This window comes from Antechinus flavipes, chromosome 3 (genome assembly GCF_016432865.1).
Source record: "Antechinus flavipes isolate AdamAnt ecotype Samford, QLD, Australia chromosome 3, AdamAnt_v2, whole genome shotgun sequence".
NCBI lineage: Eukaryota > Metazoa > Chordata > Mammalia > Dasyuromorphia > Dasyuridae > Antechinus > Antechinus flavipes.
The window spans coordinates 321,839,851-322,043,985 of NC_067400.1; the positions used below are offsets into that span (position 1 = coordinate 321,839,851).

Below are 204,135 nucleotides of genomic sequence, written 5' to 3' on the forward strand. Positions count from 1 at the left end.
CCACCAGGCATAATTCCTCATTTCCTCAAGCTTAGACCTTTAAAAAAAAATAATAACCTTTTGGGTTGGTGTCAGACATAAGTCTTTCCCTATTACTGTTCATCCTCATCCAATTGCCAAAGTAATTTTTCTAAAATACAGGTATGATATATTTTAACATGGATAATATATACTGGATTGTTTGTCATTTAGGGGAGGGAATGGGGGGAAGGAGGGGAAAATCTTTAACACAAGGCTATGCAAAGATCAATGTGGAAAAATTATCCATGCATGTGCTCTGAAAATAAAAAGCTTTAAAAATATAGATAAATAATAAATACAAGTATGACTAGGTTAATTCCTGACTCAATAAACTCCAGTATTCCTTATTACTCTGAGGATCAAATACAAAAACCCTGTTTGGCATTCAAAGTCCTTTATAAGCTTGCCAACTTCCACCTTCCCTTCAGGCTAATGGCAAAGGCCTCCTTGCTATTTCTCAAACAAGACACATACGTTTCATTACTTCAGGAACTTTCACTATCACCTAAGCTTAGAATGCTTTCCCTCATCTTTTGTCTATTGGCTTCCTTGAAGTTGAAGTCTTAAATCCTATCTACAGTAAATACTTGTATAAGGTGAACATGAAAACCACTATACCATAGAAACCACTATTTAATGTTGTCTCCCCCCATTAGATTGAGCTCCTGAGGGCAAGTAATATCTTTTGCCTTTCTTTCCATCTCCAGACTTAGCACATTTCTTGGTATATAGAAGGCACTTATAAAATGTTTGCTGCTACCTACATGATCATGTAAGTTACTCAGTCTCTTTGGGCCTCGGTTTCCTCATCTTCCAAATTAAAAATTCAAATTGCTTAGCTTCTAAGATCACCTCCAGCTCTGAATCTACAATATTATGTGATCTTCAACATATCGATCCAAGGTAACATCCAGAGTCAAGATGCAAGTTTTATTTAATAGATGTTTTTAAATTCTTAAGAAATTAGTGAGATTCCAAATACTTAAATCTTTTCAGGGTCATGAATCTGGATGGAGATTTAGACTAGCAGGCACTAAACTTCTTAAGTACTTTTTACATGAACTTTAGCTTTTTCTGTTTGTTTGTTTTTAAGAATTTCCTAGATACCCTTTGTTGGCAATGGAGTTCTCTGAGAATCTTAGGCAGTACATACAAATGCTAATCTGCTTTGTCCGTTTTGGAGAATGAAATGTTTTATCAGCTGAGAAGGGCAATGGTCAGCTAAATTCACCTCTTATTCAAATCATTACCTACTGGGTTTGGCATTAATTGTCTTAGAATTAAAACTAAAAAGCAACAACAACGACAAACCCTCTTAGTAATCTTGGATCTTTTTCATCTCAACATATTTCTTCTAAATAAAGTTTCTATGTGTAATCCGCAAAGTATGCCAAAGTTGATTTCCTAAGAAGTTACTGAGAGAACCTGATCACTCTAGATTCCAGTAATTGGCTGAATCTCCCAATGCAAAAGAGAAAAAGAAGACATTCAGCCAGTTTCATATCAAAGAGGCTTACTGACATAAGCACATAAAAGAAAAGCTAAAGCCAGAGGAGAAAAAAAATCAAACTCTAGCACATGAGTGCAGACTTCAGAGGAAAGTAACTATATTCATTTCAATGAATAGTCAGATGCAATTTTTTGCTGTTTGAAACAATCAATGTTTATATGCCAGTACAATTTTCCTCATGGCATCTTGAAAAATATATTGGATTCCCAAAGTCTTAGTGCAGTTCTAAGCTATTTAAGCTTTAAAACTTAAAAAAACTGCAGTAAGACTTTGGGAACATTCTATATTTACCAATTGTTAATAATAATACTTGTTAACTCCATACTTAACTCCATATTAAACTTCTGTTTCTCCCAGGAATTTATGACACTATTTTTTAATGCTATTTTCATATATGCCAGTGGATATAACACTAGTTTGGGGAGTCAGGAAGTCCCAGGTTCATTTTAATCCCATATCCTTACTTGTTTGTGTGAACCTTCCATACATCATAAACTCAGTATCCTCATTTATAAAATAAGAGGGTTAGTTTTGAATCTATGAACACACGATTCTATTAGATTACTAAGCACCTTCAGTTCAGGAACTATCTTATGTGTCTTTTCCTTTGCCTAGTATGTTGTAGGTGCTAAGTGTTTACTAAATTACATGAAAGTAAGCTCTTTACTCTTGCTGCCATATTTTCTTTGATTGCTAACTATTTACAGAGAGTATACATGTACTTGTAACACATTATCCACCAGTTGAATTAACCTGGTGGAATATGCAGAGCAGTATGGTGGAAAGGATTTAGTTACTCATGCTGGGAAATGCTGGGAACAGCTGGCAGATACATAGATGCAGCAATGACCAATGTGACTTGGGCACAAAAAAACCTCTGGTAGGTTGGGAGACAGCAACTGAGGGCAATCTTACAGTATGTTCATCTTTTTTGTTGTTGTTATGTGTGTGTAATATTCTTAGGTCTCATAAGTCATGATTTCTTAAAAGTCTGGGTTTCCTTTTATATTCTTACAATAACAACATATTTTAAATATGTTTAACAGAATAGAAAACTAATAAATAATTTCAACTAAAAATAAAGGAGGAGCATAAATATAAAAATTCTGTTTCCATTTCTCACTTTACAGTTCTTTCACTATTAGTGGGCTCAGGGGAGGTAATTATTTATGTATGTGTGTAAAGTTGGAGCTAATGCTGCTATTTGTGCACACAAACCTGAGTTTAGGAAAATTGTGGAAAATTTAAAATTGCAGAGAGGATGGCAACCAAAAAAAACACCTTGAGATGAATTCTGGGTAAAGATTATAAGCTTAATGCACCAGTTTTAATACAAGATTAAGTGCCTTGTTCCAGGATCAGCAATCCTTCAAATGTCAGAGGAAATTGCAAACAATTTTTTCAGGACTATATTTATTGAATGTTGTTCAAACTATGACTCTGGGTTTTTCCCTTCCCTGATGTATAGATCTGATGATGTCATTCCTCCACTTAAATCGGGTCCAGCGTATCCCACTGCCTAGTGAAAAAAGCTCAACTCCTTTTTCTAGAATCTAAGATCTTCCATAATTTGGTACTAGCCTATCCTTGTTCTTTAAATATTAAAAAAAAAAAAGTTTTCTTGATGCCTTTTCTTTTCTGGAAATATTGCCTTCCCACCCCCCTTCACTCTCAGCCTTGAAATTGAACCTTTCCTGATAATTAAGAAAACTTGTGAAACAAAAACATTGGAGTACAGTAATTTTGACAATGTATACAACATTTTCTCTTAGAAGTCCCTTATGGAGACATCTCTACCTTTCTAAACATATCTCATTATTCTTCTACACAGATACAATGCTTTCAATTGTATTAGTGTGCTTCAAACACAGTGCTCGGTGATTTCCCACCTACTTTAGTACATGACTTTACTCATATTATTCCCTGTCCTGGAATATTTCCAGTTGTAATCTGCAATCATCCAGTAAAACTCAAATCAGCAAAATAGAGTTTTGCTGGCTCCCTACTAGTTTAAAAAAACAAACAAACCTTCCCCTTTGAACTTGACATGTGTCTTATCATACTACATTGCAAGCATGAGGGCAGAAACTAAGTTTTATCTACTTTGCCTAGAGAACACTGTCTACAATTAAAAATTGGCTGAATTGAAGAGAGTACCTGATATCTTAACTCTAAAAGTTAAAGATTCTTGAAGATATGGGTTTAGAGAGAAAATTACTGATACCTCAAATGGAGCAAGAACTCTAGTGATATGAATTCCTACTTCTTCCTAATCATCCAATTTCTGAGAAAAGACAAAAGGCTGAATATTGTTTGGTAGTTTTATTATTTTTCCATTTTCCCACATGGGGACCATGACTCATTTTGAGATTTTTCAGTGCATTTCACAGCAAAATGAACAAGGGAATTATTAAGTAATTGTGCATAAAGGAAATTGTTTGCATGTGTGGTTTACAGTTTGTTGAAAAACTATTTAAACCTTTTTTGGATATTCTCATTTCATTTATCCCTTTAGTAGAATACAAGTGACAGGATCACACAGTTTAGGAGTTCTCATGATGATGCAATGGAATCAGCCACCTGAATGGCTAGTGAATAAATTTATTACAGATACACACTGATTGGAAGACTACATCAGAAGAAACAGAATAAGGCACCACTCTGGGAAAATTAAGGTAGCTTGTAATAACAAGTGTTGAGTACACAGTAAGTACTCAATAAATACTTGTTGAATGAATGTATAATGAAAGCCATAATCAGCACTATCCTCTTGTTTGCCAGCAATTCTTAAGCTTCAATAAAATACTTATTAAAAGAATGTCTGTATCTGAATACAATTTCCTACTGTTTCTATTTCAAATACTAACCTTTCTTTGACATATGATTTTTAAAACAAAATAAAGCAAAACTACAGTTCATGTGTTTTCCATCACAATTAATAGCCCTTCCTAGCTTAATGAGAAATACTGATGGTTGCTCTGAATTCTGAATGAAGTGAAATCAAACTAATCCACAGGAATAGAATATAATACTGGATATATTGGCTTTCAAAATGAAAAAAAAATTAAGGACAAAAAAAGTAATATATATTTTTTTAATGTCTGCTATTCCTTTCACTGCCTTAGTTCAAGAAAGTCCCAAAACGTTACCACACTTACAAGTATGTTTGTTAAAAACAATCTCTCACATGTGATATTTATTAAAATCTGCTGAAAAGCATTCTGAAAGATTTTTTTCCATTTAAGTCAATTTTGTGTTCAAGTATATTAAAATGGTTCAGTGGGGAAAAAATTCTCCATGGTTATAATTCTGATCAATTTATAATTTTTTAAAAAGGGAATTTCAACAGAGATTGATACTATTCTCAGATATGGGTACAGTCTTTTCTGAAGAAGAGGTGTGTCTTGTCACCCCAATCTGGCTGGTTTCCAACACTGATTCCAGCCCAGTGACTGATTCCACCTTAATTGAGGTCTTTTTTTTTCCACAAATTTCTTCTTTGAAACACAAGCTGTGCAACTTTAGCTCTTCTGGTTTTGCTTGTATGAACAGGGAATAATCAATCCCTGACACAAAGCAAAGTATAAACCTTAAAAGAGACTATGTCAACAAAATCAGAGGCACTATGCCCATACTACTGGGTCTGGTTGCTACTTGCAAAGTCAAAAGCTCTGAAACTTGGTTAGCCTTAGTAGCTGGAACCAGATAAAAAATAAATTACCTAATAATTCATGTAAAAGACTTGAAGATGGTATTGTTTGCATTATATGAAAGAAGTTGGTGGAAAGGTCCACTTCATTATCTTGGATTTTTGGTAGTACTAAAGTGCCCTGGTAGATGTGTCCTTTTAAACTGTGCCATCATAAAACAAGACACTTATTGCAGCAACTCCATTCTGACAGTGTAAGGGGTAAAGTAAGCAGAAGAAACCAAATCCTGTAGACTTAGTTAGCTGGTGTCACTCACTAGGCTGTGTCACTGGGATCGTTTTCCAAAGTGGGTCATGATAAACCCAGCCTTCTCCCTGAAACAAATGGAAAAAGAAATTAGAGAAGAATTCCACTAAATAAATGCTTTTATTCTCTGTAGGAAAAATAGAACTTGCCCATTCTGGAAGTAGAAGCATCTTCCCACACCAAAATGGATTCTGCCCTATTGGCCCACAACATAAAGAAATATCTGTTATTTTAGAATATGAAATTTTTGTCCAGTAAGGCCTCACCTATGATCACCAAATAAATCAATTAAACAAGCATTTATCGAGCACCTATTATATGAGCTAGAAAACACTAAGCAATGAAGATACAAATAGGAAGAAAAAACAAAAAAACAATTCTTACTTTCAAAGAGCATAAATCAAGTGTGGCAATTCTGACAAGTGTAGCAATTTATTATTCTGAGCTATTATATACCTATCTGTGTGAAATAGAGAGATAAGGTGAAGAACTTACAGGAATATGTGAATTCTTTTTCTGTATTTTATTTTCATTATTTCTGTGTTTCTCCTATGACCTGTATAATATGAGCAGGCCCATATGTACTTGAGCCTTGGTCAGCTATATTTGAAGCCTGAAGGCCTGATTTTCTGTTTCTTAGAAATCAGATGATTTTGGGGAAACACTTACCTTCCATTTTAATCTCTCTGGATAGCAACAACCAATTAGATGCCTCCTCCTCCACTTCTTAATGCTCTCTTGTGATGTAATCTCTTGTATAAAAGCTGTGTATCTTTACTACTTCTTTAGCCCTCCTACCACGAGCTTTTTCTTTCCCTTATCTCATGATAGAATGGCTCATCCTCCGGAGATATAATAAATGACCTTTCTGCTTTCTATTTTGAGTGATCTCTGAGTAGTCATTTTGGTTAAGGGTCTTCTACATCTCCCACACATCCTTCCTTATTGAAGTGAAAAGAAAGCACTTTCAGTGTACCAAGAAGAAATCATGCGTGTTTGAGCTAACAAGGATACTTGTTAGCCTTTGGCCTTTTTTTTTTTTTTTAAATAGTATTTTATTTTTCCTTTTAGCCTTTTTTTCAATAGCATTTTATTTTTCTAATACATGTAAAGATAGTTTACCTTCATTTTTGTAAGACTTTGCATTTCAAATTTTTCTTCCTCCTTCCTATATACCCCTGGCCCAAGACAACAAGCAATCTGATATAGGTTATACATGTACAATCATTTTAACCGTATTTCCACATAGTCATATTATGTAATAAAAATCAGAAAAAAGGGGGAAAAATCATAATTAAAAAAACAAACCAAAAAAGTGAAAATACTATGTTTTGATCCACATTGTTTCAGAGTTCTCTCTCTGGGTGTATTTTCCATTCCAAGTCTATTGGAATTATCTTGAATCACTGCATTGTTCAGAATGATGCCTTTGGCCTCTAATCCTCAAATGTTAAAAAGAACACTGGATTAAATTAGAAGTTTTGGGTTCCAAACATGTCTCTGAAAATTGCAGAATGACCTCAAATAAATCACTGATGATCTTTGTGTCTCAGTTTCCTTACCTGTGAAATGAGATGGATATACCATATACCATCTATATGTAAATATTATTGTGAAGACCAGAAAATATAAAATAAAACATACCACCTAAGAAAATCAATAGAATCTAATAAATATATTTAAACTTGAAATGATAGGGAAACTCATTAACTGTTCACACTTGTCCAAGGATAAAGTCCATTCACAAAACACTATATTTAGGTCAGACTAAAGTGTCTCTGTACCACTCACAATAACAATTCAGGAAAGTTCTTCCTATGAATTCATTTATTCTTTTCTTTCCATAACATTTGTTTTCAGAACATGGTGCTAATGATTCTGGAGGTCACAAAGAAATATAATATATGGTTCTTCCTTTCACGACAGTTGCAGGCAATTTATTATATGGTATTCATGCTGGTAATACCTTCTAAATTTTTTGTGGATTCTCCAATGCCTACTGGGTACAAGGTAGAGCTTGCTACTTACCATCATACTTCCAAGTACAGGGGGATAAAATCCTGGCAGCTTATTTTTATCTACTACATTACTATTCCAAGAAGTAACTTATGACTCACTTCATTTCTTTACTGAACTCTCTCTCTTTTCTCCTAATCTATCTTGTATGACAGAAGATATTGGGGACAAGGACTTAGAATCAGTATTCTAGATCTTGTTAAATTATGTATTTATGTAAAATATTTCAAAAAAGTCACTCGATCTCTCAAATTCAGTTTCTTCATCTATAATATAGGGAGAATTACAAATAAGTTGCAAAAATCAGATGAAATGTTTATGAACGTACTTTGAAAATGATAAAGCACATATTTTCTCAAATATATAGGGAATTGAGTCAAATTTATAAAAAGAGCCATTCCCCAATTGAAAATGATCAAAAGATTGCACAAACTGATGCTGAGTGAAGTGAGCAAAACCAGGAGAACATTGTACAGAGTTTTGGTTCTTCCAGCAATGTGAGGATTCAAAACAATAGAGTTGGGAAGAAAATAATGATTGCATCCAGAGAGAGAACTATGGAGATTGAATATGGATTAAAACATAGTTTTCTCACCTTTTCGTTTTTTTCCCCTTTCTTGTGGTTTTTCCCCTTTTTTCTGATTTTTATTGCACTACATGACAAACATAAAAATATAGATTCTACATATTTAACCTATATCAGATTGCTTGCTATTTGGGGGAGGAAGAAAGAAAAAACAAAAGTTTTACAAAAATGAATGTTGAAAACTATCTATATATTTGGAAAAATACTACTGAGAAAAAAAAAGATATGGTTTTCAGATGAATTAATCAAGCGACTTATAGCCACATGAAAAAAATTCATCATTGATTGGAGAAATGCAAATTAAAACAAAACTGAGGTACTACCTCATACCTATTACACTGGCTATTGGAAAATGACAAAAATTTCATATTGAAGGGAAAACGGGAACAATGAGTTTGAAGAGCTTTATCACAAGAGAACTGTCTTTTAATTTTTTCAACCACAACTCATGATGAAGACTACTTAGTAAGATAAGGCGTAGCAAGACTATAATCTGCCTCTTTTTCTCCCCCATTAGATTGTGATTCCTCAAAGGGAGGGGACCTTTTTTTTATATTCCATAGTACTTAACAATATCTACACAAAGTAGATACTTCCTAAATGTTTACTGACAATTAATGCCTAATAACTGTAATATTGCCTGGAATTTTTTCCCCTGCTTTTGTAGACACTATCATAATCTTAGTACTTTTGTGAAATAATGTAGGAGAAGATACTATCACAACCTGAAACATCGAGAGGGAGCTGAAAAGGCTTACTTCTGGTTTTGCCAAAGTTTCTATAGCATGAGGTATAGAACAAGTTCTCTTCTCTCTACTTGGTGCTCTACAAAATCTATGACGAAATTTATATATTTAAGTATAAATGATATTCAAGATATGAGATAATTTCCAGACTTTAAATTAAAGATTCATCATGCAGTATACATACTGAAATGCTAACAATTACTCATCTTCCCAGTTAATAATAATTAATTTATATAGTCTTTTGTGGTTTGCATAATTAAATTTTTAAATAGCTGTTTGATACTACTAGATAATTTTATTTTAAACTCAAGCATAAATAAGCTCACTATAGTCAATGTCTTTTAAATAGTGTGAAGAACCAAAGAATGAGAGATGTGCTACAAAGACTTGAATCACCACAATTAAGAGAAGGAACCAGAATACTGGCATTTTAAAATCTCCTTCCTGTCTCAAAGAGACAGGCTTTTTAAATTTTTATATATAAACATAAAACAACCTGATTTTCTAACAGTTTTATGAAACTCAAATCAAGGCAAGATTTGGAAGTTGCTGACTCTAACTGAACAAAGACATGATATTAGGTAAAAGGTGAGGCCTGATACTTGGCACAAATCTGTTTTGGTAAGTCATAATCCAAATAATCAAGAAGATAAGCTTTAAAGCCAAAACCAAAATATTTTGTCCCAATAGGAGAATTCATCCACTACCAAGCTGAAAAGATCAATGGACTTATTTTAATATTGTTCAAAGATATGTTAGAACTGCAATTACAACTAACTTGAACATTAATAGAACAGTGGAAAGGAAAAGGATATCTAAGTAAAATTTAGTCCCTTTCAACTCTTACAAATTTTAGTTTATTTTTCTCTCAGTTTTATAGAACAAATTCATTCTTTCTTTGCTATCTTTACTGATATCAAAAACTTTTCAGTCTCTGTCTGCAAACTCTCAGTGACAAGGTGTTTCCTATTCTGTAAAGCCACCCAATATGCTATTGGATGGCTATTAGGAATTTTGTACTATAATCTGCCTAATATTAACTTGCAGCTTATTTAAGGCCAATTCTCCCTTTTATATATAACAGGTCTTCATCTACTTTGAATTTAGGCAGTTATAATGACTAGTTTTATTTTTTTTAAGTTAAACCTTTCCTTCAATCAACTGTAATATGCTACACATTTGAGAACTTTCACCATCCAATAAAAATGCTTACTTGTCAATAGCCCCTTTAAAAATGTCATACCCAGAACTGAGCATAATGATACAGATGGAATCTGACTAGATGCCAGAGGGCAATGGAATTTGGTAGGTACCTATAACTTTATTATTATAGTCTAACACTGGGTTAGCATTTTAAAAAATATACTAATTTTATGTTTAAGAAATGCTGTATGACAATATTTGGTGTCATGCACCATGCTTATTCGCCATTTTGCTTATATGTCACGTGTTGCACTGAGTATTCTTTTATTGTTCTAGAACACCATCTGCTGTTACTAATGCAAAAAGGAAGGGACTAGGATCTATCATGTTATTATATTCTCAGGATATGGGACCAATTATGCAGGATTACACATTGACAATTACTCTTCTTCCCAATTAACAATAACTGATATTTGTATGCCCTTTTGTGGTTTGCATAACTTGAAATAGCCACTTGATAGCACTAGCTAAGCTTATTTTAAATTAGGCATTAATAAGCTCACTGTTGTAAATGAAAATCATGAAATATTTTTCAACAAATTGCTCTCACACAGCCTTTTCTGACACTGAAATGAATAATTGAAAAATAAAGGATAATTAAACCAGGCTGTTTTGAATCATAGATTTGTGAGACAGCAAAGCAACAAAAGATCAGCAAGTAAAAGTTATCAAGCATATGAGAGTCAGTCTAAGAAAGAATAAAACCTACCTCTTTAATAAAGTATTTGGTTTGCCATGGTGTGCCTGTTTCAGCACGATGTTTCTCTTCATTCCTCTGACGTTCCTCTAGAGCTCGTTTATGTTCTGTTGCCTTATCAATTTCAGAATCCCTCAGAGACTCTGTAACATTTTTCCACAGTCGTCTGAAATCAGAAATTTTATTTTTTTACATTTTACAAGCACTCCAATGAACAAAACAAAAGTCTATATGAGACAGATGATTGTCTTTCAAATGATGGTAATTTTTTTAAAACCTGGATTCTGATTTCTTTTCTAAACAAAATCCATTCAGACTTGAAATGGAGCTAACATGAATTTTGATATTAAAAGATTGTTATGATGTCTATAATTGCATCTACTTTCACTGATTGCTATGCAATAGGGATTAAACATTTAAAATTAATTTGGGGGACTAAATGAATTTTAATAGCAATATGTTCTGCTTGGTTTCCACAAATTTAGGAGCATATATAACCTTGTTAAAACAGGATTAAGCCTAAAAATACTTGACCTGAATATCTGGACATTCATTTAGAGACTTGATGTCTATAATAAACCATTTAATTAAATGTCACTTGGAATTAAGTGTTGATCATTTTAAGGGACGCTGAAAGGAAAGCTAAAAAGCATTATTTGTCCAAGGTTAGAAGTTAATGGAAGAACTGAGATTAGAATTCAGATTTTCTAAATCCTGACTAGAACACCTTCTACCATACCATGATGACTTACCGAGATTCAAAAGGGCCCTGCTTTTCCAAGGGTCGTACTCTTTTTTTGGTCACAGATAGTTTAGTCAAGTCCACATACTTTGTCTCGCCATTGCTATAAGTGAACTCTAGGACACTATTCCATTCCCCTTGCACTCTGCACACCACAGTATTTGAAGAATTATGTTTTACTTCAGCTGTAACCCTAGAGACAAGAAAAAAATAAGGACACAACTTAATAAGTAGTATTAATCTTAAGTCTTTGAATTCTAAAACTGAAACTTTTTATAAGCATTGTTTATATTGGTTATTTAATTCATATCAATTTGTCAGTTGACCTGAACCCCTGGAGCAAAGAAAAAATAGCATCTTATGGTCCCATTACTGAGAAATTTATGACCCACTAAATAAGTTATATACAAATCATAGTTATGGTATTGAACACGGAGTCAAATATCACATAGATATTCATTAATGACAACAAATTTTGTTTTAATTTCTTTCCAATTTCATGATGTACTATGGTTTAGGTTTACCTGAATATATTATGTTAGGTTTACTCTAGGGTTTCTTTTTCAAAAAACTTGTCTATTTCAGACAAAAACAGATAAGCCAGTGTATTGTCAGGATCCAAATACAGAGATGGAATACAACTGTTCAAAAATTAATGAAGATTAATCTGAAAAGCCTATCTGTAAACAGGGAGAATGTAGCTCAAATGAGTGCTAGGAATAGGAACAGATCTAATCATTATTTACATGTTATATAGGAGAACAGAGACAATAAGCTCAAGTGAGACAAGAAATTAGGAGCAAAAATGATCTGTTAGGACTGAGTTTGGAATGTCAGATTTGACGTTAACTAGAGGTACATTCAAAAGCTAAGATTTGGTGTTTAAAAAGTTAAAAAGTTTTGAGTTATTATTTGTCTTACTAATATAAGGCTATTTTATTGTGGCCTCTTTGTAGGCAAAGATCATACATTATCTATCTTCAAATTTTCTTCAAATGATCTTTCATCCATAAGGGGCATTTAACAACTGTTTTATGAATGCTGAATGAAATTATCAGGAGCAACCTGAGGGATTTTGGAACCAGAACATCAAAAAAAGAAACTAGATTATCTGACTACAAAATAGGTCAAAGGTTCAGTTCAGGAAACAGGGCCTATATAAGGAAATCCAAGTGAATGACTGTCAATGGTCAGTATGGCAGAGAAAAAGAGACTTTGTGGTTGAGGAAAGCATTAGTCCTGAATCCAGGTGGTGAAGCAGAAATGTGAGCATGGACTAATTGCAGGGAAAGGGTAATTTGTCCTCTGGCATTGTTTTAACTTTCTCTTGGTTGTGATAAATTCCAGGCAAGTAAAAATGGACCAGCTAATGAGGAATAGGACTGTAGGTGTAGTCTGTTTAAAAGCAAAATAAGGGCTTACATTAAGATTTAGGGTTTTGGGTTTTTTTGTTTTTTTGCATATGAGCATGAATGATTACTTTGCTACCTGTTCTGACTGTATGTACTCTCAAATTGCATTCTACATATCTCCTTTGAATTAGCTTGCCAATTTTCCTTCTTTCCTTGAAATTCCATCTCCTTTATATAGTCTAATTAGATATAAGTTGATATCTAACACTCATCTTTCTCCATCTCCAATCCACATACGCTCAAAACTATATTTAAAGTGCTAAAGAGGTTATACTTATTTAATTTTTTTTAAGTTTTTTTTATTTTCAAAATGAGAGGGCATATTTAAGAAATACTAACTTCTACAGTACCTGGTTATTCACTCTGATATTCCTACTTAGCTTACGCTCTTACAAATCATTTCATTTGGTCCTTCTGAGGACCCCAGAGGTGGGTATTTTATGAATGAAAGAAAGCACTGGCCTTGGAATCAGAAAACAGTGATTTAAGTCCTGACTCTACTACTTACTATGTGACCCTGCACAAGTTATTCACCTTTTTGAGACTCATTTTCCCAATCTATAAGAAGGGGGGCAAAAATTCTTGCCTATAAATAAGATGAAATAAAAAAATGAAAATAGTCAATCTGAGAAGAGCTGTGGAAAGATAAGATTAATAATTCTTTGTTAGTGGAAAATTATAGTACAGTTCTATATATGTTCAAATACTTATGGTAGAATTGTTTGTGGCTATAATAATGGAAATAATGAATGCAATTGAAGATAGAGAAGCACAGAAAAGATCAGGATTAAATGATGCAAAGTGAAAGACAAGAATGTATAACAATTGCTACAAAAATGTAAAGGAACTACAATCATAAAACAAAAATGTTGAGTGAAACACTGCAAATAACAGACTTTCCCTCAATGTTTTGATTGTATATTTATTTTCTCCTTTTTTTTTTTTTTAATTCCTTGATCTAAGGGATGGCCCTTTGCAAGTGGGAAAGAGTAAGGGAAAAGAATACAGGGGAAAATGTGGATGATATAAAAACAAAAGATATATTTTTAAAAAGAGCTAAAAAAACCTTTCTGATTATGAACTGCTTCCTCTTTATACTTTTTAAAATTCTCTATTAAAATGAAAGGCTAGCTTGAGAGTGAAAATTTTCAGAAATATATATGATGTAAAAAAATACACATAAAAATTATTTTAAAAAGAATTTTAATTCCAAGCAGGATGATTACAGAAAAACCTGGATAGATTTGCATTAATTAATACACAGTGAAGTGACCAGAATCAGGAGAGCATTATACAAAGTAACAACAATATTGTTTGATGAAGAAATGTGAATGATTTGGCTGTTCTCAGCAATAAATGATCCAAGACAATCTCAAAGAACTAATGATGCAACATACTCCAGAAAAATAACCCACATTGTTTCAATAGAGACTGAAGCATGTGAGCACTTTTTTCACCCTTTTATTCCAATCTTCTTGTATTGACTAATATGGAAATGTTATACCTTAATCAAACACATAACCCATATTTGACTGCTTAATGTCCGAGAAAAAAGGGAAAGGAGAACAAAATTTGAAACACAAAATTTTAAATAACAATGTTTTAAAAAAATTTCAATACTTTCTTTCCTTCACAGGATTGAAAAAGGTATGTAACCTTGGCTGCTTCCCTCATTATTGACTGAATCTTTCTATTATCTTCTTATTCATTTTACTTATTTTCATTTCCCACAAGAATTATTTGAAATCCTTTTCTTCCTCCTCAAGTTCCTAATTGTAACTACATCTCTAACACGTACATTAGTATATTTGGACCATTATTTTACTAAGATCTAGAATATCTGATGACTACATTCTCTCAAATCCTTCTCCATATTTACAAGCTTCTCTGTATATCATTTATTCTGTATCAAGTATTCTATATCATTTGCCCTCCTGGCAAAAAGAGGAGGTATTCCTACTTTTCATTGAGATTGTTCCTGTCTACCTGTGCTAACTGAATTCCTTCCAAATCTCTCCTTGTAGAACCTTGCTCCAGCAACCATTTCCTTTTTCGCACATATTTTCAATTTTTTCCTCATTACTGACCCTTTCTCTAAAAACATCCTAAACACTAAAACAAACAACCAAACTATACAACAACTAAAACAAACTAAACAATAAAAACAATCACTTTTCTTTGGCTTCTCTCTATTGCCTTTCCTTCCCACTTCATGGTCAATCTTATAGGAAAAATTATCTGCAGCCATTTCCTTCATTTCTTCATCACCCACTGTTTGCACAACTCCTTAAAATCTAGTCACCATCTTCACCTTTTAATTCAATTGCTCTCTAAGTTCACACTGTTTTCTCTATATTCCAAGCCATTACTTTCCAAAGCTACCAAAAGCATCTTCCTTATGCAAACTTGTGTCATTTCACTCCTCTTCTTCAAAAATCTTCAGTAGCTCTCTACAGTTATTGATTATAATGAAAATTCCTTTGCATAGCATTCTGCATTCAAGACTCTCTATAACTAAACATCATCCCCTCTCTTCCAAAGTTATTTCATATATCTCCATTCCATTAACTCTTTGTTCTGGACCAAATGTATGCCATCCTCTCTTCCTCCTCACTCCTCAAAGAGAACATAAAGTTTTTTGATAAAGCAAGATTAAAAAATTTTTATATCTCAGCACTTAATACACAGAACATACTTAATAAAGCTTTGTTAAATTGAAGTATTTGTTGAACACAGCTTGGGATAGCTTCTGAGTCTTTACTCATGTTCCTTAAATTGCCCCCACCATCCCCATTTCCTTGGATCTCTAGCTATACTTTGATTCTTGCATAACCTTGTGTTTCAAATTTTCCCTTTCTTTCCCCACCATCTCCTCTCCTAGTTGACAAGCAATCTAATATATATTATACATATTAAAATATGTTAAATCCAATATATGTTAACATATTTATACAATTATCCCCTCCCCAGTTGACAAGCAATCTAATATATATTATACATTTTAAAATATGTTAAATCCAATATATGTTAACATATTTATACAAGTATCTTGGTGCACAAGAAAAATCAGATCAAAAGGGAAAGAAAATGAATTAAGAAAACAAAATGCAAACAAATAACAAAGAGTGAGAATGTTATGTTGTGATCCACACTCTCTCTAGGTGTAGATGGTTCTCTTCATCACAAGATCATTGTGATCATTGTTGGCAACATCTCATTGTTGGCAAGAGTCACATTGATCGTCATATAATTTTGTTGCTGTGTACAATGATCTCCTGGTTCTACTCATTCCACCTAGCATCAGTTCATATAAGTCTCTCCAAGCTTCTCTGAAATCATCCTGCTGATCGTTCTTATAGAACAATAATATTCCATAATATTCATAGACTGTAACTTATTTAGCCATTCTCCAACTGATGGGAATTCATTCAGTTTCCTGGTTTTTACCACTACAAAATCCAACAGCAAGAGGTACAAAAAGAAATTACATTTAAAATAACTATCGATAGTATAAAATATTTGGGAACCCAGCTGCCAAGGGAAAGTCAGGAACTATGTGAACAAAACTACAAAACACATTCCACATTAATGAAAAAAAAAAAAAACAAATGAAGGTGGCCTAGCTGTACCAGATCTAAAATTATATTATAAAGCAGCAGTTACTAAAACTATCTGGTATTGGCTAAGAAATAGACTAGTTGATCAATGGAATAGGTTAGATTCAAAGGACAAAATAGTCAATAACTTTAATAATCTAGTGTTTGTAAACCCAAAGATAAGAATGCATTATTTGACAAAAGTTGCTGGGAAAATTGGAAATTAGTATGGCAGAAACTAGGCATTGACCCACACCTAACATTGTAAACCAAGATAAGGTCAAAATGGGTTCATGACCTAAGCATAAAGAATGAGATTATAAATAAATTGGAAAAGCATAGGATAGTTTACCTCTCAGACCTGTGGAAGAGGAAGGAATTTATGACCAAAGAAGAACTAGAGATCATTACTGATCACAAAATAGAAAATTTTGATTATAGCAAATTGAAAAGGTTTTGTACAAACAAAACTAATGCAGACAAGATTAGAAGGGAAACAATAAACTAGGAAAACATTTTTACAATCAAAGGTTCTGATAAAGGTCTCATTTCCAAAATATATAGAGAATTGACTCTAATTTATAAGAAATTAAACCATTCTCTAATTGATAAATGGTCAAAGGATATGAACAGACAATTCTCAGACGAAGAAATTGAAACTATTTATAGACATGTGAAAATATGCTCCAGATCATTATTAATCAGAGAAATGCAAATTAAGACAACTCTGAGATACCACTACACACCTGTCAGATTGGCTAGAATGACAGGGAAAGATAATGCGCAATGTTGAAGGGGATGTGGGAAAACAGGGACACTGATACACCGTTGGTGGAATTATGAACACATCCAGCCATTATGGAGAGCAATTTGGAACTATGCTCAGAAAGTTACCAAATTGTGCATACCCTTTGATCCAGCAGTGTTTCTACTGGGCTTATATCCCAAAGAGATACTAAAGAAGGGAAAGGGACCTGTATGTGCCAAAATGTTTGTGGCAGCCTTGTTTGTAGTGGCTAGAAGCTGAAAAATGAACGGATGCCCATCAATTGGAGAATGGTTGAGTAAATTATGGTATATGAATGTTGTGGAATATTATTGCTCCATAAGAAATGACCAGCAGGATGAATACAGAGAGGACTGGCGAGACTTACATAAACTGATGCTAAGTAAAATGAGCAGAACCAGGAGATCATTATATACTTCAACAACGTTACTGTATGAGGATGTATTCTGATGGAAGTGGATCTCTTCGATAAAGAAAGCTAATTCAGTTTCAAATGATCAAGGATGGACAGAAGCAGCTACAGCCAAAGAAAGAACACTGGGAAATGAATATAAACTGCTTGCATTTTTGTTTTTCTTCCCGGGTTATTTATACCTTCTGAATCCAGTTCTCCCTGTACAACAAGAAAACTGTTCGGTTCTGCACACATATATTTTATCTAGGATATACTGTAACCTATTTAACATGTAAAGGACTGCTTGCTATCTGGGGGAGGGGATGGAAAGAAGGAGGGGAAAAATCGGAACAGAAGTGAGTGCAAGGGATAATGTTATAAAAAATTACCCTGGCATGGGTTCGGTCAATAAAAAGTTATTAAAAAAAAAAAAAACACTTTCCACACAAATAAAGTCAGATCTAAGCAATTTGAAAAATATTAAGTGCTCTTGGATAGGTCAAGCAAATATAATAAAGATGACAATACTCCCTAAACTAACCTAATTATTTAGTGCTATACCAATCAAATTCCCAAGAAACTATTTTACTGATCTAGAAAAAATAACAAAATTTATCTGGAAGAACAAAAGGTCAAGAATTTCAAAGGAATTAATAAAGAGAAAATCAAATGAAGGTAGCCTAGCTGTACCAGATCTAAAACTATATCGTAAATTAGCGGTCATCAAAACATTTGGTACTGGCTAAGAAATAGAGAAGTTGATCAGTGGAACAGGTTAGGTTTGCAGAACAAAATAGTCAACGACTATAGCAATCTAGTGTTATCAAACCTAAAGGCCCCAGCTTTTGGGATAAGAATTCACTATTTGACAAAACTGCTGGGAAAATTGGAAACCAGTATGGCAGAGAGTAAGCATAGATCCACATCTGAACACCGTCTATCAAGATAAGATCAAAAAGGGTTCATGATCTAGACATAATGAATGATATTATAAATAAATTAGAAGAACATAGACAAGAACATAGAACATAGTCTGTGTGTGGGAAAACTGAGATACTGATACATTGTTGGTAGAACTGTGAACAGATCCAACCATTCTAGAAAGCCGATTGGAGCTATGCTCAAAAAGTTATCAAACTGTGCATACCCTTTGATCCAGCAGTGTTTCTATTGGGTTTATATCCCAAAGAGATCCTAAAGAAGGGAAAGAGACCCACATGTGCAAAAATGTGGCAGTCTTCTTTGTAGTGGTAAGAAATTAGAAACTGAGGGGATGCCCATCAATTGGAGAAGGGCTGAATAAATTAAGGTATATGAATGTTATTGATACTATTGCTCTGTAAGAAATGACCATCAGAATGATTTCAGAGAGGTTTGGAGAGACTTACATGAACTGATGCTAAATGAAATGAGCAGAACCAGGAGATCATTATATACTTCAACAACGATACTATATGATGATCAATTCTGATGGATATGGCTCTCTTCAACAATGAAAAGATTCAAACCAGTTCCACTTGTTCAGTGATGAAGAGAGCCATCTACACCCAGAGAGAGAACCATGAGTATGGACTACAACACAGAATTCTCACTTTGTTGTTATTTGCTTGCATTTTTTTTTCTTTCTCAGTTTTTCTTTTCCTTCCTTCTTGATCTGATTTTTGTTGTGCAGCAAGATAACTGTAACAAATAAATATATACACATATACATGTAATTCAACATATTTAACATGTATTGGACTATCTGCCAGCTAGGGGAGGGAGTGGAGAAAATTTGCAACAAAAGGTTTTGCAAGGGTCAATTTTGGAAAAATTACCCATGCACATGCTTTGCAAATAAATAAATAAATTTTACAAGTGCCATTTCTCCAAGAAACCTTCCCTTTTAGAATCACAAAGAATTTTACCTTGTACTCAGTATCTGTAAAATCTCTTCCTTCTACTTATTATCACATGTTGGCAAGCCATGTAAATTTTCTATCTTCTCCTGTCATCTATAAATTAATCAACTAACAAGCATTTATTCAATGCTTCTATATATCAGGAATTTTGCTAGGCATTGAAGATACAAATACAGTAGTGAAACAGTTCCTATCATTAAAGAATTTATATTTACTGAGAGAATGCAACATATTCACAGAGAAATAAAAACAGGAATATATTAAATATACAATTTTCAACAGATTAAGAAATATACCAAAAACAATACATAGGTATAAGAAAAAAATATTTAATTGTCCCCTAATTGATTCTCTATTTCCACATTCCTCAAAGTAACTCTACCAAATTTTCATTTCAAGTCTTTTATACTAGCCCTTCTCCACCCCTACCAGGGACATAACCTAATTTTTTTTTAAATTAAGAAAATAGGAGGTTCACCAAGAGCCGCCTCTTTTATATTCTGTATTTCAATACATCTTTTTATCATTTCCCATCTTTTTTCTTTACTCCATTCTTTGACAAAGAGATGGTCTTTCTTTTAACCAAAAAAAAAAAAAAAAAAAAAAGAGAGAAAAAGAGGTCATCTTAGAGCTTAGAGATCACCTAGTCCAACCCTCTGATTCTATAGATGAGACCAGAGATGTAACTTAACTACCTAAGGTCACAGAAGTAGGTTTCAGGAGTGGAGATCGGAAACCTCTACATCCACTGACTCTAGAATCAGTACTCTTTTCACAACTTCAATACTATATACTTTTGATTCCTTCTCAAGTAGATTGCTTCAAAAATCATTTCTGCTTCCAATTCCTTCTAATCAATTTTTTACTATTTCTTTTTGATCATTGAAGGCTAAAAACATACTCAAATGACCCCATCATTAAAAAAAAAATGCTCTTTTCTTGACCCTAATAATCTCTTTAAATTACCATTCTTTATTTCTCAAGAAAAAGAGAGACTCTTAGAAAAGTCTTTCACCTCTTAAAACCCTTACAATCTGGCTTTTTACTTCATTCAATTGAAACTAATCACCCAAATCATTAATGATTTCTTAACTACCAAATTGATGACTTTTTGTTAATCCTCATTCTTTTTGGACTTTCCTCCTCTCCTCTCCTTTGGGTTTTTGTGATATTTCTCTTTTTTGGTTTTTCCGCTATATCTAGCCTTTGCTTCTTAGTCTCCTTTACGAGATTATCATCCATATCGTGGCCCCTATTGTTGGTGTGTCCAAAGCACTGTTCCAGGTCCTTTTTCCTTCTAACTATAATCTCACTTGATAAATCATCTCTCATGAATCATAATCTCTCTTCTAAATGTTAGCTGATGACTCCTGGAAGATTAGACTTAATCTCTTCCTGAACTCCAAGCCTGTATCATAAATACCTTATTGGATTATTTTTAGCCTGATATCCAGTAAGTATTATCTCAACATATACAACAGAGACCATATCCCCAAGCCCTCATCTGACTTTTTTTATTTTGGTTGAAGACACAACCATCTTCCAGTCATCCAGGGTCATGGGCCGTCTTGAAGTACTTATTTTTATTCTTTATTTCATTATACAATCATTTGAGAATTATAATACCACTGGATAAAATTTTTCATTTCTCTACTCAGAATGTCACTACTTTTATCTCTTGCCCAAAACTATTGGAAGAGCTTTCTTATTGGTGTTCCAGTTTTCTATCCTTCCTTCTTCCTATACATTTTCCACAAAGATACCAAAATGATATTTCTCAAGTAAAAGTTTGATTATGTTACTTCTTACTTAATATATTACACTGATTCCCTCTAGTACCAAATACAAACTCATCTGTTTGGTATTAAAAACCATTTATGACTTGATTTCAACATTTCTGAGCTTACACTATATACCATGGTAAGGTCCAAATGGGTACATGATTTAGAAATAAAGAATGATACCATAAGCAAATAAAAATGAGGAATAGAAGGGAAGATTTTATGATAGAAATAAAGAACATTATCAAAAAGAAAATGGATAATTTTGATTATGTTAAATTAAAAAGATTTTCCACAAAACTAATGCAACTAAAGCAGGAAGATAGGAAACAATTTAATAGCAAGTGTTTCTGATAGAAGCCTCATTTCTCAAATTCATAAAGAACTGAGACAAATTTATAAGAACAAGAAGTCATTTCCCAATTGGTAAATGGTCAAAGCACAGAAGCAGGCAGTTTCAGGTGAAAAAAAAAATCCAAGCGACATTTAAAAAACTAAGATACTACTTCACACATATCAGATTGATTAATATGACAAAAAAAGAAAATGATAAATGTTGAAGATGTGAGAAAAACTGACACTAATGCACAGTCAGAGTTGGAAAGCAATTTGGAACTATGCCCAAAGACAATCAAACTGTGTAGACTTTTGATCAAGCAACACCTCTATTAGGTCTATATCCCAAGGAAATCATAAAAAAGGGGAAAGGACCTACAAATAAAAAATATTTTTTATAGCAGCTCTTTTTGTAGGGCAAAGAAATAGAAATTGAGGGAATTTCATCAACTGGATAATTTGTGGTATATGAATGTAATGGAATTCTACTAAAAGAAATTATTTCAGAAAATCAGATTTCTGAAAAATCTGGGAAAATTTACATGAATTGATGCTGAGTAAAGTGAGCAGAACAAGGAGAACATTGGACAGAGTAATAGCAATATTGTGTAATGATCAACTATGATTGACTTAGAGTCTCAGCACTACAATGATCTAAGACAATTCCAAAAATTCATGATGGAAAATGCTATCATCCACACAGAAAAAGAAATAGGGAGTCTGAATATAAATTGAAGCATACTATTTTCATTTTTTTTTTTGTGGTTTTCTTTTTTGGTTCTGTTTCTTCTTTTACAACATGACTAATGTGCTAGTATGTTTACATGACTACATATATATAACATATTTGATTGCCTGCAGTCATGGGAAGGAGGGATGGAGAAACAACTGAAACTCAAAATCTTATAAAAATTAATGTTGAAAACTATCTTTACATGGAATTGGAAATAAAATATTATATACCAAAAAAAAGTTATTATCATTTTCTCCTTTTTGTGAATTTTACTGTCTACCTAAACTTGCCTTATTTTTGTTCCTCATTCCATCTCTCATCTCTACAGTTTGGAAAACGCTGTTCCCCTAGGGCTAGAAAACACTCCTTCCTCACCTTTTCATCTCTGAGATCATTAATTTCCTTTAAAGATGAGTTAAATTGTCGCCACCTATTGAGGTCTTTTTTGGTCTTCCCAAACATTTTAACAAAAGAACAAATTGAAGCAGATATCCAAGAAAGATAACATTTATTAGCAGGGCAAGGTACCCTATCAACAGGGTACATATCAACAGAGTAATGGCTTACTTGCATTTAAGACTGAGAAAAAAATGCAGCTCCCCTTTTATAACTTTTGCAGAGTACAAAACAGAGTAGAAGAATCATGGGATTGGGACAACATGATTGGTTAAAAAGCTGAAGGACAGGGAACATGGTTGGCATAAAGTTTGGTAATGGGGGCTAGAAATGATTCCCTTCTCTCATGAGACTAAAAAGTGTTCACTATCTGAGTGCAGGTTTGAAGTGAAGGACTGGACTTATGGGCAGCAAACCAGACATCCTGAAAAACAGCTTGATAGAGTAAAGATATCACACCCAAACTTCTGCTGTGTTCATGTGTTCTCCAAGATCAATTAAATTCCTTGAAATCTTTACAGGACTTAGTTGGATTTTTAAATTTAAGCATGACAGGTCAGCTGAACTCTGAACTAAGCTCAGAGATGAAGAATAATAACTTAAGCAATTACAAGACAATATTAATTACTTGTAAATACCATCAATAAGAAAATGATACAGGATAAAGCGCAATTTTCTCATTCTCCTTTATTTACTTCATCTATAATTTGTAAATGCCTAATTGTGTACATTTTTAGATTTCAATTTAGAGCCATTCCCAAAGAGTTAAATAGTGAAAGGATAATTAGATAAGTGCAAATTAAAGCAAATTAAATGGGTAAAGAGCAAAGTAACAACTGTTAAAGGGGCCTAGAGGGAAATACACATATTATTGCACTGCTGGTAGATCTGTAGATTAGTGTAGTCATTCTGAAAAGCAATTTGAAGCTATATCTCAAAGATAACAAAATGTGAACATCTTTTGACCTAGTTGTATCTCAAAGAGATAAAAGAGAAAAGGGACATTTGTAATAGTTCTATAACAAAGTAGCCCCAAAAGAAATTTTATATCCTTAGGTGGTTACATGAATAAAATAGAGAAATAGAAGATCAATGAATTGGACTTGCAACTAAAGAATTTTAAATCCCCCAATTAGCCCCTAATTAAATACAAAATTAGAAATTCTGAAAATCAGAGAAGGATTCTGGGAAGATGACAGAGCAGGTTGGTAAATTTCAAGCTCTCCAAATTTACCCAACAAATAGAATAAATTTGTGCCTCAGGATAAACATAAATTGGCAAAAAAAAAAAAAAAAATCAAGAAGATTTGGGGCAGAACTGTGGTACCTTCTGGTACAACCAAAGAAGACCTCAGCCTGGGGATTTACCCCTGTGAAATACAGACACCTCCCAGTTAGCTCCGCAGAAACACCAAGCAGGGAGTCCTGGTGTTGGCTGGATTTGGCTGAAGTTTTAGCGGGAACCACAGAAACTTTTGCCTCCTGGACACTGTGGGTCTGAAGACCTGGGAGACTGAGGGAACCTCCACTGATTAGGATCACCAGGGTTGCAGGGATGTAGCCATGGGCAAGAAAGAAACAACACATTTCCTGAGTGCAAAGGGGCAGGAAAGCTTCTGGTAGTGAGCACTTGCAGGAGAGGGGAACTCTTAGATTAGAGTTCTTTCTGGGCAGAGGGCTGAGGTGAGGCTGGAGGAACCATTTCCCCACCCTATGATTAGAGGTGCATACACTAATATGTCTTATTAAAGGATGGAAGAGATGACCAGCAAAGAAAAAAGAATCCAAACACAGAAACCTACCATGAGAATAGAGAAGACCAGGGTTCATCTTCAGAGGATCACAATGAAGTGAAAAAAGCTGACCAATTAGTAAAGGAGTCTCAAAGATTAAAATAACTCTTTAAAAATTAGAATTGGGCAAGGGAAATCTAATAAAGTCTCTCTAAGAGAGACCAAGAAAAAGCAAAACAGATTATAAAGAATGAATGAAAAGATAGAATAGAATATGAAACATCTTATTAAAAAAAAAACCTGACAAAACAAAGAAAGAAAATACAAGAATAATTGGACTGCCTGAAAGTTTTGACCAAAAAAAGAATCTTGATACAATGATGCAAGAAATAATCCAAGAAATTGTCCTGGAGTGATAGAACATGAGGGGAAAATAGAAATACAAAAAATCCACTAATGACCATCTCAATGAAATCTTTTGTGGAAAACAAATTATTGACAAATTTTAAAAATTCCAAATCAAAGAGAAACATTTTCAAGAAACAAGAAAATACTTTGGAGCTACATTTAGAATTGTACCGAACTTATCAGCAGCCATAAAAGACTACCAGCAATCAAAAGAACTAGGCCTGCAGCTAAAAATATTACATTCAACAAAATTAGTCATAATATTGAATGAGAAAAAAAATGGACATTCAACAAACCTACAGATTTTCAGGACTTTCTATCAAGCAAACCCAAACTTAAAAAATAATCTAACACATAAGAGTCAATATCAGAGATCAATTTCAAGGAACTCAACATGCACAAATTGTTTATATTTATTTTATGTCAATAAATCTGATAAACTAAGTGAAGAAGATGAATGCATACAAAAATATAGACTGCCCAGATTAACAAATAAGGAAATAAATAGTCCCACTTAGGGGAAAAAAAAAAACTGAACAAGCCATTAATGAATTTCCTAAGAAAAAATCCCCAGGGCTAGATGGATTTACAAGTGAATTCTACCAAGCATTTAAAGAAGAATTAATTCCAATACTATACAAACTATTTGGGAACATGAGAAAGGAGGAATCCTATCAACTTCCATTTATGACACAGATATGCTGCTGATACCTAAGCCAGGAAGGACCAAAAGAAAGAAAATTATAAGACCAATTTTCCAAATGTCTACTGATGCAAAAATCTTAAAATACTAGCAAATAGATTACATCAATTTATCACCAAGATACTATGACCAAGTGGGATTTATACTAGGAATGCAGGGCTGGTTCAGTATTAGGAAAACTATCAGTACAATTGAACAAATCAATAACCAAACTACCAGAAATCATATGATTATCTCAAAGTAGCACCAAAATGTAAACTAATGGTGTGCCCTAAGGAACAGCTATATGATAAATTCAATGGAGATGGGGAAAACATCTACAAGTCAATGCAAAGTGAAATGTGTAGAACTATTTGAACAATTTACATAATACAGAGAAAAACAACTTTGAACCAGATCAATGCAATGATAAGCCACAAATCTGAAATGAAACAGACTTCCACTCTCCCACCAGACCAGGGATATAAATGTAAGATATATATGTATATGTGTGTGTGTGTGTGTGTGTGTGTGTGTGTGTGTGTGTGTGTGTGATGTACTTAATCTTGTTCCTAATTTCCTATTAGATAATTTCAATCATGTCCAATTTTCTGTGATCTCATTTGTGTTTTTCTTTCTTTCTTTTCTTTTTTTTTTTTTGCTGAGGCAATTGGGGTTAAGTGAATTGCCCAGGGTCACACAGCAAGGAAATGTTAAGTGTCTAAGGGCAGATTTGAACTCAGGTCCTCCTGACTTTGGGGCTAGTACTCTGTCTACTGTACCACCTAGCTGCCCCCATTTGTGTTTTTCTTGGCAAAGATATTGGAATGATTTGCCACTTCTTTTTCAAGTTCATTTTGTAAGTGAGGCAACTGAGACAAAGTTAAGTGATTTAATAATGTTCAAACAGCCAGTAACTGTCTGGGACCAAATCTGAACTCAGATATTACCGAGTCTAGGCCTGGTGATCTATCTACTATGCCACAGAGCTGCCCTGGTATATAGCAATAGCCAGAATTACAATGAGATCTGTTCTATAATCTATATCTAAACATGAGTATGCTGACTTTAAAAACTGGGTCATGGATTACTTATTCTTGAGTTAGGGATTTTTATCCTATGTCTTGCTAGCAGTTTCAGAATTTGGAATTTCATCTTCTTTTAGGGAAATTCTTATGAGAAAAGTCTTCTATCTAAAGCTGGCAGCACAACTTTTACCATGGCCAGGACCTCAAAGGCTAGAAAAATAACTATTTTTAAGAAAGACTTGAGAGATTACTGAACTACAAATCTAAAGATTAAAAAAACAACATACACACATGATAAAAAGAAGAAACATTATTAATAACTTGTTATTTGTGAACATTATTAATAATAGTAATTACTATAATAATGGTATTATCACATAGAAAATCATATAAAAGAAAAAGAATATAAAATCATCCTTACCGGTGCAGTTTACCACCATAAAATGGCTTAGTATGAAAAGTGATGCTAGCTGAATATCCAGTCTTTGCACAATTAACATTGACTTTTCCACCCAATTCTACCCAAGGAACTGTTAAAATTGATCGGGCATAAGCACATGGCAGGGAAAATGTATACTCCTCTCCATGTTCCAAGAGACTAAGGATACCTGAAACATAAATATGGTTAACAGTTTCAGCAAAAATTTATACCAATCTTTTCCTGTGTTATATTCTAAAAATACGGCTACATTTTGCTCAACATACTTATAGTTTGGGTTGAACTGATTGAATCCCTTACAATGATAGTACATGCTAAAAATTTTCTCAAAAAATCTAGGTAACTTATATTGTTTTATTGTAAAACTATAATCAGTATTCTTGGGTTATTATATAATAAATCAAACAAGATATTAATAAAGTCCCTCCATTGGTTCCAGTAAAAGATCCCTCAGAGTGTCCAAAGCAGATCAGTTTTATGCAAAATTGCATGCCTTTTTGGATCATGTTATAGGGTAAAGCTCTAAGGATTCAGTGACTTTAATTCTTTTTTTTTTTTTTTTCCCCTGAGGCAACTGGGATTAAGTGACCTGCTCAGGGTCACAGAACTAGGAAGTGTTAAGTATCTTAGATCAGATTTAAACTTAGGTCCTCCTGACTTCAGGGTTGGTGCTCTATTCACTGCACCACTTAGCTCCCCAAGTGACTTTAATTCTGACAGTCATCAGTTTGAGGAAAATCTAGTCCAATTACCAAGACACAGACTACAAACCACAGGTATTTGGCAGATTTTTTTTTTTAAACCTAAGAAAAAATGTTCTTATATTGCATTGTTTGCCAACTTGGGGAGGAATGGAGGAAAAGGAAGGAGAAAAAAACTGGGAACAAGATTTGGCAAGATTGAATATTGAAAACTATCTATGCATGTGTTTTGAAAATAAAAAGCTTTAAAGATAAAAAAAAAGGAAAGAAAAAATAAAAAAACATTCACTGAAAAGCCTACAATCAGTGCTTTAGGTAATATAACTATTAGCCTTCCTAATAATGAAAAAGAAGATATTTTATCTTTTATTTATATTTAATTTCTGTTTATCGTTATCTTTTCTATCTAAAAAGCCTATAATAGAACTACAAATTAATATTCAAAATGCTTTGATAGTTGCTGATATTCTCATTACACAAGAGAATAACTTATTTATTTTATTTTATTTATATTTATTTTTTATTTTATAGTTTACAAAGACCTTTCACATGAGTTTTTCTCTGATTATTACAACCTTTGAAGGAGGTGGGACATGTATTATTATTGCCATTTTATATAAATTAAAAATCAAATTATCTTTTCCAAAGTCAAAATAACAGAATTTCAGAGTGAACCATAGACCAAAATCATGCATGTCTAGCAAGTTTAAATTCAGAACAAAATGTTCAGGAAAAACTTTTTCTTTTTTAGACCAGTGAATAGCTTTTTCATTCAAGTATGTTATACTTTTTAATGAACCTAACAAAAGTCTCATAGGGTTTTTATTATGCTCAACCCCTCTTTTCATATAGTGACATAGAACAATAGTGTAAAATACTTTAAAAATGTGTGGACTTTAATTTATCAATACTCTCTTCCCACAATTACCTGGAATACCCTTTGAACTAAATGCTGCCAATTATTTTTCCTTTTAGTTTTGTTTAGATATCTAGCATTTTTATTATATGTACTTTATTCTTCAAATAAAATTTTCTATTTACCTTCTCCAACCATTGTCACTCCTATTGACATTCCCAAGAATTTGCTTTTAGTCCAAACGTGGGCATTTACACACATCTTCCTCTCTGCACATTCTGCATAAAACCCCGAGACTGGAGGATGATGAGATACCTGTTCAGCAACAAATCTGACAGTATAACAGTTTGATTCCACCTGGCTCAAAGGCTCCGGCAGAGAAGAATGATCTGCAATTGCCTGGGAGGAAGAGCTGGAAGTCATGCTGGATGCTACCTCACTCTTCGGCATCCTCCAGGAGCAGTGAAATGTTTCTCCAATGATGGGATTGTAGGGTTTCTTTGCAATAGCTCCCTTACGGCCTTCGTGAAATGAAGTAAGATAGTACTCTACAAAACGAATCATCCTGTCTTCAGCAGTAGTTCCATTGGTGATAGATATAAAGAGATCTGGATGAGACATAAAGTCTGCATACATCTCCAGCAAAGAACGTTTCTCTAGAATGAAGGTGGGAAGAACTACCTGAAGCCAAGAAAAAAAATCCAACAAGGACAAAATTAGTTTTATGCTCTGAGTGGGGTGTGCATTTTCAAGCTACTAAAGTTTAAAACTACACTAAAATTTTTGGGCCACCCTGTATGTAGATTTTTGATTTCTGTTTCAGAGTTAAAAGTACAACAATTATTTACCATTAAAGGAATATAATCAAAGGAAAACAACCTTTATCTTTAATACTACAAATTTAAAATACCCTTCAGGATTTAGGACAAAGGAGAAAAAAATCCACTATAGCCAATTCTTAATTATCCATATGAAAGAACAATAATGTCACAGATTATTCAAATATATAATCCAAAACAATTTATAATAAGTATATTATACAGTTACTCTGCAGCAAATTTATTACCTTATTTACTGTTTGTATAGTCTACAGTTAAGTCAAGTAAACATGATACTAGCTAGGCAAAAAGTAAAGGGAGACCATCAGGCAAGGATAATCTCCACAGTATTACCCACTTACAGGTAAATAAGAATTGAATGGCATGATAAATGTCAGGCAGAGTTATTAATACAGTTATCCCTTTTACATCATGACTTTCCCCCCTTCATGGTTTCGATATACTATGGGTGAGCATAAACAATTAATAGGAATTTGGAGAAAGTTTTGCAGAAGCTGCAGATGAAACATGAAGAATAGCAGATTTACACTTTAAGTTTAGAAACTCAGAAATGCATAAAATATGTGTATAGTATTACATAGTAGATATCAATATATTTTATTTTTTAATATAATAATTCAGACTTTTCATCTGGTTCAAAGGAAAGGCCAAAAAAATTTACATGAATTTTTCTAAATACAGGGATATTGTGCCCCTAACTCTATAAATGTTTAACTGTATAGCTTTGTAGTAGTAAAGTTTTTATAGAAATTTCTATCACATTCTATGGCAGTTATCCTTTCATTCAGTACAAAACAAAAGCAGTCCTGGATGCAGCACAGGAAAGCACAGGGCAGAGAGACCATGCTAGCAGGGAATATAGTGGAAGGCTCTTAACCAAAATATACCAGCATTGGCTACTCAGTCCTGATATTATAAGATCTATCTATCTAGGTTTAGAAGCTAGTGAATTAGCAGACTAGACCTCCAATGCAACTACAGAAGATAAATAGGGAGTCCTTGAGTTACAGCATAACAGGCAAGACTTGGCAGGCCTACCCAACACAGGGAGGAAGCCTGCAACACTGCCTGTCCCACTGATGCATTGTTGGTGGAGTTGTGAACACATCCAGCCATTCTGGAGAGCAATCTGGAATTATGCCCCAAAAGTTATCAAACTGTGTATACCCTTTGAGCCAGCAGTGTTACTACTGGGCTTATACCACAAAGAGATACTAAAGAAGGGAAAGGGACCTGTATGTGCCAAAATGTTTGTGGCAGCCCTGTTTGTAGTGGCTAGAAGCTGGAAAATGAATGGATGCCCATCAATTGGAAAATGGTTGGGTAAATTGTGGTATATGAACGTTATGGAATATTATTGTTCTGTAAGGAATGACCAGCAGGATGAATACAGAGAGGACTGGAGAGATTTACACGAACTAAAGCTGAGTGAAATGAGCAGAACCAGGAAATATATATATTTCAACAATGATATTGTATGAAGATATATTCTGATGGAAGTGGATTTCTTTGACAAAGAGAAGATCTAACTCAGTTTCAATTGATCAATGATGGACAGAAGCAGCTACACCCAAAGAAAGAACACTGGGAAATGAATGTAAACTATTTGCATTTTTGTTTTTCTTCCCGGGTTATTTTTACCTTCTGAATCCAATTCTTCCTGTGCAACAAGAGAACTGCTCAGTTCTGCACACATATATTGTATCTAGGATATACTGTAACCTATTAAACATGTAAAGGACTGCTTGCCATCTGGGGGAGGGGGTGAAGGAAGGGAGGGGAAAAATCGGAACAGAAGTGAGTGCAAGGGATAATGCTGTAAAAAATTACCTTGGCATGGGTTCTGTCAATAAAAAGTTATAATTATTTTTAAAAAAAGAGAGGGAAAAAAAAACACTGCCTGTCTCTAGGGCAGAATAAAACCCCTGCCAACCTGTAGAGGAAGTTCAGAATAATCTCTCCGTACCTTACGAAAAGATTTCAACCTTTAAAAATGAGCAAAAAAAGGGGCAGCTAGGTGGCACAGTAGATAGAGCACGAGCCCTGAAGTCAGGAGGACCTGACTTCAAATCTGGCCTCAGACACTTAACATTTCCTAGCTGTGTGACCCTGGGCAGGTCACTTAACCCCAATTGCCTCAGGGAAAAAAAAAAAAAAAAAAAAAGGCCCTGATCATACCATAGACCGCTGTTATGAAGATGGGGAGAACAGACCTTAAGCCCTGAGGACAATAAAAGTAAAAAGCCTCAAAGAAGGGGATATGAATTGGTCTTTAACTCAAAATCGTCTCTTGGAAGAATTCAAAAAGGATCTTTTAAGTTAGGAAAAAAAAAATGCGGAAAGGAAATGAAAGCTTTGCAGGAGAATTTGGAAAAGGAAACAAACTGTCGTAAGAAAAAAACTCCTTATCAACATATTTGGTGAAATGAAAAAATATATATACTGAAGAAAACTATGTTTATATTTTATATTATTTTATAACATATTTATATTATATTATATATAGTATAAAATAATATTGATATTTATTTCTATTTTATATTTACTTCAACAAAGCCGGAAATTCAAAGCTACAAAAAGATTTTGAGCAGAAGAAAGAAGCAAATTTATGAACAATCTGGTAATGGTAATGAAAGACAGTTTTAAGAGAGGGAAAAATGGATACTAGAAGAACAGTTAGTACTTCCTAGTAAACTAGGACAAAAATCCAGGTAAATGTTAATGGTGGTGTCTATAAAAACAAAGAATAGGTTATAAGAGAGAAGATATTATACAAGTAGAATAAAAAGGACTTGTTAATTGATAGCAGTTAGTAGTTAAGCTAAACTGAAGGCAGGGAGGATAAGTGCCTTGCCCAGGGTCACACATTGAGTAAGTGACAGAAGCAGTTTCTAAATTCAGGCTTTCCTAACTTTAATTCAACATTCTGGCCACTCGGCACACCTGGCTCTCTTCTCAGAAGACACTAACTTCAGTGGCAAGGTTTCTGGGGATACAGTGTCTTTAGGAGAGTTCAAGAGTTGAATTAAAACAGAAGAAAAAGAATGTTGGGGAAAAATTCAAGGATAGCAGGATTTACATGCTTTCTGCTCGACATAAACACCAAAAATTGCTCCTTTTAGAAAAATAAAGCATGTTATTGGAATGTTAAGAAACAAAGGAATGCAGTGAAGAATACTCGCACCACAAATTAGCTAACAGAAAATATTTTTAGCTGCCAAGTTTCCTTCACAATCAACCCACATTAGAACTTACTCTAGTATTTCCTAGAGGAGGGAAAGGAACCCAACATATGCAAAAATGTTTGTGGCAACCTTCTTTATAGTGGCAAAAAACTGGAAAATCAATGGATGCCCACCAGTTGGAGAATGGCTGAATAAACTATGGTATATGAATTTTATGGAATATTATTGTTCTGTAAGAAACGACCAGCAGGATGATTTCAGAAAAGCCTAGAGAGACTTATATGAACTGATGCTGAGTGAAATGAGTAGGACCCGGAGATCATTATACATGGCAACAACAAGACTATACGACGATCAATTCTGATAGACATGGCTCTCTTGAGATGATTCAAACCAATTCAACTTGTAGATTGACGAAGAAAGCCAACTATACCCAGAGAGAGAAGCGTGGGAATAGAGTGTGGAACACAACATAGCATTTTCACTCTTTCTGTTGTTGTTTGCTTGCATTGTGTTTTCTTTCTCAGTTTTTCTTTTTCTTCCTTCTTTATATGATTTTTCTTGTGCATCAAGATAATTGTATAAATATGTATATATATATATTAGATCTAACATGTATTTCAACGTATTTAACATGTATTGGACTATCTGCCAGCTAGGGGAGAGGGTGGGAGGAAGAAGGGGAAAATTTGCAACCAAAAGTTATGCAAGGGTCAATGTTGGAAAAATTACCCATGCATATGCTTTGTAAATAAAAAGCTTCAATTAAAAAAAAAAAAGAACTTACTCTTGTTAAATCCATGCCCAGTTTAAGCTGCGACAGTAGATGTAGGATAACACTGCGCTGTTCTTCTACAGCTCCCAAGTCATCTTCTTTATTATCACAAGTATCCTCCACCTCATCATCTGCATTTATTTCCTCAGGTTCCTAGACAGAAAACAAAAGGATCAAGTATTTAAAAGTACTTACTGACAAAGTTAAAAAAAAAAAAAAAGAGAGAGAGAGAGAGATAGGGAGAGGAGAAGACAGTTCATGGCCTAAAATAAATTATGGTGAGCCTGAAATCTATTAGGAAACAAAAAGAAGCCCTCGTCTTTTTCAGTTAGATATGAAGACTTTTTCTACATCTGGCAGACAGCCTTATAATACGCAATGGTAAGAGTTTTATTTTATTGGGGCTATGCTGAGACAGGAACATTTTTATAACAGAGTCTAAGTATTTTTCCCCCATTGCTCTGAGAAATAATGTAAGGATCCAGCAATAAGTTTCTTCATCAATAAATGAGAAAAATATTCTTGTCAAGGAGAGAATATAATAGAAATCATCTTGAAAATATCTAACCATGGGAACAGCTAGTTGGTGTAGTAGATAGAGCACCAGTTCCCTTCAGGAACAAGGAACTTTAACTCAATAGAAATAGTAAACATAAAAACTACATATCTGTGAAATAGAGGATTAGCAAACTGCCAGATTTTAATGAAGAGCCCTGTCTAACTCTCTTATATATGTAATGTTTATAAATGCAATTGGTATGATTTAGATGTTAAGTTTTTTTTGGAGGAAGGGGAAGAGGAACTGCAGTGGCATAGAATATATGCAAATCCCCCAAAGAACTTTTAAAAATTCATTTTTTTTTAGGAAATCCTAGAATTGTAAAGCTCTAAGGAGACATTAAAAATCAATTATGAGAAAGCTCTGAAGCTCAAGAAAATTAAATGAGCTAACAATTATGAGAGTCAGGCCTTGATCCAGTTAAGCATTCTTTCCACAACACTGCTAAAAATATCAGTATAGTGAAATGAAAAAAATTATGCTATTATCAAGTTACAGCTTCTGAAAGCCTGATGCTTATTAAAGGATTTGATAGCTCTTTTCTATGTAGTTTTTGCATATGTAGGCTCTTAAACTTTGGGATAACAAGCTAACTTTCAAATAAGCAAGATAGTACTTGAGTTAATGAAATAGTAGTTAATGGAAAAATACTCTAAATCTTCTAAACTTTATGGAAGGTCCAACAAAACCTGGAATATTCAACAAATTCAGTGGCAGAAATTTTTATATAATTAACTTCTTGGGGAATTTAGTAATTTAAAGAAATTTTAAGAATTAATGTTGTATTAAAAAGCAGAACTAGGAGGACAATATTAACAATGACAGTGAGAGTAAGAATTAAATGATGAACTTGGATTAAATGCAAAGTTCCAAAGGATAAATACTGTACAGTGCATGTGGGGGTTACAAATGCCAAATGTTATATATGCTGATACTTATAGACACATATGTTATTTGGATATGGGCAGCTTTTTTCTTATTACAAGGGAAATTTTGGGTAGAAGAGAGGAAATTGGGTAATACCAGGAAATGACTGTGATATAAAATTAAAAATATAAACAGAAATTAAACTGTTTTTAAAGAGAAAAAAAGAACTGATTCTTGGTGTTCCCATTATCAAAAGTAAAAAGTTAAGGCAATCTACAAAAGCTTAAAGAAAAACTTTATCATTCCACAAAATATCTACCTCTTTTTGTTTTCCCCTAACTACTAATATTTGATACAATTTGTCAGGGAATGTCTTTTTACCTCCTCCAAGCATCTCTTCTTTCCTTACCGCTCAAAGAAAATACTTACCTAGCTATAAATCTTTTCAAGTCTGGTAATCACTCATGAGGTTGTATGTTCATGAGCATATATTCACTTTGGTAATTCTAGGGACTTCTATTCTCACTCTTACCTATGTTCCCTATTCTAAAGGCACCAGGATCAACAGGATGATTTCATAAAGGTCTGTAGAGATTTACATGAACTGATGTTCAGTGAAATGAGCAGGACCAGGAGATCATTATATACTTCAACAACAATACTATACGATGATCAATTATTATAGACGTGGCCCTCTTCAACAATGAGATGAACCAAATCAGTTACAATAGAGCAGTAATGAATTGAACCAGCTACACCCAGGAAAAAAACTCTGAGAGATGACTATGAAACACTACATAGAATTCCCAAACCCTCCATTTTTGTCTGCCTGCATTTTTGATTTCCTTCACAGGCTAACTATACACTATTTCAGAGTCTGATTCTTTTTGTACAGCAAAATAACTGTATGGACATATATACATATATTGTATTTAACTTATACTTTAATATATTTAACATGTATTGGTCAACCTGCCATTTGGGGGAAGGAGTGGGGGGAAGGAGAAGAAAAGTTGGAACAAAAGGTTTTGCGATTGCCAATGCTGAAAAATTACCCATGCATATATCTTGTAAATAAAAAACTATAATAATAAAAAAAAAATTAAAAAAAAAAAGGCAGCAGGATCTTCTCAGCTTCAGTTATAAAATATCCTTTGCTAGTTTTAACTTGCTCCCACCTAAGGGAAGTTCCACACTAGATTCTTTTCTCTTCTCCCTATACAAGGGATATACAAGGTATATACATAGAGACAACAGTTTCACTTGATTAACTCAAACCCCCTAAAAAATAATCCTCTATATTTTGCCCGTTGTGCCTAAACTCCTTGAGAAAGTCTACAGTACATAAAAATACAATACATAAAATGCAAAGTCTACAATATTGTGACTTCACTTCCTGTTCACTTGCTCTTATTAAACCCTTAACAATGCAGTTTCATTAGTTCAAAACTGTTTTCTCCAAAACTGTTTGAAATGATCTTTGTTACCAAATCCAATGTCTTTTTAAAATCCTTATTTTCCTAGATTCTATACACTGACATTGATCACCTTTTTCTCAGGATACTACTCTCTCTTGGTTCTTCTCCTAAGGGAAGAACTGGGCTTCTCAGGATTCTTTCCTGCATCTGCATCCTGAAATCTTACATTTATATCCTCCAACTGAAGATGGGACCTGTCTTGGGTATTGTTCTCTTCTTCTATAGCATTTTAGTTTGTGATTTCACCAGCTCCAATGATTAAAATTTTCATCCCTATGCTAACAGTTTCTAAATCTATCCTATCCCAATCTCTCTACTGACCTCCAGTCTCATATTTCCAACTGCTAAAGGTGCCACAAACACCTTAAACTCATCATGTTCAAAGTGAATTCATTATCTTTCCTCCAAAGTCTGCCCTCCCTACTAATTTTTCATTGGCAAGAGCATCACCATGCTCCTAGTTCCATAACCCAGGTGTCTTTGACTCCTATTTCTCACTGTCCCCATAGCTAATCTGATGTCAAAATCTGTATCACAACACTGGTACAAGTTCTCATCATCTCAAGCTTGAACTTATTGCAACAGCCTCTGGTGGATCTGCCTGTCTCAAGTCTCTTCCCAATGCAATCCATCCTCCATTCAGTGACCAAAGTAACTTTCCTAAAGTGAAGCCCAACCATGACAACCATCTACCCCAAAACTCCAGTGGCTCCCTATCACCTTGAAAATCAAATAGAAAATCCTGTTTGATATTCAAAGACCCTCAAAACCCGGAATTCCTTTCCAGTCTTCTTATAATGTACCTTCCACCAAATCCTCTTTGATCCAGTATTGCTGGCCTCCTGGATATTTCATAGACAAACACTTCATTTCTCAGCTCCTTTGCATTTTCTCTAGTGGTTTCCCATGCCTGGAAAGCTTTTCCCTCCCCATTTCTGTCTCTTGGTTTCCCCACTAAAATTCTACCCTTTACAGAATACCTTTCCCAAATCCTTTGCCTTGATTCCATTAATTATTTGCCATTTGTAAAAATTTGCTTGTTGTCTCATCCATTGTGATCTCTTTTGCCTCTTTTTATAGCCCCAAGTGGTTAACACAGTACCTGTGAGACACTTAAGGTCAATAAGTCTTATTAACTGAGTTTCTAACAGTTCCAGTTTCTTCCATGAGCCATAGGTCATGCACCACTAATTTGCTATTGGACATTTCAAAGCACATTTTCCTGCGGTATCTCAAACTCAATTCATGAACTTTTTCACAAAAACATCTCCTCTTTCAAACTTCGCTATTTTTATCAAAGACAACACCATTCTTCCAATCTAGGTTTGTAATACCAGAATTATTCTGGATTCTTCATCTTCCCATTGTACATTCTTCCTCATTCCACACACCAGTTCTCAAATTTTGCCATTCCTACCTTTTAAAGTATCTCTTACATCTGACCCCTTCTTTGCACGCACACAACTTAATACGGGCCCTTATTACCTCTTATTACCTCTCTTAAATTGTTGTAAATTACTACAACTCCTCTAACCAATCTGCCCTACAAACTCCCTCCTATGTTTTCCTAAGGAAAAAAATATTTTTGTTAAGGACAAATCTATCCATGTTACTCTCCTATTCAATCAACAATAGGGGTTTCCTATTGACTCCAGGATATTTAATTATTAAACCTCTTCTCAACACAACCCTAATCTATCTTTCCAGGGTCCAGGAGGACATTACTCATCCTTTGCACATTTTATGATTCAACAAAACTAGCCTACTATCTCTTACTTCTAACACCCTCGCTTCCCATCTCTGTGCCTTTACAATTATCTGAGTCCTGTGTGTGGAATGAACATCCTCTTTACCTCTACTTCTTTTTAAAAAAAAAATTGAAGTTTTTTTTTTTTGTTTGTTTGTTTTCAAAATATATGCAAGGATAATTTTTCAACAATGGCCATTGAAAAACCTTATGTTCTGATTTCCCCTGCCTTTCTCAGCAACCCTCCCCCCGGATGGCATGCAATCCTGAACTTCCTTCTGCCACTCCAATCAATTTTTTAATTGAAGTTTTTTGTTTTTAAAAGTTTTTAAGGATAATTTTTCAACATTGATCCTTGAAAAACCTTGTGTTTCAATTCCTCCCCATTCCCCCTCATTCTTTTCCCTAAATGGCATGTAATCCAATATATGTTAAACATGGTAAAAGTATATGTTAAATCCAATACAGGCATACATATTTATATAATTATCTTGCTGCACAAGAAAAATCAGATCAAAAAGTAAAAAAAAGAGAAATAAAATTTAAGCAAACCACAACAAAAAGAATGAAATTGCTATGTTGTAATTCACCCTCAGTTCCCACAGTTTTCTCTCTAAGTGTAGATGGCTCTCATCATCACAAGATAATTGGAAATGACCTGAATCATCTCATTGTTGAAAAGAGACACATCCAACAGAATTGATCATCGTATAATCTTTTCACTGCCATGTACAATGATCTCCTGGTTCTGCTCATTTCACTTAGCATCACTTCATGCAAGTCTCTCCAGGCTTCTCTGGAGATCCTGCTGATCCTTTCTTATAGAACAATAATATTCCATAACATTCATATACCATAACTTATTTAGCCATTCTCCAACTGACGGGCATTCACTCACTATTCAGTTTCTTGCTGTTACAAAAAGAGCTGCCACAAACATTTTTGCATATGTGGGCCCCTTTCCCTCCTTTAAGAGATCTTTGGGATAGAGGCCCAGTAGAAACACTGCTGGATCAAAGGGTATGCAGAGTTTGATAGCCGTTTGAGCACAGTTCCAAATTGTTCTCCAGAATGGTTGGATCAGTTCACAACTCCACTAACAATATAACAGTATCCCAATTTTCCTACATCCCCTCTAATATTCATTATCTTTTTCTGTCACCTAAGCCAATCTAAGAGGTATGTAGTAGTGTCTCAGAGTTGCATTTTTCTGATCAATAGCCATTTAGAGCACTTATATGACTAGAAATAATTTCAATTTCTTCATCTGAAAATTGCCTTCATATCCTTTGACCATTTATCAATTGGAAAATGGGCTGAATTCTTATAAATTTGAGTTAATTCTTTATATATTTTTGAAATGAGGCTTTTATCAGAACCCTTGAATGTAAAAATGTTTTCCCAGTTTATTACTTCCCTTCTAATCTTGTTTGCATTAGTTTTGTTTGTATAAAAACTTTTTAACTTAATATAACCAAAATCATGTATTTTGTGTTCAATAATGACCTCCAGTTCTTCTTTGGTCACAAATTCCTGCCTTCTCCACAGATCTGAGTAGAACTATTACTTACTTTCAAAGAAGATGCTTTAAGCGCTAAAGCCTTTCCTGATCACCCCAACTGCTAGTATTTTCATTCTTAAACTATCTGGTATTTTATCTCTTTGCCTGAATTTGGTTTTTTGTTTGTTTGTTTTATGTATGTGTGTATAGGTATATGTATATATATTTGTTGTCTTGCCCATTAGACTTATAAACTCCTTATGAGAAGGACTTTATTCTTTGTACTTGTCTTCCCTGCACTTTTTACCATATAAATCTGTAAACGCTGCCTGAGACATCTCAGTTCTCCATCTTCCTTTTTAAATACCTTTATCTCTAGTCTGATCCCCTATCCACTGTTTCTTTCATTTTCATTTTCTCATCTAACACTCTGGGGATGTCTCTTACCTTTGTTTCCTATACATGAGCCTTCACACCTATTCTCTTCTACTCTCACCACTTTTTTTTTTTTTTTAATGTATGGAATCAATGTTATATTTTAATGAAATTTTCCCTTTACCTTAAACTTATTTTGCACTCCCCTCCCCCCCATTCCATGTCTTGACAAAAACCTGGTATCCCTTTAAAAACATGATTTCCATGCTTTTTTCTCTTTTGAGGATTCACTTTTCCCATTGCACTCAATTCAATGCAAAAACAAGGTGTCATTGGCCTTCTCAGTGCTTAAAATTTCCAAGAACAACAACAACAAAAAAAACAACAACCCTGTTTTTTATTAAATATTCACACCAGTTGCTTTACAATACTCTATAAATCATTACCACTGGCATTTACTGATAATTTTTCTGTCTTGGATTCACTCCTACCTGCTTAAAATCAATTAATACTACAGATAGAAAGCTGTCCCGTGTCAAGTTCTGACTTTTCACTCACATATAAAATTTCACTGAAATTTTCTGAAGAGGATAGTGATATATCTCAGGAACACTGTTTTTAAAAGTCATGGAAAAAGTAGGGGACAAAAAGAAATCATTTAGGAAGTTATTACAATAATCAAGTGAGAAGAGAACCTGTATTTATTTTCAAGGTCAATAGCATATTTTGCTTGATTGTTATTTTTAAGACTATATGTAGTTGAGAAAATATGTACACATGAATAAGTATAAAAATAAGTTAGCATCAAAATGGTAATATATGACAAGTAGCAACTGACTTTATATGAAGACTGAGGAAAGATAGATTTCTGTTTTGATTAGAAGAGTTCTTAGATGAGATAAGATTTCTTGGGACCTTAAAGGGTAACCTTCAGATAAGCAGAGCATTAAGGAGGGCATTTTACAGAGGGGAAAATCTCATGAACAAACAATAGAAGCAAGAAAAGACATAGTATGCCCCGAAGGAAAAAAGTACCACTATAACCGGAATAAAGGGTTTATAAAGGACAATGAAACATCCTTTAATGGAAGATGCCACTGAAGACACAAAAGGATTTAAAACTAGAAGAATTTTTTTTTAAACGCAATTAGTGTTAAGTGTCTGAGGCCAAAGTTAAACTCAGGGCTGGTGTTATAATCAACTGTTGCCACCTAGCTGCCCTTTACACATCCTTAAAGATAATCTGGTAAAAATTATTCATTTTTACAGATGAAAAAATTGAGGCAAAGAGAAATTAAGTGATTTGTCCAAGTCAGAAAGTAGCAAAGCAAAGCCATTTGAGTGTTTACCTGCCAACACAAACCCAGGAACTATATCAACACAATTACAAAAAACTTTCCACACAAATAAAATTAGATCTAAACAAATGGAAGAATATCACTTGTTCAGGGGTAGGCCAAGCTAATATAATAAAAATGACAATTCTATCTAAATTGGTCTACTTGTTCAGTGCCATACCAATCAAACTGCCAAAAAATTACAAAATTTATAATTTATAATAGAGCTAGAATAATAACAAAAATAACAAAAATAGTGGAAGAACAAGAGGGCAAGACTATCGAGATTAATGGGAAAAAAAATACAAAGGATGGCCTAGCAGCATTAGACCTAAAACTTTCTTATAAAGCAGCAGTTATCAAAAACATTTGGTATGGATTAAGAAATAAAAGTGGTAGATAGAGAATAGGATAGATACACATGAAACAATAATCAATGATTATAGTAATCTAGTGTTTGATAAACTCTAAAATTCCAACTTCTAGAATAAAAACTCAGTATTTCACAAAAATTGCTGGGAAAACTGAAAAACAGTATATCAGAAACTTGGCAGAGACCTACATTTCACACCCTAAACCAAAATAAGGTTCAAAATGGATACAGGATTTGAGCGTAAAGGGTGATATCATTAGTAAATTAGGAGAACAAGGGATAGTATACCTTTCAGATTTTTGGAGAATGGAGGAATTTATAACTAAAGAAGAAACAGAGAATATTATGAAATACAAAATGGACAACTCTGATTATATTAAATTAAAAACTTTTTGCACAAACAAAAGCAACAAATAACATTAAAAGGGAAGTATAAAACTGGGGAAAATTTTTACAGCCAGTATTTCTGATAAAAGACTCATTTCTAAAATATATAAACTGTATCAAATTTGTAAGAATAAAAGTCAGTTCCCAACTGATAAATGGTCAAAAGCTATAAACAGACAATTTTCAGACAATAAAATTAAAACCATCTGCAGTCATATGAAAAAAATATACACCATTGATTAGAAAAATGCACATTAATACAATTCTGAAGTACTACCTCAAACCTCTCAGATTGGCTAAGATGATAGGAAATGATGATGATAAATATTGGAGTGGATGTGGGAAAACTGGAACACTAATGCATTGTTGGTGGAATGGTGAAATGAACCAACCATTCTGGAAAAAAATTTGTGAAACTATGATCAAAGGGCTATAAAATTGTGTATATCCTCTGACCCAGCACTGCCAATACTGGGTCTATAGCTCAAGGAAATCAAAGAAGGAAAAAGCAGCTCTTTTTGTGGTGGCAGGGAACTGGAAAATGAATAGATGTCCATCAAATGGGGAATGGCTCAATAAGTTATGGTATGTGAAAATAATGGATGATGATGATGAACAAGCTGATTTTAAAAAGGTCTTGAAAGATTTACACAAACTGATACTGAGGAAAGCAAACAGAGTCAGGAATAAATTGGACACAATAATAGCAAGATTGTATGATAATCAATTAGGAAATTCTTGGTTCTTCTTAGTGGTTCAGTGATCCAAGGCAATCCCACTAAACTTTGAATAGAAAATGCCACCTGCATCCAGAGAGAATTATGGAGACTGAGTGTTAATCAACACAAGCTATGTTTTTGTTTTTTCCTTCTGTTTTCTTTTCTCTTTCATGGTTTTTCCCTTTTGTTCTGATTTTTCTCTCCAAACATGATTCGTAAAGAAGTGTGTAATTAAAAAAATTAATGTACATGTATAATCAGAAAAAATAAATTAAAAGCAACAATCAAAACAAGCAAAAAAAAAATAGCAGAGCTAAGAAAAGAATGGAAGTTTTTTTATTCCATATGAAAAACTTATTCCGATATACCATATTAGAAGTTAAGTTATGAATGGCTTTGAAAGCCTATGTACTTTAAGGTGTGTACTTTAAAGGGTGACCCAAAGAAGTTGTTTTAGATTTAATCTAGTGCTCATACATAGGATATGAGAAGGATGGAAAACTAGGGCAGTGAGTCGACCTGGACACTACTACAATAGTCCTGGAAGATGATGAAGGCCTAGGGATTACCCTATGAATACAATGAGAATAAAAAAGGTATAGATCTAAAAGATATTATAAAGGAAGAATTGTAATACTTGGTAACATATTAGTTGTAAGTACAAAGGAGAAGAAAAACAATAAAGATTTACTTCAACAGATGAACAGAATGTGGAATAAATAGCACTGGATTTCAATATTTGCTGGGTCACATGTTCCTTCTTTCATTCTTGGTTCCAGTTTACAGAATGATGGAAAAAAACCTAGAATTCTGTATAACTTCCAGATGAGTTCACCTTAGTGTGAACAATGAATTTTCAAACATGGTAGTATTATCGAGCTTTTACCATTCAGCTGGACCTAAATACCATATTTTACATAATTATAATTTTGCATAGTTCAAATTCAAATACACATGTCCATTTCAATGGATCTGTCGATCATAATCATTCTAGTCTTCTCCACTATGCAGAAATTTTATTTTTCGTACTGATTCTCTAATACACTTCCCCTAGCTGCTTTTCCAGACTTCTTTTTCCAAAACCCACCCAACTCCCCAAATTCCCTCTCCCTCAATAGATAACCTTATTCTAAGTGAAAAGACAGAGGCTATTTGGCATTAATTTCTTCTTTTTCCCTATTTTCTATTGTTACAACTTTCTTTTCATTCTTTCTTCTAATCTCAGAAAAAAAAAAAAGAATATTACCTCTTTATTCCTCATGTTTTAGGTATTGTTTCTTTAGGTCCTTCCTTGCTCTGGTAGCATCTTCTCATTATCCCCTCTTCCACTTCATCAATCTCTACCTTAGCACTAGCTTATTCCCATCAATCTTCAAGTATGCATAACTGTACAAGAACTTGGAAAACCATAATTGACCCAAATTTTCTCCTATGACTACTTATTTCTCTTATATGTAAAACTTTGAAATGCTGCTTTAACTTTCTCATTACATATTCCCTCCTTAATGTCATGCAGTTTGAATTAATTGCTTTCGTGCAAGTTTCTAATATCTGATTTCTAGGAAAAAATGAAAATCTTTTCTTAATCCTCATAATGCTTGAAATATTTACTGTGTAAAACAAAGAGAAGCCAAGGATAATCCAGTGGACAACATGAGGAAGAAGCATCTCTGGATATTTGAATGCCTGTTCTACCTACTTTAGTATTAAATAATAATTTTAATATTATAATTTTAAATAATAAAAACTATCATATATTCCCCGAAATGTTCTCTCCCCTAAGTTTTCACTGGCACTACCTTACTCCAGTTATCATAAGTTCTATCTCCTTCCCTGGAAAGTTTTTCTCCTCCCATCCCATTTTTCCTAAATCTCACAATCCTCAGATCTCTGCCCTTGACTCCAAAAACTCTTTTCCCAGGATGGGCTTTAGTAACAATACTGTGTGTGGCTGTGGCCATGTCATTTGGTCTTTTTGTGCTCTGACTTCCTTATGTCTAATTTAAAGAGTTTGGACTCAAGAGTCTCTAAGGTTCCTTCTGACTATAAAAATGTGATGATTCCAAATTTTTTTAAAAAGCTTTTTATTTTCAAAATATATGCACAGATAATTTTCAATATCCATCTTTGCAAAATCTTGTGTTCCAAAATTTTTTTATCCTTTCCTCCCTACCTCCCTCTCCTAGAGCGCAAGTAATCCAATATATGTTAAACATGTTATCACACCAATCTTGATATCTCAGTTGAGTTTTAGTCCATATCTCCAAATGCTCACAGGATATTTCCACTTCACTAAAATGTCACACCCATGTAACGTATCTAGAACCAATAGACCATCTTCCATTTAAAAGGGAAACATCCAAACTTTTCTACTTTTATTGACAGCATCAAATTTAATTATCTTTGACTCACTTTTTCTTTCATTCTCTATATTCAGCTCAATTACTAGGACCTATAAATTTTTCAAAACTTTTTTCATCTTTTTCATTGGTGGTGCAGTAGACAGACTGCTGAGCTTAGAGTTAGGAATAATTGAATTTAAATCTAGCCATAAAAACTTACTAACTTAACTACCTGTAGTTGAGTCACTTAATCTATGTCTCAGTTTCCTCGGATAATTACCCTCCAGAATTATTATGAGCATTAAATAAGATAATATTTGTATAATGTTTAGCATAATGCCTAGGACACATAAATTAAAATATACTTACTTCCTTTCCATTTCCACTACCATCTTCATTAAGTCATGCCTTAATTACTTCATCAGCTTTCCAGACTCTAGACTCTCCCCTCCCCAATCTATCTTTTATTATAGCCTCAGTCTAGTTTTCTTAAATTTAACATAATGTGCCAGGTTCAAACCTGGTTTTGGTATTCTGTGATCATTAATTCTGGATTACAACTATTTTCACAAATAAAATCAAGTAGTTATACTATGGAATCCCCTTCCAGTTCTAAGAAAGTTTAAACCTAAAGTTGTACCTCGTTGATGCAAGATGTAAATCCAAACTTCTCTGCCTGATTTATAAAGTCCTCCATGATTGGTCCCACCCATTCTAGGCAATCTAATTCTCCATTTATCCCAAATATCAACCCTTTTATTTCTCCCTAACTGCTTCTTACAACATACCATGTCTTCCTTTCCTTGTCTGAGCAATTTCCTGGTAATGCCCACCAATTCCTTGCCATAATGCTAAATGTTGCCACTCTTTCAAGCTTACCTTTGAGCTTTTTTTCCCTAACTATTCCCAACATGTTCTTTGATTTTAAATCTCCCTATACTCCAATAGCACCATGATATTACAATGTAAATACTTAAACTAGACTATTTATAATACTAATATCTGCATCATGCTTTAAGAATAGAAAACTAAGCATAGTTTTATTTGCCTCTAACAACAACCCTATAAGGCTTCAAAACTGAAATCCAGCAAAATTATGTGACGAAGAGCAAGTTAGAACCCAGGTCTTCTGGATTCCAAGTGCAATAAGCTCTCCATTATGCCACAATGCTTATTAGCCATTTCAAAATGTTTCATGTATATAAAATTTGTTTCTCATCAATAATTGGGCCTATTTCTTAAGTTAAGCTTACTCCACATTCCTCACTGACCTGAGAACATGAGCACTAAATAGCATGCATTCAAAAAAATTTGTTGATTGATTATACAAAATAAGCTAGTTAAAAGTGGACGTTCTAGTAAAAACATGGAGGTTTAGAACATGGACCATTTTAATAAAAAAAATTTATATTCTAATTAATATAAAATCATTCAAATCAATAAAAATATTTCAAATAACTTGTTTTAAGTACAACTTTAAAAGGAAAAAGGCTAGTCAATACTCCTGTGTAGCAAAAGATTAATATGGTAAGAAAAGGGGAGGGAAAGGAATGACATTTTTGTGGCTGATTGTAATACTTTATGTTGAAAATGAACAGGAAAAAAAAAGAAACGAAATTTTTACAGCACAAAAAGGATAAAAAGCAGAAAACCTATATGTATGGATAAAAAAAATTAATGTTAGAAAAATGATGTGCTCAATATAATAAAACAGACTTTTCCCAACACTAATATAAAAAGTAATTTACCTCAATAGACTAATTTATTAATGTTTTTAAATTGTCTTACTAAAAAAAATTTCAATATTTTTAAGGCTCATATGCTTTATTCATCAAATTCACATGTTCTTATTATCTTACCCTTGTTAAGAGTCCAGATTCTGAACTGGATGGCTCTTCTCGGACTGCCACTGGCTTATTCTGCTCAGGTGCAAAGGTTTGATCACCTCCATTCTTATAGTGATTTGGCAAAGGTAGTTTTGGTTCCAACCATTCGATTGTCGTCCCTGAAGAAGTAAGAGATAACTTTCGCTGTAACTTGCTCATAATCTGAAAGGTTTGACAGAATTTGCTTTTGCTTTGTTTGGAACTTGCAAAACTAGAAGCAGTTAAAGCTGTTCAGAGGTTCTGTCAGAGAGTCACTTTCAAATTCATTTGCATGTGCTCAATGACTGGATAATTATACACAGGAAGCTTGCAATGTGAAATCTGACACTGGATTGATATCCTAAACCCTGAGAAAAGAAGCTTGTTTTTTGGTCAAGAATGGGATGAAAAGTATTTTGTCACTCTGTCAGTCCCTATATGAACTTCTGAACAAAAGCACACATTGGAAAGGAGGCACATTAGTACTAGTAGTATTTTCTAAGTGTCAGATTTAAGGGAGAGTTCAAACTGAGGACCTAGTTAAGGATTGATTTTTTTTATTAATTGAAAAGAATTGCCTCTGAATCTAAAGAATGAAAAACTAAAAAAATTGTACCCAAAAGATCATAAGCATGCTTATTAATTGATATTCATTCTCAGAGATCTCAAATAAGGCACTGCGATTCTCATTACATAATTAATCAAGCATTATCTGACATTTTCTGTACATCTAGAAAAGTAAAATACCATGTCAAATACTATCCTTTTAAAAATAAATTCTACTTTCTTTTCTGCTGTAGAAATGATAGTTCTATGTGCCTTTAAGCTGAATAAATAATACTTGGATTATTGAAAGGTAGTAGTCACATTTGGAGACTTGTCATCCTCTCAGCTAATGACTCAAATGTCTTCTATTACCCTCAACTAGTTTAACAAAGCAGATTCAATGTCTAATCAATAATGGAAAATGTTCCACTTGATTTCAGAGGCAGATCTAGGTTCCAATGAAGCTGGGTCATAGAGTGGTATGACAAAACATTCAGGGTGATACAGTTGAAACAGAAGAGTAAGGGAATCACTCACAATGTAATACTGCCCATGTATTACAGTACAAGTGTAAATTACATAGTGCCTCCTGGAACTTTTGGCCAGTCACTTTAGTGGCATATTTTTAAACTATCTCACTGAAGCCCATGATTAGGGGGGTCCTACCTAGGGAGGACAACTGACTTAAGCCTCTATCAGGAACCATAGTGAGAGAAAAACAAAACACTCCAACCTTTAATTCTGATAAATAAGTAAAAACAAGAGTATCCTATTTTATGATTTTTTTAGGCAAGAAAAATAATATAACATTTAACATAATCAACAAAACTGTTGAAGAAAAGAATTGATGAAGGGGCTGTTATTATATACTCTCTAGAAACTATTTTGCTTTCATAACATTCAAAATCTCTTATGAGGCCAGTTGCTGGGTTAGTAAATGAAGATCATTTTATGGCAATGAAAAAAGAAAATTCTTTTTTGGGGGAATGGAGAGGGAGCTAAGTAGGTGGCAGATTTGAAATTACATTGATGTAGGGAACCCCTGGTGAGAAATTTACCAATGCATATTAAAACCTGTTGTTCCACTTGTGCTATTGGACATCTAATGGTCATTGAGAAGTTAAATCATTTGTCTCAGGTTACTTGGTCAATTTGTGTCAGAGGTCAACAAGTCCTGCTGAATGAGTCTGGCCCATTAGCAACTCCAGCTATGCTACTTTTCTTTATGATTAAGCAAGAAAAAAGAAAGCAATAAGCATTTATATAACATCTAATATGTCCAAGAAACTGTACTCAGTACTTTACAGATATTACTTCATTTGATTATGTGAACTTGAATTAAATATACCTTGTTTCATCTTCAAAGTTTTCAAAGAGTAAGAATTAACCTTTTACTTCTTGCACAATTATGTTTTTCTTTACAAGTGATTAATGGAGAAATTTCTATAGATTCAATTCTGAAACCATGATGATTACTTTAATGAGAGAAATTCTAGTAGCAATTCATTAAATTCCCAATAATTCTTTTTGTCATTTAAAGCTCTCCAGAACCCTGCCTCTCCTACCTTTCTAGGATCCTTACACTACTCTACTCTGCAATCCAGTTACACTGGTCAATTCCTCAACCAGAATGCTCCATCTTTTGTTGACAGGTCTCTGCACTGACTGTCTTCCATGCTTAAGAGTTGTCATCCTTCTTGCTTCTGACTTGAAGATTCCCTGACTTCTTTTGAGATATTTTAAAGCTTATCTTCTTCAGCTGGCACTAAACCCTGTCTTAGACTACCTTTGAGCTATTCTGTATATAACTTATATGTACCTAAATATTTACACATTTTCCCATTTTATTAATATAGGAGCTTCCTAAGGCTAGGGATTCTAGCCTTTCTTTGGATTTGATACAGGACCTATCATATAAAAGGCTCTCAATAAATTCTCGCTGATTTATAAATTTGTGGTCCCAAATTGACAGTATTAGAAAAGAATGTCCCTTAGAATGTAAGCAAATGAAAGGTGGACCATTATGTCTTTGGTCTATCAAAAGATATCATAGAACACTAAAGTTGTTTGGTTAAAAAAAAAATTTAATTTAAGAACATTATTATTAATTTTTAAACCTTTCCTTTTTTATTCTGAATGTAAACACCAAAAAAGTGTGCATTTCCATAGCACACAAAAAGGATTATATATAAAACCATAAATCTGATATCATATTTATTGCTTTAAAAAGTATACAATAAATTCCAAATATTACTTTCACAAATATCTTTGTCTATGCTCTCTTCTGAATTGTCCTCTGCAAAAAAAAAGCTTTCATCAGTCATTCTAGGAAAGGGGGAATAAATATTGCCAACCCTCCCCTCCCATTATAAACTGAGGATAAAACAAATAAGCATAGCAAAATAAAATAAATCTACACAGCAGACATGTCCAAAAATGCATGTCTCTCAGTGTATCTTTGGTTTATCACCTCTCTGTCAGGAGATGGATAATGTGAGTCCTCTGGAGGCACAGGCATTGCAATGAACAGAGTTCTGGCCTTTTAAAGTTACTTTACTTTACCACATTATAGTCTTTCTTGTCCTAGGTTTGCCCTCTTTACATTATTTGATACTATAAGATTCTCTGAAATTATCTTTCATTTCTTCTGGCACAATATTCCACTGCATTTCCATATTACAATTTGTAAAGTCATTTCCAAATATGTGCTCCCTCTTAGAATTTAGATCTATACTTTCCTTTTTAAAATTCCTTTTTTGTTCAGCAAGTTTGTTTTGTTTGTCATGTCTTCTGTGATCTTTGCTTCCTTCTTAACCTCGGCTTCATCACCCACTTTGCCTTGTTTCTCTATTGCGCTTGATGTCATTTCTACACCAAGTGTGTGAGTGTATGTGTGTGTGATTATAAACAAGTGGGTAAATGTGTATGTATTGTTCATTTCAGATCAAGAAATATTTTTGAGTCACTGATTAAGGCCCAATTTTTCAATTTTAATTCTTCTTCTAGGTCACAGAAGAATTTTAGATGCTAGCACAGAATTTAAAAATATGTCCAACGCATTCATAATGTAAATAAAAAGCAAAATTAAATAGTAAACAAAAAAAAACAAAAGGGAATCCAGAATCATTATTTCACTGGCATGGGGATCTTCTGATGTAGAAGCTCCTTCAAACAATACAGGATGACTAATAATCTATTATATATATTGTTTTTAATGTCTAAGGCACTTGAGATTTGCCCATGGTGACACCATTAGTACCAATAGGATTTGAACACAGTTCTTCCGACCTCCAAGTCTAGTTTTTCATTCACTGGGCCACAGTGATTCTCCCTTTCCCCCTTTCTCTCTCTCTCTATATCCACAAACATATATATAATATGAGGAATATAACTAAGGCACAGTACAAAAAGCCTATACAATGATGTGATAGATTCATCTTATAACCTTTTAATCTGATTATAAAACATAAAAAGCTAGAAGATACCTTGGAAAGTATCAAATACAAAAAAGAGCTCATGAATAGTAACTTATGACTATTTACAAAGTAAATAGTAAATTCATGACTTTTTACAAAATAAATGGACAATTCATGAACAAAAATCCACTTGGGGACTAAATAATGATTTTAATTAGTAAAACTTCAGGGAAAAGATTAGCAATTAGGTTGTTAAAGTATAATTTAAAATACCTTTAATGTAGAAATCTATTTTTAATCCACACGTTACCTGAAGGTAAAGATCCTTTTTGATGTGATGCATGTTGTAGCTGGAGAATGTGAAAACAATCATTCAAACAATTCATAGTTGCCATGGAAGTTGCTTTGAGCATTAAGAGATCTTGATCCAAAGAGGTAATATGGCCAGAAGCAGGAAGGCATTCAATGCGTCTAATTAAATCTCTTTGGTGTCCTTCTGCATGAGACATCATCTACAGAACACAACAGTGCCGCTAGTTAACACTTTTTTTTTTTTAACCAAAGTTCAAAATCATTTTAAAGATTATATCTTGCTGATGATGATATCCAAGAGCTTAGGGGGCTACAAGTCATAATATTCATGTTATAAGCTAGTTCTCTTTAAAACTGAGTAAAAAAATTCATATAAGAATATCGAATTCCAGAAATCTCTTTTCTCTTTTCTCAAGTGTCTTTTTCCACTATAGTCTGCTGTTTGACACAATAAAGCAAATGACAGACACTCACATACATAAATACATAAATATATATAATTACCAACTAAGGAAGATACAGAAATCAGAAGGAGGTTTGTCTAAAATGACTAAGGTCTGACAAATTAATAGATGATAAATAGGGAATGACATCAGAAGAAATGAAGCTTCCTTCTCTTCTAGGACCTTGGTATCTGGACTGAAGCCAAGGCATATGGAGAATCATGGTATAGTAACAGAGAAAACTCAGTTCACTGGCTTCAAATGTTACAGGAATAAGCAAACTATACTATCTAGAAAAAAAAAATCATTATTAATAATCTTTGATTGTTTTCTAAATTAAAAAGGAATGTTCCATATTTTCAAACCTATGAATAAACAAAGCCCAATTATACTTATTCTCAGAAAGAGTAGCAAGGGAATCTCTTTCTCAGAATCCTTCAAATGTGATAATGAGATGGTCTCTGAAGTTGGCACTTTCGGCACAATTCTGGCAAAGTTCTCCATTTCCTCATTTTTGGCACTGACGTTTGAAAATCTGGGAAAGTTTTTAAAAAATCTTATAGTGAGTGCTAAACAAGAAAAATGGGAATAAAATCCTACATTACATAAATCTGATTTCTGTTACTACTCCTGATCTGTAGAAATAGCTCTGAACCAGGTGTTGGATGGCTTTGAGATGCATTTCAGCTATTATTCAGTCACTTGGTCATGTCTGACTCTTCGTGACCTCATGGACTATGTACTAAAGGCTCTTTTATTTCTTGAAACCTGTCTAAGTTCACATTTGTCGCTCCCATGACACTCTCTTTCCATGTTATTCTCCACTATCCTCTTCTCCTTTTGCATTCAAACTTTCCCAATATCATGGTCTTTTCCAATGACTCTTCTCATTATATGGTCCAATGATTTAAGCTTCAGAATTTGACCTACCATCAAACAGTCTGAATTTCTTTAAATACTGACTGATGTCATTTCCTTGGTGTTCAAGGGACTCTCAAAATTTTTTTCCAACAATATAACTGGAAAGCATCAATTCTGTGGAACTCAGCTTTCCTTATAGTCCAACTTTCAGTCATGATACCACTGAGGAAACCATATAAGAACTTTTGTCAGCAAGGAATTATCTCTGCTTTTTGTTATGCTGGACAGATTTGCCAATTTTCCTTCTAAGGAGCATGTTTTAATTTCATGGCAATCATTACCATCTACAGTAATCTCTGAACTATTTAACTCTGTACTTTGAAAAATATAAAATTTGACACAGTTTCCATTTCTTTTCCTCCTATTTACCAAGGAGTGATGGGAATATATTGCCATGATCTTACTACTTTTTTAATGTTAAAGAAAATATTAAAGATGAATTGAACCTGAATTTTCATCAAGAGGCTTATTAATACTTTCTTACTTTGTACCATCAGAGTGGTATCATCTGCATATCAGAGCCTGTTGATGTTTCTTGTGGCAACCTTAATTCCAGTTTATGACTCAGCCAGTCTGGCATTTTCCATGATGAATTCTGCATATAAGTTAAATAAATAAAGTAATAAAAAACCTTATTGACTCCTTTCCCAATCTTAGCCAATCAGGTGCTGTTTCTTTTAGATTACTGCTTCTTCTGATACAAAGTGAAATGAGCAGAACTTTCTGCTCATTGTACACAGCAACATCAATATTATATGATGATCAATTCTGATGAATTTGACTATTTCCAACAATGAGATGATTGATGCCAGCTACAATGATCTTGTGATGAAGAGAGCCAAATACCCCAGAGAGAGGATTGTGGGAACTGACTATGGATTACAACATAACATTCACTCTCTATCTGATGTTGTTCACTTGCATTTTGTTTTCCTACTCATTTTCTTTCCTTTTTGATCTGATCTTTCTTGTGCAACAAAAGAATTTATAAATATGTTTACACATATTGAATTTAACATATTTTAACATGTGTAACATATATTGGATTGCTTGCCATCTAGGGGAGGTGGTGGGGAGAAGGGGAAAATCAAACACAAGGCTATTCAAAGGATCAATGTTGAAAAGTTACGCATGCATGCATGTTTTGAAACTAAAAAGCTTTTAAAAAAATTACTGTTTCTTGATCTGAATACAAGTATCTCAGAAGACAAGTAAGATGGTGTGTTTTAACATCATATGACAAGTTACAAAACTTCTCTGTGCTTAAGTTTTCTGGCAAATCAATCGATCAGTTCTTTTTTAAGTCTTTCAAAAGTTGTTTTTCTTTATAATTTTGCTGCCTTTTCTCCAAGTCTCTTAATCAGCTCATAGTAAATGAATCTTTATAATATTTTTCTAATTTCTAAAAATTAATTATTAATAATTTCTAATGGTACAATTATATTCACTTGTATTCATATACCACATTCTGTCCTTAAAACTGGATCACCTCCTTAGATTTCTGTTGTTTGCTTTTACTTTTTTCTTTTTAATTTCCTCTTCAGGTTCAAGAAGTTGATTTTGTCAGTATTTGAGTGTATTTAAATTATCCAATTTAGGTAAACACACACCTCATCTGATTATTTTCCTTGCCTTACTCCACCACCTCATTCCTTCTCCTTCCTGCACTATGTGTTCCTTTTACATTTTTCTTGTTTGCAATTCAAAGTACTCACTTTTAACTTGAAAATTCCTTGTCACATTAATGGTTCATTTTCCCCCACAGGATGATGCTCATTTCTGAAAGGTAATTCTTTGTGGTAAGGCTCTAACATTTGTCTTCTGAGATGCTGCCTTCTAAGCTCTTCTTGCTTCAAGTGCAAACTGCCAGGTCTTATATGAATTTGACTGTGGTTCTTGGTACCTGATACCTGGGGTCTTTGGACTTTGGCTATGACATTGCTGGGACTTCTCCTTTTAAAATTCTTTTCACGAAATGACTGAAGAGTTCTCATCTTTTTATCCTGAGATTCAAAATATAGCATCTATACTTTTTAAATTATGGTTTTCAAGGAATCCCAAGTAATCCTTAAATGATCTCTTCTGGACATGTTTTTTACATATTTACATTTAAATAAAATAAGATAGTTAGCTGTCTTACTTTTTTTTTTTTTTTAGTCTATTGGTTTTGATCTGTATCTTACTGCTTCATGGAGTCTCTAATTTTTGTTTGGTCTATGCTAACTTTCAGGGAGTCAAATACTTTATTAGTTTCTCTTTTAAATTACACTTTTTTGTAGCAGAAAAAATTAAAAACAAAGTGAGTGGCCATAGATTAAAAAATAGTTAAATGTCATACATGAATGTCATAAAATTTTTATGATGTCTTAAATTAACATAAAAAATTGATCTGGTACTACACAACAATGACAATAATGTAAATGAATACAAGACTAAAAGGCAGTCAAATCTTAGTGTCTATGAACAAAGAGTGAAATACATCCCACTTTCCTCTTAGTACAAAGTAGAGAATTATAGGTAAAGAATATTGCATATAATGTAAAATGAGGACATTGTGGATATTTTGAAAGAAGTCCTAATGAGTAAGGAATCTTATTTGTGAGTTTTGGACATATCTTTTGTGTAACTTTTTGTTGAGAACATGAGAACATGTTTGCAAATTACCTGATGAAATGCCAGGAAAGCACAAAGAAGTTAGAAGCTCATTCTTTCTTGTATATTGATTATTTGCAAGCCTGTGTTTATCCCAGAAAGCTGGCTAATTCCTTGAGTAAACAGTCCTCATAAAGGAATGAACAAACATTCTCTAAGGTAGGCCTCTTATGATGGAGCATCCTGTACCTTGGAGGCTGTTACATCACAAGAGTCCCATATCAAATGAAAATACTTAGTTAGCACAGAGTCTTCTTTGTTCTCAGCCTATAAAAACCCCTTAACAGAAAGAGATTTTGAGGATTCAGCTCGGAAATACTCTACAGTTTGTCTGGTAATGGCTCCCATTCTGACTAACTGTGACCACAGGTCCTACCAGCCAAGCAATTCAGATGTTGGTGCTTCCTTAGAGTGGTGATGATATATGTTATTTATTTGTTTTGGTGGCCATAATGTTTGTTAACTGTGTAATACTTTTATGCATTGAGTTTCCTCTTTCCCTTATGTCTTATTTTTTCTTGAGCAGTAATAAACTGTGCCTGTTTAATGCAAATACTGAAACTACATTAATCCTACAAACTGTTTTTCTATTATAAAATGGATAGTTTAGGAGTGGAAAGCAAAGTATACTGGGAAATGACTATGATATTAAGAAAGCACCAACAAATCAAAGAAAGATTATTCTCAAATTAATTTTAAATTTTTGTAATTAAGAAAAATAAAAGTAGTGTGGTATATTGGTGCTGGGCTCAGAGACAGGAAGCACTTGGTTCCAATCATGAGCTGACACTGAACCAGTTATGTAATCTTTAAGCAAGTAACATTAATTTCTATGTGCCTCTGTGAAAAATCAGAGAGCCAAGGTTGAAAAATAAAGAGATGTTTACCTAAATTGCTATATATGATAAAGTTTGCATAGTCAGTCTTTTTTCCCCTCTACTCACCAAGGTTGGGTTTTTTTTTGTTTGTTTGTTTGCAAATGACTGTTTTAATTACTTCAAATATTTCAGTAACTTATAAATTACTAAGCTTTTTGTTTCTGTCAGCTCATAAGATTCACAGACTCAGAGATGGGAGGAATCCAAGAGACTTTGGAGTCCAACTCCCTTATTTTACATACGAAGAAATTGAAGGACAAGAGAAATTTAGGAACTTGCTGAAGGTCAAGTAATGACAATGAGTAAGTTTTGTTTCAGTTTGGGTCTTCCGGAGTTCAAGTTCAGCACTATGTCTACTATTGGGGTTTTTCACCCCTTCAATTTTTTTTTATTTTATTCTTAACAAATAAAAGCATTTCAATAACATAGTTGAATAGAAAAAAAGAGATGATCATATATGAAACCAAAAAATCTGTTATGTACAATTTGCTATTTCTTTTAAATATATAAAGTTATCACGTAAATTTTTTCTCTTCCTTCTTACTTCATATTTCACCCTACCCTAGAGATAGCTATACATTATACCATACACAAGTATGCATATATACATTATACAAAATATATATATATGTATATAGTATTATATGTACATATATATTGTATTACATATATTTTAAAAATACATATATACATAACCATTCCATACATACTTCTATTTAACAGTTCTTTCTCTGGATAAAGATAGTGCTTTCCATCATATGAGCTTTGTAGTTAATTTGAGTATTTATAATAAGTAAAATTTATTTTAAGTTACTCAATGTCATTCTTAAAACAATCTTGTTCTTACTATACACTATATTTTCTTGGTTCTGTTCATTTCTTTCTACAAGCCTATCCATGTTTTTCTAAAATCATCAGGTTCTTTATTTTTTATGAAATGGTAGTTTTCCATCATAATCACATTCCACAATTTGTTTATGCAACATCCATTTCTTTGATACCATGAAGAGAGCTACTATAAATTTTTTAGAACATATAATCATCTTTGAAAATAGGTCAAAGGATATGGGCAGTTTAAAACTCTTGAGACATAATTGCAATCCGTTCTCCCATAACATGGATCAGTTCACCATCCCACCAAAAATGTATTAATGTTCCAATTTTTCCACATTCCACCAACATTTATTTCCAGTTCAATCATTTTAGCCAATCTGATATAGGTGTAAGATGTTATCTCAAGGTTGTTTTAATTTGCTTATCTCTAATCAATAATGATCTAGAGCATTTTTTCATATGACTAAATTGTTTTTATTTTTTCACTGGGAAACTGCCTGTTCATATCTTTTGAACATTTATCAATTAGGTAATGATTCACATTCTTATAGATTTGACAAAGTTTAATATAGCTGAGATATGAGGTCTTTATAAGAGACCCTCCTTTCCCCAATTTTCTGCTTTCCTTCAGATCTTGGCTACATTTGGTTTTTTGGTACAAAACCTTTTTAATCTAATGAAATAAAAATTATTCATCTTACACATTACACTGATATCTATCTCTTTTTTATTCACAAATTATTCACCTATCCATAAATGAGATAGGCAAAACTTCCAAGTTCTTCAAATTTTCTTGTAATATCTCTCCTTATATTTAGGTCATGTTTCCATTGTAAGCTTACCTTGGTAAATTGTGTAATATATTGATGTATGCCCAATTTCCACCATAATTTTTTCTAGTTTTCCCCAATAATTTTCCCCAAATAATGAATTCTTATCCCAAAATCTTAAAATCTTCACAATTTTAAAATACAAAAGATGCAGCTGTAAATTGTATGTTCTATTCTGTTTCATTGATTCATTTTTCTATTTCTTAACCAGATAGTTTTAACAATTATGACCTTATACTATAGTTGAAAATCTATCATACAGTAAGTATTTAAAAAATGTTTGTTGACTAAACTAATTGACAAGAAACAATGAATACAAATAATTTAGAAAAACTTGGAAGACTTATATGAATTGATGCAGAGCAAAGTAAGAATTTATACAATGATGAAAAGAATGTTTGGGGAAAAAAACTATAATGAAGTCTTCAGAACTCTGATCAGTGCAGTTTGACCTCATCTGAGCAATGATTTTTAACTTCAGAGGAAGGGTGATTATGTGCTTCTAACCTCTAGGATGAGTACACAGTTAGGTAAAAACTGAGATATGAGATATCAGATGTTGCCAACATATTGTTCGATTTACTAACTATAATAATTCTTTAGGTTTTTGGTATTTTGGGTGAAGGAGAGGATTGAAAAATGAAAGGTTTTTTTTTTTTTTAATTCATGATATTTATTTAGAAAAAAAAAGAAATTATGTCCCTTTAGAAAGTAAATAGATAAAAAACAATGTTTTTGAAAGTTCCCTTTCCAACTCACTCTTTTCTCTTCTAAAAATGTATAACAGGCTCAGGCTTACATTCTCTTCTCTTCTAAAAATGTAAACAGGCTCACAGTTTTAGAGCAAGAAGGGACTTTAGAGATCATGTAAAATCCTTTCATTTTATAGATAAGAAAACTGATGCACAAAGGGTTAAGTGATTTGACCACTGTCACACAGATATTTAGTGACCAAAGCAGGATTTAAACTCAGATCTTTATGACTCTAAGTCCAATGTTCTATGCACTATATATTACTAATTATCTCTCTCTGGCATGGTTTTTATAACATTCTTTCATGCTATTAACTTTACCATTTAGAAGACTGACTAATTAAGTGATGGGGAATTTTTTTTTAAAAAAGCTATCTATTGCTAACCATAAATCAATATATTTCCTTTGTGATTACTGTATGATTTTATACACTAAAAAGCAAAGAAGGACACTAGAAACTTCAAACTGCTAAAGAGGTCTAAGGAAAAAAAAAAAAAGGTTAAGAATCTCTAAATTCCAGATATTTTTTTTTAGGCCAGTAACCTAAAAGTTTCCCAATAGTAACCAAACTAATTCCTGAGAAATATTTTATTCTCAAATGAGAAACAGTATGCAATTTGATAAACAGGAAAAAGGAAAAAGACAGAAATTGGAAGGGCATATGGTGGGAAAAAAATGACAGATTTTAAAGAATGTGTATAACTATTTAAGAAGTAAATAATTTTATTTCATTACTACATTCTGAATTAATAATACTCAGACTGCTGTAAGATATATTGAAAAAAGCATTGAATTTTACAGGGTGAATGAAGTTCACTTATATGATCTTAGAAAGTCATTTATTCTCAGTCTGTTTCATTATCTGTAAAATCAGAGGATTAAATTAGATGATGTAGAGACTTAAAATTAGATGACTTCTGAGCTCCCTTCTAGCTCAAAAAAATTTTTTAAAAAGGTTTTGATCAATTTACTGTTAGATCAACTACAAAAGGCAAGTTCTTAGTAATCCAAAGCAATCTCAATGGACAGAAAATGCCATCTGCACCCAGAAAAAGATCTAAGGAAACTGAATGTAAATCAACACATGCTATATTCACTTTTTTTTTCTGTTTGTTTTTTTAATCTCTCCTATGGTTTTTCCCTTTGCTCTGATTTCTCTCCTAACATGATTCATAAAGCAATGTGTATTAAAAATAAAAATAAAAAACTTAAAATTTAAAAAAGTTATTTCTATCAAGAAAATCTCTAATTTTAAATCTTAAATATTTGTATTCTATTTATTGTGAATCTACTGTTAAATATTATTTACTCTTTCTATCACTATGAAGAAAGAATATCCATAAAGTATAGTTGACTTTTACTGGGGAGGGGGGCATTCTAAAATAACTTAAAATCATATATAGTAAAAATTATCCTTCATGTAGGAGTTTTCTCTGTGAAAAGATGGATAAAGCACTTTGCAAAACTAAAGCACTAGTTATTATTCTTCTTACTAGTAATTATTATCTTAATATCTTTTGTTTTGTTTTGTTTTCCTGAACAGATTTTTTTTTATTTGTTTACAAAATTCACAGTAAATAGAGAAGTGTTATGACAATAAAAGCTATAAAAATCTTTGGTGACATAAACTGTGCCATAGAACCCAGAATTGAAGATCTCATATTTCAGTACACTTGGTCAGACCACCACAAAAAATCAATGTTCCATTCTTCATTTTACTTTTAAGAAAAATCTCTAATAAGCTACTAAGTATCTAGAAGCATTATCTTAATATTCTTACTGAGCAAGTAGATAGCACAGTGGACAAAGCCCTGGACTTGGAATCAGGAAGATTTTCTTGAGTTCAAATCTAGCTTCAGATACCTACTAGTTGTCTAACTCTGGATAAATCACTTCACCTTGTTTGCCCGAGTTCCTCATCTATAAAATGAACTGAAGAAGGAAATGGCAAACAACTCTAGCATCTTTGCCAAGAAAACTCCAAAATGGGGTCAGATATGACCAAAACAACTCCACAACAACATAATTCTTACTATTATGTTTGAATGATGTAGATAAGGGAAATTTAAAAGACTACTTCCTAACTTCTAACTTTAGGGTGAAATCTGAAGGTTGGGTTAAAGAATTCTGGCAGATAACCTCCTCCTTCCCAATTTAAATGTCAGATAAAAGAAAAATTTTAAAAGAAAAGAAATAAATCCACACACTGTAATTCTTACAGAAAAACCAAACCAAACAACATGACTATCTGTGCCCTATGTTCTGAGTTCTCACATTCTCTCCTAAATAGAAACTATACACTTATTTAGTGGAAAGCTTTTCTGTCTACATTGTTTTACCAATCATTGCCCACAAGATTCTGAACTATCTAATCCTAGTACAGATTGTCAAGAAGAATTCATGGCCCTGGAAGCTGCTATAATATTTAGCCATGATGGAAAGGGTACAGATTCAAAGACTATATGAAGAACATATTTCTGTCTATACTGTCCGTGGCAGAGGAAAAGCCCACATCTTTCCCAGACAGTACTCACAAGATTGGGCCCCTAAAAGGGAAAATGGAGGCAGCAGAAGCTAATGCTTATCAGTTCTATGTGGATAAGGTGAGCTGAAAAAGTAGGTGGCTCTGATTCATGAGCAAATGGATTCTCTTTCACTGAAATGTACAAACTCCAAAATTCCTTTTGGTGCCACTAATTTCCTATAATTCCTGGAACTACACTTGACATTCCAACAAATGTTTGCGTTATCCTTTTTTTACCTTGTTTTCAATGGATAAATTTCCCTGCCAAAAAACTATGGCTTGGACCCTGTATATATAATAATCTGGTCTTTTCCTGGTACTTCTTACTAAGCTTAAGAAAGAATAAACTGACAAATCAGACAACTGAAGTGAGGAACCCCAAATTGCAGACATAGTCCAATGTTCTCAAAATGCTAATTGGGTAAAGTGATTTGGAGCATCCTAGAAACCTCTTTAAGTAAACTGTTAAAAAGACCTTTCTATTACAAGTGCCAAGGGCAAATATTCTTTGGCATACTTTAACTTAACTAGTTCATACTGACCTCTCTGACTTCCACAAGGTGGTCAGGTTGCAACTGAGTTCTTTTGCCCATGGACTGCAGTTTGGAATGTCCAACATTAAAAAGAGAAATGGCATTCTGACTTGGTCTCCTCTGTGACCCAGGAGAATTACCACTACCTTGAGATGCAAGTGAGAAGCTCCGAGACTTCAGAGGAGGATTATTCTGTTAGATAAGCAAAGTAAAATATTTTTTAAAACAAAATAGGTCCTCAAATTCACTATACCATTTATTCAAATTGTGAAAAAAATATAATTCTGTGGATAGTACAATTTAAGGAAGCCAAAGCAGAAGTTCCATTCTGGTTCATATATAGGCTATATTCTTCCATTCCCCACCCCAAATTAGGCAAAATAAATCCAAATCTGGACTGTAATTGATGCTACTTTTCATGACATTTTTTTTTTCAAAGAGAACTAATTTTAGGGGTATGGGCTATATTTGAAAATCACCTATATTCAAACCAATACAGTAACTGCTATTGCAACATCTTAGACAGTTTGCAAGTGAACAAAAACAGAAAATGAAGGTATCATACATAGGTATCAGGATCATAGACTTGCTGTTCAATCTATTAAATCATTATTTTAATTAGCTTAGCTCCAGCAAGGAAAGATAAAATTCAACTAATCAATATCATGTCTTCAACAACCATAACTGAAGACAATAATTCAGGAAAATAAAATCTAAATGAACATCTTTCAAATGTTTATGTTCATTGAATACTCCAAATTTTCTGATCATTCGTTACACTAAAAACTTCTAGAAGAAGAAAACTACACATACCAAACTAAAATTTAGGTGTATTTATGTTTCAATTTTTTCTTCTTTTTCATTCTTCTTAGAATATTACCTTTCAAATGTATATAAATATTAGTAAGTAAATCACATTTCAAGTATCCTGAGACTCTTCAAAAACATATTCTTTCACTATTTTCATCAATAAAGATTGCAGTCCAATTCACATACCTTTCCAATAGCTTCTGTATGATGTTGTGTACATATTTGAAGTCTGCTAACCCAATGTTGTCGTTCTTTAGCATCTGTGGCTAATAAAGACAACCTAAAAGTTATTTACCTTTAAATCTCTCTGAAATTTAATCAACAATTGAATATTTATAACACTGAAGGAGAGTTTAAATTACTAACACCAAACCAAAAATTTACACTCAAATTCCAAAAACAATCATCCCTAACATGGGAGCTAGATATTGTTGTGCATACAGAAAATAATTCTCAACATAAAGAGAGATTATACAGAGTGGTTGAGTCACTTGAAGACAAAACAAGATTTTTGTATTATAAACAAAGTAGCTCAAAGTATTTGGGGATACTGTGTCTTTTTAGATTTCAAACTATATGTTCAATCAGGACAGATTTGGGAGAAAAAGGATCATTCTTAAGATTTATAAAATCACTATTCAGTTTATTCAAGTTCAAAGAAAAGTTCAGAATTTGGTATTCTCACAACTAGCTTAATAATTCATTAATTCATTCATTTCTGTTCTCCAAAGACAAAGGGAAACAAACAAAAAGGGCAGCAAATCAATATAAGAAAATGGGAGTGGCCTCAAGTGAAAAAAAAAACAAAACACCACATTAATTTTCACTTTAAGCACTCATATCCTACCTCTGAGTTTATATTGCTCCCCGCTGGCAGCATTTACAGTGAAGGTATGAGAGTCCTCATCACTGGGGGATATTACAGCTCCAGCTAGATGCAAAGTACCTCTGGGCTTCTGATTTCTAGATTGTTCATTCACAAAGTACTCCAATAGTCCAGCTTCATTATTTAAAACGAAAAACCTATAATGATGAGGAATCTGGGTTTTTAAACATTCAAAACTTCATTAAACCTCTTATCTGTATAGTTAAAGAAAAGTATAATCCACTAACAGTAAGAAGAATTTGGGAAAAGACAACTCCAAATTTCCCAATAGGAAAGGACACTAAATTGACAGACGCATCTGCATCCAGGAAAAAAACTAAGAAGACTGAATGTTAATCAACACATGCTACGTTCATTTTCATGGATTATTGAGCTATATAAGAAAAAAAGCCAAGGAGAGAATGGGGTAAAGTAAGAAGTTAACTAGGTCATAACACAAAAGATAGGAAATTATATGAATAACTTTTTAATAATTCTTCTAAAAATTCTTCTGACAAGTCATCAAAGTATAAAAATGATGTTTTTCAACAAAAATTGGAAAAGAATTTTAAAATATGAAAATATTTTCAAATCATTAAAAGATAAATGCAAATCAAAATAATTGAGGTTTTGTTTAAATTCAGCAAATGGGAAAAAATCACTGAGAAAAAAAGTCTGAGAAATAGTCAAGTGTTAGAATTCATAGTTGCCCAAGGATACATAACTAGTGACTGAATGAGACAAAATCTGAACTTGGATCTTCCTAACTCCAGATTCAAGCTGTCCATTGTGTTAACTAGCTGCCTTTAAGAAAGTTCTCATATCAACTATGATAGACTTAGCTCCTCTCAGCAACACAGTGATCGAAGACAATCTCAATAAGACTGGATGGAAAATGTGATCCACATCCAGAGAAAGAACTAAATAGACTGAATGCAGATTGAAGCATACTTATTTTCATTTTCTTTTTTTCTTCCTTGTGGCTTTTCCCTTGTGTTCTGATTTTTATTCCACAACATGACTAATGTGAAAATGTATTTATAATGACTGTCATGCTATATGCATAACCTCTATCAGATTGCTTGCTATCTGGGGAGGGGAGAAAGAAAAATTTGAAACTCAAAATCTTAAAAAAAGTAAACGTCAAAAATTATCTTCACATGTAACTGGAAAAAAAATTAAAGTATTTTAAGTTTTTAAAAAGCACTCATAAATCAGCATATCAGATATTTTTGTAGTAGCAAAGAATCAGAGAGTAGGGGGTCATAATAAATGCTTACAGGCTGAGTTATTGACCAATTGGGAACAGAACCAGGAAAACTAGGCCCACAGGAACATATACATGTGTGCATAGATAAAATAGGTTACAACATAAAAAGAGTGAGAAAATAAAACTGAATGTTGCATAATTATAATTAAGTCTCAAAAAAAGTTGAAAAAATTCATCTCACTCCCTTCAATACAAATATGAGATTGCATTTATTGTCAGATATAGTCAATGTGTTAAGTTGGTTTTGCCAAGTTAACTTTTTTCTCCCAATTTCTTTTAAAATCTTTGTCTCAAGGGTGTCTCTCTGGGAGAAGGAGTTAGATATATTTGGAAATGAATGTTACATAGAAAAGGTATCAAAAAATATGAGAAATATTCAAAAATTTAAAAATTATCCACATTATATATTTTTATTACTGTGTAGTTGCATAAATTACAGTAAAAGACAAACATTTTTTAGGGCCAGTAATTCATTTTAATCCTCACTTAAAATTCACAAATCCCTTATCCCACCACTAGTGAAAGATACAATAAAGTAAAAAACAAGATTTGCTGATTCTGGTACAGCAGAAAAAGAGACTGATGATCAAGAAAGATATTTAGACCAAGGAGGAATTGGTCCCAGAGAATAATCTTTACAGTACTAGCAATATCATAAAGAAAATCAATTCTGAAAGACTTAGTAACTCTGATCAACAAAAAGATTCATCACAATACCAAAGAATTTATGATAGAATATACTATTCACTTCCAGATAGAAATTATAGACTTAAGAGTGTAAACTTAAGTTTATATATTTTTCACTCTTGGAGTGGTAGGCATAAAAAATGGCTAATGTAGAAATTTGCTTTCTTAACTATACATTATTTATAATGGATATTGTTTTTTTTTTTTCTTTCTCAAGGAAGAGAGAAAGGAAGGGAAAGAATTTAGAAGAGAAAAACAATTTTTTAAAGTCTTCGTGCTTCAAAAAAAAAAAAAAAATCCTCAAAACACATAATGTTTTTTAAAAACTTAAAGCATTTATAAAAATGTCAACTATATTATTTTCTGTGAAACTAGTATAAATTTAGCACCATGGAATAAAAATGGAAGCATAAGATATAACTTTAATCCAACAACATGTAGTCAGAAACAAAGATATATATGGGTTTTGTTGGTTTTTTATAATAGCTTTTTATTTTTCAAAATACATGCAAAAATAATTTTCAACATTCACTCTTGTAAAACTTTGTGTTCCATATGTCCCCCCCATCTCCTCCCTTCTCCCTCTCCTTGACAGCAAGTAATCCAATATATGTTAAGCAGATACATAATTAAATAATGGAATGAGACAGTATCATATCAAATAGCATTACGTATTGATAATAATAAAGTGCTAAACTGTACTAATTATGCAGTATAGTAATATAGATATTTAGTCCCTCAAAAAATATTAAAGGGAGAAATCAAGTAGCCTTTCTGTTGATATTTAATCTCAATATATCCTAAATCAAGCTCACTATGTTCTCTTAAAACTTAGTCTTCTTCCTAAGTATAAGTATCCTCCTAAACTCGTCTGACCAATTAATAATACTTCAAGAATCAATTTACCTGCTGCTTCTTCCATGGGATTCTTGGTTTCTCTCACTAAGACAGAATCTTTCCCTTCTCTGAACTTTCACATAACTTATTAAAATTTCACCTTTTTTATGTAGGCCTTCTCTCCTCCAACAGACTTACTTTCCTAAGAGGCAAAAAACTATGTCCATACATTATATCCCCCATGTATTTAAGAGGAATGCTTACACATATTAGGGATAAATAAAAATAGCTGAAAAAATTATAGCATTTATAGATGTAAATTACCACTTCAGAAATGTGTTCTTCCCTTTTGTCTGAGAGTTCTACAAAGAAACAAATTTTAAACAAAAATCCTGTATTTGACCTATTTGGGAACAGCTAAAAGAATTGTTAAACAGCCTGAGTGTAATTCTATCACAACAAATCTTTGCCTGGAAAAATGCAACAAAGGGGGTGACCTTTATTTGAAACTTTATAAAATCTATTTTGTCTGCAGTAGGGCTAAAAATATGAGGACACATAATCCATATAGGAAGGAAAGCTTAAATTAAAATAGGATATTCTATTCACTCATACTTTTGGTAAGAGGGAGATGGGAAATGGCAGAGGGTTCTCATTTTGTCTCATTCTCTCCTCTACTATGACCTAGTTAATCAAAAAAACTAAGTAGATACTTTTAAAAGCTAGATGATAGATTTTTTTTTTAATTATAATTTTCAGATGTTATGGAGAGATGCCAACTCTCACCTTCAAGGAACTAATATAAGAAAATTAGGAAATTTATTCATGGCTAAAGTCTCATAGAAAAATAGTAAATTAATATCTGGGAAATTTTTCAGAAAGTAAATATCTAATCCTTAAATTGTTTTTTTAATATAATAGCAATATATCCCAAAGAGATTTTAAAGAAGGGAAAGGGAACTGTATATGCAAGAATGTTTGTGGCAGCCCTCTTTGTAGTGGCCAGAAACTGGAAACTGAGTGGATGCCCATCAATTGGAGAATGGCTGAATAAATTGTGGTATATGAATATTATGGAATATTATTGTTCTGTAAGAAATGACCAGCAGGATGATTTCAGAAAGGTCTGGAGAGACTTACATGAACTGATGCTGAGTGAAATGAGCAGGACAAGGAGATCATTATGTACTTCAACAACAATATTATATGATGATCAATTCTGATGGACGTGGCCCTCTTCAACAATGAGATGAACCAAATCAATTTCAATAGCACAGTAATGAACTGAACCAGCTACACCCAGGGAAAGAACTCTTGGAAATGACTATGAACCACTACATGGAATTCCCAATCCCTCTATTTTTGTCCGCCTGCATTTTTGATTTACTTCACAGGCTAATAGTACACTATTTCAAAGTCCGATTCTTTTTGTACAGCAAAATAATTGTATGGACATGTATACATATATTGTATTTAACTTATACTCTAACATATTTAACATGTATTGGTCAATCTGCCATCTGGGGGAAGGGGTGGGGGAAAGGAGAAGAAAAGTTGGAACAAAAGGTTTTGCAATTGTCAATGCTAAAAAATTACCCATGATTATATCTTGTAAATAAAAAGCTATAATAAAAAAATAATAACATAGTAGTAAGACCTTTTTGACACTCAAGAAAAACCAAAAGATGCAAAGTTTCCCACACAGTATTCAAAAGAAATGCAAATATAAATAGCCATACAAAACATTCATATGAACAAACATTCTAAATATAATCAAAGAAATGTAAATTACAGCAACTCTTAAGTTTCACTTCCCACTCACTGGGTTTGCAAAGATGATAAAAATAAAAATGTTGAGGGGACTATGGGAAGATAAATACACTAATATACTGCTTCTAAAGCTGTGAATTGGTCCATTCTTTTGGACGAATTCTTCTGGAGAACGATTTGGCATAATACTAGAAATGTCAATATATTCTTTTCCTTGATGCCCTAGGAATTTATCTGAAAGATGTGAAAGTCATAGAAAAATGCCCCCCTTATGTATAAAAATATTCATAGGAGCTCTTTGTGTGGTAGGAAAGATTTGTAAGCAAAGGGAGTGCCAGTGGACTAGAAAACGACTGAATAAATAATGGCTATGAATACAACAGATTATTAATTCTATAACTTTTAGAATAAAAAAATTAGAGAAATCTGAAACACTTTCCCCCTCTTTTGACCACTCTCCTTCAAGGTGCATTAATATTAACTCTCAGTTTTAAGAACTTATTGTTATTCATTCTGGCTTTTGTAATTACCTCTATCTTTTACTTGACTAAGAATGGATCTCATATATCATAAAAAATGGAAAAGGAACTACATAATACAAAAAAATATATAACACCACTTTTTGTGGGGGCAAAGAATTAGAAATTGAATGAATGCTCATCAACTGAGAAATAGCTGAACAAGTTGTGTTATATGAACATAATGGAAGATTATTGTTCTATAAGAAATGAGGAAGAAGCAGATTTCAGAAAAACCTGAAATGACTTCCATGAACTGATGCTGAGTGAAGTGATAAAAACCAGGAAAACAAGAACCAGGAAACCAAAAAACATGTAATGATCAAGTATGATAAACCTAGATCTTCTCAGCAATAATGATGCAAGACAATTCCAAAAGACTTGAGGCATTTTCTGTCCACATCTAGAGAAAGAACTATGGAATCTGAATGTAGGTTTAACCATACTATTTTCCATTTTTAAAAACTTTTCTTTCACCTCATGACTAATATGGAAATATATTTAACAAGACTGTATGTTTACAGTCAATATCGAATAACTTGCTGTCTTGGAGAAGAAAAAAAAGGAAAGGGAGAACCCAAAATCTTTAAACAATGAATATTGAAAACTATGTAATTGGGGGCAGAGATAAAGTACTACTAAATGAAGAAAAAAGCATTCTTACCTATAGTTTCAAGAGGTTATAATTGTTTATAATATATCTTTAACATTAAGGTCATGTAACCATTTAGAATACATTGAGGAGTGAAGTGTAAGCATTTTAAGCCTAATTTCTGACAAACTATTTTTCTTATTTCCAAGTAGGAGTATTTTCCCAGGTAGTTTATGTTTTCCACTTTATCAAACAATAGGCTACTGAGTTGTACTGTTTCTAAATTTCTCATGTCTGCTGCACTAATCTATCTCTCTATTCTTTAATTAATAGCAGATGGTTATTAACTATAGTGCTTGTCCTCCTTTACCATTACTTCTTTTCATTATTTCTTTTGATATTTTAGATCTTTTGTTTTTCCAAATGCCTGCTGTTATTTTTTAAATCAAGTACTGTACAATGTCCTCTAGTTAATTTGAGTGATATAGCATTAAAAGTGTACATAACTTTTAGTAGTATTATCATCTTAAATTATATTGAAATAGCAATATAATGGACATGAGCACCGAGTTTTCCTCTACTTATTGTCCTTTATTTCTTAAGGAATACTTAAGTATTTTGTGGGCTTTGAGAAATTTATGCCCAGATATCTTATGTATTTTTTAGTTATTTGGAATGTAATTTATTTTTATATTATTGCTTTTTATTACATAAAATAACTGTGAATTTTTGATAATTTATTTTGTAACACAGAACTTTGCTAAAGCTATTAATTGATTTCTTTGGCAATACTTTGTTGAAAAAAAACGATATGCAAAGAAAGATATGATATGCATGCTAATACATTATTGGTAGAGCTGCAAAATGGTACAACCCTTTTGGAAGGCAATTAGAAATTATTCAAATTAAGTGAGTAAAATGTCCATATCCTTTGATTTAGAAACTTCATTATTAGATTTATACTCTAAGAAAGTCATCAATACAAAGTCCCCCATATGATGCAAAATATTTATAACAGCACTTCTAAGAGCTAAGAATTGGAAATAACCATTCTCTAGTTCTTCTTTGGCCATAAATTTCCCCTTCTCCAATAATATCCCAAAACAGTCAATGTTTCCAATAAAGCCCTCATTTTTAAAATATATAAAGAAATGAGTCAAGTTTATAAGAATACAAGTCATTCCCCAATTGACAAAGCATATGAACAGAATTTTCAATAAAGAAATTAAAGCCATCTATAATTATATGAAAATGTGCTCTAAATGGGAATGGGATTTGTTTAATGAAGAAAATAGAAAAATAAGGTGATTAAGTTTGAGAGTGTGTAAACTAATGTATAAAAGATATGTATGTATAATTTATATTCAATTCTTTTCAGTTGTGTCCAACTCTTCACGATCCCATTTGGGGTTTTCTTGACAAAGATACTAGAGTAATTTACCATTTCCTCCTTCAATTCATTTTGCAAATGAGGAAATTGAGGCAAACAGGGTTAAATGACTTGCCCAGTGTCACACAGACATAGTAAGTGTCTAAAGCAAAAGGTGAAGTCAGGAAGATCAGTCTTTCTGACTTCAGGCCCAACACTCTATCCAGTTTTATTGAGTTGCCCCTAAAATAATAAATTGGAAAAAGGGAAGAGTAGGTTTATAACATACATGCTCTAAGAAAAAAACAATAAGAGAAAGCATTTGTATAAGCACAAAGAATAGCAAATGTCATTTCTCTTTATATTTTCTAAAACACTCCTTACAGAGCTGGCTCAAAATCTTGTGCCTTACTTTTATTTCTCAGTAGATGATTTCACATCCCTCTTTACTGAAAGATAAGAAATTGAGGTAATGATTTCTATATCTTTTCAGTTTATATCTTCACTCATCTTATCCTATTTTGCTCTTCTCTCAAAGAAAAAGGTATTCTTCCTGAAGGTCCAATGTACTCAAAATTCTCTTGGATTTTGCTCCATTAATCATCTTTTTCTCTTGTATATTGTTTTCCTTTGTACTCATTTTTTTATACTACTTGCAAATAACCTCAGGCAAGCCAAGAGTAAGAGGAATTACTTACTTGCTTGCTATAGCTTTTTTATGGAACTAGTATGGGTATAGTAAATCAGAAGACTAGGATTCAAACTGTCACTTCAACTTGGTTGCTCTGTAGCAACCTGAGCCAATCACTTAATATCTCTGAGCCTTGGTTTCTCTAAGTATAAAATGAGGGTGCTATGCTCAATAATCTCTAAGGTCTCATCTAGCCTAGATCTAAGAGTTAATGGCTCTTCTCATAAGATCTCATAAGACAAGAAGAATTAAAAAAAATGTGCATACACACACACACACACACACACACACATATATTATCAGTCAAACTGGTCAACCAGATTACTAAATTACATGTATCTTCTATCCAAACTTCTGGCCTGACAGTTTGAGTTTCTGAAAGGCCTAACTAGGATAAAAAAGGAACTAAAGTTTACAGCTTATGATTAAGCTTTAAAATCTAATCTTCTCCCCTAGAGATGGGAACTTTTACCATTTCTACCTTCTGTCAAGAGGATTTCAAACTTCTACCCTCAAATCTGTTAGCTTTATTCCGTTCCCTTCTCCTTCTGGAAACTCTAAGCCCACCTAGATATCCTGAAGGAAAATAGAGGAAGGTAAAATAAAAGAAATCAGTAATGAAATAGCTCCTGAACTACAAAACTCAAGGAGCTAATGAGAACAGAGTGTACTGATACAAGAAGAAGACAAACAGCCTCCAAAAACCAATGTAGGGTTGAAGAGAAAAGTTTAAATATTTAATGTATAAGAGGCTTTGACAAAGGAGGATAGTGTTATGGGATCAAGATACAGGAGAAAAAGTTTCTTTTCTTTTTTTTCTTTCTTTTCTTTTTTTTTTTTTTTAAATCAGAAGCACTCTTGTCTAGGATATTTTTGAACCGTAAACAATGATGAAGAAAAAGCAGAAGCTCCCAAGTACTTGATGCATACTGGCCAGGGGTGAAAGAAACTGATTTCTTAGCATAAGCAAAGATCACCACCTGCTGGAGAACAGCAGCAGAAATGTTACCAAAGGACCTAAATTACAAAGGACCACAAGTCAAGTTGCAGTGTTGTCATTACTAAATCGAAAGAAGGCTAACTAAAGAAAAGTAGTAAAGAAACTGTTGGGGTTTAATCACCACCTGATGGCAGATAAAGGTAGCTACACAGAAAATCCCTTCCACCTCCCCGCCCTTTCCCATTGCAGCTATACTATAAAACATGGGAATTTTTGGTCTTACCTATGTTAGTCCTTTATGTGTCCATTAAGTTGTAAATAAGACTTTTATGTTTTGAGCCTTGTGAGAGTGGATCCTTATAAGAGAAATTTGTGACAATTCTTGGGGAACACTACTGTTTGATGTGAAGGGAACTATGAGAACTATCAGAAAAGTGAAGTCCTGTTACAGGTTACATGAAATCTGTAACAGGATAGAGCATTCAACTCAAGGATTACACTTATTATTTAGATTTTTTATTTTGTTAAAAAAAATTGTGCTAATTTTATTTTTAAATTTTAAATTATTTAAATGGAAATTAAGAAACATTAACATTAAGTCCAGAAATAATTCCATATGTGAAAGAAATGCCTCCCTTCCAATTTGACATAATACAATGAACTGAGCACTGGCTCTGGAATCAGAAAGACCTGAGTTCAAATCTGTCTTCAGACAGTTACTGTTTGACCTTGGGAAAGTTACTTTACCTATTTGCCTTAGTTTCCTCATCTGTAAAATGAAGTTAATAATACCTACCTTCCAGTTGGCTGTAAAGATCAAATGAAATTATAATAATCATAAAGTACCTAGTATAATGCATGGCACATAGTAAGTGCTATAATGTTAGCTATTGTTGCTGTTATTGTTGCCTAAAACAGTCCACTTAAAATATTGACAACTCCTGAACTAAAACCATTGTCTTGAGTCTTATGAAAGTTAATGCTTGTTAAGGGATGATACTGGCAATCTTTGAGGGATAACACTATTCAAGCCGAGTGGAAACTAAGAGTCAGAAAAGTGCCCAGAAAAACTTGACCAGGGTGACACAGCTAGGAAGTATTAAGTGTCTGAGGCCATATTTGAACTCAGGTCCTCCTGACTTCAGGGCTGGTGCTCTATCGACTGCGCCACCTATGTGCCCCAGTTCAATAAACTGTTAACTAAAATCCAGCTGTATGCCCCATTCTAAAGTGATAAGATTTTCACATCTATCTTTTGCAAATCTGAAAGTACAAAACAGATGTTAACTTGTTCTTTTCTCTTGAGATATAGTTCATTTCCTGGGCAAGTCGCTAGTCTATTATTTCTTAATATTTCATGTTTTACAGATGGGTAGACAAAATAATTGCTTTCCTGTACATGAATAAAAATATTAGGATTTAAGTTCATCCTGAGTACTCTCAGTATAACTCTAATAGCAGAAAAGACAACTGGAATAATATTTACACGCAAACCTATTCCCACGATTTTGATTTTCTCTCCTATGTCCTTATAAAGTGCTTTGTTCCACCTAACTTTTAAGTATTTGGTATGTTAATATCTATTTAAAGTGTTAAGTTTTTATGGATAAAAGTCCAAGGCAAATATGGGCAACATTTGGTTTATAATAATGATCTGGTTCCAGTAGTTTACTGATTCATCTTCCAGGATGTTCTGATGTGTGTATTTTAGTATGAAAATTTTTCAGTTGTCACTTAATGAAAAATAATGACTGACATAATATCTAATTCTAATCATCAGTCATGTCTTGCTAAATAATAGAGAGGCCTAGAGAGACTTATATGAACTGATGCTAAGTGAAATGAACAGAACCAGGAGATGGCAACATGGCAACAAGAAGATTATATGATGATGAAGTCTGATGGAAGTGGCTCTCTTCAACATTGAGATGTTTCAAAAAAGTTCCAATTGTTCAATGATGAAGAGAGCCATCTACACCCAGAGAGAGGACAGTGGGAACTGAATGTGGTTTACAACATAGCATTCTCACTCTTTTTGTTTTTGTTTGCTGGCATTTTATTTTGCTTCTATTTTCCTTTTTTTTTTTTTAACTTGGTTTGATTAGATTTTTCTTGTGTGGCACGATAATTGTATAATTATGTATGCATATATTGGATTTAATGTATATTTCTACCATATTTAACATATATTGGACTACTTGCCATCTAGGGGAAAGCCTGGGGAAAGGAGAGGAAAATTGGAATGCAAGATTTTGCAAGGACTAATGTTGAACTGTCCACACATGTTTTGAAAAATAAAAAGCTTTAATTAAAAAAAAAAGTTAATGTTTATAAATGGACAAAAAACTAATTCTTAGCAGCCTCTGTATCCTTTTTGATGCAGAACAACAAAGCAGAAGCAAAAAGAAATGCAAACATGTAAAGACATTTTTTAATTTTTATTTTCTTTTGTTTCTTGGGTTTCGAAGGCCAAAAAAAATCATTTGGCACAAGTTTATTGGTGAAAAACTCTTCTATACTTGAATAGGTTAGTCCTTAAACTCCAAATAAAGTTTATCAGCAGGACTACTTGAAGTTGGTACCAAATGACAAAACTTGCCAGCTTACATTCCAAGAAGTCAGTTCACTGTAGTAACAGCAACTAACATTTACACAGCACTTAACGTTTGTCACACTATACCACTATGAGGCAATGAATACGATTTTTTATGAAGTGAAAAAAGATAATTTAGGAAAACTGTGAGACTTTATCATCTATTTTTAGTCTAAAATTTAAGACCCTTTTGAAAAATCTAATCTCGGGGACAGTGGATAGAGAACCAGCCCTGAAGTCAGGAGAACTTGAGCTCAAATCTGCCTTGCCTTCCAACACTTAACACGACCCAGCTGTGTAGCCCTGGGCAATTCACTTAACCCCAAATGCCTGAGTTTAAAAAAAAAAAAAAAAAAAAAAAAAAAAAGGAAAAAGAGAAAAATCTAATCTTCTGGGAAGGAAATTGTACTTAGAAGTAATAGTAGCAGTGACCTGGAAGCATCCTGAAATTCCACTTAATTCAGATTCAGCTTCCTGACAAACTGAAATAGTGTGTTTCAAATATATATATATCCTACAACTACAACTACAACTTGAATGCATTCCCAAATAACCCATCTGTTGTCTTTTGGTCTTTATAATAATTTTTTAATAAATCTATTTGATATCATCTAATTTTAAGGGCTTTGGAGATCAGGATTGAGTTCATCAAAGCTTTATGCATTAAAAAATATCTAGATTTAGGAAACTACTTATTGGTCATTTCTCTAGCCTAAATAATAAGAAGTATATAAACAAAATAACATAGCACTGCACTCTCACAATACTGACCAGAAACTCACACAATAAGTGTGCTATTTTAATTACTTTTATAACCAAGGAACTGATTAATTACTCATATTAATAACTGAGGATTTCTTTCCTCTTTTAAGAGACGTTTTAGATTAAACAGAAAACAATCATTTTTGTTGTATCCATAGGGGGCTGAAACATGTTGCTAATTAAGAGTAATCATGGATATTGGGAGTTGAGGGAAAAGTAATCAATGTTGAAGGCAAATAATAAATCAAAGACTTGGGGTGGTTTAAGTTTAATAGGAACATCAATCCAAAGGACTGAAATTGAAGTAGGAAATTGAGAACTAGTGTATGGATTTAAGGAAGAGCTATGTGGAGGTAAGGAACACGATACCAGAAATGCTAGTGAAATAGCACTTGTCTGATACTAAGCTCTCTCTTTCCATGAAACTCTGTCTTTTTGTTTTAGCAAGAAACATTTCCCCTTTATCATCTTTCAATTCGGTCATATGGGTACAAGCTCCTGATATACCTCAATGCCCTATTGCACTATTAGAATTATGGTAAAGAATTTATATCAATTGACATACTGTATTTACAAAATTTTTAGCTAAGTCACATAGCTTAAGACCCCTAAAAACTCTGAAATATGCTTACCATGTGATGGTTCCTAGGTCCTTTTTTCCACTGGCCCTGTTGCCTCTACAAGCTCAGGATATTCTACTTATTTCTCTATCAGTTAACAGTAGAAAAAGCAATGGTGCATGTAGATCAGTGTCAATGCTAACTTACAAATGCAGAATGGACATTAAGAAAAGTAATCGTACCTGACAGTCCATAATAATCATCAGAAAAAGTTACCATTTTGACAGATGTGAAGGTTATAAGAATGTCCTCACATTCAGAGGCTCCCTAGAAATGGAATGGTAGTCAGCTTTGCTTTATATGCCACTCTGACTTTTCTTAGAATATTACTAGTAAAATACAAGAATTAGAAAGACAACAAGAGAGGCAGCTAGGTGGCACAGTGAATAGAGCACCAGTCCTAAAGTCAGGAGGACCTGAGTTCAAATCTGTTCTCAGACACACTTAATACTTCCTAGCTGTGTGACCTGGACAAATCACTTAATCCCCACCATTGCCTCAGCCAACAAAGGAAAAAAAGAAAAGGATAGACAGACAAGACAGACAAGACAGACAAGACAGATGACAAGAGTAAGAACAATACAGCCCAGGTCTCTTGCACAATACTCCAAGAAAAATTGTGAAAGAGTACCAGATTAAGTGGTAATGAAGAAATCCAAGTACAAACTAGTGGGTCTTCTCCCAGCTCAATAAGACAGAGTGAAATAGCCAGAAGTCTGACAACACTGGAGAAGGGGGTTACAAGCAAGAGACTAGTTTTATATCTTTGACAGGGAATTTCTATAGATCTGGAGTGAGTCTACAGCTGTGTTACTTTGATCCTTTCAAAAAAGCAACAGAAGCTGTGGAGTCAACAGCTTTATGCGGGAATTCCAACCAAGATCAAGCCTGCTACTGTGTCATCTGCAAAGTTTAGATAGACCAGGCTACAATCATATTACACCATAGTCTTAGGACACTGGGAATAGCTTTCTATATTGAGCCACCCTTGAAGTGCTTGAGGATTGTGGACCACAGATATACAGATCAGGATCAAATAGATCACTTAATTTCTTGCAGAACTATGCAGTGCATGGCTCTGACATAGTCTCAATTCCAGAAATAAGCTGGAAAAATGAGTAAATAAGCAGACAAAAGTGATTTCCACAGCCATCTAAAGGTAAAGTTGCAAACAAAAACTCAGTGTAGCAATATGGTCAAATAGAATTCTTGGAGGAAATGAGGAATTTTTAAATAAATATAAATAAAATGAGAACACTAGAGCTTGTGTCAGCAAAATACAGCCTGAGGTTCAAATCTATGTTTCCCCTCACAAATTTTTTGTTAAGACTTTTGAACAATAAATGATTTCTATATTTTTGAGAATATAATTTTAATTGGAAAAACTATTCTTAATTTTTGAATCCTAGAAAAACAAGCTATGGGTTGGATGCAATATCAGTTTGCCAACTACTGCTCTAGAAGAAAGAATTAGAAAAAATTAATGTTCAAGAATAAAGCCTTAGAAGGAAAAGTAGAGGAGATCTTAAGGTAATAGTGTTTGACTATATTCAGAACTCAGGACAATCTGAGTTCAAACCCAGTCTCAGATAATTAGTTGTGATATTGGGCAAATAATCTCTTAAGTTTTTTGTTTTTTGTGGTTTTTTTTAGTATCTGTAAAATGGGGAATAATTATAGCAGCTAACTCTGTTGTACGGATCAAATGAAATAATATCTGTAAAATACTTTGCAAAACTTTAGGTACTAAACCCAATTATTGGTATTACTATCAATGATAATGATATTGAAGATAAAAAAAAAATCTAAAAATTAGAATGGACACAAAAGAACTAAAAGACTGACAACAAGAAATGGAACTATACAAAATAGAACAAAATGTAGGATGAACTCCAAATGTTACTGAACTCCATGAACATCCTAACTTAAAAAATAATAATAATGAATTAAAGCTGTATAGATTTTTAGAACCACAGGACAAAGTGAAAATAAAAAGAAGCTGCTTGGGACCTACTGAAACTCTCAAATTAAAACTTCTAGAAATGTCAAGGCCCAAATCCAAAGATTCTCTATCAAAGAATACTTTGAACTGCTAGAAAGAAAAAAAAAGTTCAAGTACTAAGAAACCAAAGTGAATATTACAGAAAAACTTAGCAACTACCACTACCAAAGGAGAGAAGACCTTGGAACAAAATATTATAAAATATTATAAAAGGCAAAAGATAAGTCTTACAACCAAGGTCCTGACATACCTGCTTCTGGGCTGCTGTTTGGCTCTGGTCCTTCCCAGATTAAAGAAAGAGATCTGTCCAGTCTGGATTGCACTCAAAAATTCTGTTGACACCTTCAATCAGGGTTTCAGCCAGGAGAAGAAAAGAAGTTCAGGGAGTAGAGAAAGACTCCCATTTTACAGTTGAGGAAACTGAGGCAGACAAAGCTTAAATAAACTTTCTAGGGTTATACAGCTAATTAAATTACCTGAGGGAAGATTGAATTTAGGTCTTCTGATTCTAGGCCTAGCACTCTATTCATTGAAAGCTAGCTAATATAGATCTATAATGATTACTGAATGATAATTCAGAAGTGTATAGTACCTTTATTAAAAATTAACCAAGCAAAAACTTTACAAATAAATGCAAATAAATACAAAAGTAAAGGATAGATACTGACCACAAAACAGTAATTTTACACAACAAAGGTTCTTTGAAGGAAGCACTAAAACTAGCTATCAATCCTAAAGAATTAGGGAATCTAAAACAAATTATAAAAATGACAGATAACTACATCCAAGAAAATGAAATGACATACTAAAATAGTTTGCAGCCAAGGTAGTTCTTATTGGAAAATGTATATCTCATTGCTAGTCAAAAATTCCCCAAGATTATTAATGACTGTGGGAAACCTGCTCTATAAGCTGAAGTTAAAGAGTGGGAGAGAAGAGAAAGGATGAAAACAAGAGTTCACACAATGGGCTTCTTTTGGGCAAATGAATATATAAAGTTATTCTAAGGAAATTCTATAACAGCAAAAGAGATAGAACTAGTGTTTCATATGTGTGCTTCTTCTGGTTATCAAACTCAGTGTAATAAACAATGAATGTTAGCATGGAGTAACTATATTGTAGAGTACAAAATTATGAGGTTAACAAATAAAAATGCAAGAGTAAAGACAACAGAGGAAATGGTTTCTTTCAGGAATAAACAGGTGGTATGGGCAGTAATAGAAGTTACAATGAATTATCCTTTGGTCATGATTTATCTGAAACTACTCATTTACCTGAAACAAAGGTGGGATTCAAATTGTTCATTATCCAATCATATCTGACTCTTCATAGTCTTATTTGGAGTTTGTAAAGACATTTTAATGGTTTCCTGAAGCCTTGAGGGTTGGGAGAAAAGGGGAAAGAACAGACCCCATGGGTCAGGCCAAGTTTGGAACCAAAATTTCTTAGGAACAACAAATCCAGAAAAGCAGGGATAGAAGAAATCTGAGTGGCACAGGCATGCTTTTAAGCCAGAGAAAACAGTAAAAAAAAGATCAGGAATTAAATCATTAAAAGTAATTCCTCTTTGTCTGATATATTCTGGCCCCTTTCAGTATCATCTTTTTATTGTATACATAAATGTTGCGCATCCCCACCTCCCTGTATTAATGTATGGGCCTGTGAGTATATTGATACATATGGTAAGATTCCTTGTCCTGTTAGTACAATGGAATTCTAGGATGCCAAATGTGTTATAATTTTCATATAAATAATAGAAATAATGAGATTATGAGGATAAAGGATAACACAACTAACATTTATCTAACTTTAAGGTTTTAAAAGACTTAGAATTATTTCAAACAAACAATATCATTTGATCCTCACAAAAATTCTGTCAAAGAGATGTATTATGTACTATTATATCCATTTTACAGAGGAGTACACTAAGGTTCAGAGAAGTGAAGTAACTTTCCTAGCATCACAGAACTAGTAAACGTCAAAATCATGATTTGAACCCAAGTGTTCCTGACTCTAAGTATAACACTCCTTCCCATATACCATGTTGACCTGTTAAACATAAAACATCTCAGGAATAATCTTTTAAAAATTAAAGAATGTATAGTACTTTATTTATACTATTTTCTATTAGATGTTTCCTCTAACTATATACAAAAATACTATTAAGTGATTTCAGCCCTCTTTTTGTTCATGGTTCCACTATTCTATAGTTACCCAAGTAACAAATCTCAGTTGTCCTTAAATTTTTTCTCTCCCTTCCCTACATATTAGAACTCAATGGGCACCCAAGGATCATGCCCATTCTCCATTTTTCCCAACAATCGTTTTAATTTAAATTTTCTTTGTGTATTTCTAGTGTTAAGTACTGGTTCATAATTTATACAAGATATTATAAAGAAATTATAACTTTGATAGATTTAAGAATTCTGATCAATGTAATGATCTATCATGACTCCAAGAGAATCAATGATGAATTAAGCTACCTACCTCCAAATAAAACAGGTAATATAATGAAGATGATACAAGCATTTTTGGACATGAACAATTCAAGAATTTGTTTTGCTTGATGATGTATACTTGTTATAAGGGTTTTGTTCTTTTAAACGGATATTCATTTTCATCTAAAAAAGTCGTTAAAACTTGTTAATTATTACAACTTTTTGGTGTTAAAGAATTAATTAAAGAGTTCTTTAACTCTTAAATATTAATCTTAGAATTAGAGGGAGAAGAAACCAATATTGCTTCAGAGTCATAAAGTTACTGAGGGAGTATTTTATTCTGTTCTGAGGGTCTGAAGAGATGAAAAATGAAAAAGACACTACTGTAAAAAGGAGGAAAAATGCAAAAAAAAAAAATAGGTGTGCAAGAAGATTAAATAAATAAGGAAGAAGATGTGGGGCAGTGTGGGTGTCAAAATGAATTTTCTGATCAAGCCATTCTCCAATTGATAAATGGTCAAAGGATATGAACAGACAATTTTCAGAGGATGAAATTGAAACTATTACCACTCATATGAAAGAGTGTTCCAAATCATTATTGATCAGAGAAATGCAAATTAAGACAACTCTGAGATACCACTACACACCTGTCAGATTGGCTAAGATGAAAGGAAAAAATAATGATGAATGTTGGAGGGGATGCGGAAAACTGGGACACTAATGCATTGTTGGTGGAGTTGTGAACGAATCCAACCATTCTGGAGAGCAATCTGGAATTATGCCCAAAAAATTATCAAATTGTGCATACCCTTTGATCCAGCAGTGTTTCTATTGGGCTTATATCCCAAAGAAATACTAAAGAAGGGAAAGGGACCTGTATGTGCCAAAATGTTTGTAGCAGCCCTGTTTGTAGTGGCTAGAAACTGGAAAATGAATGGATGCCCATCAATTGGAGAATGGCTGGGTAAATTGTGGTATATGAATGTTATGGAATATTATTGTTCTGTAAGAAATGACCAGCAGGATGAATACAGAGAGGACTGGCGAGACTTACATGAACTGATGCTAAGTGAAATGAGCAGAACCAGGAGATCATTATACACTTCGACAACGATATTGTATGAGGACATATTTTGATGGAAGTGGATTTCTTTGACAAAGAGACCTAACTGAGTTTCAATTGATAAATGACGGACAAAAGCAGCTACACCCAAAGAAAGAACTGGGAAACGAATGTGAACTATCTGCATTTTTGTTTTTCTTCCCGGGTTATTTATACCTTCTGAATCCAATTCTCCCTATGCAACAAGAGAACTGTTCGGTTCTGCAAACATATATTGTATCTAGGATACACTGCAACATATCCAACATATAAAGGACTGCTTGCCATCTAGGGGAGGGGGTGGAGGGAGGGAGGGGAAAAAAAAAATCGGAACAGAAACGAGTGTCAATATAAAGTAATTATTAAATAAAAATTAAATTTAAAAAAAATGAATTTTCTGAAATGAATGAAGGCAGACTGAACACTTGCACACACAGTTTAAAAATATATAAAAATCAACAGGGAAATAAGTGAGTATGGGACAGAGGATTAAAAGAAGACAAGGGGAGGGGAAACAGAAAGGGAAGAATCTAAAAGGATATCTTTTTTGTTAATTAAAGCTTTTTATTTTCAAAACACTACATGGATTATTTTCAACATTCACCTTTGTAAACCTTGTGTTCCAAATTTTTTCCCTCCCTTTTCCCCACCCTTAAAGGGTGTCTTAAATTGCTTCCTAGACAATAGGAGAGCAGTGAATTATTTTTTGGTATGAATAGAATAGAATATTACTGCACAATAAGAAATTGTATCAGAGTAGTATAAATTAATGGTGAAGCAACCAATGCTAGAATTATTTATATAGGTACAGCAAGAAACAATTTATACAAGTAAAGCAAGAAAAGCAAACCAACTTTGAAAGACTTAATAACTCTGATCAATGATCAACCATGTCTTTAAAGGACCTAACATAAAAGCATGTTAGCCTGCTCTGACAGAGATGATAAAGTTTTTTTGGTCATGACTATTGGATAGATTCATTCTGCTTCACTAATTGTTAAAAGGATTTTATTCTTTTGTGTCTCTGTTTTAAAGGGGGAAGAGAACTGGGGGAGGGGAAGTTAGCAATACTAATGCTAAAAAAAGAAGAAAAAAAAAGGAAGTGCAGAAGGAAACAGAAAGGGAAGATAGTTCTAAAAGAAAAATGTAGGCATTATTGTATAATAATAATAATAATAAAAAACACAAAATAGAATGATTTAAATTCCAAAAAAAGAATTCTCTTTTTCTATTTTATGTGTGTGTATGTGTGTGTGTGTATGTATTTACATAAGGGATATTGAAATATAGACAAAAGCATTTGCAATGGAAAGCGCTCCAGAAAAGACAAAAATTTGGGGAACTTTACAAATGTTTTATAAAAAAAATTCCCTCTTTATTTGGGGGAAGTTACAAGTGCATAAAAAGATATATATATATATATATTAACAGATTTTTTGCTGTAGCATCCAAATGTGTTTGCTACTTAATCAATATCTCAGTCTTTCAGTAAAAAAGTTTACAGAATTTAAATTTGTTAAAGTTGTTATGAATAGCTGAGAATATGAATTGGGAATAGTTGGGAATTCCCAGAAACAGATAGACATTCCAAATCCATAAGAATCAAGTTATAATAGTAGAACAATAAGCTTTTGGTTATTAGGTCTTGGGTACAGCAAAACCTATTTTTTCCTCCTAATTGTCTCTTATTAATATCATTACAGAAGTAGTTTTTCAGGGAGGAAAAGATATGTAGCTATGCAAAATTAGTATGGCAAGCAAAGTGTTGCATAAAGATGTCTAGCATCGAGACTTACATGAACTGATGCTAAGTGAAATGAGCAGAACCAGGAGATCATTATATACCTCAACAACGATACTATTTGAGGATGTATTCTGATGGAAGTGGATCTCTTCGATAAAGAGAGCTTTAATTTTTTTTTTTTTTTGATAAAAGAGGTTTATTATTGGGTAAGCAAAGTTAAAGTATAGGCGAAGGTAGAGATAAGGAGGGCACTGGACAGAGGGTCCAGTAGACAGAGGGTCCTCACATGGTAGCCATGTTTCAAATCTCTGCCAAAGAGAGCTTTAATTGATCAAAGATGGACAGAAGCAGCTACACCTAGAGAAAGAACACTGGGAAATGAATATAAATTGCTTGCATTTTTGTTTTTCTTTCCGGGTTATTTATACCTTCTGAATTCAATTCTTCCTGTGCAACAAGAAAAATGTTCGGTTCTGCACACATATATTGTATCTAGGATATACTGTAACCCATTCAACATGTAAAGGACTGCTTGCCATCTGGGGGAAGGGGTGGAGGGAGGGAGGGGAAAAATCGGAACAGAAGTGAATGCAAGGGATAATGCTGTAAAAAATTACCCTGGCATACGTTCCATCAATAAAAAGTTATTTTAAAAAATGTCTAGCATCTGATCTCCATTAAAAAATATTAACATACAGTAGAGTGCAAGAAAATGATAATGGAAGACTTACCATAACATCATTAAAAATGGCATCCCAGTAAATGACCATTAAAATATGTAAGAATCATCAGTCCCACTACCCTTTCCATTACTCTGCTATCTTACAAGAAAAAACTGGTACAAAATAATACTTACCGATATTGCCAGCCAGTGACAAGATTGGTATATTTCATCAAATAGCCACAAACATTTTCCATGTGATCACTGTTTCAAAAATAAGAAGAGTCAGTCATAAAACAAGGAAAAATCAAAAGAAATACCAAGAAGCATACTATGCAGTTGTAAAAATAGATGAAGTCAGCTGTACTGTCTATAAATGGCTCAATAATAGGAAAAAAAATGTATAGTCATAAAAAAAAACCAATAAACATGTATTCAGTTTATACCTTATAGCTACAGAATTATATTTACTCACCATTTTTCAAACAAAGATATATTAATGGAATGGCTTATTTAAAATAAAGCAAAGGTAAACCCATGCCTTTTGTTGTTTTTGTTCAGAATTCAAATTTCACTGGTGGAGGGAATTCTTACTAAGGAAACATATTTCTCAGTGTAGATCAGAAACTGTTATGCAAACAATAGTCTTGAAGAGTTGCCTAATTCTCTGAGAAGTGAAGTACTGAGAGTTACAGAATCATTCTGAGTCAGAAGTATAATGTGAATTTGGGTCTTCTAGACTACTCTTAATGCCATGCTTTCATATTAATGTCAATGCCAAATTAATAGAAATTAAAACTTTCATTGGTCCTTAAATAAGTTTTTACTCCTCTATCAGAAATCTCCCCTCTGCTTCTTAAAAAACATTTGTAGTGCCTTTATATATTACTATGTTTTTTTTTTTTATTACAAGGGTTACTTCATTTATTTTAGTCATTTAAATCAAAAATTCCAAATAAATAGGGCTGTCAACCCTTAAACTGTCCCCAAGCAAATAGAAGATTTCTACTAGCAATATTATATAATGCAATGAAGCTTCAGTTAAAGGGCACTCAGAAATAATACAAAATATTTGGGAATTTATCTGCCAAGGAAAAGTTAGGAACTACATAAGGAAAACTACAAAACACTTTCCACACAAATAAAGTCAGATCTAAGCAACTGGAAAAATATCAAGCGCTTTTGGATAGGTCGAGCGAATATAATAAAGATGACAATATTCCCTAAACTAATCTATTAAGTCCCAAGAAACTATTTTACTAAACTAGAAAAAAATAACAAAATTTCACCTGGAAGAACAAAAAGTCAAGAATTTCAAAGGAATTAATGAAGAGAAAAGCAAATGAAGGTGGCCCAGCTGTACCAGATCTAAAACTGTATTATAAAGCAGCGATCATCAAAACCATTTGGTACTGGCTAAGAAATAGAGAAGTTGATCAGTGGAAATAGGTTAGGTTCACAGAACAACAACAAAAAATAGCCAATGACTATAACAATCTAGTATTTGACAAACCCAAAGGCCCCACCTTTTGGGACAAGAATTCACTATCTGCCAAAACTGCTGGGAAAATTGGAAACTAGTATGGCACAAAGTTAGCATAGACCCGAACTTAATACTATATACCAAGATAAGGTTGAAATGGGTTCATAATCTAGACATAAAGAATGATATTATAAACAAATTAGAAGAACATAGGATAGTTTACCTCTCAGATTTGTGGAGGAGGAAGGAATTTGTGACCAAAGAAGAACTAGAGATCATTATTGATCATAAAATAGGCAATTTTGGTTGTACTAAGTTAAAAAGTTTTTTTACAAACAAAACTAATACAGACAAGATTAAAAGGGAAGCAATAAACTGGGGATCCAAAGGATCTGATAAAGGTCTCATTTCTAAAATATATAGAGAATTGACTCATTTATAATAGTTCAAGCCATACTCCAATTGATAAATGGTCAAAGGATATGAACAGACAATTTTCAGATGAGAAATTGAAATTATTTGTAGTCACATGAAAAAGTACTCCAAATCATTATTGATCAGAGAAATGCAAATTAAGACAACTCTGAGATATCACTACACATCTGTCAGATTGGCTAAGATGACAGGGAAAAATAATGATGAATGTTGGAGGGGATGTGGGTAAACTGGGACACTGATACATTTTTGGTGGAATTGTGAAGAGATCCAACCATTCTGGAGAGCAGTTTGGAATTATGCCCAAAAAGTTACTACTGGGCTTATATCCCAAAGAGATATTAAAGAAGGGAAAAGATCCACATGTGCAAAAATATTTGTGGCAGCCCTTTTTGTAGTGGCAAGAAACTGGAAAATGAGTAGATGCCCATCAATTGGAGAATGGTGAATAAATTATGGTTTATGAATGCTATGGAATACTATTTTTTATAAGAAACAACCAGCAGAATGATTTCAGAGAGGCTTGAAGAGACCTACATGAACTGATGCTAAGTGAAATGAACAGAACCAGGAGATCATTATACACAGTAACAACAAGACTATACAACGATCAAGTCTGAAGGAAAGTGTCTCTCTTCAACATTTTGATGATTCAAACCATTTGTGCAGTGATGAAGAGAGCCTTCTACATCCAGAAAGAGACCATGGGAACAGAGTGTGGAACACAACATAGCATTCTCACTCTTGTTATTTGCTTGCATTTTGTTTTCTTTCTAAGTTTTTCTTTTTCTTCCTTCTTGATCTGATTTTCCTTGTGCAACAAGAACACTGTATAAATGTGTGTGTATGTATACATATACACATATCTATATATACATACACACACAGAGGATCTAATATGTATTTCAACATATTTAATATGCATTGAACTACCTGCCAGCTAGGGAAAGGGGTGGGGGGAAGGAGGGAAAAATTTAACAATTTGATAACAAAAAGTTATCAAGGGTCAATGTTGAAAAAATTACCCATGCATAGGTTTTGTACATAAAAAGCTTTAATAATTTTTTTAAATGTTAAAAAAAAAAGAAAAGAAAAACAAATGACAAGCTCTCAGAAAAACCTAGAAAGATTTATATGAATTTGTACAAAACAAAATGAGTAGAACCAGGAGAATATAACAGACATCAATAGCCAATATTATGTGATGATCTAGTGTGAATGACCTAGTTATTCCTAGCAATACAATCCAAGACATCTGAAGAACTTATGAAGAAAAATGCTATCTACCTCCAGAGAAAGAACCAATGGAATCTGAATGCAGATAAAATAATTTAACTTTATTTTCCTTGTTATTTTAAAATCTGTTTTCTTTCAAAGTATGATTTTATGAGTATTACATGACTGCATATGTATAACCTATATCAAATTGTCTATCTTCTCAAGGGGGAATAAAAGGGGGCATAGGAGGGAAGGAAAAGATTTAAAATTCAATAGTTTTTTTTTTAATGAATGTTAAAATTACATATCATTGGGAAATAAAACTTAAAAAAAATAGAGGGCTGTAAGTCAAGAAGAGTTAAGCTTATAATAACAAAATCACAGATGCAGAACTGAAAGGGACTTCAGATCATCTAGTCCAACCCCTTCATTTTACCCAGAAAGCAATAGAATTCAAAGACTTGTTCAAGGTGAGGCAAGTGGCAAAGACATAAGAATTTTTCAGACTCCAAAGCCAAAGATTAAAAAAAAAAAAATTACACTTATTCCACTAAGTAAAAAAAATTCTCAAGGAAGGCTGAATTCTGGCAAGTGGGCCTAATGACAAAACTATGAGATTAGAAAGTAAATTGGGTAAAACGGGGAAAAGAAAAGCAATGATCAATAATAAGAAAGACAAATATTTTTAATAATTTTTTATTTTACCAAATACATGCAAGGATAATTTTCAACATTCACCTTTGCAAAACCTTGTGTTCCAAATTTTTCTCCCTCCCTCCTTCCACCCCCTTCCATAGGCAACAAGCAATCCATTATAGATTAAACATGTGCAACTGAAAGACAAATATTTTAAATCACTGCTACAAATCTAGAAAATTAATTTTGATAATTATTTCAGATTTTCAATTCTCCAGTGCACTTGATATTAAAGCTAGAAACTCAAATTATCCCATTTCTGGTTATCTTTTGCTTTTTCTGCAGTTATATCCTATTCTTCGGGAAATATAGCAATGACTATGTGGTCTAACCAGATTTAATAATCTATTTTGCTTAAAAAATATTTGATAATTTTGAATCAATTTTTTAAATCTGCAAATGTCATACTTATTTTTCTAGAATTGGAACATTTCTATTTTCTGAAGTACACAAGAATATTCACCTTCTCCCTTTAGTGTTCTTCCTAACCAATTTCAAAATATTTTAGGTTGAAATTAGTTACTTTATAGCAATCAATAAGTAGGAAGTAGCCACTTACCCTTTCCCAATTCCATAGGATATACCAACATAGCAAAAGTAAACTTATATGCCCAATATACAAAATTAAAAGTTTGACATGCATGACAACAATAAAAACTTCTGAGAATTATCAAAAGGCTCAATGTAATGTACTATAAAAATAGATGTGTCTGTTGTGAGCATCAAGTATGAATTGAATATGAAGGTGAATAACACTGTTGGAAAAAAATGTTTTTTGATTTTTTGACTCCTTAACTTTGGATAAAAGAAAGCAAATTAGTTGGCTAAATGGTCTTGAATATTTAGGTTAAATCCAGTCATTTCATAATGGGGCTAATTGGTTGAGGGGAAATATAGAATTAAAAGAAATATCTAGGAGTTTAATTTAGAGAGTCCAAGAAGGCAATTCCAAAATCAGCATGAAATATTCTGAAGTAAAGACACTATTCTCACTAAACCCAAGGAAGTGTCCTTTAGATCTAAAGGCAATCAAGATGGGTTAAAAATAAGATCTGGAATTAATTCTAGTTTGAAAGTCTAGGTGTCCCCACCACTCACTCCTTTGCGGAGTGAGTCCACAAGAACAGAACAATTTTAACTTTAAAGAATGGAACATAAATTTTCAGAATTTCCCAGATGCATTATCGTGGCCCCTCCCCTCCCTCCCCCCCCCCCCGCTTCTTTTTTTTTTCCTTTAAAAATATTATTTGTAGCTATCAAACCATGCATACCCTTTGACCCAGCAGTATTACAACAGGGCTTATATCCCAAAGAGATTTTAAAGAAGGGAAAGGGGCCTGTATGTGCAAGAATGTTTGCGGCAGCCCTCTTTGTAGTGGCCAGAAACTGGAAACTGAGTGGATGCCCATCAATTGGAGAATGGCTGAATAAATTGTGGTATATGAATATTATGGAATATTATTGTTCTGTAAGAAATGACCAGCAGGATGATTTCAGAAAGGCCTGGAGAGACTTACATGAATGGATGCTGAGTAAAATGAGCAGGACCAGAAGATCATTATATACTTCAACAATAATACTATATGATGATTAATTCTGATAGACATGGCCCTCTTCAACAGTGAAGATGAACCAAATCAGTTCCAATAGAGCAGTAATGAACTGGACCAGCTACACCCAGGGAAAGAACTCTGGGAGATGACTATGAACCACTACATAGAATTCCCAATCCTTTTATTTTTGTCTGCCTGCATTTTTGATTTCCTTTACAAATTGATTGTACACGATTTCAAAGTCCAATTCTTTTTATACAGTAAATTAATTGTTTGGACATGTATACATATATTGTATTTAACTTATACTTTAACATATCTAACATTTATTGGTCAATCTGCCATCTGGGGGAAGGGATGGGGAGAAGGAGGGAAAAAGTTGGAACAAAACAATTTGCAATTGTCAATGCTGAAAAATTACCTATGCATATATCTTATAAATAAAAAGCTATAATTTTTTTTTTTAAAAGTGAAAAAAATAAAAGTAAAAATATTATTTGTCATAAGGATAGCTGTTTGGGAGGAAGATAAAAAGGACACTGGGAGAAATCGGTGATATAAAAATAAAAGTATCTAATAAAAATGTAATTTTAAAAAAGTGAAAGACTAGATTATCAACTTCCTGCTTTAGGAAGAAAATGAGAAAGTGGAAGTAACAAATAGAGGCAACTTTTTCTAAGAATTGCCCTCTGAAAAAGGGAGATTCTCATACTCAGTCTAAGGTTGATTAGTTGGCTTTCATAAACATTTAAAATTACCTTATCTTACTGTATTATTTTTGAATCTGTAACATGGATTTAGGTCATTAAGTCCAACTTCCTCATTTTACAAATGAAGAAATAGTTACTGAAAGATTATATGATGTGACAAAAACCAAGAGAAACCACAAAGCAGAGATTCAAACCTACTTTTTTTTTTAAATCAACCTAGTAAAGCAGGGGTAAAAATATTGTATCGAAGAAAAAATGTTGAATTTGTACCTAGGTTCTCAAGGTTTCTTTAACTCTGCCATAAAGTAACCTGTATGATGTTAGTAAAAGTCATTTAAATTTCTAAACCTTAGTTTCCTCACTTCTAAAAATAGTTTGGACTATGACTTCTAATCTAAGGTCCCTCTAAAATCTAAAACTATGATCCTCAAATAAGAAAAACCTCCAAGAAACTGCAACAACCAGATGACATTTGGGCAAAAAGAACTTTTACAATTGGAAATGTACAATTTCTTGTTATAAAGAGATGGAAAATAGTGGATATCAATCTACCCAATACTCAAATGTTACTTCATACTTTTTTAATAAAGTGATTTACTTCAAAATTCCACCTTTAACAATCATTTGGCTAAATCTCTTTGGCCTATTTTAATAAACAGACAACCCATTTACAAACAGGCTTTTCTCAAATACAAATAGGCTTATTATCATTATGATACTAACTTACATTCACAAAATTTTCAAATTTACACTGTGCTTCAAATACACCATCTCATTCAATACAAAGCATGGCTTTGTGAGGTAGATGATACCAGTATGCTTATTTCTATTTTGTAAATGACTTAGATGTCATTACTATTAAGTGGCAAGACCAGCTTTTGAATCCAGGAGTAAGAACTGAAATAGAGTGCTATTTCCACTGCACTATGCAGATTCGCATACAAAAAAAAAAAAAAGTACAAGAGCAAATGACAACTTTGAATACAGTAAGGAAAAGGAAGAAAAAACTGCATTAATAAATTTAATCTCTGTGTAGGGCAAGAAAAGATCATACTGCAAATAAAAATTACTTTTGATGAGCAGCAGAATATTCTGAAACCAACCACTCAGATGCTTCCTCTTTAGTGAAGACCTGAAATGTGACTTTATCAATGCAGATACTGCTTTCTCCAAAAGTAAAATTATAACTTATTCACATTTTCTTATTGTTACTCTTTTTCATCCCTTCCAATAAATCCTCTATTGGGAATCCACTCAATATGTTAAGGGACTTCTAGTATTCCTGACATTGCTATCAATACTAATGAGCACAGCAAGCTGTCCATTAATCTAATTTTTTTATTACACTTTTCACCAATGATAGAAAGACAAAAGCACTTTAAAGTACTTCCTACATTCCAGAGACTAGACGATTACAACCCTTATGCCATTATTCTAACTTTATATCTTGTTCATAATTTGTTGCATGCTACATATACCTACTATACTCATCTCCACTGATATTCGGATGATGCTCCATTATAATTCTTGGAAACTGATTTCAACTATGAAAGGGAAGAGAGATATACAGCAATAGTTTGTGGAAATGGTAGAGTCAAGTGAAACATTTAAGGATAAGAGAATGTGAGATCATTTATAGGCAACAGGGAAGGTGCCAGTGAATAAAGAGACTGGAAATTTTTAGTTAAGAGAAAGGTGAACTCCCAAAGGAGTCAGGATGGAGAGTTACACTTAGCAGAGACATTTTTCTCAGAAACTAGACTAAAAGAGTAGGAAATGGTGTCAGGAAGTTGTGAAAAATAGAAAAGAGGAAGCTTTCTATTCTGAGTAAAGGATGAATTATGATTTTCAACTTTGAGGATGGGGAGGGATGGTGATGTGGAAGCTTTAAGAAAAGCTAAGAAGTTTTGAAATAGTCTCTATGTATACCTTAATTAAGGCATTTTTGTATGGTATCCAATAGCTTTATAAAATCTAGCTCTAACCTATTTCTTCCAACCTATTATACTGTCCTATACAAACCCTATACTCCAGCAAAATACACTTTCTCTCTCTTACACACACACACACACACACACACACACACACACACACACAAAGTCTGTCTCTCAACTTGGTTCTTGACATTTGCTGAACTGAATATGGACTGAATATGAAGTTTCCCACTTTTTTGCTACTTAGCTAAATCTTAACTAAATCTTTCATAGTTTAGCTCAAGCACTACCACCGCCTAAAGAATTCCCTGACCACAAACCCAAGGTAAAATCCTTCCTTCTTCTAAACTCCCATAGCTTTTATAATCCACACCACATCTATAATGTTCCTCTTTCTAGTTAAGCAATCTCTTTGTCTAAATTATAAATTTCTTTCAAGTAAGGATAAGTACAAGGTCTTTGGCTCATAGGACCATAAATTTGGAGCTAGAAAGAATCTAAGGTGTAATCTAGTTCAACTTCCTCACTTTATAGATGGAATTTGAGGCTCAAGAGTGATTTGTCCAAGGCTGTATTGTAAGTGGTTAAGTCTAGAATGCTTTCTGTTTTATTACACTATGATTTACTCCTCATAATGAATTCTCAACAAACATTAGTTGATTTGTTAAATTTACTGATTGTAAGTTTCAATATCTCATAAATACAACAGGTTTCTATACATGCAAAGCTTTCAATCAGAGCCTAATCACAGCAAAATTCATGAGGCCCAACCTAAAACAGTATGCCAATAATAACTGCTTTATTTTGACTTACAAAATCCTCATCATTATTACTTCAGTTTTTTAAAATATATTAATATTCAAGAATGTAAGAATTTTGGAAGTAAGGGGCATATGAACATGTACTAAACTAAAAGTCAAGAAACCTAGGGTTGTCTTTTGTCATAAACTAGCAGTTACTCCCTAGGATCCAGTTCCTACATCTGTAAAAGGAGTTAGACTCTTAGATCAGCTCCCTAATGATCTTATATTTATTCTCTGTAATAAATTCCATACATAATTATATACATATTTGTCCCCCCCATTACAATGTGTAAACTCCTTGAGAGTAAATAATTTTTCATTCTTTATATTTTTATCCCTACAAATTGGCACACAGTCTAGTCTAGTAAGATTAGTGGAGGTGGTTAGTAAATGCTCGTTAATTTATAAACTCAAAAGTCCTTTCCAGTTCTACTAAGTCTCTCCTCTTCACTGTCAAACTTTCCAGTGGGAACAGGCGGAAAAAGTCTATAACCATTATTTGCATTTACTGGCTACTCATTCATACTCTTCAATCCCCTTCAATCCCATTCTACTCAAATGACCTTCATTAATGCTATCAGTGACCTCTTAACTACCAAATTCAATGACCTGTTCCCAGTTCCTTTTCTTCAGGATTGATACAGTGATGATCATTCCTTTCTCAGCACTCTTACTCCTTCTTTGATCTCATAACTTTGTTCTTTCTTTCCTCTCCTTCAAATCCACCAACCAATATCATTTTGGTCCTCTTCGAGATGAAAGGACCTCAAAGCAAATCTTTTCCATTCTGAAGATAGACAGTGTGGCCAGTGGAATCAGTAGAGTTGAGTTCAGACACTTCCTAGTTATGTGTCCCTGGCTGAGTCACTTAACTTCCAATTGCCAAAAGACCCCCATGGGGTCACAAAGAGATGGATATGATGGAACAACTCTTCAATTCTACCTCTACAAGACCTCAGCATCCAGCACTTCCTCTCTACTTACACAACACTATCTGTTGTCTTTATCCTTCTTTTCTAAACTATTAAGATAATAACTGGTCTCTCTACCTACAGCCTTTGACTTCCCTATGGTCACAGAGCTGCCAAAATAATGTTTTTAATGAACAGCTCTCACCAAAATATGATTTCACTCAAAAACTTGCTGTACTTCCCTAATTCCCATAAGATAAAATACAAACTATTAAAATTTAAGGTCTTCTATAACAGCATTTCTCAAATTTTTGATCTCAGGATCACCGAGATATCTTAAATGAAAGCACATCTATGACCTATGCCAAACTGCTTGCCATCTTGATGAGAGGAGGAAGAAAAGGAGAGAATTAAAAATTCAAATGTTTTTAATGAATGCTAAAAATAGTTTTTATGTGTAATTGGAAGAATTTGTTTAAATCACTGAGAATTTCAATAATTTCTATTAATATTTACCACATTAGAATAAAAGCAATATTTAATCTAAAATGACAATTCATTACATGTTAAAAAAAAAAACATTTTTATAACAATTTTCAAAGATAAAAAAAAATACTCATAACTGTTTCTGCCCTTAATCTACTGTAATGTTGTTTTAGTTGAAATATGTAAAGAAAATCCAGTCTCACACAGATAGCTAGCTAGAAAAAGGAAGAGTATTTCAATAGCCTTTTTCAGATAATTCTGGATATTGTTTTGTGCTATATCACCAAATTTTAACTAACCAAAAGTTAGTTACAATGTGGAATCTGAAATCATATAAAAGAATTTTTCTGTGTTACATTAAAATCTATTGATTTATCTTGCATTTTGAATAGATCTTTTACATATACATGGTTTTGTAATACCATGCATTGGTCATTTAGAAAATACTGATTCACTGAGTTAAGCAGATCTTCAAAATGCTGATACCTTTCATAATATAGTATCAAAATAACACATTCCTTGATATTACCACCAGTTTCATCAGATGACTTGAGTATTGGGAAACTGTCTGATGCACAATGGAACACACAGGTTTTCCAAACTTCTCATTTTCACTTGGAAGCTTTAAATTTATCATTAGCTGTTGGAGTTCTTGTTCTTCTTTAAAATATTATAAAAGTTCTCTCTGGGTGCCTTCCCTGGAATCAGGATTTTGTCGGTCCCTGTTCGGACGCCAAAATGTGGTGATCTTCTTCCCAAATGCAGCCAGGTGATAAAAGTTCAAATCTTTTATTATCTCCAATATAGCCCGGTTAGTTTAGAGGTCTATCTCTCTGCTTGGTTCCAAGAGCTCCCTCCGAATGTCGCCAAATCCAAAGATCTGGTCCTTCAGCCTCTGCCTCTGCTTTCTTCTGCCTCCAACCAACACAGAGATGGAATGAATCTCTTGTTTCCTTTTCAAATAAAGATGACAAAACTACCTAAACTAATCTATTTATTTAGCTCTATACCAATCAGACTCCCAAAAAACTATTTTGATGACCTAGAAAAAATAACAACAAAGTTCATATGGAAAAACAAAAGGTCAAGAATTTCAAGGGAATTAATAAAAAAAAAAAAAAAATCAAATGAAGGTGGCCTAGCTGTACCAGATCTAAAATTATATTATAAAGCAGTGGTTAATAAAACCATCTGGTATTGGCTAATCAATGGAATAGATCAGGTTCTGGCCCAAAACATCTTCTTGTAAGATTAGATCAACTCTAATTAGTTAGCAGTTTGTAGAGATTCCAACAATTAGCAACAAAGATCATCAGTTCTTTTACTTGAAGTGGCAGGCCTACTTTGTTCATTTTTCCAGGAATGTCTGCTAAATAACTCTAGTCTGAATAATCAGAGTTTGTCATTTTTTTCAAGCAGAAATGATGTTTTCATGTGGGAAAAAAAAATGAATCGTTCAGCTTACAATTCAAACAATGCCACAAGTGCTTTTCCTTAATACATCCATCATACTAAGATATGCAGCAGAAGTTAATTATGCATGCTTTTCATTTTTAGCACACCAAATGTTAAAAAGATATGTATTCAAAGGTCAAGATTTAATGAAATTAATCATTTCTATTGCTTCATGAAGATGCTTCTTAGATGAAAATGACATAAAATAGTTTGGTGCCTCCACCCTGATTATGTTAAGATGCCACCATAAATGTAAATGGCAACACAACAGTGGTTCCAGATTAAACCAAAAGATTAAAAAAATATTTCAGCACCACTAGTATTTTTTACCAATTTCACATAAAATAATACTGTCAATTAATTGGTGCAGCTGGAGGAATACAAGCAGCACAAGTCCAGCAACATCTATAGATTAATCCATCTGCACAATAAAAATACCTTTCTGCAGACAATATATCAACTCATTCTTCACATATACAGCTAAATCTTAATTCACAGGTCATGTAGTTTCTGGCAAACTCATGCAAGGGTGAAAAGTACAAAAGTTCTTCATATTATTTTGAAAACTCTTAAGATCTAAGAGACTCCCAGGAGTCACAGATACCCTTTGAAAATAGCTGCTCTACAGCATGGCCCCAGTCTTACTTCAAATGACTGTCCTTTACTTTCTCTAGGTTCCATACACATTTCCTCCAACTCTGTGACTGATGAAATATTCTCATCCTTCAGCTGCTACCTTTGCCTACCACACAATCCCCAGTTGAAAGTGATCTATTCCTCAAGTTTTCTTACAGTATTTTTTCAAGATTACTCCTTTAATTTTTATTATATTCTATCAGATGTGACACAATATACACAAATAACATTCTCTTTTACTACTCTATCTTTCCTTGTGGGCCCAAGACTGTATCATGTTCCTCTATGCATACAAAGCACCTTAACATTATTCTATTATACACTATAGATAAATGAGTGTTTGCTAGACTGAATCATATTATTGTATTAGCTTTTTACATCACTCATATACAATATAAGAATCAGAACTCTTCTTAGTCAACCACATGACTCTATTCCAGCAATCTGGCATCTTTCCCCATCTTTGCATTATATTCTTTTAAGCTTTTTGCAGCCTTCCATGGATGGAGCACAAGTTAACAATATCTAGACCAACCAAGAAATAGTTACCTATCACCATCACCTCAGACAAAGGATACTGAAGAATGTCAAGCAACTGGCAAGATTGTGTTATTCCTATATACCTTGGATTTCCTCAATAACCACAATTTACACAATTGTGTCTCTAACTATTATAAATAAAAAATGAAAATTGAATAAGCAGTATTTTTTTTACCTCAGTTACCCAAAAATGTTAGAGTAGCCAAGACATATTGTCATCAGAATAGAATAGAACTAGATTCTAGCTTCCTTTTCTTAGACTATGATTTTAAATATTTAGGATTGGCAAAGAAATTTTGGAAGACTACTTATTTTGAATTTTTCCCATTTTCTTCCTTTATGTTTTTATAATTCAAAACTTTTTTCAGCATTTGATACAATTTTTTTAAAAAATACCTTTCAGTTAACTTCTGAATATTATTCATTTATTTCACATTTATTTAATACTGGAAATATAGAACTAGAAAGAAGCAGGGTGTTCATATTTGAATGGAAGAAACAACATATATATTTGGAAGGAAATACAAAATAGATTTTCATTCTAACTTAGAGATATATTAGCCAAATAATGGCCTTTTCTAAGATAGAACGTGTCTACAATTCTAAGAGAGTTAGCAACATTTATAATACAAGATCCTCTACCAAACCATTTTAGTGCCTCTTTGTGTTGTGGAAGTGACCCTGGGCTCCTGGGGCCAACCCAACAGAGTACAAAACCTCAAGAGTTTCTCAGGATAAGCCTGGTGACACAGAATGTCCATGTTTTCTAGGCTCCCAGCTGAGCTAAATTCAGAGACTAAGTCATCATCAGGACATTGGCCACTATGTAATTAATTACCTTTAGCTACAGCAATTCCTAAGGAGTACAGCTGTTGCAATCCGCAGCAACAGAAAGTGCTTTCAGCAAGGAAACCATGTATATTCTAAAGCAGTAATGGTTCATAGTAACATCTTTACCTGTTGGAAGAAAATCTAGTAGTATAAACTGAAAAAGTTGCCCCCAAACCTCATTTATCTTTTTAAAATTTATTTTTTATTATTATTATTATTATTTTTTTTTTTTGCTAAAGCAATTAGGGTTAAATGACTTGCCTAGGGTCACAAAGCTAGATAGTGTTAAGTGTCTGGGGTCATATTTGAACTCAGGTCCTCCTGACTGTAGGGCTGATGCTCTATCTACTATGCTACCTAGCTGCCCCTTTTTTATTATATTTCAAGTTTTGAACTGTCCCCTTCCCTCCCACCATTTGATATTACGTTGTGTGTGTGTGTGTATGTGTGTGTTGTATAATATAAAATCAAATTTCTATTTATCAGATCTTTTCTTTTGGTGATTAATAGTATCTTCCGTCATAGGTATTTTGTATTTGATTTAAATATTTACAACCCATAAGAGTTTAATTGTTCACAATTATTCTTTAAACAATATTGTTGTAATGATGTTCTTAATTCTAAAACCTTATTTATCTAGGAGAATTAGTTCTACATATTTTCCAATTTAAGTATTTAACTTAATAAATTTTTTATTCTAAACATTTTTAATTGGAAACTTTCTAAATTTCTAAATGTATTATGTAGTAGCCTGTCTTATTAAATAAAGGGCACAGAACTTAATATTTTCTTTATAAATATCCACTAATGGATCAAAGCATAGTATTTTCACCTTTTCTTTCTCATACTTTCTTCCCCTTGGTCTGATTTTTCTTGCTCAACATGACAAATATTGAAATATTTAAAAGAATTGCACATATTTTACCTATCTCAGATTGCTTGCTGATTTGGGAAGAGGAGAGGTAAGGGAAGAAGGAAGGAAAAATTTGGAACACAAAGTCTCAGAAAAACGAATGTTGAAAGCTATCTTGTACATGTATTTGGAAAAATACTACTGAAAATTTAAAATTTAAATAAATATCTACTAACAAAGCTAAGATGTAGCAAGGATTATTGGAAAAATAAATCAAGAAGATCTGGGTTCACTTCTTGTTTGTGGTTCATATATTTACTTTCTTTGAGCCTCAATTTCTTCACTCTTGAGATAGAGATAATGCCTGTAGTACCTACTTTAACCTGGTTATAAAGCAATTGTTATTATTACCCTAAATATTCAGCTCACTTTTTGAATGTCTTCAAAAGCACACTTGCCCATAGAAGAATTCCTTCCAAGATTTTCATTTTGGGAAGAGGCCCAGGCCAGCTATCATTTTCCTCCTGTCTCTGCTTTCAGACTCTAGACTTGGATGCTATTCCTCAAGATTTATATTTTCTTCTTCCCTTTTTCCCCATATCTTTTCACCATCCTTGTGACTGCTGTCTTCCTTTATTGGAATGTAAGCTCTTTAAGGACAGGGCCTTGCCCCTTTTTTTCCTTGGATGTGAATCCCCAGTGCTTAAGTGTCTGGCATATACTAAGTGTTTAATAAATGCATATTGCCTATCTGTCTAGAAATTCTCAGTGATCCTAACTGAGACTAACACTAGACACTAATAGTCTAGAAGAAGGAGCCTAGTTTTATTTTTCCAATTCTTTTGTTTTTTCTTTACTGGAAAGCTGAAAAAGCTGTTGATTCCTTAAATCAAAAGCCTCTCTCTCAATGCCTGCATCATTACACTGTGCAGTAATAACTCAAGTCTATTTCTTATTTAGTTTTCCATAACTTTTCAAATGTTTGTCCTTTGTTTATGTCTAACTGCTTTTCCATCCCTCTCTTAAAATCTTATAATTCTAATATGATGATCTCCACTAGTGCATCTCCAACTGTGTATTGTTATTTCAAAATGGATATACTATAAACATCTCAAACTCAAAGCATCCCAAACTGGAGTCCTCTAAGTACAATCATTTTGGATTTGACTTCTTTGGCCCTCTAGCAGAAAGTACGTACAAAGTAAGTTTACTAACTAATGATCAATTTGTTCCTCAAACCCATCTCACTGTTGAATTTCCTCATTTCCACTGATGATATCAACCTTTCAGTCACCCAGTTTCATAGTTAATTCTTCATTCTTCCTTATCTCATATATCCAATCAGCAGCCAAATCTTGTCATTTCTAACTTCACAATGTCTCTTCCATTGGTTCCTTTCTAATCACTGCCCTAGTTCAAGCTCTTATTACTTCTCTTCTGGAGTACTGTCATATCTTCTTAATTGGTCTTCTTGCCTAAATCTCTCAATTTTTCAATCGATCCTTCCCATAGCTAATAAAATTAGTCTCCTAAAACATAGGTCTGATGATGTTATTCCCTGATTTAGTAAACTGTATTGGCTTTCTATTACTTCTGGGATCAAATATAACCTAGGTTTGGCCTTTAAAGGTTTTCAGAACAGGATCTTCAACCTATTTTGTTATACATTAATCCACTTTCACTCTGTGATCCAGATAGATTGTTCCTGAGACACTTATTCTAGGTTACCTTTGCACTTAACCAAAACACTCTCGCTCTTTGCTTCCATCTCAATACAATTTTTTTTTGAGGCTCAGAATAAGTGCCACCTTGAGGATGTTCTCAAATGCTAGTAACAGCACAATCCTCCCTTCTCCCCTATCACTTTATGTATGTTTTGTGATAGAATTATCAGCCCACTAGATCTCATGATCTTGTTCCCCTCAAAATTCTGCTTAAGTGCTACCTTTTATATAAAGTCTTTTCTGATCATCCCCAACAGTTACTACACTCCCCCCATAAATTTAACTTACATCTATCATGAGTGTATGTCTGTGTTTAGGGTGTGTGTGTGTGTGTGTGTGTGTGTGTGTGTGTGTGTAAAAGTTTCTTGAGGACAAGTTGTTTTATTTTTATCTTGATATCCCTATCACCTAGGCATATAATGCCTATTGATCCATTGATTCATATTTAAAAAGGGAAACCTGTGGAAATAAGCTTGAGTATACATCAAATAAATGCCAATAAAGTCGTAAGGGAAAGATTTATTTAAATGCTACCTTATATACTTTAAACCTTTGTGAAGCTAGACCTTTCCAGGACTTGGTTGACAGACCAATGACTTTCCAGGTTTCTTACAACTCTAAACTTATGATCCTATGACTGATTAAAGTGTGTGATTTTAGTTCGGTGACTTAGGACACTATTTCTAGGCTCAGACCTTGTGTGCTTACTTCCTGGTTTGCATCTATATTTTAGAGAATGGATTTTTGCCATAACATTAACCTCCATTTAAATGGAATGATAATATATCTGGTTTCATAATGAATTCAAAAATAATTCTTTTCCAGATTATAATCATTTTGGATTGTTTGGGTTTTAATAGTGAATATTTATTACATATCTTCATTTGAAAGATAAGCCTGCAATGATAAGAGCTAATATCTATATATGGCAAAGCACTTTACTTATATCGTCATTTTATCCTCACAACCTGAGTAGTAAGTACAACTATTATCTCCATTTAAAAGCTAAGGAAACTGAGACAGAGAAAGGTAAATTACTTTCCCAAGCTAATTAATAATCACCTGAGATAGGATATGAACTGAGTTCATCCTGATTCCAAATCTAGCAATTCACTACAACAAAGTCTCCCACTTAATCCGGTTTATTAACAATAAAGCTGAGTTCTCTAATATTTAATTTCTACGTACACATATTGAATGATTGAAATGGAACCATTTAAGATTCTGAAAGTGAGCTAGCTATAAGTGTATCTAGACTTGGCAAACATGTATCATACAGAAACATGCATACTCCTCCCACTCAAAATCTTAATTCCCTTTCATAATCCTATTCGAGAACATTAAAATCGAGGAAAAGGCTTGGAATAATAAAGACCAGACAAGCTTAAAACTCAAAGGACTTCATTCCCTTAAAAACTAAGGCAATCATTTCTGCAGGGATGATTTACTGAATCAATTCATTTCTAATAGTGAAGATGATTTATCTTCACCCACCCAGAGCTTCAGAGCCAAGGGCTTCTCTGGCTGCTAAAGACTTCCACTGCTCCTGGAGTACAGACCAAGGACAAAGTCCCTGAGCCTTTTTAACTTTCCCCACCTCCCCGGGATCCATTGACAACAAAGGAAAAGCTAAAGCCCGGCCACCGGCCCATTCTCCAGAATCTCTCCTAAGCTCCGCGGAGGTGCTGATCCTCCGATCCAACAACTCCACACCGGTTCCAATTAGTAAGACCCAGAGCAGGAAATCTTGCAGCTGAGACTGAGCAGAGGTCACCCCGAGGTGCGGGGTCAGAGGCGGGGATCGGAGTAGCCCCGAGCCCCGGCGGCTGCGGAGATGGACATACCTGTACTGCCAGCCCTTGGCACTGCTACTTCTGCTGCTGCTGATCCCGCCGCCGCCACCGCTGCTGTTGCTGCTGTTTTTGTTGCTGAGGGTCGCTGCTGAGCCCAGGCTCTCCAGCTTCCCTTCACTTTCGGACACTTTCATGGCGGACCCCGCTTCTCCTGCCTGCATGGTCACTCGGAAGCCCACCACCACTCCCGCTCCGTGGGGGAGGCGATAATACTGCGCTGGAGGTGTTGGGGGTGGGGCGGAGCTTGTTCTTTTTTGGGGGTGGGGGAAGGGAAAGGAGGGGAGGTCTTTGCTTTTAGTTGTTTTTTTGTGGTGGTTGTTTTTAAACGTATGGATCCTAAAGGAATGCTCCCCAAAAATGCTGCCGTAGAAGGACTTGGCGGCCGGAATAGGGATCACCCTAAGGAAAGGGAAACTGAGTCCTTCTAGGAAGCGACATTTATATTAAAAAAGGTGGAGTTAGGGCAGGACCGGTGGGAGGGAAACTTCCCAGGGCGACTGGAGCAAGGATGGGAAAGGGGGACGGAGCTATCAAAAAAACAGATTTCCCTGGAGAAAAAAACAACCTCCGGACCCGGGGGACTTGGGGACATATTTCAGGGAGGAACGACAGCTTCCTCGAGATCTAAGAGGGCGTGCGGGGATGCCTGCCTTGGGCTCGGCTCTATCCGCAGGCTTGGAGCGGCCAAACCGGGAAGGGAACCCCGGAAGCGAGGCGGGAGGTGGGGATGGATGAGGGGCGGGGCAGGGAGGGGGTCGCACAATCTCCCGCCCGCTTACTCCCGCCCGAGTTGAGGGCGGGGCGGGAAGGGGCGGGGCCAGGCTGGGCAGGTGGGGGCTGAGTTCCTCCAGGCGAGGCGAGGCGGGGCTGGGGGGACAGGAGGGAGGGGACGCCTCCTCGACCTCTCCCGCCCTCCCCGGACTGCAGCGTGGGCGGGGGCGGAGGAGGAAGGCTCCCCGCCCCCGCTGTGGAATCCCCGGGCGCCAGGGGCCGGACAATTGCTCTGCCTACTCGGTACTGTCCCCTCAACTCTATCCCCGCCCGACTTGCCCACTTTGCCTCACCCCGGGCCCAACGGTCTCCTCCGCCCTATTTTCGTCCGACGCTTTCCCTTCCGGGTTAGCGTGAGCTCACTTCCTCCCGAATGTGAAGCGCCTGGCGCCATCTTGAAAGAAGGCTAGAGGGAAGGGAGAGTGGTTGGCCAGGAGAGCTGAGGTTGTAGCGCGGCGAAAGTGACGGATGAAGAGCTGGCTTCTGAATGCCAAAGTCTTGCCTCTTGTATTACCCTGGACGGCCTGCTGGGGCGAGAATCAGCCAGACGTGAATTCAAATCTCTGAGTGTTCTCGAGCAAATCACTTTTAACTTCTCTGAGCCTCAAGTTTTTCCCCTTTCTGAAATAGGATTAATATCATCCATCACTGGGAAAGGGGAAATAAACCTATTCCAAGTTAAAATGCTGTTGTACAGGTTAGCTATTTTGAACAGGTATTTCATTTCCCGGGAAATTGCAGAACCATTGCCAAGATCTGCACTTCTAGGACTTGCCTCCCTAGTACATCTTTAATATCAGTGAAATTTCAGTATGACACTCAAAAAGAGGAGGTATCAGAAGAATGGAAAGACCCCCTGTTTTTCACCAATGCCTTTGGTCTTACCAGTGTTTGAACGTGTGAGCTCCTTGAGAGTAAGGATTATTTAATTCCTGGTATTTTCGCATGAAGTAAATGCCTAATAAACTTTTGCTCATTTGAACATTGAAAGTCGACTTCCAAATACAAGGAGGTCATTTTCTACCTTGAACAGCTCTTCAGTTCATAGCTGGTCATAGGATGATAGTATTTAGAGGTGGAAGACATTATGAGATCTAATCTAACTTTTTTATTATAGAGATGGAAGGGAAAGTACTTGCCTAATCACAGCCTCTAACTATTGAGAGAGACTTCAGAGGTCACCCAGTCCTTACAATCCTTTCCAAGGGTCTCCCATTTCATTATTAAAGTACACAAACATCAAAGATAATGGATCCCAACAATTTCCCAGATACGGCAGCACTTGGAATGACCAAGTTGTTTCTAGACCAAGCCAGAAGCAATAATGGTATAAACCAACAAAAGAATAACAAAAGTTGTCAATGGCTGATGGACTTTAGTACCGAGCAGAAGCAGCACACAAAAGTTCCCTGATAAAAGGGAGCACACCCCAACCTTACTGTTCATTGATACGGTGAGTTATGAAGAGCATACAAGTCTAGGAAAAAAATAACATGTGCCACATGCTTTATAAATATCTCATTATGCCCCCAATAACAACTCTAAGGTAGGTGCTATTATCCCCATTTTGCAGATGAGGAAATTGAGGCAAGCAAAGGTTAAATGTCTTGCTCAAAGATACAATTAGTATTTTAAACAGGATTTGAAATCAACCTCTTCTCTCCAAGCACAAGGATCTATCCATTGTGTCACCTAGCTGCATTTTAGTGGCCCTCAGTGTTCTCTTCCTTTAGGGGAACTATAACCCTAAGTTATAGTATTTGAAGTTTGGAAAGATATATCTAAAACCAATGAGGAAATGGAATTTCTTGAGAGGAAGAGTGAGTTCTTTTGTCTATTTATAGGTCTGAATGTTTTATATTGAGTTGTATTTTGAGATTTAACTTGGGTTGAAGTGAAGAACTTATAAATCATTGAACAGTTAACAAAAGGAACCCTGATACAGAAAATATGTGCAACAAGAATACAACAGCATTTAGTGTTTCTTGAGTTTCTCCTGATCTCTGCTTGGAAACACCTTGGTCTGAGCAAGTCTCAAGCTATGATTTATGGTGTGGTTTTCATACATACACCAGGTCGGAGAAGCCCCCAGCTTTTTATTTCCTAAGGAGAATGTCATTAAATGACGAGGAAACTGCATAAGGGATGCGGGAGCTGGTCAGGTCACAGAGGCAGCTTTGTTGACTTTTAGGAAAAGCTAATCCCTGTTTCAGCAAAATGCATATCGTAGTCATCTCATAGGGGCAAAATAAAGTCTATCTTGTTAGACTGAGTACTTGCAAGACCAAAAGCTCTATCTATTCTACAGAGGCTTAGACATAATAAAAATCTCATATTTCTAGGGCAAGCTTGGGGTAGGGGAGCATGCAACTTTGGGTTTTATTTTGAAATGCCTCCAAGATAGTACCTAGCATATGGTTCTGGAAAAGGGCTGCACTGAAATAAAAATATAATATAGTTACAGCATTTCCTTGACTATACCACTCTAATTTTGAGGGGAAAAAAAAGTGAAGTTAATCTGGTATGATTAACTGTACTTCCCTAAGGACTCACAAACTATTTTCTTAGTAATATGTTGTAAATTTTTCCAGGAATTTAAGTCAAGCTCTTTGATCTATAACTTCCATATTCAAACAGCCTCTTCCTTTTTAGAAAATTGGGCCAACATCTGCCCTTCTTTCATTCTAAAAGATCTCTCTAAGGTCTTTCAGATTTTACTAACAGCAGCTCATCAGCACATCTGCCAGCTCTTTTAGTACCTTATTTATAGTACTATTCCATTCAGAGGTAGTCCTGTTCCTCATTTCATGGAAATAAGTTAAAGGCTTCTAGACAGTTTTACTTGTCTTGGATTTCTAATCCCTACAAACTACTTTTGCTTCTGTCTTGTCCAATACAAAGATGATTATTCTTGGAAGACAAAACAAAAATAAAATAAAGTTCAGCCATCCCACACATTATTTTGATCCCATTCATCCCTAGAAGCAGAATTAATTGCTTTGATCTTTCTTTTACTTCCTAACACAATAACAGAGAATTCTAACAATGTTGTCAAAGGATCCTAGAATTATAGATTGAGAGCTGGAAGAGACCTTTTTATTAAACATTTACTATAAGTGCTACACTAAACATCCAAACACAAAGAATGAAATTATCCATACTTGCAAGGAGCTCACCTTCTAAGGAAGGGAAAACAAGTGTATATAAGCATAAATCAAATAAATATAAAGAGAATACAAAAAAGTATGAAGTAGTTAAATATAAGATCATATAAATATATAGTTATACATACATAGATGGAGCCATCATGGCATCTGATGAAGTCTTTAAGATTGAATATAAAGAGAGAAAATAAGATCTAAGACAGAAAGGAACACCCAAAATTAAGGGGAGTAAAATGTGGATGATGAGCTAACAAAGGCCATCTAATCCAACTCTCTAATTTTATAGATGAAGGAATTGAGGTTCAGACTGACTCACCAAGGGACACATCGGTGGTAGGAGCCAGGTTTCTAACTTGGGCCCTCAAGCCTCTAAACCTAAGTATGCCCCCTTCTCTTTTCTGACGTTCTCACCATTGTGCTGCCTCATTCCCCCCACACCTGGATTATTGCAAAATAATCCTGCTGGTAATTCTTCTTGCCTCATCTTTTCCCCACTCCAATCCATCATTCATTCAGCAACTAATGTGATTTATCCAAAAATAAGAGGCCCAATCATGGCACTCCCTTATTCAGTATATTCCAGGGATGCCAGGAACAAATACAAAATACTGCTTGGCATTCAAAGCTCTTCATAATCTTTCTCCCTTCTCCCTTTCCAGTCTTTTTACACCTCATTCCCCAGAACATACTTGTCTATCCAGGAACACCGGCCTCCAGGCTATTCCACTGAGATACTCCATCTCTCTGTTCCAGGCATTCTCTCTGGCTATCCTCCTAGCCTGTAATGCTCTCCCCTCCTCCACCTACTAACCTCTTTCCTAGCTTCTTCTAAGTTCCAACTAAAATCTCATCTTTTATTTCCTCAACTCTTTTAATTCTAGTATTTTCCCTTCATAAGTATCTCCTATTTATCCTGGATAGAGATTTCATTTTGTTTCATTTTGTTTTGGCCATTGTCTTCCCCATTAGATTATAAATTCCTTGAGAGCAGACCCCCAGAGTTTAAAAACATGCTTGGCATTTAATAGGAACTTGATAAATGTTGTTTGGTTCTCTTCTCTATATCAAAATGTCCTTAGCATTCATCATAAGGATTAATACCAAAAAGTTCAGAACCTACAAAATATTTGTAAATATTTGTAAAGCAGTACAGTGTCTGACCCCTGATAGGCATTTAATAAATGCTTGTCTCTTTTCTGCCTCCCCTTCTATGTATCCTATTTTTGAATTATTGAACTAAGAAAATTTGATATATCTCTGTTCATTATTTTCTGTGGCTTCCCTCTTTTTGATTACTTCCTCTTTATCTTGTATATATATGTACCTTCATATAGATTTGTTAGCATGTCATCTCCCTCATTGGTTTGGAAACTCTTTAAGGGAAGGGACTGTCGTTTACTTCTTTTTGTGTCCCCAGGCATAGTGCCCAGTACAATAAATGTTTGTTGATTAAATGTTTACTGAAATGAATTGAACTGGAAAAGGAGAAGCTTGAAAAGGATCTGGGGGGGGGGGGGAGGATGAAAGAGCAAAGTTCTTAGACATCTTTCCTGGGTTATGATTTCCTTCAACTTCCTACCACATGCCCTAAAATGTCCTTTCTTGATATTGTAGTTCCTCTTCCAAGGTTACCTTTCCCCTTTCCTTCCCCATCCCCCTTCTTGTTCTCTTCTCATTTTTGTTCCTGGTGCTTTATTTTTCTTTTTCTTATGACTAAATCAGTAGATCAAAAAAGAGTTAAGCACTTAAATTTGTGCCAAGTACTGTGTTAAGCACTGAGCTCACAAAGAAAGGCCAAGATACCATCCATACTATCAGGGAACTCACATTCTAATGGGAGAGAAAACTTGAAAATGACTATGAACACAGAAAATTTATACAGAGCAGATGGAAAATGCCAAAGACTACCCTAGCAGTAGAAGAGACTTGGGAAAGCTCTCCTGGAGAGAGTGGGATTTGAGCTGTCTTGAAGGGAGCAAGGCAGTGTGCTTGCTTCCATGCTTTTTAGTATGTTTTCTACAATGTTGTCAGGTGCCCTTAATAAGGACAAAAAAAAAGTTATCAAGTTAAACTACTTCAAATGATGGTAAATTGTTTGACTTGAAAAGGCCTGGAGCCAAGACTAAAATGGAAGGAGAGTGTGACTTTTTGGGTTTGCAAATGATTGTACAATCAATGTAACCTTTGAGGCTGAGATATTATAAATTCTCTACTGCTTACACTAATTTTGGTCTAACACCACCAAGAAAACAGAGTTTCTCTTCTCCACTAGCCAGCACCGTATGGAACCATCTTTTATAGCAAATGGAAACATTTTTAATGCTGTGGATAGTTCATTTACATTGGCAACATACTTTCCAGGGATGTACACATTGGTGATGAAGTTGACTCACATATTTCCAGAACTGGCTCACTGTATGGGAGACTTTGTGTGGGACAGAAATTTTATGCTGCATATCAAATTTCAGGTCTTTGCTGACCTTATTATAGTATGCCTATGAAACCCGCAGGATTTTTACCCTGCCAGAAAATTGAACTGCTTCCATTTGAATTGTTTTAGGAAGATTCTGAAGATCATCTAGCAAAATGAGGCACTGGATATTGTGGTATTTTCTCAAGCTAAACTGCCAAACATTTAAACTACATCAATGAATGCAGTTCCATTAGCATGTTGTTCAAATGCTAAATTTATATTTGCCTAAAAGTTAATTTTGCAGAGAACTTACACTAGACTGGCACTCACATGGTAGTCAAAACAAGAGATAAAAGGACACTCTCAACATCTCTCAGAAAAAAATTTATGAGATTATTTATATATATATATATATGTATATTATATATCACAATATTATGCGAGATATTGTGAGATATGGGACAGCACATTCTAGCATAATATGGTCATGTCTAAGAAGGTGCTGTATCTATGAGCAAAACAGAATTGCAGTAGCTCAAAAGAAATGTGAGATGTGCAAATTTAAAGACAGCTCCTTGCCCAATGTGTATATGGACTATTTATGCCTGACCTTCCAAGTTTGTATTGATTGATATGCTATATAGTATGATAAGCTACTGTACATTGATTCCCCTTTTGATCCTCTATGAACACAAAAAATAACAGAAGTTGAAGAAACTGAGGTCCATGAACAAATTTTAATGAATGGCCCAAAGTCACAAAAAAAGTTAGAGGCAGAATTTGAACCTATATCCTTTCACCCAAAAGCCAGTGTTCTTTACATACTACCAAACTGTCTTTTGTTATTTACATACTGCTTCTCCAGAAAACTGCATACTTTGTCCAGAAAAAAAGAATAAAAGTTTGGCAGTTCCCTTGGTTTAAGTCTATGCAAACTAAGAATACCATGTGTTCTTTGTATATCATTAAAGTGGCCATAGTTAAATGTAATGATGCGGGAGGGTTGGCAGTCAATATTGGGTAAAAATGAGAAGTTAAGCCAAAGTGTCATTTATAAGACTGGACATTTTGTTGGGCATTAGAGAGAATAAAAGTTTCTGAGCCTTAAGTAAAATGTCATGAAGAGCTCTTTCACCTTTTGTTATTTGCAAAATAAATACTCTTCCAATGTATTCTGATGGAAGTGGATCTCCTCGATAAAGAGAGCTTTAATTGATCAAAGATGGACAGAAGCAGCTACACCCAAAGAAAGAACACTGGAAAATGAATATAAACTGCTTGCATTTTTGTTTTTCTTCCCGGATTATTTATACCTTCTGAATTCAATTCTCCTTGTGCAACAAGAGAACTGTTCGGTTCTTCACACATATATTGTATCTAGGATATACTGTAACCTATTCAACATGTAAAGGACTGCTTGCCATCTGGGGGAGGGGGTGGAGGAAGGGAGGGGAAAAATCGGAACAGAAGTGAATGCAAGGGATAATGCTGTAAAAAATTACCCTGGCATGCGTTCTATCAATAAAAAGTTATAAAAAAAAATACTCTTCCATTGGAGAAGACCCCCAATTGAGCCTCTTTTATATACATCTTCCCTGTGCCCACCCAATCTTTACTTACACCCACCCACCCAATGCTCCATTAAATTATATTTAACTTGTAGGCCTTTGGGCTAGGGATTGTAAAGTTTAGTGATTTTGCTTCTTGGCTAGGAATTTTTTTCAAGTAACCTTATAATGATTATTGTAACAGAATTCCAACCAAAGAAAACCATAAATCATATATGCATAGGTTTTTCTGACAGTCAAAATATGTTTGCACATAAGCCCCTAGATATGACTTGTAGGTTAGATCTTTTATTTTTTTTATTGTAGCTTAAAGATTTTTTCTTTTATCACTACATTTTTGAAGTTCTATTAATAATATTCATTGGAGATGTAATTTTGGATTTTTCCCCATTGGAGTCTGTGAATTTTTTTTTTTTTTTTGGCAGCTATTACTTGTTCTTGCTAACTTCAGGAAGTGTTCTTGGAGCCTTTATTTCTTGAACTACTATGTCTCCCAAAAATCTTAATGCAATTTTAAGATCACCCTTTATAGATAATGTCCAAATTTTTTCCTTTTTCATTGTATGCTTAGCAAACTAATTATCCTAAAATATCTGTTTGCCTTGTAGAACAAAATGTCCTATCATCTTGTTGCTAGGTTGCTTGTTATTGAAGTCGGTCAAATTCTGGTCATATGTTTTGCTTCTGTTTTCACTATCTACTACTGTTTGCTCTACTGCTTTTTGTCTGTATTCAAATCTTCCTTTCTTCTCTTTGGGAAGTCCAAGGTCTTTCTGATCTTCTCCAGGAACAGTTTTGGTCTCCTGGTGGGCTTCATCTGTCAATTTCTGGTCATATTCTTTGATGTGGTTTTCACTGTCTGCTATTGTTTGCTCTGACTTTTGTTTCCATTCAGGTCTTCCTTTATTTTCTTTGAGGAGTCTGTCTTTCTGATCTTCTCTAGGTCCATTTTTTATCTCTTGGTGGGCTTTATCAGGCAATTTCTGGTCAGATTCTTTGATGTTGCTTTCACTATCTACAATTGTGTGCTCTACTCCTTTTTGCTGGTATTCAAATCTTACTTTCTTATGTTTGAAAAGTCCAAGATCTTTCTGATCTTCTCCAGGTCCATTTTTGGTCTCTTGGTGGGCTTCATCGGTCAACTTCTGATCACGTTCTTTGCCTCTGCTTTCACTATCTACAATTGTGTGCTCTCCTCCTTTTTGCCTGTATTCAAATCTTACTTTCTTATGTTTGGAAAGTCCAAGGTCTTTCTGATCTTCTCCAGGACCATTTTTGGTCTCTTGGTGGGCTTCATTGGTCAACTTATGATCATGTTCTTTGATGTTGCTTTCATTGTCTGTTATTGTTTGCTCTGCTGACTTTTGTTTATATTCATATCTTCTTTTATTTTCTTTGAGGAATCTAAAGTCTTTCTGATCTTCTCCAGGTCCATTTTTGGTTTCCTGGTGGGCTTTATCAGTCAATTTCTTCTGGTCATGTTCTTTGACATTGATTTCATTGTCTGCTATTGCTGACTTTTGTAGGTATTCAAATCTTACTTTCTTCTGTTTGGCGAGTCCAAGGTCTTTATGATCTTCTCCTGGGCTATTTTTGGTCTCCTGGTGGGCTTTATCAGTCAATTTCTGGTCAAATTCTTTGATTTCACTGTCTACTGTTCGCTCTACTAACTTTGGTTGGTATTCAAATCTTACTTTCTTCTCTTTGGGGGATCTAGGTTGTTTCTGATCTTCTCCAGGTCTATTTTTGGTCTCGTAATGGGCTGCATCAGTCAAACAAGAGTCACGTTCTTTGACTCTGCTTTCAGTTTCTACTGCCTTTTGTCTGCTTTCAAGTTTTCCTTTATTCTTTTTGGGGGATCCAGCTTCTTTCTGATCTTTTCCAGTTCCATTTATTGTCTCCTGCTGGGCTTCATCAGTGAAACTCTGGTCAGAGTTTTTGGACGTTTTTTCACTATGTAATAGTTTTTGCTCTACCGCATGGATTCGATCTGTTACTGAATCCAATTTCTTTTTAAGTTTTCCCATATTAATTTCCATTTGCAAACGTCTTTTCTTCCTATCTTGCCAAGAAATTTTGTCTTTCTTCAAATTTTCCTTTAATCTTTTTATGGAGTCTATGAGGCTTCCTATCTTCTCCAATTCCATTTTTGGTTTCTTGAGAGGCTTCATATTCCTTGGGAACAAAACCACAACAGCTATAAAAACAACAACAACAACATCATCTCTGGAAATGAAAAAAGAAAAAGAAAATCCATTTCAGATAATGAACCTTTTGATTATACTCTAAATTCTGCATTACAAGAGAAATAAAAGTGGAAGAGAGCCAAAGTAAATACATAGTAGAAATCCAAGAGAATACTGAGGGATCAGCCAATATGGATAATAAAAATTATCCTGGAAAGTTGTTGCAGCAAATTTCTTTGATAAAGGCCTCATTTCTAAAATATATGGGGAACTGAGCCAAATTTTAAAATGAGGGCCATTCCCCAGTTGATAAGTGGCCAAAGTGAATGGACGGTTTTTAGAACAAGAAATCAAAGCCATTAATACTAATATGTAAAATGCAAATTAAATCTGCAAGGTACTATCTTTCACATAATAGAAATGACAAATACTAGAGAGAATGTGGGAAAATAGGGACATTAATGCACTGTTAGTAAACTTATAAATTAACCGTTCTGGAGAATAATTTAGAAATACGGCCAAAGGCCTAAAAAACTGCATACTCACTTTCTTTAGTTTTGTTTTGTTATGTTTTCTTTTGTTTTTTTAGCAATATGGCTAATAAGAAAATGTTTTTCAAGATTTCACAGGTATGATTAATATATCATTTGGCTTTTCAATGGATGGGAGAGGGGTAAGAGGGAGAGTAAGAAAATTATATATATATATATATGTTTAAAATCACTTCTTAATTTCAAAATATATGCAAAGATAGTTTTCAACATTCACCCTTGCAAAACCTTGTGTTCCAAATTTTTCTCCCTTCTTTCCCTTTACGCTCTCCCTTAGTCTGCAAGTAATCCAATATATGTTGAAAATGTGCAATTCTTCTAAACATATTTCCACAATTATACTGCACAAGAAAAATCAGACTAAAAAGGAAAAAATAAGAAAACAAAAGGCAAGCAACAATAACAAAAAAGGTGAAAATACTATGTTGTAATGCACATTCAGTCTCCATAGTTCTCTCTCTGGATGTCTCAAGTCTATTGGAATTGGCCTGAATCACCTCATTGTTAAAAAGAGCCACGTCCATCAGAGTTGATCATCCCATTATTATGTTATTGCTGTGTACAATGTTCTCTTGCTTTTACTCACTTCACTCGGCATAAGTTCGTATAAGTCTCTCCAGCCTTTTCTGATTTTTTCTTATAGAACAATAACATTCCATTACATTCATATACCATAACTTACTCCCCAACTGAAGGGCATCCACTCAAGTTTCCAGTTCCTTGTCACTAGAAAAAAGGCTGCTACAAACATTTTTGTACATGTGGGGTCCTTTTCTCTTTTTTTATGATCTCTTTGGGATAGAGAGTAAGAATTTGAAAATAAACATTTTTTAAAATAAATTTTAAAATTTTTTTAAAAGGAACCTCCAGATTATGCCCAAAAAATTATCAAATTGTGCATACCCTTTGATCCAGCAGTGTTTCTATTGGGCTTATATCCCAAAGAAATACTAAAGAAGGGAAAGGGACCTGTATGTGCCAAAATGTTTGTAGCAGCCCTGTTTGTAGTGGCTAGAAACTAGAAAATGAATGGATGCCCATCAATTGGAGAATGGCTGGGTAAACTGTGGTATATGAATGTTATGGAATATTATTGTTCTGTAAGAAATGACCAGCAGGATGAATACAGAGAGGACTGGCGAGACTTACATGAAATGAGCAGAACCAGGAGATCATTATACACTTCGACAACGATATTGTATGAGGACATATTTTGATGGAAGTGGATTTCTTTGACAAAGAGACCTAACTGAGTTTCAATTGATAAATGACGGACAAAAGCAGCTACACCCAAAGAAAGAACACTGGGAAACGAATGTGAACTATCTGCATTTTTGTTTTTCTTCCCGGGTTATTTATACCTTCTGAATCCAATTCTCCCTATGCAACAAGAGAACTGTTCGGTTCTGCAAACATATATTGTATCTAGGATATACTGCAACATATCCAACATATAAAGGACTTCTTGCCATCTAGGGGAGGGGGTGGAGGGAAGGAGGGAAAAAAAAAATCGGAACAGAAACGAGTGTCAATATAAAGTAATTATTAAATAAAAATTAAAAAAAAAAAAAAAAAAAGGAACCTCCAGGTGGCACAGTGCATAAAACACTGGCCTTGGAGTCGGAAAGGCCTGAGTTAAAATGTGACCTCAGACACTTGACGCTTACTAGATCTATCACCCTGGGCAAGTCACTCTACCCCAATTATCTTGAGAAAAAAAAAAAAAAGGAACCTTCCAGGAAGTAAAGAAAGCTATGAATTCAGAAGCTTCCAAGAGAAAGTTACATACAAAAAAGTGGAAAATAATTAGAAAGAACTATGAAGATCACTACAATAAGCAAAAGTAGAATATTTATACATAATAAAAATGACTCATATTTATAGAGTGCCCCTTACAACAGCCTGATGAGTTAATTACTACAGGTATTATGCCTATTTTACAGATGATGAAACAGACAGCTTCATATCTGACTGCTATTAACTAGCTAGAGATTAATTGGCCAAAGATCATAGAATTAGTAAGTGTAAAAACCAGGTCTCTTAATTCCAAGATTAATGATGTTTTTCTCCTACTTTACTACACAAACTATAACCCAGAATTTTGCTAAGGACTAACAAAGGATATATAAAAAAGTATGATTTAGTCTCACCCTTTATCTTGTGATTTATGCTGTTAAAGTAACTTAGTGATAAGATTCCCTGGGGAAGGCATAATTGCCGCAAATTAGAAGAAAATAGTAAAAACTGAGATTCAGAAATTTTACCAGCTATTCCAGGATGGGTAAAACGAGATCATTAGACATGAGAAAGTTGAATTCTGATTGCTGAATCCTTGGATTAGCTAAGCCAGTTGTGCCAGGTAAGGATTTTTTGGTAATTTCAAGGTTGTCATTCTGGATCACAATGAGTTTAAGGCCTAAGGACAAAGCAATCATATGATTGGGTCTCCTTTAAGCCAGGTAGGGATGGTGGTGAGGATTTGTATTGTAGTCTAAGATAGATTCAGGAAGATTCATCTTGTTGAGTTCAAATCCAGCCTCAGATACTTACTGACTGTGTGATCCTGGACATGTCACTTAACCCTGTTTGCTTCAGTTTCTTCTTTTGTAAAATGAGCTGTAGAAGGAAATGGCAAACCACTCCAATGTCTCTGCCAAGAAAACCCCAAATGGGATCATGAACAGAAGAATACAACTGAACAACAACAAAAGGCAGGAGTTAGGATTTAGGCCTTCAAAATTTAGCAAATAAAAACAGAATTAATGCAGTAGAAGTACACAGAGTTCAGAAGACATCTTTGGCAAGAATTGCTATAATAGGGCTTCTATTACTCTTGAGTTAAAACAGTTCAGATTTTATTTATTTCTATCCTGACCAGCCACTCTAAATTGAAAAAGTCTAATCATGGGAGTAAGCATGCTTCCTCTCTATATTTTCTTGCAAGGGTACTAATTGAGATGAAGGGCTTATAATGCCCAAGGTCCCCAAGACTCCCATCTTTTCATCCCCTCCATACTCATTTCATTATATTATTGCATTCTGAACGAAGGGTAAGGGTCTTGAAGATAGAGCAGAGGACTCAGGAAAGCTAAAGTCAATAGCAGTATAGGAATATAACTGGCAGGTTCTCCTAAGAATATTCCTCAGCTTTGTAGCTCTTGTAGTCATAATGAAATTGCTTTCAATATATTTGAAATTCAATATATTGAAATTTGAAATTCCTGGATTTTGAAATTTATGATGTTCATTGCTAACACAGATTATGAGTGTAGTTAGGTATCTAGTATCTGTGATCAAAGGAGAAGATTGTAGAATACTGGGTATATGGTCTTAAATCATATTGTTTGATCATATAGAATAGAAGATGGTTGACATTTTCAAACAGTATTCTCCTACAGATTTAAGAGATGCTGACTTGATCATCATTACCAGCAGAATGGTACAGACAACAGTTCCAGCATTTCAAAAGATGGTGAAATGATAATATGGAAAGTAAAATTTTTGTTCCTGACTCTAATGGAAAAAGGTAGTGAATAATAAGAATTTCCCATAAACTTGAGAAAGTTATTCTGTTCAAATGCAAAAATAAAGACTTTCTGGTGCAAACAAGGTAGAGTCAGGCAGGAACTCACCAGAGCTATTCCAAATTTTCCCCCTAAACAACTTTGAAATATGTACTTATCACAATAGGTAGAGAAAAAGCCTTTGACAAAATAAAGCACTTATTCCTTCAAACAAATAAAAAAACCAAAACACTAGAGATTACAGGAATAAATGAAGCTTTCCTTAAAAGGATAAATAATATTTACCTAAGTTTATCAGCAAGCATTATTTTTAAAGAGAATAAGCTAGAAGCCTAAAAAAATCGAGGATGAAGCAAAGATGCCCATTATTACCATTATTATTTAATACTATACTAGAAATGCTAACTAGCATTAAGAGAAGAAAGAAAAAGAAAAGTTAGAGTAGACAATAAAGAAACAAAATTATCATTCTTTGAATCTTAGAGAACTAACCAAAAAGCTAGTTGAAATCATTAACAACTTTAACAAATGTTGCAAGATATCAAACCCCCCCACATAAATCATAAAGATTTCTGTATATTAACAACAATGTTCTGAAGCAAAAAATAAAGAAATTTCTTTAAAAATAACTGTAAACATATATAGTTTATATCATATTGCTTGCTGTCTTGTCAAAGGCTTAGGGAAGGGAGGAAATGAAAAAAATTGGAACTCAAAATCTTATAAAAATGAATGTTGAAAACTATCTTTACATGTAATTGGGGGAAAATGCTATCAAGTGCAAAAAAATGAAATAACTGTAAGCAACATGGGAGCTATATGAATACAGTTAGAAAATACTTTTCATACAAATCTAAGTCAGATCTAAACAATTGGGAAAATATTAATTTACTCATGGGTAGGCTGAGCCAATGAAATCAAACTAATGGGAAAAACAATGTGAAGGAAGGTGGCTTACTGGTACTAGATATCAAACTGCATTATAAAGAGGTAATTATTAAAAGAATCTGGTCCTGGTTAAGAAATAGAATGGTATGGGAAATGAAGATAAACTGCTTGCATTTTTGCTTTTCTTCCTGTTTTATTTATACCTTCTGAATCCAATTCTCCCTGTGCAATAAGAGAACTGTACGGTTCTGTACACATATATTGTATCTAGGATATACTGTAACCCATTTAACATGTAAGGACTGCTTGCCATCTCGGGGAGGGGGTAGAGGGAGGGAGGGGAAAAATCGGAACAGAAGTGAGTGCAAGGGATAATGCTGTAAAAAATTACCCTGGCATGGGTTCTGTCAATAAAAAGTTATTTAAAAGAAATAAAGAAATAGAATGGTAGATCCAGTAGAATAGATGAGGTACACAATACATTGTAGGAAATGACCATACAAAATTTAGCATTTGATAAACCCAAATATCCACATTCATTATTTGTAAAAAAAAGTGCTGGAAAAATTGGAAAATAGTATGACAGAAATTAGACATAGATCAACATTTTACATCATGTACCAAGATAAGGTCAAAAGGTTTACATGATCTAGACATAAATAGTGACACCATAAGTAAATTATAAGAGGATGGATTAGTTGATTTGTCAGATCTATAGATAAGAGAATAATTTAGAGACAAACAAGAAAGAGACCTAATGATCTGAGACATAAAATAGATTCCTCAAATTATATTAAATTAAGAAGGCTTTGCACAAATAAAACCAATGCAACCAAAATTAGAAGGAAAAGCGGGAATTTTCATAACAAGTTTCTCTGATAAAGGGCCAATTTTCTCCAATATATAGAGAGCTAAGTCAAATTTATAAGAATATGAGTCATTCCCCAATTGATAAATGGTCAAAGGACATGAAAACAGGCAATTTTCAGATGAAATCAAAGCTATTTATAGTCATATAAAATTTCTCTAAATCACTATTGCTTAAAGAATTGCACATTATTTGGCTAATATGACAGACAAGGAAATGATAAATGTTGGAGAGGAAATGTGAAAATTGAGACCCTAGTGCATTGTTGGTGGAATTGTGAACTAATCCAACCATTCTGGAGAATAATTTGGAACTACATTCAAAGGGAATCTGAGCATATTCTTTGGAGAAAGAGAACCTATTTGTACAAAAAATATTTTTAGCAGCTTTTTTGTGGTGACTATGAATTGCAAATTGAAGGGATGTCCACTAATTGGAGAATGCTTAAACAAGTCATAGCATCTGATTATAATGAAATATTATTGGGTTGGGGCAGCTAGGTGACACAGTGGATAGAGCACCAGCCTTGAAGTCAGGAGGACCTAAGTTCAAATTTGACCTCAGACACTTAACACTTCCTACCTGTATGACCTGGGTAAGTCAATTAGATCCAATTTCCTCAGGGGGAAAGAAAAAGAAAAAAGGAAATATTATTGGATTATAAGAAATGATAAGAAAGATGATGTCAGAAAAATCTAAAAAGATTTAAAAGAACTGATACCTGAGTGAATGATACCTGGAAAATATTATAACAATAACAGTAATACTGATCAATGAAGAACTGTGATGACTTAGCTATTCTCAGCAAAACAATGATCCAAGCTAGCCTCAAAAGAGTTATAATGAAAAATGCTATCCAACTCCAGAGAAAGAACTGGTATTTGAATAAAGTCTGAAACATAGTTTCAATGTATATCAGATTGTTTACCATTTCAGGGAGAAATGTGGGAAGGGAGGGAGGGACAGAATTTATAACTGAAATTTTTTTAAACAATGTCAAAAACTGTTTTTATATATAACTAGAGATAAAAATAAAATGTTAAAAAAAATTAGAGATGAAGAAGGGTTAATGCAGAACTAAAATAATTCCCTCCTCTGGTTTTAGGTTGGAATTCTCGTGCATTTTCCCACTCAGTGCAAGTGATTTAATTATGAGTAGAATTATAGAAGCATAGTATTAGAGTTACATAAGACCTTAGTGGTCTGATTCGACCTCTCCACATCCCACAAGAGGCCTCTCTACAACATCCTAGATAAGTGAGCTTCCAGTCTTTTAACTACTTCCAAGAAAAGTGAATGCATTAGTTCATAAGGCAGTTAGTCCATTTATTCCATTACTGAACAGTTCTAGTTCTTAAAGTGTTTTTGCTTATATTAAACAAAATTCTGCTTCCCTCTAACTTCCAATTAGAGACTAATAGAATTTTATAGATAGAAGGGACCTTAGAGATTCAGCTCCTTCATTTTGTAGATGATGATACTGACCTCCAATAATGATGAATTACTTGCCCAAGATCAAGAATTAATAAATGTCAGAGCTAAGGATTAGACTCCAGATCTCCTGATCCCCAGTTTGACTTGTTTTCACCATACCACAGCATTGCTCTTAGTTATTGTCCTCTTGATCAGTAGATCTCCAAAGTGGAGTGGGATATATCCCAAAAGATATACAAGATGAACATTTAAGATGGGACAAGATAATATATTTGTTGTTTATATGTATTTTAAAACCAAAAGTTAAGAAATTTCTCTTTACTAATAGATAATTTGAAGATTGACATTAGCACCTTTACTCTATTCATGTCAGATGGCTACATATCTAAAATTATATTGAAAGAAGAAAGAAGATTCCACAGTGTGGGGGAGTTAACAGTGATCCTTTTCTCATTCACTTATTTTAACAAACTTGCTACATATCATAATTTACATGTGTCCCATTAAATTCCTTTCTGCATTGTTATCTAGTTTTAATAAGACTAACCCACCAGAAAATGGACAGACTACCTAACAAGATTTCTGCAATGAAGTCAAAGAGTGGAGATAATAACAATTTGAAAACAAGTGACCAACAAGAAAATAGCAAAACTGTTATTTCTCCTACTTCTGACAGTACCTTTACCTTTGTCAGTCATGTAGAAGAAAAAAACAGTGACAGCATAATTATATTAGAAAGGAACAAGTCTCCCAAAATTGAAATTATCCAAAACATTATTTGAACTATGAATTTACCTCCATTATCATCAATAAATCTTTTGAAATCTTTTTATTTTAATATTTATTTTTCCCAGTTGCATACAAAAACAAATTTTAACTTTTGTTTTAAAATTTGAGTTCCTAATTCTCTCCCTTTCTCTTTCTCCTCCTCCTCCCTTGTGATGGCAAGCAATTTATTAAAAGTTATACATGTAGCAGCCCTGTTTGTTGTGGCTAGAAACTGGAAAATGAATGGATGCCCATCAATTGGAGAATGGCTGGGTAAATTGTGGTATATGAATGTTATGGAATATTATTGTTCTGTAAGAAATGACCAGCAGGATGAATACAGAGAGGCTTGGAGAGACTTACATGAACTGATGCTAAGTGAAATGAGCAGAACCAGGAGATCATTATACACTTCGACAACGATATTGTATGAGGACATATTTTGATGGAAGTGGATTTCTTTGACAAAGAGACCTGAGTTTCAATTGATAAATGACGGACAGAAGCAGCTACACCCAAAGAAAGAACACTGGGAAACGAATGTGAACTATCTGCATTTTTGTTTTTCTTCCCAGGTTATTTATACCTTCTGAATCCAATTCTCCCTGTGCAACAAGAGAACTGTTCGGTTCTGCAAACATATATTGTATCTAGGATATACTGCAACATATCCAACATATAAAGGACTGCTTGCCATCTAGGGGAGAGGGTGATGGGAGGGAGGGGAAAAAAATCGGAACAGAAACGAGTGCAAAGGATAATGTTGCAAAAAAAAAAAATTACCCTGGCATGGATTCTGTCAATATAAAGTAATTATTAAATAAAAATTTAAATTAAAAAAAAGTATGCTTTGATCTGCAGTCAGTCTCCATCAGTTCTTCCTCTGGAGGTAAAGAGCATTTTTTACCATTAGTTCTTCAGAATTGACTTAGATCCTATTTCTGAGAATAGCTAAATTAATAATTAAGTCATTCATAGTTGATTATCATACAATATTGCTGTTACTATGTACAGTGTTCTCTTTGTTATGCTCATTTTACTTCATATCAGTTCATGTAAGTCATGTTTTTTTGAGAGCATTCTGCTCATCATTTCACATAGCACAGCACAGTAATATTACATCACAATAATATATTACAACTTGTTCAGCCATTCTTCAATTGATGGGCTTTCCCTTAATTTCCAATTTTTTGCCAACACAAAAAGAGTTACTCTAGTTATTTTTGTGCATATAGGTCCTTTTCTCTCTTTCTCAAATCTCTTCAGATACATATCTGATAGTATTAAAATGCTTTTTGAGCTCTTCCAGGAATTCTTTTTGGAGTTTGAGACCAATTCATATTTTTCATTGGACTTTGGATATAGGAGTTTTGATTTTGTTGTCATCTTCTGAATTTATGTTTTCATTTTCCTTATCACCAAAGTAACTTTCTATAGTCAGATTCTTTTTTGTTGTTGTTTATTTTTCCAGATTATTTCTTCATTTTTAAACTTTGTTGAAGTTGAACTCTGTTCCTAGAGGGGAAGGGACACTGTTTCCAAGCTTTAAGTTTTTTGGTGCAGCTGTTTTCAGAGCTACTTCTGGGTGTCTGTTAAGTTTTCAGTTCTTCCAGGATGGTATGATCTAAGGAGAGATGTGTTTACTAATTTCCTGGCCTGTACATTGGTCTATGACTGCCTACATATACTCTTTTCAACCTCAGAACTGTGACCATGATCTCTCCTCTCCTTTGGCCACAAGTTTTGGTGTTCTAATGCTTCTCTCAGCCCTGAACTATAGCTGAGATCCATGGATGACAATGTAACAGAGTCCTCCACCAAGTGCCAGCAAAGAGAGCCCTGTAATTCCCTTCTGACCCCCTTAACATCTGTGGGCTGAGAGTTCTGGAAGCTGCTGTTGGCTTCCTGAGGCATGTGTGCTGGACTGCGCTGCACTTTCATCAAAGTATGATAGACTTTTCCTGATGGCCTTCTAAGGTTTTTTTTTGTTTGTTTGTTTGGGTTTTTTTGTGTGCAGGAAAATTTTTTCACCCTATCCTTTAATGAATTCTGCTGTTTCAGAATTCATTTTGAGGTGTTATTTTAAAGGTTTTTTTTTTGGGGGGGGAGGGAGAAGGAGTTTGGAAAAGCTTGGAGAAGTCACTGCCTTTTTTTCTGTTATTTTGGCTCCAAGAATTATCACTAATTTTTAATGATGTGCCTTGCTTCAATGAATTCTGTTGTTGTCTTCAGATTTTAAGAAATGACAGTATGATACCACATGATTAACAAGACATTTAAAAAGTAAATCTTTGTTAAACATAAGTGTGCTACCTATAAAAAATCTAATCTTCACAGTTTAGAAACTTAGAAACAAAATTTCCTGTCTAAAACTCTTCAAAATGAAGTTACATTTGTTATTGAATCAGTTTATTAAAAATATGAAAATAAGACACCTTCCACACAAATGATTGACATCAGGGAAGATATGGTTTCAAAAGTACTTGCTTAATAAGATAAGAAAAGCAAGGGAGGAGGGAGGGAGGAAGAAAAAGGAAGAAGGAAGTAAAGAAAGAACAAAGAAAATTCTCTGCAGAAGTAAAGAAAGAACAAAGAAAATTCTCTGCAAATTATAGGCCAGGCAGTTTCACTTCCATTTCTGGGGACAATTCTAGAATGTTATTTATTAAAATAATATAGCTATGTCGTGCAGTGGTTAGAATACAGTACTGTATTCAAGATCTAAATTCAAATCTAGCATCAATATACTTGTTGCAAGCTCTGTGATCCTGGCAAGTCACTTAACCTCTCTTTGTCTCTGTTTCCTCATGGTATAATAGCCTCTACCCTCACAGAGTTGTTGTGAGAACCACAGAATTTGCTAGTACAGTGCGCTTGACACAAAGTGTTATTTCAATATTAACTATTATTATCATCATCATAGAGTTCATCATCATCAAGTGATGGTTAGAAAAGCATCTTAAAAAGACAAGATCGCAAAGGAGGAGCATGGCTTTACCAAAAATAGGTCATGACAGAGTAATTTTATTTTCTTCTCTCATAGTGTTACTGAGCTGGTAGGTTTTCAAGCAAATCCTACAGATAAACATTTGTCTAGTTGTTAGCCAAGAAATTGATAAAGTACTTTGTTTTATTCTTGTGGAAGAAAAAATTAAAGATGTAGGTTAGATGATAGTATAATTAAATGGACTAGAAACTAATTAAATGGCAGAACTCAAAAGAATACTCAGTAAATTGTTCGCTGTCAACTTGACAGGTGATCTCCAATATAGTGAGACAGGGATCTGAGATTGTTTCTGTGCTGGTTAACATTTTTTTATTAATGCTAGGAATAAATACATAGATTATGCTTAATACCTATGAAGATGACACAAAGCTGGGAGGGATAACTTATACAGTGGATTTTAAAATCTGAATCTAAAAAAGATGACCTTAAGATCATAAACTGAAACATAAAAGTAAAAAAGTCTTATATGTGAGTCAAAAAATCAACTTCATAGATGAGGTAGTATTCCTTTTCTCTAACTCTTAATTCTCTGAAATCTAGTTTCTAATCTTATTTAACTAAAACTGTTTCTCCAAAGTGACCAATCATCTCTTACTTGAAAAACTAAATTGCACTTTCTCAGTTTCTATTCTATGATCTCTGAAGGCTTGTCTTTGACACTCTTCTCCTGAATGATCTCCTTTCTCTAGGTATATGAAATTTCTCTATCCTAGTTCTCCTACCTCCTCCTACCTGTCTGACACAGCTCCTTCTCAGTCTTCTTTGATGGATCCTCATCCAGGTCATATCCATTTTATCCTAAGCCATTTTTTTTTCCTACAATTTTAGCATCTAAGTGACTCAGTATCTAGAATGGTGGATCTGGAGTCAGGAAGACCTGTTCAAATCTGACCTCAGACATTTACTAGCTTTGAGACCCTGAGCAAGTCACTCAAAGATCTGTTTATCTCAGTTTTCTCCATTGTAAAATGGAGAATTATAATAGCAACTACTTCCCAAAATTGTTGTAAGGATAAAATGAGAGAATATAAAGCATTTAGCACATAGTAAGCCTCCATTGATTCAGTTATCATCTCTATGCTGATAATTCTCATATCCTCTTATCCAGCCCTATCCCTTCTGCTAATCTCCAGACTGGCACTGCCATCTGAATTGGATATCCCATAAACATTTTAAACTAAACATATACAAAATTGACTTCATCATAGATTTCTCCAGACCCTCCTCTCTTCCTAATTTCCATATTATTGTCTAAGGCAGGGCTTTTTAAACGTTTTTTCCACTCACAACTCCTTTTCACTCACATTTCTATGTGACCCTTGGATATATAAATATATAATTATAATTCCATGACCTCCAAGATAAGTATGTAAAATAGGTATACAAGTCAAGCATTTATAGATAATTATAATTTCATGACTCCCACATTCAGGTAGGACCCATAGTTTAAGAAGCTGGAGTCAAGGTACCACCATCCTCCCAGGTTTCTGATCTAGATTTCATAATTGACTCCTCACCCTCTCTCAACCCCTCACACACCCAATTTGTTGCCATCTCTCATGTATGTCAGCTTCTCTCCTCTGACACTGACACTACCTTTGTAGGCTTTCTTCTGCTTTTAATAGCCAGACAACTGCAACAGCCTTTTAATTGGTCTCTATGACTCAAGCCCCTCCTCACTTCATTCCTCACTGCCAAAATGATCTTCCTACAACAAAAGTCTAATTATGCTTCCATGTTGCATGTCCCATCCCCAGTCAATAAACTCTGGTGGTCTCCTATTATCTCTAAGATCAAATATAAAAATCTTTTGTTTGGCTTTTAAAGTCAGTCATAATCTGGCCCCTTTCTATCTTTCCAGTCTTCTTACACTTCACTGCCCTCCATGAACTTGACACTCCATCTCTTAACTGTTTATTTTGACTGATGTTCCATGCCTAGAAATTTCTCTTCATCTTTCTGGCTTTCTTCAAGTCCCATCTTCCACCTTCTTTCTGTAAGAACACTTTCTCAAGCTCTCTGTTAAAATCCAATCTCTAACTTATCCTGTATACATACATATATATATGTATACAAACACACACACACACACATATATATATATGTAATTTGTATAATTGTTTGCATGTTTCTCCACCATTAGACTGTGAATTTCTTGATAATAGGGACTATCTTTTGCCTTTCTTTTATCACCAGTGCTTAGCACATAGTAGGCATTTAATAAATATTTGTTGACGAAGTATAATAAAAAACTAATTTTTAGTTCATTTTGACAATATTAATATTTATTCCAATCTAAAATCTTTTCTGAACTTTTTCCTTGTGGGAAATTATGTTTAAAGTCAAGAACAAAATGTCCTTCTTAGTGAAATAGATGAGGGACAATCCAAGTCCAGAAGAATTAGTAACAATGACGTACCCAGGGAAAATACTCTAATTCAGAAAAAGATTAAGATATTCATCTGAAGGAGATGGTCCCTTGAATTATTCCCAGAGAACACTTGAAGGTAGTAGTTTAGGTAGGGTCTGAGTGGTTACTGTTGTCCTGGAAAGTTAACCCCAAACTGTATTTTAGCATAAATGCATGATTTTTGCCTTTTTAATGATTCCTATAAATGTTATCTCAAAAATCCATCCTGAGTTAGAGAGATGCCAGATACCCAAGAGCATAGAAAGACTGGTAGCTGTCAAGTGTCTAAAGAACTATTGTGAAAAAACAGGGTTGGCCTGGTTCTGTTTGTTCTTAGAAAATAGAACTTAGAGCAAGAGGAAGAAGTTACAAAAGGTCAAATTCAATCTTGAAGTCAAGGGCAACTTCATTGACATTGGAGTTGCTTAGAAGTGAAATGAGCTCCATAGAAAGGTGCGTTATTCTCCCTCTTCAGAATCTTCTAGCTGAAACAAATTGATCTTTTTTATTGGATAGAGCAAACAAGCCTGGGCTAGAGTAGATGGCTAAAGATGAAATCCTTCCTAATGCTGAAATTCTGTCATTCTGTCTTCTCACATTCCTACCAAAGTATTCTCTTCTCACTGATGGACTCAATGCAAATTGAAGCATATTTCTTTTTAACTCTCTTCATTTTTCTTTATTTTTGTCTTTTGCAGCATGGCTAATATGGAAATAAGTTTTGCATGACTTGACATGTATAAATGATATCAAATAGCTTGCCTTCTCAAAGGGGGAGGAGGGGTTTGAAGAAGAGAATTTAGAACTCAAAATTTTAAAAAAATGATTGTTAAAAAGAATTTGCATGTAATTGGGAAATAATTAATGAAATAAAAATATATTTTAAAATATATAAAGTGTTCTTTTTTTGCAAGACAAGCACCCTACATTTATTCAGTCCTTTCTTAATATGATTTAACTCCCCTCACCATATTTTTTCAGTATTCCTCTTTAAATTTTTAGGGAAGATGGTGATAAAGAGGATATTAGAATTAAGTGACCTGCCCAAGGTATAATAAGTATCTGAAGGATTTGACTCAGATCTTTCTGACTCCAGAGCCAGCACTCTATCTACCTGCCCCAATATCTTCTGTTTTTATTCCACCTTTATTTTCCAATACATTTCTCCCCTTCCCCAACTCAGAAAACCATCTTTTTAACAAAGAATTTAAAAAAGGTCAAGCAGCTCTTCAAAAATCATATGGTACAAGGATAGCCAAGATGTTGTAGCAGAGGCAGGAACTCATCTGAACCATCCAAAATTCCCCACCAAACAACTTTAAAATAATGCTTAAAATAGAATTCTGAAGTAGCAAAGCCAACAAAATGTCAAGGCAAAACAATTTTCCTGCCCAAGACAGTTTAGGAGATCAGCAAGAAATCTCTTGGGATGTTGGTCAGCCCACAATATAGCACAGGCTCTGTGGGAGACCATCAGTGCAGACCTTTGAGATAGCTGCAACAGTGGCAGCAGCAGCAGCTTCAACCACCTGACAAATCCAGGAACTGTGTGAATACAATTACAAGACTCGTTTCATGTAAATAAAAAGAGAGAAAAATTAATTGTTCATGAGTAGGCTAAGCTAATATTATAAAGATGACAGTTTTACCTAAATTGATTTACTTATTCAATGCCTTACCAATCAAACTACCAAAAATTATTGTATAAAGTTAGAAAAAACAATAACAAAATTCATCTGAAAGAACAAAAGGTCAAGAATATCAAGGGAATCAATGGGAAAAAAATGTGAAGATGACCTAGCAATAACAGATCTCAGATCATTACAAAGTGGTAATCATCAAAACAATTTGGTACTGGCTAAGAAACAGAGTGGTGGATCAGTGGAACACAATAGTAATCTAATATTAACATAATGGTAATCTAGTGTTTGATATACACAAAATTCAAGCTTTTGGGACAAGAACTCACTATTTCGCAAAAATTGCTGCAAAAACTGGAAAGCAGTTTGGCAGAAACTAAGCATAGACCAATATCTCATCTCATCTTATACCAAGATGAGGTCAAAATGGGGACATGATTTAGACATAAAGGGTGACATCATAAACAAATTAGGAGAGCATGGAAAATTTTACTTGTCAGATCTATTAATAAGGGAAGAATCTAGGACCAAACAAGAGATAAAGAGCATTACAAGATGTAAAACGAATAACTTTGATTACATTAAATCAAAAATTGATTTTGTACAAATAAAACCAGTGCAACCTAGATGAGAAGAAAAGCAGAAAATGGTGATGGGTGGGGAGGGGTTATGGGGGTGGTGGTGATGGTGGTGGAATTTATAGCAAGTTTATTTAATAAAGGGTTCATTTCTCAAGTACATTATAAGAATATGAGTCATTCCCCAATTGATAAATATGAATATGCAGTTTTTAGAATAGGCATTAAAGCTATAGTCATGAAAAAAGTCTGCTGATTAGAGAATACAAATTAAAACAATTCTGAGGTATCACCCTCATACCTATCAGATGGACTAATATGATAGAAAAGGCAAATGACAAATATTGGAGGAATATAGAAAAAAAAAACTGAGGCACTAATGCATGTTGGCGGAGTTGTGAAGTGATTCAACCAGTCCAGAGAACAATTTGGAACTATGCTCTTTGACCCAGCAATACCACTACTAGGTTTTTTCACAGAAATCAAAGAAAGAGGAAACAAACTTATATGTCCTAAAATATTTATAACTGGGTCTTTTTGTGGTGGCAAAGAATTGGAAATGGAGAGGATTTCCAATAGCTAGGAAATGGCTGAACAAATTGTATAAGATTGGTTTGAGATTTCCCCCATTACTCTGCCACAGTACTACCTGACCAAAAATTCTAACCATCATTCCTCCTTCTGAATTATGCATACATTGTATAAAAACAGAATGCTTTTGCTTTTTTTATTAAATCTTTTTATTTTCAAAACATATGCATGGATAGTTTTTCAATACTGACCCTTGAAAATCCTTGTGTTCCAAATTTCAGAGTGTTTTTACTAAGATATACATAGTATACCTGAAACGAGAAGGCTGGGTCTTCTATTGCTACCTAGTTCAATATTGAGCATACTAACATAAGTCTATTTGATTTGCTAAAAATTTGCTAAAAAGCCTTGATGAAAAGGGACAACAGACAGATACATGTCAGTGGGTTGGAAGAAGAGTGAGAAGCAACTAGGAAAGAATGATAAGGCTAGGAATCTGGAGCTGAAGAAAAACTTTATTTGGCAATACTGTCTGAACTTTTTGCCCATTTCACTTATGTACAAGTACTATTGTGAATTATGCATGCGCTTATATATTTCCATTGCATGTGATATTTTTAAATGCATGTAATAGATAATAACTAGAATTTATACAGTGCTTTTAGTTTTGCAAAATACATATGTTAACTCAAATGAGTTTAACTTTCTTTAGAAAAAGGATGGTTTCCTTTTCCTTCTTGACTCTGCATCTTGACATCCCCCAGACTAGATCTATACTAATCAGCACCTAGCTACAATTCTTTGGGTTTGCCCTTGTCAGCTTTTTTTGTTTACTCTCAGGCAGGGTTGGCCTGGGTATCAATTGTGATGGTGGCATTTGTGATATAATCATTCAAAGCAGAGGCTAGGACATTCCCCATCAAAGCAAGAACTCAGGCACAGCCTCCTGAGCCTTCTCTCAAGCAGCTAATCCATCACCACGTGGTAACAGGTTATATTTTCCTAAACACTTTGTTTTTGTAGTAGATTTTACTTAAAGATTCTGTTTGGGAATTGAAATCAGTATTGAACCTGCTTATTGTGTTCATTCTAAGGTTGCCTGACTAAGATGTAGAACCCAGGAACCCAGGAACCCTTTGTGGCTTTCCTTTCTCTAGAGGTCTAGACAGAAAATCAAGAAAAGACTCTATCTATTTAAACTGGGGGCAAGCAGACAGATAAGATAATCTCAGATTTTCAAGATTCATGGATTGTATTGATTTCTGCTTTTAGAACGTGTCTTATTGTTGAATAAGAAAGATTATTATGCTATCTTAGCCTAGTTCTAATTTGGGTTCTTTCATACCGTTGGCAGAGTAACACTGCCATTCTTCATATTATATAAAGATATTTCTGATACTCTGAGCAAAGCAAGTTTTGAACAGTATCATGTAAGCTCTTAAAAGTTTCTTATGTGTAAAAGAGCCTCAACGTAATGGCTTGATGTAACTTCTTAGCAGGATTATATAGTGCTGATCTTCGTTTTCTTTTAGTTTCTTGACTCTTCAAACTGAAGCTTGATTTTTAGAATGTCCAGAAAGAGATAACTATTCTATAAAATAATTTCTTCCCTTTCTCTCCTCACCACTGCCTTTTAACTTTTAGACTGGTGTAGCCCTGGGAGAAGTTGCACAACATAAAGCAGGCAAAATTCTATGGCCACCAGACTCTGGTGCTATTGGCAGGGTCATTATCCATTCTATCTATAAATGGTCTAGTGTTTCATGTCTGACAAATCATGTCCTATTTCGCTCCAAAAACAACAATTCTCATTGATTTTCTTCTTCTGAATCATTCAAAATGATTTTGAATTTCACCAAGTAATTACAATATTTATTCCCAAGATAAGCCTATAAGAGGTATGAATGTTCACTAAAGAACAATGCTCAATGCTAACATGTGATTTCAGATCAGTATGTCTGAGAGACAATATCCACTGTGAGTCATTGTGTCCAGCTCTAGCCCATTTCCATTTTCTATAGTTTTGATGCAATGATTTCCTTGTGAACGTGGCTTTTTTTTTTTAAGCTATTAAACTTTTCTTTTCATCTTGTTTGACAGTTTTAACAGACTAGGTTGTTAATTAAGAGTGGAGATTTTGGTCTCTATCTCAGTGATGGTAATGCATATATAGCTTTCAGTTTTCAAGGGTAGCAGATTTTTGCTCCTTTATCTCTTCCTCTAAATCAGCAATGAGAAAGGGGTTAAAAAATCTTCATGGTTCTCAACAAGGTCCAGCTGAATTCAAATAGGAATTTTGGCTGGGTGTGTTCAAGCAGTGTGAGACTTTCTTAAGAGAATTCCATAAATGTGCCTCTCACTTTTTCTCAATGTATTTGTGTGGGCTATAAAAATGAAAGATGGAAATAGAAAGATTTGGAAGATGCATAAAGAAATGTGGTCTACATATATAAACATATTCTCCCTTGTAGAAGAGAAATTCTAACAGATTGTACCAGGGAAAAATTATTGTAAGTGTAGTGAACTACTGATCAAGCACTGTGGGAAATTCCAGTTCAAGCTCATGGTTTTTACTGATGAAGAAAAGGAGACTGCGTATGTGGTTTATGCCCTTAAGGCTATGACAATCAATATGGGGACATTTTACACTGCTCAAACAGTTGAATACAAAATAATCATATGTTTTATAAATATGTAATTTACTCATGTGTTTTATATATGTATGGGTATATATGTTATATATTTTAAATAGATATAAATATAAACATCTATATACTATATGTATTTTATGTATAATTATATGTATAAATATATAAAATAAAGATAAAATTTATAGGCTTAAATATATATGTGTGTGTGTGTGTGTGTGTGTATGTGTGTATGAATGATTTGAACTGTTGATATTAGCAAGGATCTATTTCCAGCTCCCTATATCCTTTTGTTAAGTTGATATATGTGGAAAGCTAAGACCAAATGAAGTAAAATAGAGATTTTTCTCCTTAGTGATCACTTTGGGATCTGGTATAGCCTGCAAAGTTAACCTCCTAGTACAGTGGGGAGAGCACTGCACTTGTAAGCAGAGGACTAGAGTTTGTTGAATCCCAGCTTTGATTCTTATCTGACTCTGTGACCTTTAATAAGTTAATTTTTCCTGGGCCTCACTTTCTCATCTGTAAAATGAAGCAGTTGGACTAAACTACTTATAATTTGGCTTCCAGCTCTAAATTTATAATCTGATGAGCCTTTACTCTAGGAACTGAGATTTGGAGTCAGAAGACTGAGATTCAAGGCAAATTTTCTTTGTCTCTGGGCCCCAGTTCCTTCAAGTGCAAAATGAGAAACTCACGTTGGTTTATTAGATTTTCCCTGAAGGATCTTTTCAGCTCTCTGATTCTATAAACAGTGCAACCATTCTTCAAGGCATTCTGTGTCAAAAATGAATAGAACCATGGGGCTAAAAAACATTATCTTTCAGCAAATTTTCTCTTATTTCAGAGTAGTAGTTCAGGAGAATGATTAAATTTGTACACAGCTAAGTATGTGGAAAATTTTCTAGCAATATGAACTGTTTAGCCTAGGGCCATTTTAGTATCTCAAGTTTTAAGATTTATTGTTGATGATGCTATTTTTGGAGTTGTTTCAGTTATGTCCTACTCTTCATAACCACACTTGTGATTTTCTTGGCAAAGATTCTGAAGTGGTTTGCCATTTTCTTCTTTAGCTCATTTTACAGATGAGGAAACTGAGGCAAACAGGGTTAAGTGACATGTCCAGGATCATATGATTTAATGAGTCTGATGCCAAATTTGAACTCAGGTATCCCTGATCCCAGACAGCACTCTATCTACTGTACCACCTAGCTGCCCATTGTTATTATTCAATCATTCTTAAATCATATCTGATACTCTCCATTTTGGGGTTCTTCTGGCCAAAAAGTTGCTATTTCTTTCTCTAGGTGAAAACTTAGGCAAAATTTAGGCAAATAAAGTTAAGCGACTTCCCTTAGGGACAGACAACTAGTGTCTTATGACCAAATTAGTACTCAGGAAAAGGGGTCTTCCTCATTCCAAGCACAGTGCTCAATCCATTTCACCAAAGTGGTGCCCTAGATTAAAATTAGATATGATTTAAGGTTTAGACCTGTTTAGAAGCAAGTTCTGGGCCACTGATCCTGGCCTCTTAATACTAACAGTAGTCATCTGGGAGAGGGAACCAATTCTAAGACAATTTATATCATGAATCCAAAAAGTAGAATACATACCCATGTGCCACATTGTTATTGGGTAAAGATTCCAGCCATGTACCCTCTCTGAGAAGGAGAAGGAAAATCAGTTTTCTTGATTAGATCTGATTGTTTGGCTTTAAGATGCTTGTTTCAGAATCTATTTTCTCAAAAAAAAAGTTTTCTTTTCTGTATGTCTGGTTAACGGACGAAACTCTTGTCTCACATGGCCTGTACTGATCAGCAAGATTCAACGTTTAACAGAAACTTCTACTTAGACACATGGAAGAAAGGAAGCTGGACTTCCACTGCTCTACCTGTGCCTCCAACTATGGCCAGTTGTTTACATTGGTTGCCAGGTGAACGATTTTCAAGGTCACACCACTGTGATGTCATCAGTCTTTCACCAGAGCTGGCCAGCTTTGTCTTTAACAGTACGTGGAGGACCATGTTGAGAGTTCAGGGAGATGAATTGAAGTTGGACAAAAAAAGTTTCATGGGGTTTACACTGAAAAACCCACAACTGGGGCTTGTGTAGCTGAAAAAAAAAAACTGGGGACTCCCTGTTTAGTACTCAGACACAGTCTGGATTGGGTTCAGGCTTGGGGAATGTGGACTCTGAAAAGAGGGCTTCCTTTTCTCACACTCATGGACCCATTAAAACTCCTCACCTCCGCTACAATTTTTCTTCTAACTAAAACGATTTCCCAAAATGGGAGGAATAAAAGGTACCCCTTAGACAAAATGAATCAGCCTTGGTCTGTTAAAACATAAAGGATTCACAAGTACACATTCAAAAAACCAAAACAAAACCATTTAAACAAGATTCATTCACTTATAACTATGCACTCTTACAACCTGCTGAGAGACTGATACTTAACATTCATTAGAACATGACAAATTTTGCCATACTGCCGGATGGACATTTTCTATTTTGCTTTGGCTTTGCATTATCCAAACAGCTACTTTTACATGTCTTCTGGCTAAGCTTGAGCCAATCTTTTTGTTGCAAGGTATATCCAGGAGATCTAGAATAGTTGAAGAAATTAGAGGGTGTTGAGGAGGACTAGCATTTCTGGTATGAGAGGTGCCCAGCCCTTTTCAAGGCTGCAGGTGTGTCTATCTTTATCCCACTTCTTGTCACCCAAGAAGCTGTAGCATACAGAGGCAATACCCTAGTAAAACCCTCTTAGCAGATGAGCTTCGTCAGGTTGAAGGTAGATTACAGTGACTTTTTGGGGATGTCTACTCAAGGACTTTCCCTGGGGAATAGGTAGATGTAAACAGTTTGTTCTGATAGCCATGAAGGTAGCTGAAGCAGATGCTGTAGTTTTTAGTACTTGTGCAGACATCAAATCATCAAGATCGTCCACTGCACCCTGAGCCATTGCCAGTGCCATTTCAGTGGCTCTGGGAGAGAGAATGAGGCAGTTACTATGAGCAAATTTGCCTCACTCAGATCCAGTCCACCCCAAGCCAAGAGATCATCCCAGGATGTCAAGTGGGTCCTCTGCAAAAATGAAGGATAAGCAGCAACAACGACGGATGCTGGAAAGTAGTCCTCTGGCTGCCACTCAGCTCTGACTTCATTTACTCCAAAACCTCCTACCTTCTCAGATTCACTAGATCATCCCCACGCCTGGAAGTGTCCCTCAGAAAATGATATATAAAGTGGAAAAGACAGCCAAGGGCACTGGTGCAAGCCCACCTCGTGGAATTCATAGGTAGACAATAGTGCTTCAATAAAGCAAATAAGCTGCACTGGAGAAGCTAAGGCAAGATAGCAAATTGAAAGGGCTCTTCTGTTTTAAATGACTGAGCACCCCACCTCCAGTTTACTATATCATTCCACAATGCAAAGACTGACCTTTTATTTAGTTATATAACCAGAAGCAGGTTCTAAAACTCCCACATAGTTAACCAGAACAAGAAAATAGAACTTTGAGTATGCTCCAGGGATGACTTCTTTTAGATCAAGTTTTGTTATTGTTCAGTCTTTCTACTATGTCCAACTCTTCAAGTCTCCAAGGACTTGTATCCGTGGAGTTTTCTTGGCAAAAAAAATGGAGTACATTTTCTTCTGCCATTTTCTTCTCTGGTAGATCACCTTTTTTTTTTTTTCAAAACAGTGATCCACTTTAAGTGGGCAGACATTAAATGACTTCCCCACAATCATAAAAGCTGGAAAATATCTAAAGCAAGATTTGAACTCAGGTCTTCCTAACTCAAAGCCTGGGATTCTAACCATCAGCCATCAGCTGCCTCAGTAGATAAGTTAACCATAGTAGTAAGGTTTGGGAAGTACAATAGAGAGGAGTCTTAAAGATCTGTTTAAAGCAATGTAAATCAACCAATAAGCATTTATTTATTTGGAACATAATACAACAGGCTAGTTGCTGAAGATACTCCATTAAATACATTCTTGTGAAGGGAAGGATTGTATCCTATTTTTCTATAAGCTAGATATCTGTTATGTGGGTTATAAGAGTATAAAATTAATCCTCTTCTCCAGAGAACCAGTGGAACTTTCTTCCAGAAAACCTTTAAATCAACAAGTAGCTTTTTAGAATTGGTTTAGTTGTAATACTACTTGATAGTAGGATGATAGGTGATTTGAACTTCCAATATTAAATTTTAGGTGTATGTGAACCAAAGCCATGAGGATGGGTGGAAGCTTCAGTGATTCAAAAATGCTCACTAAGAAGAATGCTGACAGATTCAAAGGGAAGGAAAAAAATTATTTTTTATCCTAAGACTAGCTCATTTAAATAGTGTTCTGGGAAATAATTATCTGTCAAAAGCCAACAGTAGCATTAGTAGAGTATATCAGGAATTACATTTATCTCCTGGATTTTCAGCCTATCAGTGTGACACGATATGTCAGGTCCTTCCAGCCGCAGCCTCTCAATTGTGAAAAGGCTATTTTACTTTAAATTGATTTATTTTGTCACCCATTTTTTCAGCTTATATAACATCTCACACTGTGAAGAGGGGGGATGAGAAAAGTGGTCTCGAATTCCTTGTTTTTTTCTTTGGGATAGCACACATTTTGGGATGGTTCTTCCCAATTCATACTTGAAAGGTTGGGTCCCTAAGAGGGTAATTAACCCATCCTTATTCAAAATTTCCCCATGGAACTTCACTCCTAAAAACATAGGAGCAAAGTTTATTAGTCAATTAGTTGAAACAATTTACTCAAATTAATGACATTTACTAAGAATGGCATACCTCAGAAAGGAAGCTACATATCATCTCTTAAAAAGCTGGTCTCTCCCACAAATAATATTCATGGGAAGAGTGGACACAGGCAGTCACAGCAAAATAGACAACATCTATGGGGAAAATAGTCACAAGAGTACATTGACAACAAGGTGTACAAACATGGTCAAATCAAATCATGCTTCCTGTAGTGCAAGTTTGTGATGGTCTTCTCTTACCCTTTCTTTTTCTTTCTTTTTTTTTTTTTTTTTTTTTTTTACTTAAATGCTTGGACCTTCTGAGATTTTATTTATTATTTTTTTCTTCTCCCTTTCAATAAGTGTGTCTGCTGGGCAGGTTGCTCAGCTAGATTTCCAGCTTCTGCTCCTCTTTTTCACTCAACACTCAAATGCTAGGACTATTTTTCACTTGAATGCATTAGTCTGTTCTCTAACACCAGAGATTTCATTGTTTGAATCTATTTCTGCTCAAATTCTACTCCATTCTGTGTTTGAGTCTATAAAGCAGTTCTCCATGAACTTGGAGGGAGAAAAATTGTTTTCATTAATCTTTGATTTCCTTGGTAATACTCTGTATTTTATTCATTTAGAAACTTTTTTTGAAATGGAGTCCATGGGCTTCACTAGATTGTCTATACAAAAAAGTTAAGAACCCCGGCCATTTTGTGATCTCTCTGCTGATTGTGTATCTCAGCTGAGTCTCAACTCACTTGAATTGTTCAACTGCTTCTAATATTTGGCAGGTTTAGCATTTTAAAGTCCTTGGAGTGAGAGAGGGAGGAAGGTTAGATCAAAGTCAAAGGCCAGATACCTTTCCAATTCAATTCAATCAGAACTCCTTCACATTTAGTAAAGAGATGGTAGGTTATTGACATGTCTTTGCACTTCAGTTGTGTATTTATAGCTCATTAACTGTTATCTGCCCTTTACTTTCCATGATAGTTATGTTATCTAACTGGTTGAATTACCAAAGAATCACAGGGCTAAATGTCATTGTAGAATAATCAAAATAGTTTTGCATTTTTTTGATATGCTTTCTCCTAGAGATCATCATCATTATTATAAAAACGTATTCAAAAGTTATTTGTGAAATGTGGAGTGTGTATTAAGAATTCTAGGATTTCAGAGGATTAATTATTGAATAGAGATTGATGTAGCAAGGTTTGTAGATCAAAAGACCTTCCTTTCCTTTAAATTGAATTTTTCAATGACCAAACACAGTATTGATTTGGATCACTTCCAAGAATTAGCCGAGGAATAACTTTGAACCACTTAATTAGAATTTTAAAGGAATTATGGAACAGAATCTGGCTCTGTGTTACACTAACTGACTATACTAAAAAAATGAACCTCATTAGTCTTCTAAAGTCTTCAGCTAGCTGAAGTCCAAATGAAGAAGGAATTATTAAGACAAAACAAAAGGCCACGTGCCTCACCAGGAGGCAAAAATCTCCTAATGTTCTTGTAGAATGATGTTGGCCAATATTTCTCTTTCTGTGCTAAATTTAAGTCTTCTTTTCCCTACATTTTAATAACTAGTTGCATTAAATTAAACAGATTGTGTTTTAATTGAGAGGTTTTTTTCTGCAAAGACCAAGGGAAAGCAGACAGCTTGAGTGAAAAGTCTCAAAAGAAGACAGCTGTTTATTACCACTAATTTCCCTTGCTTCTACGGAGATCCAAAATTCTGTTAAGGACTGGCTGGCATGCCCTGCGTTAATCAGAACCCTGGACAGATTGGGGAGCTACTGAGTACGAGTTTGGTTACAAGTTATAATGTGCCGATTACCAAGAATTATCATAAATGCAAAACATTTAGAGTTTGATTAGGAAGGTCAACATGGACCCTTAAAGTTGCTTCCATGTGACTATCTTTCTAGGTAAAGATGCTGATTTTTATAGTATTGAGAGTGAGAAACCCAAGCAAGTTGAGCCCTAGAGTAGGACATTTGTATCTGATTCAATTTCCCCATGTAGAAACGAGGAGGATGAATTGGATGAGATGTAAGATCTTTTTCAGGGTTTATGGCTCCTTCTGGTATGGCTGCTCTGTTTCTTCAATATCTTCCTCCCACAGTCATTATTTCAAATCTCAGCAGAATTAGCATGACTTGACATTTCCTTCTTTTCCAGTCTCTTTCATCCTTCAGGCTATTTGCATAACCACTATTCAATTTTTATTTATTTTTTGTTTTTTTAACCAAGAAGCCTGCAGCCAGAAACATCTTGGGTCACCACACTTTGGGGGCAATTTTGAATTCAACTCTTCCTTGTCCTCTCATCTCTGGCTTTTGAATTAAGCTGCAGTCATGTGGATACCCTTTGGGGTTTGGAAGAATATTCCTATGTCAGTTCCAACTTCTTTCATTTTTTTTTTTCTTGGAAAGAACATGATCTCAATTCAAAATGTATTGGTACCTCCTGGTATTTTATCTGCATCAGATCCCTGGATTGGATTTTTTTTCCTCCTCCATTAATGCCAGCATTTTGTAATTTGGAGCCTGTTCTCTAAATGGTTTCACTACTAATCCAGCAGGATAAATGCTGCCTCTTGACTCTTCACCCAGTCTCCTTTGGTCAAATATACAGCTAAAATTTTTTGGGAAATTATGACCTCTTACCTTTTTCTGTGAGAGATTGTGATCCTAAAAAAGAAAGAAGCCAGAATGAGAAGAGGATTATTCAACCTGACTTGTTTACTTAATACACTTTTTTTTGGAAGTTGTATTTTTATCATTCTTAAATATCACTTTTATTTTCCATTATGCACTTGTCTTTCCACCTTTCATAAATCTATCCCATGGAATGAAGTATTTTTTAAAAAGAAAAAAAAAGCAGTTCAGCAAAACCAACCAATACCATCAGTCACATTTGACATTAGAAGCATGAACTCACAATCTCTTTGTCTGCAAAGAAAGAAGGGAAGTGTCCTCTCATATCTTTTTCTTTGTAGTCCAAGTTTAGTCATTACAATTTTAAATATTTAGTTTTAGTCATTTATATACATATATATGTACATATGTATGTATATATATATATATATATATATATATATATATATATCAACAAACATCAAGCTCTTCTGGGTGCTAGAAGAGACACAATTTATTTTTTGTGGGTTTTGTTATTTTAAATTTAAAATTTTTAGGTTATATATGTGTGTTCATTTTTTGATATAGTTCCATATGAGTTATATTGGGAGAGAAAAATCAGAACAAAAGAAAAAAAAACTAGAAGAAAAAAAGTGAAAACCATATGCTTCAATCTTCATTGAGTCTCCATAGTTCTTTTTCTCAATATGGATGGCATTTTCCAACCAAAGTTTATTGGAATTGTTTTAGATCACTGAATTGTTAAGAATTAAGGCTACCAAAGATGATCATCACATAATCTTGCTGCTTTGTACAATGTTCTATTTACTTCACTCAAAACCAGTTCATATAATAAGTCTTTCCAGATTTTTTTTAAATCAGCCTACTCATCATTTCTTATAGAACAATAATATTCCATTGCATTCATACACCATAACTCATTGAGCCATTCCCTAGTTAATGGGCATTCACTCCTTTTCTGATTTCCTTGCCACTACAAATATTTTTTGTACACATGGATCTTTTTTCCTCTTTTATGATCACTTTGGGAAACAGGCACTGCTGGGTCACAAGATATGTGCAGAGTTTGATAGCCCTTTGGGCATAATTCCAAATTGCTCTTCAGAATGGATCTGTTCACAACTCTATCAACAATGTATTAGTGTCCCGGTTTTCCCACATCCTCTCCAACATTTCACATTTTCTTTTACTGTCATCTTAGCCAATCTGAGAGGTGTGAAGGTGGTACCTCACAATTGTCATAATTTGCATTTTTCTAATCAATAGTGATTTAGAGAATATTTTTCTTATATCTATAGATGGCTTTAATTTTTTCATCTGAAAATTATCTGTTCATATCCTTTGACCATTTGTCAACTAGGTAATGATTTTTTTTCTTATAAATTTGACTTAGTTCTCTACATATTTTAAAAATGAGGCCTTTATCAGAAACACTGATTGATTGTTTCCCAGTTTTGTGGTTTCCTTCTAATCTTGGCTATATTGGTTTTGCTTATGCAAAACCTTTTTAATTTAATGTAATCAAAATTATCCGTTTTGTATTTTGTAATGTTCTCTATTTCTTGTTTGGTCATAAATTCCTCCCTTTTCCAAAAATCTTACAGGTAAACTATCCCTTGCTTTCCTAATTTGTTTATGTTATCACTCTTTACTCCTAAATCATGAACCCATTTTGACCTTATCTTGGAATAGGATGTGAGATATTGGTCTTTGCCTAGTTTCTGACATATAACTATTTTTCAATTTTCCTAGCAATTTGTGTATAATGGTAAGTTCTTATCCCAAAAGATAGTGTTTTTGGGTTTATCAAACAGATTACTATGGTCATTGATTATTGTGAGAGATATCAATTTAAATAAAAATACAGCCCCTTATCATAATGAAATTTATCATCTAGTAGGAAAACATAGTAAGTGTATGAAATCATAATTATTATTGTTAAATCATTTTCAGTTATGTCCAACTCTGTGACGCCATTATGATCTCATGTGGTTTTCTTGGCAAAAGCATTGGAGAAGTTTGCCATTTCCTTCTTCAGTTCACTTTGCAGAGGAGAAACTGAAGCAAACAGGCTTAACTGAGGAAGAATCCAGGCCTGGCACTCTATCCATCGTGCTACCTAGCTGCCCACAACTATAATAGTGGTTTTGAACATACAAAATGTTAAGTCAATTGGACTGGAAGGATTTATTGCCACTTAGGAGCCAGGAAAAGTTTTGTGGAGAGGTGGCATTTAAACTAGGTTTTAAAAGATGGGCAAGATTTCAACAAGCAGAAATTGTTCTAGTAGCCCAAGTGACAAGTGGTCAAAGGATATGAATGGACAATTTTCAAGTGAAGAAATTAAAGCCATATATGGTCATATGAAAAAAAAATGCTCTAAATCACTATTGATTGGAGAAATGCATATTAAACAAAAACAAGCAGGAAAGTACAAGCTATGAATAGGGTAGACAACAAGTGCATGCCTTTTGGCTGCATGATGGAATGTATGAGGATAAATACCAGCTAAAGAGACCAGATGGTGTTTGATAGGAAATAGGGAAAGTCATTGAAGGGTTTTGAGAAGGCCTTTCATTCCATGGAGAAAGTGCCTAACCTTGATACTTCTAGAGAGCCAGGGAGCACTGGAAGGAATGTTGCATTTGAAGCTAGAAGACCAAAGTCTGAGCCCTAAGCAGTATAGTACAATGCAGAAGTGTCACATTCAAGCCCACTGGCTGTAATCTGCCAGCAGAATTCCCCACTGAATGTTGAACCACATTAAAATGTAATTTGGAAATATTTAACAAAATAAATAAAAAATATAACAATGGTATCAAACAGAGGACATTATATTGACTCAGCAAACTACAAATTAACATTATAGCATATTTTTTTATTTATTATGTTAAATGTTCCCCAATTATATTTTAATCTGATTCCTTTCAGGAGTTTTTCTACGAAAGTGACTGCTAGACGTTGGTACTTCTGGGATATGGGATTTGGAGTCAAAAAGACTATATCAGTAGTTGTTTGACCCTGAAAAAGTCTTTTTACTACTGTTTACCTTTTGTTTTAATCTGTAAAATGGAGGGAATTTGAAGCAGTAGTTTCTATAGTGCCTATAAACACTAAAAATCCATAATCTTTGATCACTTTATTACCTGTGTAGCCATGTGGATAATTCATTTAACTTCTTTAAATTTCATTTCCCTCATCTATAAAATGAAAAAATTAAATTCAGTGATCTCTCAGATCTCTTCTTACTCTAAATAGACCATCTTCTTGGCAAGTTATGAGACTGGTATGCCAGGAAGAAATTGAAAATAGCAAAGGATCAGCAGAGGAAACGGATGTGAGCGACATTTGCTTTCAGGACAGGAAATTCCCTATCCAAGAATATTTCCTGATAACTGTCTGTATGGCTGTATGTGACTAAAACTAGCCACTTGAAGAACTTTTTTGTGGGTCCTCCACACTACTTCCCCCAGAAAAGTTTCTCTACTTCACATCCCAGATCAACTGAGCTACTCCCTAAATACAACTCCATTTCCCATTTTGTACCTTTAATGCTTCCTCCTCTCTCTCCCCCCCATATGCCTGAAATGTCCTCCTTTTTCATCTTCTCCTAGATTCTTTAGTTCTTTCAACCTTGATTTTCATTTCCTGGCCATCATTTCCCCTCCTATGTGTTGTTCTCCCTTTATTAGAATGTAAACTCTCTGAATACAGGGGCTATCTATATGTTCTATTTCCAGTGCTTAGCACAGTGTCGATGACATAGTAAATGCCTCAGAAATATCTTTTTTATTCTCCATTCAAAGGTCAGCTCACATGCTGTCTTATAGAAGAAATCTTTGCTGATTTTAGTTTTTAGTCTTTTCTTCTTCCTCTGCAGATTGTCAGATTTAGACTTACCTGTATTCAACTTATATTCCTCTAGTAGAGAGTAAGTTCTAAGGGAAGGAATTGCTTTTCATTTGTTTATATATCCTTATTGCTTTCCACATAGTGGGTACTTAATAAATGCATTTGGGATTGTAACCTAAAAAATTCAATGTCAAAAGGCAGATGGGAGATGTGGAAATAAAGAGATTCCCTTTTATGGTCAAGCATCAGGTTTAGGAGGTGGAGGAGAGAGTTATTCTGCTGAGTCAACTCTATAAGCATTCTCAGGGACAGGAATTATTTCAGTTTTGTCTTTGTATTGCCTAAAACCATCATTGGCTCATAGTAGGCAAGTTAATAAATACTTGCTGATTGAATAATTAGAATCTTCTGAGTCCATGCTTGCTTCATCTTTTCCCCCTCCCCTAATAGCTTAAAGAATATGGGGAATGGGTCCCTGGGCCGGTAGAGAAGTAGGCAGGTGTAACCTTTGGTAATATTGGACTTGGAGAAGTTTATCTATAATACATAAAAACATATTTTTATGACATATAAATACATAAATGCAATTCCATTTCTCAATACCTTAAGGTTGTTTTTTGTCCTCTCTCCCTGTGTACTTGGAATGTTCATTGAATTCTCCTTAGGAAGTCAATCTTGTTTCTGGTCCTGTTCTGTCAGTCAGTCATGTTAGGTCCTGTTTGACTCCTCATGACCTCTTTGGCCATAGCATGCCAGACCCCCCCTCCATCCTCCACTATCTCCTCAAGTCTCTGTCCAAGTCAAGTTCTTTGTTTACATGACATTATCCTCTCATCCTCTACTGTTCCCTTCTTCTTTTGCCTTCAATCTTTCCCAAATTCTGAGCCTTTTCCAGTTAATCTTGTCTTCTCATTATGTAGCCAAAGCATTAGTTTCAACTTCAGAATCTGACCTTCTAGCAAACAGTCTGAATAAATTTCTTTAAATATTGACAGATTTCATCTCTTTGGTACCCAAGGGAAGTCTTCAGCATCACAGTTGGAAAGTATTGATTCTATGGTGGTCAGTTTTCTTTACCTTCCTCTCTCACAGCCATATGTTACTGCTGGAAAAGCCACAGCTTTGACAATGTGGACATTTGTTGGCAAGATGTCTAGTTTTTAGCATGCTATTAGTTCAACTGGTATTTTATTAACTGTTATGGGTGCTTAAAAGACAAAAACCAAAAAATCAATTTTTAAGAAAATTACATTTACTACTTCTTTTCTGATCTTAGTACTCAAGTTCCCCCAGAAGCTATGTGTCCATGCCTTGTTCTCATGTGAGCAAATCCCAGCCCTATACTTTTATCCCCTCATAACTGAATCCTTATTTTGTATCCCATTCTCTGCAGAAAATAGTTACTACTCTTGAATCCCAGTCTTCCCAATGACTAGATCTGCAATGCAATCATGTCAGGTCCTCTGCAGTTGGGGAGCATATGGCCAGTTCACTGTGAGTTAGGTCTGTGGTCATTTGTGCATGACTCGGCCTCTGCTTACAGAGCAGCAGGGCTCATGACAGTTGTGCTGCCCATTCAGAGGGGCAACCGGCTCCAGGGGAGAAGGGTGAGGCTTGGAGTAGCTCCACCTGTCCCTGCTCAGAGGAACAAACAGGACTGCAGAAAGGATCAGATTTCTGAGCAGACTATGCACAGTTAGACCTAGGCAAGCAAACCCCAAACTTTCAGAGCCCCGATATCAACTACAAGGTCCTTTTAAGTATGCTGAAATATACTAATTAAGGACCTGGGATAACAAGAGTGGAGAAAGAGATCAAAGAGACTGCCAGTCCCATGACAGGTGTCTGATTTCTAATTGTTTCTAAAAAATAATCCCAAAAACTGAGTCTGCCAGGGCAATTCCAACTGAATAAGGAATTTCAAAGTTAAAGCACAAGCAGCAAATCATAGCCCAGTAAATTTAAAGAGTAAAAAATGAAAAAGACTGTTTAAAGAACTTCCAATTAAATCTGAACTAGTAAGATAGAGGGTAGGGCAGAAGTGCTTAAGAAAATACACCAGTTTCCCCAATCTCCTATTTCTTCCTCCCTTTTTTTTTTCTTGGAAAGGAATTATCAAATAACCATCCCACATATAAATCATATACATATGCATATATATAACAGACTAAAAGTCCCTCAAATATAATAGTAATAGTTACACAATTTCCATCCCAAGTCTTAAACACACAGTAATACAGTTAAAATTCTAACAAGTCAACCACTTTCCCACTCCCCCATATCAGTCCAAATTACATCAGGAGAAGGGGAGATGGTTTTCTCAAAAGCTGCTTCCTGTTGAAGATGGGTGAAGATGCTCAGTCCAGGGAGGGGGATGGGTGTGGTGTGGCGTGCTGACAATCAAAGCTTGATTTAGGTCCCAGATGCAAGTCAATATATCTGGAATTTGTCCAAATCTAGAAACAAAAACAAATCTAATAAAGAAAAGTTAGAACAGTCTGAGATAGAAAGACTGGTCCACAAGGACTGCTATAAGATGTGGCCTCTCATTAGTTATAAACCTTAAAAAAAAACTTGAAGATCCAGACACAATATCTAGTAACCAATAGATGACCAGACTAAATACTTATTTGCTCAAGTATTTGGGATATAATGATTACAGATAACCAGATTGGAAACAGCAAGGTATGACATAATTGAATTAACAATTTCTCATTGACCATTGCTCTGATTATAGAAATTAGTTACTGGAGGAAAAAAATGCAGTGACATATTAACTACAAACCCAAGAAATTTTACCTCCAATAACAAATCCTAAACAGATATTTACCATAATCTTATATTTATACAAATCAGTTTGCTGCTTTTAGCCAAGAACCAGGTAGCTACAACCTGGTAAAAAAAAAAAAAAGTCTGGAACAGTTTAGAGGGAGGTGGGAGGAGAGGATTCCATGTGGCTGCCCTTCCCCCCACTCCACCTCCCAAGAGACAAGGGGGAAGGGAAATCGAACTAAACTTCACTTCAGGCTAACTAGATGCTCCATAGAAGTAGCAGACAGCAATGGGGGTTGAGTTTAAACCTTTACCTTTGAAGACAAAAGATCACTACCCCACCCAATATTCAAAGTAGCAGAAATCAGTGGGGCGATGGGTGGGGAAGATCCCATAAAGCCCACATATCCAACAGAGCTGGATTTAAAGCATAACTTACAATGTTATAATATAGGTAACAAATACAGCATTAAATTCCCAATAATATAAAACTGCTTTTCCTATCATATTTCAAATAATGAAACAGCTTAGTTTTTCTTTCTCTTCCTCTGGTCCCATGTGGCCATTATTCCCAATGGACTCCTCTTAAGCTCCAACTTGGCCAGAGTTGAAGCTTTCCAAAAAGTCAGATCCTTTTTGCTACATACTTTACCTAATTAGAGGCACACAACCCCTTTCTGGCAAGTTAACAGAACTTCTTTAACAAGTTATTGTTCTTTTAAGATATTATACCTAAAGATAATCAATTCTAGCCTGCATAGGCAACAGTAAAATTTATTTCCTAAATTTAGAATCATCTTTAAATTCCTAATCAAATATTTTCTCCAGCTGGAGTTCAGTATTGAAATAACCAATTCCCAAATTTGATCATTGTTCTTAAATTTTACAGAGATCTTAAAATTAACAAGACAGACAAACAAATCACACAGAACACAGAGCACACCTAGACTGTCCAGCAGTCAAAGTCAGCTCCAGTCTGCACTCTCCTTCCATAATCCAAACAGAGCCTGCCGTTTTTGTTTTTTCTTTTTTTTGGCCAAATGGTGTAAAGACAAGCTGGATTTATACTCTGGAATGTCCAGAAAGAACCAGATGTGTCTTAGGAGACACTCAGTAGTGACAATTGCATCCACTAATCAAAACCAAAGCCAAAACATAGACAGACAGACAGACAGACAAAAACAGATCTAGGAGACACAAAACCAGAGGGTATTATCCAGTGATCTGAATAATAAGCTTCTCAGAATTCTATGCCCGTCATTCTGTCAGCATTCTATTATTCTGAGAATGCAGGTGCTAAGATTGTGTCTTACTCTCCCCTGGCCCAATCGAAAATATCCCCTGTCGGGTGTGGCCCCAGCTGGTGCACTGCTCTCTTCCTGGAGCCTCTGGAGGGATCCAGAGGAGGGCTAGCCTTTCCAAGAAAGAGAAAACCCAGATCCCCAACTGTCTTCCAGGCCCAAAGTGGAGACTTGAAATGTCTCTAACCCCTAGTCCCATTCTCAGTTCCCGATATCTTGCTAGAGAGTTCCAAAATGTAATGCTGGAGAAACTGAGCAAGACAGAGATTAGAGACCAAGTTAATAGTTTATTAAATGGATAGAAATATTGGGACCAATGGATCCATGGTTGGTCCCAGGGCTGAACAAGACCATCGTCTCAAAGAATCCAGGCTGAGTATTGGGAGAGCAAGATTTTTACAGGATAACAAGGACAATGACATAATGGGGGAGGTACCTGCATGGGGGTAACCTGATGGGGGGAGGCACCTAGGATGACATAATGGAGGGAGGTAATGGAGAGATTACTGATATTCTAAGGATGTCTAAAATGGATAGACCTTTATCCTGTCAAACATTAAGAAGGAATGAGTATAGCCTAAAGATATAAAACCTTTATCTCATCAAACATTAAGAGGGAAAGATTATAACCTGAGGAAGAGTAACTAAATAGGACAATTGGGAAACTAGGTCAGGACATCAAAAGGGCACAACATTGTAAGCAATCTTTTATTATAGCTGCTGATAAATCTTGTATAAGTCTCACTGTAAATCTAACATATTTGAATTATTTTGTTTATTTTGTTTCTTGTAAAATTTTCTCTTTGATATGGGGGTTAGCAATAATACTTCTCTGTTTTCTTGAGAGGATATCTTTGAAGTGGTGATCTATTTTTTTCTATTTCTACTTTGCCTTCATGTTTCATCACTCCATGACAATTTTCTTTGATTATTTCTTGCATTATTGTGTCTAGGTTCTTTTTTCTGGTCTTGACTCTTGACTCTTGATTTTTGACTAATGGTGGTTGTGACTCACTTGTCTCTTGCCTCTACAGATTAGATCCCATTTTATCTGCCCTTCAAATGCCTAGTTTTGTGTTTACAGTTTTCCCCAAATTCATTAAGTAAGGCATCATGCTAAATGCTGGAGATAAACAACCAAAAATACAAAAGAAAACAAAACAACTTCTGGGCTCAAGGAGTTTACGTTCTACTGAGAGTTATAATATGTAAACTTAATTATTTTGTAGCTTTATTTCAAACATCTAGGTGGAATGATTCCTTGAGGGAGGAGGAATTCTGTCTGGGTAGAAGAAAAGAAAGAATTCTAGGGCAAATGGTTTGAGAAAGAAAAGACACTGTCAGTGAGGAAAACGTAGTTGGAATATGACCATGAGTTGGGGGCTTTTGGACAGAATGCCATCAGGCACTTAAGGACTAGAGAAGGAAGAGAATAATTATAAGGTGGTACCCCAAAGACAAACTTCTTTGATATTACAGTTTGATAGAAAACCCTAGCCCCTGTTATCAGTATGCCTGGATCATCTCAATCACTGCCTTTAGTTTTGCACTATCCCTCGGCTAATCTACAAACAGCAACTTCCAAAGGCTACAGTTGATAATGATATTAAAAAAATCCTTTTGATGAAAGGGAAATTTTTTTAAATCCCTTCAAAAGATTAGGTTGTTAAACATTTACTTAATTTGCCCCTGTAGCTATTACCCAAGAAGTTATAATTGTCTTAGTTGGAAGTTTTGAAGGGAAATAGAGTTTAGAGATGGATGAGAGATGATAACAATAGGAAGCCTGATCTTGGTCCTTTGATTCTGATCAAAACAAATTAGTGAACTTTTAACTGTGATAAGGAATTGGAAATAGTACTAGCACAGGGCAAGGTCCCAATTTGTTCCCACTTGGTAAGACCAGGAATGCCTTTGTTTTCTGTTATCATTGCTGCCAGCTCAAGGTCTTGCCTCTCCTAAACTCTATGTAGCTTAGATGCTACCATTTCTTGGGCCTAGTGATTACCTCCTCTTTGGGGACCTTGGGGAAATAGCCATGGCTGTTGGGTTCCTTGAATTCTGATTTTTCCCCTATTCTTGCTATAGTTTGTTTATCTCACTTTGCTTTACTTGCCTTATAAAAGAAATATCCATTCTTTCTCTGTCACCAGCTTAGATTCCAACAGAGTTAAGACAAAACTATATTTTGTTTGGGTGATGAAAATCCTGTTAAAGGGCTTAGTTCAGATTTTTAAAAATACAGCTACAGATTCATCTTCCTCTTCTTACAAATTTCTCTATTTCAATTAAAGGTACTCCCATTCATCCATGTTCACAACCTCTGTATCTATCACTCTTGCTTCCTTTACTTTTTTATTCTTCACAACCATTTATCAGTTGCCACTTTTGCTATCGATACACCCCTATCAATTTCTGCATTTGATTTTTTTCTCTACTCACACAGTCATCACCTTAGATTAGGCCTTTATCACTTCTAGCATACTGTTGCAATAATCTTGTAGTTGGGCTTCCCTGGTTCATATCTCTTACTCCCTTCCACTCTCCACACAGTTGCAAAGCACAGATCTGTTGCTCCTGTACTCAATAAACTCTCATGGCTGCCTTTTGTCTAAAGGATAAAAATATAAAGTCCTTTGTTTTGTTTTTTTCTCTCCTTGCTTTTAAAAGACCTTCACAACTTGGCTTCAACCCATCTTTCCAGCCTAATTATTTATTTCTCCCCTTTCTTCACTAAAACTGGCCTTCTTTCTGTTACTCACATTGACATTCCACTGTTGTTCAGTCATTCAGTCCTGTCCAGCTCCTTGTGACTTCATTTGGGGTTTTTTCAGCAAAGACTGCATTGTTTCGCCACTTCCTTTTCTAGCTCATTTTGCAGATGAGGAAACCGAGGCAAACAGGGTAATCTGATTTGCCCAAGGTCACATAGCTAGTAACTGCCTGAGTCTGGGTTTGAACCAAAGATAAGTCTTCCTGATTTCAGGTTCAGTGACCCTATCCACTGTGCCATCTAGCTGCCTGACAAGCCATTATACTAAACATATTTTTTATTTTTGCATCTATTTTCTATCTGAATCTTGTTTCTTTATTTCTTTCTCCTTTGCTCTCAATGAGACTAATGACAAGAAAATTCTCAGATAAACTATTCAGGTCTACTCTGAGACACCCTTGCCCAGGGCAACTGCTCAGCCCTAGTTGATTATATATAACTCAATGAAGCAAATTGGGAAAGAAATGGAAATGAGATTATTAACTAACTCAGCAACTACCACACCTAGTCTAGGGCTTCAGAGTACAGCTTATGCTCCCCTCCAGGGCATTTTGTAGGAGAAGATACAGAATTGCCCCCTCAGTAGACTGCTGCTCTCAACAAAGTACCAAAAATACCTCAATAAAAAGTGCACATCAGCTCGAACTTCATTCTGTGGCTATCTTTGTTTTGGGAAGTGCTTCCCCTGTACTGTGCCTTCTCTGTTCCCCCATGAATTTTTGCATTTCCCACCAAACCACTAGTCCTTAAGGTTCCATCATCCTGACATATGTCATATTTCAGGTGAGATGCTCAGAGCTTAACATATTTCTATGCAGAGCTCAGGGAGAGTCCTCAGTAGTCTTTTACTGTACCGACTATAGGAGAAAATTTGCTTCACCTTGTTTCAAATATGAATGTGAAAAGGTTTTTCATCATTCAGCCATTCTCTGCTTCCTTGAATTTAAGTATAGCTAATCGGATTATTTACGAATCCTATCAAGCTAAGCTCCTATTATTGTCATGTTTTTGATAGCTAGTTCACATACATATATACAATGCAAATTGTGTCTTGTCTTTTCCTATTCTTAATGAGTTTGTTCCCTTGATTAATCACAAATACAAATGAATAGATAATAAAATTTGCCTTATAAAATTTAGTAAATTCCCCAGTGTCTTAATTTCATGAACAAAATGGTTTCCCATAATTACTCTTAAAAAAAAATGAATTTAACAAGCAGCAGAAAAGATGACATTTCCATATACAAAGAACAGAAAGGAATTTATATATAAAGCCATGAATCTCTGTTCCTGTGTGATTTTTATGGAGAATTCTGGGAGAAAGATGCCAAAAAGGAAAGCTGAAGCAGGTTCAAAGTTTTTCTAAGATCTTCCATCTTGAACACCATGTGTGAGACAGGAGGTGCCCAGATATTTTTACTCACTACAGATCTTCTCTTCTGACATTTTTCTACTTGAATTTCCCATAAAACAATCCCATAATCTCTGTTTCATAATGAGTGCAAGTCGATTTTAGGGAAGTATCTGTAAGTCATTATAGTCTGTAAATTATTTATTTGTAGCTCTAAACACAATTTTTTTGAGTTAGAAGCATCAAAATGGTAGCTAGAATCCTGAGACATTCTAAAAAATTTTGATTTGTTTACCCAAAATATAATGCTTATTATTATGTGTTATTTCAGTTATACTATTTTTTCTAATATTGTTTCTCTAGGGAAAGTACCTTCTTACAACAATAAAAGTCAGAATCTCTCAACTCCACCACTGAAGGCTCCTCTTACAGCAAGAGTATAAAAGGCGATGATTCATAGGAGACAAATAGATACTGGCCATCAGTAACTTGCTAACTGGAATCACTTGTACTTTTACACATATCTTTCACTCTGAATTAGGGAACAAAGAGCAGTTTAGAGCAAGGAGGGCATAGTTCAGAGGAAATTGAGCTTCCTCTGCCTGGTATTTCTCTATATAAGTTGTTCCTAATTTAAAGACTCACTATTTATTAATTATGCTCAAAATTTGCTCATTTGGTCAGTATAGAATTTTCTTGCATATTCTCCATAACTAATAACAATTTCTCATAGGGAATAGCTAACTGTTTTTAACTCCAGTACTGCTACTAAAATTTTGATTATTCTCAGTGTCTACTTGTAAAATGAAGAGGTGGGGTGGGGTAAGAGTAATGGTACATGCCTGAAAATGCTAGCTCTAAGTGATGCTGAGGTTGGAGTATCCCTTAAGCACAACTGAGGAGATATGAGTTGCAATGAGCTAAGCCAGTTGGGTTTCAACATAGTGATGTGGCATAAATAGAGTAAGCTAGGAGGAAGAAGCATAAGGGAAGGTGGGGCAGTAGGTTACTAAGGAGGGAGGAGTCAGCCCAACTTGGAAAATGGGACAGATCAAGGTTCCCTGGGATAGGATCAGACTCTCTTTTTCTAGTTTAGGCAAAATAGGGAGATCATTCTATAAAACAAATAAATGGACAAATTAATCTTTTTAAAATGAGAAAGTAGGACTAGTAGATATCTAAGGTAATCAATAGTTCTAACATTCAGCTAATCTTTTGTTTGTTCTGAATGAATATATTTGGGCATATAAGTAAAGTGATCCATAGCCACCAATATTTTTAACTTAATTTGAACTAGTTTCAAGAATGAGAGGAAGACTACATAAGACAATCTAACAAATGGGCCAAAGACATCCATATTGTCACTAGGCATTTTTTTTTGGGGGGGGGGGTTGATTCAGTGTTCAATTTTAGCACAATTTAACTCTGTTTATATAAATTTAAGATTAAAAATGCTGATTCATCAATCTAGATAGACTGCATTATACTCCAAAGTGACCTATGTCATCACTGAGTCTCTTTTAAAGATCTCATTTTCTAAACATAAGGCATCACTGATTCTTCCTTTTCCTCAACAGAGAGGAGGAGGATTCCTCCTTAAGAATAAAATGATTAAAATGTTTTCTTGTCAATTAAGGCTTGTCACATAGACCTCATAGGGGATTTCAAGTCTCTTCATTTTTTCCCCTCACTGCGAATTGCTTCAAAGATTATTAATCAAGGGTAAGCTGCTAAGGGGCAGCTAGGTGACTCAGTGGATAGAGCACCAACCCTGAAGTCAGGAAGACCTGAGTTCAAATGTGGCCTCAGACACTTAATACTTCTTAGCTGTGTGACCCTGGGCAAGTCACTTAACCCCAATTGCCTTAGCAAAAAAAAAAAAAAAAAAAAAAAGGTTATTATCCAAGCTGAATGTTTATTGCTTATTTCATTGTTTTAAATGGCTTGCCCCCAGGGTCTCATAGTGAGAAAGTGTCTGAGGCTGGATTTGAATTCAGGTCTTCCAGACTCCAAGTCTAGTTTTCTATCCACTGTATTGTGTGTGTGTGTGTGTGTGTGTGTGTGTGTGTGTGTACACAAATGTAGTGTGTATATCCAGATCCTACTTTCTTAGGGTTGGGTGGAATTTGTGGATATGTGTGTCTTCATCTGCTGTTATTACCTCGAGCCCTCCATCTATTTGTATCCTATTTGTCAAAGGGACCAGTGACTAGTACCCAGAGTTTCCCTTAACCACTTAACATCGGATCAGCTTTTGCAAATTATTTCAAAGATGAGGCAAGTACAGAAGCACAAACACCTCCCCAATACATAGCAGACATATCGTCCTCTGCACAATCTTGGTCTCTGGGGAAAGAGGCTCAAAACTCCAGATTTGGCGCATCTGCAAAACAAGCCAATGCCTTAGCAATCTATCACTGGGCTGAGATCTGGGAGATCATTCTTAAAAGGTATTCCTTGTTCTTCAAGCATCAATGCCACTCTGGCTGTGAAAGCCACACTAGAATGACAGGAGGTGCCATTCTCTCTATACCTAAGGGCACTGATATTACACTGGCCACAAAACTGAACTCAGGAAAAATAAAACGCCAAGGAGTCCTCCTGACCTTACAGACTCCCAAAGTCATTGTCTTCACTTCACCAATTCCAACCGTCCCCCAAATGCTCAAGACTTAAAGATCATACCTGAAGTAGAAGGCCTTATTTTGAATGTCCCTATAGCCAATCAGAAGTGTCTTCTTCAATAATGACTTTAAATCAATTGAAACCAATTTAAAACTATCTATGCATGCTCCACATTCTGTCTTTCCAAGGCTCCCAGTTCTCCTGGAAGAAACTTTCTAACATTCTCCACTAGAAGATAAACCATTTCCTCTCTAGCGTCCTCCTTGGGGAGGTCCCATCTGAGACACTCTGGGAATCAGCAAACCCCTCTTACACATACACAGAGACAGAATGGTTTTATTTATACTTTTATCAAGTTCGGGCTTGAGAATGACATTTTGTAACAACACCAAAAAGCTAAAAGTACTAAGGAAGAAGCCTAAGAGAAAAATAAACCCATAATTCAGATCATTTATATGAATAAACAGTACATTTATAAGTTTAAGTCCGTAAGTTAAAAAAAAAAACTTTTATAGAAATATCTAAAAGTACATTGAGAGCCTTCAGTTCTACTTTGCTTCTCAGTGACATTTTAAGAGTAGGTTTGAAGGTTGGAGCTATAATATAGCTCTAGGAACAGGCCACTTCAGGTTATAAGGATCTAGTATGACTTCTCCTAACAAATAAATAAAAATATTTAGTTACATTAGAATTGTTCATTTATGGATTGATGATTCTGAATGTGTTCTTATCATTGAAGATCTTTTTTTTTAAAATAACTTTTTATTGATAGAACCCTTACCAGGGTAATTTTTTACAGCATTATCCCTTGCATTCACTTCTGTTCCAATTTTTCCCCTCCCTCCTTCCCTCCACCCCCTCCCCAAGATGGCAAGCAGTCCTATACATGTTGAATAGGTTACAGTATATTCTAGATACAATATATGTGTGCAGAACCGAACAGTTTTCTTGTTGCACAGGGAGAATTGGATTCAGAAGGTATAAATAACCCGGGAAGAAAAACAAAAATGCAAGCAGTTTAGATTTATTTCCCAGTGTTCTTTCTTTGGGTGTAGCTGCTTCTGTCCATCTTTGATCTATTGAAACTGAATTAGCTCTCTTTATCGAAGAGATCCACTTCCATAAGAATACATCCTCAAACAGAGTATCATTGTTGAGGTATATAATGTTCTGCTCATTTCATTTAGCATCAGTTCATGTAAGTCTCGCCAGTCCTCTCTGTATTCATCTTGCTGGTCATTCCTTACAGAACAATAATATTCCATAACATTCATATACCACAATTTACTCAACCATTCTCCAATTGATGGACATCCATTCATTTTCCAGCTTCTAGCCACTACAAACAGGGCTGCCACAAACATTTTGGCACATACAGGTCCCTTTCCCTTTTTTAGTATCTCTTTGGGGTATGAGCCCAGTAGAAACACTGCTGGATCAAAGGGTATGCACAGTTTGATCACTTTTTGAGCATAGTTCCAAATTGCTCTCCAGAATGGCTGGATGTGTTCACAATTCCACCAACAATGTATCAGTGTCCCTGTTTTCCCACATCCCCTCCAACATTCTACATTATCTTTCCCTGTCACTCTAACCAATCTCAGAGTTGTCTTAATTTGCATTTCTCTGATTAATAATGATTTGGAGCATATTTTCATATGTCTATATATAGTTTCAATTTCTTCATCTGAGAATTGTTCATATCCTTTGACCATTTATCAATTGGAGAATGGTTTGATTTCTTATAAATTAGAGTCAATTCTCTATATATTTTGGAAACGAGGCCTTTATCAGAATCTTTGATTCATTGATGATCTTTAAGCAAAATCTGAAAGGGGGCAAATAAAAGACAGAGATGAATGGTAAAAATCAATCATTGCCTGTGATACACGAAATTTTTTTAATTGATGGAATTTTAGAAATAGTTATGGGACATCTGGAATATAAGAAGTTGAAGAATACTGGAGGAACTCACGTCCTCAAATGGGTCAGTCGTGCCCAAGAGTTCCTTCAAAGGACCCTAAGAAGGAAAGATCAAATAGATAGGTAGGAAAATTGGGAGAGAGTAGCATCTTGGGAACCACAAAAGAAAAGATTATCTAGGAGAAGAGGATAGAGCAAAGACTGCAGGGAGAAGTAAGGAAGGATGAGGTTTGAGAAAAGATCATTAGATCTGGCAATCAAGAGATGATTGGTTGAATAATGAAGTCAGAAGCTTAAGTGTAGAGAGTGAAAGAAAAGAAAGTGGAGACATATGTTAAAGAAGGCCTTATCAAGAAGTATGGCCACAAAATGGAGAGATCTAATACAATTGTCATCAGGGATGGACTGATCAAGTGAGAGTTTTAGATATGTTTTATCAGCTGTGAAGGAAGCAGCCAATCAACAGGGAGGAGATTAAAGATGAAGTGAGAATGGAGATAATAAAAGGGGAAATGTGCTGAGGGAGATAGATTGAAATTATGTGAGATAGGAGTAAATGTGAGGTGAGAAGAAGGGGAGAAAAGAGGTAGGTCTCAGGGAACAGCCTCAATTTTTTCAGTAAAATGTGAGGAAGATTTTTAGCAAAGGAGGGAAAACTATGGGAAGTTTGAGGTGGGTTGAAAAACTTGAAAGAGCCATTGTGAGTTAGAGGGGTGTAAAAGGATTGCCTTGTGACAGTAAGGACCTCTTGGAATCAATTTTCTTATCTGTTTAAGTTGGGTTGGCTCTTCCAGAGCCAAATGTATGATCTATGCAAAGTGCCTTACAATCTGTAAAGTACTATAGAAATGTCAGTACCAATTATTTTTATGATCTTACTCATCCAACTACAGCATTATCAGCTTAGGGTGCTGTCCTTAGATAAGCAGTAAGCTCTCTTAAAAATCCAGGATTCTCCAATTTGGAACTGTGCCCAAAGGGCTCTCAAACTCTGCATCTCCTTTGATCCAGCAGTGCTACTACTGGGCTTATGCCCCAAAGAGATACTAAAGAAGGGAAAGGGACCTGTATGTGCCAAAATGTTTGTGGCAGCCCTGTTTGTAGTGTCTAGAAGCTGGAAAATGAATGGATGCCCAACAACTGGAGAATGGTTGGGTAAATTGTGGTATATGAATATTATGGAATATTATTGTTCTGTAAGAAATGACCGGCAGGATGATTTCAGAGAGGCTTGGAGAGACTTACATGAACTGATGCTGAGTGAGATGGGCAGAATCGGGAGATCACTGTAGATAGCAACAACAAGATTATACAATGATCAATTCTGATGGACGTGGCTCTTTTTAAGAGGTAACTCAGGGCAATTCTGATGGTCATGGGATGGAGAGAGTGCCTTCTACACTCAGAGGGAGGAATTGGGGACTGACTGGATCACAATATAGTATTTTCACCTTTTTTTTTTCCCCCTGAGGCAGTTGGAGTTAAGTGACTTGTCCAGGGTCACACAGCTAGGACGTGGTGTGAGGTCACATTTGAACTCAGGTCCTCCTGACTTCAGGGCTGGTGCTCTATCCACTGAACCACCTAGCTGCCCCTATTTTTTTCACCTTTTTGTTGTTTGCTTGCATTTTGTTTTCTTTCTCATTTTTGTCCTTTTTGATCTGATTTTTTTGTGTAGCATAATAATTGTGGGAATATTATAGAAGAATTGCACATGTCTAACATATTAGATTACTTGCTATCTAGGGGAGGGGGGGTGAGAGGAAGGAAGGGAAAAAATTTGGAACACAAGGTTTTGCAAGGGTGAATGTTGAAAATTATCGATACATATGTTTTGAAAATAAAAAAAAAAAACTTCAATAAAAAAAATCTAGGGCTCTCTGCAAACAGTACCTCAAAGCCAAGGGAGCAAGAAATTCCTAGACTGGACCACATTCTCTCAGGGAAGGGTAGTATATATATAACATATTATACAAGATACACACATGAGACAGGAGGTGACCTTGAAATAGGAAGGCATTATTAGAATCTGGCCAGGAAGCACTCACTGTAGGAGGTGACCCTTGAGCTGTGACTCCAGGGAAACTAGGAATTCTGAGAGGTAGAGATGTGTGTAGCCTGATTGTTTTTCAGGTATGAGGTAAAGCCAGGAGGGAGTGAGGAACAGTATTTAAGCCCCTGTGTAGCTGGACCTTAGCATCATAGTCTCCTTGCCCCTCCCTCAGATGGTCCCTTACTTATAAAAGGGCTCATTGTGTTTCTCTTTTTTTCTTTCAGTCTCCAAGAGGCTAACAAATTGGTGGAGGAAAAACAGGCAGAAGCAGGCAATACTCACCGATTCGTGCAGTATCATTAAGACTCATCCCCTCTCATACTTGCCCCTCCAATTTTATTCAGTACTGCTTTGGCTACTGTTAGAGCTTCAATCACGGAGATTCACGTAGCTGCTGCTGCTGCAACCTTCCGAGTTTCCAAGCATGGCCAGCATGGCCAGCATGGCCAGCATAGCCTGCATGCCCCGACTGATGCTAGCACCTATTCAAAATCAGCTCCTTCCTCAGACAGCACCCTGAAATCTTCCCAAGAATTGCTGAAGGTGTGCATCATTGGTTCTGGAAACTGGTAGGTACTAGCTTGGCTGGAAAGATTGGGAATGGGAGAGCTGCCACTTCTGGAAATCCTTGATTCCTTGCTTTCAACGTGTGTTTTGCAGAGGCTGGAGCCAATTGTACTTGCCCTAGAGGCTTTGGCAGGTCCCTGGTGTAGGGACTTTTGTTTTCTCAGAAGTTCTTTGGTTGCACAAGCATCCTATTTTGTCCATACCCTCAAGGTTATTGGGGTCTAGTTGAGAGAAGATTGAATACATTTGTACTGAATTCAGTACCAACACAGAAAAAGTAGAAGGGTGTGGGAGAAAGGAAAGGAGGAGAGAGAGAAAAGAAGCATGGAAAGAGAATTAAGGTTATACACTCATATGAGAAAATCCAATAGATCTGTGATAGAGAGCCCTCGGGTCAGGAGAGAACTAAGAAGCAATTCTGTCATGTGGAACTCTAGGTAAAATGGGGAAATGAACAAGGAGACTGGAAAACACATCAAAATTAATTAAATTAAATAGTAATAGATAATTTCAACTATCTAAACATCTGTCAGAGCTATCAGAACTAATCATTTTTTTAAAAAATCTTTCTTCATGATAATTTCATTCTTCAAAAGCTAGAGGAAGCAATCAATCAAAAAGCATTTTTAAGCACCTATTTTGTGCCAGACACAGTGTTAGTTCCCTTAAGGAGCTTGGTTCTGATGGTAAAGATCAAAACTACATATATATGTAGTATCACTTTGGGCATGTTCCAAATTGCTCTCTAGAATGACTGGATCCGTTCACAATTCCACCAACAATGTATCTGTCCCAGTTGTCCCACATCCCCTCCAACATTTGTCATTATCTTTTCCTGTCATTTTAGCTAATCTGAGAAGTGTGTAGTGGTATCTCAGAGTTGTCTTAATTTACATTTCTTTGATCAAGAATGATTTAGAGCACCTTTTTTCATATGACTAAAAATGATTTTAATTTCTTCACCTGAAAATTTTCTGTTCATATCCTTTGACCATTTATCAGTTGGAGAATGGCTTGGATTCTTATAAATTTGAATCAATTCTCTATATATTTTAGAAACAAGACTTTTATCAGAATGCAAGGGTTAATGTTGAAAAATTATCCACGTATACATCTTGAAAATTTGTGGTGTTCTCTTCTTTTAAATATGATCATTCTCTATGAGCAGGTTTCTTGGGGAGGTTTTCTGGAGGCAGCCTTAGTTTCAGTTCAAAGTAATAATCCCCTCAAATGCAGCCAGCTGATAAAATCTAAATGTTATTTTCTCCTTCCTTGATTCCAAGAGCTCTTGCAGCTTGTCCTTTGCCTCTGCTTTCTTCAGCCTCCAGTCAGCACAAAGGTAGGAGATGGAATGAATCTGCCTCTGCCTCTGAGAGTGAGCTTGTGGGCTTCTGTATCTCCCAGAGTGCTCTGTGTCTGGCCCTGAGAACTTCTTGCTTATATGCTGTACACTGAGTACACATCAATCATTATATCACTGGGAAACCATTATTTGTTGTAGGATTAAATCAATGCTAAACTAGATTTAAATATTATCTTCTCAATTCCACTTAGTACCTTGTTTCAAGTTCTGGCCCCTAACATCTCCTCATAGGATCAGATCAATCATACTGAACCATGCTAAATTAGATAATTATTGTCTATCAACTCTAATGAGTTAACACTTTGTAAGGAATCCAACAAAAATTTAAAAGCTTTAGTTTTAGAAATATCTTTTTTTTTTTTTTTTTGGTGGGGGGGAGAAGGGGGTAAGGAGAGAGCAGCTAGGGATAGAACACCACCCCTGAAGGTCAGGAGGACCTGAGTTCAAATGTGACTTCAGACACTTAACATGTTCTAGCTGTGTGACCCTGGGCAAGTCATTTAACCCTAATTGCTTCAAGGGAAAAAAATATCCTGGTCTTTATATTTTAATATAATTGATTTCCTTCATAATCCCAAGTATTTTATTTTACATATTTAAAAACATAATTCTGAGAAAAAAGGTTCTATAAGCTTCACCAGGCTGTCAAAGGGGTTTGTGATACTATAAGAAGGATAGACTTATTCTATCTAAGAAGGATAAGACTCATTCTAGATAAGAAGGATAGACTTATTCTAGATAAGAAGAAGACTTGTTCTAGATAAGAAGGATAAGACTTATTTACAACAGATAGAAATCCACAATGGGTAAGCTTTGGTTTGGGATTAGACCTAGTCCTGTCTCTGTTAATACTAGTATTTTTGTGGCTTTGTTTCACTCCTGTGAGGCAGACATGAGGATGGGATGCATTCTGTGCATGGAAAGATTATCAGGTTAAAGACAAGGAGACTAGAGATATGGTATGCCAGTCAGGAGATAAACAACTATTTTTCTTGACCTAATTCCAATAATAGCAACCTTGAGAAATCTTTGATCAACAACTGTGAAAGACTTAACTACTCTGATCAGTACAATGATCTAAGTCAATTTTGAAGGACTCTAGCTCCAGAGAGAGAACTGGTGAACTCTGAGGGCAGACTTAAATTTTCTTTACTTTTTTTATTACTTGTGTGAAATGACTAATATGGAAATGTGTTTTTTATTACTTCACATGTATAATTGATATCATATTGCTTGCCTTTAAAATGAGTGGGATAGGGATTAGAAGGAGGGAAAGAATTTGGAACTCAAAATTTGTTTTAAAAGCTAAAATATATAATACATTTTGAAAAGAATTTAAAAATAAAATCTTAGGCTGAAAAAGAAAATAATATCAGAGTCTTACATGCCCTATAAATTTTGAGAGAGCAGATTTCAGAATTCAAAGAAAGGATGGGGAAGATTCCATATCCTAAAACTCTTCAGGAAAGGTGACTCTATGGGGCTCAGAAGAAAAGACATACTTCTGTTTCTCCTTCATTATTCCAGACTGCCCACATTAAATGAACAACCTTTCTTTGATGTTCACTTAACTCTCTCTATGGCATTTTATCTAGAGACTTTATGGTCATCTGCCAAACTCTCAGAGAGATTAGTACTTGACACAGTCTTTCTCTCTCTATCCCACCCCATGCCATTCTTCCTGTTGAAGGGAATTAAAATTGGAGATGGCTTCTAAGCCATCCTTTCCAGCATTAAAATATACATTTATTAAGTGACTGACTGTTACCAATCATTATGCTAAAGTCTAGGGATACAAATACAAAGAATGAAACATAATTCCTTTCCCCCATTCTAATGGGTTCAGCCATTTTCAGTCATAATTGAACTCTTTGTGATCCCATTTGGGGTTTTCTTGGCAATGATACTGGAATGGTTTGCTGTTTCTTTCTCCAGCTCATCTTACGATAAGGAAACTGAGACAAACAGAAAGAAGTAACTTGCCCAGGATCATACAGCTAGGAAGTAACTAAGGCCAGATTTGATGAGTCTTCCTGAATCCAAATCATCTGGCACTCTATTCACTGTGCTACCTAACAACTGCATATAGATAGATAGATAGATAGGTAGATAGATAGATAGATAGATAGATAGATAGATAGATAGATACAGACATATCTATATATATAATATACATATATATGTATATATATGTAAATGCAGAATAAGTAAAAAAAAAAAAAAACTAAATACAAGGTAGCCAAATACAAGATTGGGAGGGAGGACACTAGCAAAGGGAAGAGAGGGATATCATGGACAGCTTTGTATAGAGAGTGGTATTTGAGCTACTGTCTTTTGAAAGAAGAGAGGAATTCTTTGAAACAGATGAGGAGAGTCAGTATTACTGGAATGGGGAATGCCCATGGGAAAAAGCATTGTAGGTGGATGGACTGTTATATGTAAAGAACACATGCCATTTTGACATAACTTTATATCTGGAAAAGGTGAATAATCTATTTTATTCTAGAGGTGATAGATATTAGACTGTGACTGGGGAAGTAATATGGTCAGACCCACACCTAATGAAAATCACTTGGGTAGCTGTATAGAAGACAGATAATAAAAATGATAATAATTGTTAACATTTACATAGTATTCTGAAGAAAGAAATGGTAAACTGTCCCAGTATCTTTGCCAAAAAAAAAACCTAAATGAGATCACAAAGAATCAGACACAGCTGAAACCACTAAATAATATATAACATTCTTTATATGTGTGCCAAACATTAATTTAAATACAATTTTAAAAACATTTTCCCTATGAATCATGTTGTAAAAAAAAAAAAAAAGATCGGAATAAAGGGAAAAACCATAAGAAAGAGACAGCATGCAAATAAAGAGGTGAAAATAGGATAATTTGATCTGTATTCAGCCTCCATAACACTCTCTCTGGATGTGGATGGCATTTTTCAATCCAAGTCTATTGGAATTGCCTTGGATCACTGTTTTGCTGAGAAGAACTAAGTCTATCATGGTTGATCATGATATAATCTTGTTCTTACTGTGGACAATGTTCTCCTGGTTCTACTCACATCATTCATGCTTTATAATTATTATCTCAGTTGGGTCTTCATAACAATGTACATGCTATCATCCCCATATTACAGATGAAGAAACTGAGATTAAATGATTTATCCAGGGTCACACAACAAAGTACAGTACTTAAAGTTACATTTAAACCATCTAGCTGGCCCAGCAGGATCAGAATTAGAAGAGACTTGAGTCAAGGAGATATCAATTATTAGACCATTTCACTAGACTAGGTAAGAAGTGATGAGGATGAACTAAAAGTAAGAGTCATATGAAATTTAATATTTTACATTTGATAAATATTTAATATTTATTTAGGCTTTAGTAAATGCCTTTTGATGCTGATGGAAATCCTTCCTGATTTTATATATATATAAAATACATACACACCACATATCCATGCTGCCTTATTCTTGGTATGGTACTTCTGGAGGGTGGGTGGGACTTTGGTATTTCTTATATTCTTTTTTATGGTAATATTTTCCTGATAGAACCAGCCCTGCATTCCTGGTATAAATCCCACTTGGTGATAGTGTATTATCCTGCTGATAAATTGCTGTAATCTCTTTGCTAATATTTTATTTAAAATTTTTGTATCAATGTTCTATAATTTTCAAAACAGAATTTGACTGTTCCTGATTTAGATGTTAGTATCATATTTGTATCATGCAAGGAATTTAGTATTTCTTATATTCTTAATTGGATAGCTAAGCCACAATAAATTACCCATTGACTGGGCTTGTTCTGTCATCTCTAGGAGAGCTTTTAATTCTGTTAAATCACTACCTTCCCTTCCTTTTCCTTTCTTCTTATGAAGGGGAAGCACAATTGCAAAAGTCATTGGCAACAATGTTATGGATTCCACAACATTTGACAAAGATGTGAACCTCTGGGTATTTGAAGAGGAAGTTGATGGAAAGAATCTGTCAGATATCATCAATGAGGAACATGAGAACACAAAATACCTGCCAGGGCACAAGATACCTCCCAATGTGGTGAGCAAAATGACTTATTGGGGGCTTCGGGTATAATGCTGGAGAAACTGAGCAAGACAGAGATTAGAGAGCAATTTAAGAGTTTATTAAATGGAGAGATTTACTGGGACCAAATGGATCCATGGTTGGTCTCAGGGCTGAATGAGACTATCATCTCAAAGAATCCAGCCCTGAATATTGAGACAGCAAGACTTTTATAGGATAACAAGAACAATGACATAATGGGGGAGGTACCTGAATGGGGGGGATAACCTAATGGGGGAAGGCACCTAGGATGACACAATGGAGGGAAGTACTGGAGAGGTTACTGATATCCTAATGATGTCCAGAATGGATAGACCTTTATCCTGTCAAACATTAAGAAGGAATGTTTATAACCTAAAGATATAAAACCTTTATCTCATCAAACATTAAGAGGGAAAGGTTATAACCTGAGGCAGAGTAACTAAATAGGACAATTGGGAAACTGGGTCAGGACAGCAAAAAGGAACTGTGGTACAACATTCCACACTCTCTCTCTTCTAACTATTCATATCTTTGAATTACCTTCCTCTAGAAGGTCTTAGCACCATAATTTTGAGCAACCCTATGTGAATTAAATAGACCAAATAAGAATCAAAATAAAGCTAGAACAATGCAAGGACTTATGGCAAGGTCAAGTCTCTCCCTGATAACCCCAGAGTTAATCAGCAATACACAAAGTTTCAATCATGTCAGGTCCTCTGCAGTTGGGGAACATATGGACAGTTCACTGTGGGTTAGTCTGTGGTCATTTGTGCATGACTCGGCCTCTGCTTACAGAGCAGCAGGGCTCAAGACAGTTGTGCTGCCCATTCAGAGGGGCAACCAGCTCCAGGGGAGAAGGGTGAGGCTTGGAGCAGCTCCACCTGTCCCTGCTCAGAGGAACAGACAGGGCTGCAGAAAGATCAGATTTCTGAGCAGACTATGCACAGTTAGACCAAGACAGGCAAATCCCAAACTTTTAGAGCCCCGATATCAACTACAAAGTCCTTTTAAGGACGCTGAAATACTAATTAAGGACCTGGGGTAATAGGAGTAGAGAAACAGATCAGAGAGACTGCTAGTTCCAAGACAGGTATCCAATTTCTGGTTGTTTCTAAAAAATAATCCCCAAAACTGAGTCTGCCAGAGCAATTCCAACTGAATAAGGGATTTCAAAGTTAAAGTACAACCAGAAAATCATAGCCCAGTAAATTTAAGCAAGGAGTAAAAAATGAAAAGGACTGTTTAAAGGACTTCCAATTAAATCTGAACTAGTAAGATAGAGAGTAGGGCAGAAGTGAGTAAGAAAATACACCAGTTTCCCCAATCTCTATTTATTTCTTCTTCCCTTTTTTTTTCTTGGAAAGGAATTATCAAATAACCATCCCACATATAAATCATATACATATGCATATACATAACAGACTAAAAGTCCCTCAAATATAATAGTAATAGTTACACAATTTCCTTCCCAAGTCTTAAACACACAGTAATACAGTTAAAATTCTAACAAGTCAACCACTTTCCCACTCCCCCATATCAGTCCAAATTACATCAGGAAAAGGGGTGATGGTTCTCAAAAGCTGCTTCCTGCAGAAAATGGGCGACGATGCTCAGTCCAGGGAGGGGGGTGGGTGTGGTGTGGCGTGCTGACAATCAAAGCTTGATCTGGGTCCCAGACGCAAGTCAATATATCTGTAATTTGACCTAATCTAGAAACAGAAACAAATCTAACAAAGAAAAGTTAGAACAGTCTGAGATAGAAAGACTAGTCCACAAGGACTGCTTAAGATGTGGCCTCTCATTAGCTATAAACCTTAAAAAAAACTTGAATATCTGGACATAATATCTAGTAACCAATAAATGACCAGACTAAATACTTATTTGCTCAAGTATTTGGGATATAATGATTACAGATCACCAGATTGGAAACAGGAAGGTATGACATAATTGAATCGCATTAACAATTTCTTATTGACCATTGCTCTGATTATAGAAATCAGTTACAGGAGGGAAAAAAATGCAGTGACATATTAATTACAAACCCAAGAAATTTTACCTCCAATAACAAATCCTAAACAGATATTTACCTTATATTTATACAAATAAGTTTGCTGCTTTTAGCAAAGAATCAGTTTACCTACAACTTGATAAAAAAGTCTGGAACAGTTTGGGGAGGGATGGGGGAAGGAAGGAAAGGATTCCATGTGGCTGCCCTTCCCACCACTCCACCTCCCAAGAGACTGAGGGGGGGGAGGGAGAGGGGGAAGGAAGCCGAACTAAACTTCGCTCCAGGCTAACTAGATGCTTCAATAGCTGAAGTAACAGCAGTGAGGGTCGAGTTCAAATCTTTACCTTTGAAGACAAAAGATCTTAGGAGGCACTCAAGTAGTGTCAACTGTGTCCAATTTGATACTAATCAAAACCAAATGGTGTCACCCAGTAATGACAACTGTGTCCAGTTCGACACTAATCAAAACCAAAACCAAAATATAGACAGACAGACAGACAAAAACAGATCTAGGAGACACAAAACCAGAGGGTATTATCCAATGTCCTGAATAATAACCTTCTCAGGATTCAATGCCCATCATTCTGTCAGTATTCTATTATTCTGAGAATGCAAGTGCTAAGATTGTGTCTTACTCTTCCCCTGGCCGAATTTTAGCAAGTATCCACTGTTGGGTGTGGCCCCAGCTGGTGAACTGCTCTCTTCCTGGAGCCTCTGGAGGAAAAAAAAAAAACCAGATCCCCAACTGTTTCCAGGCCCAAAGTGGAGACTTGAAATATCTCTAATCCCTAGTCCCATTCTTAGTTCCTGATACCTCGCTGGGGAACTCCAAAATGTAATGCCGGAAGAACTGAGCAAGACAGAGATTAGAGACCAATTTAATAGTTTATTAAATGGAGAGATTTACTGGGACCAAACGGATCCATGTTTGGTCCCAGGGCTGGATGAGATTATTGTCTCAAAGAATCCAGCCCTGAGTATCAGGACAGCAAGATTTTTATAGGATAATAAGAACAATGACATAATGGGGAAGGTACCTGGATGGGGATGGCCTAATTGAGGGAGGAACCTAGGATGAGGATGACATAATGGAGGGAGATATTGGAGAGGTTACTGATATCCTAATGATGTCTAAAATTGGTTAGACCTTTATCCTGTCAAACATTAAGAAGGAATGACTATAACCTAAAGATATAAAAGCTTTATCTCATCAACCATTTAAGAGGGAAAGGTTATAACCTGAGGCAGAGTAACTAAATAGGACAATGAGGAATCTAGGTCAGGACATCAAAAGGGAACTGTGGCACAACATGGGATCCACAAATCCCCACAGGCCCTGAGAAAAACCAGAACTGGGTACTCCACACTCTACCTCATTCAAGCAGAGCTGGGATTGAAGCCTTATTTAAGGATCTTGGATGTTGACTTCCCATTAGGAAGGAAGGGAACAAATGTTTATGAGGCATCTACTGTTTGTTAGGCATTGCTAAGTACTTTACAATTATTCAGTCCCTACAGCAACTCTTGAAGGCAAAAACTATTAAACTTTACAGTTGAAGAAACTAAAGCAGAGAGATTTCTAACTGACTTGCCCTAGGTCATCCAAGAAGGATTTGTATTAGCTCATCCTGACTCCAGGCCTAGATCTCTATTCCATGAGCCACTTTACTACCTTATCTTAGATCCAAGTACTGATGTAGATGCTACTCCTCATTCAGAGCAGGTTTTTAATTGAAAATGTGTGAAACAATGGTAACTATTTCACCATAATTGATTTAATATAATCTCTTTCCATGCTTCTCTGTATTCATTATATTCTTGGACTGCAATTTATTAAGTCATTCCTTAGCCAATTAGCATCTACATTTTAAAAAATAATATTTTTAATTTTTTTCTAGTTATATATGTATATTAACTTTTTGAATACACGTTTGTTTATCAATCATGTTGGGAATTTTCATCTACTTTGTTTCTAATTCATTCATTAATGTCTCTCCCAAATTGATTCCTTTGAATAGGCAAATTAGGTCATCTTTTGCCTCAATTTTTATTTAACCTTAACTCTCTGATTGGATGTTGCCTCCAACAGACTGAGATCTGGAAAAGACCTTAGCTCACAAAGACCAAGGTCTATCACTTCATCTGGGACCATCTTTAGTTGCCTGACCTATATCTTGCCACTGGATTCTGATGTCTCTAAAGGATAGAGTGAGGCTAATGATTTTGCACACCTCTGCTTCACTTAAATACAATTCATTTGCAAGTCAAGACATTATCCTCTTGATGTTATTGGTCTTCAAGAATGAAAAATGAATAACAATTCTTTGTTATTACAAAAAAGTAGTGCTAGAAATATTTTGGGAGATTTAGAAACTTTCTTCTTATCAGTGATTTTCTTGGGGAAGAGCAGGTTGGTGTGTAGTAGAGGAATCTTAAGTTAACAACATGGACATTTTAGTTTCAGTTGAAGACTTTTAAATAAGGAAATTTGGGGACATGTTTAGACATAGCCAGGAAAGGGCCAATGGATCAAGAGAGGTTGAAAATTAAGAATTTGGGATTAAAGGCTTAAATAACTAGCAGGATTGACCTTTGTGGAAAAGATCCTTGGGATGAGATGCTGAGGAAATTTCAAGCTTGAGGCAGTTTCAGTTTTTTTTTAACTGAAGTATGAGATCATCGATAATGGGATAGGATCATCCCTTCTAAAATTTTGCATTTAGAGTTACAGTTTATAGGACACTTACTCCAGCAGATGGTATGTACCTATGAATTTTTTGGCTAAAATGAAATGTCAGGGAAATGCTATAGATTTAGTTTATCCAGATTTTAGCAAATTATTTTATAAAGTTTTCCTCTATTTTAGAATACTTAGCACAATACCCAGCACATAGTAGGCACTTAATAAATGCTTATTTTTATTTATTCATTTAGTTTCAATACTCATTGCTTTATGAATCATGTTGGGAGAAAAAAATCAAAACAAAATGGAAAAACCATAGGAGAGGGGGAAAAAAAACTGAAAAAGGAGGGAATATAGCATGTGTTGATTGATTTCCATTCAATCTCCATAGTTCTTTTCCTGGATGCAACTGACATTTTCTATCCAAAGTGTATAATGATTATCTTGGATTGATAAGTATTAATTTAATTATTTATTGCATTTTATAATACATTTAATTTATTAATCTATTTATTTTATAATTAATTTAATTTATTGAACAGACTAGAAGATAGTCTATTTCGATGAGATTTAAAATTGAATTGCTGAACCAAAGGTGCAATCAATAATCGTTCACTGATAATTAGGAAGGAGATTTTAGGGATCTGTAATTGGGCCTTATTTCCCCTCAGGAATTCTTTTTTTTTCCTTTAGTAACATTTTAAAATTCTATTTAATAGGGGCAGCTAGATGGCACAGTGTATAGAATACCGCCATTGAAGTCAGGGAACCTGAGTTCCAATCTGACCTCAGAGACTTAATACTTCCTAGCTGTGTAACCCTAGGCATAGACTTTCAGGACTCTGCAAAGATATCTGGGCAACTAGCCTTAGATATATTGGGGGTTGCTTTGATCTTTGGCCCGGAAATGGGGTCCAACTCCTGAGACTGATTTTCAATTCAATTTAAAATTGAAATGAGCCTTCCCAAACAAACAAACAAAAAAAGAAATGTGGTTCCCTCCTCAAAAAGGAAAGAAATGAAGTTTCCTAGAAGGTTAAATTTGGCATAGCCAATTATCCACTGACTTTCCCCCCTTATCCACACTCAATAGCAATTTAGGATACAGTAAAAAACTATTTCATCTTCATCTAGAAAATCATTGTTAAAATATAAATAAAAGAAAAGAAAATATAAATTTTTAAAATCAGTCTTTAAACAATGAAATGGTGCCATCTTGTCTGCAGCAAGAAAACAAAAAGGAAAAATAGGAAGAGAGTATAATTATCAGATTTCCATTGGCTTCTCCAATAATTTTAATTCTAGCAGAGAATCTGATAAAGACTCCAACCAATTCCAGTCTTAGTTATTCAGTCATTTCAGTCTTGTCTGATTCTTCATGATCCTATTTAGGGTTTTCTTGGCAGAGATACTGGAGTGATTTGCCATTTTGCTCTCCAGCTCAATTTATAGATGAGGAAACGAGATAAAGAGCATCAAGAGAATTGTCCAGAGTCGCACAGCTACTATAAAGTCAGATTTGAACTCAGGAAGATGAGTCTTCCTACCTCCTAACTCCACTCGATAGCCACTGTTCTGCCTACATGTATTATGCTACACTCTCCTTGAACTGTTCTACTTCAGGACTCTCATCTCAAAGTATCCAGTTGGCAATGTGAGAATTCCAGGTTTTTTAATAGGACTCTTGAAACAAAGGAGGAAGAAAAGAGAGAAGTTTCAGGACCATTTGGTTCTAGCAGGATGCGGGGAGAGCTGTAAATTGTTACTAGGAAGCCAGAGTCAGGATGCCTGAATAAATAGAAGTAAAGGTGTTAGTGAGGTATCTGGGATAGTCTTATCTTTTGGAATGTTTAGAGGGGATAGTGCTATAAATTCTTTTTTTTTAAATAACTTTTTATTGATAGAACCCATGCCAGGGTAATTTTTTACAGCATTATCCATTACACTCACTTCTGTTCCAATTTTTCCCCTCTCTCCCTCACCCCTCCCCCAGATGGCAAGCAGTCCTTTACATGTTAAATAGGTTACAGTATATCCTAGATACAATATATGTGTGCAGAACCAAACAATTCTCTTGTTGCACAGGGGGAGAATTGGATTCAGAAGGTATAAATAACCTGGGAAGAAAAACAAAAATGCAAGCAGTTTATATTCATTTCCCAGTATTCTTTCTTTGGGTGTAGCTGCTTCTGTCCATTCTTGATCAATTGAAATTGAATTAGCTCTCTTTATCAAAGAGATCCACTTCCATCAGAATACATCCTCAAACAGTATCGTTGTTGAGGTATATAATGATCTCCTGGCTCTGCTCATTTCATTTAGCATCAGTTCATGTAAGTCTCTCCATCCTCTCTGCATTCATCTTAGTGCCATAAATTCTTGATGACAGAAGGAGTTAGGAGCCAGGAAGTCTGAACTTCCCCTTATCTTGAGTCTCACATTAGTTAATTTATAACCTTAGAGCAAATGGCCCTCAGTCTTAATGAACCAGAGGGGGGTTTTACAACTTGAGGCAGAACAGATAAGGAAACAGAGGCAGAACAATTTAGGGAAACTAATGTAGGAAACTGAGGTAGAACAGTTCAAGGAGACTGTGGTATAACACATGTCCAATCTTAAGAGGTATTTCACTTGAAAAGCATCCTCTGTTATTTTCCACGGCTCAGGGTTTCTCCCAACCTTCTCATGAACTGGTTCAAAAACTTCCACATTCACATTACCTTTCTGGGTCCAAATCCAGAAATAGTTTCACTGCTTCTCAATTTGAGACAATCACTACTCTTGGTCTGGTTAAGTATAAATTAAGATGTTCCATTGATTAATCTTCCTTCTATCCAATCAGTTATTTTTTTATTTTGTTTTGAGCATATTTTCAACTATCATTATCCAGGGATTAGTAATTTACGATGATGTAGATAGGAGCTTTACATTTTAAGTAAATTTGAATTTGACCAGTTTCATGGAATGAATGAAAAAGGATTAATTCTTATTATGACACTTCAAATACTGAAAACTGATGGGAAAACTTGATTTAATTGAGACTAAGGACTTCAGACTATAAGTCAGTTAACATACTATTTCTTAAATATTTCCTAAAATAAAAAGTAGTCTTAATGAAGAAGCTTTAAATGGCAGGTAGGTGACTCAGTGCATAGAAGGCCAGGTGTGGAATCAGAAGACTCATCTTCCTGCTTTAAGATCTGGCTTCAGACACTTACTAGCTTGTGTGACCCTTGGGCAAGCCACTTGGCTCCATTAATTTGTAAAATGAGTTAGAGAATGAAATGGCAAACTACTCCAGTATCTTTGCTGAGAAAACCCCCAAATGGGACATGACTGAACAACAAGAACAATAAATTTGCTTCCACATAGGTCAGAGTCAAAAAAAGAATGTGGGTCTCCTGCTTCTTGGCCTGTATCTAAACCTTAGAGGAAGACATCACTGATAATTAATATTTATTAAGTGCCTACTATGTGCCAGCACAATTTATAATGATATTCTCCAGTGAATAAATGATTCCTTCTTATTGTAGGTGGCCATTCCAGATTTGGTGACTGCAGTATGTGAAGCTGATATCCTCGTATTCATCACACCTCATGAATATATCCAGAAAACCTGCACTGACATGGAAGGTCATTTGAAGCCTGGGGCATTTGGAATCTCCCTTGTCAAGGTAGTCTTAAGTCATCACCCAAAACTAATTCGATAAGGTTGTATTTGGTAGGGATGGTAACCAAGGTCAGCCCTTCAAAATCCCAGGTTTCTCTTTGAGCTCCAGACTGCAGAGGACCTGCTCTCCTCAATCAGAGGCTTTGTGTTGATAAACTCTTAAGGTTTTCTGTGAGGTTGGGAGTCCAAAGAGAAATGAAGATAAGATTATTTTCTCTATAAAGTGATGATGCTGGAGACCAACTAAAGAAGCTGTAGGAATGTTCAAGTTCTATGAGCTCTTCAGGTCTTTGGCAGGTATTTGAAGCATTGGGCCATTGCCATGGGCTTATACAGCTACACAATTAGGGGAGCTACCCTGAGCTTCCCCAATCTGTCAGCGTTCTATTCCTTATCAAGGACTAATCTTATTCTCAGGCTCTGATAATATTGGTCTCCACTGAATCTCTGAGAATCCAAGGTACAAAAATGATCCAGGGATGATTCTGGTGCAGTAGAATTTTCCTTTGATGTGATTTATAATGAATGGGCCATTTGAATCAAGAATATGAAATGTTCTTCATTATCATCAATTTCTCTAAGCCATTTCCCACTCATCTATAAAATGGGGACGATATGTGCAAAAATGTCTGTGGCAGCCCTTTTTGTAATGGCAAGAAACTGGAAACTGAGTAGATGACCGTCAGTTGGAGAATGGCTAAATACATTATGTGGTATATGAATGTGATGGAATATTATTGTTCTATAAGAAACAATCAGCAGGATGATTTCAGAGAAGCCTAGAAAGACTTATATGAACTCTGATGCTAAATGAAATGAGCAGAACCAGGAGATTATTGTACATGGTAGCAGCGTGATTATGCGATGATCAATTCTGATGGACGTGGCTCTTTCCAACAATGAGATGATTCAAACCAGTTCCAATGATCTTGTGATGAAGACAGCCATCTACACCCAGGAAGAGAACTGTGGGAGCTCAGTGTGGATCACAACATGGTATTTTCACTCTTTTTGTTGTTTTTTGCTTACATTTTATTTTCTTTCTCATTTTTTCACTTTTTGATCTGAATTTTCTTGTGCAGCTAGATAATTGTAGAAATATGTATGCATATATTGGATTTAACATATATTTTTTACCATGTTTAACATATATTAGATCCATGCCATCTAGGGGAGGAGGTGGGAAGAAGGGAGGGAAAATGGTGACACAAGATTTTTCAAAGGTCAATGTTGAAAAATTATCCTTGCATATGTTTTGAAAATAAAAAAACTTCAATTAAAAAATGGGGATGATAACACTTGATATAGCTATCCTTTAGAATTGCCATAAGACAATTGAATGAGGTAATTATATATATAAAGTGTTTTTCAAATTTTTAAAAGCATTTTTAAAAATGCTTACTATTGTTATTATGGGGAAGAAGAGAAGCCACTTTTTCAACTAGGGCCCTCTTTTTTTTTTTTTTTTTTTAGTTTATTTTGAATACACATTGTTCTTTTTTAATTAAAGCTTTTTATTTTCAAAACATATATATGAATAATTTTCTTTTTCTTCTTTTTTTTAGATGATGAAATTAATTTAATTTTATTTTATTTTATTATTTTTTAAATTTTTTTAAAATAACTTTTTATTGACAAGAACCCATGCCAAGGTAATTTTTTACAGCATTATCCCTTGCACTCACTTCTGTTCCGATTTTTCCCCTCCCTCTCTCCACCCCCTCCCCAAGATGCAAGCAGTCCTTTACATGTTAAATAGGTTACAGTATATCCTAGATACAATATATGTGTACAGAACCGAACAGTTTTCTTGTTGCACAGAGAGAATTGAATTCAGAAGGTATAAATAACCCGGGAAGAAAAACAAAAATGCAAGCATTTTATAATGAATAATTTTCAACATTCACCCTTGCAAAATCTTCTGTTCCAAATTTTTTCCCTTCCTTATCCCCACTCCCTCCCCTAGTAATTCAATCTGTGTTAAATACATGTAGTTCTTCTATACATATTTCCACAAGTATCATGATGCACAAGAAAAATCAGATCAAAAAAGGAAAAAAAGAGAGAGAAAACAAAATTCAAGCAAGCAACAATAAAAAAAGGGAAAATATTATTCTGTGATCCACTCAGTTCCCACAGTTTTCTTTTCTTTTCTTTTTTTTAATATTTTATTTTATTTTATTTAATAATAACTTTTTATTGACAGAACCCATGCCAGGGTAATTTTTTTACAACATTATCCCTTGCACTCATTTCTGTTCCAATTTTTCCCCTCCCTCCCTCCACCCCCCCCCCAGATGGCAAGCAGTCCTATATATGTTAGATATGTTGCAGTATATCCTAGATACAATATATGTTTGTAGAACTGAACAATTCTCTTGTTGCACAGGGAGAATTGGATTCAGAAGGTAAAAATAACCCGGGAAGAAAAACAAAAATTCAAATAGTTACAATCATTTCCCAGTGTTCTTTCTTTGGGTGTAGCTGCTTCTGTCCATCATTTATCAACTGAAACTCAGTTAGGTCTCTGTCAAAGAAATCCACTTCCATCAAAATACATCCTTATGTAATATCGTTGTTGAAGTATATAATAATCTCCTGGTTCTGCTCATTTCACTCAGCATCAGTTCATGTAAGTCTCGCCAGTCCTCTCTGTATTCATCCTGCTGGTCATTTCTTACAGAACAATAATATTCCATAACATTCATATACCACAATTTACCCAATCATTCTCCATTTGATGGGCATCCATTCATTTTCCAGTTTCTAGCCACTACAAACAGGGCTGCCACAAACATTTTGGCACATACAGGTCCCTTTCCCTTCTTTAGTATCTTTTTGGGGTATAAGCCCAATAGAAACACTGCTGGATCAAAGGGTATGCACAGTTTGATAACTTTTTGGCCATAATTCCAGATTGCTCTCCAGAATGGTTGGATTCATTCATAACTCCACCAACAATGCATCAGTGTCCCAGTTTTCCTGCATCCCCTCCAACATTCATCATTATTTTTTCCTGTCATCTTAGCCAATCTGACAGGTGTGTAGTGGTATCTCAAAGTTGTCTTAATTTGCATTTCTCTGATCAATAATGATTTGAGTTCCCACAGTTTTCTCTCTGGGTATAGATGGCTCTCTCCATCACAAGACCATTGGAACTGGCCTGAATTATTTCATTCTTGAAAAGAGCCATGTCCTTCAGAATTGATAATCATATAATCTTATTGTTGCCATGTATAATATACTTTGTTTTATGAATTACTTTGGGAGAGAAAAGATCAGAGCGAAAGGAAAAACCATGGGAGAGAGAAAAAAGAAGTGAACATAGCATGTGTTGATTTTATATTTATATATGGTTCTGCTTGTTTCTCTCAGCATCAGTTCATGATCTTTCCAGGCCTTTCTGTAATCAGTTGTTCATCATTTTACCTTTATGTACCTTGGTACATACCTCTTTCTTCTAATACTATTTCCACGTAATGGTGACCTAGGTGATATAGTGACTAGACTGCAGAACCTGGAGCAAGCAGTACTCATCTTCCTGAGTGCAAATCCAATCTCAGACATTTCTTAGTTATGTGAACCCTGGGCAAGTTACTTAATTCTGTCTGCCTCAGTTTCCTCATCTGTAAAACAAGCTGGAGAAGGAAAGGGCAAACTCCTCCAGTTTCTGTGCCAAGACCCCCCCCCCAAAAGGGGCACACAGAGTCAAACATGATTGAAAATTACTTAACAAAAAAATAATAAGGTGACTTGGCAAATCATAGTTGACATTCATTGTGTACTTTTTTTTGTAGCAGTTCTGAGAAGTTTGTAAGGCAAAGGTGAGGTAGGATGGAGTTTGCTATTAAGAGCTAAAAATTAAGTTTCGCAATTATCTTTGCATTTCGATTATCTAAGATTTTCCTTTTTTTCCTCCTTGTCACTTTCCAAAATTCATTTTGATTTATATAAACATGTATGAACTTAAAACAGTATTATTTCATTATATTAGAATGAAGTTAAAGTATTTTGCAAGTGAAAGTTTACAGAAATAAAATTCATAAGGAATTGCAACTGATATTCTTACTTTGGTCATTTCAAAATTGCCATTTTTGAATAACATTTTAATGCTTAAACTCTACATTTCAGAATAGATTTCCAGAATGTTATAGTATAATATTTCTTATTTTGCCAGATAAATTTCTAGCAATCCTTTTAATGGAAATCTTAGCAAATACACAGTTTAAATAGAATTGCCTACAATACACTCTAATAAATAAATACAATTTGTAAAAAAAAAAAAAAAAAAGAAAGAAAGAAAAGAAAAGAAAATCCACTGTGAGGTTGACTGACTTCACTCCCTGGATCTGGGGCTTGGTTTTTAATTTCACATCAAGACAGATGCCAAACTTGGAGGAGGAGTTTAGAAGTTTTTCCAGTTGTGTACAATTCTTTTCAAATGTTAATTTCAAATATTTTCAAATAATATTTTTTAAATAGTTCAGATCAAAATATGACAACATTCAGGTTAGAAGAGAAGCTATGTTCCTAACAGCATACAGTGGTTTACTAAAATTCACAACATGAAATAATAATTTAGTCAGATATATTTCAAAATTACATAGAAAATCATTCATCCTATATCCTACACAGCTGAGTACATTGAGGTTGAATATATTTCCTCAAAATAAAGTGATTTATAATATGCGCTAGTTTGGATTCATACTTGTTATCATTAAATTAGATCAAAGAGTGCTGGACTAATTATTCCAAGTCATTGCTATTAGAATCAATCTCACTCTATCTCTTTCTCTGAAGCAATTGGGATTAACTCCTTGCTTGTGTCTGGGGTCTGATTTGAACTCAGATCCTTCTAATTTGAGGGGCAGTGCTCTATCCATTGTGCATACAAATAATTTTACCATTTATTTAAGATGAAATCAAATCTGCATACTAATGAAATGCATGTGCTTATTCATTTTGACATAAAGAATTAAATCTTGGCTGAATTTTTGATATCTTTTACTCTTCCCAAATTTTTCACAACCCCCACATTCAGTTACATGACTCCATATGGGATCACTACCCACAATTTAAGAAGCTTTGCTTTAAGGAGTTTGGTCTGATAGTGACAGAGTTTGATCCATCTCATATTCTTAAGTTAATTCAATTAACAATTTAAAACACATTCTCAATTTGCATGATATCAGGAAAACAAGAAAGGGAGAGGAGGGAGATTTTTAGGGCAACAATTTATGCTTGGTTAGTTTTGTCCTCCGTTCTCAAAGAAGACAAAAATGACATCATTATGTCAGTCAAGTTAATGTGCCCAACTGTGGCTAATCAGACCCAATACAATCCAATATATTGGATACAAATAATCCCTATAGACATTTTGGGATGGACTCTCTAACTCTCATGAGTTTTTTACATGTCTAACATGTCTAAATCATGATTTAGACATAAATAAAAAATTTAGTCATTAAAAAATGTCAGACGTTGATAAATGTCATCATTTCAGGTTAAGTAAATATGTCTAAGGCTTAAGTAAATATTGGCTTACACACACTGTGCTTATGCAGGTCACAGAGACACAGAAGTAATGAAAATAAAATTCAGAAAAAAAATTCCCATGAATTACATGTAATTCAATTCTGCTTTGCTCCTAGCGCCCACACAGCACCTTCTCTGATGAGGGCACGCCATGTTGGGCGGTCCTGTGCCAATGTCATACAATCGATTCTAGGGTTCTTTAGAGAGATCTTGTGCCCACTTTTTCTGCCCACTTTGTGAAGGCTAGCCCTTTGTGAATTCTTCATAAAACGGTACTTTTGGCAAGCATCCATTTAGGATTCAAACAACGTGGCCAGCCCAATGGAGTTGTGCCGTCTGCAGTTTTTCTGGAGAGGCTGCATCACATGTAGATCTTGAAATCAAAACTAATCTAGTAAATGAGCTCATATGCCTTCCAAAGGCATGAAGGACAGGCTCATATTGTGACTTGTTGGAAAACACACGCCATCATCATCAGCATCTATGCTCCCATCATGACAAAGCCTGATGAAGTCAAAAAAAACTTTATGAAGGCCTGAAAAACCCTTATTATCAATGTGCCAAAAGAGGACAAGCTTATAATTCTGGGTCAGGGGTCCTCAAACTTTTTAAATAGAGGGCCAGTTTACTATCCCTCAGACTGTTGGAGGGCCGGACTATAGTAAAAACAAAAACTTCGTTTTGTGGGCCCTTAAATAAAGAAACTTCATAGCCCTGGGGAGGGGGATAATCATCCTCAGCTGCCGCATCTGGCCGCGGGCTGTAGTTTGAGGACCCCTGTATGGGTGACTTCAATGCTAAAGTAGGCTCAGACTAAGAGACATAGCAGGGGCCCTTGGGAGGAGTGGAGTTGGAAATAGCAACCACAGTAATTATTTAGTACTGAAGACTTGTGAAACTTGTGGCCTTCTCATCACTAGCACTGTATTCTATTTATCTAAACTTAATAAAGCTTCAAGCATGCACCCTCATAGCAAACATTAGGATTTAACAGACACCCTGATTGCAAGAAGAGACTCTGGAAATGCTTGGGGCATAGTGCTGGACTGATCACAAACTTATCCTCTTCAAGCTGAATATTCACATTTACAAAAGCAGTGGCCCCAAGTAAAAATACTACCAGAAGAATTAATGTCAAATGACAAAGTGAATGGCTTTAGAAAAACTGGAACAGCCCATGAAGTAATGAAAAGTATAGTGAGCAGTAACAATATTTGGGTATCCCCTTAATTTCCATTCTTTGCCACCACAAAGAGAACTATTATAATTTTTTGTTTTTACATGTAGGCCCTTTTCCTTATTTCTCTGGAATACAGACCTTTGTTGGGTCAAAGGATATGCAGTTTTATAGTCTTCTGGGCATAGGTTCAAATTGTTTTCCAGAATTGTTGGATTAGTTGACAACTCCCCTACAATGCATTATAGTGCCCCCCCATTTTCCCACATCCCCTCCAATATCCATTATTTTTCTTTTTTTATCATGTTAGCCAGTCTGATATGTCTGAGATGACATTTCAGAGTTGTTTTAATTTATTAGATAAAGATATAATATAAAGAATTTTTTAATGTGACTCTTAATAGCTTTGATTTCTTCTTCCAAAACCTCTCTATTCATATCCTTTGATTATTTATTAATTGGGGAATGGCTCTTATTTTTATAAATTTGGCTCACTTCCCTATATACTTGAGAAATGAAGCTTTAATCAGAAAAACTTGCGATAAAATTTCCTGCTTTTTTCTTCTAATATTGGTTGCAATTTTTTTGTTTGTGCAAGAATGTTTGAATTTAATGTAATCAAAATTATTCATTTTATTTTACAGTCCATGGTCTCTACCTCTTATTGATCATAATTTTTTCTTGTATACATAAATCTCTAATACATAACTTTTCCCCTCCCACCTCATGCTCTTCCATGCTTAATGACATTACCTTTTATGTCTGAAGAATATGTCCATTTTGGCCTTATTTTGGTATATGGTATGAATGTTATTCTATACCTAGTTTCCACAGTCTTGCTTTCCAGTTTTCCTAGAAGTTTTTGTTGAATAGTGAATTGTTGCTCCAATAGTTTGGAACTTTGGGTTTATCAAATACTAGATTACTATGGTAATCTCCTACTGTGTATTATGTACCTAATCTGTTCCACTGATCTCTACCACTCTGTTTTTTTATCTTTCATATCAGATTTTTTTTTGATGGTCACTTTATAGCATAGTTAGAGATCTAGTACTGCAAATAATTTTGTTATTTTTTCTACGTCAGTAAAATAGTTTCTTGGGATTTGGTAGAGCACTAAACAAATAGATTAGTTTAGGTAGTATTGTCATCTTTATTATATTCGCTCGACCTATCTAAGAGCACTTGATATTTTTCCAATTGTTTAGATCTGACTTTGTGTAGGAGGAAGTGTTTTATAGTTTTGCTCATATAGTTCCTGACTTTCTTTTGGCAGATAGATTCCCAAATATTTTATACTATCAACAGTTATTTTAAATGAATTTCTCTTATGTATCCCTAGCTGTTGGATTTTGTTAGTGATGTATAAAAATGCTGATGATTTATGTGGTTTTATTTTGTATTCTGCAACTTGGGGCAAATTTTTACAGTCAATATTCCTAATAAAGCCCTCATTTCTAAAATATATAGAGAACTGATTCAAATTTGTAAGAAATTCAACTCATTCCCCAATTGATAAATGGTCAAGGGATATGATCAGATAATTTCCAGTCGAAGAAATTTAATCCACTTCTTAGACATATGAAAAAGTGCTCTAAATCATTATTGATGAAAGAAATGGAAATTAATTCAACTTGAGAGGTATCACTTCATACTTCTCAGATTGGCTAAGATAACAGGAAAAAATAATAATAAATGTTGGTGGGGATGTGAGAAAACTGGGACACAAATGCATTATTAGTGCATTTAGGAAATGATCTAACCATTCTGGAGAATAATTTGAGAACCGAGCCCTAAATCGAGAACTATGTCCAAAGGACTATCAAAACTTGTGTGCATATCCTTTGATCCAGCAATCTTACTACTGTCTCTGTATCCCAAAGAAATCATAAAAGATAGAAAAGGATTCCACATGTGCTAAAATGTTTGTAGCAGTTCTTTCTGTAGTGGCAAGGAACTGGAAATTGAAATCTTTTGAGAAAACTGTTCATTTGGAAGCTAACTTGTAGGCACTTGGTCCACAGTTCTGAGAGATATCTCTCTCTTGCACACTTACAGAGTGTACATTCCATTTTTGGACAGCTTTAATTTTGAGATAATTTATTCTTCATATTGAGCTAAAAATGCACTTTAACATAGTGCCTGGCATATGGTAGGTATTTAATCAATGATTGTTGACTGCCTTAATGCTGCTTTAACATTTCTACTCACTGATTCTCAATTTGCCATAGGAAGCCACAAAGAAAATAACTTTTTAACCACTCTAGAAGAAGCTTTTATGTCATTAAGGTATCCCCTCTCCAGTCCTTATAATGCTATAATTTCTAGACCCTTAACCATCTCCATTACACTTGTCTAGAAAAGAGACTAATTTTAATTAAATTTAATGTTTGTATAAATACAATGACATTGCTTTTCTTTTGGTCGCATGTAAATAACTTATTAAATATCCCTCATTGGAAAAAAAAGCAACCAACTGTGCTATTATTTCCATTGATACTAGATCATAAAGGCTTTGGGTGAAGGGGAGTGTTTTTATTGTCATGGAAAAGCATTTGGGAAGAGGAGATAGTCATGTTCATAAGTCATTTATTCTGATGAAGTAGCTTAAAAATCCAAACTTTTGGAAACCACTTTGGTAGAGAGACAAAAGCAGAGGGTTTTGAAGGACATGCTCATAATCTAATATCATATCTAAGTGTATAACTATTGAGAGGAACTAGTCAAGGACTCTGAGAAAGAGAAAGTCCATTTGTGGTCTATAGTCCATTATAGGACTTTCTCACCCAAGGACAAGTTGAGTAGATGAAAGGAAATGTGTTAAAAAGAACGCTACAATGTTGTCTAAGGGGTTTTTTGAGCCTACCTACAGCTCTGTATCATTCCTTCTGACTAAAGATAATACAACTTACTTTCTTCCTCCTTTCTCTATCTTCTTGTTCTTTTTGACCAGGGAATTCATGAAAGTCCTGGGAATTTGAGGCTGACCTCTGACATCATCCAGGAGATTCTTGACATTGAAATGAGTGTGTTGATGGGGGCTAACATTGCTAATGAGGTGGCTGAAGAAAAGTTCTGTGAAGCCACTATCGGTAATGATTATTCTAAGCAATTCATTCAAGCTAATGCCTTTTATTTGGAATGAAGTGGAGACCAGATAAGGCCTGGGGACAGGGAACTTCAAAGGAAGGAAAAGGGAAGATTCCTATGTCCAGGCTAAAGTATTAAAATGTCTCCCAAGAAAAAGAAGAGTGAGTCCTTGGGCTGTACTGGACAGCATTTTGCTTATTCCTTATTTTTGAGGGAAAGATTTTTTTTCAGATTTACTCAGAGATCATAAGAAACATCATAAGCAAATATTTTATTTTTTTAAAATAACAGCTTTTTATTTTTCCAAATACATACAAAGATAGTTCTCCTTTGTGTTCCAAATGTTTTCTCCCTCCCTCCCTTTTACTGATCCCCCCACCATGACAGCAAATAATCCATTATAAGTTTAACATATGCAATTCTTCTAAACATTTTCCCATAAGTAAATAGTAAAATTTCCAAATGATGTTTTTCTAAAATTATTAAATCTGGTGAACACCTGGAATGGGTGAGAAAGCAGCAAGGAACTCAATTCAGTGCAAAGAAACCTTGGTCTTGGAATCCAAAAATTAACGTCCTAGCTCCATCACTGTGGACTGTGAGCTCTCAGCTACCTCATTTCAGTATTCTAAATAAATGTCTTCTCAGTAAATAAAAGACAAAACTAATACGACTCACATAGTGATTTTAAGAAAAGTGCTTTTTAAACTGTTAAATGCTATATAGACTGTGAGAAATCACTTATTAATGTGGTGATGGTGTCTCTTGCATCTCTAAATACTTATGTCATCAACAATCTGAAAAACAAATAGGCATGAGACTAACAAAACAAAACAGAGGTACCATGCAATTATGGTCACTGGTGGGCTGATAGGGAGACAAGGTAGCCATGGTCACCATAATGCTTTGTCAACGCCCCTCCAAAACATTATCTAAAAATGCCAGGGAAGAGAGAGGGAGTCATGGTGCAAACTTTTTGTTTAGTTCCAGCTCAGCAGCCAATTAAAACTTTTTTCAATGTTGTGTCGTAAACTAACAGCAAAGAATTCAGAGGATAACTTACCCTTGCTGTTAAGGTAGGAGGAGGAATCCAGACTCTTATTTTGTATACGCAATCAATAGAAAGTAATTTCAAAGAGAAAGATTGTGGGAACTAGAAAAGATTTCCTGCAGAAGGCAGTATTTGAACTAAGTCTTGAAAGAGGAAAGAGGAACTTAGAGGCAGAGATAAGAATAAAATATATTCCAGAAATGGAGAAGTATTTCTAGCACTTAATATAGTGCCTGACACATAGGAGGTGTTTAATAAATGTTTATTGAATATGTTTTGATAATGGAGGGGACAGTCTGTTAGAAGAGATGGTATCAAATACATATGCAAAGAAAGTAAAAACAGAAGCTGTCATCTGTGGTTTTATGAGAAAAGAAGGAGCTTGTGATGAATGGCCTCAATTATCTTGGCAAAGTATAAAGCAAGGGTCCTTAAATAGGAAGTGGATATGGGAGGATTGAGAGGAAAAAATAAGGAATAGCCAGTGGGGGCCAGTAATATAGAGAACCAAAAGGACAGCCTTACTACCTGGTTGAGATTAGATAATGTAGATTTGCAGTGCTCCCAGTAAGGCTGATAGCATGAATTCTTTCAGCTTTATTCAACATGCAAAAAAGAGCAGAGAAGGAAGGTGGGGATATTTTAGGATTGGGGTCTGGCAGTGCATGAGTGGAAAATAAGACAAAAGAGCATGAGATTCAAGAATTGTAATATTGACTTGGTTAACAAGAGAATCAAGATTTGGAAGGGAGAAAAATGAAGCCAAAGTAGTATGATAGCCTGGAAAGATACTAGGAGCTAGAACAGTTGGAGTTTATGGTGAAGATGAACAAGTTTAAGAGGAGCTTGTGATTAAACAAAGGAATTTCAAAGTTCTCATTCATCTAAATGGGTAAGGTACAGTGGAGGGAATATCAATCTAAAGTCAGGAGAACCTGAGTTTAAATCCAGTCTCAAATCCACTAAACTAACACTTAATAGCTGTGTATGACCTTGGGCAATTCACTTAATCCTGTTTGTCTCAGTTTCCTCATCTTTTAAAAAAAACTGGAGAAGAAAATCAGTATCTTTGCCAAGAAAATTCCAAATGGTCACCAAGAGTCAGACATGACACTAAAACAATAGTCATTTAAATGGAGCACTTGAGGATGATGAGATTGAGATATGATCATCAATGTTGTGGCTGAGGAATTGTGGGAGGGGTAGATGATGAGATTTGAGGAAACTGAGGAATTAGGAAATTAGAATTCTTGAAGGAACATTTATATATAATAAATTCACACACACACACTTACACACAATTTTTTTATATGTTATATAAGGATGAAGAAGACTGTGACCCACTTATTAAATCCTTGGGACAAGCAGTTTAAATTTAAAATAATAAATTGCAAAGAAGTTGCTATTTGCATTGGTAGAACAAGTTTCCTCATCCAGAAACTACTTATACTTGCCCCCAAACAAAGGCGCTCCCACCATGCAACTTCAGACTTCATAAATGAATCATTTGACCCAAGAGACAACTCTAACAAATAAAGGCTGACCTTAGTAAGAGAGAACAAAGAAACCTGGATAAAGAAAGAGTATAGGAAAGTATTTTGTAAAGAATAAAGTGCCATGGAAATGTGAGTAGTAGTTATTGTTTTAGTATGGTCTATCATGTTTAGCAAGTTCAGTTCAGGCATTTTACTGAAGAGTAACTGTTCCCTCTCCCCCTCAAAATAATATCTCACAATGAGATTTCCAAAGTGTTTTCACATCCTTCATTTCTCTTGATCCTCACAACAAACTCCATGCATGAGACTAGCACCATAGATATTACGATACCTTTATAAATGAGAAAAATACTCTTTAGTAGAGGATGAATCAGAGTCTTGTTGATTCCTCCCTGCCATAACTTATCTGAAAGGAAGACCGAATGCATAGGATATTGTGTCTGATCCTTTTCCTTAGGATGTACAAACCCAAAACATGGAAAGATCTTTAAGGAATTATTTGAAACAATCAACTTCCGAATGACGATAGTAGAAGACAATGAAGCTGTGGAGCTCTGTGGAGCACTGAAAGTGAGTTGTGGGGGAGGCTGAGGGATGATGGCCAATGGGCACACTGTCAGGACCCTTACCAATACCACCCATAGCTCCCTTTGTGGACCAGCCTCCAGAAATGGAGGTATAAAGGTGGAAAGAGCAGGATGAGAGATACTGATCTGATATGACAATGAGTCATGACCTTTCTAACTTCTGGCCTTCTCACTAGAGCTGATGGGTTTGGAGAAATTCAGGGGCTGGTATCTCTTCTTATCTCTCCCTATCTTCCCATTTCCCATTCTGTCTTGTTTTAAAAATCCCTCTCCTTGACACCTTTCACTCCAGAATATTGTGGCACTTGGAGCTGGCTTCATTGATGGCTTGGGCCATGGGGATAATACTAAGGCAGCAGTCATCCGCCTTGGATTCTTGGAAATGATTAATTTTGCTAAGATCTTCTGCAAGAAGCCTGCCCAGATCACCACCTTCCTGGAAAGCTGTGGGATTGCTGACCTCATAACCACCTGTTATGGAGGTCGAAGTAGGAAAGTAGCTGAAGCCTTTGCACAAACAGGAAAGGTGAGAATGAATGGGGAGGACACCTGTGAGGCTTTTCCCATACCAAGAAATTTCTGATAAGTGGGAGGAGTTTACCTCATTTTTCAAAGAAAGAAACTGAAACATAAATTGGTGCTGAAGTGATTTGCTCAGCTAATGATTAAGGGGAGTGGGATTTGAACCCAGCGCTTCTGATTCCAAATCTAGCACAAATAAAAGGATTGGACAGGGCTGGGTTAGAATCTTGGCCTTCCTCTTCCTTTGCCTGCCCAGGGAGTGACATGGTGCAGGAGAACAGTGAATTTGGAGTCAGTTAACCTGGCTCTGTGAACTCTGAAAATTTGGACTTTTCAGTGACTTCTAAGGTCCCTTGGAGAGTTAACATGCTAGTACTTGACTTCCAAGCTAATCTCTAGCCCTCTTGGTCCTGCTCTGGAAAGTCTAGCTTAGAATCAGTTCCTATTCTTTCTCCCCTCGAGGGGCAGACAAAAGTGAGTGCTTTCCAATTCTGGCTGAGCTAGAACCCACCTGATGTCACCCTGGGAGATCTCCCCCATGCCCTGCCTCAAATCTCTTGCCAGCTATTGAAGAAGGCAGAAAAGATCATCACAGCTTTGGCCATCACTTGGCTTTTGCAACAAATGAAAAACTTCCTAAGGAGGAATATTTTCATTTAATATTCCCTGTGTCTGTGCCCCTATCCTCCAGAGCCTCTTAGTCTTAGAACCAGTAATGATATATTGTTTCTAATTTCAGAAAAATTTACAAATCCTGTTGTTCACAATAATTCTAATGGGTAAAAGGTAGAGATTACTGGCATCCCCACTTTACACAGATGAAGTTGATGAGGTTTAGATTTAGGGAACCAAAATGAGATTATGGTTTCTGGTGATCAGGGAGTTAAATGATGAGGTTAGTGGTAGGTTTGGGGTTCAGGGAACTAAATAGAGGGGGGGTTTGGCTCCCCTGCACTCCCTTGGGATTTTGTGCAAGGGTAGGGAGTTTTAGGGACTCCCTTCTGGAGGTTCAGAGGCTCTCTGTAAAAGAATTTACAGACCCGGAAACATAGATTGGTAAAAGGTTTATTATAGGGATTGGAAGTAAGGTTAGAAATCCTGACAGAAAGGCATAAAGTCTGGTTAGGAATTAGGTGAGGGTAAAAAGAGGATGACACTGGAAAGAGTATTCCAGTGGACAGAGGCCCTTAGTATCCCAAGCATGGCATGTTTGGAACCTCTGCAAAGAGAGGGTTTTAGTTTGGCTCTTTTATAATGGGAGCTTCAGCTAAAGGGGGCTTGTGGGTGGAGTCCCAAGTTGGCTCCTTACTGGGTTTCAACTTGAGCTGGAATTTAAATAGAATTCAATGAGTGAGCCGACCCCACCCAGATAACAAGGATGAAACTGTTTGTCCTTGGGGTGGGGTCCCTCACTGAGGCAGAGTTGAAGGAGATTTTCTCCTTTAAGGATTTTCAGAGTTTCAGGGTCCCCTCTTCAAAGTGATTTACCCATAGTCACATGGCTAGAAAGTGTTAGAAGCTCAATTCAAAATTGGGTCTTCTGTTTCAAGAGAGAGGGAAGGCTCCTTCCACTACCTAGGCTGTCACATGCTTGTTATGTGTTAGCTTGTCTAGCCCTTCCTGTCATGTCCTACCCCTCCCTGACAAAAGTCTCCCAAGTAGTGACTTTGTGATATCCCAGAATTTCTCCCCTCTATGGGCCATTTTCCTAGTGACATAAGATCTCCCTGTTAGAGAGTGGCTCCCAGCATCTCTTCTCCATGGAGCCATTGCCTTAGTATTTCTTTCCCCATAGATCTGATATCTTGGGAGTTCTTCTCCAAGTCAACTGAGTTTGAATTAATTATTTGTTTCATGAATTGCAGATTTGAAGACACTGGTGTTGCTCCCAAGGAACCAAGATTATTAATTATGGCTCTGAAACTTAGTAAACCTTTTCAGTTAATGCTAAATTAACTGAGAATTCATTCTTAGCATTGATCATATATAGGATCATAAGACCTTAGAATTATCTAATTCAACTTCCCTCTTTTTATTCTATTTCTTCTAGCCCATTGAAGAGTTAGAACAAGAAATACTCAATGGACAAAAACTTCAGGGGCCTGCAACTGTTAGAGAAGTCTACAAGATCCTGAAAAAGAAAAACATGGATGATAAGTAAGTTATTGATTATAATTAATAAATAGGGAGTGGAACCTTCTTTTAGGAGTCATTTTTATTATAAACTTAATCACAAAGAAAAATAATAGCCAAAATGGGCAATTAAATTATATATATATATATAAAGCAAGATACTCTTCAAATGGAAGATATATATCAAATGGAAAATATGTATCAATTTTAATTTTAAAAGCTTAATTTGTGTCCCCTCTTAATCTTTTTTGTTTGTGTACTTCAGATTTTGTTACTTTTATTTTTGTTCAAAGATATTTTAGAGCCAATCTTATGATTCTTCTTTATTGATTCCTTATCACATTCTATATCCATATTTCTCTGTTCTTTGTATCCGCTATTCTTTTTTGGTGTAAAACTTTGCCATTACATAAACATAGCACTATATATTTAACTATTTTCCAGTTGTTGGACATATGATTTGGTTCTAGTTTTTTGCTATTATAAACAAAGTCACTTTGAATATTTTGCACAGATGGTTCTGTTTTTCACTGTTTGAGAACAAGGAGTTTTTCATGATTGGAGGAATAACAGCAGAGACCAACAATTTCGGTGCCTCCCCTTATCACCAGTGGTTTAGTACCTTCTTGAGGATAATCAAAGCTTTAAGATAATTTGCATGGCAGTGTACTGGCTGCTATTGAGACATAATGGGCATCAAAAAGGCCAACAGAGAGATGAATGTATTTTGCCCTTTCTGGTTTCCAAAAAGCACATAATGAAATGTAGATCATATGGGGAAGCATGCCACCTTTCCGTTGAAGTGTAGAAAAAAGAAAAGGGGATTTATCCTTCCCAGCTAGGAGTGGAGACTTGGAATCCTTTGTGAAGAGAGGGACCAGAGAGTGTTCTTACAGTTGCCTGAGAGGCCCTTTTCAGCACCATCTAGGTAGAGATGTGAGACAGGTGGGAAAAAACCAAACCCAACAGTGCATAAAGAATGGTAAAAATAGTACCCAAGCACCAAATCCAAGTCTGCTGCTCAGGCAGTCTAAATCTAAACCAATAATAATATTCAAAGTAGCAGTGGCAAAAAGAAAGGTGCAGAGTTTTACAGGACTGTGGTTTAAAAAAAAAAAAAAAGCAACAGTGCTAGAAAAGCAGCTTTAGAGCTAGCAAGTAGAATCAGAGTCAGAGTCCATGAGGGACAGCTGTGGCAGCAGGGCTTTTCCAAATTATAGCTGAAGAGGCAATCATGGAGATCAAGAGCTTACAGGTCCCCACTGGTGAAATATCCTTTAAAGTCACCCCCTAGATACAATTAGTCCTTAAGAAAGGAATTTACTAAGATAGCATCTCTTCTGGGCTATTTCCCACTTGAATTTGTCATTTGGGTCCCCAAAGGGTAATTACTGTTATTCAGTATCTGAGACTATTCCAGAGGGAGAAGGAGGTTAAATGCTAGAGTTTCATAAACTGCTACCTAGTAAAGCCATTAACTAAAATAACAATAATATTAAAAATGGTAGTTGTAAAACATTCCCCCTGTAGAAAGCTTCAGGACACACTTTTCTATGGCTATCCACAGTGCCTATGGAAAAAGTGGGCATAAACTTAAAATGCAATGGTAAGAAGGTATATTTATAGAGAATCACATCCCAAAGCAACTTCCAACTCTGTCATGACAGGCCCTAAAAGTCCTTTCTCTACCATGCAGCCCATAGCTACCTAACATCCATAGCTGGTTCTCTTCTTGACTGCCAGCACTCCTGCCCCTTGAAGTTTTTTTCTTTGTGTTTGTCTGGGGTGCTTCTGTATTTATTCAACTGTACCTTGGACTATCTCAAAGTAATGAGGTCTAGAATTGGTAGATGGGTTGGCTCCCTCTGGACAAGTCACTGCTAGATACTAGGACTAATGAGAGGAGGAAAAAAGTCTCATTCTTCTCTTCTGCAGGGTTCTCTTTTGCAAAGGAAGACCATATTTGTGAACTCTCGAGGGGCTTAGCAACTTAAAACCTCCAGGGCTTAGCCAATTTTTGTCAGTCCAGTATGTTTCTGCTCCCTTTAAGTCCACCAGAGAAAGAAATTCACACTTTATAAAAGGATCACCTGTCATGCCTAAGACTTTATAGCTAAATACTTTATGTTCAAATTTCATCATCTGTGACTAAATCCTTTCCCCACTATTTGTCATAGTTCTAACTATAGAAATAAGATAAAAGAAAGATATTAAAAGCATAAACACAGACAGTAATGATTTATTTAGGAAACTATAGAATCAGCAAAGAAACTAATCAAATCAGTTAATAGCTTTCCTTAAGTATCAGGATGTAAAATAAAGCCCCCCAAAAGACAGAATTTCTATATAGCAATGAAAAAAAAAATCAAGAGAAAACAAAAGGAAATGAAATCTCATTTAAAATAACTACACAATATATAAAATATCTGGAAGTCTAGAGATGGAGCCAAGATATCAAAGTAGCAGAAAGAATTACAGCAAGCTTTTACCCATACTGGACATAACTCCTCCAAACAAACCTTAGATGATATCCCAAAATGACTCTTTACCCAGAAATCCTAGAATACCACAGTGAGTCATTTTTTTTATAACTTTTTATTGATAGAACGCATGCCAGGGTAATTTTTTACAGCATTATCCCTTGCATTCACTTCTGTTCCGATTTTTCCCCTCCCTCCCTCCACCCCTTCCCCCAGATGGCAAGCAGTCCTTTACATGTTGAATGGGTTGCAGTATAGCCTAGATACAATATACGTGTGCAGAACTGAACAGTTCTCTTGTTGCACAGGGAGACTTGAATTCAGAAGGTATAAATAACCTGGGAAGAAAAACAAAAATGCAAGCAGTTTATATTCATTTCCCAGTGTTCTTTCTCTGGGTGTAGCTGCTTCTGTCCATCTTTGATCAATTAAAGCTCTCTTTATCGAAGAGATCCACTTCCATCAGAATACATCCTCAAACAGTATCATTGTTAAGGTAAATAATGATCTCCTGGTTCTGCTCATTTCACTCAGCATCAGTTCATGTAAGTCAGTGAGTCATTTTTTAACAGCCCAGATCAGCATAGGAAGTCAGACAAAGAGGTCTGCAAAACCTGGGTCTAGCTAGGAAGGGTGACTTGGAGCGTTCCAGTCCTGTGAGAGGCTGTGCACCAGGGCAAGATGAGCAAATCTAGCAGAAAGGGGCCTAAATTTGTTTAGGGAGAAGCAATAGTTGTGATCTGTTGACTTTGTCACTTAGTACCCAGTTCTAGGTCAAAGATCCAGGGAGGATAGAGATGGAGATCTGGAGAAAGGGGCATTTTAGGGTAAGAAGTGGTAGGACCCTAGGTTTTGTACCAAGGACAGAGTAATTCAAACAGCAGCCATGAGTCTCACATTCAGGGAGCTGAGTGGAATGTCACTTTGAGTTTCTAATCCAGTCTTAAGCTTTCAGTGGAAACTAGGAACGAAGTCCAGACCAAAGGGGAGAGTCTGTATTTCTGAACTTCCTAATTGGTAGTGCTTTTCAGCTGGCTGATAGTGGCTGAGTCCATCAGCAGGCTAATGGAACTCCATCTGAACAATTCTGCAATCATCACTTAGACCCCAAATTGAGGTCAGTAACTCTGAGTTCAAATCAAGAAGGGAATTCTCAGGCTTGGTCTTGCATCAGGCTCCTTTAGAAGCACTGAAATCTTACAGGTCTCCAGTCAAAGCAGTCCCTGAGATCCTGGTGCAACACAACCTTCAATACCCCAAGAAAGCGGCAGCAGGACCAGCCTAGATGAATCATATAGAGCAAAAAAACAATTTTGATTACTCAAACCTATATATAAACAAAATCAATGCATTTAAGAAAAGAAAGAGGTACTATCAATTGGAAAAGTCATCCCTGGACAAACTTTGATGGACAAACAACTTTGATGAACTGAAAATCATCAATAGAAAAATTGCTCCAGATCTAAAGAAGAATGTAAAATGAAAAACAACTCTTAGATTTCCTATCATATCTATCAAAAACTCTAGAACTCATGATTAAAGATGTCAATATTATGTGATTTAATAGACACACTAACACTGTTGTTGAAGATATGAAGTGGTCCAACCATTATGGAAAACAGTTTAGAATGATAGGAGACTAAAATATCTATATATTTTGATTCAGAAATTCCAGCGCTAGGCATGTACTTTAAGAAGGTGAGACAAAAGTTTCATGTTTCATAGAGAGAGAGAGTATGTGTGTGTTAGCAAGGATCTGAAACAAAGTGTTGATGTATCCATTAACTAGGAAATGTTTGTAAAAATTGTGTTATGTGAATATAATGGAATATTATTTTACAATAATAAATGAATGTGAAAAAATTCTAAAATTCTAAGACTTATATGAGCCAATTCAAACTGATAAAAGCAGAATCAGAATGATAAACAAAATTAGCACCATGGTATAAATTAAAGTTAAAAAAAAGTAATAGCTAACAATTATATAATGTGTTCAGATTTGCAAAGCACTTTTATAAATATTATCAATTGCTGTTGTTCAGTCATTCAGGCACATCCCAATAGATCACAGCAAGCCAGGCCCTCCACTCTACATTCTCTTCCAAAATCTGTCCTAGATCATAGTTTATTGCTTCCATAACACTACCTATCCATCTTAACCACTGTCTTCTCCCTTTCCTTTTGCTTTCAATCTTTCTCAACATCAGGGTCTTTTCCATTAAGTCCTTTCTTCTCATTGGATTTCCAAAGGATTTAAATTTTAGTCTCAAATACTAATATTCATTTATTTTTTTAAATAACTTTTTATTGACAGAACTCATGCCAGGGTAATTTTTTACAACATTATCCCTTGCATTCACTTCTGTTCTGATTTTTCCCCTCCCTCCCTCCCTCCACCCCCTCCCCCAGATGGCAAGCAATCCTTTACATGTTGAATAGGTTACAGTATATCCTGGATACAATATACGTGTACAGAACTGAACAGTTCTCTTGTTGCACAGGGAGACTTGAATTCAGAAGGTATAAATAACCCGGGAAGAAAAACAAAAATGCAAGCAGTTTATATTCATCTCCCACTGTTCTTTCTTTGGGTGTAGCTACTTCTGTCCATTATTTATCAATTGAAACTCAGGTCTCTTTGTCAAAGAAATCCACTTCCATCAGAATACATCCTCATACAATATCGTTGTCGGAGTGTATAATGATCTCCTGGTTCTGCTCATTTCACTCAGCATCAGTTCATGTAAGTCTCGCCAGTCCTCTCTGTATTCATCCTGCTGGTCATTCCTTACAGAACAATAATATTCCATAATGTTCGTATACCACAATTTACTCAACCATTCTCCAATTGATGGGCATCCATTCATTTTCCAGATTCTTGCCACTACAAACAGAGCTGCCACAAACATTTTGGCACATACAGGTCCCTTTCCCTTCTTTAGTATCTCTTTGGGGCATAAGCCCAGTAGAAACACTGCTGGATCAAAGGGTATGCACAGTTTGATAACTTTTTGAGCATAGTTCCAAATTGCTCTCCAGAATGGCTGGATGTGTTCACAATTCCACCAACAATGTATCAGTGTCCCTGTTTTCCCACATCCCCTCTAGCATTCCACATTATCTTTCCCTGTCACTCTAACCAATCTCAGAGTTGTCTTAATTTGCATTTCTCTGATTAATAATGATTTGGAGCATATTTTCATATGTCTATAAATAGTTTCAATTTCTTCATCTGAGAATTGTCTGTTCATATCCTTTGACCATTTATCAATTGGAGAATGGTTTGATTTCTTATAAATTAGAGTCAATTCTCTCTATATTTTGGAAATGAGGCCTTTATCAGAACCTTTGTTTGTAAAAATGTTTTCCCAGTTTATTGTTTCCCTTCTAATCTTGTCTGCATTTGTTTTGTTTGTATAAAAACTTTTCAATTTGATATAATCAAAATTTTCTATTTTGCGGTCAATAAAATACTAATATTTAAACCTTCCAGTAAAACGAATAGATTTCTATAAGTAGTATCTAACTCTTTGTGAATCATATTCAGGGCTTTCTTGAAAAAGATACTAAAATGGTTTGACATTTCCTTCTCCAGCTCACTTTACAGATGAGGAAACTGAGGTGACCAGGCATATGACTTGCCCAGGGTCACACAGCTAGTAAGTTTTTGAGTTTGGACTTGGACTCATGCCTTCCTAACTTCAGATCCAGCACTTTATCCACTGTGTCTCCTAGCCATTACTATTCTTTCTGCTACTACGTCTTTGAACCTTCTGCCATTTTTTTGATATCATCTGCTGAGGTTCAGTAGGTAGTAAACTCTGCCCTTGTAAAGAGAAGCTAAAGCTCTTTTAATCCATTTAATGTCTAGATAGCTTTACTTAAGCCCATAGCCAACAAAATTCTATAGAAGGCCTCATTGTAGGAGTGTCTGTCCAACTAACTATCAAGTCCCTGACCACAGACAACTGTCATTCCTTTTAAGTTCTGTCAAATCTCCAATTATCATTTTGTGCTTCTCAAATGTTGTGGGGAGATTATATCCCCCAAAAGTTAAATATCTTTTTGAGACTATGGAGACAAGACTCCTCATGAAACCCTGATGCTCCTGTTTGCCATACAAATTAATCTGTGATCACAGACAAATAATATAGCTATTAGGTACATCCTATTTTGCTCTAAATTCTGCCCCTCCCCTGCTTATTATGCATATCTGCTAGAAATAAAATGGTTAAACTTTGTTTAGTATTCCTGACAATGACAAACTTGGTTGAGTTTCCACAAAAATCTCTTGCAACACAGTGCAAATTTCTCTAATTCTTGTAATAGATTGTTGGTATGTTTCACAAAATTTGATAGAGGCAAAATTGAACTACTTGTTCTCTGTTCATGTTCTCCAGGTACCTGATGCCAGAACCCATGTCTTACCAACTTCTTATCAATTTCTTTTCTTTTTTGAGACAATCAAGTTAAGTGATTTGCCCATGTAAGACAGCTAGTTGTGTCTGAGGTCCCATTTTGAATTCAAGTCCTCCTGATTTATGTTCTCTCTACCCACTAGCATCATCCAGCTGCCCCTATCAATTTCTTTTCTTTTTTCTTTAATTTTTTTAATTAAAGCTTTTTTATTTTTCGAAACACATGTGTAGACAATTCTTCAACATTACCCCTTACAAAATCTTGTGTTCCAATTTCTCCCCCCTTTCCCCCATGCCCTCCTCTAGATGGCAAGTAAGTCCATTAATATGTTAAATATTGTAAATATGTTATATCCAATATATGCATACACATTTACACAATTATCATGCTGTACAAGAAAAATCAAATGAAACCAGTAACAAAAAAAAAAAAAAAGCAAAATAAAATGCTAGCAAACAGCAGCAAAAAGAGTGAAAATGCTATGCTATCATCCACACTGAATTCCCACAGTCCTCTCTCTAGGTGTAGATGGCTTTCTTCCTCACTGAACAATTAAGTGTGGTTTGAAGGAGAGCCACATCCATCAGAATATCAATTTCTTTTCAAAGCAGCAAAACTTGTGAGAAAGTTCACATCCATCCCTTTATGTAGCAAATATGTATAAAGTACTTGCCTATGTACTAATCACTGATTTAATCAATACAAAGGAAATAAAAATATTTTATTTAGGGAACCCTTAGGGAGCCAAAGATAAATGAAGGCAGTCCCAGGTAGAAGCCTTCATATTTTAATTATGAGTAATTCAAACTATGTCAAATAGCATACAAGGAGAGAAATAACCAAGGAAAACTTCATGGAAGAAGCAGCATTTGTCCTATCTTGAGTTTCCACAGGGAAGAGAGGGAGAGACTATATTAGTTTAGTAAAGGGAGGATAAGAATTGAATAAAGGTACCTGCAAAGCCAGGAAAGCCAGGAATATATTTGAAAAATATCACACAGTTTAATATGACCATAACATACTGTATATGAATAGAATAGAATCTTATTGGAAAGACCCAAGATATTGTGAGATTTCAGTAACCACTAAGAATGTTGCATCTACTTGTTTACCTGTGTTGGAACAACAAATATGTGCATAAATGTAGATATAATTTTGAATGTGCAAAAACCTACCCCCAAATCAGAGTATGGGATGTAGAAAGGAATGTTTCATGATTCTTTAGTGTTTGCAACTTACAGGCTTCTTCCTTGACAAATATTTTCTTTTATTTATTTTTATTTTTGGAGGCACCAGAGTTAAGTTATTTGCCCAAGTCACACAGTAAGTGCCTGTGACTGGATTTTAACTCAGGGCCCGCACTGGATTTGCTGTACCACCTACCTACCCTGCTTTCTTAATTTTAGATAACCATAACTGGTAGGTTTCCAGAGTTCCTGGTTGTGCTTCCTGCTGGGGTTATTTCTTCAACTGTGATCTCTCTTTTCTAGGTTTCCAATATTTGTCTGCATCTATCAAATATGTTGTGAGGGAAAGCCACCGAAAGATTTCATCACTTGCCTGCAGAATCATCCACACCATAAATGATTTGCTGATTCATGCAAAAGAACCATCCTAATCACTAATAAAGGGAGATAAGGCCTGACAATATCTGACTGTTAAGGTAACTCTAGAAAATACCTATCTCCTCAGTTGAGAGAAAGCATGTAAGAATATAATCTCCTGGAAAAAAGGAGCTTTATCTAAACTAACCAAGTAATTCAGGTAGTATTTAAATGCTTACTTTATGCTAGGCACTGGGATAGATAGTCCCTGATCTCTCATGGAACTTATATTTTATTTATTTTTTAATAGAATTTTATTTTTCTGAATATATGTGCAAAATCTTATGTTCCAAATTTTTCTCCCTTCCTTCCCTTTTCCCCCTCCCTAAGACAGCAAACAATCTGATATAGGTTAAACATGTGCAATTATTCTAAACATATTTTCATATTCATCATGCTGCACAAAAACAATCGGATTAAAAGGGGGGGAAAGCACAAGAAAGGGAAAAAAAAACAAGCAAACAAACAACAAAAAGGTGAAAATACTATACTTTGATCCACATTCAGTCTCCATAGTTCTCTCTGGATGCAGATGGCTCTTTTCATCACAAGCCCATTGGAATTGCCTTAAATCATCTCATTGTTGAAAAAATCCAAGTCCATTACAGTTGATCATCACATAATTTTGTTATGTGTACAATGTTCTCTTGGTCCTGCTCATTTCACTCAGCATCAGTTCATGTAAGTCTCTCCAGGCTTCTCTAAAATCACCCTGCTGATCGTTTCTTACAGAACAATAATATTCCATAACATTCATATACAATAACTTATTCAGCCATTCTCCAACTAATAGGCATCCATTCAGTTTCCAGTTTCTAGCCACTACAAACAGGGCTGCCACAAACATTTTTGCACATGTGGCTCCCTTTCCCTCCTTTAACATCTCTTTGGGATATAAGCCCAGTAGAAACACTGCTGTATCATACCTAACTTTTCTAAAATTCTATTCACCTACTTTAACTTTTTGTTTATTTTATGGTTCAATTTATCTAGTTCTGATAGAGGAAACTTGGGATCTCCCACTGATATAGTTTTATTGTCTCTTCTTGCAACTCTCTTAACTTCTCTAGGAATATGGATGCTATGCTATACTTGGAGTAATATTGATATTACTCCATTATCTATGGTATCCTTTATCAAGATGTAGTTTCCTTCCTTCTCTTTTAGATCTATTTTTGCTTTTGCTTGATCTGAGAATGAAGATGGCTACCCCTGCTTTTTTTTACTTCAATTGAAGCATAATAGATTCTGCCTCCAACCTTTGACTTTTACTCTGTATGTATCTCTCTGCTTCAAATATGTTTCTTGTTAACAGCATATTGGATTCTGACTTTTAATCCAATCTGCTATCCACTTCCATTTAATGGAAGAGTTCATCCTTTCACATTCACAAGTAAAATGAATAATTCTGTATTTCCTGCCATCCTATTTTTTTCCAAGTTACACTTTTCTTTCCTTTTCCCCTTTCCCTCCTCACCAGTTTTTTGCTTCTGACCATCACCTTCCTCAATCTGCCCTCCCTTTTTTCAGCCTCCCCCTTTCTTAATCTTTTCCTCATCTACTTCTGCCCTTCTATTAACCTTCTCCTTTATTTTCTCCTTTCCCCTCCTACTTCTTCCCTACTGGGTGAGACAAGTTTCTATATCAAACTAAATATGTATGATAATTCTCTCTTTGAGAAAATCTGATTAGATTAAGGTTTAGACAATGCGCATCCTCTTCCCTTCTTTTTCTCAATTATAACAGGTCTTTGTGCCTTTTCATATGATGTAATTTACCTCCCCTTTCCTCTTCTTCACCCCTAATTTCTTTTTATATTGTCACATTAAAGTCAATTTGTACCCTCTAAGTATATCCCTAACAAAGATGCAGTTCTCAAGAATTACATATATCATCTTCCCATGTAGGAATGTAAACATTTTAACCTTTAAAAAACAATTTTTTTTCTTCTCTCTTTGCCTTCTTGTGCTTCTCGAGTTCTGTATTTGAAGAGCCAATTTTCTGTTCAGCTCTTGTCTTTCCATCAAAAATAATTGAAAATCCCCTATTTCATTGAATGTCCTGAAAGATGATTTTGCTGGGCAATTGATTCTTGGCTGCAATCCAAGCTCCTTTGCCCTCCAGAATAGCATATCATGTTGCAGGTCCTTTAATCCTTTAAAGTGGAAGCTGCTAGGTCCTGGGTAATCCTGATTGTGGCTCTTCTATATTTGAATAGTTTCTTTCTGTATACTTGCAGTATTTTCTTCTTGATCTGGAATTTAGCTACAATATTTCTTGGAGTTTTCATTTTGGGGTCTCTTTCTGGGACTCAGTGGATTCTTTGAATGGCTACTTTACCTTTTCTAGGATAACAGGGAAGTTTTCTTTGATTTCTTGAAAGATGATGTCCAGGCTCTTTCATTGCGGTTTTCAGGTAGTCTAATAATTCTTAGATTTCTTCTCCTGGATCTATTTTCCAGATCAATTGTTTTTCCAATGAGGTATTTTACATTTTCTTCTGTTATTTAATTTTTTTTTTTTTTTTGGTTTTGTTTGACTAATTTTTGATGTCTCATTGAGTTTCACTTCAATTTGTCAAATTCTAATTTTTAGTGAATTATTTTCTTCAGTTAGCTTTTTCACCTCCATTTAGGCAATTGAACTTTTAAATGAGTTGTTTTGCTCATTGGGTTCTTTTTTTTTTTTTTTTTGCTGAGAAAATTAGGGTTAAGTGACTTGCCCATGGTCACTTGGAGTGTTAAGTGTCTGTAACCAAATTTGAACTCAAGTCCTCCTGTTTTCAAGGTGGATTTTTTTTTTTTTTTCATTTCACCAATTCTATTTTTAAGGTTGTTTTCTTTTTCCATTTTGCTAACTTTATTTTTAAGAAGTTGTTTTCTTCAGTATATGTTTTTTCTATTTCACCAAATGTATTTTTTAAGGAGTTGTTTTCTTCAATTTCTGCACTTCCTTTATTAGACTCTCCTTTAAAGCTTTCATTTCCTTTCCTGTTTTTTCTTCTCTCTTTTAAGATTCTTTTTTAATTCTTTCAAGAGAATCTTTTGAGTTTGGAGACCAATTTATATATCCCTTTGAGGCTTTTATCTGGAGGCATTTTGCCTTTAGTATCCTCAGGGCTTGAGGTCTGTTCTTTCTAATTTTAATAATAGCTATCTATGGTCAGAGCTCTTTTTCCTCATTTTTAAGGTTGAGATTTGCTCTTAAGGGACAGGGAAGGGACAGGTTCAGAGCTTCCTCTACAAGGTGACAAGGACTTCTCACTGGTGCCGGTGGTATTGCAGGCATCCCCCTTACTCTGAGAGGGCCTGGCCAAGTCACATATTATGCTATGATACAATAGCTATTTGCCTTCTGCAGTTGCATTGGAGGTCTCACAGCTAGTCTGTTGATCCACTTGCCATTTCCTTCTCCATCTCCTTTTACAGATAAGGAAACTGAGGCAGAAAGGGTTAAGTGAAGTTAACTTCACACAGTTAGGGTCAACTCAGGGAAAGTCTTCCTGACTCCAAACCTGGAATGTTCTAACCATTGAATCACCTAGTTGCTCAATAACAATAATAGCTAGCATTAATATAAGGCTCACTTTACAATTAATCTCATTTTTATCCTTACAACAATCCTGGGCACTGGATGCTATCATTATTCCCATTTATGGATTTTTACAGATGAGGAAACAGGACTTGCCCAGGGTCACATAGCTGATATGTATTAGAGATCAGCGCTGAATTCAGATCTTCCTAACTCTAGAGGCAGTGCTCTATGTACTGCACCTCCCAGTTATCACCATTTAATGCTGTTTTTAAATCATATTGAAAAGAAGACTAAAAATGACAAATTGGAATGTACAAAGGAAATCTATGCATGTGTTAAAATGTTTAACATAATCTTAGACTGAGAAGAATTTTTTTTTTAAATGTGGCATTTATTCCTATACCCGCTCTCCAATATTACATGTGTCCTCCTTACTCTGAGTTACTCATAGTGAGAATGGCCAACATCTTGGGGAAATTATGAACTCTGACACAGATGAACATTACACTCTCCACCCACTGCTAGCTCAATGCATAGGAAACCTGAGTACCTTGTATCATAGCAGAATATTACCTCATAACCAAGGCCACTAAATAAATTGCCACATAATGTCATTCTTGAGATAGGGGATGAGGGAACAATTTTGCCCTTCAAAAGGAAAATGAAAAGGCCAAGCATGGTCCAAAACAACAAAGCAATAACCATAAAACTTCAGCTCCAGGGCAGGGGGACAGATTTTAAAACCTATTTAGAATACAACTTCAAGAAGAAGGGGTACAATAAGGCAGGTGGCCCTGGAACAATCACTGGTGACCAGGTGATAAGACCATTCCCACCTGGTTGCTAATTGGGCAATTAAGGCCCCTCTACATGGATTCCCCTTAAACAAAAAGATTTCCTACTTTATTATGGGGAGGTAGAAAGGATCCTGGGCAAGGGAGGCAGCCCTAAAATAGAGTGCCAGGTCTGGAGTCAGGAAAATTCATCCTGGGTTCAAATCTAGCATCAGACACTTAGTAGCTTGTATGATCTTGGGAATAAGTCACTTAATAAAGTAGCCTGTGTGATCTTAGGAAAAAGTCACTTAACCATTTGTCTCAGTTTCCCCATCTATAAAATGAACTGGGGAAATGACAGACCCAGAATTTTTGCCAAGATAATCCCAAATCGGGTCATGAAAAGTTGGACATGACTTGAAAATGAGACAAGAAGAAAGCCCATGAGGTCAATAATGGAAGCAGCATTTTTTCTCTTTAATAAATTGATCATTTTAAACATTTTTTTTAATTTTATTTTATTTAATAATAACTTTGTATTGACAGAATCCATGCCAGGATAATTTTTATACAACATTATCCCTTGCAATCGCTTATGTTTCGTTTTTTCCCCTCCCTCCCTCCACCCCCCCCCCAAAGATGGCAAGCAGTCCTATATATGTTAAATAAAACATTTATTTTTTTTTTTAAAAAATGTTGAGTTCTAAAGTATCTCCCTCCTGTCACTCCCACCCTCAACCATCAAGAAGGCAAGCAATATGATATCAATTATATATGTGATAAACTTAATGCTGAGTGAAACAAGCAGAACCAGGAAAACATTGTACACAGCAACAGCAAGATTGTATGATGATCAACTATGACAGTCTTGATTCTTCTCAGTAATTCAGTGATCCAAAGCAATCCCAATAAAGTTTGGACGAAAAACATTATCCAGAGAGAGAACTATGAAAACTGAATGTAAATCAACACATGCTATGTTCACTTTTTTCTTGTTTTTTTTTTTTTTCTTATGGTTTTTCCTTTTAGTTCTGATTTTTCTCTCCCAACATAATTCATATGAAAAATGTAAAAAGTGAATGTGTGTGTGTGTGTGTGTGTATAAAACAAAAAATAGTTTTACATGTAACTAGGGAAAATTTTTTTTTAAAGCCCATCCAGGACAAAGCTCTCTTCAACAATGAGATATGATTCAAACCAGTTCCAATTGTTTTAGTGATGAAGAGAGAGGACCATAAGAACTGAGTGTAGACGACCACAACATAACATTTTCACTTTCTGTTGTTTGCTTGCATTTTGTTTTCTTTCTTAGGTTTTTTTCCTTCTTGGTCCGATTTTTCTTATGCATCAAGATAACTGTTTAAATATGTATTATATATTGGATTTAATATATGTTTTAACATATTTAACATGTATTAGATTACCTGCTATCTAGGGGATGGGCTGGGGGAAAGAAAGAAAAAATTTGGAATAGAAAGTTTTATAAGGGTCAATGTTGAAAAATTACCCATACATATGTTTTGTAAATAAAAAGCTTTAATAATAAAAAAAACCACCTGTACAAAAACATTCATCAGAAAACCAATTGTAAATTAAAAAAAGAAACCAATTATGTCCCCAATGGTTGGGAAAAAATCAGAATAAATTATGTTGTAATAGAAAAAAATTATACATATGAAATCTTGTAAAATTTATTTACATTTTTAACCATCTTGCCAAAAAAAGTAAGAAAAATTCAAAAAGTGAAAACAAAAATTATTCTTTAGTCTGTATTCAGAGTTCATCATTTCTCAGGAAGAAGAAAGCATTTTTCATCATTAGTTCTTTAGAACTATTGGAGGCAGTGTTGATTTCTTTCTAGCAGTACAGGACAGAAGCCTCTCACCTGGAAGGAGGGGATTTGCCATTTGCTCTGATGAATTAAGATGCCTTGAAAAATGTTAATTGTTCATGGATAGTCTAATTAATATAATAAAAATGACAATTCCAGCTAAATTAACTTACAATCCTACTACCAAAAATTATTTTATGGAGGTAGAAAAAATAAAAAATTGATATAGAACAGAAGGTCAAAAACATCAAGGAAAATAATGGGGAAAAATATGAAGGAAGGTGGCTTAGTCTAGCCATATGAGATCTCAAACTGTTTTATAAAATAGTAATCAAAACAATCTGGTACTGGCTAAGAAACAGAGTGGTTGATCAGTGGAACAGATTAGGTACAAAATATGTTGGAGTAAATAAAGTAATCTACTGTCTTACAAACCCCCAAATTCCAAGTTTTGGAGTCAAGAAACCACTATCTGACTCAAATTTCTGGGAAAACTGGAAAACAATTTGACATAAACTAGGTATAAACTAACATCTTACATATATACCCAGATAACATCAAAATGGACGCATGATTTAGACATAAAGGGTGATGCCATAAGTAAATTAGAAGAGCATATAATAGTTTACCTATGGATTATGGAAGTAAATATGGAAGACAAGAAAGAGACAGAGCACTATGAGATATAAAATGGTTAATTTTGATTATATTAATCAAAAGAAATTTTGCACCCAAAGGATATGAATAGGCATTTTCAGATGACATAAAAGCTAACTATAGTCATATGGGAAAATGTTCCACAATATTGACTAAAGAAATGCAAATTAAAACTTGACTAGTTTGACAGATCCTAGCACCTGAAAAAGACTTACATGAAATTGATACATAATGAAATAGACAGAACCAGGAGGAATATTATATATGGTAATAAGAATATTATAATGGTGATCAACTGTGAATGACTTAGCTATTATTCTCAGAAATACAATGATTCAAGACAATTCTAAAGGACTTATGAAAAATGATCTCCACCTCCAGAAAAAGAATTGATGGAGTTTGAATGTAGATTGAAGTATACTATTTTTCACTTGTTTTGTTTTTGCTCATTTTTCTTTCACAAAATGATTTAAATGGGAAATGTTTTGCAGGATTGCACATGTGTAACAACCTATATAAAATTGCTTGCCGCCTTAGAGAGCAGGGAGGGGAGAAAAGAAAATTTGGAATTAAAAAAATATGAATGTTAAAAATTGCTTTTATGTGTAATTGGAAAAAAATAAAAAATATTTTTAAAAAGAACATATTTGGCAAATAAAGTTTGTTTCTTAGCTTCTGGAATCTTTCATCTTCTTTGTGAAAATTGTTTTTTGCTTTAACTAAATTTCTCTGAGGAATAATGCTCATCTTTAATGTTGTTTACTTTTCATTTATAAAAGCATAGCATCTTCTCAATTGGTAGTCATAGATTTACAATTTGGACAGCCAATGGAGTTCCTTCTCTCACAGGTTTTTAGGGTTTCCCTATAGTCCATACTCCTGAAACTACAATCCATGAACCCCTACTACTGAACTTATCTTTTATAGTCAGTCAATAGAGACAAGTTATAGTCAGTCAGTAGAGACAAGTAGCAAAGGCATTTGTTGAAATGGCGCAGTAATAAATATAGCTATAAAACATTCTCCTTATAAACATGGTGCAACATTTCTCACAAATGCATAGCATCTGTGGATATAGTAGTGAGCAATGGGGCACAAATGTCAGGAATATATATGACTGAGATAATTTATGCCTCTAATACCTTAAGAACCTCATATCCTTAAATTTCTCATTGGTGTAGCATCTTTGCTGGGCATCTCAGATTCCTGTTTTGCACAGCTCAATTCTCACTGCCAGGACTATTTCTCTTTTAAATTTATAGTAGTCATCTTCTCTAATACGGTCCTTGAAGCCTCCCTCCTGCCATCAGCTCTCTGAATTCCCCTTACTAAATATGGTTTCCTTTATTAGCCAAGTATCTCTGCCTCAAGATGGGGGGAGCAAATGGTAGTGATAGAGATCCCATTCTTCCTCTCAGGGTTGGCTCCCTGCTTTGATCTCCCTTTAATTTCAAATTTTCTCCAAGTTCTAATAGGCTTAACTTTTGAAAGATTTTTCAAAGTGTAACAAATCTTTTCCTAGTCAATGGCCAGTTTGCCCTAAATCTTTCAAAATTGTTTAAAGGGCTAATAGAATCATATACTACATTTATTATAGAAATACTTTCTTACCTCTGTATTTGTTCTTTACCTGATGGAGAAACCAAATTCACTAATCCCAAAATTAGATACTTTAGCTTTTCAAACAACAGATCAGGTTGAACATGCATCATCTCTTTAGCTCATTGTAACCAAAGAACCCATAACATATAGACAGCTAATCTGAAATAACTCTGAATAGTGATCACTGGTTTTTTTTTTTTTTTCTGCTTTAAGACAGTTTAATTTCAATTTTTTT

General features: G+C 34.8%; 3 protein-coding genes across 6 annotated transcripts; 1 reads left to right on the forward strand and 2 right to left on the reverse strand.

The window, feature by feature from the left end:
- Window positions 1-3,838: 3,838 nt before the first annotated feature.
- OSBPL11 (oxysterol binding protein like 11) lies at window positions 3,839-102,475 on the reverse strand. Its single transcript, XM_051985480.1, has 13 exons — window positions 102,035-102,475; window positions 84,118-84,186; window positions 63,309-63,484; window positions 62,648-62,727; window positions 61,661-61,843; window positions 51,282-51,483; window positions 47,004-47,149; window positions 33,472-33,612; window positions 28,846-29,341; window positions 27,086-27,272; window positions 11,488-11,670; window positions 10,748-10,901; window positions 3,839-5,555 (listed from the first exon to the last, which is right to left on the reverse strand). The coding sequence occupies exons 1-13, from the start codon at window positions 102,202-102,204 to the stop codon at window positions 5,490-5,492; spliced, it is 2,253 nt and encodes a 750-aa protein (XP_051841440.1). The 5' UTR covers window positions 102,205-102,475; the 3' UTR covers window positions 3,839-5,489.
- Window positions 102,476-110,227: 7,752 nt separating this feature from the next.
- Window positions 110,228-132,887, reverse strand: LOC127554173 (glutamic acid-rich protein-like). 4 transcript variants are annotated; one of them, XM_051985483.1, is made up of 2 exons: window positions 132,606-132,887; window positions 110,228-112,134 (listed from the first exon to the last, which is right to left on the reverse strand). In XM_051985483.1, exon 2 carries the CDS (start codon window positions 112,128-112,130, stop codon window positions 110,544-110,546), a length of 1,587 nt encoding a protein of 528 aa, XP_051841443.1. In that variant the 5' UTR covers window positions 112,131-112,134; window positions 132,606-132,887; the 3' UTR covers window positions 110,228-110,543. The 4 variants fall into 4 exon arrangements, with proteins under 4 accessions (XP_051841443.1, XP_051841441.1, XP_051841442.1 ...); XM_051985481.1 differs by having other exon boundaries at window positions 110,228-112,185; XM_051985482.1 differs by lacking the exon at window positions 132,606-132,887 and adding an exon at window positions 127,565-127,632 and having other exon boundaries at window positions 110,228-112,185.
- Window positions 132,888-132,897: 10 nt separating this feature from the next.
- On the forward strand, window positions 132,898-195,544 carry LOC127557199 (glycerol-3-phosphate dehydrogenase [NAD(+)], cytoplasmic-like). Its single transcript, XM_051990615.1, has 9 exons — window positions 132,898-133,000; window positions 157,351-157,615; window positions 162,862-163,039; window positions 171,270-171,410; window positions 181,072-181,210; window positions 184,213-184,325; window positions 184,635-184,868; window positions 186,915-187,021; window positions 195,387-195,544. The coding sequence occupies exons 1-9, from the start codon at window positions 132,898-132,900 to the stop codon at window positions 195,481-195,483; spliced, it is 1,377 nt and encodes a 458-aa protein (XP_051846575.1). The 3' UTR covers window positions 195,484-195,544.
- The last annotated feature ends 8,591 nt before the right edge of the window (window positions 195,545-204,135 follow it).

Excerpts from the sequence above, each read along its gene's own strand:
- LOC127554173 (XM_051985483.1), bottom strand. The coding sequence starts at position 112,130 with ATGAAGCCTCTCAAGAAACCAAAAATGGAATTGGAGAAGATAGGAAGC.
- LOC127557199 (XM_051990615.1), top strand. The coding sequence starts at position 132,898 with ATGGCCAGTTGTTTACATTGGTTGCCAGGTGAACGATTTTCAAGGTCA. Across the intron at positions 133,001-157,350 it reads GGCCAGCTTTGTCTTTAACA|ACTCATCCCCTCTCATACTT; the intron begins GTACGTGGAGGA and ends AGTATCATTAAG. Across the intron at positions 184,326-184,634 it reads AGCTCTGTGGAGCACTGAAA|AATATTGTGGCACTTGGAGC; the intron begins GTGAGTTGTGGG and ends CTTTCACTCCAG.
- OSBPL11 (XM_051985480.1), bottom strand. The coding sequence starts at position 102,204 with ATGCAGGCAGGAGAAGCGGGGTCCGCCATGAAAGTGTCCGAAAGTGAA. Across the intron at positions 84,187-102,034 it reads GCCAAGGGCTGGCAGTACAG|TGATCACATGGAAAATGTTT; the intron begins GTATGTCCATCT and ends TTTTTGAAACAG. Across the intron at positions 27,273-28,845 it reads AGTGACAATGGTTGGAGAAG|GTATCCTTAGTCTCTTGGAA; the intron begins GTAAATAGAAAA and ends TTTATGTTTCAG.